This window comes from Meriones unguiculatus, chromosome 1, assembly GCF_030254825.1.
Source record: "Meriones unguiculatus strain TT.TT164.6M chromosome 1, Bangor_MerUng_6.1, whole genome shotgun sequence".
In the NCBI taxonomy this organism is placed as follows: Eukaryota; Metazoa; Chordata; class Mammalia; order Rodentia; family Muridae; genus Meriones; species Meriones unguiculatus.
Genome location: NC_083349.1, coordinates 94598943 through 94805055, shown reverse-complemented (window position 1 = coordinate 94805055; position 206113 = coordinate 94598943). Strand labels below are relative to the sequence as shown.

General features: G+C 44.0%; 4 protein-coding genes and 1 long non-coding RNA gene across 9 annotated transcripts; 3 read left to right on the top strand and 2 right to left on the bottom strand.

Annotated features, from left to right (window-relative positions):
• Nucleotides 1-23182: 23182 nt before the first annotated feature.
• On the top strand, nucleotides 23183-118754 carry Plekhh2 (pleckstrin homology, MyTH4 and FERM domain containing H2). 2 transcript variants are annotated; one of them, XR_009584408.1, is made up of 31 exons: nucleotides 23183-23732; nucleotides 31387-31516; nucleotides 48418-48480; nucleotides 57156-57305; nucleotides 59377-59460; nucleotides 59994-60075; nucleotides 63776-63961; nucleotides 64914-65860; nucleotides 68506-68581; nucleotides 70084-70178; nucleotides 70733-70877; nucleotides 73099-73235; nucleotides 73335-73445; nucleotides 73875-73961; nucleotides 75897-76055; nucleotides 82392-82472; nucleotides 86365-86544; nucleotides 88281-88389; nucleotides 89707-89819; nucleotides 90464-90643; nucleotides 91986-92083; nucleotides 93542-93719; nucleotides 94523-94678; nucleotides 96063-96160; nucleotides 101794-101935; nucleotides 109350-109495; nucleotides 110280-110409; nucleotides 113463-113549; nucleotides 114653-114787; nucleotides 116153-116737; nucleotides 117882-118754. XR_009584408.1 is itself a non-coding variant. In XM_021652835.2 (30 exons), the coding sequence occupies exons 2-30, from the start codon at nucleotides 31394-31396 to the stop codon at nucleotides 116336-116338; spliced, it is 4464 nt and encodes a 1487-aa protein (XP_021508510.1). In that variant the 5' UTR covers nucleotides 23183-23732; nucleotides 31387-31393; the 3' UTR covers nucleotides 116339-118754. The 2 variants fall into 2 exon arrangements, 1 of the variants encoding a protein (XP_021508510.1); XM_021652835.2 differs by having other exon boundaries at nucleotides 116153-118754.
• LOC132646286 (uncharacterized) lies at nucleotides 56139-65709 on the bottom strand. Its single transcript, XR_009584409.1, has 5 exons — nucleotides 65575-65709; nucleotides 58756-58910; nucleotides 57610-57712; nucleotides 56344-56541; nucleotides 56139-56255 (listed from the first exon to the last, which is right to left on the bottom strand). It is a non-coding gene; the product is annotated as an uncharacterized LOC132646286 (long non-coding RNA).
• A 4459-nt stretch (nucleotides 118755-123213) lies between the features above and the next one.
• Nucleotides 123214-162945, top strand: Dync2li1 (dynein cytoplasmic 2 light intermediate chain 1). Of its 2 annotated transcripts, XM_021652823.2 has the most exons (14): nucleotides 123214-123345; nucleotides 126191-126308; nucleotides 129079-129113; nucleotides 130911-130980; nucleotides 135976-136064; nucleotides 141610-141796; nucleotides 142866-142934; nucleotides 143474-143551; nucleotides 145962-146038; nucleotides 146349-146419; nucleotides 148219-148316; nucleotides 148713-148805; nucleotides 159254-159361; nucleotides 161731-162945. In XM_021652823.2, the coding sequence occupies exons 1-13, from the start codon at nucleotides 123338-123340 to the stop codon at nucleotides 159314-159316; spliced, it is 1056 nt and encodes a 351-aa protein (XP_021508498.1). In that variant the 5' UTR covers nucleotides 123214-123337; the 3' UTR covers nucleotides 159317-159361; nucleotides 161731-162945. The 2 variants fall into 2 exon arrangements, with proteins under 2 accessions (XP_021508498.1, XP_021508490.1); XM_021652815.2 differs by lacking the exon at nucleotides 161731-162945 and having other exon boundaries at nucleotides 159254-159558.
• On the bottom strand, nucleotides 161592-183211 carry Abcg5 (ATP binding cassette subfamily G member 5). The gene is made up of 13 exons (XM_021652804.2): nucleotides 182922-183211; nucleotides 182162-182283; nucleotides 176400-176536; nucleotides 176216-176314; nucleotides 173682-173814; nucleotides 172169-172308; nucleotides 170764-170893; nucleotides 169882-170095; nucleotides 169582-169787; nucleotides 168616-168754; nucleotides 167806-167991; nucleotides 163520-163632; nucleotides 161592-162114 (listed from the first exon to the last, which is right to left on the bottom strand). The coding sequence occupies exons 1-13, from the start codon at nucleotides 183065-183067 to the stop codon at nucleotides 161921-161923; spliced, it is 1959 nt and encodes a 652-aa protein (XP_021508479.1). The 5' UTR covers nucleotides 183068-183211; the 3' UTR covers nucleotides 161592-161920.
• A 97-nt stretch (nucleotides 183212-183308) lies between these two features.
• Abcg8 (ATP binding cassette subfamily G member 8) lies at nucleotides 183309-200847 on the top strand. Of its 3 annotated transcripts, XM_021652792.2 has the most exons (13): nucleotides 183309-183511; nucleotides 187143-187244; nucleotides 188721-188877; nucleotides 191981-192219; nucleotides 192598-192730; nucleotides 192819-193088; nucleotides 195090-195252; nucleotides 195342-195422; nucleotides 196495-196694; nucleotides 197209-197285; nucleotides 197857-198124; nucleotides 198862-198989; nucleotides 199077-200847. In XM_021652792.2, the coding sequence occupies exons 1-13, from the start codon at nucleotides 183449-183451 to the stop codon at nucleotides 199212-199214; spliced, it is 2019 nt and encodes a 672-aa protein (XP_021508467.1). In that variant the 5' UTR covers nucleotides 183309-183448; the 3' UTR covers nucleotides 199215-200847. The 3 variants fall into 3 exon arrangements, with proteins under 3 accessions (XP_021508467.1, XP_060219568.1, XP_060219572.1); XM_060363585.1 differs by lacking the exon at nucleotides 199077-200847 and having other exon boundaries at nucleotides 198755-198891; XM_060363589.1 differs by lacking the exons at nucleotides 183309-183511; nucleotides 188721-188877.
• The last annotated feature ends 5266 nt before the right edge of the window (nucleotides 200848-206113 follow it).

Genomic DNA, 206113 nt, shown 5'->3' with positions numbered 1-206113 from the left:
ACTTGCAGCAGAGGTCTGGGCCAATCCAGCTATGAGCTGTGCAGTTGGCTGCGCAAGCAGACTGAGCCTTGACGTTTCTGTATCCAGGAGTCATTAGCTCAGCCATGAGCTGCAGACAACATGGCTGCACAAAGGGGAACAGGTACCTTGACTCTAAGCAGGAGAGCTGCTCCGCTGCTCCACTGTGGACCTCCACGCTCGCCAGAGGCCTAACCCTGACCAGAGCAGAGTGGGACCACATAACGTCTCTGCCTTCAAAGGCATCCAGAAGCACAAAAAAAAAAAAAAAAAAGAAAGAAATACCCAGTGTTTTAAAAATCAAAACCCAAAAAGCAACAACAGCCAGAAAATGTATTCCGTAAGACTTAGTGGCCAAGAAAAAAAAATTGCTTTTATTACAACAGAGAATGTTGAACATATGCGGGGTGAAACATGAGTTCCTCTCTGCTGGTATAAACAGTGAAGAAAAATCCTCCCAGGAGTAGTTCTAGAGATATTTAACCGGAGCCGTGGGAGCTGGCGTCTATGTTCATCTGTAATAGAGCCTGGCTCCCTTCATTCCCCTTTGCCCTGCCCAGGCAGAGCTAATGGGGCATTGTCTGTATCCTAGAGCCCCACGTGTTGTGTGCTGTTAGAGAAGAGGGCTGCCTAGAGGCAGGTGTCATTCCCGGGGGCAGGCTGGCGCTGAGGAATTACCCGTTTCCCCACATGTAGCACTTTGGTGCCACCAGGATAGCAGGCTCCTTGGATCTGCTTCAGTGGGTCCCGGAGGTTTGCGGTTGTTCTGTTCCTACCCATTTGGCACTCCCTCGCCTGACTTGTGGCCTCAGACATTCCTTCATCTGCACCCCTCTGTTCTTCCTCGTCTCCCACTGATGTAAACTTTATTTCCTCTCAAGCAAAAAGCAGTTTGATTCTCCCCTATCGTTCTTAATATAACAGTGAGCTCTGTAATTTCAGATATCAGCTTTTAAATATTTGAAATGTACAAGAATATTTCTGCAAGACAATTTTCAGGAAAACCTCTTGGAACTTAAAAAAGAAACAAACAAACAAACAAGAACAAAATGCATTTCTTAGAGTTGGTTGTGGCCCATGCCTTTAATCCTGGCGCTCAGGAAGCAGAGGCAAGTAGATCTCTATGAGTTCCAGGCCAGCCTGGTCTAAACAGCAAGCTATAGGTCACCAAGGTATGTAGTAAGACCCTCTCAAAAAATGTAAAAACTTAAAAAAAAAAAAGGCACTTCTTCTCCCCTACTTTATTTGTAGGCTTCGTTCTGTAAGGTAGGAGAGACGGACTGCCCTGAGGTCTTAGCCTAGTGGAGGAACCTGATGCTATCCTAAACATCCTGTCTTCAGAACATCCTGTCTGGATCTCCTGCCTGAGGACCTCTCTCTTTTTGCCTCTCCCTAGCCAGTGTCTCCTCCTGAAGTCTCTGTACTAACCTGGGCCATAAACAAGAGAATTTCTGGAAGGCCTTCCCTTTCTACGCCCTTCTGGCAATGAATCATCAAGTTTACACAGCTCGGCATTTGCCATTGCTGCCTAATTTGTGACACTGAAAATCCCCTCCCCCCCCACCCCTGGTCCTCACAGCCTCAGTACTTTAGACATTTTTTTCTTTTCTTTTATTGAAAATATGTTTTTTCATACAATTTATTCTAATTACGTTTCCCCTTCCCCTACTCCTCCCAGCTCCTCCCCACCCTCCTCCCATCTGTATCCATGCCATGTCATTCTCTCCTCACAAAACAAACAGGCATCTAAGGAATAATAATAATAAAAGAAATTTAAAACAAACAGATCAGAATATGACAAAACAACCAAACAAGAAAAAAAGAGCAAGAGAAAAAGCACGAAGAGATGCATATCGATGCAGAAACACACAGGTTCATACACTCAGGAATCCCCAATTCCTGCTGGTAAGGAACTGTCCTGTGCATTACAGGATTTTCTGCAGTATTTCCGGCCTCTACCTACCAGATGCCAATCAACAGTACTCACCAATCATTCATTCAATCGAGAAAGAGAGAGAGAGAGAGAGAATGTCTCAAACACCCACACGAATAAAGTACATAAATAAATATTTTTTAATGACTCCACTGGGGCTGGGATGGCTCAGTTGATGAAGAACTTGCCACACACACTTGAGGGACTGACTCTGGATGCCCAGAAACCAGGTGTTTTGTTTGGTAGTTTGTTTTTTCATTGTCCTGGAAGAGGCAGCAGCAAGAATACCGCACAGCCCAATTACTAGCGCCAAATCCGAATTGGTGCTACTTTTAGCTCCACAGTCAGGGAGAAAGTATGCCTGAAAAATTAAGGTGGGCGGTGGCCAGGGAATACACCTGACTTCAGTTTCTGGCTTCTGTTGACACAGGCACACTCACGCATGCACGCGTGCACACACACGCAAGCATATACATGCATATATTAAAACACCCATGCACACACCTCCAGATCGTACTGTGCCAAGTCACATTGGAGCCGAAGGCAAAAGAAAAAATGTGTGCGCAGTATGCGATTACCAAAATGTCTTCTCATGTTTTGGGGGGAAAAAAAGTTTCTGGAATGTTCCATAGTAACAAAAAAAAAAAAAAAAGACTGACTTCGCTCTTATCACCGGGCCTTTGGGGGACGGGTCCTCCTGAACGTGGGGGCGCCTGTGGATTGTATGAGCTACCTCATCTGTTCAATTACCTTTGTCGACCTCGTAAGTCTGCCTGCTGGGGAGTACCAGAGCCTCATAGGCCTTGGCAACCTCAAGGCTGGCAACAACAGCCCTCAATACACAAGAGCCTGGGCTCCTGAAGAACCAAAATGTTGATATTTTGTTCATCTCAGGAAAGCTCCATACATTTCTTATTTTAAAAAATGCTTCATTAAACCATGGCTTATTTTGATTATTGAGGGTTTTGTTACCCTTTACAACTTTTCGCCTGAGGGGAGCCCTTCACTCGCCTTACCCTAACCTGAGTCACATTGTCAGCTTCCGCACTGGTTCCAAGCTGTAGGCCTTGAACTTTAGCCTGTATCAGAAACTTCTGGAGGACTCGTTAAAACTGACTGCTCATTCAACCAAGGACCATGTATGGATATAACCTAGAACCTCTGCTCGGATGTAGCCTATGGTAGCTCAGTAACCAATTGGTTTCCCATAGTGAGGGGAACAAGGACTATTTCTAACAGGAACTCAATGGCTGGCTCTTTGACCTCCCCACCCCTCAAGGGAGGAGCAGTCCTGTTAGGCCACAGAGGAGGACTTTGCAGCCAATTCTGAAGATATCTGATAAAACAGGATCAGATGAATAGGGAGGAGGGCCCCCCCTATCAGTGGACTTGGAAAGGGGCATGGTGGAGATGAGGGAGGGAGGGTGGGATTGGGAGGGAATGAAGGAGCGGGATACAGCTGGGATACAGAGTTAATAAAATGTAACTGATAAGAAAAAAAATAAAATAAAATAAAACTGACTGCTGAGCCTACTCAGGAGCTGTGGGAAGGCGGGGCCTGGAAGCTTTGTTTGTTTGTTTGTTTGTTTGTTTGTTTGTTTGTTTGTTTTGCTGTGGCACAGGAGAAGAAGCCCACAGTCTTGTGCACACAGGAAATTGCCAGACCACTGAGCTCCACCCCAGCCGGTGAATGTTTCTGACAAGTGTGTCCAGTAATGCCAGCTCAGCCGGCTCGGGCTCCCTGACAACTGCTGCTGTAGCATCATCCCCACGAAGTGACAGTACAAGCAATGTTGGATAATGCATGAAGCTTCTTTGCTTAAAACTCTTTAATGGAACCAGGCTTCATAGCTCATGCCTTAATTCCCAGTACTGAGGAGGCAGGCTGAGTCAAAGGTCGGCCCTGTCTACAGAGTGAATTCCAGGACTGCCAGAGTTACATAGAGAAATCCTGTCTTGAAAAAACAAAAACCAAAACCAAACAAGCCCCAGAGCATCTTTATTGGGGCCCATGGCGATGGTGTGTGGGTTCTCCTTTCTGCTTCGGCAGCCTTCCCAGCCTCCCCTTTGATGAACATGTAACACAGAAACTTGGAGCTGCCTGATTCTTCTAGAGTTTTGAGACCCAGATCATCTGGCACTGCCTTGAGGAGTCTTTCTTTTAAAACTTTTTATTTATATATATATATTAATTTTCTACAAGAATGGGGTTCAATATGACATTTCACACCTGTATGAAATGCATTTATTTTTATTTTATGTGCATGATTTTCCCCCCCCCCCCCATGTGTTCTGTTCTTCCAGAAGACTCAGGTTCGATTCCTAGTACCCACCTTGTAGCTCACAACCTTCTATCTGTAACTCCAGTTACAGGGGATCAATACCTTCTTCTAGCCTCTGCCGGCAATACACATACCATGAAGTGCACAAACATACACGTAGGCAAAAGACCCACACATTTAAAATAAAAATACATAAATCTTTTTTAAACATTGAAAAGATGCATGTAGAATTTAAAAATAATTGAGGCAGAGTCTCATTGTGTTGCCCAGGCTCACGTCGAACTTCTGGGCAATAATCTTGCCGTAGTCCCCACAGTAGCTCCATGGGCCATCACTGAGCCCCACCCCCAGTCCTACTATCATTCTTCCACAATTTCTGTTATATTTAAATGTTTCAATAAATCAGTTAAGTTTGTTACTTTAAAAAAATCAACTGAAGAAACACTTTCTACTATGAAAGGAGAACACCGCGCTTCAAAGCATGGAGCTACAATATGAAGTCGTTTAAAATTGGTTTGGATGGTTGGCTCCTGACATCATGGAAAAGGAACGGAAAACTGAAAGTCAGAGGGCAGAGAGATCTGCAGTCTGTCGTGGAAAATATTAGACACCCTACAGGATAAATACGCCCCAAATTCTGGAACAAAAATATTGCCCGTCAAATGTAAAGGAAGCCAGGTGGCAGCTGCTTTGGAGCCCGATCTCCCTGAAAGAAATGTATTCTTAGCATATTTCCATATACTAATTTCTGCCCATATCTACATTTGTTTTTACTTTGCAGATGAAGAGTGCTGTTGCTCTTTTCAATTTTAAGATAGGATCTCACCATGTAGCCCTGGCTGGCCTGAAACTTGATGTGTAGACCAGGTAGGCCTTGAACTCAGAGAGATCCACCTGCCTCTGCCTCCCAAGTGCAGTATTAAAGGCATATGTCACTCTCTTACCCTGTTTATTTCTTTCTTGGTATAGGAAAAATGCTGGCATCTTCTAATCTTCTCCAGGTAATAGAATCACTCAAATGCAGTGTGGATATAACAGTCTTGATTGACAGCTTAAGGAGATTTAGATTGACCTAGTGAGCAAACCTCTCAGTGTATCTGTGAGTGATCTTGAATGGAGGCGATACTACCTCAGAGGCTGGGGTTCTAGACTGAAAATAGAGAACGGGAGTGGGACACCAGTATTTGTCCTTCTTCCTGAATGTGGCTGTGACGTGGCCAGAGCCCCTTGAATCCTGCTACCGCAGCTAGAGACACCCCTCTTCCATTCGTTCTCTTCCACCAAGGACTGTACCTCCAACCATAAGCCAAAATAAACCCTTTCTTCCTTGAGTTACATTTGTCAGGTATTTTGTCCCATCAATGTCAATGTTAACTGAACTATGTAGTGTTCATCATTCATCCATTCATCCAACATGGAGTGAGCGTCTTTTTGGAGTCTTGTCATCTAAGGAAACAAAGCAGGTAAGAGATGTTTCTGTTTCCTAACGAATTTCATCCACCATTGAAGGACAGCAGTACAATTGAGACAATAATTAGAAAGCACACGACTATCTTTTTTGTTGTTCTCATTTATTTATTTGTTTGTTTGTTTTTGATTTGTGAGGACAGTATCTCAAGTAGCTCAAAATGGCCTCAGACTTGCTATGTACGGAGGCGGTCCTTGAACTTGGGTTTTGCTGCTTCTATCTCCCAAGTGCTAAGATCCCAGGTGTGCATTACTGTGTCCTGGTTTTGAACATGTGTATTTCAAATGTATGAGAAAGCATCAAAGCTGTATGGGTGACATCACTAATTATGTCTGTTTTGCCGTTACAGAGGGAAAGAGGTTACAGTGGAGAAACAGCAAAGAAAGTGATTCTCCTGGCTTTTGATAGTTCAGAGTAGCCATCCTTCACAGGGTTTTCAGAATACAGAGGTGAGTAAGTGATTGGCAGGCTTAGCCCCTGCCATTCCCAGCAGAGGGAACAACAACTTGTACAGAGACCAAACCAGATGCAAATCAGCAGATCTGGGGAGACTTGAGCCTTTGGGTCTGACGACAACATCTTAATGCTGAGACTTTCCATAGGTCATTCTCTGAGTGAAATACTCTCAACTCTTTCTCTTTCTTTCTTTCTTTCTTTCCTTCCTTCCTTCCTTCCTTCCTTCCTTCCTTCCTTCCTTCCTTCCTTCCTCCTTCCTCCTTCCTTCCTTCCTTCCTTCCTTTCTTTCTTTCTTTCTTTCTTTCTTTCTTTCTTTCTTTCTTTCGAAGACCAGATTAACTCCTGGTCTTCATGTCTCTGTTTAGATATTTCAGGAAATTTTCATTCCCAAAAGTCTGAGCTTGATGAGCCTGATGGGTTAAGGGATATTCCATAATCTAGTACTTTCTCTGACTATCATACCATGTTTTAATTGCTAATTTACTTGTCCATGTTTTTGCCTGACTCAGTCATAACCTCCTTAAAGGCAGGGCTTAGTCACTCCTGGTCACCAGCTGTCAACACAGTTCGTAAAGAAAACAGGGACCTAGGGCTTTAATTCAAAGGTAGATATTTGCCTAGCATGCGTGAGGTCCTGGACTCCATCCCGAGCACTGGCAGAGAGAAACTATTACTGAACAGAAGAGGTATGGTTTGTGGAAGAAATAGATGAGTATTTCTAAATGCAGTTTGGAGAACAGACTTTTGGAATTGTGCTTACCCAGTAGTATTGCCTGCTCTCCATTTCTAGGGACCAAGAATAACCAGAGGAATGGAACATAAAATCTGATGAAGGTTAGGTTTGCAGCTTGCTCGGCAGAATATTTGCCCAGTATGTAAGAAGCTCTGGGTTTTGGCCCAAAGACCACATAAACTAGCTATGATGGCACACACCTTTAATTTTAACACACTTCAGAGATAGAGGTGGGAGGCTCAGAAGCTCAGGGCCATCCTCTATTACACACGGTAAGTTTGACGCCAGCCTAGGCTACATGACTCTCTCTCTCTTACACACAGACACACACAATTTACATTCTGTAAGAGAAAGAGTGATGATAGACAAATTCCTAAAATAAAAGAGGAAGAAGGAGGATACATTTCTTAATCATACAGGGAAATCAGGAAAACTCAGAATGTTATATTCAAAAGAAATGACAGACGCAGTTGTAATTACTAGACAAATAAGATATTGTCTAGACAATAACATTATGAACAATGCTTTTAAAAAATTGTCCCACCATGGATTGGAGATATGGCTCAGCAGTTAAGAGCACTATCTGATCTTCCAAATGATCAGAATTCAGTCCCCAGTACCCACATGGCAGCTCACAACTTTTGTTGTTGTTTTTGATTTTTGTTTTTTGAGACAGTGTTGGTATAATGTTCTCCTGGAATGTAGACAATTTACCCTTTTTCATTCAAATACTGATTTCTCTCCCCCCCCCCTCACTATCTGGTTTCAATGCAGACATTGCATTGTGATGTTTATTCTAAGCATCACCTGTCTCAAGTTTGTGTAAACATGCCATCGTTTGTTCTCTATAATTTCAATAAAAGAACCAGCCAGTGCTGAGCAGTGGAGAGAATAGGGTGGGACATCCTGGTCTGGAGGGGAGGAGAAGGAAGCGAGTGGGAGGAGTCTGAGAGGGAGAGCAGGGTTCGGCAGGAGAGGATTTGGAACCGGACCTAAGATATGACTAAAAGTAAGTATAATTTGGGAAATCTGAATGGGAGAAAACTATGCGGGCTTGGAGGTTTAAGATGGAGTAATCATTGCCCAGCATTGTGCTCTAAGTTAACTAAATACATCCCAGTCTCTGTGTGGTGATTTGGGTGTACAGCTGGTTTAGGAATAACCACTGTTTAACTAAAAGATAAATCAATAATAAATATTATTATTCAATAACAAGACAGGGTTTCACTTTGTTATCTTGGCTGTCCTGGACTTGCTTTGTAGACCAGGTTGGCCTCGACTTCACAGAGATCCTCCTGCTTCTGCCTCCCCGAGTGTTGGGATTGCAGGCGTGCACCAACATACCTGCTGCTCACAACTTCTTGTAACTCTAGCTTCAGGGGTTTCTGTCAGTTGCCCTCTCTGGCTTCCTCAGGCAATGCATGCACATGGTGCACACACACACACACACACACACACACACACACAAATAATTAAATAAATAAACATTCTTTAAAAAAAATAGCTCCCCAATGTGGGTCAACATTGGGTCAGTCACTTCCATATCCTTGTGGTTAAATGCCTGTGGTTAAAACAACTGAGGGAAAGGAAGTTTTATTTGTGCTCACAGTTTCATGGATTTTAGTCCATCGTGCCTGCCTTCATTGTCTCTGGGCTCGTGACAAGGCACACCCGTTAAGGCAGCAGGAGTGTGTGGAGGAGCTTCTTTACCATAGAAGAGTGGGGAGAGCTCATCTCTTCCACATAAATTCCCTCTCCCGAGCCACGAAGGAACTGGTACAATATGTCTGATCCTCTAGAAGTGGGAGCTAAGTTAGCTTGCTTTTTAACAACATTCTCCAGCCTGTGCATTTTGTTTCAGTAAAGAAAAATGAACAAATACACACACAACGTACTGCCACTAGTGTTTTTTTGAGACATCCTATGAACAAAAAGGGATGTGAGTCTGGAACCCTAGGAAAGGGGCTGGGTGTGGCTCAGTGGGGAGCACTCACCTGGAATGCATGAGGCCCTGTGTGTGAGCTTCAGCACTGAAACAACAGGTTAAGAAAAGGTATTTTAGTAGACAGTTAATATGCCAGACTTTTATACTTATAAATGTGTATTAATATTTTAAGCTTGAAAAGTAAACAATCATTGGGGCTGGAGATAGCTCAACAGCTAAGAGCACTGGCTACTCTTCTAGAGGGCCCAGGCTTGATTCCCAGCATCCCATAGCAGCCCACAACTAGCTGTAACTACAGCTCTAAGGGATGTGATGCCTTCTACTGGCCTCCTTGGGCACCAGGCATGTGAAATTTCGTGGGCATACCTGTGGGTAAGATACTCATAAAATGAGAAAATATTTTAAAAGTGTACAACCATGGAATCATATTTTTAGTAACACATTTTACTTAAGTACGAATTCCCAAAGAAGAAAAACTCTCATCTTCATTGTCCATCCCATTTTTATATTCTAAGTTTGGCAAACAAAAGAACCCTTTTACATGTTTTGAATGTGTTAACCTCTGGAGAATTTCAGACAAATCTAATTACTTTCCTTTTCTTCCTCTATTGTGTTCCTCTCTGCTCCATTTTCCTTTTATCTCTTGGTTATCTGGGCTATTGTGTGAGTGCTGGGCCTTGTGCTGGCTGAGCAGACATCCCACCTTTGAGCTCACCCCTGGCCCTTAGTTGTCATATTTAACAAAGGGAATCAACTTTCTTTTGCTCCAGACACAAAAGAAAATTTAGGGAATTGAAGATCAAAATCTGTTCAGCTACTTTTCTCCATAATGCTTATTATATATAATTCCAACAAATTGGAGGAGTCAGAAATATCCAATATTACAGCTATGAATAGCTAGGCAAAGATTCTAAATGCATTTACATATTTAATGAGTCTTGTAGATTTAAGTAACAGAAGTAACTTAAATGTACAGTTAATATCAGTGTTTATATTTCCTTTTTGTGAACTGTCTTTGCATCTAAGCATTTTATAATTGCTTAATCGTTCCTCTAAACATTACAATTTTGCAAGACATAAATTCTTATGATTTGTGACATTGTACAGAGTAAGTGAAGTTGGACCATTTATAAGCAGATGTCCTGTATCATTTTGTTTAGCTGAAGATAGTTTTAGATACATCATAATGGACTTAAAGAACATTTTTAGAAAGAATGTGGATTTATTGAACTCATAAAACCAATGTAAAAAGTTTGAATCATAAGATATTTGACCCTAACCTTGAACAAACTAAAGGCCTATGTTCACATTACTTTTATATAACAGAGTAATTTTTAAAGATGTTCAATCAAGACAAAAAAAAATCTTCTTTTATGTTAGAATAAAGGCTCCGCTTCCCTCTTATCTCTAGCTCTTAGACGGGCTATTATGCAAATATACTTTTTAGTGTCAACAAGAAGAAACACAGCTTAATAACTGTTTTCTTTCTTTCAGATACTTTTGACTGCTTATCTGGCCTATATTCCTAGAGGGAGCCTGTAACTAAATACTTCTTAAAAAGCAATTAATCTTCAAAGTTTCCCGAGAGAAGGAAAACAAGAAGTAAAAGAAAAGAAAAAAATGTAAACTATTCAGGTTCAAAAAACACAAAATTGTTTTTGAAAAAGGCTAATTATGTTCCCTTTGCAAGAAAGGGGAAGAGTTTTAGAAATACAAAAATAAATACTCCACATATACACACAAAAGAACTCGACATGCGGTTGGTTTCGACATCATTAGCGTCCTTGGCAATTTTATCAAGCCATACAATTATAATGTCAGTTCTTGTTAATCTCCAAGTACAAAAATGGAGCAGGGCTTGTTTCTGAGGTTAAACAAAAGTTTTCACTCTTTTAGACAAGCTAAGACAACAATGCTCTCACGAGAGCTTCTTTATTCTTTTGTTCCTATCCACTTCCTGAATGAACAACCTTGTTCATGCCAAAATTTCCCTAAATTGTTAACAGTGTTTTAAATTCTCCCTGGTAAAATTGTGCCATTTGAAAAACTAAGGTTATATGTTATCAGACATAGCAAAGATAACAAGGAAGGAGGCATGTGTTAGCCTGGAATGGGCACAGCTGTATGAGGCAAATGAGACCCAAATGGCCTGTGAAGTACTTTTCTTCATGTCTTGGGAGTCTGGCCCGAGACCAGCTGTTGCTGATCCAAAGATGGATAAAATCTTCTAGTTCAGTGCAGCTGGAGTGAAGCAGGGCTGTTCTCAGGAAAACAAAGGCAAAGCCTGAGGACAAACCCTTATAAGGGCTTTCAGAGTGACCCACGGAGACATTGATTCAAACTCCAAAGACAGATTTTGCTAAACTAGTGTCATTCTCTCCCTACAGAATCTTGCTCTTATAAACAAATACTTAACATGCTGGTTGGTCAGGAACAGGTGTGAGAACTAGAAAACAGTTTCATCGAATTTGTTAGCTTTTTGTTGCCATGGACTTTGAAAACAGCTATGAAATAACATGTTCTCTCAAAAAGAGAGAGAGAAAAAAAGAATCCGAGGAACCACATTCCCGTGAGGACAAAATAAGCTGAACCCTGACGGGAGTCAGTGAAACTGACCAGAGTTCAACTCAGCATCTGCATATGGAGACACCAAAGGCTCAGGTGTGTGAACTGTTAGCAAGTCCGGGGTCCTCATCCAAAGCTGCAGAGATTCAAATGGACTTAGTGAAACTTCTATTATTTTTACAATTGCGTTTATTCTCTCCCCTGTAGCTGTGTCTGTCTGTCTGTCTGTCTCTCTCCCTCTCTCTCTTGTGTAAGTGTGTGTGTTTGAAAAGCTCCAAATCTTCAAATGTGAATATGTAACCTGGAAGGCCTAAGGAAACCAGGAAAAGAAAGCAGGAGGTGGGGAAAGAGTGTCGGGGACAAATTAAATAATGACGATGAAGAGGAGGTGCACAACAGATTTTATATGAAAGAGGTTTACTAGATGGAGATGAAGACAGAGAGAGAAGGGAGAGCAGGACATGATGGGGGGAGAGAGGGCACCCCAACAGCGAAAGGGAAGAGGGCAAGAGAGCCAAGAGGGCAAGAGAGGCTGAGAGAGAGCAAGAGAGCAAGAGAGGGACAATGTGGCTAATTGGTCCCACCAAGCCTTCAGGTGTGGCTACCTGGTCAGTGACACATGATGACATCATAGGTTGCTAGGCAGCCCAGAAGCAGGTGCCTAAATACTTACAAAGAGGAACAGTGGAGAGGGGCACAGCAGGGTACAAGTAATTTGAATGTTGAAACAGGGAAAATGTGGGGTGGGGGAGGACTGAGGGAGACTTAATTAGGGAAGGAAATTAATGTAAAGAGTGTAAAATAACAGTAAGAATGACTGAAAAGGGAATCAAATTATCATCTACTTGCCTCAAATTGCATGTAATGCATTTAAGTCAGTGTATGCATATATAGTTTAAATGAAATTGTCCCATCTGTGTTGAAAAATGCTCCCCCAAGATCTATACACTATCTAAGAAAACCCCAAAACAAGCCATCAGAAACCACCTTTTGCGTTGTTGGTTAGAGTTGCCCGAGAGAGTCCCCAAATACAGACTATTGCTGTTGCTTTTGGTTGCCTCCCAGAGGCAGAAGGTAAATTCCGATTGCTGAAGACACCATGCACTTTGGACACAGGACCCAAAGGGTATGAACTACATTTGTCCTGAAAGTCTTCTCCCTGAGGACTAGCTTTCATGGTTCCAAAAGGCAATAAGCAAGCTTCCATGAGTGGGAAGCAACCATTAGGCCCTACCCGGCAAGGACACCAATGAATTAAAAAATGGCAAGCATGGTGCAATGTTCCTAAGGGTCAACGGTGGCATGCATACCCTGGCAGTAACCAGCAGTGCTCTAATTGGACTTAAGGCCTCTTCAGTAAGAGAGAAATCATGCCTGGATACAGCCAACTACCAAGATCTAGTGGTGTCATGGATCTTAAAGGAGAGCCTAGTACTGTCATTTTATTAAAGCAGAACAATCCTAACTACACTCTAAATAATTACCTTTACACCCACAAATAAGTACCCCATCAAAGAAGCATCTCCCTGCAACATGGGTCATTACAGAAAACCGGAGTGACCATGTAGTGCCCAGGCCCAACCAATACATTTACAACATCACTTCTGCACCTAACGCTCCGGGATCATAGCAGATGACAGGGTAGAAAGAGTGCAAGAGCCAGAGAACAGGGTGTGTGCTGTGAGATTTGACTACTACAAGTGTCAGAGAAGCTGGGCACATGGAGTCTAGTTAACATGGCTTCTTAAATAAGACCTGAACAAGGGTAACACCAATAGACATGCTAACAGGAGAAGGAGAAATTTCACTGGACCTCAACACAGACAAAAAAACTACAGACAACCAAGAAATTTTGGGAGCAGAAGAAATTGTTTTCCCCAGGGAAGAGCCCCCAGATTTGTTATTCATTCCCCAAGGGGTCAACAGCCCGTTATCTCATGCATTCAGGTAACTTTGTAATGACGGAGCAGGTTGTATTTGTGTGCTTAAGAACTGTGTGTGTGTGTGTGTGTGTGTGTGTGTGTGTGTGTGTGTGTGTGTAAAACAAGGAAATAGAACCCATGGATTTGAGAAAGAGCAAAAGAGCAAGGAGGGTGCAAGGGAATGGGTGGAGAGAAAAAAAGAAAAGAGTAAAAACAATGTAATTATATTTTAATTTTTGAAATGTATTTTTGTTTGTTTGGTTGGTTGGTTGTTGGAGATAGTGTCTCTCTGTATAGTCAGTCCTGGAACTCACCTGGCTAAAGGTATGTATTTTAAGAAAGTAAAGCTGGGCAGTGGTGGCACATCCCTTTAATCCCAGCACTTGGTGGGCAGAGGCAGGCGGCTCTCCATGAGTTCTAGGCCAGCCTGGAACAGAGTGAGTTCCAGGAAAAATGAGTTTCAGGAAAAGTGAATTTCAGGAAAAATCCAAAATAAACAAACAAATCAAATAATCTCTTCCCACAAAAAGAGAAGTAAGGGTAGTCAGGCACGATAACACGGACCTGGAATGCCAGCCGGCAGGGAGGTCGAGGCAGGAGTTTAATATCAGTCTGGACAACATATTATGAAAAATGCAAGACAAAAAAAAGCAAAGACAATTCTGTGATTAGATATGGTAGGAATCCCTACCAGAAAGGACAGATGACTAGAGGAATCAAAGTCAGAACGAAGAGACAGCCGTCAATCCTGTAGCCACGAAGGGGACAGTCTGGGGCATTTCTTGTGGTTTGTATTGTGATCTTCATTTTGTTTGTGTTCGTCAAAATTGCAAAATAATGTTTTCATTTGTTTTGCTGTGCTGGTTTTGTTTTTATTTTATCCAAGTAACATAGTGATCTTGCCTGGTGTTGCTGTTCTGCAAGACTGTTGCTGTCCAATAGTCCACTCTACCTGTGATACCTCATACTCCTCCTTACTACCCTGACTGAACTGTAGGACTAGACTAACTCAGAGATCTGCTTAAAATGCTTTTTTCTTTTTAATTTTGTACACATAAACCGTGTATTTTTATCATACACACAGGGTGGATGCTACGTGACACAGGGCTCACGTATCAGGTATCCAGGATAGCAGATATTTACATTACGCTTCGTAACAGTAGCCAAATTACAGTTACAAAGTAACAAGGAAATAATTGTATGGTTGGGGTCACCACAACACGAGGAGCTGTATTAAGGGGTTGCAGCGCTAGGAAGGCTGAGAAATAACTGCTGTACACTGTCGCTTCTCCTTTTAGTCCTTCCCGGACTGCTTCAGCATATTCCCCTTCAACATCGTGCCTCCTCCTCCTCCTTCAATAACCCACCGAGTCCAATCAGTGCTTTCAATATGTAGATACATGTTTCGACAGTCACTGGAGTGTGATCAAGTTGCCAGGAACTACCCCCTCCCCCCCCCAAGGAAATGATTCTCAGGAGCTCTGAAACCAGCATCTCCTCATCTAAGGAGCAGAGCCTCCCGGGTCCCTCTCCCGTTCATGGTATTCTGGCTGGCTTGATCCTGTGTGTGTCTTGAGCAAGTAACCATGGCTTCTGTGAGTTTGTGAGTGTAACGGCCATGTTATGTACAGAAGGGGCATTTCACAGCACCTCTTCCCCCAACCTCTGTCTCTTACATTTTTTTCTACCTCCTGTATTAACCTCTGCCCAACTGCTTCTCTAACCAAGCTTGAGAGCAGCACTGTCTATGTGATTAAACAAAAACATTTAGAAGGCAGTGTGGCGGCATGGCCATTTAGCAAAACAACAGTTAAGTTCCTTTTTGGTCACCTGCTGTGACCTCCCCTATCACTCTCAGATTTTGAGAGCTGTCTTTCTCTTTCTTAATTGAGGATTAAGAAAGATGCCAGAAGATGCTGTTCCTGCAACTAAGGAAGAACTGAGGGCAGCCCTGCATTCTAACCAGGTAGCTGGGGGTTAAATAGATAAAGTCATGCTCAAAGTCATCCCGGGAGTTGGTACTAGCTTTGGCTATAGGAGGCTTTGTCTCAAACAGAAAAGAGCTGGGTGGGTGTGGGGGAGGAGGTTGTTTTGTTTTTGCCTGCATTGGTAGCACACACTTACACTCCTAACACTTGTCCTGTGGAGAAGGAGGAGGAGGAGGAGAGGATTTAGAGTTTAAAATAGAATTTTTCCCTCTAACAGGTGTGTCTAGCCTTTTGACACTGCAATATAATGTTTTTGTCTACACGGTTCATGCCCGAGTGCTGCACAATTGAATCACGAAAAGCTGTGAAAAAAAAAAAAATCCTACAATAGTTTAAGTAAGTTTATGATGTTGTGCTGTGTCTTGTTCGTGGTTACCATGCTGTGAAATGTGGCCTGTTGGCTGCAGGTTGGACAAGGCTGTCAGAGTTCCAAATGCAGTTAGATGTAGAGCCAAAATGAGTGATCTTCTATTTAAAGGTTTTCTCTTCAATAGCATTGATGTAAAAGGCAAATAAAAGCTTCTTAACATAATAACCTCACTGTAGAGTAACAACAGAAATGTTAATAGATTAGTGTAGAGCCCTATGCTAGACAATTAATAAGCCATTAAAAATGTTTCCAAATAATCTTTCAAGACAAAGAAAAATGCCTGCAGTAATGTGTGGAAGAAAAGACAAAAATGTGAATTTAGCCCAATCTATTAAGAAAAAAGATGATCTATATGTAGAGAAAAAGACTTGAAGATCAGAGAGATGGTTCGGTCGGTAAAGGGCTTGCCATGCCCTCAGGAGGACCTGGGTTCTGATCCCGGGGGTGGGGGGATGTGTGGCTGTAGATGCCGTAATCTAGAAGGCGGAGGCGGCAGCACGCCTAGTGCTTGTTAGCCAGCCCGTCTAGTCAAACTGGTACCCTCCAGGGATACTGCCTCAAAAAATAAGGTAGAGAGAGACTGGAGAAGACACTGGGGGTTGGTCTCCACACATGGGGTGTACACACACATGAACATGTCAAACACACACACACACACATATACACACACACACATATACACACACACACATATACACACACACACTATTTACAAATGAGGGATTTAAGGTAATTTTAGTTTTCTTCTTTGTTTTCTATAATTTTTACATGTCCTAATGAAAACACATTTACGTTGTTTTTATAAACAGGAAATAAAATATTAACAAAATGTCAATGGTCACTTTAAAAAGTTTTTGGGCCAATTTAGTATATAAGAGTCTTAGCACTGAGGTTCCAAATGTGAGGTGACCCTATGAATATGGATAAGTAAAGGAGAAGACATTAAAAACAAAGATGCAAATTATTACTTTTTCACTTCAATTGCTATTTCACAACGTGCTTGCCAAGTCATCCCAGGTTACTTCACAGAGAAGGCAGCCTCTGTGTTTAAGCAGTGACTCTCCTGCATTCCTCCAGGCATGCATTTTCCTCTCTTCATCTGCCTCTGCCTCCGGGATTTTTCTATTGTGAATTTGCTACTTTTCAAATAGTGTTTCCTGCAAGAGTTTATCAAGCCTCCAACTTCTACAGGCACACTGGTGTCATACTTCAGTCTGATTGGTGGGACCACATTCTTTTTTTATTGAACCTGCCAAGTTACGAAGCGCCTCCATGGTATATTCTACAGGCACTAGTGCAGAAGGAATATTAGCAGACATTCCCAGCTGTGTTGTGGTGGATGGTGCTCAACACCCCAGTGTTAGCTGTTAGTTTTGAGATTCTCCGAGCTACATCTCAGAACCCAGGGCTACTAGGATGGGTCAGTCTCTTTTACAGACACTGTCACAACGATCACAGGCTCATTCACACTCGTTGTAAAGGAATTTTAATTTAGAACGTGGCTGTTCTGGCAAGAGATCACATCCAAAGACCTTCTAGTTCTGTGTGATTCAACTAGAATAGAAACATGCCTTTTATCCAGGAGACAGAGGCAAGCAGATCTGATTTGAAGGCCAGCTTGGTATAGAGCAAATTTCTGGTAAAGCTTAGGTTCCTGAGTGGTGGTACACGCCTTTAATCCCAAATAATGAAGGTAACATTAATTTATAGAAGGATGCACCCATGTTTGAAAGTGATGTTTAATTAAGTGGCAGAAAAGGTGATGAATCAGAGAAAGATTTGACAGAATAGGACACACCCAACTCTCACGAGAAAAGAGAGGAAAGGGAAGCTACTTAAGGGGCAATTCAGAGAAAGAGGAGTTTTACTGGGACATTAATAGAGACACAGGTTGCAGAGAGAGAACTCAGGTGAGGAATGAATGAGCAGAGAATGAGAAGGAACCAGGAGATTAGAAAACATTGTTGGAGTTAGAGGCCAAGCAGAGCAACTCAGAGGCTGAGAGAAAAGCCAGATTGAATAAGTTAGCTGGGCGAGGAGTTTAAGCCAGAGCAGCTGAGTTGAACCAGCGGGCTATGAGCTCAGAAAGAACAAGAAAGGGTGAGCTTATTCAGCAGTAATTCTCAGAGGCAGGAAATGTTCTAGACCTAGGTTAGATTGTACAAAAGCTAGAAGCTTCCAGGACTAGGCCTAGGTTAGCAGATAGAGGCCATAAGCCTTGAAGATAACAATTGAATCAGGCAAATAAAAGTTCCTTTTACACACATGCCCACAGGCGAATGCCTGCTGAGGCTGCCCCAATACTGTAATAATGGGGTCCTTTTGATTGACTAAACCGTGTTCCAGTTCAGCTCCCATCTCCTCACCTGTTAACATTTCCCCGTGCTTCTTAAAGATCATGTTTATTCCACAGTTACCGCACAGCACATGGTAATATTACTTCTTAATAATTTATTTAACTTTTATTTTTATGTGCATTAGTGTGAAGATTCAGGTCCTTTGGGATTGGCATTGCAGATAATTGGGAGCTGCCATGTAGGTGCTGGGAATTGAACCTGGATCCTTTGAAAGAGCAGAGAGTACTCTTTTTTTTTTAATTTATTTATTTTTATGTACATTTGGTATTTGGCCTATATATATGTCTGTGTGAGGGAGTCTGATCCACTGGAATTTGAGTGACAGACCAGACAGTTGTGAACTGCCATGTGGGTGCTGGGAATTGAACCAGGGTCCTCTGGAAGAGCAGCCAATGCTCTTCACCACTGAGCCATCTCTCCAGCCCCCAGAGAGTACTCTTAACAACTGAGCCATCTCTCCAGCCCAGATAATATTCTTATAACATGTCCCTCTCTAACTGTTAGTCTCTGGGGATACAGTGGTCAGTTTTGCTGTGTTTTTTGTTCTTTTTCTTCTGGCTTAAGCTATCATGTTATGCAACACAAAAACTAAAGGGACGACCTTCAGTTGTCAGCTAGGATAAAAGTTCCTGCACTAGAATGGCTGCCTCTGCCAACTAGGTACTGACCCTAAATGTTCATCATCGTTCGCATTAAATACTTAAAAATATTATAGTGTGTGTGTGTGTGTGCATAACATCTCTGTAACAGACTTCTATAGAGGTTGAAGGAGGACAACTTTGTGGAATTGATTCTCTCCATTTGCCTTTATGTATTTTCCAGGGAGCAAGCTCAGACCACCAGGATTGTGCTACGAAAACCGGTACAGTGCCTTTATCTGCTGGGCCACCTTGCCAGTCCCACTTTTGACACTTCTGTACCACTGGAGCACTATTTTATTCTGTGGCTTTTATGTGCAGTATCTTAAAACAAACAAGCACAAAACAACAAAACACCTTTCTGAGCTTTGAGCAAACCACTGCGCAGCATGTCTCCATGTGATAAATGGTTCTTCTCTATGCACTTTCCCAGAAATTGTTGATGCTCGGTTTGCCCTTACTCTTCTCTCTATCCTCTGTACCTGCTTGTGCTCTCTTCGAGGTCTTACGAATGCCCACTAAACCCTCATGAGCTCTGAAAGTTCTGAGCGTAGGCTGTCATCACCCTGGTTGCTGCCCACAGAGACAGTGATAACAGGGATACAGCTCACCTCACGGGGCGAGGTCAGAGAGAGTCTTGTCACTATGAAACCCAAAGGACTGAGGAAGTCATCATGCCCCAGGCCCTGAGGTACACTGCTATACTTTGGGTATGGTTTGTCCTTTAGAGTTGGTGAGGTAGAGGCTTGGTACCCCGTGAGCTGGTGTTGGTATGGTGAGATCTCTAAGGGATGGGGCCTGATGGATGGAAAGGTAAGTAGGTCATGGCGGCCCTCCCATCATGAACGCACGGTCTCAGAAGAGGGCCGGTTTGTCACCTGTTCACTAGTTCCCTTGATGGTGAGTGTTTGTTTTTTTTTTTCAAGAGTCTGACATTTCCTTGGTCTATCTAACTTCTTCCTCACTTCCACACTCTCATCACATCTTGATACAGCTGGAAGTAATCAAATCTCTCTTCTTTAGTAGCATCAGAAACATTTACATTATGCACAGTCAGATTTTTTTGTCACCGAAGTCCAAAATGGAGTAAGACGGTCACCAAGAAAACTGTCTTCCTTGACCACCCCACTGGGAGAACCTTGTTGGTTTCCTCTCCCCTTGCTTGCAGAGTCTTCTTTTATTTTAAGACAGTTCATAGCACACAATATTCTGGGCTCTGAGACAAAGGGTTTGAGGCAGCTGCCGTTCCTGCTATGTGGCAGGGAGAAGCACATGTGTGTCCAGAGCCAAACTTCACTGAGGCTGGCAAGTGCCGCCCAGGTGAGCGCTCCCAGAAGCACCTCAGGTTTCTTTGCTTTTGATCTTGATTGCAATTTTGGTTACTACACTTTTAGAAACCTTTCACTGTTGCCAATTTTTCTCAACCTCCACATTTGCTTACATGGACCCCATGTGGGGTTGTAGCCCACAGTTGCAGAGGCAGTGGTATAGCTGTAATGTAGTTAGGACATTTCTATACAATGTGCATCCCAAGGGCTTGTTGGTTCCCACCCCAGACCATTGAACCTGAATCTACATTTTAACCTAGATGCTGTTACAGTGTGAGAAGCCCTTTCTTCACCACCTCTTATGAGACTGGCTCCCTCTCCTTCCAGCCTCCTCTTGTTATCCTCCTTCTCTTACTGTGTTCTTGATTCCATTCAGCTCCCCTGATACAGTAGTCTCTTCCTCACCACAAAACCTGGTACCTGTTGCTCTCCCTACCCACAATCATGTTCCTATCATCCCCTTGATTGTTCCTGGTTAATTTTCTCAGATCTCATCTCAAAAATCACTTAGAAAAGGGCTCTTGACTTCTGAGCATGGAACATGTACTCATTACTCAGCCGCACAGTACCATGGGCATTTCCTTCACTGCACCTGACGGTGTAGGGGTTTGGTGAATGCTCATCTTTCTTCCTAGCATGAAACTCCATGAAGACAGAGGATCCGGACTGACTGTCTTGCTAACCTTTGTATTCCTCATAACAACACAGAGCCTGGAATAGCTCGAGTAGCCAATAAAACCCATCCCTTGCCATCTTTGTCCATCATTCAATAAATATTTGTGGTGCATCTGCTGTGTGCCAGGCACTGTGACTCGCGCTGGGCACACACTAAGATGAGACCCAGTGTTTCTGCTCTTATGTCCTTTATAGTGTAACAGTGGGTACAGTGGCCACAGAAAACAGCATATAAAGACTGGGGCAAAGAAATGAATAAGATAGGGCTGACTGAGGATTTTCTGTCTTCTGCTTCCTATAGAATACCAAACGTAAAAGTCAAGTTTTTCTTACAGTAGTGTTTGGTGGTGGTGGTGGTGTGTGTGGTGTGGTGTGTTATGCACCTATGGGTGCATGTGAAAATGCATACATGTGTGCTTGGGGGCCAGATGGCAACATCAGGTATCTTCCTTGCTTTCTGCTTTATCTTTTGAGACAGGTTCAGTGAACCTGGAGCTCACTGACTCGGCTGGGTGGCCACTGAGCGGTAAGAATGTGCCTCAGTGTCCCCAGAGCTTGGGTTATAGATAAGCACCACCCTGCCCAGCTTGGGTGTGCCTGCTAGGGACCCAAATCTGTGGCAGGCACTTTACTAGTAAGCCATCTGTCCCCCTAGACATACCTTTGAGTTGTAACTCAGAGGACTCACAACTCACCCATTTAAATGATATATGCTCATGGTTTTTAGTGCAGTCTGAGATGTGGAGTTATCACACTTTCCAAAATACTTCCATTACCTCCCCCGTCCAAAAACCTCCATTCTGCTAGAGCAGTGGCTCTCAACCTTCCTCAGGCTGAGACTTTTAATATAGCTCCTCGTGTTGGGATGACCCCCCCCACCATTAAATCATTTTGCTGCTACTTCATAAACTGTAATTTAGCTACTGTTATGAATCGCAGTGTAAATATCTGTACTTTCCAGTGGTCTTAGGTGATTCCTGTGAAGATCATCCAACCCCCAGTGGGGTCGCCATCACAGGTTGAGATCCTTCTCAGCCCAGGGTCACCACCAATCCACTTCCCATCTCTGTGGACTCGCCCATTCTGAGCACCCCATACTGATGGCATTGCGCAATATTGCATAGTTTGTGATTGGCTCTTGTCATTTAGTGTATTTTCAAAGGCTTATTCAACAAGTAGCTTGCTTTCTTTCCCCCATCACTCTGTCTCTTCAGTCTCCTGTAGCCCAGGCTGGTCTCAGATTCACTATGTAAGCTGATAATGATCTTGATCCCTCTTGCTCAAGCTCCCAAGTGCTGAGATTACTTTTTTTTTTTTTTAGTGTTGAATAATATTCCATTATATCAGGTGGGGTTTGGGGTTTGTTTGTTTCTGTTTTGTTTTACACAGCCAGAAACAGGATGCTATTGTACTTTTTTTTTCTCTGTCATAGCCAAACAAATTCAGCTTGTCATGTTTCTAGAAAAAGGTGACTGAGCCTTAACAAGGATAGCAGTCATGTTTAGAGAGCTGCTTCTTATGAGTGAATTTATTCACTCAGCCCACTCAGCCTATTTAGTATTTCTGACTCACAAACGGAAGTGATTCTATTTTGGCATCCTCTGTCTTTCTCTTGCTGGTCTCTACTGACTTGCTATGTTAAATTATGCAAGTTGCTTTAACTGTTTATTTAACTCCCGCGTGCTCTGTAAAATAAGCTCAGTCCAGCCTGCTTGTTGGCCAAGGCTGTTTGGAGACAATTTTTCATATGATATGCATCATCAGCTCCCACAGAAGGCAGAAGGAATTTGTTGTGTGGGGGTTGTCTGGGATCCAGTCCAGAGTTAGTGCTCATCTGGAAGAAATATGGACGCCTGACGGTCTTACTTGTTTTCACTTATTGCTTTCTCTCTGAGGAACTTTGCAAATCTTTATCATTTTAGTGATTGTTTTTTTCCAAATAAGGCTGGCTTTCCTTTTGTAAAAAGATGGAAGTGGGAAAAGCCTTCTGACCCTTTCTATTAGTTAACTGCATATCAAAGAGAGTAATTTGTCTGACCTAGTTTTGTGACCTGGGGAAGGATCACCTCTGACATCCAGAATCCGTCCCTCCCCTCCAGGCCTCTCCTCTCCTTCCCTCCCCTCCTCTCCCTCTTGCTTCTCTCCCAACACTGGCCTCTCCAGGCCCCAGCTTGGGATGTCCAATCCAACCAGATTTATCACTCATGTGTTCATGCAACATGCTTTGTGTGATATTCTGAGGAGCAGGCAAAAAAGAACAGCATAGATCTATCTTCGCTTTCAAATGCTCTCTGGCTGATGTTTGCAACAGTGGAAGGTCAGGAAAATGTGTGCATGCCAAGAGCGGCAAAAAGCTGGACATTCTGAGGGCAAAAACAGGAGCAGAGGCTTCCGCTAAGCGGGTCGGCAGGAGCCTTCAGAAGGAGGCTGGGCTGGGCTGAGGGAATAGAACATTAAACGGCCGGGCAGGAAACAGCATGTCAACCTTCCCAGCTGGGTTCCTCAGGCTGGGGACGTGGACCACAGTCACCGGAGGTGTGAAGAGCAGCTGTGAAAACTAAACTTGCACAAGCAGGAGGGAGGCTTTGCAGGCTGTACGAGGAATCTCTTCTTGGCTAGTTAAGCATCAGGAAGACAAGACAGGCCTTTGGCAAACTACACGCTTTACTCTAGTCCCAGGTAGAAAGATGAAGGGTTGGCAAGCAGAGAGAGTTCAGGCCTAGAGACTATGCAAGAGGTACACAGGTCCTGTCAAGGCAAAGGGAATGGAAAAGAGGTGACTAAACTCTACAACAGGCCGTGAAGTCTAGGTGTGGGAAGGCAGTTGGGAACACCTCTTGGCACCGGGAGGAGCCAAAGTTATAAACACCTCCTCCCGTGACGCCCGGTGGTCGGCAGCGGCCTCCGATTAGCTACTTCGGCCGCCAATCCCGGAGAAGGCGGCACTGTCCCGGCCGCTGCGGGCTCTGTGAGCCGCCGACGCGGGCTGAGAGCCGGGGAAGCCGGCGGAGCCGGGTGGCAGGCGAGGCCGGCACAGCGGGCGCCGCCGCGGAGGTAGGCAGGTGGGCAGATGGTGGGGTCCGGCGGCCACGGGGACCCTGCGGTCGGGAACCGAGCCCCCGGGGACCCTCACCCCGGAGTCCACGCCGTCCCGGGTCGCCGGCGAGGAAGGGGGCGGCGGGGCGGGGGGGAACGGGACGGGGGCGCAGCGCGGGATGCCGCGCGCCCGGCTCGGCCTGGGTCCTGAGTCGTCCGCAGGAGCTGGCCGGGGGCGTCACTATGTACCCTGGGCTCCTGTGACGTTTTGTTAGAAAAGCGGGGTCCGGGCTTGCGGCATCGCTGGGGGTCATCGGGCGGGCGCTCTGCGGGGCAGCCCCGCGTCCCCGCACGCCGTGGGTTCCGTCCGCGATGCTGCAGTTCGGCCTGCGCTTCTGGAGAGCCGTACAGTGAAGGGACCCCGGGACCGAAGTTCTCCAGCTTTTCATTTTTAACTCTCCGCTTGCCCGACTGCCCAACGCCAGAGCGCCCTAAGGTGACACACCCCGAGATGAAGCTGCCCCCCTCTCCCCCCCGAGAAGTTGAGGCTTTTTTGCTCCCTGAGAAGTTGAGACGTTTGGCGTTGCAAAAACTCTCCTCTTGCCGGGCTACCTGCAGGTCACTGGCTTCTTTGTAAAAGTTCCAGTCTTTGCAAGCCTGGACCTCAGGGCTGTGTGTGTGTCCCGGAGCAGTGTGGAGGGAAGCAAGGAGCAGGCTGTTCTGGGAAGTGCCGAAGGGCAGGCGTGGCCCGAGTGGGTCTAGGAGGTGGTAAGGTTCTTTAAACAAGGCATGTTTCAGTCCAGTTAAGAAAGGCATCTTTTCTGCACTAGGGGGGAAAAAATAGGACAACTCACAACCCAAAATGTTCCTAGAAAAAATGAAGAGTTTAGGGGTTTATCCAGATTTCATCACCGTGAGCATAGGTAATATCCGTCCTTCCTCCCTCCCTCCCTTTCCCCCTCTCTCCCTCCTTTCTTCTTTTTAAACCTCCCCCACCCCCTTTTTAGGATTTGGAAAAGAAACAGGAAGTCAGAGATTCAGAGAAAAGAGTGTTCACTGCACAACTGTAAACAGTTTATTTTGTGTCAGTAAATATTGCCAAAGTCACTGGAGGTCTCTGGGAAACCTCAGTTTTTTTCCTGTCCACCCCCTGCAGAGACGGCAGATCCCCTTAGAGTGCAAAACTTAAAAGAACAATTTTAGAAATGGATTGCAGCCCCCAAAGCCATACAGTTCTGCCGCCACGGACGAAGGAGCTGTTCCGAATTTGCATTCTAACCACTGAAGCTGGTGCTTTCCTGTGTTACAGTTGTCTTCTGCCTACTTACAGAACTGCCGAGTGGCACAGAGAAATCACATGTCTAGGCCTTGGACCATCACCAAACCAAGCTGAAGTTTTGAATTTCTTTTATTATGGCTTAATTATTGGGGGCCGAAGATGTCAAAGGCATGTTTGATAATCTTAGAGCTTTTCTACTTCATCATAAAAATGTCTAATTACCACAGCTAAAGAAAGAAAGATGTGTTTAACTTTGAATTTTCTTAGCAAAGCTCTAGGTAGGAGATACGTACTACACTCCTCATAGTTGAAGTTAGCAGTTACTTCTCTAGTATTTGAATCAGTGGTGAGATTCCTGTCAGGGTTAACGCGCATCGTGAACGATTAAGTCTGAAAATGTGGCCCTAGTATGTGCCCACCCTTTCCTCTATTTGTGCATGTACTTTTTAACTGAGATGCAATTCGCAAACCAGAACGTTGACACTTTCAAAGTGTCTAGCTTAGCTTAGGGGCTTTGGATATATTTGCAAACTTGTGCAGTCATCAATGTCTAGTGCCAGAGACTTTTCTTCATCCCTCTAAGAAACTCTAGGCCAGTGCTTCTCAACCTGTGGGCTGCGACCCCTTAAGGACCCTTTAACGGGGGTCACCTAAGACCATCGGAAAACACAGGTGTTTAGATTATGATTCGTCACGGTATCAAAACTGTGGTTATGAAGTAGCAATGAAAATAATTTTATGGTTGGGGTTACCACAGCATGAAGAACTGTATAAAAAGGGTCACAGCTTTAGGAAGGCTGAGAAACACTGCCGTAGGCCTATTCATATTCCGTTTCAATCGCCATCTCCTCATTGCCTTGGTAACTATTGACCTGTTTTCTGTCTTTTTGGACTTGTCTGTTCTGGACATTTAATTCAATGTGTGACCTGGAGTTATGGACCATAGGATAACTTTAAACATCCGAGGAACTGTTTGACTATTTTCAGAGCAGTTATGACAGTTTCGCAGCATCAGTGATATGCAAGAGTTCTAATTTCTGCACAGTCTCATCAATCCTTGTTAGTCCATGTTCTTTTCCGTTTCATTATATTGAGCCAGTTTGGGGTGAAGTGGAATGTCATCATGATTTTGATTTTTCACTTACTCTTTGACTCTCCTCTTGTGGTTAATGATGCTGGAACTTTTTGTGTGTTTTTTTAGCCCATTTATAGATTTCCTTTGAGAAGTGTCTGTTCTAATTGTGTGTGTGTGTGTATTTGTACTAGTTAGCTTTCTATTGCTGTGATAAATACTATGACCAAACACAACTTGGGGAAGAAAGGGTTTATTAGAGCTTTCAGTTTATAGTCCATTATGAAAATAAGTCAGGACAGGAACTCAAGCAGGGCAGGAACCTGGGAGCAGGAACTAAAGCGGAGACCATGCAGGAAGCTGCTTGCTGGCTTCCTCCTCACGCTGCTCTCTTAAACAATTCATGGACTGCCCGGGGGTGGTACAGCTCCCTGTGGGCTGGTCAGGCACAGGTTTTGTTTTTTGTCAACCTGACAAGAAAACACATCATCATTAAGCCATAACCTTTCCTCTCTTGCCTACATCAACCACAAAAAAAAAAAAAAAAAAAAGAAAAAAGAAAAAAAGCCCTACAGACTTGCCTACAGGCAGTCTGAATGGAGATGTGTGTCTCAGTTGAAGTTCCTCTTTGTAGATAACTAGTTGTGTCAACTTGACAAAACCCAAAAGCTGAAACCAGCCAAAACAATTGAGGCCTTGTCAATTTGACACAAAACATATCACTATTAAACCATAACCTTTTCTTCCCTTTTGTCCCAAGATGTCATGTTAATATTAAAATGACAATAAAAATCATTCCAAATTTTGAAAGTCCCGTAGTCTTTTTTTTAAATTAACACTTAAAATTCCAAAGTCACTTTAAAATAGTTGAAGTCTCTCAAAAAAATTCAAAGTTTTTTAAGTGTGGGTACTTGTAAAATAAAATTAAAGAAAAAAAACATGTTATGTACTTTCTTAGTCTAAGACGGAAGAATTAGAACACAGTCACATTCAATTCACACAGAATAAAGTCAGAGTCGGGGGTGTGGCACTCACCACAGGGCTTCAGGAGCTCTGTGCTAGTCACAGCACACGGAGCATGTCTCGTGGGTGGAGGCCACTTCCCTTTCGCTCCATAGATGCTGCTGCTCCCAGGTGGCTGCCTCTTAGTACTGGCATCATCAGTATTCTGACGCAGCTGGACTGCGACTTCACCAACAGCCTGGGCTCTGCAGGGACTCCGACCCTGCCACGTGGTGCCAAGCCTCGACTTGTCTCTGTGAACACTTCCATCTCGGGACTTCTACTGCAACTGAGCCTCTACCTTCAGCAGTGCCAGCCAGGGCACAGCTGCTCTCCATGACCCCTTCATCAATGCCTTCAAAACCAGTACCATGTGGGTGACTCTTTATGTGTTACCAAGTTTGTCTGCCAGCATGAGATGCAGCCTTGGCCTTCTCTGGATCACAGCTTCTGTGTGCTCACCCTGAGGAAATAGTCCCAGAAATTTTTACCTCAGTGATGCTGGTCTCTTAATCACTGGTAATTTTTCAGCTCCAGTTAACCAGCATTGATTGTCCAAGTAAAGCAAAGGTTGTTCACTTCGATGGTTCTGGTCTCTTCTTAATCACAGCTGATTCTTCAGCTCCAGCTGTCCAGATTCTTAATCCAAAGTATTAAAGGACCCCAATAAAGTTGTTAAGGTACTCTCAAGCTTCCTTCTGGAACTTACGAGCCAGGCCTTTATTGTCTTTACCACTTTTAACATTCTTATCTTCCATGCTCCCAGGAACAGCTCACTGAGCTCTGAGCACTCAGTGGCTTTTCCAGCCCAAAGTTACAAACTCCTTGCACAGTCCTCCTTAAAAACAACATAGCCTGGGAGCAGATGCAGAGACCCACAGCCAAACATTAGGCCGCGCTCCAGGAGCCCCCCAGAAGAGGGGTCAGGAGGTTTGTAGGAGCCAGAGAGGTCAAGAACACAGCCCACAGTATCAACTAAGCAGGTTTCATAGGGGCTCACAGAGACTGAAGCGACAATCAGGGAGCCTGTATGGGTCTGTGCTAGGTCCTCTGCATCGACGTTATGTAGCGTGGTGTTCTTGTGGGACTCCTAACGGTGGGAGTGTGTGTGACAGGTCTGTGACTCTTTCGGCTGCTTTTGGGACCCTTTTCCTCCTAATGGGTGGCCTTGTACAGCCTTGATATGACGGTATTTGTCTAGTCTTATTGTAAATTGTTATGCCACGTTTGGCTGAGATCCCTGGGAGGCCTGCTCTTCTCTGAAGGGAAACGGAGGAGGAGGTGCAGATCTGGGGAGGCAAGGGAAGGGATTGGGAGAAGTAGGGGAGGGAGGGGAAACCAGTTGGGATGTAATATATGGGAGAAGAATACAAATCAAACAAAAACATGGCAAAGTTGGTCATAGCAACATGCCCTGGTTGCAGTTTCTGTCTTAGTTAGGGTTTCTGTGATAAAACACTATGACCAAAAGCCACTTGAGCAAAGGGTTTGTTTCAGCTCACGACTCTCAGGTCACACATTCCGTCATGGAGGGAAGTCAGGGCAGAAAAGTAAGGCAGCACTGGAGCAGAGGCCACTGAAGAATTCTTTTTTTTTTTTTTTTTTTTTTGAAGAATTTTTTTTACTGGCGTGCTCTCCATGGCTTGCTACACCTGGTTTCTTATACAGCTCAGGACCACGGGCCCAGGGGAAACCCTGCCCCACTCCTGTGGCCTGGGTCCACCCACATCAATCATTAGCCCAGAAAATGCTCTACAGACTTGCCTACAGACAGTTTGATGGAGGCTTTTTTTTTTTTTTTTCACTTCAGGGTCAAATCTGGTTCTCATGTTGCATGGCAAGCACTTTGCCAAGTAAGCCGTCTCCCCAGCCCCAGTTTTGCCTACTCTTCAAATTAGATTGTTCTTTGTTTTGTTTTCAAGATAGCGTCTCACTATGTAGTTCTGGCTGGCTGTCTTGGAATTCACTATGTAGAACAGGTTGGCCTTGAACTTAAAGAGATCCACTTGCCTCTGCTTCCTTAGTGTTGAGATCGAAGGCGTGTGCCACCAAGCCTGGAAGGTTGTCCTTTTTTATTGATTGAGTCGTTTGAATCAGTTCCATATCCTGGATACATCTCTTACCAGATACCTGACTTTCAAATAGTTTTTACCCTTTACCCTTTTGTAGGTTATTTTTACAAGCTCTTCATAGTGTCCTTAGAGATGCACGATTATTACATTTTGATAAGGTTTCATTTATCTATTTTCTGATTTTTTTAGAGCTCTGGTTACACTTCAGCCTTTGATACATCTTATGCTAATTTGTGCACCTGGAATGTGGGAAGGGACTACATTCACTCTTCTGCAGTTGTACTGCATCATTTGTTGAAAATACTATCAGCTTCCATGTTGAACGGTCTTGGTACTCTTGTCAAAAACAAATTGATTGTAAACATGAGGTTGTATTTCTGGAGCAAACTTTATTCTGCTGATGTCTCTCTTCACTTAATCTGTCATGGCACTGTAGCTTTGTAGCAAATTCTGAAGTTTGAATATGTGACTCCTTAAGCTCTTCACGATTGTTTTGGCTATCCTTGGTCCCTAAAATTTCTAGGTGAATTTTAGGATCAACATGACAATTTCTGCCAAAAAAAAAAAAAAAAAAAAATCAGTTGGAAGATTCAGCTATTGCCCTGCCCAGCCATTTACAAGTCTTGTCATCTGCATGGGTTGCAGTTCATGACCATGCCATTTCTTCTTTTCTTTAGACATGATGTCTTTCCTTGATGATGTGTGGAATATTTTATTAATTTGGGTTTTTTTCTTTGCTAGTGTATAGAACTTGATCTTTGCATGATTGATGTCATTCCCTGAAACCTTACTCAGTAATTCTAATAGGTTTTTGTGCCTGTGTGTGTGTGTGTTTTCTTAGAATTTTCTGTGTACGCGATCATATCCTCTGCGCATAGTTTTACTTCCCCTTAAAATCTAGAAACTTTTTATTTCATTCTTGCCTTAGCTTCATCTCTAGTGTAAGGTAGAGTGGAAGTAGTGAGAACAGGCATCTTTGTCTTTTGTTGATTTCACAGGGAAGTTTGCATTCACTGATGAGTGTCTATGTTGTCAGCTGCGGGCTTTTCGAAAAGGCCCTTCCCAGGATGAAGAATTTCCTTTTTATTGCTAGGATGTTGAATGATTTTCTTACAAAGAGATGTTGGATTTTGTCTAACTTTTTTCTGTGTTGTTGAAACTATCATGTAATTTTTTTTGTCCTTTAGTCTATTCGTATGACACACCGCCTTGATTTAGTTTCATTTGTTGAAAAATATTTATGTACTGTTTATGCTATTTTTAAAACTGTAGGTTTGGTATGTAAGTTATTGTCAATGCACCTGTCTACCTTGCACAGAGTTCAAATCTCAGCAAATCAAGGCAAATGCCTTTTACACTGGCACATAAACAAGTTATTCTAACCTTAGAGGAAAACTTATCCACCATGAAATAGATTATATTGCTTGAGATAGAACAATACTTTTCTGCATAGCTGTTTGAATGGGTTAGCAATTAATGTCTATTTTCTTACAGCTTTTTATTTTTAAATATTTTATCTGTGTTTTCTTTCCACATATCCCCTCTAAAGCTAATAGAAAGGTTAAGGCACAATGGAATGAAGAAGTTTGTGATACCCAGATGAAACATTAATAGTAAATGTTAATAAAATGTCATTCACAAAGCTAAAATTTAAAACAAAAACAAAAACAGAAATCAGTAGGGGCGGGATTCCATAAAAGTGAGAGAATTTTCTCCAACTCTTCAGTGATATTTCTGCAGTTTGTGGCCAGGATGTAGGAGTGTCTAAAATGTTTGCAATGGTTAGGACAGATTGTAACAAGAATTGCTGCCTTTGTAGAACAATTCTTTTGTATTCCTTTGTTTCTAAATTATGGAATGATGATTTCAGTATTGTAGTGAAAGCTATCTTAAGCACAGATCATTTATTTTTATGTGTCTGCTTGGGCTGTCATGTAGTGGAAGTTCTATTGGAAGCGGCATTGTTTCGTTTGTTCCTCACAGCTTGCCTGTGAAGCTTGTGATTGTCGGCATCCCTTTTTCTTTCAGCATGGGTAAACTGAGACAGAAAATTAAGCACTGCACTGTGGCTTCCAGCCTTGGCTTCTGGTCTGTCATATAGTTCTACAAACTGTAGCAAGTGCTGGCATTATCTTAGAATTTAAAGCTTGTATGTGATGACACTCAACTGTACATTGAGACATTTCTTACAGTATCTTCAGTGTTTCGGTGTGTGTTGTTTGACTGTTTTCTTTCTTTCTTTTTTAGAAGAAATATGGCAGATCCCTCTGAGCCAGAAGGACCTATAGATTGGAAGGAGCGCTGCATAGCTCTGGAGGCTCAGCTCATGAAATTCCGAGTTCAAGCAAGCAAGATCCGAGAGCTTCTAGCAGACAAAGTAAGCGTTTCCCAGAGCTTTTGTTCCTCTCTGTGATTGGATCCCTGTTTCATATGCATTAAGTAATCTCATTACTCCTAGGGGATGGAGCAACCATTTTAGAAATAATGAATGTAGTTTAACTTTTTATGAAGTACTTGAAGCTATAGTTGACATATTCTTTCACCAAATATGGGACAAAAAACCCACATTGATTTGTGAGCACTAATGGAATATGAGAATATTGCATGTTTGGCGAATTCAGAGTTCATTCATTCTGGAGAGAAAGCTATAACTTGTTTGTCTTACTAAAGGAATTTAATAGCATTTTGATCTACTTTCTGTTAAAGAATATAATTTTAAGCCTGGTGTGGTGCCACAAGTCTGTAATCCCAGCACTGAGGCAGGGGGACCACAAGCTTAAGGCCACCCTGAGCTACACAGCAAAACCCCAACTCAGTAAAACCAAACAAACAAAAAATAATTTAAAAGTAAGTATAGAAGAAAACTCTCTACTGATAGTAAAATGTGGTTTTAATATACTTGAAAGAATGCACCTGCTTGGGAATTTCTAATTACATGTTACAAAATTATCCTTTGGGCTAGAATTGAGTTCAGTATATTCACATTCTATTAATAGTTCTATTTTTTTGTTACTGGAATTGTATAAACACACACACACATATATATATATACACATATATATGTGTATAAATATGTCTCTGATTCCTAGGAACTTGGATTTAGACATTGTTGTCTGGTATAATATTGTGTTAATTTCCTTTCTAATGCTATGATGAATTCCATGACTAAAGCAATGGGTGTGGGGAAGGGTTTATTTGGCTCATGAGTCTGGATCACAGTCCATCACTGAGGGAAGTCCGGGCAGGAATTCAAGCAGGAGCAGGGGCAGGAACCGTGGAAGAGTGCTGCTTACTGGCGAGCCTTCAGGCTCATGTTCAGCTACTTTTCTTCCATGTCCACTGCTACCTGTGGGTGGCAGTGCCCACAGTTTGTTTAGGCCCTACACCGATCAACAAGCAAGAAAATGCCCCCACAGACATGCGCATAGGCCAGTCTGATGGAAGCAATTCCTCACTTGAGATTCCCTCTTCTCAGGCACAGTTTGTGTCAGGTTGACAAAGCAGATCAGCCCACATGCCTATGTGCCACATGCCGTTAAGGGACGTTTCAACAAGGCTTGTTCACGTTTAAACTGTGTGTGGGTGTTTTATCTGCACACACATCTGTCTGTACACCAGGAGAGGTCATATGTTCCGAGGAGATTACAGTTGTAGATGGTTGTGAGCCACCGTGTGGGTGCTAGAAGTTGAACTCAGGACCCCTGAAAGACCAGCTAGTGCTCTTAACAGCTGAGCCATCTCTCCAGCCCTACAGGTGCTGTTTTAAACTTGAGTTCACCTTCTTTTGGGACAGATACTGGTACATGTGTCTCTTTTCATAGAAGTCTTAAATCTTTGTTTCCTGCCAGGCAGGAAAGTGTCCTAATAAAATCCACGGAAACATCATTTTGTTTAAGTTTTCCTATATCTCATCTTTTAGGGGGAAAGACTAAAGTCACCGTACTCAGCCTGGTTCACAGATGACCCAGATGCCGGGGTCTGTGGAATGAGTCTTCAGTATTAATGTTGTCTGCTTGTTAATTTTAGGGTAAAAATATGGCTTGAAAAGATTTCAGTTTGAATATCTATAGCTAAGGGAAACAACTCAGAGATGATTATCATTCATAGAGTGTTGTTTTTCCCCTTTCAATATAAAACTAATTTCTCATGTTGCACTGTGCTTCATCATCTAGTGTTCTCTCCAGCCCCAACCACCTGGACGATGACTGTGGTTAGCTTTATCAGCCATTTCCTTGTGGTAGCTCTTCCCAGTCATTGTCTTTGCTTCTCAACAGCTGACACTGTTAACCAATGGACTAAATAGAAGTTCTGTTTATTTGGGGTCCAATTAGTTAACCTTATTTTTTAATTTGTATAGAAACCTTTGCCTCACCCCACTCACTGTGTGTGTGTGTGTGTGTGTGTGTGTGTGTGTGTGTGCAGAGAAGCCAGAGAACAACGTCAGGCAGTAGTTCTCAACATGTGGGGTGCAACCCCTTTGGGGTTGCTAATCAGATACTTACAGTACAGTTTGTAACAGTAGCAAAATTACCGTTATGAAGTAGCAATGAGATGATTTTATGGTTGGGGGTCAGCACAACAGGAGGAACTTTTTTAAAGGGAGGAAGCGTTAGGAAGGTGAGGGCCACCCATCTGTCCACCTTGTCTTTGAGACAGGGTCTCTTCACTTGGACCTGGGCCTCACTGACTAGTCAGGTGGGATGGCTGTCTAACCCCAGGGGTCTTCCGGGCTTCTCCCCCCCAGTCCTGGGATTACAGAGCACACCAACATACCTAGCTTTTCGCATGGGTTTGTGGACCAAACTTAGGTCTTCTCGCTTGCATGCTAAGCACTTCACTGACTGAGGCACCTCCCCAGCCTCTATTTGGAACTTTTAAAAGCCACCACGGCAAGTTCCTTATGAAGACATTTTTTAAATATATAAAGGTATTGTTGTCTATGTAAGGCAATTTTAAGTTGTTCTTGGATCATTGATCTGTATGCTATTACGTTTACTCTTTTTTTTTTTCGGTGAATGAGTATTAAAAGGAGTGATGGTTCAAATTTTCTGTGGTTTCTTCTTTTTTTAAAAAAATGCCTAATTTATAACTCTGGCTTAAGGCCTTTAGAAGATCTAAGAGATGGGATCGTCAGCTGTGTTTTACACATTGGAAAACCACTGCATGTGCCAATTACTCATGGTTTCCTAGTAAACACACTTAACACTAAAGTGAGAGTAGAGATTTGCACTGTTTTTTTTTTTTTTTTTTTTTGGTTATATTATTCCATTATGAAATATTTTTCTCAGGTTTAAAATTATTTTTGGTATCCACCTACATTTTAATGAAAATGCCTATTGACTTTTCGTATGTTAAATATTTTAGAAGTAAAATGTGCTAAATTAACAACAACAACTTAAATTACAAATTTTTTCTCTTTTATGAATTAGGAAACTGATGCTTAATATGGCTAGTATGTGTTCTAAGTAATTTATGTATTTAATCTTCCCAGTCATTTTATGAGGTAGGTACTAACCTTATCCACATTTGCACAAGGGGATAATTACGTACAGAAAAATTATTTAGCTTGCCTGAGGTCACATGGAAAAGACAGTGATAAAGCCAACGTGTAAGCCCAGATTTTCTGTCTTATGAGGCCTAAAGTGATCTGTCTGTCAGCTCTCTGATCTACCTGCCCCCTCTTTTGTGCCACCCCAGGACAGAGATGTCCATCTCTGTGTGTGTTACTTGTATGTATGTGTGCAGTAAGAGCCGTTTATGTAACAGTGCATGGCTGTTGCTAAGTGCCAGATGGAGTCAAATGCCGCATCCCTCAGACTAGCGAGGTCCCACCTACACCTTTGACCTTGGGTTGGGACCAGTATGCTCGGAGCCTCTCCATGTGGAGCCTCTCCCCACATGGACGCAGACCCGGGGCTGAAGATTCCTGAGAGAATACCAATTTGTTTCTTTAGATCTTTGCCAGAAATTGTGGCCAACTTTCTCCAGGGAGCCTTTCTGGCTCTCAGCTTTGTTTTACTGGCTGTGGCAGACAAGCCAGCAATAAGTGCTGACTGTGGTTCCCAAGCTTTTACTATGGGTTTAAACTAGCTTTAACCCGGCAGGAACTCTATGGGGGTAATGGTCATTGTCTCTAACCTGTTACATTGTGACATTAGGGCTTGGAATAAACAACTGATGTGTTGTTCGCTACCTCGGAGCTAGCAAGGGGCAGAGCTGACATGGAATCATTCGCCTTTCAGATTTGTTGTGATACACCTAGTAACGTGTTTGGTGCCTGGAGATGACCCACTATTGCTTTCTCCCACCTTCCCCTTTCCTTCCCCTTCCTTTTCATGTTGAGGATTGAACCCAGCGCCTTGCAGTGCTAGTGGAGAGCTCTGCCACCGAGCTAAACCCCTAGCCCCCCTTAATTTCCGTGAATAGGTTATGCTTGTTAAATGAAGGAAGTCTTGACAGATCAATACCAAACATATTTCAGTTTGTTGTTTTTAAAGGAAATGGTATGAGATAATGGCAGAGTACTTTTCTAATTAAGTATGGATTTCAGATAGATAACTGAATAAAATAGAATATTTGAGTTCTTTTGTGTGTGTATGGGGGGGGGTTCAAGAGAGGGTTTCTCTGTGTAGCCCTGGCTGTCCTGAAACTCTCACACTGTAGATCAGGCTGTCCTGGAACTCAAGGATCTACCTGCCTCTGCCTTCCAAGTGCTGGGATTAAAGGCCTGTGCCACCATGCCTGGTGTGAGGTTTTGTTTTGTTTCGAGAAAGATTTTTTTTGCACCTATTTTTAAAATCACAGTTTTCAAACAACTTAAAATATTGAAGCTTGAGAAGAAAAAAGGCCTTATTGAAGTCTTGGGCAAGTGCTTCTGTAAATGGGAGAGGTCTTTAGAGGAATTTAAGGAATGGTGTTGGAAATATCTTTAGTATGCCAAATATAAACTCTTCAAGAAAGCTGAGATGAAATCGTTTCTCTCCTTTACAAGTTAGTTTTCTGAGGCAGGGAAGGAAAAGAACCAGTTTCTCTTTGAGTTAAAGTAAAATGTTGCTTTCTATGAATTAGTTCCTCAGTTAAAAGGGAAGAGAAAATCTGAAGCTTTTTTTCTCTCTTTCGACATCACCATGGTAACTGACTCCTGCTCTTACATGACATGACGCAGCATCAGCACCCAGGATCTCCTGACACTGGCCTTCTTTTCATGAATGTGATTCTCCTGAGGCATTTCAGGACCTTGTCCTAGGATTGAAGAGTCACTGGACCTCAGGGCATAAGTTTTTTTCACACCACAATCCAGGACAGTACTGCTAGAAACCCTTGTAAATATGACATCCATTCCCTTACTCTTTTAGCTCAGCTAATGACGTACAGTGCTGACTGGAAATTCCACATGTGACAGTGAATCCTTGTAGGCTACTTTAAATGCTACTTTTGGGGGTTGTTGGCCAAAGATACTGTAAGAAAAAATAAAGATGTTTAATGATAGAGTCTTTCATGGACTTTATAGGGAAAACCCTGAAAAGCCCCTGCTGAGGAATTGTGTCCGCATCATTGAGTGCCGAGGTCCTGAAGTATTCTGCCTGAATTAATCTGTGGGAAAATTTAATTTGTTCTCAGGGCCTATAGCAGAGAGGATCACTGAGCATTTGTGTGGTAGTGTTACCATCCAAGTTCAATGGTAAATTCTTGTCTGCTACTTGTTGCTAAGTTCACTGCGGCTACAGAGAATATCTTTTGAGTAATAAATCAAGCACAAGGCTTAGAATTTGATGCCAGTTTATAAAATGCTTAACCGTATTTTCAGTAAAACCTTCTGTGGGGCAGTTATCATTCCATACTGGCTTAGTATATGTTGGGTGGACTTGGAGTACTTACTACATTATAGTTTACACTGTGAAAATAAAATGGTATGTGAATGTGTCCTGTGGGTTTTAAGTATTCTGCAAAGTTATTTCCCAGATCAAATGATTATAAAAAAGAAATACTGAAAATGAAAATATTGCCTGCTGGCTTACAAGTGTGTTTGAACTGGCTTTAAAGTGCTGTAAGTTTTATTGGATATATATATATATATATATATATATATATATATATATATATTCATTGCATTAATGCAATGTGAGATGTTAGGTACTTCTGGCCCGTAATTTAAATTGTGCATAGTAGCAATTTTCTTTTGTGAAAGTTTAGTGTCAATTTTAAATCTCTTTGGAAATTCAGTCGTTTCCTTTGTTCATTACATTTGTTCGGCAGATGCCTTTTAAAAATATATTTATTCACTTTATATCCTGATTGCAGCCCCCTTCTCTTCTCCCCGTTCTTCTCTGCACCCCCACCCCCCAGTCTCTCCCCTCCTTCACCTCAGAGAGGGGGGAGGTCCCCCATGGGTACCAACCTGCCCTGGCACATTTTAAGTCACTGCAGAACTAGATACATCCTCTCCCACTGAGGCCAGACAAGACCGCCCAGTTAGGGGAAGGGGATCCAAAGGCAGGGATCAGAGTCAGGCTCCAGGTGTTGGCGGATCCACATGAAGACCAAGCTGTGCATGTGCTACATCTGTGCAGGGAGCTTAGGGACCAGTCCATGCATGCTCTTTGGTTGGTGGTTCAGTCTCCATGAGCTCCCATGCACCCAGGTTAGTCGACTCTGTAGGTCTTCTTGTGGAGTCTTGACCCCCCTGGCTCCTTCAGCCGTTTCCCCAACTCTTCCATAGGACTCCCCGAGCTCTGTCTAATGTTTGGCTGTGGGTCTTGGAGACCATGTCCCAAAAGATGAGATGGAGACCAATTGAGGAAAACATCTGTTGACTTCTGTCTCTCTCGCTCTCTCTTTCTCTCTCTCTCTCTCTCTCTCTCACACACACACACACACACACAATTATACCAACAAGCCTGTACACCACACACGCTTATTCCCCCTATTTCCACTATTCCTGATGACTGAAGGTCCCTTTATTAGTTACTTCTCATTGCTATGATAAATCACCACAACCAAAGGCAGCTCAAGGAGGAGTTTATTTGGCTTGTGCTCCCAGTCGTCTAAGAACGTGAGCACAAGCATGGCGGCGGGGACAGGAAGCTGAGAGCTCACATCTGGGACTGCAAACACAGAGAGAGGGAGCTGCAAGGAGGGGCGAGCTTTAAGCTTTCAGAGTCTGCCAGCAGTGGTGAACCTTCTTCAGCACGGCCACACCTCCTAAACCTCCCAAACAACAGCACTAACCGAGACCAAGTGTTCACAGGTCTGAGACTATGAGGGATATTTCTTAAACCAACACAGTTCACCAATAAAGGGTTCCTTAGGCTCAGAAAATAATGCAAGACAGAAATAAATGCTAACGCTTTCCGCTTTCCAGTTACACTCTTTATGGTTTTATGTCAGGGCTGGTTTTCCTATGTATGGTTCTGGATTACTCTACATAGTGTGGGTCATTTATGTGTGGCTGTGGTTCAGTGAAGAGAGCACCATGGAGTTGGAATATAAAGCCCGAATGCCAATACCATTGCTGGCTAGAAGCAATTCTGCACAGAGCAAACTCATTTTGAACACAATTTCCTGTATTTTAGTGGGAATATTTTCTGCTTCACACAGTAACTTCGAAATCGTGTATTTGAAAGTTCTTGGTTCTTGAACATTATTAATATTTGTGAAAAGTTCCCTTAATTATCTTCCTTTCCTCTGAGATTATTCTCCTCCCTCTGTGGTGGTTTCTTTTCTCACTGTTGGCTGCTCTTTGGTGGTCTGTTTACATTTAAGACATCTGTGAACTTGCTGGGCAGCTGTGTATACATGGCTGTTGCTGCTCCACTATCAACTTTGTTTTCTGGTAAGGGCACTGCTGTGAGCTCGTAAATGTGACAGATGTTGGATGAATATACCAAACAATTTATTCAACTCTGTAAGGGAAGAAAGTTTTAGTTTTTCACAGGAAATAAATGCTTAGTTGATGGGAGTTTGGCACATGGGAGTAAGTGAGATATCTAAACAGCTAGACATCTTCCATCAATACCTCCTATTTCTCAGCCCAATGCATATTTCCCTCCAGTCTTTGCAGGGTTCTAAGGAGCTGCTGAAGGAGGCTCAGGACCCTCAAAGCCTTAATCTAGGCTTTCCACCATTCTGCTGCAACTTCCAGAGAGAAACAAACAAGGTACCTACAGAGGACCAGGAAGTGGAAGCCTTTCAAGCTTCTCAAAGACAGCGTTAGAAGATAATGGAACAGAATTCTCTTCTGAAGACCACCATGACTTTTTTAAACACACACACACACAAAAATATGGTGTGTGTGTGTGTGTGTGTGTGTGTGTGTGTGTTTGCGCACACGCACGGCACATGAACGTATCATGGAGCATGTGTAGTGGTCAGAAGATAGCTTGCAGCAATCAGTCAGTTCTCTCCTTCAACCATGTAGGACTTGGGGACAGTCTTAACTGAAAGTAACTTTATCTACTGAGCTATCTTCCCCCCAATTGCGAATTTTGTTTGAGACTTAATAAGGATATTCTTAATGCATGCAAGATCCCATATAACCTCTCTGAGGGATCCCAGAATGTGTTCCGTTAAAAAGAGAAAGTAAACTGAGGCTCCTGAAGACAAGGTATGGGAATCACGTGATCCAGGACAGAAGAAACCTGAAGGGCGGTCCAGAAAAACAGATAGACCCAGGCGGAGGGTAATGGTTCACCTTGGCTGTGGTGTGGCCTCATGAGAAATGGGTAGGAAGCCAGGATGTGAATGAGCGTTGTGAGAGAGAGCTGAGACAGACAGTGGTGGCAATATGAAGTAATAGTGTGTTTATTGGAAAGCTCACTTTAGAAACTACATAAAGACATGAGACGTTTATTTCTGGGAGAAAAAGTCACATAGAAAAAGTAAGTCACCGTGGCTGATATGTGGCTGGACTTTGTATCAGTCACATGTGCATTGTGGCTCTCACACACAGTAGTGGTAGAAAGGATCCCAAAGTGTGTGTTAAATAAGGGACATTAGGAAGAGACAGAGGAATAAGAGATGTGCAGTGTAGCTAGATTGGTGGCAAAGAGACAAAAGGTTAAATCCTCATTTTCCATTTTCCAGTAGGAAGTAATTTTTAAAAAGGAAGGCCAATAGAAATAGAAGCATGCTATTTAGAACATGAAGGCAAGTATGAAAAGAATTGGCTAAAAGTGTCCACTGTACTCATTAATAAATCTTTTGGAATTAGCTGACAGATTTGTATTATTTATAGCTTTAATAAATATGAAAGTAAACAGAAAAACCAAGTTGTGAAGTAAATGGATTTGTTTAGTCTTTTGACAGGAAATCGGATATTTCCAAGGATATTTAAATACAATGACTTGTTCTGACTTCTCAGAATATTTGAACAAAAATAAAACTTTGTGTGACATGTGTGACATGTCTTACATATCACACATAGTGTATCCACACACACACACACACACACACACACACACACACAGTTTTCTCCCTTGCACTTAGTAAACATTTGCTGTATCACTATTTTACACCCTAGCCCTCCCATATATATTTTAATATTGGTACACTTGGAATTATAATTGTCATGTTTTCTTGATGAATTATTCCATTTATAACTGACCCTGTTTATTACTCATAAAACTTTGACACCAAAATCTCTATTGTTTGATATTGCTTTTAATATTTTATTTTATTTTTCTTGCTTTTACTATTTTTGGTATGTTTTCCGTCCTTTTCCTTTTCAACATCTTTGTAACATTTTATTTGTTTGTTTGAGACAGTAGTTCTTTATATCCTGGCTGTCCTGGATCTCATTATACAGACCAGCCTGGCCTCTTAACTCACAGAGATCTGCCTGCCTCTGCCTTCCAAGTGTTGGAACTTAAGGTATGTGCCACCATGCCTGGCACTTAAAGAGAGACTTAAAGTCTCTCTTTAAATATATCTGAAATTAATATAAACATACCTTTTTTCTTTACCTCCCTCTACTTTTAACAACTGCCAGCATAAGAAATAGACTGAGGGTTTGGAGTATGACAAAGAGACCTGGGGGAGCTGGCCTATGAGCTTGGTAGAGCAGGACATTGGGAGGTGAGTGAGGGAAGGAGTGGGGGCCCAGAATGCTAGGAAGGATCCAAAGAGCTGCTGAGACCTTTAGGATGGTAAACAGCCACTTGCCTGCCAGAAAGCGCTCTTCAGGAGCCGAATGCATATCCAGAACAAAACTAGCTCTTAGAACTTAGGTAACGCTGTGGCTTTGTTGGAAACCAGAAGACACTAAACATTTAAACCCATTCAAGAGCATAGAAGGGCAAGATGCCAGGCAATGTGAAATACTTCAGCTGTCTTGTCTTCTGCTTGAGAAAACTAGTAGTTTTTCCAGTGTTACTGCAAAACCGCGGGCTTTGAGAGGCTGCAGTGGTTTGGGAGTGGGTTGGTTAGGCGTGGGTAGGATGAGTAATGCAACTAAAGATCTTTCCTTTGGAGAATAATTCACTCACAACAGCTCTTTGGGTTAGCATGGTTTTGCAACGGCAAGACTGTGATGAGCGCATGTGTGGATGCCAGAGGTTGACATCAGGCCTTTTCTCTACCATCCTCCACTTTATTTAAAAATTTTTTTGAACTAGTTTCTTCATTCAACCTGGAACTCACCAGTTCTGTTACTATCTGGCCAGAGAAGTCTGGGAATCATCCGGTGTCCACCCCCTATCCCAGGCACTGGAGCTGCACCCAGCTCTTACATGGGTGCTAGGGAATCCCAGCTCAGGTGCTCATACTTTCATGGCAAGCACTTCAGCATTTGCACAAAAAGAAAAAGTACAGATTGTCTTTCCAAAAAAAAAAAAAAAAAAAAAAAGCTCTTTAGGGCTAGAGAAGTGGTTGAAAGGGACCCTTACTCATCTTGCAGTGGATTCTGGTTTGATTTCTAGTATCTCTCCTGTTAACTCCAGTTCCATGGGATCCAACACCCTCTGGCCCCTGTGAACAGCTATGTGCATTTAGTACATTTATATGCCACACATACATACACTAAATAAATAAATAATAAAATTATTTTAAAAAGAGAACTCTTTTGACATTAACCCGGCATTGTTTTGTCAATAGTTTTTCACATGTTTAGCTTGGAATGTATCCTAATGATTTAAACTAACATTGTTAAACTTAAAAAAAGCATCTGTCAGAGACTCACAGCCAAGCTTTGGACAGAGCGCAGGGAGTCTTATGGAAGAAGCAGGATATAGAAGGAACTGGGGGAGAGGGGGACAGGAGCCACACAAGGAGAGCAACAAAGTGTGTGTGTGGCGGGGGAGGGGGCTGGGCCCAGGTACTGCAGAGACTGATGCACCAACCAAAGACCACGTATAGAGAGGACCGTATCCCCCCTGTTCAGATGTAGTCAATAGGCAGGTCAGTCTCCATGTGGGTTCCCTAGTAAGGGGAGAAGAGACAGTTTCTGACATGAACTTGGTTGCCTGCTTCTTGATCTCTTCTCCCTGGTGGGGTGACCTAGGCAGCCCATAGACCTAGGCAGTCCTGATGGGACCCGATAGGTTAGGGTCAGACAGTAGGGGAGGAGGATTTCCTCTATCAGTGGACTAGGGCAGAAGGATAGGGGAGGGGGAGGAAGAGGGAAGGAGGGCGGGACCTGGAGATGAGGGAGGGGGCTGCAACTGGGATAAAAAGTGAATAAACTTTAAATAATAATAATGATAATAATAAATCATGTGTATGAGAGGAGGAAAGTAGACACAGAGTCCCACTCCTAACCAAAAAGGTATTTGCAATTGATACCCACTGGCAAAGGGAAAATTAGTTTTCTCCAATGGAGTGTTACTAGGTCTATCAATGTCACTTCAGGATAGGCCTCGTGTCCAGTAGTGGCTGGCCAACACAAGGAACTCCCCATTTTTGTGTTTGTGTGTGGTTTTTTGAGAAAGGGTTTCTCTGTGTAGCCTTGGCTGTCCTGGACTCATTTTGTAGAGCAGGTTGGCCTCGAACTCACAGTGAACCCGCCCACTTCTGCCTCCCTGAGTGCTGGGATTAAAGGCGTGCACCACTGTGCCCTGCTAGGAACTTCACTTCTTTTCAAGGAATTTTTGTTTCATTTTGGCATTTTTTTTGTCTTGTTGGTCTTTTGCTTGTTTGTTTTTTTGAGAGAGAACACAGTTGGAGGAGTAGGGAGGTGGGTAGGATCTGGGGGGAGTAGGGAGAGGGGAAAGATTATGATGGAAATAAATTATATGAGATGATTTTTAAATAAAAAATTTTAAAAAGGGGTGTTGTAGAAAATAAATAAAAGTGTCGGCCTATATTATATTATTTATTATCCTATGATTATCACAATGCTATTATTAACCTGCTATCACAAATAATAAGACACAGACACCTGTTAGATTTATAATTGTCTTATTTAGCTTGGGCCAGGCCTCCTCACTTCCTGTCCCTCCCTCTGGTTCCTGTGATTCTCTCTGCCCTGTCCAACCCGGGAACCAGCTACACCTACTGCATTCTGCCCTGCCTAGGTATAGGCCATTTAATTAGCCAATCAGGTAGGTTTACACAACATGGATAGGTGTACCCAGATCTTGAGAACTAGTAACACGCAGACCAACCTCCAACAAAGAAGGAGAAGAGCAGCACATGCATTTTTAAAAACAAAAACAAAAACAAAAACATTTATTTGGGGCTTATGTGTATGCGGTTTATGGAATGGAGAGCTGGGGAAAGCTCTGCGATTATCATGATTATTCTTGAAGCTGAGATGCTAGTTTCTTTTTGCCATATATAAGGACTGAGAGCTAAGAGAAAAACAGCCTTCCAAGAAGCTGAATGTCAGGATCAGAGTAGCTTTCACTGGAATGATGATCAGAGATCATAAAAAGCACCATAGGAATCATATATTACCTATACAGATCTCTGATCCGTACTACTCAGTGGGATAACCATGGATTTTAGTTGCCTACTGCTGCATAAAATGAAAAAAAAAAAAGCTATTTCAAAACTTATCAATCTGGACATTCTGTGTGTGTGTGTGTGTGTGTGTGTGTGTGTGTGTGTGTGTGTGTGTGTGTAGTTATATGAGTGCAGGTCCCTTTGAGGCCAGAGGAGTCATATCCCCCTTCAGCTAGACTTACAGAAAGTTGTGAACCATCTGACAAGGGTGTTAGGAATTAAACTCAGGTCCTCTGGAAGAGCAGTATTCACTTAACCACTAAACCTCTTTCCAGTCCTGTAAATACAACTTTTATCAATTACGGAAGATCTCAGTGGCTTTAAGAGAACATTTGTTCGTGATTCTGTTGGTGGTTCTTAGGCTGTGTGTGCGATTTAATGAGGTGAGCCATGCGGCAGCACTCAGTTGGCAGGCAAACTAGAATCTGGGTTCTGAGGATGTCTGACATGACGTCAGGAGACACGTACCTGACACCTTGGCTGAGAGTCACAGAGTAGCTAGACACTGTCACACCCCTGTATCCCTTGCTCTCTGCCACAAGGGAGCTGCATCTCTTCCCATTGTGATCCAGGGTTCTAAAAACAGCCCAAAGCTGCAGATCTCTTCAGGTCCGGCCTCAGCAGATATATAGTGTTCTAATGGAGTCAGTGGTCCAGCAGCCAGTTTTAAGGGAAAGGGAATTATGCTCTGCCTCATCTGGGAGAAGGTACACAGGAGGCAAGAGCGACTGGACCACTTTCTGAAAACAAACTGTTTCTGTGTGTTGAGAAACTGCATTTCTTTTCATCTTTGTTTCCCCCTCCATTCTACTTTGAAGGTCACTGAACTTTAAGAAGACGAACCCATCTTGTGGGCAGTTGGCCTCTAAATGTATTCTTTGTCCATAGCATGGAAAGATAGTAGGCAGAGCACTTGGATGGACCAAGTTACGGTGATATTATCTATGTGTTTAAAAAAAAAAAAATGTAAGGTTAGTCACTAAATAGCCTTTCTTTTCCAACACCTACAATTGTTTCTATTTTTAAGTTTAACACACATACATAATATGAATTCTCTTACCTAGCTTAAAGTAATGCAGTTTATTCCTCGTGAACAGTGAACTTCACATTCGGATCCTCATTGGCTATCTCTTCAGCTTTCCTTAGACTACTATCTTGAATTTTTTCTCTTCTTCAGAAAATAAAGCATGCAGCTTTGAAATCATTACATATGGCGTGGGATATGAGAGCATCGTGTCAGCATGTTACTCTGTTAGTGACTGGCTTCCTTTCCTCATCGCTCAACTTCTCTTAGCCCACGTTGCTCTGAAGCCCCCATCTGCGTGTATAACTGGCCATTTCTATTTTTACTCCCTTGTGCATTAAATTTGTGCATTAAACATAAAATTACTTTTATGTTGCATGCGTTCTCTTCTCCTAGTCTCAGAATAGTTTATTTTGTCTGCTTTTACTTATCTACTTCGCGTTAACAAATCACTCCAAACATAAAAACACTCCAGACGTTTAGCGTCTCGCAGAGTTTCTAAGAGTTGGGGCTGTGGGAGGAAAGCAGCTCATCCTCTGATGGAGCGGACTCAACATCTTGGCCTCGGCTTGCGGTGAGCAGGCCGTTTGAACAGAGCTGCAGGGTCCACCTCCAAAGTAGTTCACTCAAATAGTTGTTGGAGAGTTGGCTGTTGGCACAAAGCCTCGGCTGCTGAGCTTGGAGACACCGCAGCCAGCAGGGCCACTGGAGAGCAGAGAAGGTAGTCTTTAAGGGAGTTCAAGGTGGAAGACATGGTGTCTTTTATGACATAGCCTCAGAAGTCACACTTGATCATTCCACAGTAACCTGTCATCACCAGGGTCAGCCCCATGCAGTGGGGAAAGGGAGTTAGACTACCCCAAGGTGAGGACATTGAGGGTCATGGCTGGCTTCTGACTGTCTGCTGGGTCTTTGCTTATTTTCCTGTCCATTTAGTCTTATTTAATCTCTCCCTACTCCTTTTCCAAATTATTGTCCTTCTAATAATAGGTTCTATTCCCACCTAATTGCCAACTACCCTAAACATAGTCTGAGGTTTCTCAGACATTTCCATGTTTATGTTAGTCTAAATTGGCCTTCTGAACACTGACTTACGTTAGCTGTCTTTCTTCATGTTTTCTTTGTATGTTTTAGAACCCAAATTCCAAATTTAAATTTGGAATTTAAATTTGGGGGGTGTCATATTTACGTACGTATGGTAAACATATGCAACCAATCTCAATAAGGAGAAATCTCCTGCACTTCCCATGTTCAAAGTTCTAGAAGCCAGTTCTATGCTTTCTGTCCCTTTGCTCATGACACGACAGTCCAGAATACCGACTCCATTGCCTGTATTTGGATTTGATCTGTTGGTATTTTATTAAGGATTCTGACATTGTACTCATGGGAATATTAGTCTGATCTTTGGTTGTAACAATAACTGGCCTTATAAAGTGTATTGGGAAGCATCATCATCTTTGAAGAGGGTTTTTTTTTTTGAGTTTGTGTTCATTCATATATACATGTTTATTTGAATTCACTAGCCAAGCTATGTAGTATTGGACTTTTCCTTTTGTAAGGTTTTAAATAGTATAGTGCCTTTCTTAGATACAAGGTCATTAAGCTAACATTTCTCCTTGAATAATCTTTGCTATTTTGTGTTCTTAAAAGATACTGCATGTTTTGTCCAAATTGTCCAATTATTCTTGCTCATAATATTATTTTCTTTCCCCCCAAGTTTCTGTGAGTCTACATTTGAGCCCTCTGAATTCCTGACATTGATCGTTTGTGATATATATATGTGTATATATATATATATATATATATATATATATATATATATAATTTGTGTTTTTTGATATGGTTGCTTTAACAGTCTACTAGGATTTTGTCAGTTGTATTGTTAGTTTTTGAACACTTCTTGATTTTATTATTTTTGCCTTTTCTCTCTTGTAATCTTTATCAGTTTACCTTCTTTTGTTGGTTTACAGTTTACTTTGCTCTTCTTACTATTGGTATAGCTGGGTCTTCAGGTAGAGCTAGTCTCAATTTTCTGAGAAAGCACCAGGTTGATTTCCAAAGTGGTTGTATAAGTTTTCACTCCCACCAGCAATGGAGGCGTGTTCCCCTTTCTGCACATCTTTGCCAGCATGTGTTGTCACTTGAGTTTTTGATCTTAGCAGTTCTGATGGGTGTAATATAGAATCTCAGAAATATTTTGATTTGCATTTCCCTGGTGACTAAGGATGTTGAGCATTTCTTTAAAGTGCTTCTCGGCCATTCGGGATTGCCCTGTTGAGAATTTTGTTTAGCTCTGTACCCCACCTTTTAATTGCATTATTTGGTTTGTTGGTGTTTAGTTTCTTGAGTTCTTTATATATTCTGGATATTCACCCTCTGTTGGATGTAGGATTGAGGAATATCTTTGCCTAGTGTGCAGGCTCCCATTTTGTTCTATTGACAGTGTCCTTTGCCTTACAGAAGGTTTTCAGTTTCACGAGGTTCAATTTATTAATTGAAGATCTTAGAGTCTGAGCTGTTGGTTTTTGGTTCAGGAAGTTGTCTCCTGAGCCAGTGAGTTCAAGTCACAGTTCAAGGCACACAGTGAGTTCAACATTGAGGTCTTTGATCCACTTGGATTTGGGTTTTGTGCAGGGTGCATTTTTCTACATGTTAGTATCCAGTTAGACCAGCACCATTTGTGGAAGATGCTTTCTTTTTCCATTGTATGGTTTTGGCTTCTTTATAAAAAATTAAGTGTCTGTAAAATCAAGGTATGTGGGTTTATTTCTTCATCTGTCCCCATTCGATCCTCTGAAAGGCTTTTATATTGTACTTTCTGTATTTATTTTGGTATTTGTGTTTAGTCAGTCTCTTATATGTAAGACTACAGGCTGCCTCAGCATTGATTTAAATATACCATTCAGTGAGTTTGTGAGAGTAGAGTCTTCCCCGACCTCATTGTAGCTTTTTTTACTAAAACACCAAATACAGCATTCTAAGTTGTATTTTCTTATTGTTCTTAATAAGTATTTTCTAACATATTGATGAGCACCCCTGTGGTATATGAAATATCATACTGAAGAAGGAAAGCATGAACCGTACCGATGTTGTGACCTCCCAAACAACCTTACAAAGTCACCAGTTAATGCACTACAATGTATCCAAAGAATCAATACTTTGACATGTCCTCAATTTTTTATTGTGTTAATTGTAATTCATACCCAGTGGACTATTCATTTATTTTTAACAATTGGTGCCATTGTGAGATTTAAAGTCTCTTCCCAAAAGGCAAGGAATTAATGTTTGTGTATTTTACAACCTTCCCTCACCTACAGATGCAACAGTTGGAGAGACAAGTTATGGATGCGGAACGCCAAGCAGAAAAGGCTTTTCAACAGGTAAAGTAACCTTTTCCTGCCTCGATGCATATAAAGGTTGTTTAGCTCAAGGAAGTAGGACGGCTGTCCACCTTCCTGAAATACTTTATCATTTTGACTATTCAGTCTACAGAGTGCGAAAATTGAACTCTGTTTTGTTCCTTTATAGATTTTTCAAGAGGGCAAAGGACTTTGATTAGAATATATTATGCGACTTTTAATAGTAATCCCAACTACAATTACGTTTTATATATAAATATGTTCATATCAGCTTTATATATAGTAATAAAGAGCTGAACATGATAAGAATTCCATATTGTGGAAGAATGAGTAAGTAAACTCATGGACTGTTAAACAATTATTTCAAATTGTTTTATTAAAATTAATAGAAAAGCTTGCTTAGAGTTATATTAGAAAATATGTACAAAATTGTATGGTTCTTATATGAATGTTTGTGAGTAAGGAAGATCAGATCTGTGAGTTTAAAAGTAGTCTGAGAGGAAAATAGAAATTTGCTTGAATTGTGATATTACATTTTTTTTTTCTGTATTTTCATTCTTTTTTTATACGACTTTGATTCTTTAGATGATGATTTGGTATGTCACTTAGCCCTTTCTGGGCCTTAAGAACAGTAAAGTAGATGGCTTGGATGGGCACACTTATCCTGCAATTCTTCAATGATCTTAAATCCATAGCTTCTCATTTTACGAAAAGATCTTTATTGCAGTCTATGAAAACCCGTTCCAGAAGGTCTAACTCAAAATCCTTCCTCAGAAATGCATAGTCGGCAGTTGTGCTGTCCTTGTCTGTCATCGTTATTCTTTGGTTTTGCGCCCTTTAGAGGTGTGCTTCCTCCTTTAAACTCAAGACTGCGTTAGAATTTACACAGCAGATTGTTAGAGTGGCTTAACAGATTTCTAAGCAATACTAATCCAACCTAATCCTTGCTTTCCTACTTATATTTGAAAAGAAACCTTAAGATTTTATTACATAAACCTTCAACCATCTGCAAGAGTAGAGAAGACAGTACCATGGGGTCTTTCAGGGACTAGTCTTTGTCTTACCGCTAGTCACGTGTTCCCTGCACTCATCCCTACACTGGACAGCTTTGAAGAAGCCAGGGCCAGCTGTCATACAATCGCACCCGGAGTCAAACTGAAAGAAATCAAAGCCACTAAACTAAAGGACTCTTAAAAATCCCAACCACAATGCCACTGCCATGTCAAAAGTACTAGCCAAAATTCCTCTCACTATGTCAAAGAGCTAGCTACCGCTCGAAATTCCTCCAAGTATCTCCTAATTGCTTCTGGGTTTGTTTTTCTTTAATATGTGTGTGTGTGTGCGCGCGCGCGTGTGCGCGTGTGTGCATGCGTGTGTGGTGCACATAAATGCTGCTGCCCTTGGAGACCAGAGGTACTGGTTCCTGTTAGAGCTGGAGTTATAGGAAGTTGTGTGCTGGAAACTGAACTTGAGTCCTCTGGAAAAACGGTACGATCCATTAAACTGCTGAACCATCTCTCTAGCCCCTTGTTTGTTTATTTGTTTGTTTGTTTGTTTGTTTAAATTGGGGTGAAGTTCATATAATATAAAATTAACTATTTTAAAACAGACGATTCACAATTTTATAATGCATAATTATATTACTCACAATTATTATACAAATCAGTTTAACTCCAAATTGTTTTCATCATTTCACAAAGAAACATGTTGCCATTATGTTTTTAGCATCACTCCCCTCTCCCAAGCTCTGGCAGTCACAGCCTGCTTTCTGTCTTTTTGAATTTACCCTTTCTGCATAGAAAGGCAGGGCCTTGCTCTGGAGGCCAGGCTGGCCTTGAACTTGCAGTTCTCCTGCCTTGTCCTCCCCAGTACAGGTATTACAGCTGTGTGCCACCACACCGAGACCAGATATTTCTTATAGAATTATTCATGGAATATGTGATTTTTGTGTCTGGCTTCTTTCATTTAATAGGATAATTTTGATCTATGTTCCATATATATATATATATATATACATATATACATACTAATATGTATAGTATATTATATATATTATATATATTGATATCTATCTATCTATCTATCTATCTCAATCACGTTTTGTTTATTCATCTACTGATGGGCATTTCAGTTGCCTCTGCATTTTGGTTAGTGTGACCAGTGAGCATGTACATGTATTTGCTTGAGCACCTGTTTTTATTTCTTATATTATCTTATAATATAATACATACTATTTATTATTAAAATAGCCATATATGCAAATACTGTTCTCCTCATTTTTGAATGACTGGCTTATTCAAATCAATATCAGAACTAGATTAACCCATTTCTCTTGATTTCATTGATTTTATTCTATGTGGTCATTTTAATTTCTTTTGTTTCAGTATTTGTTGAAGGTACTGGTTTGGTTTTTCTTCTCAAGCTTTCTGCCTTCTGGATTTTGCTTATACCTTCCCACGGTGCTATTTAACATGCTGTTCTGTGTCATCATTTTCTGTTAAATGTAGCTAAATCTTAGCATTTTACTTCCCCACTTTTGTCTTACGTTTTTCCAATACTGCCTTTTGGGTGATATTGCACACCTGTATCAAGAGACTCACAATGTCCAGCTCTCTTTTTCTGTATTAATAGCAGCCATTGATGATTTGCATACTCACACTTCTGCGGATATGTGTTCTCTTTCTTGGTTAGACTCTGAAATTCCTATGTCATCAGTTGGCAAGTGGTTCCTTTAGTAAAGATTGACAGAGTTGTCTAAAGTGAATGGAATGTGTCAGGCAGCATTGCTACTGTCAGTGGATAAGAATTCTCAATGCCAACAAGGCCAACATTTTGCATTGCCGTTCATTTTAATTTTGCCTATTCTTGCCCTGCTAATTTGCGAAGAATGCTAATCTAAATTCTCATTATTGGCTTGGCAAGTAGATATACATAAAACATTCCAGTTCCATAAGTCAAATCAATCTTGTTCAGAACTTAATCTCTTGAGATCTTATAATGATCCTTGCCTAGAAGAACAAATAAGCTTATCTTATGAAAATGGCCCATTGAGTTTACCAACATAGAAAATGAATGTGGGATATGACATGAGAAAGGTCAGTGTCACACCAGCGTAGTCACTCCTGTAGAATGGTGGTCCAGGCGGATACTGGGGCTAGTTCTAGCTCAGTGTTTTTTCGGGGTTCTTGGAGAACAGTTTCCCAATTTACAAACAACGGTGTTTTGAGCACTTAGAATGAAAACTCAGTGTTTGAGTTGTGGTTTCCCTCTCCTCCTGTCCCTCCCCTCTCCCAGAGACAGCGGGAAAATGAGACCAAAGGTTGCTAAGGAGAAGTCTGTGCAGTGAAAAAGAAGTGATGATGGAATTCATGTCTCTCCACCTTAGGAACAGACTTAAGTTTTAATTGGGTTAAAATCCAACATCTACCAGTTTTTGGAAAACTTGAGGTTTGTCACTTATAACATGCAACTACTATTGACAGCAGACAAACTCTGTAGGAAGTGGGGATTTGGGGCAGTGACTGAAGGGCTCCGACTCTGGAGTCCAACGGCCAAGTTTGGTCAGCCTGCATCTCCTACCGCTTTGCTTTGGCTCTCTATCTGTGAAGCGTGGTGCAGTCTAGCGCCCGGCTCAGAGGGTGTGTAGACGCCGAGTAGGTAAAGTACTGCACTCATGGTTACGGTTATACACAGGGAAAGGAAACGGATTTAAAATCCGTAAGATAGCAGGGCCCAGGAGCACCCAGTCTGCCTTTCCAGTCACTCTCTTCCAGTGAGGTTGTACGGGGATGCGCTCAGTCCTCCCATCAGTGTTGCATGGGCAAGATTTACAAAGCATCGCCTGTGCCAAACCCCATGAGGCTTGGTGGGCAGGGATTGGTCTTGTAGGCCTGAAGTGTTCATGGGACTGGTCTGAGTTACTGCAGCTCTAGCTTTGCCCATCCCTCCATCCTTTGCCAGAGTCACACTGAATACAGTGTGGTCCGAGAGACTGAGGGAGCAGCAACAGATATTCCTGTGGCAGTGATTTGAGTAAGAATGCTCGCCCACAGACTTGTGTATTTGAACACGTGGTTCCCAACTGGTGGTGCTGTTGGTGGAGGCTTTGGAGGCGTGGCTTTGCCGGAGGAAGTATGGCACTGGCAGTGGGTGGTGGGACATGAATGCCTCATCTTGCCCAGTTTGCTCTCTCTTCTTCACGCTTGCAGTTCGAGACATGCTCTCAGCTTCCTGCTCCAGACACCATGCCTGGCTGCTGCCATGCCTCCCTGTCACCATGGTGATGGACTTTTATCCCTTTGGAACCATAAGCCCAAATAAACCCTTCTTCCTATGAGTTGCCTTGGATATGGAGTTTTATCACGGTGAAAGAAAGGTACCCAATACAACTGTCAAGCACATGGTCAGAATTGTTCTGATGTCCCCCAAGATGTCAGATAGTCAAGGGAGTCCTGTCTATATGGGTGTCCCAAGGTTTCAGAGGTCACCCATACCAGTCATAGGCCAGTCCTATCTTTTGGTATCTGAGCAGCTCAAGGCTGCCTGAGCTCGTTCTTTGATGAAGAGTAGCTTAGGGATTTCAGGATCTAAGAGGCTTGGGGGAATGGTTGAAGGGTATGCTGAGTGGAAACAACTAGGAGCTTAACCAGAAGAAAAAGAGAGAAGCTCCCTGAACGTATACAGTATTCTATACCCGAGGGCGTATGTCTAGATATTTGAGAGAGTTTATCTAAACCAAGTTTTTTTTGAAAGATTTATTTATTTTTGTTTTCTGTGCATTGGTGTTTGCCCAGATCTCTGTGTGAGGGTGTTGGAACCCCCGCAACTGTGGTTAGGAACAGTTGTGAGCTGCCATGTGGGTGCTGGGAATTGAACCCGTGTCCTCTGGAAGAGCAGCCAGTGCTCTTAACTGCAGAACCACCTCTCCAGCTGCCTAGCTTGTTTGGCACTGGTCAGTCTGAGTAGCTAAAATTCTTGTACGGCTAAGGTTAAATGAATGGAAAAAGACTGGGCTGTTTTCCGTGTGCTGGTGGTGGGGTAGTTTAAAAGGCTGTCTGTTTCCTCTGTAAGCTCTTAGTGTAGACATCTTATTCATAGTGACTACCACAGAAGGCTGGGAGTCCTGGTCATGACAAGGCCAACTGGCAAGCAGGACGCTGGTGACTATTTTGTGATTCTTTTTGAGACTGCACATCTGCCAATATTTGTCTTGCCTCAGAAACTCATTTCTCCACAAAGAAATAGTCACTTTGAAAAGTCTCAGATGACGGTGTTTCATCCAAGGGTCTCTGTGGTGTTTATGCATAACACAAGAATATGTTCTTTGGAATAAAGACGCAGTTCCAGGTCCTAGCACCCAGAGCTATGGTAATATGGCAAATAACCTTCCTAAGTAACGAAAGGGCAGTTTCATACGGAAACTAAATGTGGTTGCTCTGACTTAATAAAAGCAGACTATAGGTGAATGTCTGTCTCTAATCTCACATGGTTCTGGGTAATCGGACCTTGCATTTCTGTGGCAAAAAACCTGAGAGAAACTGTTTTCAGGAGAAAGATTGGTTTCTGGCTCATGGTTTCAGTGTGTGGTCAGCTGGCTCCCACGATGAGGCAAGCGTCATGGCAGAGACAAGCAGAGATGCTTATTGGATAGCCAGGAAGGTGGGAAAGGAGAGGAGAAGAGGTGAGGGAGGAGAGGAGAGATGGAGAGAAGCAGGCACACGCCGAACATATAAGAATGCCACCAGGGAACAAACGCTTCAAAGTTATGCTTTCGGGTGGGCCTGCCTTCGACCCCAGCCCACCTTTCAACAGTAACGCCATCATTGGATTGAGTTATTAGTGAAGTCAGAGCTCTCAGGATCCAACTACGTCTCGGCGGCTACATCTGCACCCACAGGCCTAGAGCGAGCCTTCAATGGGCGAGCACTTTGGGAGCTACGTCATATCTACACTGGAAGGTCTGTAGTCTGTTCACATTTTCCCTCTCTCTCTGGCGTGTGTGTGTGTGTGTGTGTGTGTGTGTGTGTGTGTGTGTGTGTGAAGGTCAATGTCAGGTGTCTTCTTCAATTACTCTCTTCCTTTAAATTCTTTAAAAATTTATTCTTTGGTAATTTTACAGATGAATACATGTAGTTAGATCATATCCACCCATGCCAACTTCCAACTCCAGTTTCTCCTGGACCTCCCCTCAGCAAGCCCTCCCTCCCCTTACTCGGTTGTGTCATCTTTCTCCCCCAGCTACTTTTTCTCCTTCAACCCTGAGTCCATTTAGTCCAGTTATGCACGCGGGTTTAGGGCATCACCCGCTGGACCACTGGCATCCAACCATGGGCCCCATCCTGAAGAAAACTGACTTTCCGTCTCCCAGTGGCCATCAACTGCCAATAGCAGCTCAGCCAAGTGTAACTCGTGCAGCTCTTCCTTCGACCCATGAGAGAGTGGATTGGCTTGCCCTTGTGGCAGCAACCACAGCTGCTGAGGTCGGAGTCCCTGAGTGCGAGGGCCTTGTTCTGTCCAGTAGACATACTTTCACACAGCCATCCCAACACCCTCTTCTGAGCCGGGGTGGGAGGAAGAGGGGTGTATAGGTATCCCAGTGGGGGCTGCACCTCAGTTTACTCACTCTGACTACTTGTGATTCTCTTAACCTCAGTCCGCCGCCTACAGAGGCTTCTTTGATGAGCTCTGCCTTACTTTTTGAAAGAGTCTCTCGTTGAACTCATGGATTTGGCTAAACCAGTGAGCAGTGAGCTCCAGGGATCTACCTTTCTCCAAGAACTGGGAGCTGCCACGCCCAGCTCTTACTTGGGTGCTGGGGATCTGAACTTGAGGCCTCGTGCTTGCTTGCAGACTCCTAACTGACTGAGCCTCTCTGGCTGCTCTTGTCTTTCTAGAGGTCGCCTTCTGCTACTTCATTCTCAGAGAGGAACTGACATATTTGGCTCCACTCTCTTCCTATTTCTGTAGCTACAGAATATCCTGTTTATAACTGGAACAAATGTTTGGAGATTGAAGATTGAGTATTTGCTGTTTGTTTTTCTCCTTCTGGGCTATTTTTCATGGTAGATTTCTTAGGTAAACCTTTGTATTTGGTATGAATTTTTATGGCTCATTCAAAACCAAAAAAAAAAAAAAATCACTGTTTTATTAAGGCCACTTAAATTATTATTTTAAAAACAGGATACGTTTTTCTCCTCTGCTTTTGTTCTTCAAAGTTTCCAGCTGTACGTGTGTGTTTGTGTGTGTCTGTGTGTGTGTTTGTGTGTGTGTCTGTCTAAGTGTGTGAATGTGGGTGCATGCATGTGTGTTTTAGAGAGAGAGAGAGAGAAAGTGTGTGTGGTATTTAATTAGAACAGTTTTGGCATGTGAATCCAAGTTACATTTATACCATGAACCAGGGATGAAACCTGGTATTCATGCTTAAAAAAGCCAAAAACCTAACTGACCTTCACAGATTTCTTCTAAAAATATCCTCTAGTCAAACATATCTAAATTTCAGCTGACTTTACGGATTCATTACAGTTTTTGTGATGTTATTAAGATGATGGAAAGATTTGTTTCTCTTTGAACTGTCATCTTGCATTCATGTTTTCCCTCCCTTTTGCCCATAACCGCTGAGCTTCTGATAAAATCACCTTCGTATTCATTTAGAATTTTATATTTATTTATAGAATATTGTATAGTGCTCTCCATCTGTCTTCTATGACAAGACCTTCCGTATTTAGACCTTCCCATGAAGTCTCAAAGAGGCTTCCAACATAGCAGGCTCTGGGCCATGCAGGGCCTGGGTCTGCGATCTGTAGGAAGAGAGAGGGCGGGCACAGTTAGAAGGCGGTAACGGTAACACCACTTCACCGCAGTGTGTGGGGGTGGGCAGACACTCACTTTGCACGCATGTCCTTCGAAGATGCCTTGTGCCTCGGCTGCTTTGCAGAAGGTCCGAGCAGAGTCTGTCTGTCTTAGACATTGACAGTGACCATCGCTCCCCTGCCTCACGTGTTAGAGTTACGACCATAGGCTGAACCGCAGAGCTGTATGGTCTGTGACTAAACTCATTGTCTCTGGTCTCCGCTACACTGTAACCTGTAGGCAGGAAGAGATGTGAGGGTCTGTTTTTTTCTCTGATGCCTTCCTGGCCTGGAACTGGAGAGCATCATTAAGCCAGTAAACTAAAGAGCCTCCACCGAACACCTCCTGCTGCCTGGATCTGGACTGGACTTTCGGTTTTTGTTTTGTTTTTTAATGATTTTGCTATTTGGGCTTTAAAATTCATTGGTTTTCTTTCTTTTTCTCTTTTCTTTTTTCTACTGTGAAGTTCAATTTTTCTCCCCAAAATGTGTTACCATCCAGGCCATCTAATTTGAATCTTATCTCACCACTCTCTTTCTTCATATTCTTGTCTAAATCTGGGGGCATGGGGCAGAAACTTTTGCTTCCATATGAATGCTGTGCATACTATCATTGCTCTAGCAGACAGGCACCATTCCCTGTGTCCTCACACTCTAGTGATCTTCCGTATCTACCTGCAGGTCAGATAGTCTTCAGATTTTACAACCACCGTAATATATTATACCTTGGCGTTTGATTTTTTTCAGCTTGTGATATGTTTAAGAACCTAATGTTAAAGTAAATTCTAAGCATAAAACTACAACAAATTAAGCATGGCATAATGTTACTATTTTACCCTCTGAATTTAGGTACAAGTTATGGAAGAGAAACTAAAAGCAGCTAATGTTCAGACCAATGAGTCAGAGATTCGGCTCTATAAAAAGTGTCAAGATCTGGAGTGTGTAATGCAGGAGAAGGATGACATCATTCAGAGCTTGGAGCTGCGGCTTGAAGAGCAGGTTAGGAAAACTGAGTCATCAGTTGTACTCATGTGTGCTCATTAACATGTAACCAAAACATAGCTTAGCTCTGTTAGTATGGAGAACTCTTACTGATAGGATTACGTCACGTGTGTTGGGAAGAGGTACAGGTAAAATTGCCCGTTCCCTTCATGCCTTGAGTGACTCAAGGCCTCAAGGGAAGATCTAGTACTTTTTAGTACGTGTGTGTGAGTGTATGTGTCCATGCATGTGCAAGCGTACGTGTGCACATGCGTGTATGTGTGTGTGCACTGCTATGTGTAGAGGTCAAAGGGTAACTTACAGAAATTGGCTCTCTCCTTCCTTCCACCATGTGGGTCCTGGTGATGGACCTGACCTCAGCGGGTGTGGTGGCTTTTCTTGTGGGATGTCTCTCTGGTCCCGATCTAGCAGAGTTATAGACATATCAGATATATATCGTTATATTCAGACTTCAGGGCTTGAATGCAGTGTCTTTTCATTGGGGAATATTTATTTTTAACAGGCATAAAGCATTTGCGGCCAAACTGGGCACAGTAGTGCATGCCTGTAATCCCAGAATTCTGGAGGCCAAACGTAGAAGGATCATTGGTGTGAGGCTGGTCTGGATAACTAAATGACTACGTAAAGAAAAAAAAAAAAATATATATATATATATATATAATTGTACATATTTATGTTTGAACTAATCTTCCTGCTTAAAAGTATACAGTTTTCAGCTGCCTCAAGCGAACATGTTTTATGACAAAAATTCCCTAGGAGTTAGGTGTAATATCTCATCCCTGTCATCCCAGTGCTTGGGAGGCTGATGCAGGAGGACTGCCATGAGTTTGAAGCCAGTCTGGGCTACATACTGAATTAAAGGCTAGCCTGGGTTATAGAGGGAGACCTTATCTCAAAAACCAACAAAAATTTCATTAGGATTAAATGTCTACTTAGGTAGTCATTTAATATCATTTAAATGTGACTGATATGTTTGTTAAACACATTACATTTTTCATTCATTTTTCACTTCTCTATGGGGTCAGTGTTTTGGGCCAGCGATTTTCAGCTTCCTAGCTGCCAAATAATTTATGTGGTATTCACAGTCTCTATAGTCCCATCCATTGTGATTTATAGTGTATCCCCAGTCTCTGTAGTTTTGTGACCAGAGCCAGGTTTTAAGTTTCTCTCTCTATTTTTTAAAACTATTGTTTGAAGGAGAAAATATCCCTGCTCTTAAGCAGATTTGTGTTCTCCTCCCATCTTAGTAGACCTAATTCTACTGGTCCAGAATTGGTTTATTTCGTTGATATAGTCAGAGAGGGGATTCACTTCATCTTAGTATCTGAGAGAAACTGAGGAACACCACTGGATTAATGGTGCTTGCAGGACTAGACAGACACTTCCTGTTGCTTCAACAAAACACCTGGCTAAAGCAACCTGAGGAAGGGAGGGTTGTTTTACTTACAGTTTGAGGCTATAGTGTATCAGCACAGGGAGGACCTGGCGGCAGGAGCATGAGGCAGATGGTCGGTCACCTTGAGTCTGTAGTCAGGAAGCAGAGAGAGATGACTGGCGCTCAGCTCACTGTCTGCTTGTATTCAGTCCATGGAATGACGCCATCTGTGTTTAAAGAAGTCGATCTGCACAAGCTAACCCAGTCTAGAAAATCCCTCAGACAAGCCCCGGAGCTCCTAAATCCCGTGGACAGTCAGATTTTTCATCACATCTGCGTGTGCCTTTTGGTTTCTTACTGTATCTGCTGAACAGTTTTTCCTTCCTTCCTTCCTTCCTTCCTTCCTTCCTTCCCACTCCCTTTTCTTTCTCTCTGTTTTTAACAAGATCTACTGTTCAGGCTGGCCTAGACCCCATGATCCTCCTGCCTCAGCCTCCAAGGGCTAGGATGACAATCATGTACCACCATGCCTGGCGATTTGTGGCTTTTAAAAATCAATTCGGTAACTTGGAGGGAACTATGTTAACCTGGAAACAGGTTTTAAGTGGATTTTCCTTTCATATTTTTATGACGTAACGTCTCCAAGCCAAGGCGCTTACAGTTGAACTAAACAAGCTGTTGATGTTATTTCAGAAACAAGTGAGAATGCAAGAAGCTAAAATAATCGAAGAAAAAGCAGCTAAGATCAAAGAATGGGTGACAGTTAAGTTAAATGAGGTACCTATTGCTGTTTTCCTTCATTCTTTTTTCTTTTTTTTTTTTAATTAGTGTTCAGGATATACAATCATGAGTGAGACATAAAATTATGATCAGTTGGTTATAGTCCCATATTTTGGTAAACTTGTGATAAGCTGCTTTCATTTTAATATCCATTATATTTTAAATTTAAAGTATTGATAGACTTATGTTGGTGACTGTGAACAACCATATTATAATAGGTTAGTTTAAAATAATTATGAATATTACATATATATGCCATAAAATTAATAGGTTTGATATCTGAGAAACACAGACTAAATGCTGAAACAGTTGTTTTAAAATTATTTTACAGTGGAAAATGCATAGGGTTAAACTTTTAGCTCTGAACAAATAAATATTGATGACATAACTGTTAGGGTGATAGCCAATGCTAATGAGTTCAACAATTCACAAGTAGTATAATTATATATTGTTACTTTCTAAATTTTATAATTTATTAATGCAGTTTAAAATGTTATTTTGGATTAAAGAATATCATTCTGCTCTCTTAGCTGGAACTGGAGAATCAGAATCTTCGTTTCATCAACCAAAACCAAACTGAAGAGATAAGAGCAATACAGTCAAAATTGCAAGGTACAAATATTTTCCCTAAATTAGCTTTTTGGACTTACTGGCTATGTAGGGGTTTGCTGCTAGCGTTTTAAGGGAGGGGGGCTTGTGGCTACTGCAGCACCAACCAAGAAGCATGTATGGACTGTACTTAAGCCCCGTACACCTGTGTACCCAATGGGTATCTTAGTATTCACATGGGTCCCCCAGTAATGGGAGCTGGGGCTACCTCTGACAAGGTTGCATGCTTTTCAATCATTTCCCCTGCTGGGGCTGCCTTGCCAGGGCACTGTGGAAGAGGATGTGCTCAGTCCTGATGCAACTTGATGTGCTGAGATGGGTAGGTGGGGTGGGGGGTCCTTTTTATCTGAGGAGTAGGGAAGGGAGGAAAGGGAGGAGAGAGAGGAAGGGTGGGACTGGAAGGAGAGAAGGGGGGGCTATGGTTGCTAAGTAAAGTGAATTAATTGATTAATTAATTAAAAAATGCAGTATGTGTACCTGTATCGAGGGCTTTCAAGAACGTTTTTGGCGTCTTGCATTCTGAACATGCCCCTGAATTTGGGCTTCCTTGAAGGCAGCTTGGGGTGGGTTCTTAGGTACCTCTTATGGTTGTTGCCAATGCCACAGAACTCAGTTCACCCACGCATTATCAGTGCTTTAATCTCCCCAGGGTTAAGTCTTCCAGGGGAGGCTATTCTTGCCCAATGGAAGTACCCATTGATAATCCATTAATAACTCCAGTAGGCCTGGTCTGTTTACAAAAGCATTCAAAGGCGGGAGTTTCTGCTCAGTGCCAGAGTGCTGGCATAGCACGTGTGAGGTCTCTGATCTCAGGCCAGCACCACACACATACACACACACGTTTCACCAAGAGTTCATTATAAAACTTGACTTCTCCCTGCATTGAAGTGTCCTGCACCTGGTGGTGATGGCCACCCGCCATTTATGACTGTTGAGCACTTCAAGTGAACTGAATTTAAACTGTCTGTTCATCGGAATTTACTTTTAAGTAGCTTTGCCATGCTAGAGGCTGCCACATCAGCTAGACACAGCAAAATGTTGCTGAATAATTGGAAAACGGTAACGCTGATCTGAGTATTTAATTTCAGACAGTTTTGCTTTAGAAAAGAAATTTCAATATTTGCTTCAAATCACTTTTTCTCTATTTATCCATTTTGTGTATGTGTGAGTGAAGGTCAGAGGTCAACTTCACATATCTTCTTTCATCACCTCTACCCTGTTTTTGACACAGGGTCTCTCACTGAACCCAGAGCTCATTGATGGCGGTTAGCCTGGCTGGCTAAGAGCCCTGGAGATGGGCCAGTCTCTTCCCTCACACCCAGGGCGGGGTTGAAGGCTTATGCCTCCACATTTGGCTTTTATGTGGATATTGAGGATCCAGACTCAGACCCTCAGGCCCAGCAGGCCCTTTGCCCCACTGAGCCCCACCAGCTTCCATCTCATGCTTTTTTGACCATCATAGAAATTGTTACAGCCTGAATGTTTTGAGTAGAATGATGCAATATAAAAAGTCCTTTGTATTTTCCGTTGTGTAGTTTGCGTTCCTTTTAACTTCAAAGGCTTGTGTAGCTGTCGTGTGACGAGAGGGCTCTTTAGCACACCGCCCTTGTGGTAACCTCTCAGTTGCACACTTGGATGAAGAAGAGGTGACTGCACAGCTGTGTGTGACTTGTGCTCACTCAACTGAACTGACAAGACAGGTCAGAGCAGGGCTGCCTGACATGTCCTCAGCTCAGACTCGGCCTCCCCTTTCCTTCTTTGTATGCACTAAGAACGTTCTGGTGTGGTTGAAAGAACATGAATTTTTTTTTTTTTTCAAGAGAGGGAGTTTCTCTGTGTAGCCCTGGCTGTCCTGGAACTCTCTTTGTAGACCAGGCTGTCCTGGAATTCACAGACATCCTCTGCCTGCCTCTGCCTCCCAAGTGCTGGGATTAAAGCCATGTACCACGACACCTAGGTGAAAGAACATGAATTTGTTTTAAAGATTTATTTATTATTTATATAGCATTCTGCCTGCACATGTGCCTGCCAACCAGAAGAGGGCGCCAGATCTCATTATAGATGGTTGGATGGTTGTGATCTACCATGTGGTTGCTGGGAACTGAACTCAGGATCTTTGGAAGAACAACCAAGTTTCTTAACCTCTGAGCCACCTCTCCAGCCCACAAGAACGTGAATTTTAAAGACAATTTTAATGTCCTACTACTTAAGAAAAACTGTCATATCTCTAGAATATTTAATGTTGTATATTAATAATGCTGTGATTAATATTTTTCTATTAGTAATGTTGCGGGAATACCTAAGGGAGTACATAAAGTTGTCGATTAAACGATATGCTTTTGGAGGGGGAGGGGCCAGGCCTCTCACTGGGTATCCCTGGCTACATTTACCTCCTCGGCCTCGTGAGTGCTGGGATTACAGCTGTCAGCCACTAGCCCTAGCAAGTTTAGACAATCTGTTTAGAGCATGTTAAATGCTTGCTTTCATTTCTTCCATCTGAATTATTTTAAAAAAACGCTGTTATAACTGATTGAAAGTTTCCTGTTTTCATGACACTCGCCCTCACTGAAATAGGTTAGATATGCCAAGTCTATTTCCAGAACATTGTCAATTTCCCTGATGTCCCTGGCTTGCAATTCTCGTCTTTATTGACAGTCTTTGGGTGTTAAATACCAAGAGATTCTGATCTTTGGAAATTAGGCTTAGACTGGATACCTTAGCAGAGATATCCTATGCTGGATTTAATGTACTTAATATATATATTGCAAAATATGTATTTAGTGTACATATTGTAGACATATACAAATACATGTATATATTACACACATACACATTCACATACATACATACTCATACATAGGCATGCAGTTGTTTGTTAGTATCTACAAAGGACTGACTCTGGGATCCACACGGATCTGAAATCTGAGGCTGCTGCAGGTCCCTAGTTAGAATGGCTCAGTGTTTGCATATAAGGTGTTACACAGTGAAACTCTAAATCATCTTCAGGTTACTGCAGTGCCTAGTTAACGGTAAATGTCATATAAACATTTGTTGGGTTGGATTTTTTAGAGACTCATAGTAAAGCATCTGCACACAGTCAGTAGAGACCATTGGTTAAATCCACAGATGCAGGTTCTTTTTACTGGAGGACCAGTTGTCCATACTCACTACTATATTACTGTGAATCAATCCTGTGATGGATGATCGACAAAAAAATTTAAAATACTGCTGAAGAAATATGCTAGAAATATTTTTTCTTCATTATCAGTTGCTATTTAGCATAACCCACTTCACCTTCTGTTGCTTGCGGGCCTCTGAAATGAACTCCCTCAGGAGCTTTGCTCCCTGGGTCCTCCATGCTTTTGATCTTACAAGCAACAGTGCTAGGCATCCCAAAGATGGACTGAACCCATGATTAGCAAATTGAGTACTGAATTCAGGTCATCAGGCTTGGCAGCAAGCACCTTTTCCCACTGATCCTCCTGACACACACACACACACACACACACACACACACACACATCAGATTTAGGGTTCTATTGTGTTGGGACTTCCATTTATTATACCTAAGTATAAAATGAAATTCAGTCTTTTTTTTTTTTCTGGTGTTAAGAGTGGTTTATTCAAGTCCTTATATGCTTTTGTTCAATGTCTAACAAACGGCTATAAAAATTCAACTCCATTTTGCTTAATGACCTTGCAGAACTCCAAGGAAAAAAGGTGTCTTGTGTCTCCACACCAAAACTCTCAGAAGGGCAGCGCCTGAGTGATTTGACGTTTGGATGCTTCTTGTCCCGAGCAAAGAGTCCTCCCCACGTAGTAAGATTCGAGGAAGTAAGCAAGACGGCATCGAAAGACCTCGAGTTCACCGAAGAAAAATGCGTAGAAGGTGCTTAAAAACTAGAGCAGTCTACCTCAGGCTTTTCCAAAAAAGAAAGCATCATTCACTAAGATTGTGAATGAAGGGGACCTTTTCATCCCCTTTCCACTGTCCAGCAGTCAGCGGTGCGTGGCTGAGGTTGCCTGTGCCGAAGCTCCGACTCACTCGAACATGTGACCAATACCTGCCACAAAACATGAGGACATGTTTGTTCAACCTCCCATTCCTTGGTCATGGGGTTCATATTTATGTTCTCAAAGTTCCTTTTCCACTCAATCTGAAGTTTTAAGTCATTATGTATGATGCTGTTGGTACATTTTATTTCTCACAGTGCTAACAAATGGAATCCATATCTAAAGGCATTTAAAGAGGTTATTCTGATTATTAAAACACATTTTAGTTAAACAGAGAGTGGTGGGGGAATGCTTTTTCTGTGAGTTTGTGCATTTCGTGTATTGAAATGTGAACACAAAGTCTGTTTCTTAAGTTATGGCTTCCTACTTACGGTTAGGCATACATGATGCTGACTTTGAAGGTTAGTGGGAAGGGTTGTCTTGGCTTCATAGGCGCAGTAGCATTAATAATCGCTTCTAAAGTGGAATTAATGCCATTGGACTTTTTTGGCAGCTTCTTTCTTTGATGGTCAAATGCACCCCACTTCACACTCTGCTCTTTTTCTCTTTAGATTTACAACTTTCGTTCCCCAACATACTTGTTTGTAAAAAGCAGTTTATTTTTGCTACAATTAAGTTGAAGTATATGGGTGGTTTTTTCTTTTCTTATGTAAGTCCCACTTTTTTTTTATTATCAAATGTGCTTATAAAGGTTTAAAACTAACAAAGAATAGTATATGTTGACTTATCCATGTGAAATTGCCAGTCAGGGAATGCACATATGCAGCATAGCCATGTAACCGCTTCATTATTAAGGCAACCTGCCAATGTCATGTGTCTCCCTCTAGAGATGGAAATTGCAGAGAAGCCTGCTGATAACCAAGTCCAGGAGAGCAACAGAAGCCAGGGAAAGTTGCATGAGACCTCTCGCAGCTCAGAACAGACCCGGAAAACCAGAGCAAGCTTTGCGACGGATGGCGGCACGTCCCAGAATTCCGGGCTCCCAGGGAGCGACTGGAGCTCTGACGAGGAAGACGGAAGCAAGGGCAGATCCAAGCCCAGGCGCGCGTCCACTCTTTCCAGCCACACGTCTGAGGAGGGCCTCCAGTGTGGCGAAGCGTATCTCACTGCATCGGATGACAGCAGTTCTATTTTCGAAGAAGAGACTTTCGGCGTTAACGGGCCAGAGCACGGGAAGCTATATTCTTGGCAGCAGAAGGCACTATGGAAAGCTCAGAATAGCCTTGCAAAGGGGAATTCCCAGTCACGGATAAAGGAGCAAGATAGTTCCTCGGATGAACTGAACAAGAAGTTTCAGTCCCAGACACTGGACTATTCATCCTCCTCAAGTGAGGCCAACACCCCAAGCCCTATTTTAACCCCAGCGTTAACCCCCAAACACCCTAACTCACTGCTCCCTAGGAAAGGAACACAGTTAGTGCCTTCCCTGTACCTGCCACCCCCAAAGCTAAGAATACCCAATGTTTTCAGTATAAGTGTGGCACTCACCAAAAGGCACCTGAGCCAGCCGCAGTTGTGTTCGGACCGGATGTTTGGCATGAACAGGAATGCCATAAGCATGATCCGACCACTGAGACCTCAGGAAACAGATCTTGATGTGGTTGATGGCGACAGCGCGGAGGCTGTGGAGAGCATGGACACGGGCTGCGACGATGGGTTGTTTTCCTGTGACTCCGCGGATGCTCCCTTTGCAGATGACCAGGAAAACAGTGAGCCCGCAAAGAAGGCCTCGGGCAAACCGCCCACGCCTCCTTTGCACCGCTTTCCCTCTTGGGTAATTACATTCCTGTGTGCAGCTCCCACACAGGGAGCTTCTGTCAGCACTCCTCTCAGGCTTCCCACTCCTGTCCCTGTTGCTTTTCAAATCCAGCGTTGTTCTGACAGTTTCTCTTCCCCAGCCGTGTTCTGAATGATTGAGAAACAAGACAGGTGGGAATTCAAAATATGACTTTACTTACAGATAGGAGTGTTGGAGGGCAGATGAGCTTTTCGGTATTGGAATTCAGAATTAGATTCGTGCACCCAGGCCCAAGCTGGAGCTAGATCACAGTGGCTTCCTCCTGGAGGAAGGGAGGCCAGGCCCCCTCTAACTCATCCAATGTGAACGCTCTTGTTTCCTCAGGGAAAGGAGAGAGGATAGATGCTGGGCTGTGCATGCAAGAGAAAGTGAGTGGGTGTAGAGAGCTCAGCGACACAGAGGGAGGCATGATGGGGTTGGGGAGGAGGGGTTCCTCTAGCGGAAACTTCAGAGCGCTTCTGCAGGAGCACCTCACCCTATCGCTCGCGGTTCTGAGCATCGTTAGTCACTCAAGTTAGAGAGATTTCGCTTTACCCGCCACGAACGAACGTGTAAATCCAGTAAATACGTCAGCTACAGCATCTTCCGGCTAGTCTAGAAGGGACTTGAGCTTTCTAGGAAAACATTGACTTTGACTACAAAACCGACCTGTCTGTTACGTGATATTCTTTGGGACTATCTACATTGCTTGATTTCTTTAAAAGCAAAGTCTGTCTTTAAACTTGCAGGTGCATGTGTTAATGGAAGGCGGGCGTGCCATAGTTCACGTGTAGAGGTCAGAGGACAACCACAGGAGCTGGTGCTCTCTTCCACAGAGCAGGTTCAGAGGATCAAACTCAGATTGTCGCACTTAACAAGCACCCCTGGCCTCTGAGCCTTCTCACCAACCTCAATATTCTATATTTGAAATTAAGTGAATTGTTATGCTTCGTAGACTTATGTTTAACCTCTGGCTTCAAAAGAAACATCTGGGTTGCCAGAGATCTTGGTACCCGAATCATGTTCTTTTATTATGGTTGTTTTATTGAGTAGCTGCTATAACTGTAAACAAATTATGATAACCATGGCTTTCCTAATATAAATTCAGAGTTAGAGATGTGTCTGCTTTCTCTTTATTTTCAAGAGGACATTTTTCCTTTCGGGATCCACATGAAGTGGCCTCCTATTTATTGCTAAATTCTTCATGGCACAAAAAAAGTAGAAGCCAATGGCACGTGGGTCTCCGGAATTCTAGTTATGCCACCCTTAGGCAACAAGGAGCAAGATTTGGCTTCTTTTTTTATGTTGATGATTTCCAGAGATTGATGTTAAGCTTTCAAGTTCATTTTATTTGGCAAATTTTACCTTTTCTTTCTCTTCCCCTTTTCAAGCTATTTTTGGTCCTGGAAAAGTAGTATTTTGCTCCTCAGATTTTCTAATGAACTTAGCACGGGCGAAAGTTTTTTGGCATTTTCAGGTTTCCAGGAGATGTTCAGTAAGATGCTAACGTAAGGCAGCTTCCCTGGCTAAGTTGGAGTATCATGCAGAACGTAATAGTCACTCGGGTGGGACAGCTGTGATCCAGAAATACCTCTGGCGGCCTGCTCTCATGGCGACCTGGTTTGGCTCAGCTTGTCCTCACGTCTAAGGCGACGCTTTCCGCTTCCTTCCTGCTTCCAGCTCTCTCATGCTCACACGGACTCCAGCTGCCTCGAAGCTCCCGCTTAGATGGCCCTAGCATGGATCTCTTGCAGTTAGGCTCTGTGTGATCCCACGTGTTCAGGGAAAGCACAGCTTCTCCATTCTGTTAGGCACACGCCCCATCATGAGAGATCTTGCGCCAGTTATTTGTAGCCACTGGCGAGCCTAGAGCGTGGCATCAGCTGTCTACTGTTCAGACCTTTTATTAAAGGCATGGCATGGCGATTTATGCACTGGGAACCACTGGGGACCTTTTTCTTGTTAGCTGGTGATGCTAACCTCACAGTGTCCATTTCAGGGCTCTTTCTTGGAGAAGAGGAGCAAACGGAATAGGCTACTTTTGGAACAAGATAAAAATCCTACTGCAACCCTCAGCTCCGTTTATTACTTGACTCAAAATCTATTTTGTTTTATGGAAATGTACACTGAAATAAGGAGATAGTAGCATTTAATGCTCTGCTATGATTCTCAACTCAAGGTTTTTTCCTTTTTCTCTTTTTCTAACCGTGGGAATGCATATTAAAGAAGATTTGGGTGTAATCAGTGATTGTGAGCAGTTTTTGGCTTCATGTTACAGCTATTCAGTGTTCCCCCCTTTAAAAAAAACTTTTAACCACATGTAGGCTGTTAGGACGTTAAAGACAGTATTTATCTATCTCAGTAATTGTGAACAATCTGTCTCAGGCTTGTTCTTACATTGTCTACAGAAGTCAAGATACCAAGTGAAAGTTTGGGAACAAAAATAGATAATGAAATAACTAATGAATGGGGAAAATCTCTACAAGTTTTCCACAATGGTGTATTTTATTGGCACTGATGAGTTTTGTGATAACTAGAATTTTGCTCTCTAGTGGGTGTTATCTGAAGGACAAATGAAAAATGTGCTCAGTATCATCATTTCTTGGCTGTAAGCACCTGGTTCAATCTCTCTTTTGTATTAGGAAAGCAGAATATATGCTGTAGCCAAATCAGGCATTCGAATGTCTGAGGCCTTCAATATGGAGAATGCTAATAAAAGTAAGTGGTTTGCTTGTTGTGATGTGGGTGAGCCTTGAGGGCTTGTGTGTGCAATAGATCAGAGCAAATGTGGGGTGCAGCCACAAAGAGGCAGGGGCATAGGATTCTGTGTTGATAAGGTTATCAAAGCAACCAGTTACAGAAACAGAATAAAGGAGGATGGTTACCAGGAGCTGGAAAACTAAGGAAAGGGAGATGCTGTTTAATGGGTTTAAAATTCCAGATGAAAAAGTTTCAGAAGTCTGTTTTACAAGGTGAATAAACCACCCTAGCGAATTATACACCTAAAATGGTTAAGACGATAAATCTTACTGCTTGTGACCTTATTAAAAAAAAAAAGTGTAATAAAGGGGTTTTTAAACTATTTTGTATTGCTGTTTCACTAGGCAAGACCTTCCTAAATGTTTAATGTTACTGGAATAATGGAATTATGGAAGCATTCAGGTTGCTGGTTTGTTCTAAAACTGATGTTCATTTTATTTAGGATAAAGTCATAAATATATTCAGTCCTGATTTAGAATGTACTTCACTATGTTTTTACCCAAAAAAAAAAAAAAAAGCAAAGTAGAGAGACATGGGCATTTTATCTGTTTAAAGCTACAAAAATTATAAAAATATTGGATTCTATGTCATTTTCCCTGCTTCTTTCAAAAAATTATTATAGAAACAGTCATTTCCACTATGAAAAATTAAATAAGGCCAAAGTAGGTGGAAGCAGGAGCTAAAGGCTAGCGTCAACTACATAGTGGGTTCAAGGCTAGCCTGGGTTACATGAGACCCTATCTCAAAACATAAGACAAAAAAATTCACACAGAAGTGTCTAGAATAAGGAAAGAACCTCCCCCCTTGGCTCTTTTTACCTCCCACCTATCTGCCTTCCAACTGGTTCATCTAGAGAGGTAACATCAATGGTTTTAGTTATCTTCTGTTCTTAATATTTAGGAAAGTATATTCTAACCTGCCAACACTGGAGTCTCCTGATGACAGAGCTTAAGGATGATAATGGTTTAATGCCATGTCAGAGATAGGGCTCCAAATCCTCAGAGAACATCTCCAAAGAACCCACTTCCTGAATCAGCGGGTGGTCTTTCCTGCTGAGCTCTGCACAGCTAAGCACAGCGGAGAAGCTAGAGAAAGGCACGCCTCTTGCTGTCAAAGGGCTAACAGTCTCGCTGGGGAGCCGGCACATGTGGGGAAATGATGACCCACGGGAAACAACGTTTGTAGCTGGGTATGGTGCCTCTAATCCCAGCGATCGGGAGGTGCAGGCAGAGGATCACTACCAGGTAGAGGCTAATCTAGAATCCACCTACAGTAAGGCTCTAGCAGAAATAAACAGGAATTTAAAAAGCCGAGATGTAAATCTGGAAGTGTCATAGCTCATAAAGCAGACCAGTATTAATAGGCACCTGTTAATCGAATTTATTTTTAATATATATTCATAGGCAATAGAGCAGTGTACTAGCTGGGAGATTTTCTTTAATGTTGTTTTTTTGTTTCAGATTCTGCAAACATACCTTCATGCTCTTCATCAGGCCTTTATACATCTCTGATCTACAAGAATATGACGACCCCAGTGTACACAACGTTGAAGGGGGTAATGAGTGTGTTTCTCACTGTTAGACATATGGTTCTCTTCAGGATGTTCGGGGAAATTTCCTTCAAGCCCCAGATTTCACTCGCAACATTTTATACAGACTCCCCCTTTGCACAGCGTTAAAAAGTTCACGTTAATATATCATAAAGAAGAAAGGGAAAGGCCTAGAGAAGATGATTATGATGTGATTCTCCTCGCCCTCACCCCAGGCAGTTAGCATATTATTAATGATGCAATGGAAACTCCTAATTTAGAAAAGCCTTTGTGCTCCTGCCAGGGTCCCCTTCTTTGCCAGAAGAACCTAATTAAAACAAGGACTGTCAGATACGGACAGTCTTATGTTTTCAGGAATCTTTTATAATTGACAAATTCCTAGCTAATTAGAATCTAAGGTTTTGAAGACGGATTTTCATGATGTCAAAATACGCTGTTATCTTTCTTAAAAAAAATAAAATAAAATGTGCCCGTGATCGCTTTCTGTAAAGCATCGTGTGTCTAGACAGGACAGCGACTTCAGAGGTGGAAACAAGGGGGAATGTTCTGCTTTTCTTTAGAAGGCAACGCAAATAAGCTGCAGCCCTTTCCTGGATGATTCCTCTGGCTCCGAGGAGGAGGACAGCTCCAGGTCCAGCTCCCGGACGTCGGAGTCGGACACGCGCAGCCGCAGTGGGCCCAGCAGTCCCAGGGCCATGAAGCGAGGTGAGGGGAAAGCACTCTCGCAGGGCGCAAGGCCAGCACGTTCTGAATACTGATTCGGGACTCGCCTCCGTAGGATTTCTCAGAATACACTCTAAACCACAGTGAAATGGGACGGAGACATTTATATCCTAGTGGTAATTTTCTACTTCATTCTCTGTGGTTTCACATGCAACAGTCTTTCATCATCGCCTTATTAATGTTACTAGTATATTGCACTATTATAAAAAGAAACAATTGGCCAAGAGGCAGTTACTTTTTTTATAGTTACCTGTGGCATGCTGACTGATTAGCGGGAAAGACTTACTATTGTTAAATGTCAGAAAACACACCTGCGGGTTTCTGTTGGTTAAGCTGACAGTAACGTGGAAAACAAGTACGACTTTAATTTGTGCATACATATAACTTTTACCAAGTTTTGAAAAACTGTATGTGTGCATGTGTGTCTACTCCACACATGTAAAACCCAGAGGACAACCTCAGTGTCGCCTCCCTCTTCGAGACAAGGTATCCTGTGGTTCAGGCTTTAGTACAGCAGGCTAGCTGGCTCACAGCCTCTAGGAGCCATCTTGTGCTGGAGTTACTACCGGGTCAGGTTTTATGTATTTAGGGGATCTGAACTTAGGCCCTCATGCTCTTTCCATTGAGCTGTCTCCCCACCCCAGCTTTGAGTAACTTGTATGCACAGGCAGAGGTTACAGGGAGATCTGATCTCAGCTAGTGGAACCTGTATTAAGGAAAGTCTCTGTGGCCTTGTATATGTGTTAGTTTGCAAACTGGCTCGCTGGAGCCTTCAAAGCCATAGGCTGCAGCTGGAGCGGCTAAGCTGTCTCAGGGTTAGCGTTTGGGCTTCCTCCAGTTTCCTTGGCTCTCTGTGGTCAGTCAGGTTATGTCACATTGTTGTCAAGAAAACAGCTGCTCTGTTCTTCATAGTAGCTGACAGGCTACTCTTTTATCTTTGATCCCATCCCCTCCTTTCTCTTCTCTTGCTCACAGGCCCTCTTGTTTACAATTAAAAAAAAAATCTATTTCGTTTTGAACTGGATCAGTAGCTCAAATTTGCTTTCCACCGCCTTTCCTCTTGTGCTCACCTCCGGAGTGCCAGGCTTATTCATATGTGTGTCCGAGCCTCCGCATCACTTTGCTCCAGCCTGGCTTCCCTGGTGGGATCCACCCTGCCCGTGGCTGTTCAGATTGTAGTCCTTGCCCTTCCGGGTTGCCTGTTCTTCCGGGTGCTTTAGTCCTCTCCTCTCCGCATTTCGTTTTTATAGTGCTCACTACCTCCTGGGCGTCCCTTCCGCTTCACTAGACTCTGTTCCAAGAGGACTCAAACGTTCCCTTTGTTGTAGGCCATAGCCGTAGCACCGAGGACAGGGCTTGGCACATTGGCCTTGGGCTTGGAATCGGAGCTTTGGCCTCCAAAATCAGCCCTGCCTAGTTATTTGACTTTGCATAACTTCTGCCCCCTCTGGGGCTTTGACGTCTTAAACAGTGAGGACACTGGCCCGGATGATCTCTGAGGTTCCTCATGCCCGGCGTTCGACTCATACAACTGTTATTTGAACAAGTAGCCAAAGGCCAGCATTCTACTCTTGCATGTCCTTTAGCAAACATTTTTTAATGCAGAATTAGTTTTTTATTTCAGAGTAATTAGACATCTCCGGTTGTATCTGTCATCTGTATATGGCTTGTAACTCACGAGACACTTTCTAGAAATCAACTCAGTTGGTGTGAAAAATGTTCCCTCCGCTTTTGCTTCATGGTTGTTGATAGAAATGGTATGCTGTGTCTTTAAGACTTACTGCTTATCTTTAGCGAGGGTTTTTAAAGCCAGTAAGCTGGTTAATAGTTTATTGGACTTTCATGAAAAATACTATTGGGGTATTTGTCTATGTGTCAATATAAAATACATATATTTTTAAAAATCTTTACTAAAAGATGCACTAGTAAACTTTGATAATATTTTATATATGTGAGAAAACTCACAATTCCAATCATACCGAAATATTATTTATGTTCTTTTTCTTGGAAATTTGCATGGCGGTCCTGATCCCTGCATTCTGTTTCCTGCATTAGAAGTCTCCATGGCCGGAGGAATGGGAATAAATCTTGGGAAGGGCGGTTTATGACGAACGAGTTAGTGTTGTCTGCAGGAGAACTCGCCGCTGCTGATGGTCCACGCCAGTCTGAGATACTGACTCGATTTATGTCTTTGCTTTTCTAGGCGTGTCTGACTTGTCAGTGGCTTCTGAAAGCGATTACGCCATTCCTCCCGACGCCTATTGCATTGACGCTGAGTGCTCGCAGCCGGAGCAGAAACTCCCTAAAACGTGCTCATCCTCCAGTGAAAACGGGAAAAATGTAAACGTTGGATCAGACTTTGAAAAAGAAATTAATGACTCTTTTAGCTTTTCCCAGAAGGACACAAAACCTCATTTTCAAATGTTTTCTTTTCATTAGGAGCAGTTAGAAAAATCTGGCTATCTGCTGAAAATGAGCGGCAAAGTCAAGGCTTGGAAGCGGAGGTGGTTTGTTCTTAAAGGTGGCGAATTGCTTTTCTACAAGTCTCCAGTGAGTGGGCGGCACGCGCCGCTGAGACCCGGATCCCTTCCCCTGTAAAGCAGACCCCAGCTGGTTTCTGAGACCCGGATCCCTCACCCTGTGAAGCAGACTCCCAGCTGGTTACTCTTTCTGTAATAAACAGTTCGTTATGGGGCCTGGAGAGACGCACCGGCCCCGCTCGCAGCAGATCCTGGGTCCGCTCCCAGCACACACAGGGCTGGCTCAGGACTTCGTATCTCCAGTCCCAGGGGATCCGGCCGCCTCTCCAGCTGTTACAGGCACTACGTGCACACACACAGACATACATGCAAGCAAAACATCCATTCACAGAAAAGAAAAATAAAGGTTAAAAAATTATGAGTTAACGATACAGAACATCTCCAGTAGTTGCTGTTATAGCTGCTGATCTTTCTGTTTGCTTCTCCTCCTTCTCTGCAGAGTGATGTAATTCGGAAACCGCAGGGCCACATTGAGCTCACAGCATCCTGCAGTATTTTAAGGGGAGATAACAAGCAAACAGTTCAGGTACACGTCTTTTGGATTTATTATTCTTTTGGTACCATAAGAAAACAGTTCTCAGTTGAGAGTAGATTGATTGATGCTTTTTTTTATTCACTTTAGAATCATTTTGATGCTCAAAGGCATGTAATAATCCAAGGGTGTTTAGTTAAAACTGTACGAGATTCCTGCTACTAACCTGTACCTTTACTCCTAGTGTTTTAGATTTAATCTGCTGGGCGCTTTCAGCTCTCAACATATCAAGCTATTTTAGGGGGGAGGATTATCCAGTAAGCGAATTTCGGAGAAGTAGTACTATTGAATTCAAGAAGGCTGTACTTTAATATGGAATTGGATAATGACAATTAGTTCTCCCATAGATTTCAAGAGGGAAGGGGAAAACTATTGACGACCAGAGGCCCCGTGCTGCCCAGTGTCTTACCCACACACAAATATCTTAAATTTCAAACAGGCTCTTGGATAGTCTGATGTGTCTGAATTCAAACACTGCTTCAGAAATGTTTCAATAACTTTTTTTTTTAATGAGGGGGTGGGAGAGAGAGGCCTTCAAGATAGGATTTTTCTGAGTAGCCCTGGCTCTCCTGGAAGTCATTTTGTAGACCAGGCTGGCCTTGAACTCAGATCTGCATGCCTCTGTCTCCTGAGTGCTGGGATTAAAGGCCAAGCCACTATTATGAAGGTGATGAGGATGATGGTGGTGGTGTTTCATGCCTGTGAAGGGTAAAATTTTTCTAGAAAGGTTCATGGGTGATGCTTTCAGTGGACCGGGGATACTCGGGATTAAAATGGATGAATGAGAGAAAGCTCTGACACAGAGCGCTGTCAGGAATTGATTTTAAAGTCCTGAAATATTTTGGGAAGTTGGCAGCACAGTTAATTTGAGACTGGGCTATTGTGAGTTCTTACTAAATGGTCACGTGTAGCACCAAGAATTGGTGTTGAATTGTTCTCATTTGTTTTTAGTTTGCTATCCCGCTTCTCCCCGTGAAAATACTGTCTTCCAGTCTTCCTGCTCATTCCAGCAACAGAGCTTGTCACACTGAAGGGAGAAAAGGAAAGTGACAATTACAGACATAAAACTGCAACCTGGAGTTAATCCTGTGAACAGTGTCAGACACGAGGAAAGAATGTGTTTTAAACAGATCTTGCTTTGGGTTTATCTGTAAAAACAGCATAGGACTGGTCATCTGTAAAGAGTGTGTAGGTGGGTGTGTCACACCAGTCCATCTGTCTTCACATGGCAGAAACCTTTCCTATGGGGCCTGGGCACCTTTGGGAGCCTGTGTTGGGGCTGAAGCCGGGGCCTTAGCTGGAGCTGTGGCCTCTGCCTTGGTTTGAACCTTGGGCTTTGGTTGGCAGAGTCTACGACCCTTAGCGGTGTAGCTTTGAATCCGTTTCCCAAGCGTGGGTGAGTGATGAAAGCTGAATGGCTGAGTTTGCGGCTGGGACCCTTTGGCATCTTGGGCTTAATGGCCGAAAGTGTCACAGGGGCTTTGATGGCCTCTACTCACTCATTGCCTTTCCGTTGTTTGACTGCATCTTCTTCAGGCCTTTCTTGTTGTGCTTCTTGGCAAAGCACATGCTCCTCAGGAACTCGGGGTCCACCCCTTAAGAGATTCCTATCTTTGTGACCGGGGTTTCTGGATGCCATTTCTGTGCCATTTGCGGGACTGGTTGTGTGTGGTGTGGCTCTTGGGCTTGGCCATGTCTGCATGGTAACTGCGGCGCCTGGGACCGGAAGAGGAAGAAAGGCCCGCAGCACCTATGAAAAGGATTTTAACTGAATGGTCAACACTCTCACACAGTGGCAAAAGAATTCTACATTTCCTTGGAACCAGAGATTCTAGGTGTACCACGATTGCTTTTCCGTCCATAAGAATGCCTGACCGGACTTGGACTAAGTCATCAGTAGCGCCTCTCTTGTTCCTTATCCCATTCTAGCTTACCACAGAGAAACACACACACTTTCTGACTGCTGATTCTCCCAATATATTGGAAGAGTGGATCAAAGTGTTGCAGAATGTTCTTCGAGTGCAAGCTGCTAATCCTCTTTGCCTGCAGCCTGAGGGCAAGCCAGCAGCAAAGGGATTGCTCAACAAGGTAGGACTCTGCCACACATAGCTGCATCCTAGGCAGCTCCATCTGTCATGCTCCGATAATATCTGCATTTAAGATTTTGTTTTGGGGTAAGAAGTGTGTCTTTAAGTATAATGCCCAAAGGGAAACAACCCACAGAGATGGGGAAAAAAAAAAGATAAATTTGGCCACATGCAAAAATATAAATGAAAGAATTTGAAAAGGTCATTAAAAGGTATGAAACCCAGCTAATATTCTTAATATGTAATAAGCGTGGGCTGGCAAGATAGATCAACAGATAAGAGTGCTTGCTGCTAAGCCCAGAGGCCTGAATTTGATCCCTAAACTCCACTTAATGGAAGGAGGGAACTAGCTCCCACTAGTTTCTCTGACTTCCATACACCTGCTGAAGCATACAAACTCTCACACACGCACACACACATTAAATAAATAATGGAGTAAAAAATATTTAACAAGCCTTTTCTAATTAGTAACTGAGGAGTGGGTGAAAAAGCCGAAGGGCACAATGGAAGAGAAGTAGATACAGTAGAACTAGGAAGAAGTAGAAAAGATCAGCGAGCACACTGTGCTATCTCTAAGAATTTTTAACACACAAATTAATAAAATGTTTATAATTTTTAAAATCTGCTCAAAGGAAAGCTTTTTTTTTTTTAATTGAAACCCAGTATTGAAATAAACTAAGTTTGCTAGGGTGTTACTCTGGAAGACAGTCTACCAGTATGTGAATGTGTACATATGTATGTGTGTGTATATGTGTGCCTATGTGTGTATATATGTGTATGTGTGTGTGTGTGTATATATATTATGTGTGCCTGTATGTATGTGTGTCTGTAAGCTAGAAGTTCATGCCAAGTGTCTTTCTCAATCACTCTTCACTTTGTTTGTTTGTTTTCTCACTGAGCCCGGAGCTCAGTGATCTTGCTAGACTGGCTGGCCAGCAAGCTTCGGGGACCTTCCTGTCTCTGAATTCCTAGCACTGGGATTATAGGCAAACATTCCTACCCTGGCCTTTCACATGTGCTGTAAGGCTTCATGATTGTTGTAACTCAGGCTTCATGCTGTGGCAAACACGTTTCTGAATGAGTTATCTCAGTCCTGTTTTGTGTTTTTATTTTTTTTAATTTTTGTAAAATACTCACCATGCAAATGTTTACTTAGTTGTCAAAACTTCCTGGCATTGTGGAAAATCTACTTTTTAAAATGAATACAATGCTGTTCAGTCAAGTCCAGTGATATGTGTGTAAAAACACCCAATGAATTCCATTATTTTATATGCTGACTACATTTTTAATTTAAAAACAACCTAGAAAAGAATAGCATACTGTCAGTGGGTGATGGCCCATGCCTTTCATCCCTGCACTTGGGAGGCAGAGGCAGGTGAATCTCCAGGTTCAAGGCCAGCCTGGTCTTACAGAGCAAGTTCCAGGACATCCCAGGCTACACAGAGAAATCTTGTCTTGAAAATAATAATGATAATAGCATACTGTCCCATTCTTCTGCTAGCTTCCTAAGCTGTTGAGAAAGAGGGGTTTGTAAGCTTATTAATAATGACATTTGAAAAGCACAATTACTGATGCATAAGAAGGTCATAAAGGACCAATGGGGTGTTGCAGCAATGACTCCTCAGAGCCTTGACTGCATTGCAAATCAGAGAGGATTTATATAGTTATATCAACTGGCAATGGGCAGAGAAGCCAGCCCCTGGGAGGAGACACATGAATGATAGAGCAGAGCTCCCTGGGTTAGCAACATAGGAGAAGACCAGAGAGCTTTATGTTGTTTGTCTTATGGCAGGTTAAGCACTTGGGGCTTTGCGAAGGATGTCTAGAGCGCTTCGGGTTGGTCATGAGGACATGCACACTGTTAACAGCTTGCTCTGCTAAAAATGAGTTTGTAGGAGGCGTGGTGGAGAAGAGGCTCGGAGCAGCTGAAGCCGTGGCTCTCATGGACATGAGGCTCTGAACCGTTACGGGAAATGAGAAGGGAGGTTGCATTTGAATGGTGGCTGGCAGTAAAGCCAGTTTGTTTGTAGTTGGATGAGGAAGTAGTCAAGGTTTTTTCTAGGTGTCCAGATGAAGCATGGACTAGAGATGAACACTCGTGAGAAGAAAGGAGAAGTTTTTGGGAGATGGACAGGCTGTCTGGGAACAAACTGATGTTTCGAGTTCCTTAAAAACACCTTCCCTAAGAAACAGCATGATGGCTCAGTGGGTGGAGAAGCGTGCCACATGAGGCTGGCAACCTGAGTTCAACCCCTGGAACCTGGAAAAGGTGGAAATTACCTCTCAGAGCTGTCCTCAGACCGTCACATGCATATGATGGTTTGCACACTTACACACACACACACACACACACACACACTCTCACTCACACCCAGATCCACACTCACACAGTAATAATAACTAGTTTTAGAAAGCCTAGTAGACAACAGAATGCAGTCTACGCTGGACAAGAGAGAGCTGGCTGAGAAACAAGGGCTTGGGGACTTGGCATCATTTAAGTGACTGTTAGAACAAGGAAAATGAGAGAAATCACCTGGAGGGAAAAATAATGTTGCTATTCAGAGTAGGGGATGGAGAATGGAACACTCCAAAATGTAGGGGATGTAGGGGCATGGATGAAAAATCCTGAGGGCCTGGGGGCACAACCCTTGAGCAGGACAGTGGGGTCATTGGGGCACTCCTGCTGTGCTCAGGGAAGAGAGCACACTGCAGTGGAAGGTAAGCGGGAGGAATGCGTAGTGAATTTACAGCCTGCCCACACTCTCCAGAGCATCAGAAAGACTCTGGCTGGGGGAACATGGAGTCAGAAGAGGAGGAGAAAGACATGTGCCCTGTATTTATAAGATGAGGGGAGAAGCCAGGAGACCTGGAACATTAAGATCCAGGAGTGGGTGGATGGGGATCAGGGAGAGGCAGGATGGAGGGGCTGGCCAGGAAGAAAGTGAGAAGTGGGGACGAGCATTTGCATTTGATGGACAAGGAATGAGGTCACTTATCATGTCCTCAGTTTTCTCGGTCTGCCTAAGGTATTTACTAGGAGTGGGGAAAAGGGTTGGGTGTAATCACAGAAAATGTGATGTAGCCAGGGACATTTGGGATTTATATGTATCACTAAAGGTTGACTGAACTGTAATGATTGGAGTTCATATCTTTAGTCAATGCCCATATTAGGAGCAGAGACTTTACAGTGTAGGGACAGGAGCAGAGTGATTTAATAATAATATTATTATTATTTAAATTTTCAAATATGAAATAGATTTGGAAGAATTTTTACAGTAAACATCCGTGTTTCCATCACTTGGGTTCTAAAAGTGTGTATTTTATTATAAATATTTTTTATTATAAATTTTCAAATATATGAGAGTAAAGCATATAACATTCCTTGACAGATTTACCATCAGTTCCAACAGCTGCTAGCTATGGCTGACACTGTCTCAGGACACCCTCCTGTCACAGTTTTCTCCTCATATCCTCCACTGGGCTATTTAAAGGCAAGCGGAAGTGAAGTTTTGTTGGATGGGTCTGTTGGAGCATAGGAATGCAATTTGGTCATGGGCCCTGGAGCAAGAGTTGATTTATGATCACACACGGGATCCCAGGTTGGCAGAGAAGGAAGAGACCAGGCAGGAATAGAGAAACTAGAAGATGGTTGGATCAAGAGACCCGAGGCAGGAAGACGGTCAGAGAATAGCAATGGTCTGAGTGAGAGGGGGCGGGGAGTAGGAGGCGATGATTGGTGACTACAGAATGTAAGCTGTAGAAACGAACCTTCTCCCAGTAGAGAAGGGAGCCGGGCTGTGAGGACAAGGGGAGGGAGACATGAAAACTAGCACAGTTGATGGGAAATGGAAAGAGCACAGCTGAAAATAAGCTTTAGCTGAGGCAGCACGGGGAAGAGCTGCTGAGCCACGCTGCCTCGGCATGACCTGTGTGAAGAGAATAAGTTATTTCAGGCCCCGTGCCTCAGTGTCCCCATCTGTGAAATGGGAGATAATCATAGCGACAACCCCTTAGGATGTGAAAACCATGAAACATATTTCATTTGAACATGAAAAGTGTATTCAGACAGTACCTGACATTGAGAGCACTCAGAAATGCTGGGTATTGCCAGTGGAGTTTCTTGTAGATACTGAAGTCAGCAAGGCTGGTGATGGGATTTGCACTGGAGACACTACAGGAATGAGATGAGGGGAGGGGAGGGGACCAGGGAGCCCGTGTTTTGTGTGTTAACAAAGGCTTAGGGTAAACTCTATTGTTTGTTCTCAAACTTTCAACACCAATGATATGGAAGGCTTTTGTTATTAAAGCAAGGTCAAAAATCAGTTTTTAAGTTATTTGGTTCACCAAGCCTTTGAGGTCACCTTTACATCTCCATCAGGATTTGTCTAGTATTTGTTTTGTAAAATTGCTTTCAGATCTAGAGTTAGAAAAAATTCTAATGTAAGGTGTATGCAGAGAGATGGCCTGTGTTTTTATTTTTAAAGCACAGCTTTATAGTACCTGGTTCTTGCTTACTTTTGGTTTAGATGCAGCAATTGTTCTGTTTTAAAAATAAATCATTTCCAAAGTACACAAATTATACTCCGGTTTTGAGGAAACTTCTTTCAGGGCTTTTTAAAGAAAGAGGAAACAGTCCTGCAGAGCACTGTTTAAAAGCCAAGGATATTCCTCTGTAAATATATGTTTCCAAATTTAATTAAACTGAGGCATGTCTTGCCAAATGAAACATTTTTGTTGTTGTTGTTTCTCAAGGAGCATTCTAAATCCATCAAAATATTAGCGCAGGGTTATTTGTTTAAACCATGGCTTTGGATGCTGAGAGACGAGCTGGTTTTGTGGGTTTGAGAGAGGCCATGTATTTGACTCTTTATATAGTGAGGAAGGAAGCATTTATTGCAGTTACTGTTATATTTTGATTTATGTGTTGTCTCATTTGGTCAAACAATAGCCTTAGGGAGGTGTGTAAGTCACTTGCCTGAGGACACCAGAGAGTGAGTGTGTGTGTGTGTGTGTGTGTGTGTGTGTGTGTGTGTGAGAGAGAGAGAGAGAGAGAGAGAGAGAGAGACTGTGTGTGTTTGTGTATCTCTATCTCTGTGCGTGAGTGTGTGTGTGACTGAGCATGTCTGTGTGGCTCTGTGTGTATGTGTCTGTGTGTGCATGTGTGATTGTGTCTGTGTATCTGTGTCTGTGTGTGCATGTGTGTGATTATGTCTGTGTATCTGTGTCTGTGTGTGTGTGCATGCGTGTGTGTGCGTGTGTGGTTTTGTGCGTCTGTATGTGTGTGAACAAAATATTCTAGATAATCTTTATCTGCCCACTGTTGAGAATGATTTCTTCACGTTCTTATGGAATGGAGGATATAGCAGGGCCTGTCTGGTGTAGACTTTAATGCCTATGCCCGAGCAGGACTAGTGCAGGTTGGAACACACAGTCCAGAGCTACGACCCCTCCCAGTACTCATCTGGGGACATGGCAAGATGTCCCCAGCACAGACCGTGAGCTCCTGGGGAGGGAGACTGTGTCTCGTGCTCGTCAACCTCCGGCTCTACACAGTTAAGGGCTACATTCGGATGCTGTCCACACGGGCCTGAGTGGAGCAGGTCTGAGCCTCAACGCAGTGACAGCCCTTAATGGCACTGTGCCATTCTGTGCGGTTCCTTCCAGACAAAGCAACACATTTTTTAATGAATTTTTTTTTTCTCACCTGGGGAAATCACCAGGATTCTTCAGGTTTTAATCTTCCTCATTTGAACATTAATATGTTAATCCAGAGAGCAGCTGGGTAATTGGAAATCTTTGAAGTAAGGAAACTATGAAAGAAACTTAATTGTGAACTTGGCTTCTTATCCTAGGCCAGTTTTTCTTACCCTTCCTAATGCTGCGACCCTTTAATACAGTTCCTCATGTTGTGGTGACCCCCAACCATAAAATTATTTTCATTGCTACTTCATAATGATAGTTTTTCTGTTACAAATCATAATATAAATATCTGACATGCAGGATATCTGATATGTGATCCCTGTGAAAGGCTCCTTTGACCACCTCCCCAGAAAGGGCCATGGCCACAGGTTGAGAACCTCTGTTCTAGTTGAAACCATTGCCTGTGACACCCTGCAAACTCTCAGGAAGTGGTACGTGACGCACTGTAAAACAAGCAGTCTGTGCGATGCATTAGCTGCTGTCACAGGCAAATCTCGGGCGGCGTTTGAGCAGCCCGCTCGGAGTCTCACGTCTAGCTTGAGCAAGCACCTATTGGGCCTCACAGAGAATGTATAAACCCCACTGCAATTTCCCAGACTTCTAACCTACCTTTTAATCCACTGACATATAATTCCAGGTGAAACACGGCTACTCCAAGAGGGTCTGGTGTATGCTTGTTGGAAAGATCTTGTATTATTTTCGTAGTCAAGAGGATAAGGTATGTATGCATCTTAGTATCCCAATGAGAGAATTTTCCTTTGTGGTGGCTTAAAAACTTTTCTTTTCTTTTCTTTTCTTTTCTTTTCTTTTCTTTTCTTTTCTTTTCTTTCTTTTTTTTTTTTTCTTTTCTGTTACTAGGTAAACCTATAGAATTTTTGGTAACTGGGAGTTATCACTAAGGTAATAAACTGCTTGTCCTATATGTTAAATTTTACCTCAATAGCTTGTACCCAGTGCACTTTCTAAGCCCCGGAGGAGCAAAGCCTCATTTTAGTCCACTTTGCCATGATTCCCAGTGTTCTGGGTAAAGCCAGGAGACATGAACAGCTAGGAAGGATAGCTGGGGGAAGACCACTCCGGACCGGTGGGCCCACAGATGCGTGGCTACCACTCACCCGTCAGCCATTTGCACGTGTATGTCCTGTCTGCTCATTTTAAAACTGATATCCTCCTCACTCCCAGGAACTTGAGTAATCTTCACTTTGAAAGTAGAAAGATGGGCGTCTACCAAAGGTGAAAGGATCACAAGTCATTGTGGGCACCCAGTCACCTTGGTATTACTGTAATGACATGAATTTAGCCAATATGGATGCCTGAAGCACTTGTATACAATGACGATGTCGACTCACAGAACAGAAGCCTGTGGCTGGTTGGTTAATGCCCCTAGCCTCAGTCCAGTGAGCATGTGGGTCAGCTATTTCCCTGGTCCTTTTCCACAGGTGGCACTCTCAGGTCTGCAGCCGTGTTCAACACCCAGGCCATTGTTCTTGGCATTGCCAGTGGCATGGCTGTTAACAGTTGCGGCCATCAGGAAGGGCATGTCTGGAAGGGAGAGGGAAGGGCTTGTATAGCAATGCTGCCTGAAGCTTTAGGTCTGAGCCCAGCACAATGCATTCAGCATTCCGCGCTAAACTCACGGCTGGAAAAAAATGGGCGTTGACGTTTTGATGTGGCACTGGGGACACGCGTGACTTTCAGGAAGGCTGAGTGAGTGAATTTATCTTTAGAAGAGTTGATGGAATAGAGGGCAGGGACGTGGCCTGATGACCCCCTTCCCCTGGATGTCCCACTTGCTGAAGTTGTAGAAGCTCTAGAAATGGCACACCAGCTGGGGACCACATCCCAACACATGGGTCCTTGGGGACAATACTTCATATCCAAACCAGAGCATACAGTGACCCCTGTAATGTAAAAAATGACTGTATTAAATATTGAGGTGATGAGTTCTAGAAATTCATAACTTGGCTGAGCCTTTTTATCACCTTTCTTTTTTCCAAAAATGTAGATACCTTTGCATTTTTCTCTTAGAAGTAATTTTTTTGTACTCAGTGCTCAGATTATATTTATTATTGATTTAATGAGTCAAGAATCATATTTTGGGGCTAGAGAGAGAGAGAGAGAGAGAGAGAGAGAGAGAGAGAGAAAGCAAAGCACTGGATGCTCTTTTAGAGGACCAGGCTTGGTTCCCAGCACCCACACTGAGATGCTCACAATTGCTTATAACTCAAGTTCCAGGGAATCTGACACCCTCTTCTGGCCTCTGCTGGCACCCCAGACACATGACATACTCATAGAGAGACAAACACATTCGTATGAAATAAAAATAACTTTTAAAAAGACCGTCAAAAAACACATTTCATGTGAAAGACGATGTTTAATTAAGTAAGTTTTAGTATTAAGCAGCCACTAGATAGATGTTATTCTGTTCTCTATGCCCTATCTCAGTAAGATCTCACTTTTCTTTGGATGCTAAAAGAAGTAAAAAGTTCAACCATGTGAACAGCTACGACAATATTCCAGGCAGAGGGAGTAACAAATGCAAAGGCCCTGAGGCAGGAGCATGCCTGCTGTGTTAGAAAGAGTGAGGTCAGTGTTACTGGACTGGAACACACTAGGAAAAGAATAGTGGGAGATGAGGTGAGGAGACAGGGGCTGAACTGTACAGGTCCCAGTAGGTCAAAGTTAAAGATGCTGGCTTTTAAGGGAGGTAAAAATTTTCCCTATGTTGGCTGGGTTTTTGGTAGGCCTGAAACTGACCTGAGACAGGTTATAGGAGAAAAGTGTACAAATTTACTGAACGTAAGTTGTAGAGGACACATGCAGGCCTTGTCAGGAAATGAAGACCCATGCATCTATGAAACTGGACGAAGGGCAGGGAAGACAGAAAGGCTTAGGGCCAGGCTGTGGTAGCTAACTGGGTGGAGAAGCACCTGGCAGGCCAGGCCAGGCAAGACTTCTGTGTGGGCTCTCCAGGTCCTCAGCTTCTCATCTTGCTGTTAGGAATGTTGTTTTCAGCCTATCACCAGAAGAGTATCTTCCATATGGAAGTTTTCTCTCCTACTTGAAAGAAAGAAAGAAAAAAGAAAAGAAGTCAGAGTGCTTCTTAAACTTGTGGGTTTTTATTTTGTTTTGAAAACAGCTATAATACCAAATAATCTTTTATGCCAAAGAGATGTCTTTGGTACACCATGTTCTGGCCCCTCCAGCTTTTACTGAGAGACAGACAAGATTCACTGGAGGATTTTGAGCAGAGCCAGCAGCACACAGCCCTACCCTGTCTACCAGGGACACGGGGCTTTTATTTAGGAACAGACTGAAGGGAACAAGGAAGATTCTAATTAGGAGACTGTTAGAATGATCCAGGCCAGAGACAGCTGTGGCTGGTAGAGGTGCTGACTCTTCAGAAGAACCATATATTCTGAAGGTCTTGTGGACGGGATTTCTGTTGGGGAAAGAACAGGGTCAGTGATTGCTGTCAAGTTTTTGGCGAAACTTTTGGAAAGATGAAGTCACCGAGTGCTGTGGGGAAGGCTGGGAGGAGCAGGTGCTTGAGGTAGACTGGTCAACGGGAGTTGGAGACGCCCAAGGCCAGACCGTGAGTCTGGAGTTTGGCATCTGGGAGTAGCTAACAGATGCTGGGATTAGAGCCAGGATGGTGGATGAGGTCACCCGCCGTGTGTGTAGGTGGTCAGTTCAAGGAGCCCAAGCACGGAGCCCTGGAATGCATTGTGGAAACAGACGATAGCACAAGTCCTTGTGGTTAGAGGGGGCTTTTTCGAAGCCTTGCAGCCAGGCGTGGTGGTGCACGCCTGTAATCCCAGTACTCAAGAAGCTGACATGGGTGATGATTGCAGCGAGGCAGTGTCTCAACACCCTTCCCCACCAGAAAAAAAAAAAAAGTCGTTCCCGCAATTGCAAACCTGGCCAAATATTTTAGAAGCTATAAATCTGAAGAATGTTCGGCGATGTCCTTAACTAGTGTAATAGTTTCAAAACAGATCTGCTGAGTGACTAAGGTGGAAGAGATATTTATGTTAGTCAGTACAAGAACAGATAAACTGTAACAAAACGAGCTGCAGGAAGGTTTTCTTTCCTTTAAACGTCAACGGAAAGAACCACGGCTTTTCCTGGGGATGTGTTAGCACGCTTTGATAAATGGACTGAGAAGAGTAGACGCTTAGGGGTCTGAGGCAGCCTCTGTGCCAGGTGCATAGATATTTTCTCTATGAGCAATGCGGAGCCTGTGTCTACACTTCCCCTTTTGCTCCACCAGCTTAACCAAACCACTCATCCATTCTGTGAGGACAGCTGGATCCAGTGAGTATTTTGGCTGAAATATAAACTATACCTTGAGCAAGGAATCAGTCACTTGAGTCCATTCTTGTTATTTTTTTCTTCAAGTGTTAAATGTCATTTGGTTGTTTCAAATCGCAGTTAGGGTTTCTGCCTGTTGCCCTTACAGTTGTAACCAGCTTGACAGTTGGATTCCAGCGAGGAATTCCTTTTTCAAAGCATGCCTTTTTGAAGGAAAAATGAAAAGGACCATTATAACCTAAAGCAGGGAAAGGCTGAGACAGCACCTTCCTTACCATCACTGACCTTTGCTTCAGTTTCCTCTAGGTCAGATCAAACTGTGGGAGGCAAAGGTGGAGGAGGTGGACAGGTCCTGTGACTCCGATGAAGATTATGAAGCCAGCGGACGCTGTCTGTTATCCACTCACTACACCATCGCTATCCACCCTAAAGACCAAGGCCCAACTTACCTGCTGATCGGATCCAAGCATGAAAAGGTATTTAACGTCTTCTCGGTTGATCTAAAGTGCTTCAGATGCTATACTTCAGGTACTGCTGATTTCAAGCCAATTTTATGGAAATTACAGATTTTGGGGGGGCGGGGAGCTTCAATTTCTGTTTTCTGAGATGCTCTACCTCTCTGGAAATAAGCCTTATCTAAACATGCCAGTCTTCAACCTACTGACAAAAGTTGTGTTGAAATCAAAATTTATTGTGACAGTGGGGGGACAAAAGGACCTTATGTTTAAAAGATGTGACCCTCACAGGCTGGACCTTTTTCGTGACTCTTGAGGCCACTAACATTTTTTATTCTTTTTTTTTTTTTCAGTAAAAACTTTGGTTTAGAGACAATAAAAAGTAAATAATTATATTTGCTATATGTATGTAATTATGTGTGATAAAGGGAGAATCACAAATTGATGGGAAAGAAATGAATTGTATATTTATTATATATAGTAGTATATGCTTGCTGTATTTTTATGAAATTGGCTTTTAAGGAAAACATTAATTTTTTTATTTCATACAGTTGTCAAAAATTAAGTTCTGGATGAATTTGAAGAGCTAGCAAAATGTAATGAATTTTTCCCTTGCGGAGCTCAGTGCTTTCTAAGGAAATACACAATGTGAGAAATTACAGTGGCAATGGTTTGTAAGCTAGACTTTAAAAATGTAAAATCCAAGAGCTTGCTGCTCTTGCACGGTGCCCAGTTTGGTTCTCAGCACACACACACACACACGGTGGCTCTCGACACCCACAGTCATCCACGGCTCCAGTCTCAGGGGCTCTGACATCCTCTTCTAGGCTGCAAGGGCATGAGGCAAGTATGTGATACATGCAAACAAAGTGCTTACACATATAAAAACAAACATTTTTTAAAAAATTAAAATCTATTATATCAAGTAAGATCATAAATGCCACTAAAATATGTTATAAAAACCCCAAATAGTCCCTGTGAGGCTCCTATGTGTTTTAACATGTCAATAGTAATTTCTTATTGTGGGTGGTTGTGTTTGAACACATGATTCAGGCAGAATGCTCCATAGGCCTCTTTATCTTTACAGCTATCACTTGCAGGAGATGGTTTTATTTCCATTTACAGAGAGAAAAACAGAAGCACTTTCCTGCTGAGGTGAAGGCCCACTTCTCTGACTCCTGAATCCAGGCTCCCAAACCTTTGCATTTACTGCTTCCCGTTTGATTATATATTTACACATATATATAGATTACATTTCCAATAGGAAAATGAGAGATGGCCCACTGAACAACTTACTAAAGCAGTTAATCATCAGTAAATGTAACTTTGTTGGAAAATATGAAAAATGACAAAATTTTTACCTCTCCTTCAGAAGCATGTATAGAATATAGTGAAAAGTGAGGGGCAGTGTAAGCATGGCTCAAGAGAACCAGCCCTCATCCGGAGCTTGCCAGCAAGCCTAAAGCCCTGAGTTCGAATCCCTGGAACCCAGGTGGTAGAAAGAGAGAACCAACTTCCTCAAGTTGTCCTCTGAGCTTGTGCTCTCGCGCGCGCACACACACACACACACACACACACACACATTAAAATGTGCAAATTAAAAATTAAAGAAAGTGCTTTCTTCTCTGTCTCAAGGTTTATTTGTTTTTTGTTGTTGTTTTGTTTGTTTTGTTTTACCGTTTTTGCAAGTCGCTCCTTGGCTTAAGATCAACGGGCCATCCCGGCTAACACTGCTTTTGACTTGTTCTCTTTTGAAGGACACTTGGCTTTATCATCTCACCGTTGCAGCCGGAAGTAACAATGTAAATGTCGGATCCGAGTTTGAACAGCTGGTTTGCAAACTGCTCAACGCAGAGGGAGAGCCGTGTAAGTTCCTGAGCACACAAGCGGTGGAGTTCCTGAAAGCCGGGCCCAAACCCTTACCCGAGTGGAGCTTTCACCTTTGGGTCACTCTCCCTGTGGCACGCCCACCCTGGCCCTGGCTTTCTCGTAAGGGGCCAGAAGTGTTAAGGCTCCAGAAACGTCAACCTCCTTCATGTTCTGTCCTGTCAACCCTCTGCCTCTGCATACGTTGCTCCTTTTGTCTGGGGCGCCCCGCCCTTGGCACCTCTCTCTAACGTGATGAAATACTGGTTAGGCTTAGAAGGTCCTTCAGCCAGCCCGCTGCAGGGCAGAGTCAGAGTTTCAAGAAGCACTTGATCAGGGTTGAAATTAAGTCCCAATTCACCTTCCCATTTAACCCATTTAAGGCATTGGTAGCTTTATGTTGACATTAACGTATTATTAACTTTATGTTGCTATCACATATTATTGCATTTCTTATTGCTGTGATCAAATACTTGAGAAGCAGCTAAGTATTTAAGTTAAGTAGGAAGTTAAGGTAGGAGGAGTTAATCTGGGCTTGCAGTTTGAGGGGATACAGTCCACTGTGGGGGGGGGGGAAGGAACTTTGGCAGTAGATGAGGTGGCTGATCACATCATCTCCTTTCTCCTTTTTATTCACCCCAGCCTGTGGAATAGTGAGGCCCAGGATTCAGGGTGGTTTTCCCTTCTCTGCTAAGCCATCTGGAAATGCCTCTCAGACATGCCTAGAGGCATAGTTCTAAATTCTGTCCTGTTGAGGTTCAAGATTAGCTGTCATGTAAGGTTTTCCTTTGAGACTCTAGGGTCTGTTCTGTGTTTAACTGACAGAGAACACATTGCATGTGTACTGACCTGTACTGAAGCAATGATAGGATGGACTCTAGAGCTTGGCACATGCTCAGCATGCTCTGCCACTGAGCTCCATGCCCGGCCATAGCGCAGCTTTCAGGGGTGACTTCATGTTCCTCTTTATTTTCATACCTCCTCCTAGTCGGCTTCTCTCTAGACCTTTTCCAAGATCCTTGTTGTTGAAGTTACCTCCCTAGCCAGCTCACTACCCATTGGCATGTGTGAGCAATGTGATGGCATGTACAGCTTCGACAGCCGCGTCAGTTAGGATCAACTCTTCTGCATTCACATCTCCAGAACAGAAAATACAGGAACTGCAGGGGACTGGCGCTGAGATAAAACAGCATTGCTGGGAGGCTTTTTTTTTCTTAACCCTGTGACCCTTGGGAGAATGTGAGCCAGGCCTGAATGAGCTAATGGAGCCAAGCATATGAATCCTCTCGCTCTGCTCGTGTGCTCTTCTGTGTCCAGCTTCCCAGATATGGAGACATCCTATGCTGTGTCACAGCAAAGAAGGGATCCTGTCCCCTCTGACCACACTGCCTTCGGAAGCTCTGCAGACAGAGGCCATTAAGTTATTTAAGGTAAAATTGTCATTTGTTGGCAAGTCATGTAATTAACTGACTGTAATCATTTATGTTAATAAAGTTTGAGTCTAAGAAAATTCAAGCCGTGAGGATGATGATGGTGGTGGTGGTGGTGGTGGTGATGATGATGAGGGAAATGAAGACTCTGCCACTGAGCTAACTCCCCCAGCTGCACGGTCTTTTGAGGAACATGCAGGATGATGCTTCCTCAGGAGGCTACTGTACTTTGTGTAGTAAAGGAAAACGTGGGCATTTTAAGAAGGGCAAAGGAAAGTATTTAACAGATACAAACTGAACTTTGAGATGAAATGGCTAAAATGAATGACTGACTGGGTAAGGCAAACATTAGTTTTAAAGCTCTGTTATTAGACAACAGTGTAATCACTGTCTTCCAGATGACGTGACCCCTTTATGATTATAAAATGACCCTCTTTATCTTTAGCAAAAATCCTTTTGCTCTGAGTCTGCTCGGTGTGCTATTACAGTAACCACTCTAGATTTCTTTTGATTGGAGTTGTCAGAATACATCTTTTTTCTTGTTTTAAATAAAAACCATTGCTAAAAAAAAAACCAGAATGGCTATGATTTGTGCAAAATAAACCCAATTGTTCCTCACTTTGACCATATTCTCTTTCTTTCAGACATGCCAGCTTTTTATAAACGCTGCGGTCGACTCCCCCGCCATCGACTACCACATATCTCTAGCCCAGAGCGCTTTGCAGGTCTGCCTGACACATCCTGAGCTGCAGAATGAAATTTGCTGTCAGCTTATTAAGCAGACAAGACGCAGACAACCACAGAACCAGTCGGGACCATTGCAGGTGTATATTGATGCAATTTATCATGTGTCTTCTGATCGTGAGAATGATACCCGCTCAGTGGAGACATCTGCAAATACAAGATATGTTGATGTATATCGTTTTGGTTACTTCTCTATCAGATGCTTATATAAGTGTGCAAGTGTATAGAGGTTATATACTCTGACAGTGTTTCACACCAGAGTTACAGTGTGCATATTACCTTCTAAAACCGTAGACTGTGACCACTTTTCCCATGTCATTAAACACGCTTCAGGAAAAAGTGGAAAGTTACGCTTTTAATGGTCATTTTAGGGACTAGCGAGATTGTTAAGAGTATAAACTACTCTTCCAGAGGAATAGCATTCAGTTCCCAACGCCCACACCACACAGCTCACAGCCACCCGTAATGGCTTTGGAAGCTGAAGCGCAGAATCTGGCCCTAAGAGCTTTTCTTTACTGCTCCCTCAGCTGGGAACAACTGAACTTCCCCTGCTCAGTAGCGAGTGAGCAGCGCCTACACCCCTGTTTTGCAAACGCACAGCGCCTTGCGATACTCCCTCTGTCTTTCACCCAGCACTGTCCCTCTTGGATCCCTTTCTGCCTCCCCAGGGTTATACTTCACAATCCACCCCAAACTATATCTTCCCAGTAAATCTTTCCTTGGTGTGCCCAGCCACTACCTCCATGTTATAAAAAGTTCATTCATGGTATGTGTTCCGTTATAATTTGCTGAGGGTTTATATAAACTTTTCCTACCAGATTCTGCTTCTCAAGGACAAGACCCATCCTTCCCGCATTTTTCTGTAAGATTTTTAAAAATATTGATGTTATATTTGTTTAATGAGGAAAAATACATACAAAAGAGAACACTGGGGGGAGGGATCACATATGAACCTATAACCTAAATAAATCTGGTAACATTTTATACTCTGCTCTCATATGTGCATGTATAGTGAATGGGGGGGTCGGAGTATACAATTTTTATTTTTATTTTTACTTTTTTACTATTTCATAATCTACTCTTCTTTAAGTTCTGTTTCAATGGAAAAGTAAAAACACACAGGCCCAAAAGAGAGTGGTGCCCCTAATCTTTGCATGAGATGTCAGGAAGAGACACTGAATCTACCGGTAAGCTTTGGTCCTGCAGCTGTCAAGAGTCGGCGCCACTAGGTGGGCCGTGGTTCTGACCCAAGGTTGAGTTGTTACACTTTTAATGTAATGTAAATGCTCTGGAGAGATTACGTGGAAGAGGCAAGCCGTGAGGGTTAAGAGAGTCACTTCTCCCACCCTTTGCTAGGCACACTGCTCTGAAGCATTGTGCGGCTGGCACGGTCTCTAATTAACAGTGCTTCTCCTTTCCCAGGGCTGGCAGCTCTTGGCCCTCTGTGTGGGTCTCTTCCTTCCCCACCACCCTTTCCTGTGGCTCCTCCAGCTCCATCTGAAAAGGAATGCCGATTCCAGGTGTGCAGGAAACTAGCCAGCTGAACTATTTATGTGGCCTCGAAAGTCTACGATAAATCCTAAGTATTTAATAACCTCCCGGGTATATTCTCGAAAGAATGAGTGAAGCCAATATTGAGACAAGAAGCCTTTCATTGTCATTTGTGCAGAGCCCAAAAAACATTCCCTTTGTCACGTTAAATATCTTATGCAGGATTGCTAGGAAAGCTTGAAGATCTTACAAACAACGTTTTTACGTGTACATTGCAAGTATGAATGACTTGGCATTCGTGGGCAAAAGCAACTACTTTTCTCTCTTAGTTTCCCCTTTCACTGTTCTTACCTGAAATAGATTCCTTTTGTGGACGTGTTCCCTCATGGTCTTCTTTTGTTTTAAAATTGTATTTGAATTGCTTCCAATTTTTTTTCTTGAAAAGGATATTTAAAATCTAATTATTAGAATGATCTTTTTAGACTAGGGTCTAAGGCAGTATGCCTTAGTATGCCAAGGCCTTTCCAGGTTTATCTTGTCAGCTGAGAGAGTTTTCTGTGAGGTGTTTTTGTTGGCTTGATTGGTGGTGCTGGGGCTCAAACCCAGGGCCTCCTGAATGCCCAGTGAGCCTCTTCCAACAGGAGCACACCCCAGCCCAAGAGGCCCCCGTTAGAGTGCTAAACAGACCTTGGGAATAGCACATACAAACATACAAGGAAACAAAAAGCAGCAGCTTAGAACAATAAGAAAGTATCCCTTGGTCCATAATAAACAGTCTAAAGAAGCTATGATCAAGATCATGTGACTATAGTCATGTGAGTTCAGAGCCTGAGGAGGTGCTGACGAAGGATGACACCACTGAGCCTGTCTTGAAAGCACTTGAGTATAAATGTATTTAGAAATGTTATTTTCTTTAAACAAAATAAAATTTGTGTTTAATTGTATGCTGTATATGAAGAAGGGTAGATAAATTCTTGACCCCACTTGCATATTAATGTAATTGAATGGTTTTGCTTAGTGTATTATTTATACGATATGCTTTTTGTATGAAGGCGTTTTCTTACTTTGTTTAACAGTGAAATAATCTGCATGCTCTTGAAAAGAGAATGCTGGGAAGCTAGGGGGTGTCAGTTAAAAGTAGAATGATTGCCTACCATGCCTGAGACCTGGGGGTGTCAATGTGGAGAACTCTGCCCTGAAGCTTCATCATAACACATTACTCTTTATACATTATCTTCTTTCAATTTGTTAACACAATGATTATATATTGAGTGTATAATTACTGGTAATTTAGAATTCAGCTTGTGATTATAACAATACAGAAAGATAAAAAAAAAGTTCATGTGGATGTTTGAGTCAGTTGCAAAATTAGAAAAATTGAAATCCAATAACATTCCCAAAGTTTGATAGTACTGTGAAAGTTGTGTGCGTTAGAGTATCTTAATTAAATTTATTCTGAGATATTTACCCTAAGTTTTGCACTACAGGACAGAATTTGGGAAATATGCCATTTACTGCCAGCGATGTGTGGAAAGAACTCAACAAAATGGAGACCGAGAGGCCAGACCCTCAAGAATGGAAATCCTTTCCACCCTTCTTCGAAACCCTTATCATCACTCGCTGCCCTTCAGCATACCGGTGCACTTCATGAATGGGATCTACCAGGTGAGTTCCCCTGCAAAGAGACCAGATCTCTGAAACAGCCAAATCTTAAAGCAGAGTGACACCCAAAACAAACCCACACGGGACAAATCCGAGAACCATGGGGGTCAAGTTTTCCTCACCGGTGGGCCTGCGGTGCACTGAGACGACTGACAGCCCAGGCACACTTCTCATCTGTCTTAGAATCTTCAAATCTCAGGAATCACCTGGTAGCATCCCTAGCCTGCCCCAGTTCTCCGGTCCAGAAGATCATTTGTTATCGAGTTAGCAGTTACAAAGTTACAAACGTTACAAAGTTCGCAGTTACTCTTCCTACCCACAAGCCTTTCATCTTGAGTTTCATCCCCAGACCCCACGCACACAAATTGTCCTCTGACTGCTACACAACTTGGTGTGACACATGCCACACAGACATGCACACACCAAACAAAACAAATAAACATTAGCTACATAAAGGTGTTCCTTTACTTAAATGAATGTGTTTTCTTTCATATGCCTATTGACTGTGTATTGTACTGTATTTTTTTCCCCTTACTTCCACTGGGGAACCTAACTAATGCCTCTGTGTCATATCCAGAGCTGTTCAGTTTTGCATTCCTCCCTGTCTGTTGGCTGCAGCTGAAATCTCTGCTAGCGGGCTGGCCGCCACAGTCACCTTCTTTGGTTTCTCCAGCAGAACACTGGACAAAAAAGTTGAAGTGCCTGGAGGGACCATTCCCGTTAGTCACGCATCGCGTGCGCCCTGCCTCCCCGGGTCCAGCTCGGCATGTGTGGTTTTCATTAAGAGGGGTGCTGTCTTTGTCTAGGTAGTCGGGTTTGATGCGTCCACCACAGTGGAAGAATTTTTGAACACTTTGAACCAGGACACGGGAATGAGGAAGCCAGCACAGTCTGGATTCGCGCTGTTCACGGATGACCCTTCTGGCAGAGACCTCGAACACTGTCTTCAGGGGAACATCAAGGTGAAACTTAGTTCGTCAAATGAGCCGGACTGAGCAGATAGCAAAAGACCCATGAGTCTGTGCAAGTTGAGTTCAGGAATTTTCCAAAAATGTAAGAAACCTGATCAGCACAATTTTTAAAAACTGGCAAAGCCATAGAATTCTTCCCCCCTCCCTTTTTTTTGGAGGGGGGAGGCAGTAGAATTCCTAATATGCAACCTGTGTACACAAGCCCTGCATTAGTAGAAGAAAAAGAGGAATAATGGTAATGACACTCTCAATATTTGGGTACTACGAATGGCAGGGCCGGCAAGATGGATCAGTGGGTGAAGGTGCTTACTGCCTGACAAACCCTGAGGAGAATCCCTGGAACCCATGTAGTGGAAGGAGAGAACTGACACCCACAAGATGCCCTTTGATCTCCATACATGCATACACACACGAAACAAATGCAAAACAAACAAAAAACAACAACAACAAAAATGAGGTTGTGGGAGCTACCCCTCTTCCTCAGTATTTTACAGCTGTTTTCAGTCTCCTGCAGGCTTAAGAGGAATCCTAAGTGGAAAAAACAGATAAGGTTTCTGTTCACGGGGATCTTTAGTTTGCTTAGAAAGAACGGATTTATATTCTGATAGTCTTCCACTACAATTGAAGGTGACAAGTGTTGTAAGAGGGCTGTGACCCTTTGCAAAGAGAGAAATTTCAACACTGGGCCTTAGGGGAGATCTAAACTGCAGTGGGGTAGGAAAATAACCCATGAAAATAAAGAAAAAGATACTTTTGAGTGTCTTTTCTAGCTCATGGTGTAAAAACAAAACAAAACAAAACAAAAAAACAAACCGAAGTTTTCATAGAATGATGGCGACAGAAATATAAAACTATTGAACTAAGGGGACCTCAGAGACACAGTCTCTCACACAAGTGAGGAAACAGAGGTCTTGGCCTCACCAAGCAACCAGCATGGAGTGGAGAACACTCCTCTGTCTCAGACTTCTCTGGGGTCCCATGTTGTTCCAATCTTGATAAATTCACAAGGTGGAAAAATTCCTTCTTCAGTGACCTAATCATGAAAAAAAAAAAAAAATCCCTGGGCTCTTTGTTTCTAGCCCATGCACCCTGCCTTAAGATCTCCTCCTGAATAGAAATGCATGACCAGAGTTCAAAGTTAATGTGTGTCCAATTCAACAAACAGGCCAAAGAAACAATGTATAATTAGACTCAGAGTTCATAGTTCTGCAGAAGCTTAAACCGAGGGTGGTTTGCATGCACTCAAAATTTTCAGCCTCACAGATGCTCTAGTCTTTTTAAAATGTTGATTAAAACAAAACAAAACAAACAAACAAAATAAAACCAGAAAACAAACAAACCTCCTATGGATCTCAGCTTTCTGTTTCCTTTCTAGATCTGTGACATTATTTCTAAATGGGAGCAGGCATCCAAAGAACAGCATCCCGGGAAATGTGAGGGCACAAGAACTGTTCGGCTGACTTACAAAAACAGGTGTGGAATTCCAGCTCTGAATTTGGGAGTGGAGCACACAGCTGTCCAAACCGTGCCTGACGTCTGGTCTCCTATTCACAGGCCTTGGAAGTCATAATGTTTACACATGCGCTTATCTTTTTTATGTATAAGTAATAGCTCTGTTCTGGGAGAAACTACCACATGCCATTTTGTTTCTAATTCTTACTCTTTCTGAGGTCAGTCTCTCTCTCTCTCTCTCTCTCTCTCTCTCTCTCTCTCTCTCTCTCTGTGTTCCATTTCTTTCTCCCACTCTCTTCCATCAACTCCTAAGCTGGTCACTTAGGTAGATGCTCAGGGTAAAATGGTGTTAGGAACAGACAAAGAGCCAGTCTCTGACCTTTTGGGATTCCTAAGTTAATAAGGATGACAGTGGCTAAGCATACAGCCTCTCTAAGGTCACTCCATGAAAGCATATCACACGAGCCAGACCTAGGCTGGAAACCATCTGGATGGGTTTTTTTGTTTTGTTTTGTTTTTGAGATGGTGTTGATACTAAGTTCAGAAAGGGGCTGAGAGTGGAAACTTTAAAAACTGTCTGAAAGAATGGTTAGCCAGTGGAGACTCTGTGTGTTGAGAAAGCAGAAGCCTTCTCAACAGATTAAATTATAACACACTTTGGCGTGTGGTCAGAAACCTGATTTTCTTTCTTTTTCAAGTATTTTTTTTCTTAACCTTTTTTTTTTTTTAGCAGACGATGGCATTGAACTATCTTACATTAAATGTACCTTCAAAAAAGATGTTTTTCTAGGTTTTTAAAATTTTTTTGGAATCTCATAGCTCATAAATTAATCTATAAAATATCAGGCCAAGAACCCAGTGAAATTACTGGCATAATGTAGAATTCTTTCAGAATTGCTTTTGGAAGATCTTCAGAGACTTAACATTGGAATGTAAGAAGTGAAGGCAATGTATAATATAAAAAGGGCATAACAGCCTTTCATCTAGTTCAGTATGTGTTTTTCTAGTAATTTACCCTACAGAAATAGCCACATAAGTGGGCAGAATATTCCAGTGTGGCCCAGTATCTTCTTTCCATAATTTTGGAATAGTGAAAAATAATAGTAGGGCTTGCATACTCATCAGTAAGAAAATGGTTGAACTAAGGTGATAGATTCATATTTTAGGCTGCACCTTGCACACTGAGCTACCAAGGGGGCTACTTTCTGCTTGAACAGGCTCCTTTTACATGAGCCAATGCTAGCTGTCATCCGTCAGAGCCTGTTTATTCAGGAGCTTGTGAGCTGTGACAATTGCCCATCTTATGAAGAGAAGGGGACCATGAAGTATTGTCCTTCTGGTTTGCTTTGTGTTGCTCTGATAAATACCACATCTGAAAGCAACTGGAGGAAAACGGAGTTTGTTCTTATCCAATGGTCATAGTCCATCATCAAGGGAAGACAGGGCAGGAGCTCAATGCACGAGCTTGAGCAGTGTACCAGCTCCCCTCCCAGGCTCTTGTTCGGCCATCTTTCTTATAGGGCCCAGGCTCTAGGGCCCAGGGTTGACACCTCTTACATCAGTTAGCAATCTAGAAAAATGCCCCACAGCCGTGCTCAAACCAGCTTGATGGAGGCAATCCCTCCATGGAGGTTGGCAACCAAGATTAGCCATCACAGCTGGCATCCATAGTCTTAGGTCATCCATTCCCAAAGATCTGCAGTATCCTTAAATAATGGGGCATGAATAGGTTTTTGTGGGATCAAGCTATGCTTTACTCAGAGTTACTCTGTATTGTGTAAGGTGATGGTTTTCCAGGATGTTCCTCATCCTAAGAGACTCCATTTTGCAAGTGGCTATCGACTCTACTTTGAGGGTAAGATGATTGCACCCTTAAGTGGATGCTCTGACATCATCTACCCACCATCCACGCAGAACATGCTGAAATATGACTTATTCCTGGGAATTTACTGAGGTGAATTGAGACTTTCAGGTATATTAAAATCATCACAATAGTTCTACTGAGGTTTCTATTGGTGTCAGCCTTCATTTGTGACTGTTCAGTGACTGTCAAGAGCAGCGGGCTAGATGAGTGCTAAGGCCTCTGGAAATCGGCATTTTTAGCAGCACTCTGGATAATCCATATGTCCTCTAAAGCCTGAGAAGTACCCATCTGAAGGTTCTCATTTTGCTGTCCCCATCTGTTGATCTCTTTGTGGTTATGTTAAAATTCAGTTTGATTTTGTTGGAACAAAATGGGAAGACCATCATGTCTAAGACAATTCTTAATCAGTAATATCTTACAATCAGTTAGCACATATTAATTCAGTTTCGATGGCTATAGTTGTAACCAAAATCAGATTTGGGTGAAATGGACAAAGGCAGTTTGAAGTACCTATAGATAAGAATAATGCCTTTAAGGCCTTGTTACTAAAAAGGACCAAGAGATAGGTGGTAGCATCATGAAATTACCTCATTTAAACAGCAACAAAACAGCTCAAACAAGAGGATTAGTGTTTACACGGTCTGCAAAGCCTGAAGAGCCATCGCCGATGCTGAACATGGTGGTGCTTTGCATATCCTTATAAATAGCTTAGACAATGAGCCCTAATTTCCAGTGACACAATCAGGAGGGGAACTAGCTGTGACCTGTCATGCCGCCAGGGATCTGATTCTTCCTCTGCCAACTTGCTTTGTAATGCCTAAAATACCGATTTTCCTTCATCATGGAATCTTACATTTATATTTAGCAAGTTATGGAATTTTAATTATTTTGACTCAGGGATCAAAGGTCTAATTAATAGGCTTTGAACATGCTCTCAGGCACAGTCGCTTGGAAACTAGTATTTGAATTCTAACTTGTATGAAAAGGTTCTCATTTGGTTTGATTTCTTGCTGCGTGCTTGAGATTGCAGAAGTCAAGGTGTGGTTTCAACAAAGCAGACTGGCAAGGGCCCTTCCTGCAGAGAACACTCTTCTTCCCCCTCCTTGAAATCAAAGGTTATTTTTGGTAACACTTTGTAGTTGTCATTTTCTGGAACATAGTTTAACATTCCCAGTTCCACACTTAGCTAACTCTAAGAACACATGCATCCAACTGGCTTCTAAGTTGAAAAGGGTCTTGAGAGGAGCATGCCTGTAATCCCCAGCTCTCTCCAGGACAGAGGCAGGTGGATCTCTGTGAGTTTGAGGCCAGCCTGGTCTACAAAGTGAGTCTGGGACAGCCAAGGCCACACAGAGAAACCCTGTCTCAAAAAACAAAACAAAAGAGGTGGGAAGGGTCTTGACATGTCATCTAGCTTATCCTATTTCTTCTAGCGATCCTCACATTTAAAAGATTCCAGAATCAAGACTTTTTGTCTTAAAGCCAGGATCTCAGTGTGTAACCCAGGCTGGTCTTGAACTCACTTGTTCACATTCTGCCTAGTGCAGGGATTACAGGAGTTCACCAGCTTGCCTCGGTGGCCTTCCTGCTCTGATTTGCAGACTCTTTTATTGGTTGCGTTTGCAATGCCTTCCATGTTCTCTGAAGCTTTGTCTAAGGGTCAGAGCCCAATCTGTTTCTCCTAGGAGTCTGGATGCCTGGACTGTGCTTGTCTGGGGCTGTATTTCCTGCTTTCAGGCACTTCACTTTTATTTCCCAGGCTGAACCTAGTAGGCTTGCTGGAAACTATCGAAAACACATTGGTCCCTTTCTCCCTGTAGATTTAGCACCATTCCCATTGTATTAAGCACTGTCACTGAAAACACTTTCCCATCTCCTTGTGGGTCACGGGAATGAACAGTGTAGTTCCTTCCTGAGGACATGAGGCCTACGTGAAACTTTTATTTTCAACCTCTTTCTCTTCATGCCATACCACTTTCCCGATTATGTTTTCCATCTATTGCCTATTTCCGTTGTCCAGTTCCTTCCTCCTTTCTGCTTGACAAGCCTGTATTTCTGTCTTCGTATAGCCATGGATGGAAATTGTGCTGTGGTTGACTTCTTGAAACAGCTTTGATGGTCGTCTGGGCTTGGCAGGAAGATGGTCAGAACTGTGGTTAGGAGGAGCTTCACAGAGAACACCGAGCACGCTTCTCCAGATTGCACCCTGCTGCCTCTCCTTCCCTGGTGCTCAGACAGATGCCATAACTAAGGGACATGTCCTCTCCTGAACGTGTGCAAGTGCATGCAACACACACACACACACACACACACACACACACACACACACACACCTAACAACTACTCCATCAAGTTTCTCTTGCTCACCACTGTGTTACCATGGCAGCATGCAGGCTTGTCAGGGTGTTGCTTACCTGCCTCATTGTAGTAGCACTTTGTTACACTGTGGCTTATCTGAAAGCAGGACCCAGCAGTACAGCAAGTGTCACGTCCAGGCAAACAAAAGCCAAGTCATGAGCTAGGCATGGTAGAATATACTTGTCCTCGCTACTCAGGTTGGGCTATCCAAGACCAGATTCAGCAACAGAGAGCCCCATCTCAAAACAAACAAAAGTCCATGTCCTTTTTCCACAAGGAATAATAGATTGTGTTGTTTTCTGATGATTCTAAAGATGCTCATCTGCATGTGACCAAAAAAATCGAAACAAACCTGACTGTACAAATAGTATCTTTTAGACATCAGGTGAAAAGCCTCCCCTGACATTTGATATTAATTGGAGTTGATTTTTTTAATTGAAATCCTCTTTTCCTATTTAGCATGTCCAAGACGTTGTAAAAAGATTGTGTGATGAAAACTGGGTTTATTCAGTTCATTGGAATGAAGAATTTGTTGTATTCTGCATTCCTTACAGGGAATAAATTTAATGTCACTCAAGAGTCTTAAGCCCTTCCTCCAGTTCATTTAAGGACTGTCTTAGTCACTGTTCTATTGTTGTGAAGAGACACTATGACCAAGACAACTCTTATAAAGGAGAGTATTTAATTAGGGGCTTGCTTAGAGTTTCAAGGCTTAGTCCATTGTCATCATAGCAGGAGCATGACTACAGATGATGTGCTGGAGAAGTAGCCAAGAGCTATGACTTTTTCTGAAAGTAGTGGGGAGCAGAGATAGGGGGAGAAAGAGAGAGAGAGAGAGAGAGAGAGAGAGAGAGAGAGAGAGAGAGAGAGAGAGAATGCACAGGCTTTTGAAATACCAAAGTACCATACTTCCTTCAACAAAGCAGTTAGGAAATCCTTCTAATCCTTTCAAACGGTGCTCCTTCCTGGTGACTAAGCATTCAGATACATGAGCCTATGGGGGAGTTATCCTTATTCAGAACACCACAGTGACTTAGTGCTTTGGGATATTTTAAAAATTAACTTAAATAGAAGGGTTCTTCCACTTCCGAGCAGTTTGCCCCGTGTTTTCAGATGGCAGTGGTCTTTTTGTGTCACCAGCAGGCTGGCGAAAGCAGTCCTGTGATTTACCTGTCTTCCTCTGTGAGAACATTGGTGAAGAGCGGTGTAGCTCAGTGGCTGAGCACTTGCCTAGCTTGTGCCTGGTTCTGTGTATCATTGAAAGAAAGGGGGACAGTGAGATGGCTCTGATGACCTGAGTTTGCTCCCCAGAACCAATATAATAGGAGAGAACATTGCACACACACACACACACACACACACACACACACACACACACTAGAGAATTTTTAACTAAAAAATATTGTGAGGAATTTCCTCTTTTTCCTTCCAGACTGTATTTCTCAATGCAAGTTCATGGAGAGACTGATAGAGAGAAGCTGCTGCTGCTGTATCAGACAAATGATCAAATTATAAACGGCCTTTTCCCTCTGAACAAAGATCTGGCACTAGAAATGGCAGCACTTTTAGCCCAGGTAAGTTCCATGTTGCCTAAAATAGCACAAACACATGGTAAGATGCTGGTTTCCTACCATTCTTACCATGGTTAAATGCAGTAAAATAGGATACCTTTAAGTTCACTTTGCTATGATTAAGAAGATATTAAAAACTGTAGGCACTGTTATTACATTGTTATCTGACCCCTGACGATGCGGTAGCACGGAATGGGACACTACATTCTGAAGGGCAACACATTTCTTGGTTCTTTGGAAAGTATTGCTTGAAGCTTTGCAGTTGCTGAGGGAACCTGAGTTTGGGTGGTGGCACTGAAAAGGTATGTACAGCCAGCAATCTAACTGCAGTCTTGGGCGAAGCGAGAGCCCTTTCTTTTATTTACCTAGCGTATCAATTAGGAGTAAGTTTGGATTGCTTTAACACATAACCACAAACTAATAACGAATTAACAAAACAGAAGCGTGTTTTATCCTGAGCCTAGTGACTGAGTACCTCAGCACTTGGGAGATTAAAGCGGGAAGATCATGTGTGAAGGTCAGCCTGGGCTACATTAGCAAGAGCCTATCCAGAAGCAGGGTGGCGGGGGTGGGAGGCTGCGTCCCACAAGGTAAATATAGCATATGGATACCTCTTCAGAGCCATGAGGACTTGGTTCTTCTGCCCATTCTGCCACCCACTGGTGTCACCCTCACGATCCTGCAGGTCTGTTAGAGCCCGGCATGGCCCAGTGTCGGGGGACTGAGAAGGACATGCCTGCCCAGTGTTGCGAAAACATAGTTCACACTGACCTCCCTGTTTAAGCCCCTGGTTGTCACTGAAGCACACAGTCTTGCCTACCCACGCAGGAGGCCGGGAAGCCGGCCCTGCAGGCAGCAGTGTGCCTAGAGCGTGTAAGGTCTTCATCCTCAAGAGGAGGAAGGTGGTTGTAAAATGCACACCTGCGTCTGTGTAGATAAGCGAGGCAGGGCTTAGGAAGGCTCCTCTGGAACCTGCCACTCGGACAGATGCTTGGGCCCCGCGTCTGTAGTCTGTGCATTCTCTCCCTACACATCATCCCAGGATGTCTCGTTCATTCTTTACCTCATCCACCACCCAAGCTGATGATTGCTGAAACCTTTCCCTCCAGTTCATGCCTGTGTAACAGGCTCCTTAAATTCAGCCCACTGAAAACTGCACCGGCTATCCTCTCCCTTCTCGGCATTGTGCGTCTTCATCATGACACTGCCCCTCCTCATCCTCCAGGGGAGCATCCATTCCAGCAACCCCCACCGCCTTTTCCCAGTCTCTCTCCCTTACCTTCTCACTTTAAACGCAGACATCTTCCTCTGCTAACCACTTTCTGTCTGTGCTGCCATTGCTGTGATTCAGACCCACCTCGCATCCTTTGCTCTCCAACCACTTTCTGACCATATGCCTCCCTTAGTGTGGTGCCCCACAAAGTCATTCTTCACACAGATGCTACGGGAACACTTTTTCCAGTCATCCATTGCTGCCTAATAAATGGTTTTGAGTTGACTGTGGTGATGAATACCTGTAGTTGAGAATACTAGCACTTGAGAGGCAAAGGCAGAAAGATCACAAGTTCAAGGCAAGCCTGGGCCATGTAGTGAGTTCCAGGACAGCCAGGGATACCTACTGAGACCCTGCTGCAAAGACAAACAAGACAGAAGAGCACACAGCAACAACAATTAAAAACTCCAAAAACAATTTGAACAGACATGCAAAAGGCATTTAGTCTTTGTTTCCTGTGGCTTCAGTTAGCTTAGCCTGAGGAACAGCTGTGACACCATGAGTGAGGGCTGGAATCATTGGCAGGCTCGTTTATTTGCATATACTCGTGGTGCTGGCTTTCAGCTGAGACTTCCGCTAAGTCTTCGCTGTACAATATCATATACTACATACATTACATGTGTTCCCTTTGAGGAAATATTTGGGTTTCTAACCAGGATGGTGGTTGAGTGGCAAAAGCCATACCCTAAAAGAGACATGAAGGAGAACCTGCCGTTTTTCTCAGGCTTGAGACCGGAAGCTGGCACAGTGGCACTTGTCCATTGTAAGTTGCTCACACAGCATTAGTACCTGAGAGGGAGACAGAGCGAAAACAGGTGCCATCTCATTCGCATCAAAGGTCATTCACAATCTGCCCTAGCAACTGCCTCTGCAGCCTCAACATTCTGAACCCTACCTGAAGCGTGGGTCTGTGCAAACCAGCCTTTTGTTTCTGGTTAAACCTAAGCACCCAAGTCCTTTTCAGACTGTACTAATCTTACTGATTTTGTCCCAGGTATGTGGACTGGCTCTGCCTCTTTTCTGTCATTTGCTAGTTTCTGCTGTAGGCTATTTGATCCCATTGTGAACCCCAACATTGTTAACTGTAAAACCCTGTTCCTTGTTTGGTGAGGTTGATCCACATCACGCACCTTTAGTCCAAGAACGTTTTGTTTATTGTAAGCACGTGATTATGCTGTGGTTCGACCAGCCCTAGAACACCCCTTTAATCTAAGAGCTCTCTGTACACAGGATTTAATAAAGTTAACCCTAAGTCAAGATGTAGAGCAAGAAACCAGCTGACAGGGATTAAAGAGTAGGAGGGACTCTGAGTTGAAGGGTATTTAAGACAGTGTGGAGAAGTAGAAGGGGCTTTAGCTCTTTGGCTTTGGCTCTCTACGCCTCTGGCTTTTGGGCTTTGGGGGCTTTGAGCTAGCAAGCCTTTACCCTTGGGTTTTTTGGCCTTTTCCTCCTGGGCTATCAGCTGAGCTAGTGAGCCTTTTGGGTTTTTCCATCTGGACTTGAGCTGAAAAGGAGAGTCAGCTGGATGCTTTCTCTGCCTCTCTGAGCTAGCAGGTTTTCACTCCAACATCTGGCTCTTGAGTTTTTATTGGCAAAATATAATGGTTGGGACTTTCTTTCTTTCTTCATTTCTTCCTTTCTTCCTTTCTCTCTTTCTCTCTCTTTTTTTTTTCTTTCCTTTCTTTTTCTTTTTTTAAACAACAATTTCATCTTGCTCATTAGCTTCTCTTGTGGTATATTTATTCCAGGGTACCTTTCTGAGTCCTGCTGGCTCAGATGGCCCTCTGGGGAATTTCTGCAATGTTTTGCACATGTGTATTGCAGCCCTGACCTTGGTGGCTCATAATTACTTGTGGTTCTGCTTTGCATTAGTGACTGGGGCCTCCCCAAGGGCCACCACTGTTCCTGTCACTCCTGCTTTCCCACGAGCAGTCTTCCCGTTGGTGGAAGAATGGACACTGAGTAACTAGATTTATTTTGAGAATGTTTTAAGGTCATCTGAACTTGAAGCCATGCTTGCTGTGTGCTCTGTGTTCTTTTGTTACAAATGGTTAAAGACTGAGGAAAGGCACCAGACCCTTACTTTCTAGACAGAGAGAGTCTATGGGGCTTGTCATTCTAGGGGTCACATTTTCAGAGATATAAACTCTCCATGAAAATCACTTTTGTCTTTGATAACATTTAAGTCTATCTTCTTTCTTTAGCTTTAAATTTTGTCAAAAAAGGACTTCTCTAAGAAAAAAAAATAATCTAATTTTTTAGAGATTTTGTTTATTTTCATTTTATGTGTATGAGGTTTTACCTGAACATTATGTCTGTCTGTCACGTGCATGCTATGTCCTAGGAGGCCAGAAGGGGCATCAGATCTTCCGGAACTGGAGTTACGGATGGCTGTGAGCCATCATGTAGGTGCTCAGAATCGAACCCAGATCCTCTGGATAAGCAGCCAGTGCTCTTAAATACTGAGCTGTCTCTCCAGCCCTAAATCCACTTATGAAGGATACATAATTTTTAACGTTTTTGAAATGGGTCAGAAAGACGAGATCATACACCAAGAACCTTTGGAACATATGAATAATACTAAAAAGTAAATGTGTCTATGTATATAAGAAAAATTAAATTAAATGCTTTCGTCTTTTTTCAGAGCATTGTTTTTGGAAGTAGACAGGCTTACTGAGTCTACTTATAAGGACAGTGGCTGGGTAGGGAAAAGAATACGACCTGAAGTCACCTCAGCATTTGGGGGTGAGGGGGAAAATAAAACATAATGAAGAAGTTATGCAATGTAGATGAGTTATTTATTCTGCTGCAGATTTGAGTGTGCGAAGGTCTTGTTGATGTTACACGGCTTTAAAAATAAAATAAAACATTGGATGTCTGTCAGGAGACAATTTGTGGGAGTTTGTTCTCTCCTTCCATCATGTGGGGCCAGGAGATAGTAAAGACAAGTGCCTTGACACCCCCCCCAGCCATCTTATCAGCCAAATGCTGTTGCTGAGTGAGGGAGTTCTTGGAGTTGATCTCTGTTCTGGCTGGTTTTAGGTCAATTTGACACAAGCTAGAGTCACCAGAAAGGAGGAAACCTCAATTGAAAGAATGCCTTCATAAGATCTACTGTAAGGCATTTTCTTTCTTTTTTATTTTATTTTATTTATACATTCGTTTATTTATTTATTTCAATTTATTTACTTTGGATCCCTGCTGCAGCCCCCTCCCTCATCTCCTCCCAGTCCTACCCACCCTCCCTCTTCTCCATCTATGCCCTTTCCCTAATCCCCTGGTAGGGGAGGACCTCCTCCCCTTCTATCTGACTCTAGCTTATCAGCTCTCATCAAGGCTGGCTGCATCATCTTCCTCTGTGGCCTGGCAAGGCTACACTTTCCAGGGGAGGTGATCAAAGAGCTGGCCACTGAATTCATGTTAGAGACAGTCCCTGTATCCTTTACTAGGGAAGCCACTTGGAAACTGAGCAGCCTATGGGCTTCCTCTGAACAGGGGGTCTAGATCCTCTCCATGCATGGTCCTTGTTTGGAGTATTGATCTTTATAGGACCCCCTGGTGTTTTGGCTCTGTTGTTTTCCTTGTGGGGTTCTTGTCCCCTCTGGGTCTTTCTATCTCCCTCTTCTTCCATAAGGTTTCCAGCACTCTGCCCAAAGTTTGGCTATAGCAATTAAAAACAAGGAAATCATGAAATTTGCAGGCAAATGATGGGAACTAGAAAAGATCATCCTGAGTGAGTAACCCAGAAGCAGAAAGACACATATGGTATACACTCACTTATAAGTGGATATTATCCATATAATATAGGATAATCATACTAAAACCTATAGTCCTAAAGAAGCTAAACAATAAGGAGGACCCTAGGGAAGATGCTTAATCCTCATTCAGAAGGGCAAACAGGATGGACATAGGAAGTAGAAAGAAGACAAGGTACAGGACAGTAGCCTTCCACAGAGGACCTCTGAAAGACTCTACACAGTAGGTATCGAAGAGGATACTGAGACTTTGGACAAAGTGTAAGGCATTTTCTTAATTAGTGATTGATGGAGGCCGTGGCAGATGGTGCCATTCCTCGGCTGGTGCTTCTGGGTTCGATGTCAGGCTGAGCAAGCAAGAGGAGCAAGCCAGTGAGCAGCACCTTCCGGCCTCTGTGTCAGCTCCTGCCTCCAGGTTCTTATGCTGGCTTTCTTTGGTGGTGAGCAGGATGTGGAAGTGTAAGCCAAATAAACCCTTTCTTCCCCAACTTGCTTTTTGGCGTGCTGTTTCATTGCAGCAACAGAAACCCTAACTAAGGCAATCTCCCAGTTGTTACAGTGTTTAGTAAAGCACATTTTCATGCAGGCATGTTGGGGGTCATCTGAGCCGACTGTTGACTGTGTCCAAACATTGGTTGTGTTTATTCTGTGCTAGCTGGTAGGTTGGGCACCAGATAGGGAGATCCTGAACTTGAACAAGCCACAAAAGGCTCCCTAAGAGATAGGCTGCCTTGGTCTACTACTGCTGGTGGCTGTTGTCTACACTTCAGAGGCTATGGACGGGCTGGTCTGGGCGTTGCAGGTAAACTTGTGTGAGTGCTCCCTGCTGATAGGAAGAGGTGATGCACAACCTGCCCTACAGGACAGGTGTTGGTGTGGTTGGACGGGCAGCTTTTATATGCTGTGAGCACGTCATAATTGTGAAGATGGGAACTGTTAGAAACCAGGAACAGTGAGAGATGAGAGCTGAAGAGCAAAGCGGTACTCACTAAACAAGCAGAGGCAGAATTAAAGCACCTGGAAAGTGACGAGTGTAGGCTGGAAGGGCAAAGCTCAGCTAAGGTTCAGACGGCAACCCGTGAGCTTATGACTCAGAAAAGAGGAGGCATAGCATGAGCTCAGAACCTCTCTGGCTGGTTGTGTCACAGCCTAAATTGAAGTAGTGGAACCTTTAGAATAGAGAGTGAGCCCTTTGTGTGAGACCACTGGGACTTGTGGACCTCCAGCTGCTCGCTGGGAAGTTCTTTGAATAGGATGTTTAGTTGGGCATCGTCCACATATTCCCCATTCCATCATCCTGCTTGAACACCTTTTGGTACCCTATACAAGGCATTGGTTGTAGTTTATCAGGGTATTTGTTTATGCCTCAGTCTCCCCAACCAGATGGTAAACTCACTGAAGGTGGGGATGATACTCAACTTCTCCTCTCTCACAGCATTTACTGTAGCACCCAACTTACAGTGGAGTCTGAATATAGGTTTAGGTGCAGGGATTGGTAGGTGAGTTGGGAGAGAATGGGTTCTGTGTGGTCTATAAGGGCTAAACATTCTTTCACCAAGGGAAAGCAGTGGGTGAACCTTTGTGTTTCCAAGTGTAATCGGGTAATAGGAAGAGTTGGTGAGTTCAGAAGCATTTGTAAAGGAAATTTAGGGGGAGACGTAATGATATTGTGTAGTCCTCTCTGCGGTTGTCTGCAAAAGAGACCCTTAAAAAGTCCAAGTAATATTGTTGCAAACTTTCTTAGTCTTTTTCTCACCTTTTATTTTTAACTGAAATTTCACCTTATTTTCTAGTGATTAAAATAGTACTTTACAATACAAGACTATTCTGTTATGCTCAGTAACAGGGTAGCGCTAGCGAATACGTCCAAGGAGGTGCGTTAGTTTCTTTCCTGATGCTTCGGTAGACTACCCTGACAGAAGAAACTTTAGGGGAGCTTTCACAGTTCAAGTTACTGGTCACATCCCGGGAGAAGGATGCAAGGACGCATCCATCACTCTCTGTCTCTGATTACAGATGTCACATGACCACTGTGGCTCCCCTATTATGATGGACTATAAAGGGGAACTAGCTGTGAGCCAAAACAAACCCTTTCTCTCTTAAATAGAATGTTCTTTCAGGGCAACACGAAGAGAAACTTAAGACAGGAGTTCCAACTAGAAATGGAAACGAAATGTCTGACACGAAATTTCTCGTAAGTTAGATTTCAAGTGAAATTTATATTTAAAACAACAGCTCATACATATGATTATAAATCTTACAGCCACACAACCATGACAAACAGACTTGTGTTTTCCATTCCCAAAGAATGTTTCAAAAGAGCAAAAGTGATTTTCTTTCTGAAAGCAGTTCTTGCTATTCCATCTCTCTTTTGGGGATTTTCCACCAGGTGGAGATTGGGGATTTTGAAAGACCTTTCTCGACTCCATCCAGGCAGCTGACTGACCAGTGCAAAACAAATCAAACCCTCAAACAAGTCATAGAGAAATTTTACCCTAAAAGGTACAGAGAAGGCTGCTCTGAAGAACAGTTAAGGTAAGATGGTATTTTCAGCTTGTTAGAAGGTAGAGTTGCACTAGAAATTTAGTAAAATTTTCTGTTTGGCTCTTTTCTTAGAACGTTTAATTCCAATATGTCACAAGAGGTTTTACATATTTTAAGATGTCTTCTGAGACCATATTGTCACCTACAATATGATGCTTGAAGTATATATTCATTGTGTAATGACATAACCTTAATAACCAAAATAACGTGTTTTGGAGGTTCATATAGCTCAAGCTAGCCTCAAAATTGGTATGAGCTGAAGATGACCTTAAGTTCCTGATCTTCATGCTTTTCTCTCCAAAATGCTGAAATTACAGTAACTGTCTAATTTTTGGAAGAACTTTTTTAATAGAAATTACTGTAATTTAGACCACCATTTCATTAATCCTGGATTAATCTTGGCCTATGAAATGAAGTGGCTGCCCCTTGGTACTGTCTGAGAAGAAACACAATCAACTTTCCTCCAAATTGTACCTTTTGGGCACTTTGAAAACTGACAATACTCTCCAGAGTAATTACTCAGCACACTGACTTTATGCCAAGGTTTGATGTTAGCCATGTAGATGGTAAAGATTTACTGGCTAGGTTGTGGTGAGCACTTCAGTGTTGTGGGAGAATCTGGTGAAAATTTTTCAGGGAAGGTGAGCTGTGGATGAAGACACACTGGGAGAAGCTGAACAGGGCTTTTTCTGGAAGGATGACACTCTGCTTATGGTTTTGCTTTTGTGTCTTGTTTTTTGTCCCTTTTGGGTTTTCTGTTTGTTTTTCTTTGTAGGCAGCTTTACCAGAGACTCTCCACCAGATGGATGGCCCTCCGGGGACACAGTGCGGCTGATTGCATTCGAATTTATTTGACAGTGGCCAGGAAGTGGCCATTCTTTGGTGCCAAGTTGTTCTTCGCAAAAGTAAGAGAGAATGGAAAGAAGACACATAATAAAAACCTCTGTGTGTCTGTCTGGCCAGATTTACCCGATACCACATATTTGGTTTTATTTAAAAATAAAAAGAGAAAGTTCCCAGCAACTTAAAGAAACCAATGAGGAATGCTAGGCAGAAGGGACCCTTCATCTTTTCCCCCTCTACTCACCCCATGCCACCCACACACACTAAGCCATTTTAAGAGTCATCAGGCCAATCAGGAGGTGTAAGAGCTAGCTGAACTCTGCTTACTTCTCTTTCTCTTTGTTCATCCCCCATTTACTCATTAACTCTATCACTTACTGGCTTAATTATTTAATGAGTATTTACTGAGTCCTATTTGGCAAGCACTGAGCTGAGCTCCAGGCACCCATGAAGCAGTTTCCAGTGATGTACCAGCCTTCAGGGCAGTTCTCAGCATAGCCCAGTGTTGCGACAGGCACCGTGTGGTCAAGCACCATTTGAAGAGACCAGAACAGGGCGCTGTGGGAACATGGGCTGGGAGACAGCCCTGCCTTGGAAGTGACTGGCCCTGGCCCCAAGGGAAAGCCTATGCCTTTTCTTTTGGAGCATTTTGTTTTTCAGTTTGGGTACTGGCATTGAATCCAGGATACTGAGAACAGGTTCTTCCCTGGAGCCATCCCACCAGTCCCAAACTGTGCCTTTGAGTTTTTGTTCTTTCCCTTGAATGTGGCCACTTGGGACTCTCTTTGGCTCCAAAGCTATGCCCAGTCTGTCTTGTGTTCCATCTCTCTCATTAGTGCTTGCACACTCCTGGACAGTGATCCTACAGTCCGCCTATGATGCCCACCTTCAGGAAAATAATTATCATTTAATAATTATGGAAATAATTATCACTTAGTAAATACTTGCTGAAGAGCCATGCTACTCTGGACAGATTGGCCAAACTATCTGACCTCAATTTGTTCATCTTTTAATAAAAGTGTGGACTAGAAAAGTCACATTCCAGGAATCTTCTGCCGCTGGCCATTAGGTTAGACATTACTTTGCTACTGGAACTAGAAGCCACATGCTAAAATAATAGAAAAATTATGCCTGTTAGTATCATAACATCTATGCAATGTTTGCTAAGAATTCAAGGTCTGTGTTACTTTGGCTTTTCAATGAAAAGAATGAGCCTGGCACGGTGGAACCCTCCTATAGTCCCAGCTGCTCAGGAGCCTGATGCAGCATTGCTAGAGACTGCTAACTAGAGGCAGCCTAGGTAATACAGCGAGAGTCTGTCTGAAAACAGATGTCCTGAAATGTGAGCCGTTTTACAATGACTGTTAATTCCAGCTTCAGCATGGGAAGTGCTGCTAACACACACACACACACACACACACACACACACGCACACACGCACGCCTGCACGCACACACGCACACATACACACACACACATGCACACACGCACGCGCACACACACGCATGCACGCACACACTCACACACACACACACACACGCGCGCGAGCGCACGCGTGCTCTTTTCTGTGCTATCCTTAGCTAAGGGTGCTGTGTTTGATGTTCCGGGAGACTGGCATGTGTCTGTCTTTAGAACAGGGAGGACCTTCCCTTGTCAGCTTCATGGTTGCACACCCTCCCCCCTTTTTCATATTTGTTGGAAAAATACACATGACAAAAACTCTGTAGGAAAAGCACTTTTTAAAGGATGGTGCTCTGTCATTAAGTACATTTGTACAACTGTCCATCCTCCAATTTGTTTTTTTTCCCCTCTGTGGAGTCCTGGCTGTCCTTGAACTTGCTTTGAACACCAGGGTAGCCTCAAACTCAGATCCGCCTGCCTCTGCCTCCTGAGTGCTGGAATTAAAGCTGTGTGCCCACCTGACTGACTCCAGAACTTTTTGTCTTGCAGCCTGACAATCGTTAAACATTTAACTTTCCATGCACTCCCCTTGCTACCTTTGGGCCGCCCTTCTGTTTCTATGAATTTTTCTACTCAGGGAACCACAGACCACTTATTAGTTGTCGTACTTAGGTGATGTCTCCAGGATACATCTGTGATGTAAGATGTATCGAATTTTCCTTTCTTTTTAAGGACTGAGTAATATTCCCTCACATGTCCACACCTGTGTACCGCACTTTATAAGTGAATCCTTAATCAAGACGAACTCGCAGTCCTCCAATAAAATATACCATCAACCTTTTGTCTTGTGGTGTTGGGGTTGAGCCAAAGCCCTGTGCAGTCCAGGCGAGCACACCACACCAGACGACATCCCCAGCCCAGATACTTTCTGATGCCCGCTGCCATCTGAAACCGCCCTCGGAAGAGACAGCGGGAACCCTACAGTCGAGATTTACGGAATCTTCAAATTGAGCTAGCTTTGTTATACACAACCTAAGATTCATCCCTTCTCCTTATCTTTAGTTTTGATACTCTTCTATAAGATTTAAGAGAGGCGTGTTTTTGTTGGAATTTCAGTTGTTAATCAAATAAAACAATCACTGTAAAAATGCTCAAAACCTTCTTGGATTTTTTATTACGTTTTTCCGGTAGAAGATTTTCATTAGTAAGATTTTATTGTTCTGGCCATAAAAAAAATTATAGAAATTCCAGTACTTTTTGTTCCTATTAATCAAGCATTTTTTTTTCCTTTTTCTTCTGCTTCTGTTAGACATTGAATATCAGGAAAAGTATGCCTGCATCACCACAGTCCTTCACTCCTTCTAACATGAGCACCTTAGGAATATTGATGCTGTGTTTCTTTAGGAGTGTGATCATCGCAGAAACCCTAAAACATTTGACAACTATGAAAATTTTTGAAACAAAAAGAAGCTGTAAAAATTAGTGTTCCTGTATGAAAGATCAGAAATCTGAGTCCCCCATGGTACAAGAAGCTTGTTAAAATGCAGACATTACTAAGTAAAGATTCAAACCTGCAAGTCAGGAACCTAAACAACGCAGATTTTCAATATGTTTTTTGTTGGGTTTGTGTAATAGCAAAACTTACATGTATTTATACTTAAAATCCAGCTGTGACATTGCATCTATAATACAGTGTATTTTCACTTCTCCATAGCCCATAACAGCATCATCATTTGGCAATACTTTTGTGTGGCTGGCTGTCCATGAAAATGGATTGAGCATCCTAGAATACATCTCCATGGTAAGAGTAAACCTATTTCCATTGCTCGGGGTACGGTAAGCAGAAGGTTATTCTCAATTGCTGTCTTCTGAGTTTCCACTGAGCTTTGGAAACATTCTTCCTAAAACTCTAATAAAGTCAGTTTACAAATAAAATTATGCTACAATTCAGTGTTTCGAAGCATATGAGACAGGCTCTTTGTTACAGGCTCTTTGTTGTATTGGAAAAATATTAAGATGCTCCGATTAAGTTGCAATCATGGTCCTGGTGTGTGTGTGTGTGTGTGTGTTCTCAACTTCATATGGAATAACAAGAAACCCGGAATTGCTAAAACAATCCTCTACAATAAAAGATCTTCTGGAGGTATCTCCATCCCTGATCTTAAGCTGTACTATAGAGCAACAGTAATAAAAACTGCTTGGTACTGGCATAGAAACAGAATGGTGGATGAATGGAACCGAACAGAAGACCCAAAAATAAACCCACACACTTATGGACACCTGATCTTTGACAAAGATGCCAAAACCATACAATGGAAAAAAGATAGCATCTTCAACAAATGGTGCTGATCTAACTGGATGTCTACATGTAGAAAAATGCAAATAGATCCATACTTATCACCCTGCACAAAACTAAAGTCCAAGTGGATCAAAGACCTCAACATAAAACCAGACACATTAAATCAGTTAGAAGAAAAAGTGGGGAAGACCCTAGAACTCATTGGTACAGGAGAGAACTTCCTGAACAGAACACCAACAGCACAGGCTCTAAGAGCAACAATCAATAAATGGGACCTCATGAAAAAAAAAAAAAAAGATCAGTTTTATATGGATCAACCTTACAGAGAGACCTAAGTGAACACATAAAAATATATTAACAATGATTTTCTATTGGATGCTATGAATATAGATGTTTATAGTTTCTAATTTGAGTTTTTTGGGGTCAAATGTATACTTGATTGTATAGGTTGATGATCCCTAAATAAACTTAACATGACTATTATTTACATTAATCATAATAGATTAGAAAAATTATTTTTGCATTTGCCATAATCAACATCAGCATCTTGGCATCTCTTTTGAGTGTGAGCAGCACGTAACAGTTTCTTTTCCTTTTCTTTGAAGAGGTTGGTGGTCAGCTACGTGTACAAGAGCCTGATGACCTTTGGAGGCTATCAAGACGATTTTATGGTAGTCATTAATACTCATTCAAAAGACCGACCAACGGAGAAGTTACTTTTTGCCATGGCAAAGCCCAAGGTGAGTGAAACCCTTTCTGCCAGCTTTCAGCTGGCTGCTTTTTTCATGGGAAGACACCTCTTGCACAAAGAGTTCCATATGGAAACGAGTGTTACTTTACCAGCCCTGAGTTCAAATCCTGGCTTACTTGATCTAAGTTCTGCTTTCTTTTTCTAACATGGCATGATACTACCTATTCATTTTAGCCAAGGAATTAAGTGAAAGCCAGGCCTGGTGGCGTACACCTTTAATGCCAGCACTTGGGAGGCAGAGGCAGGCCATCTCTGTGGGTTCGAAGCCAGCCTGCTCTACTCTACATAGTGAATTCTAGGACAGAAACCAGAAAACCCTACTTCAGAGAGAGACAGACACAGACAGAGACAGAGAACTAAATGAAATTTCCCAAATGGGCCAGTGCCTGGTGAAGAAAAGTTTCAAAAGCAGTGGTGGTCCCAGCATTCAGGAGTGCGGTGGGGCAGGGTGGAGTTGAGGGTAGCCTGGGTTACTTAAGGTCAGAAGAGCAGGTGTGGAGAGTGGGGCTGCTGTGGGGTACGCCACGTGCTCTTCTCTACTTGGGGCCGTTTGTTCTATGGCCCCATTACAGAGCAGAGCTGTGCAGCGGAGTGTACTTGTCCCTCTGTTATACTTAACCGCCTGTGCAGTTTCAACATCTCTACGTAAAGCCACCTTCTAAAAGACTGCTTTCTAAAACGGAATTCAGGTCTGAAGCCGTAGCTCAGTGGGGAGCCCTGGGGCTCAAGCCCTAGTTCTGAAAAAAAAAAAAAAATTCTAATTTTGGTAAAAAGGATAAGAAATTGCTTTTTCTGAAACTTTCAACTTAAAAATGTGTCTTATTACATTTATTGATGGTGTGTGTGTGTGTGTGTGTGTGTGTGCGCGCGCGCGCGCGCGTGTAAGCCACAGCGCATGTTGAGAAGTCAGAGGACAACTTCTGGGAGTTGGTTCTCTCCTTCCACCACCGTGTGGGTCCTGGGGATCCGAACCTAGTCATTGGGCTCAGCAGCACACACCTCTACCCCCGAGCCATTTCTCAAGTCCTCTTTGTTTTAACCAGGTCTGTGCTGTAAGTGAGAGCAGTTAACCACAGAGTCCAAAGACCACAGCACCGTCAGTGTTTTGGGTTTAATAGAATTGACAGGACGCTGTAACTTTTTTAATGCTGACCGCCATGTTTCCTAGCATCCTCACTAAGCTATTGGGCTTTGACATTCCCTCTTGCTGATAACTGAGTAGGAAAACATGATGGTGCCTTGACGGTGCCCGGCAGGATAAAACTTTATTGTAGGCTGGGCAAATGCAAATGAGACCACCTATGGACGCTGGAGAGAACTCTGCAGCCTGACGGTGCGGTTTTTCTCCTTTTAGATTCTTGAAATCACCCTTCTGATTGCCAGTTACATCAACAACTTCTACCAGCAAAAGACGGCGCTCCACCACCTCTCTGCCCCAGCGCTGCTCTCAGCCAGGACCGAGGCACCCCAAGCCAGGGTCCTGGGGAGACAGCCTCTTCTCGCAAACAGCAGACCCACCAAAGGCCCCACTTTACTCTGAAAGCTCCTGAGCCTGAACCTTCACTCCTCGTTCTCCACTCCACGAGGCCGCATCTGCTGCCAACAATGTTTACACCCTGCCAACATGGCGCTCACACCAGCACTCCAGACTCAGCAGTAACGGCTCACTCTCTAAGAATCTGAGAGAGGGTTGGAATATTTAGATAACAATAAAACATAAACAGAAATTGTGCCAGCAGCTCACTGTGTCTTAGACAAGTAGGTTAGAATTTGTTTCTCCCCCACCAACACCCGCAATCTCCCTTCTTGGCCCGCAGACATTGGGCAACAAGGCTTCTCATTTTGCTTTTAAATGTCCTGGCAATCTTTTGAAAGGGTGATTCCAAACTCTCATTCGGTAAACCAGTTGACTATCCGGAAAGGCTCACTGCCAAAGAAGGTAATTAAATGTGCGTTTAGCTAATGAAGTGGTATTTGGAAAGGAGGGAGGTTTGGTGTAAGAACCAGCTATAGGAGCACAGGCAGGGGGTAAATTCCTAGAGCAAGCGCAATCCATCTTCTGAGCCTATGAGTCACTGCGTGAGAAGACAGGGGGTCACTAACCAGAGCCTCCCCTGTGGTATTGGAAAAGCGTGTGCCCTGTCACCTCTGCAGATCACTGGAGTGTGGAATGTAAAATGAGGTAGTGAGCCTTGGAATTCCTGCCTGTCAGCACAGCGTAAGATCACTACACGGGTGCCTCCACATTTTGCTGTTTAATGCTAGTTCAACTTGACCTTGCTTTGTTATAAATAGTGTCTTTGGAAACAAAGATGATCCTTAAAGTTTCGTCCTCCATACAGTCTTTTCTAATTCAAGTTTAAAAATATCTTCCAAAGCAAATTTTAATAGAAAATACTTAGGCGAAAGGAAGAACATTTTTAGTTGACATTGTCTTGAGCTGCCTTGTATTTGTTAGCTATCCCATTGCTATGGAAAAATACTTGACAAAAACAACCTAAGCGAGACAGGACTGTTTTTGCTCTTTCAGAGAGTTCTGTCCCCGCTGGCTTGGCCCCATGCAGTTGGGCAGAACCTCATGGTAGCAGGAATATGTGACATATAAGAAGTGTCTTCAGCTCGTGGTGGATAGGAAGCAGAGAGCAAGGAAGGGACGAGGGATAGGTACAGCTGGAAGAGCCTGTCCCCAGGACTCACTTTCTCCAACTAAGCTCCAACTCTCAAAATTTCTATCACCTTTCAAACTAGCACCACCACGTGGGGCCAAGCATGCAACACACTAGCCTCTAGGAAGACTTCATAGTTAAATCATAACAGCTGTGTAAATGGCCAGTTCATTCCAAGCTATGCCAAAGCAATGTAATTAGTGTTCATGATACAATGAGACTGTGATAAAGTATGAAAATTCTATTATAAAAAATGTTTAACTGTAGTAGTAACAACCACAAATCTACCTAATTTTATTTATGTGTAGATAATTGTATTTATTTTTAGACATATTTATCACTTTCTGTGCCATATTTTTTAAACCAATTTGAGAACATGCTAGCTGCCTCATTGATTTTTTTTTTTTTTTTTGGCAGAGCCCTGTGTATTCTCCTTTGCTGTGGCAGTGTCCTGTTTTCAGACTAAACCTTTTAAATATGTTCTGCCCTTAAGAGCAAAGTCAAGAAGAACATTGCTCAAGTTATACTGTACTATCTTGGTAATGACAAAGATATTTTTAAACCCCATAGAAATGGGTTTCTAATGGCTCTTCCATCTTTTGAACCACAACTACTCACTGAATGAACAGATTCAGTTTTTTTAGAATAAATGATTAACAATTTGGGGTGATTTCTCAGTGTTTTGTGTTTGTTTGTTTGTTTGTTTGTTTGTTTTTCAAGACAGGGTTTCTCTGTATAGCCCTGACTGTCCAGAGCTTTGCAGACCAGGCTGGCCTCAAACTCACAGAGGTCCTCTGTAAGTCTGAGTGCTGGTATTAAAGGCATGTGCCACCACGCCTGGCTCGGAAAGTTTTTTTCTGGGATAAAGTAGTGGTTTTGAGTGCCCATAAAACCACTTAATCATTAGTGGGTGAGCCAGAGATTGGGGCAGGCCTCTTATTTACATGTGAGAACTTTATTCTCAGCCAACAGTTCATTCACCAACTCGTAAGCAGTCTCATATGCCATATTTTGAGATTTAAAAGTAGTGAACACGCAGCTTAAACTACCATTACCTTAGATTTTGCACTTATTTTTAATAGAGCAGAAATAAAAATATTTTGATGGAAAGAAGTCAATTTTCTGTAACCAATGATGTGAAAATTTTATTTCTTAGGAAATTACTTATATAGCCATTTTTTAAATGCAAGTATATTATTACCATTGGTTACAAAAGAATGTTTTGTGTTTGACTGTAATATTTCTCACCTACCCTCTACTTCCCTTTCAATCATAATAAATGATTTACAAGACCCATTTTGAACATTATCTTTTGAATAGTCTTCAAGAAAGACCTAACGTTTTCATTGTCAAAGCTGAGGTGTGCTGTGGGAGTGATAGCTATCATCTCCTGACATGTTCATTCTGTGTCTTCACTGTGGCTTTGCTTCATTCACATGGAAGGAAGCTGTTCAAATAAATTATAATTTTAATATGTGTGTATATGGATACATATAGGCTATGAAAACAGGCAAACAGAAATTTGTGTTTTCCCATGATGTTTATAAGAGACATTAACTACAACTTACAAAGTTGTCCCAAAATGTTTCTCTTAGTGAATTGTTTGCTGGTGTTTTCCATAGAGAAAAATATGGTGACCAGATTCCTAGTTCACTCTTAACTGTTAATTGAACTGCGGTATAATCCTGAGGAACTAGCCGATATGGTTTCCTGTCCTTCTCCAGTGAGGGCTTTTGGTGTCCACAGTTTGCCCACGTGCTGCCTCTAGGCTGCCACAGAATCCGCCCTCTCCCCAGCCCTGGTCTGACTGCTGTGAGGCTGCGTGAGGTGAGGCCCAGGAAGGATCTTGGCTCCTGGTCGGTGCCGAAGCTCAGATTGCCCTCAGTTCCCTCTTCCCTAAAAGAAGGGATTTACAGGCAGAAGAGAAACTTTTTATCTCTTTTGAACTCCAAATTGGGCTAAGTTCACACATAGATATTTAAGGTGACATGAAATTTGTCCATATTTTCAAGTGGCCTCAACATGTTCTGTCTAGGTCATAGTTAGAAGGGCTCCACAAGGGGCTGGAGAGATTGCTTAGAGGTTAAGAACATTGGCTGTTCTTCCAAAGGTCCGGAGTTCAATTCCCAGCACCCACATGGTGGTTCACAACCATCTAAAGTGAGTTCTGGTGTGCAGGCACACATGCCGACAGAATGCTGTATGAAAAAATAAATAAATCTAAAAAAAAAAAAAAAAAAAAAAAAAGAAGGGCTCCACGTCAGAGGTCTCCACATCACAGGTCACAGGCCAGGACCGGATGCTGCCATGAGGTGAGACAACACTTGCTCCAAACTGTGCCATATTTGCAAATATAGCTTCCCCTCCACTGACCTCCCAGGGAGTGGGTGGCTGTCGTCAGCACTGGTGCCATCTCCCCCGTTCTGCAGAACGTGATTATTGACCTTGTCCGAAGGTCCCAGATGGTCCCCCGGGTGCCCTCTCAAATTCCCAATGCCCTCTGAGCCTGGTTTTCTTCCTTTTTGACGTCAACACCTGGCTAACAGGACTTTCCATTCATCTGCTACCAAAGCGAGAAGTATGGACTTTTCTGCTTTCCTAAGACCCAACTCTCTGCTCTGATAACTTATATTAGTTTGGGGTAGATTTCTAAAGTTCAACTTGAACTAATTCAGAAAACAACGAGAAACTCACTTCTCATTTTCATTACAAAGATACTAGGATGCCTCAAATAACTAGATGAAGTCATAAGAAAAGGACACAGAGGGATCTTGGGAAACCCTGGGCACTTGTTCCAGGACTTTCTGTTCATACCAATGTGCTTGTTAGGGGTTCTTTCTACTACAGCACAAATGGTAATTTTCTCCAAAGGGGAATGACCTCCTTTTTCCCATCATAATTTGAAAAATCCCAGGGAAGGACTCTGATTGACCTAGTTCATAGTTCATGTTTATGCCAACTCAGCATTGGGTGATGCCAAAAGAAATCACTAAACCAAATCTGCACGACAGAATAGTGTGCGGCCAGTACGTTTTGTTATGATGACTTTATACCTAATAAATGGAAATTCTTGCTTAAAATTTGGATTTTAGCTACAGTACAGTCTTAACTCCAAGAAAAAGAATTAGTTGTAAGACATCAAAATGTTGAATGTTTACTTCTTTTGGGGTAAACTTATTTCACCATTGTCTTTTCTCTTACTTTTCCTTTTCATCTTCTTTTATTTTTCTCTTTATAAGTGCTAGGGACTCAATACAAGGCTTTTCACATTCTAGGCAAGAATTCTCTAGCATTAAACCAAGTACCAAGTTCTTGTCCTCTCTCTCTCTTGCTCTGTCTCTCCCTGTATACCATTTTTTCCCTGCAAGAAATTTATATGACATTGAAAACAAAGGGGGAAATATAAAAACTGTCACTCCTGACTATTGCTAATAGTGTCCATATGGTCTTCTAGATTCCAAAAAATCCTCCACACAGCTGCAAAACATTATCTCACAGAAACACAGGACCAGTCCATGTGTGCCCATTTTAAAATCATACCTGGCTTCTCAGCACAGGCAAGCCCAGACCACAAGACCCTTCCCAGCAGCCCAGCCTCGTGCCCGATGTGTGCGTCTTGTCTCAGCTCCACAGGTGCCTTCTGTCCTCCCAGATAAACCATAACTCTCCAAACAGTTCCGCCCTGTGCCTGTAGCCTTCTGAGCTGCTGCCGTGCCATGCAGCAGCCATATAAAGCTCGCTCCTACATCACCACCAACTTTGAAGTCCTGAGCCTTCTTGAAGTGATACAGAAGGGGGCTTAGATCTTTTGTCCCACTTTGCTTTCTGTTACTGTGATAAAGACCATGACCAAAAGCAACCTGGAAAGGAGAGAGTTTATTTAGATTATATGTTTCAATCACTGTCCGCCATTGAAGAAGTCAGGGTAGGAACTGAAGCAGGGAAGGAACCTGGAGGCAGGAACTGAAGCAGACACCAAGGAGGTGTGTTGCTTACTGGCACTGCCCATAGTGGGCTGGGCCCTTTCACATCAGTCATTAACCAAGAAAATGCCCCCACGGGCTTGCCTATGGGTTAATCTGGTGAAGACAATCCTTCAAGTAAGGTCTCCCTTACAGATCATTTTTGTCAAGTTGGTAAAAAATTATTGTGGTGCTTTAAATGAGATGCCCTCCACAGTCTCAGGTATTTGAACACTTGGTGCCCAGCAGGCATGTAGCACTGTTTGGAGACACAGCCTTGGTGAAAGAAGAATACCACTGAGAGAAGGCTCGGAGAGTCCAAGGCTCCGACCACTTTTAGTTAGCTTGCTCTCCTTTGTGCTTTCAGTGTAAGGTATGAGCCCTTTGTTTTCTTTCCTTCCTCCATTCCTGCTGCTTGTTCCCATGCCTTTCCCACCATTATGGACTGTTAACCCTCTGGAACTGTAAGCCAAAATAAACTTGCTCTTCTGTGAGTTGCCTCTGTCGTGGTGTCTTATCCTAACAGAAAAGCAACTGACACAGCCATGCACTTAAGCATGTTTTTCATCTGTACAGGAAGGTCACTTTCCTTGCTCAGATCTGAAACCTCGAGACAAAGGAGGAAAACAGAATTCAGCTACTCAGTCAGATGAGCTGAATTCACCTTGAGTTAATGCCGTTAATCTGGGTCCAGACAGATCAGCAGTTCTCAACCTTCCTAATGCTGTGACCCTTTAATAATAATAATCTCATGTTGTGGTGACCCCAACCATAAAATTATTTGTGTTGCTACTTCCTAACTGTGACTTTGCTACTGTTATGAACCATAATGTAAATATCTGGTGTGAAAGGGCTAGTTGACCTCCCGAAGAGATTGCAACCCACAACTTGAGAATCGCTGCTCTATATCTTCCTTTTCACCAGACTCCCTCCTCCAACCATCTATCCTGGTTATCCAAAACAATTACAGTCTTGATGTGCTAGTGGTGCTGTGCCTGGCAAGCAGTACAACTCAATAAGGTACTTACTAAACGATACCAGATGGCACAGTGGTTATCGCACTATGGTTATCAATATCTATGTGACCTCCTAAATAGCACGCAGGCATTCCAACCCGGGAGCCCAAGTCATTACAGAACAGTATTCACAAGCACAGGCTGGCTAGCTCCAGAGTACAAAGACCAGTTCTGTGAGGGATATGGCAGCCTCCTTTGAAACCAGCCTTCCTCTGATGAACACCACTTTCATTTTTAGCCCTCCTAAAGGTGCAACTGTAGTCTTTTCCAGCTCCACAATACACCACGCTGTCGGGGAGATTCTGTTCCCAACATGAATGCTCTTTTCTTTTACCAACATTCCGCTTCATTTCCAGGAATATGCTCCTTATGTCTCTTCATTCCAAGCCACCATCAGGGCTGAGGGTGTGATTCATAGAAAACTGGAGGGGGGGGTTTGCACGCCTGTTTTGATTTAATAGTTGAATTTCTTTTTCTTCCAATACATTATTAGGTTACAGCACAACAATATTTCAGCTTCTATTCCCAAATCATGGCAATAGACGGGGGGGAGTTAAAAACAAGAAAGCAGAGACCCCTGGCATGCAGTCGGCACTCAGTAAAAATAAAAACTAAAAAAACCTTCAAGCCCCAAATTTTCGATTCCAGATGCAGGCAGATGCTCACCATGTCCTCTGACATCCTAGTGGTTGACGCTGAAAAGTGAGACGGGAACAGAAGGTCAAGAACTACACTTCCCATAAGGCCTCTCTTTGGCACGCAGCCCCGGCCCTGACGTCGTTGCCATGGCAACCGAGGAGCCCGCTTTCCCTGGCCCAACCTGGAGCTTGCGGCCTGACTGGGTCAGTGCTGGTCCTCTCGCAGAGCCCAGGACATCTGGGGCGGCGTAGCCACCATGCCCAGGTATTGCTAAACCTGCCGACGGGTTGCTCACGACCTCCTCTCTTTCGCATCTGCACATGGAAGGGGCACGGAAAGGTGGGGCGGACGCACCCAGCCCTGGCGCTGTGGGTGAGACAGCCCCCGTCTATACCTCGCATCCACATCCCACCCCCTAACCCCCCAGGCCTGTAGCGAGAAGATTCTGTCACAAACAAGTAGAAAAGTTAGCGATTAGGAAAGATCATCAACTACACCCGTTCTCTGACTGCAGTGAAGTTTCTCGAGTGTCACATGCTGTTGCAGGCCGGGCCACAGGCGGTGGTGAGCCAGACCTCAGAGCCTCCTCCCAGGGCTCCCTGCCTCGTGGCCCCGGGCTTCTTTACTTCAGAGGAGGAAAGCGCAACTTCTCCTTGAAGGCGGAGGTTGGGGGTACTGATGGTTTGTGGAATACATTTGAACTCTTCATCTCTACAAGGTCCCTTTAAAGTACCTACAGAGATGTCGGGGAGGGGGCCAGAGGTCCACCAGAGAGCAGTATAGATCTTTTGCCCCCTTCTGGATCAGAGGCATTAGCTTCAGTAGAGTTTATGAAGTTCAGGATTAGAAATGAGTCGGTTTTGCATAGCGTTCTCGTTGGTTACTGTAGTGAGGCTATAGGTACAGGGTTGGGTTTTGTGTGTGTGTGTGTGTGTGTGTGTGTGTGTGTGTGGTTTTGTTTTGTTTTTGGTGTTTGTTTGGTGGGGGCCATAACATTGAAAATCCCTTTCCTTTTACTGGGTACTTAAAAAAAACAGATAATGGCACTTTGGAGGAATGGTGTGGAAACAGAGCAGGCATTTGGACACAGCATTCCTGCAGGCTGGCCTATGAAATAAAATCATTAAACGCAGCATTTTGGGATTTCTGTTTTGACTTTGTCTTCCTGTTCTGACATTTTAAAATATTCTCGTTTTGTTTGGGGGTTCTGGGAATTGAACTCAGAGCCTCATGCATGCTAGGCAGGCACAGTACCGCTTTAACTTTATCATCAGCCTTGCTTCTGGTCCTTGTCTGTCTGGTAATAACTATAGGCCATCAATAGCCTTTGTAGTTTAAAAGGCCAGGGCCTAAGACTAAATGAATAGTAACGTTGTAACAGTAACAATGGGCCCCCAAAGCAGACAGTATTTTTTTAAAAAAGTTGGCATTTCAGAGATGAAGAAATAGATTTGAGTGTGAGGATTAGCAGAGATTGAATGATAATTAGTTGCTCAACAAATACTTGCTTAGGACTGGGAAAATGGCTCAGTGGATAAAGCGCTTATGTCCAAGCATGAGGACCTGAGTCAGCGAATGCAAGGTGTGGGGCTTGTGTCTGTGAGCTTGGGACGCAGCGGGAGGGACCGAAGACAGATGGATCCCTAGAGCGTGCAGGACGTCTACCCACGAAGGCAAAGAGGCATGCATTCGTGCTCTCTGCTCTTGGCTGCGGAAGTGACTAGCTGAGGCAAGCTCCGGACTTAACTACCTGCTATCCGTGACCCCTGGAATCGTGAGGCAAACGAATCCATGCTTTGTCAGGGTGCTTGTTGTGGTTGTTTTTAAAGATGTATTTATTTATTATGTGTACAGTGTTCTGCCTGCAGGCCAGAAGAGGGCACCAGATCCCGTTATGTTTGCTGGGGCTTGAACTCAGACTTCTGGAAGAGCAGACCGTGCTCTTAACCACTGAGCCGTCTCTCCAATCCGGGCAGGACGTTTAACCACAGCAGTAGAATGGAAGCTAGGGCACTCCCCTATCAATTTCCTCACGAGCCATTTCCAGGCAAAGGGTGCTAGAAAACGCTTCAGTGTTTACCTGGTTATCAACTCTCAGGAAGTAGTATTTTTATAAATCTTATAGGAATAAAATTTCTCTGCTGGAAATGACTATTTCTAAAGATTCCTTTCGCTTCTCTGGCTTTTGTTTTTCTGTTTATTTTTTTTAATTTAAAAAATTCCTGTTGACTATTCTTTTTTAATTATTTATTCATTTATTTATTTATTTTTAATTTTTTATATTAATCACAGGTTATTTACTTTGTATCCCAGCCGTAGCCCCCTCCCTCATTCCCTCCCAATCCCACCCTCCCTCTCTCATCTCCTCCCAAGACCATGCCCCTTTCCAAGACCACTGTTAAGGGAGAACCTCCTCCCCTTCCATCTGACCCTAGCTTATCAGGTCTCTTCAGGACTGGCTGCAATGTCCTCTTCTGTGGCCTAGCAGGGCTGCTCCTCTCTCAGGAGGAGGGGGGGTTTGAAAAGCTCACCATTGAGTTCATGTCAGAAATAGTCCCTGTTCCCCTTACTAGAGAACCCACTTGGATACTGAGCTACCATGGTCTATATCCGGGAAGGGGTTCTAGGTTATATCCATACATGGTCCTTGGTTGGAGAAACAGTCTCATGAAAGACCCCTGTGCCCTGATATATTTGGTCCTTGTGGAGCTCCTGTCCTCTCCAGGTCTTACTAACTCCCCTTCTCTCATATGATTCCCTGTATTCTGACAAAGGTTTGGTTATGAGTCTTAACATCTGCTTTGATACACTGCTAGGTAGAGTCTTTCAGAGGCCCTCTGTGGTAGGCTCCTGTCCTGTTACTTGTTTTCTCCTACATCCAATGTCCATCCCATGTCTTTCTAAGTGAGGATTGATCCTCTTACTCTGGGTCCTCTCTCTTGTTTATCTTGTTTAGGTGTATAGTTTTCAGTATGTTTATCCTATCTTACAGGTCTATATAAGTGAGTATATACCATGTGTGTCTTTCTGCTTTTGGGATACCTCACTCAGGATGATCGTTTCTAGGTCCCACCATTTGCCTGCAATTGTTTTTCTATTTCTTATGCAGTGAAACTCTCTGGGAAATTGCAAAAGCTGAAGTGGAAAAAAGGAGAAGTCATGGAAGTGAAGGGGATGCAGCTGAAGTTGGAGAAAAATCTGTTTTTTTCATTGGCAGTAAAAATGGGGTAATACTTTAATATTTGTTTTTCACAATGTAACAATCAGAGACAAATTTTACTATAATACTTTGATATAATTTACGTATTTTCAACTCTTTAATCAAGTATTCACCCTAATTTAGCATAAGTTAGAAAGGGCTTATCACTGATCTGGAAAAATTTATAACAGTGAAGTAAATTTTAGGAAGACTTTTAAATATTTTTATTTCACGTTTGAAGCATTCAGATCTGCTTTGATTGCATGTAAAGGCCAGGAGCCTCTTAAATTTCTGAGCCAACATCTAAGTAAGTCAATATCTTAACAGCATCCAGACCATGGACTCAGGGACTTCACTTTTAGGAATCTCTATGAAGGAACAGTTGAATTGTGTTAGTGATGGTTATAAAAAACTTAGTTGTGTAGGAAAATGTGAGGGGGGTGAGGTGGTGCTCCCTATTCTCTGTGAGGCCATTCAACCAAGTTCATGGAAAATTTGGGATGTGGCCACACAGCCAGAGCAGCTGTGTCATATCCACAACAGAATTCCTTCGTGCAAGGCAGGGCTGCAAGAGACAGTGTCCACAAATGATCAGTGCCGCAAGCTTTCAGATGCCAGCACCCATGTAGCATCATGCTTGTTTCCATTTGGAGCTCATTTTACTGTTCATTCTCCATGCTCCATGCTTCCACATAAGGGCGCTGAAAACAGAAAGCTTCCAGGAACCACTGAGTCCGCACGCTCAGTGAGCACCTGTGTACCCCTCGTGTCTCAGCATCCCCTCAGAATTACCTCCAGGATCCTAGGTTCCTCCATGTGGCATTTTATCTTTGTTATTATTAAAAATTAGATTTATTGACATAAATAATCATGTAACAAGAAAAAAGTTGGGGCTGGAGAGATGGCTCAATAGTTAAGAGCTTTTCTTCCAGAAGACCTAGTTTGAGTTCCATCACCCGCATGACAGCTTATAACTGGCTGCTACTCCAGTCCTGAGGGAGCAGAAGCCCTCTTCTGGTCTTTTCAGGCACCAGGCATGTGTACAGACATACATGTAGGCAAAACTCCCATACACTTGGCAACCAAGCACCCAGTATGAGAGCCTAGGGAAAATGTTTCATTCAGACCATGTCAGCATCTACGAGAGAGCGAAGGCTAATGCTTGAAAGGCAAAAAATTAAAAAAAGGCATCAGTTTGGGCTCAAGTGAGTATCCTCAGGATCTAGAACAGTGGAAGTAGGAGAGAGAAGGAATTAGATTGCTCTTTTCATGATGGAGATTAAGACAGAACTAATCTGATGAACATGGTATTTGTAATTTTCCCCATCACTCACTTGCATGGATACAGGGACCAAGGGGGAGGGTGGCCATTCTCTAGAATGGGTGTTTCCTGATGAGGAAGCCTAAGAGCCAGTGATTTGCGAGGGATGATTGTAGTGATAAACTGCTGACTTGAGGATGGATAGAGAGTGTGGTGAAGGTAGCAAGAGCCTGGCAGAGGACGAAGAGGACAAACATTGGGGTCGACAGGTTTTTGAGACCTTCGCCAAGGTGGGGCGGCCTGTTGTGATTCCTGAAGAAGTGGCTGCAGAAACATTCTGCATGATTTGGAAGTTGTGCCATTCCTAGTGGTGAAAGGATTCAAGATAAAACTGTGGGCGTGATGTGTAGCGGGTACAGGGAGAAAAAACTGCAAACCTGTCCATTAGAAATGCCGTAACCTAGTTGTGTCCATCTATGTGCGTGTGTACAAGTGGAGACAGATTCTTGTGAGTGAAAAGGAAGCAGGAAAATGCATTTCAGTGTTGACATCTTATCATGTAAATGTATTCCTACATTGCCATACCTAATGGCTGTATATTCCTTGTGTGGCTTGCCTTAAAGAATTTTTTTGGCACATGGAAGCATTTAGTGTTTCAGTTTTGTGTAGCAATAGCCGTACTTAGGGGTGAACATTGTTTTATAGCTAGCCCATTACAAATAGTTTATTTGATCTGATCAGATTGCACAGATATTCTGGAGCGATGTATTACTATCTTTTGGTTAAAAAATGTAGCCTTTTATGTTAGAAGAAAGAGAGGGAGTGAAAGATTCTATCTTTTTGGCAACCTAGGGTTTCCCAAGCTTTTCCTGGTAGCCCAGAGGTCCTGCAGGGGTCCTGTCCCTGCCACTCCTTTCACATCCCTTCCTTGTAAGGACTCATCAATTTTTATTATTATTATTATTATTATTATTATTATTATTAAACCAGTCTCTGGAGAGGATATGGCTTAAGTCTCATGGGACAGGGCCTGTACTTCTTGACTCCTGAAAAGGAAGTTGGAATGAACGCCTCCTCTAGAATCAAAAGCCACTGCTCAAGCACAGTGTTTGAGCACACCTACAGCATGTCCTTTATTTGTGCATTACCTTTAGCCTGTGTTTCTACTTCATCGATTGGGATGGAAACATTTTAGAATACACTAATCAGGCTAACCAGTAATTAGCATTGCTGAGGAAAGAGAAAGTTTCAGAGAGCTGTCAGGTGACCACTAAAGTGTGGTGTGGTTTGCCAATATTCGTCGTATGTGGGACTCTACAGCCAGCAGCGTAGTTACGTTGTGATAGAAAGTTATATTGTGGGAAAGTTCACTTTTCCCACTTATCAAACTTCCAAGTAATTCTGAAGGTTTTTAGTTTCCAGGTAATTTATCATCCACATCATTTCAAAAGCTGTTTTTTGGGCCACAGTTCCGATCACTAATAAAATTTTACATGTGGGTGATGTTAACGCACTATTCTTTCTTTTTAATTTCTAGGGAAAGACTACTATTATTCTAAGGTGTCTTGACAGGTAAGTGTTATCAACCTCTGTTAGACAACATTCACGCTGGTTCAGCTACAGGAGAGCAAGTTAGACCTCAAAAGGCAGATAGAAGAAGAAGAATTTTGAGACTCAAAATATTTAATTCTCAACCTTGCTTACAACCTTTAAAGATATTCTCAATATTAAATACAACCTTTAAGAGCACCTTTAAAGATAAGAAAACTGAAAGATTCTGGGTTGATACTAGATTTTCCTGTTTAAAGGAGAAAAGTAACCACCGTTGCCCTACCTCCAATGGTGCTTTTGTTCTTTTGAGCTGCTTTGCTGATTGTAATAGGTGTTTTCTATAATGACTTGTCCAGGGTGACATAAGTGTAAGATGAAGTGCTATGAACTGTAACAGTGAATGATTCATTTTGGCTTTCTTGAAGTGTACCCAGAAATAGGATGATTTTTTTTAAGTTGTGGGTTATCCATGCTAGACATTTTGTTTTAGGAGAAGTGTCTTGCTTCCTAAAAAAGTTATAGTTTCAGGAACATATAACTAAATAATCCTTGGTGTGCATATATGGTGTATATCTGCCAAGTTCAAAATATTCAACAAATAGAAATATGCAAATCAGAAATTTTAAACTTGTGGTTTTTGTTCTCCAGGTTTAAACTAAAGTTAATATTATTCAGCCCCCAAAAAGGAAAGAAATCCATCATTGGAAAGCACTTGCTGCCTTTTGAGGAGGACCCAGGGTTGATTCCCAGCACCTACATTGTAGCTCACAACTATCTGTGACTCCAAGGGATCCAACTCCTCCTGGCCTCCACAGGCACCTGGCATGTACATTGTACACACACATGCATGCAGGCCCATACTCACCTACATAAAATAAATCTTTAATTAAAAAAAAAGAAATTCCATTATATTCTGCAATGCAGGTGAACTTTAAGGACACCATGCTAAGTGAAATGAGCCAGTCACAAAATAAACAAAACTGTCTGGTTCCTTTTGTATGAGGCACTCAGAGTCTCACAGAAGCAGAAGTGAGAGGGGTGGTAGCCAGGGACTGGTCAAAGGGGACGTGGAAGTCTTTTAATGCATTTGGAGTTGCGATTCTGCATTTGAGAAGTCATGAGGATTGCTTGCACAGCAGTGTGAATGAATATACTTCATATTACAAACTACACACATAAAATGGTATACCTGTCAATTTTATTTCATATATTTTTACAACATTAAAAATGAATATATACCATAAAATTGGCTGCCAAACAGTTTAAACTTGCATAAGTAATTTATTAAATATTTAATTATTTTCCAAATCACTTGTTGGTTTTATGCCCTTGTTCAGATATTTTTTTTTCAACTCTCATATTTGGCTGAAATTTGAAATAAAGAACTACATAAAAGTCTCCCACTGATGTCCTTACAGTTTACAGGCATTAGGTTCTCAGCTCCCACACTGAAGCTGAACAAACAAGTGAGTATTTCTCACATGGTGAGAATTCCAAGAGCTGGTGGCCCAGCATGGCCCCTGAGGCTCCCAGCTCACTGCTTCTGCCCAGGCCCCTGCAAGGCTGTCATACTATTCAGGTGCCGTTATTCGCTCCTGCACCTGCCACTGAAACCTCTAAGATAGTTTTGAAGGGCTTATTTGTATCTTGTGGAATAATGCCACTCAACTTTACCTCAGTGCTAGTATTCAAGGTAGCCTCTTTGTTAATAAAGTGTTGAAGAGGAAGTGAAAATGGGTAGGATTATAGCAAACAAACAAACAAAAAACAACCAGTACCACCACCATCATAAAACTAACGTCTGCCCTTGTTGCACAGGGATGAGCCAGCAAAGCCCACTTTAGCTTTGGAGTATACGTACGGAAGAAGAACAAAGGGACACAACACAGTGAGTCGCTTCTCATGCCTTAGATGGGAGGCCATGACGCTGACATGGCTCTATGTTATCTGCAAACAGTAAACATGCCAGTGGTGCATGTCACAGGGATGTGCTTTAAACTTCACCTGCAGTTAAGCTGAAGGGAAGCCCATCTAATCTGGGAAAATATTTTAGTTTTCTCTATTGTATTTTAAAGTGTTGAAAAAGACTTATTTGCAATTGTTGCAAGTTCTTTTGCCTACTTAAGCCAGTTTAATGTTGTGAGTTCCTCATTCTGTGTGTGATACATTTACTTTGGGCTTTTGTTTTGTTTTTAATTATGTATCTCAGACTGTCCTGAAACTCAGTATGTTGCCCAGATGGCCCCAAATTTGCAATCCTCCTATCTCAGCTTTCTGAGTATTATTGGAGTTACAGACATATGACAGCAGACCCAGCATGAAATAGGATTTCTTTGAAATTTGATTGTATAGGGTTCTTTGCCTACTTACAGTATTATGTAGATGGGACTTTTTATTTTTCAAATGAAAATAGCATTATTACTGCCCCCATGTCTGTAATTTTAAAATTATTTTTAGATTTGTCATACAACATATTTTAAGCAAACTTTCTCCCTTCTCCAAGTCTTCTAGTTCTTTCCACCTCCCTACTCACCCAGCTTCATATTCTTTCCCTCAAAAGAGGGAAAAACTGAAGCAAACAAAATGAAACAAAGAAGACAAAAACCCGACAAACCATTACCAAAAACCCAAACAAACAAAAACCCAGCACACAGAAAAGCATGGGATCATTTTGTTTTTGTCAGTTAGTTCCTCCTGAACAGGAGGCCTGCCTTCAAGTGTGGTCGATGTACCCAGTGGCATCCACTGGAGAAAACTGATTTTCTTCTCCCAGCAGGTATCAATTGCAAACAGTTTCTTGGTGAGAAACTCGGTGTCCCCCTTCCCCTCTTTCATGCTGGGACTTTATTAACTTGAACTTATGCAGCCCTTCTACATTCTGTCATAGTCTGTGAGTTCATATGTTTATCCACCCTGTGGTGTCTGTGAGATGTTGTTTCCTTGGGGTCTTCCACCACTTCTGGCTCTTAACAATCCTTCCACCTCCTCTTCCAGTAGATTTTCTGAGCCTTGACAGGAGAGGTTTGATAAGGACATCCACTTAGGGCGAGGTGCCCTGAGGTCTCTCACTGTCTGCACATGGTCTAGCAGGTGCCTATCATAGCGTAGTAAGTCTCTGTGTTAATCGCCATCTATTACAAAAAGAAGCTTCTCTGATGAGTTTGAGCACTGCACTGTGTAAACGTTTTTACTCCCTCAGATGAGGACTGAGACGGGGGCCGCGCCCAAGCTGTGCCAATACCCGGCTAGGTCTGAGCCCAGAGCATTTCTTTCTCTTCTAACTATCAGTAGGCCTTGGTCTGGAAGCTTCTAGCCTCCATATAATCTAATCGTCTAAGCTGACTGATTCAGTCCAGCTTCTCTCAGCTTCTGATTGAATTGCTCTACTTGGCCTCATATTAACTTTGGCAGTAGGTTCTAATCTTCTGACTCCCCATTCTCTGGCTTGTTTTATCTTTACCTGTGTCCAGTTTGTTCTCTCTGCTCCTTATCTCTGTAAAACCACCTGGGTAAAACTGCTATACATACACACATACACTACGCCACCATCACACCTTTCTCTCTCACTGCTCTTAAGTCATCTTTCTTTCCTATATTGTTCTCCTATGGGTTGGGTGTATCCTACCTCTGACTCATTCTGTCAGATCTTTTTCTGATTCATCACTTTGTCTGCCCCTCAATTAGACATCACTTTCAAACGTGGCTGCTTTGTTTTACAAACTAAACTTACCTTCATTGTTAGAGATTGAAGGTGTGTACTAAGGGCATGTCTGTATTCCAGCCAGATCATACAGTAATCCAGGGTATGTCTGCATTCTGGCCAGATTATATAGACTAGAAGGTCTTTGGATGTGATCCCTAGCCAGAGAAGCCATGTTGCTGAATAAAAATTCCTGTTCAGCACTAATATGTGGGTAAAGCAATGGTCATTAGGAGTCATTTTATTGCTATGTTCATTTAGAAAAATAATAGCAGTAGGTTTTCTCTTAGACCCATGACCTGTCTACTGTCATGTTCATGTCCTCATGTTCACGGTCAGTAGGTTCTCTCTTGCGGTGTAAGCCTTAAATCCAATCAATATGCAATTGAAATGTGATTGGTTGCTCCCATTACCTTTGTGCCAGTTCTGCACCAATATATCTTAAAGGCAGGTCACTGTTGTAAGGTCTGTAGTTGGGTGATATTGATGATTAACATTCTCTGAAAGTGCGCAAAGTACCTCCAACACTATGAATGCTAATCAGTAGACACAAAGCTTCTAGTTGAGCATGAGCTCAACTTCTCCACGTTCAGCGACATCAGTAAGTGGTGTTGTCAGCAATGGGGCTGTACCACCCAGTTGTGGTGGGTACACAACAGCATGGGCAGTAGCCTGTGGTGTTTGAGCGGCGTGGGCTTAGTCTATGAGACCCCTTTGGTCAGCAACTCAACCCAGGCTGTAGCCCATTCCTGCTACTGGAGATTTTACTTGGTAACATATAATCTTTAATGGCATTTGTGCCCCCTCCCAACACACACACTATATGATAACTCAAAGGAGTTTTTGTTTTTAATTATATGTTTACATGTGTATCTTTGTGTGGGTATTTGCACATGAGGCAGGTGCCCACAGAGACCAGAGGAGAGCATTGGATTGCCTAGAGCTGGAGTTATAGGTAGCCGAGAGTTGCCTGACATGAGAACAGAACCGGGGTCCTCTGCAAGAGCAACAAGTACTCTTAACCACTGAGCCCTCTCTCCAGCCCTTGGTGTTTCTGTTTTATTCCAGGGACAGGCTCTTCTTACATACCCAGGTTGGTCTAGAGCTCTCTATGCACTCCAGAATGGCCTTGAGCTCACAGTCCTGCCTCAGAGCTCCTGAGGGCTGATTACAGGTGTAAATGACCATATCCATTTATGAGTTACTTTTAATTTCTCTAAAAATCTTCTAAAAATATGGGGCTTGAACTAGGAAATATTTGTGAAAATATACTGTTCAAAATCTAAACTATTAGTGTGTTGGTTTTTTTTTTTTGTTTTTTTTTTTTTAATAGAGAATTAGGGTTGTAACTCAGTGATAAAAGATTGGTCTGGCATTCTTAGTCCCTGAGTTCAATCTCTAGCATTTTGGAAGGGAAAAAAAAAAACATCTAAAAGTTGATAGCATCTAAAAGTTGGAGACCACAGGCCTAATTCCACCTGCTTTAGTGTCTGTTGAAAGGATGTTAGAAACTGTTCAGCATAGAGGAAGACCTTAGAGTAGTATATGGTGTGGGGACAGAAATTCCTAAGTGGAATAGCTTTTGACTGTCTCATAGCAAACGGTATCACTTCTTAAACTTAGGTGTGTAACAGAAGGCCCTACGACTTTGATGCAAAAGTACATTTGTGTAGGCTGATCTAGCTCAAGTTTTTGGTCATTAGACACTGTATTAAAGAATTATATGGCCAAGCATGTAGAAGATACCCTGTGATCCCAGCACTCGGGAGGTGGAAGCAGGTGGATCTTTGTAAGTTCAAAGTCAGCCTAGTCTGTGTTACAAGTTCCAGGCCAGCTAGGACTGCCCAGTGAGACCTTGTCTCACGAAATACACACACACACACACAGAGTTATAGATGGATGTAAGTGTGTTAAGAATTGAAGCTGCCTGCTCTTGCTTTCTGGATCTACCAGTGAAAGCTGGTTATTAAAACTGAGAAATTAAAAAGAAAAGAAAAGATGATAGACTGAGATGTAGGATAATCTCGTTTTTGTGATTCACATGATTTATGATGTGAGCTCTCCTTTTTATGGGAAACTTGAAACAGCTCTCACAAACTTTACTTCTGAGAAGGGCTGTAAAATCTTTCTTTGTCACACTGTGAAGCCAGAGAGATTTTTCCAGTGAAAAATGACTCATTCCACAAACATTAGTGATTCAAGTATCAACAACAGTAAAACGATTTAGCAATTATGAGAATTTGTCCCAAGAAAAGGAAAATAACGTATATTCATCTAAAACATGCTTAACTGCCATCCACCCGTCCCAGTTCATGGTAGCAGGTACCTGAAAACCCATGTGACTGCCTGTTACATGTTGTTTCTCTAAACTTTGGACTGTAGCAGGGCGTTATCTGCATTCATTTCAAAGCTTCACAACTCTGTCAGATTAAGGGTTTCGTTATGAGTTCTAGCCGGAAACACTGTCAGCTCCTTGTACAGGGCAAAGGTGCTTGAGCATCAAAATGCCAGTTGACAACTGGGAGGTGCCCCAGTGAGCAGTTTGGGGCCACACTATAGCCAAACTGTATGACTACCTGCCTTGTCAATCCCCTCCTAGTGAAGAGTCCTCCAAACTGAGAAGCATGGCTAGCCTTGTCCCACCCCCTGCCCACACCTGTCATTACAGTGGCAGCCTGCCGATATCCCCTGGGGAATACTTTTGCTCAGGCCTACACTATCACCTACTGCGGCCCCATTCCTCAGGTCTTAGCTGTGAAAGTCACTTGCTTGAGAGCGTCTGTACTTCTAAATCAGAATGTTCTATTTCACTGTTTCATATCCAGATGGAATCCCAGATATGTTAAACTGAATAATTATACTTAAATTTTATTTAAGCATATATTTCATGTGCTATTAATATGTATAAAATTGGGAGCACTGTGTTTGCCTTATTAAGGTATAAACAGAGTTGGTATTTATCTTTACAGGAAGATATATATTGCTGATGGTTCCTTTGTTCTTTGGAGTGCATTTGGTGCCTTCCAAAGCATGGAATAGGAAGGAAAAGTTTCAAGTAAGAAGAAAGGGTTAGCTGAGGGTGAATATTTGTATCTATAATTGTTACTGATAGATGTTAATGAAGTATAACAAAACACTTAAAAGTTTAAAATGAATATTTTTAAGCCCTCTATTTTCTTTCAGCCAAAGGACATTGCTCACTTTTGGGAACTGGGCGGAGGAACCTCTCTATTGGACTTAATCAGCATACCCATCACCAGTGATACCTTAAGGTGAGTGGGAGTTCACCGGGTGTCTGTGCAATGCCCACCTATCACCAGTGCTGCCCTCAGGTGAGTGAGAGCAGACAGGTATGTCTGTGCAATGCCCGTGCACAGGCCTTCAAGAGTCGACAGTTTTATACTGCCTGCAGGTTTGCAGCTCTTCCTTGCCATGAGCCTGGGCTGCAGTGCTTCCAGAGAAATCTTGAAAGACTGAGGTTCTGGCCAGAGCTGAGTGAGGTGCAGTCCTGCCAGCAACGCATTTTACAAGCCTGCTACGTGGGGAAAAATGTCAAATAATATTTGGGTGATGAATTTGTTTTCAAAAGTATGAAAAGATTAATTCTTTCCACCCTATCTTGGTGTGAGTTAATTCTGCCCTGCGGTTTTTCTTCGTCTGGCTGGTGTCAGTCTCCTGTGGAATCTAACACACTAATATTGTTGGGTGTCACCCAGAGGATGACTGTTGGAGAGGAAAGGGCTCTGCACTGACTTTTGAGAGCCAAAACCAAGGGACAGACTCCAAACCCACAGACACTCCGACGCATTGGCCATATCAGACGTGGAAACTCGGGATACGTCCGTGTTGCTAGGAACTGGGCTTAGCCAAGAAAAAAAGACATATTAAAGTTGAAGTATATTTCTTGTCAGAAATTAACACGAACCATTGCTGTTGCCTGAACCCAGCAATTATCTGTTACATTTCAGGGAAGAGCCTTAGGAATGGAATTTTGTCTTCTTTACAAGACAGTTGCTTTCCCAGAGATAGTTGGATACAGGCCAGACTGGCTTTATGTATGCAGCAATTTCTTTCTTTTAGTAAAATACAGTTTATTTTCTTTTGTTTTGAGACAGGGTCTGGCAGTGTAGCCCAAGGTAACTTCAAACTCACAGAGATCCACCTGATTCTGCCTTCTGAGTACTGGAATTAAAAGCATGTGTAGTATTTGTGTGTGTGTGCATGCATACACATGTAGACTGTCTGTGCCTGTGGATACCAGAAGAGGGCATCAGATCCCCCAGAGCTGGAGTTATAGTCTGTTGTAAGGTATCCAGGATGGGCTGGGGCTCCATAAACTAAATTCTTTTTTTTTTTTTTTTTGTTTTTTTTTTTTTTTTTTGTCAGCAGGCTTCCTATCAGACTTTGTAGTGGGGAGCATTAAAATGGATGTCTCAGCTGGTCTTTAGTGTATGCTAGAATTCCACAGAAGGTAGGCTGTAATGCCAGTGAAGGAATGGGCTTGCTAGAGAGAATAAGTAAGCAGGCAGAGAGCCAGCTTCCTTCTTTCATGCCTTTATATTAGGCTGCCAGCAGATAGTGTGGTCCAGATTAAAGGAAGATCTTCCCACCTCAAAGATCTGGATTAAAAGTATGTCTTCCCACTTCAATTGGTTTAATTAAGGTAAAAAAAAAAATATCTCACATGCATTTCCAGCCACTTGGGTTTTAGTTAATTCCACTTGTAGTCAAGTGGACAACCAAGAACAGCCATCACAGAATCCATTGGAGAAAACTAACTTTTCATTTGCAAGGTTATCAATTGGAGATAGCTTCTGGGTTAGGAATGGGGATGTGATTTTCCCTTCTCCTTTCAGCTCTAGGACCCAATCTAGTGCAGACCTGTGTAGGCTGTGTGCTTGCTGCCTCAGTCTGTGAGTTCATAGTGCACAGAACCTTTTGATTTAGAGGGCCTTGTTTTCTTGGTGTCCTCTATCCCCTCTGGCTCTTACATTCTTCTTGCCTCTTCTTCTACAGGGTTGCCTGAACCCTAACAGGAGGTATTTGCTAAAGACAGTGGGTTTAGTGCTGAGTGTTCCAGGGCCTCTCACTCTCTGCACATTGTCTGGCTGTGGGTCTTTGTGTCTGTTCCCATCTTCTGTAGGAGGAAGCTTCCTAGCAACTAGTGTGTTTGTAGTTGACCAGAAGAGGTGGTGAGAGTGGGGATGATGAGAGTGGGGAGTTGCTTAGGAACCCTGCCACCTTGTATGGCCAGACACAGGGAGGCTGTAAACAGAGACCCACTTTGCCTGTGCTGGGTCTTGGCTCCTGTTCTAGCCCTCACTTGTACGTGACTCACTCCTCTTCACTTAATCTGAGACCCGGCCAGACAGGCTCCTGGAAACTTAGGGTTTACAGGAAGTGAAAACTTTCCATATTTCTTTAATACCTCACTGTGTGGGGTCTGAGACTTCCCATCCCTGGGCTCTAGGGCAGCTAGAAGCCAGCCTTGGGAGAGGGAAAAGATCTGGCTGTAAGGAATTAGGCCCAGGGCTGCTGGGTAGTCCGGAGGGTTGGTGAGGATTTCACTTAAAGTAGCTGCTAGTCACAGAGAATTATTAAACTGGAATTAGTCTGGCACATGATTTCCTTGTATTGGTCAACACCCAGCAAACTGAGAAACTGCTATACGACCTCATGTGATTAGATACTGTTTACCTTTCACATAAAGGCTCACAGAACAGAGTGTTTCCACAGACTGAGTAATCCACGTAGAACATTGCCTATGGTGAGTCCCCACTGTAAGAACTTTTAATCTGTTTTCTGAGTTAACCTTTGCCATAAAGAAGGTACAGAGCAACACAAGTACTAGAAACAAAAAGTTGGGTAATGCATTTCTTTTGCCTATTTTTAGTGTTAAAAATTACTTTTATGTTATATTATTTACCACAGTAAAAAGATTGCACTGGTCTTTTAAAAAACAAAAATATAACTATAAACAAAGTATAATTCACTAAAGCTCTAAGAGTAAACCTAGTTTCTTTACTCCTGTGTAGTCAGTATGTGATTCTACAGTGACGTGGACTATTTATAAACACAAGGTGATATGGAAATGACTGGCTGGACAGGATTACAAATGCACTTGATAATTAGTATCTGAATGATTTTAAATGAGACCACAGGCACAGAATTTAGATACTGTTTTGTATGACTTATCCAAAATAGCTTGTTTGACTGACCCTCACAAGATAACTACATAACTAAATAGCATCATTTTGTCTCCTGGAAAAATATTTGCCTGTTGAATGAGCATGTTGGCTCTGAGCTGGGCCTGATAGCTCACAACTGCAATCCTAGCACTCAGAAAGCAGAGGCAGGCAGATCTCTGTCAGTTCCAGGACAGCCTGATCCACAGAGCTAGTTCCAGAACTGCCAGGTCTACACAGACAAACCCTGTCTCAAAAAAGAAAAATTATTGGTCATGATTAGATATCTGTGTACTTACTGTGACCATTTTGTTAAAGCATTCATCTCTATCTATCTATCTATCTATCTATCTATCTATCTCTCTCTCTCTCTATCTATCTTTGTTTTTCAGTTGGTAAAATATGCATAACATAAAATTTACCACTGACATCATTTATTAATGAGTCATTCTGTGACATTAAGAACATTTCTACTGTTGTATAGCCAAAACCACCACGTTCATTCCTAGGACCTTTTCGTCTTCCTATAGTGATGTTCCTGAGACTCTTGGCAGTTTGAGTCCTTGGTATCTTATATAATGAAGTCCTATAGCATTTGCCTTGTATAGTTTATTTAACTTAGCATAATGTCTTCAAGGTCATACTGTAGCGTGTGTTGAACTCCCTTTGTGAAAGTGGGTAGTACTCTGTTATATGATTATACTATAGTTTGCTCACCCATTAACCCATCTATGGACATGTGCATTGTTTTCCCTTGTGACTGTTGTGACTGGTGCTGCCGTGAACATTGATAGCCACATAGTTTTTCAGTCTTAGCTTCCTTCTGGGCATAGTGGCTCGTGCCTGTGATCCCAGCAGTCTGGGCCCTAGCCAAGATTATATTGGGTGGGTTCAAGGCCATCCTAGGCTACATAATAAATTCCAGATTAGCCAAGGCTACAAGGTAAGTACCTGTCTCAAAAAACAAATAATAAATAAATAATTTAAAATTAGCTTCTTCAGAATTTGAGGCATAGACCTGAAATTGCTGAATCTTGTGGTATCATGCCCAAAAAATCTGGGCACAGGAGTCTTTTCTGAGACTGATAGTCCAACCAAGGGCCATTCATGGAGATAACCTAGAACCCCTGCACAGATGTAGCCCCTCGTAGCTCAGTCTCCAAGTAGGTTACCTAGTAATGGGAACAGGGACTGTCTCTGACATGAACTCAGTGGCTGGCTCTTTGATCACCTCCGCCTGAGGGGGGAGCAACCTTACCAAGCCACAGAGGAAGACAATGCAGCCACTCCTGATGAAACCTGTTAGGCTAGGGTCAGATGGAAGGGGAGGAGGACCTCCCCTATCAGTGGACTGGGGGAGGGGCATGGGAGGAGATGGGGGAGGGAGGGTAGGAGTGGGAGGGAATGAGGGAGGGGACTACAGCTGGGATACAAAACAAATAAACTGTAATTAATATTTAAAAATTTTTAAAAGAAAATAAAAAACAAATAACAATTTAATTAATTAATTAAAATTAGCTTCCTCAGAATTTGAGGCATAGACCTTGAATTGCTGAATCATGTGGTGATTCTATTGTATCATTTTAGGAACAGCCATGCTGTTTTCCATAGCTGCTACACCATTTCATATTCTCACCAGCGATGCACAGAACTCTGTTTCTGTATTCTCAGCAGCACTTACTTTCTTTTTTTTTTTTCTTCAGTAACAGATACCCTAATGGCTGTGAGACCATGCTCTCATTTTGGGTTTGCTTTACACTTTTTTCATAGAAATTGTTGAGCACTTCATAATTTTTAAAAATGTTATGTATATAGGTGTTCTGTGTGCATGAATGTGTATCTGTGCACCACATGCATGCAGTACATACAGAGCCCAGCAGGGGTATCAGAACCCCAGAACTGGAATTGACTCGTCATCTGCCAGAAGAGTAGCCAGTGCTTCTAACTGCTGAGCTGTTTCTCCAAGCTTTAAGCATCTTTTCATGTGCTTCTTGGCCAATGGAATATCTCATTGGAGTTATTTGAACCCATTCATAAGTGGGTAATTTTGTAGAGTTTAGATTTATGTTAAATGTGTAGGAATGGCATCCACTGTGTATGGTGATGGCAGTGTCCTCTGCTAATCAGAGCTGTGCTTTCAGGAGACAGCATATGGCTGGCAGACAGACACCTGTGGTTTAAAGGCAGTTGTCCATTTACTAGTGCATATAAATATGCACTTCTAACTTCAGACTCACAAAACGGGCACCAGCTCACCTGGGGAGACTCCCACAAAGGTCAAGTAAACTGCCCAACAAGCCTTGTCAGTCCTTCTGTCTACATTGTATTGCTGCTGACATTGGCATCGAGAATTTTTCTCCTCTTCTTTGGAGCACCAGGTAAAATTAGGTGTAAACGAAGCATCATTCAGCATCTCTGTCTAAACTGAATTTTCTTAGTTGTAATGCTGAGTGCCTGCAGGGAAAAACACCCGGGTAGAGAAGGCTGTAACCACATTCTCACTCTCACTCTCGTCCTAGAATAATGGTATGCCGGGCTTTTCTTAAACTCTATTAGATAAACCTCAGAACATCCACATCTCAGAGCAATCACTATTGGAATCTCTTGTTTAAACCTGTTTTTATTTCTTTAGGACATTTTCTATTGTTCTCGTTTTGGATCTTTCCAAACCTAATGACCTTTGGCCCACCATGGAAAATCTGCTGCAAGCCACAAAAAGCCACGTAGACAAAGTGATAATGAAGCTGGGGAAGATGAACTCCAAAGCCGCCTCCGAGATGAGGCAGAGGATGTGGAGCGCTATGCAAAAGGACCATCCGGTGAGCTGGTCGGGCGTTCTGGCGTCGGCGCCATACAGAGCAGGGCCGCCCCTGCAACACAGCTTCTTTAGTTTTCTGCAAGACTCAAAACTCATGTGATGTAGATGAAACTGTTCACTGGAGAATTATAGCCATTTCATAAAACTCCAGTAAGTGCAAAATAAGGGAAAGATGGTGATGTGTTCCTGTTAGGCATCTGCTGTGGTTATCGTGGTGAATCTCACCACTCAAGACAAGTGGGATTTAGAGCAGAATTCTGATAATGATTTTATAATCTCTGTAAAATGAAAATGGAAACCAGATTGAACTGGCAAAGACTGTAGCTAAAGACTGAAGCAGAATCAGAGTTCCAACAGTCTTCCCCACACGGTGTTCTCCATTCATTAGTGTCTGTCACATGTCATCAGGCTCTTCCCATTGTCTAGAAACTATTTAAATTATAAAGTTGCTATGATGGCAGCACAAATTATTTAAACACAGTCTGGAATGTCATGATGTAGAAAACTGGATGGATGTCCATGGTTTGTGTGCATGTGTCTTACATAGACTCAGAGCAAAACAAAGCCAAGCTGTAAGTAATTAACATAAATTAGAAACCCCACAAATACAGTGTGCTGTGCAGGAGAACAGAATAGTAGCTGAGCTGTGGTGGCACAGGCCTTTGATCCCAGTACTTCGAAAACAGAGGCAGGTGGATCTCTGAGTCCCAGGACAACCTGGTCTACAGAATGAGTTCCAGGACAGCCAGGCCATAAGAGAAATCTCATCCCCAAAACCAAAAAACAAAAATGATGACCAAAAATAAAAGAGTAAAGAAAGAGTGAAAGAAAAAGAAAACAGAACAATAGAACAAGGAAACAAATGAACGATATGGTATTTTGAGAATTGCTGTTTCTGGCTTTACACTAAAATACAGCATGAGGTGAAAGTTATTATTTTAACAAACTATGACAGTAAATATGGTCAACATCTATGAAGAGATGAAAAATGATGTTTTTTAAAAATAAATAAAAATTCCTGAGGGCATAGCAATACACAGCTAAAATCAAATATATTTATGCATTAACAGGATCGTGAATTAATTGACCCATTTCCGATACCTCTGGTCATAATTGGAAGTAAATATGATATTTTTCAGGTATGTGCTTCCATTTCATTGGGTATGCTTTGTGAGGAGGAATAAAAATGATGAACTAAGAACAATCACTCTGGACGGGACAGGCTCAGAAGCACCCTTCTTAAGGATTTTAGAAAGGGGGATACATTAAGGACATCCCAAGGAGGTAAAGAAGAGTCCAGTGGTTAGAACGGGGACCAGGCAGGAGACTTAGAAAACAAATCTTCAGCGCCAAGGGATAAGATTTACTTCCCAACTTTAAATTGAAGAAAGTAGGAAATTAGTTTCTTCTTATCTTGGCTTGTCAGAGAATCCTTAGGGTATTCCGCAAGATGAAATGTGTGCTTATATCTGGATTCTCTTAAGCCAAGCATTTAAACTGATCTGATAGCCGTGGCAGTAGAAGGCTGCAGCCCTTGCTCAGTCTCCGTAGGCAGGAATGTGGAGACCCAGCCCGACTCCTCAGGGTTGGGGCTTAAAAACAAATAATACGCCTCTCCCTGAGTGAGCTGTTGAGATCCCTCGGCTTATTTTTTTCTTTCAATAATTTTCTTGTACAGGATTTTGATCCTGAGAAGAGAAAGGTGATATGCAAGACGCTTCGGTTTGTTGCGCATTATTATGGCGCCTCCCTGATGGTCAGTGCTTTTCCTGTCTTTTGGGCTTGCATGGAGAGGAGGGAGTGTGGAGAGTGGAGCTGGCTGCACAGCTGTGAATAAGAGATGCGCTAATATCGCATTGTCCTGTTTTCTCGAACTTCCAACACCCTGTTCCTGCAGGCTGTTAGGCAGGGTGTCTGCAGACCACACTCGTTCAAGGCTCTCCTCCTACATTGCTTGTATCTGTAGGCCCAGGCAAGCTTACAGAGACACGCTGGCGTATTCACTCACTTTTATTTTTCTCTTTAAGGATTAGAATCTATATTCCCTCAAAAGAAAATAGGGGGAAAACTTTAACAAATGTTGTTGTAGAGGTTAAAGTCATTAATTTTGAGCTGGGCATGGCAATGCACGCCTGTAATCCCAGCACTCAGGAAGTCAGAGGCAGGCAGATCACTGTGAGTTCAAGGCCACCCTGGTCTACAAAGAGAGTCCAAGACAGCCAAAGGCCACACAGAGAAACCCTGTCGCAAAAAAAAAAAAAAACAAAAAAAAAAAAACATGAATTTTGAGATCATGTTCCCTGGGTCAATGTCAATGTGACCACTTATTAGACCCATGATTTTAGGCAAATCACCTAAGGCTCACCTCTTCTCAGGTAAAATGGACGGAAATGGTACCTTCTTCATAAGAGTGTCATGAGGAGCAGCAGATGGGTTTGTGAAGGGCTCAGTGTAGGGCTTCAAACATGGAGCTCATCAGTAAATGGTGGTGATAGCCTGGTACACTCAGGAGACTGAGGCAGGAGGCGCCCAAGTGCAAGCCAGCCTGAGCTGCACAGGCCTGTCTCACAACAACCCAGAAAGTAGGTGGTTTTAACTGTCTTCTGTGGCTGGCAGATTGTACTGGCTATCCTTTAAGCAAATGATGAAATATAAAATAATTTTGCTAAAAAAAAAAAATAATAATTTTGCTGAAAAATGATACCTTAATTTCTGAGCTGCTTTTGCTAGGTAAACTTGTAAGGTACATTACAAGATTAATTTTAAGATTTAACATAACCTACCTTCTCCAGGCCTGTATAGTGAGACCCTGCCTCAAAAAACAAAACCAAAGCTACTTTAGTATTTGAATAAATACTTAATGATCTCCTTTCCTCTAGTGCACTCACAGCATATCCAAGGCTCCTGCCTTCATGGCTGAAAGTGCTGTATATTCTGTATGTTTTCAGTTTTATGGATTTAGAGCATTTCACATTCCATTTCCATGTCCCATTTGCCTTTTTAGCCCAAACTCTTATCTGCCTATGTCAGGCTGACAGAATGCTTTGAGAAATACTTCCACCATTTTGAAAAGAATCAATATGGCGGAGCTTTCTAATGCCAACATATTACTACTAATGAGTGCAGAGGGACGTGTAACCCATCGCTACCTGAAAATGGGATGAGTTGCTCTGGGTGTGAGTCCCTCCGCACTGAGCTGACCCACGAGGAGGTCAAGAGCTGTGTGTGGAAGCGTTTGCGAGGCAGCAGTTAGAGGAGTTAGTGAGAAATTTTCTAATGTTCTCCCATCCCACATCCCGTGGCACATATTTGTGACTAGGTTTCCTCCTCTCCCATATAATAAAAACAAAATATTATAAGATGACATAGTTTAAATCAATAACAATGTATTAATTACATTGTGACCAATATGTAATTATGTAGTAAAATTAAGTCTAACAGTTGGTTTTTTCCTATTTTTAAATACCACAGGATAAACATTAGCATTACTCTAGTTCTTTGTTTTAAATTAATGTATCTGATCTTTGTCTTTGAATGGCGAGGGATTTGGGAGGCAAGCCGTGACTGAAGCAGCCTGTAGAATGGCCGTGCGCCCTGTCTGCCCCAGGCCTGAGCCTAACTGTTGGTAGAAGCCACCTCCTCTCACTGTCCTCAAAGCTCCGGATTTGAGCTTCTTGGCTTCCACCCCAGCCTGCAGCTGTTACACAACTGCCTTGATGGCCACAGGACACTGTAGGTGCCACAGCCACTCGTGATATCTCCCTCCCATTGTCTAGGCAACCCAGTTTACACCGGGGACTCTTTCTTTTAAAACATATTAAGAGTGTTCATGTCAGCACACACCACAGACATTCCAGGCAAGCACAAATGTACAAATTAAAAGAAAATTCTCATCATTTGAGGAGGTGAAATGGCGGCGTATTCACAGGGACCCATTCCATGTCATGTTCTCATCAATGCTGGAGAATGAGGCAAGTTTAGCAAGGTTTACTAAACTCTTTACTCAGCTTCTGTTTGGTCTACTCAAATGTAAGTGTCTTGAGGCAAACAAAACAAAACAAAAAAACTGTAATTCTCTTGCCGCCTGTGCTTGTTTCAAACCATATTTTTACCTGTCACGGAGATTATAGGGCAGAGTGTAATTTAATCTCCTGTTTGTTTTTAAGTTTACAAGCAAATCAGAAGCTCTGTTACTAAAAATCCGTGGTGTTATCAACCAACTGGCATTTGGTATTGATAAGAGGTACTGTTAAATTTGTCCAATCAGTTATCCTTGCTCCCTGATTTCTGTTATCTCCCTTTCATCTTAGCAGCTTTTCTTTGTTATTATTTCCCTGTATTAATTTTAAATGGAATGGAAAGTGTTGGCTTCCTTGGCTTTGTTCTTTCTTCTGGTTTGGCTTTGTCAGCCTGTCACAATCAACGTTCACTGGTCCGTTTGGGTCAATGCTCTCATCAGTGACTTAAATAAAGCATGGCCCTTGTGTTTACAGTAGAGTGTGGCAGCGTATTCAATCGGTGAACTAAATTAGAATCTTTTCTTTGCCATACAGCAAATCGATGTGTGTGGATCAGAATAAACCACTGTTTATCACAGCAGGATTGGATTCTTTATGTCAAATAGGTTGGTGAACTTATTAATACTGCTTAATCTTTTTAAATTGCTTATTGATTTTATTTTCCTGTTTCCTTGGTCCCCAGCATGTCACCACTTCTGGCTTTATTTCCATGACAGTTATTTCATATGCATTTATTGTATACCCAGAACTGGTGGCACTTGCATCACATTGACATATTTGCGGTAGGAGGTAGGGCTACATGCAGACAGACTTCTGAGCTCTATTTTACTAAAAAAAAAAAAAAAAAAAAAAAAAAATCAGAAGTGTAGCCTCCTCAGGGGACTCCAGAGCACATGATGATTGAATACGTAAGACTGGAGTGATCGGACAAACCGGGAACCATCAGGTACCCCTTAATTCTCCATCAGAAAAGTCTTCAGTTGTGTGTGCTGGAATAGCCGCTAACCCTAGCACTGGGGAGACTGAGGCGGGAAGGTCGCAGACAGACTAGCTGTACAGCAAGACCCTCTTTCAACACTTGAGAAAGCGAGAGTGAATAGCTTGCCTCTGCTACAGCAACGTATTTTCTCAGCCCACAGATTTCATAATCTGTTTATCAAGGGATAGAAGGGTGTTGCCTAGCAGATTGGCATCTTTTTCATTAGTGCCAGCTTAATGTCAGGGGCACTGAGAGTCACTGTGTGTCACTAGGCAGTGCTGATAGAATTCTTCTATCTGTGAGAGTGGTGTGCTGATAACACTGATGGGAATTCTTCATCCGTGAGAATAGTTGGCCAGAGAAGGCTTGCTAATTACTGAGTTTAAAAATAACAAAGCTGGAGCTGAGAGATGGCTCAGTGATTAAGAGCTGCTGCTCTTCCAGAAGACCCACGTTTAGTTCCAAATACCAGTGTTAGACACACACACATGCTCACACACACATACACACACACACTCACACACACACACGCACACACACACACACACACACGCACACACACGCACACACGCTTGTGCTCAAGCAGTGAATCAACTTTCTCACCAAGATGGTAAGGAAGCCCTTGAAGGCCAACAGTTGAACAGTTTGGAGGGACAACAGAAAGAAAGACAAATCTCAGGATATAGATTGAAAATTGCCAGAAAGTGACAAATTTTTAAATTTTTTCAAATTAATTTAAATATTTAGATTATAAACACATTATACTCATTAAAATAGTGGGGACTGGGACTGTAGCTCAGGATAGAGTGCCTCAAATGAATGAGGTCCTTGGTACAATCCAGCACTGCAAGGGAGGAAGAGGAAGCTGAACAGTGTGTGTGAAGAGGATCTCTCCCATGTCTCTCCAGCACTCTGCACTTACACACGTGTGTATGTAGTATAGAAAACTTTACCAGTCTGTGTTGCCTTGAACCTAGTGTACTTTAATGGGTTTTCAATGTATGTGCTACCTTCAGCTCTAATTAATATTTGAGCTGTTTCCTAGTGTTATAAAACTTAGCTCTGCATGATGACAGTTCATTACCTACAAGTAACGAACTTCTGGGCAGTGGTCAGTTTTATGAAAAACAAAATCCCTGACACACACGTTTGTCTCCAGTGTAAACACCCGTTATCTGGAATTACTAATGGGGCACAGACAGCAGTGCAGGGCGTGGGAACTCAGGGTTATAGCTCACCGGTTGCTCCTCACTGCCTCTGCCTCAAGTACAGCAGCCGAGGTAGGCGTGGTTGTTACGGTGCCTGTAACGTGGAGATGGAAAATGGGAGGCCTAAGATTGGTACTTTAATAAATGGCATTTGCTTCATTAATAGTTTATGATAATTTAATCTTTGTAGTCATTTGGGGTAAACTTTCCATTTCAGGGTCCCCTCCTGTTCCTGATAGTGACATTGGAAAGCTTCAGGCCCACTCGCCAATGGAGCTGTGGAAAAAGGTGTATGAGAAGCTCTTCCCGCCAAAGGTGTGTGCTCCCCAGCCTAGACAGTTCAGTCAGCTGTGACAGGGAACACCCCAAGGTCCTGCTGTAATAACGCCATCTCTATCTCATGTTCCAAAACGATGGAAAGTTTAAGATGTCGTCAACAAAACACCATGAAGGTTAACAGCTGAGTAAGTCACGGCCCTGCCCCCTTCCAAACCAAGCTCTCTGGCTTTAGAAAAGAGAGGTGTCTGGCTGGGGCTTGGGGCCGGAGGGGCTTTGTAACTGAGGTAGATTTCCAAGAGTCTGATGAAAGCCAGAGACAGCAAAGAGCTCTCGGGGCCAGGCTGATGGAGTTTGGTCTCTTAGACAGATGCTAGTCCATTTTTGGAAATGTGGGTTACGGGCATGAAATGACTTGGAGAATTGTAATTTCAGAATACCAGCACACTGAAGGCGATCCAGGACCCTGCCCGAGATCCACAGTATGCGGAAAGTGAAGTTGATGAGATGAGAATTCAGAAGGATCAGGTATTTTTAAACTCAGCTTCACCAAAATATGTATATATTGGACAATTTATACTTTTTAAAATTTTTTTCACTTTTTTTATTTATTACAATTTATTCACTTTGTATCCCAGCTGTAGCCCCCTCCCTCATCCTACTCCAACCCCACCCTCCCTCCCTCTTCTTCTCCCATGCCCATTCCCCAGTCCACTGGTAGGGGAGGTCCTCCTGCCTCCCATTTGACCCTAGCCTATCAGGTCTCATCAGGATTGTCTGCATTGTCTTCCTCTGTGGCCTGGTAAGGCTGCTTCCCCATCAGGGGGAGGCAGTCAAAAGCCAGCCACTGAGTTCATGTCAGAGACAGCCCCTATTCCCATTACTAGGGAACCTACTTGGACACTGAGCTGCCATTGGTTACATCTGAGCAGGGGTTATCTCCATGAATGGTCCTTGGTTGAAGTATCAGTCTCAGAAAAGATCCCTGGGCCCAGATTTTTTGTTTCTGTTACTCTCCTTGTGGAACTCCAGTCTCCTCCAGATCTTTCTATCTCCCCCTTCTTTCATAAGATTCCCTGCACTCTGCCCAAGGTTTGGCTATGAGTCTCAGTATCTTCTTTAATACCCTGCTAGGTAGAATCTTTCAGAGTCCCTTTGTGGTAGGTTCCTGTCCTGTTCCCTATTTTCTCCCTCTTCCGATGTCTGTCCTGTTTGCCTTTCTGAATGAGGATTAAACATCTTACCCAGGGACCTCCATCTTCCTTCGCTTCTTTAGGTGTCCAGATTTTAGTATCATTATCCTATATTATATATCTAATATCTACATATAAGTGAGTATATACTATGTGTGCCTTTCTGCTTCTGGGATATTTCACTCAGGATGATCTTTTTCTAGATCCCACCATTTGCCTGCAAATTTCATGATTTCCTTGTTTTTAATTGTTGAGTAGTATTGGACATGAAGTACCTTGGTATAATTCTAACCAAGCAAGTCAAAGACTTGTATGAAGAAAACTTCAAATCTTTGAAGAAAGAAATAGAAAAAGATATCAGAAGATGGAAAGATCTCCCATGCTTATAGCTTGGCAGGATTAACATAGTAAAAATGGATATTTTACCAAAAGCAATCTACAGATTCAATGCAGTTCCTATCACATTACCAATACAATTCTTTACAGACCTTGAAAGAAAAATTCTCAATTTCATATGGAATAACAAGAAACCCAGAATTGCTGAAACAGTCCTCTTCAACACAAGATCTTATGGAGGTATCTCCATCCCTGATCTCAAGCTGTACTATAGAGCAACAGTAATAAAAACTGCTTGGTACTGACATAGAAACAGAATGGTGGATGAATGGAACCGAATAGAAGACCCAGAAATAAACCTGATGGTCACCTGATTTTGACAAAGTTACCAAAATCATACAATGGAAAAAAGACAGCATTTTCAACAAATGGTGCTGCTCTAACTGGATGTCTACATGTAGAAAAAAAATGCAAATAGATCTATACTTATCACCCTGCACAGAATTAAAGTCCAAGTGGATCAAAGACCTCAACATAAAACTAAACCTGTTAGAAGAAAAAGTGGGGAAAAGCTTTGAACTCATTGGCACAGGAGACAACTTTCTGAACAGAATGCCAACAGCACACGCTCTAAGATCAGCAATTAATAAATGGGACCTCATGAAACTGAAAAGCTTCTGTAAAGCAAAGGACACTGTCATCAGAACAAAATGATTGCCTACAGACTGGGAAAGGATCTTCACCAACCCTATATCTGACAGAGGGCTAATTTCCAGAATATATAAAGAACTCAAGAAGTTAAACAGCAACAAGTAATCCAATTAAAAAATGGAGTACAGAGCTAAACAGAAAATTCTCAGTAGAGGAATATCAAATGGCAGAGAAATACTTAAAGAGATGCTCAACATCCTTAATCAGGGAAATGCAAATTAAAACGGCCCCGAGATTTCACCTTACACCATCAGAATGGCCAAGATCAAAAACTCAAGTGACAACACATACTGGAGAGGTTGTGGAGAAAGAGGAACCCTCCTCCATTGCTGGTGGGAATGTAAACTTGTACAACCACTTTGGAAATCAATCTGGCGCTTTCTCAGACAATTAGGAATAGTGTTTCCTCAAGATCCAGCTATGTCACTCCTAGGAATATATCCAAAAGATTCTCAAGTACAAAATAAGGACATTTGCTCAACCATGTTTGTAGCAGCTTTATTTGTAATAGCCAGAATCTGGAAACAACCTAGATGTCCTTCAGTTGAGGAATGTGTACAGAAATTGTGGTACTTTATACAAAGGAACACTACTCAACAATTGAAAACAAGGAAATCATGAAAATTTTAAACTTTTTTTTAATTTTAAAGTTTTTTACTTGAAAAATTATTTAAGTATTACATCTTCATAGAAAAAATTCTGATATGCATATAAAAGAAATTTGAAAATCACCTGCCATTTCCACCACCCAAAGATAATGTAAATGGTTTCAAGCCCTTTTCCAATTTTCCAGTTGGCTTGATGTTAAAGACCAGCAATGGCTCACCCCTGCTGCTGGGGGGACGCTGGTGGTATGCTTGCTGTGAGAGCTTCCTCACCCAGTCACCTGGCATAGTTAGGTTTTCCTTGTCCCAGACAGTTACTTTGTCCAGTTAAGGGATCTACTCTTCCATACCAAGCTATGTGGGCATATCTGACAGAACCCAGCATCTCTGAAGACAGAGTGCTTAAGTGTAGACATGAAAAAATAGCCCCATTTCAGCATGCAAGTCTTATGCAGGAATGTGCGTGTTGGTGAATTCACCACGCTGTAAGTCCTGGACAGGGACTTTTGTCATCTTCTTTTTCTGTGACAAAATGAGGTGTCACACTTGCTGTACTCCTGTGAGACACACTTTTGTAGGGCACGCTCTGCAGACTGAAAGCCTGAGCACACCTGGGCGGGCTGGAGAACTTAGTCACCCGGGCAGCCGCGCTGCAACAGGGGTTACTTGGAGACGCCTGTCTCCTGGGACTGGTGATCAGGGCACTTGCAGCACTCACCCTTCACCTTAAGAGGTTCTGGACTTAAAGAAGCAGAATGTTTTAGCTGCTTTTAAACATTTTCCAGACAACTTGGAAATATGCTATGAATATTTAAATGGTTTTGTAGCTATAGAAAACATGAAGCATGGTGTTGGGATGATAACATGACCTGACATAGCCCTCATTGTACATGAACCTTGGCTGTAGAGTGTATTAGCGGTCACCTCCCAATTAGTATTCAGGAGTCAATTATTAACCGTCATTATCTGTTTCTATTGCATTGTGACTACTTTAATAAAGTCAAATGCACACGTGTTAGTAATGTGCTGACGTATATGAACTCTGAATTTACCCTTTGGAATTTCATCTTCTCTGACTTCGTGTTAAGGAAAAATGAAAGACAACTCCTATGCCTGGAGCATTGTCCTCAACACTTTTGGGTTCAGCCAACCCATCATAGCAGCTAGAATCTCTTGGCTGACATACTTTTTTAACTTAGCCAAAAATGTCTGTATATATATATCTTTATTTTACTTAAAAGCCAGGTTTATTGGTGGTGTTCTAGCACATAGTTGTGTTGATTTCAGATTGCCCATATAGACTCTTCATGTAATTTGCACTTTTTGCTGTAAAGGTACCACGGTGACTACCATTTGATGCTTGATTATTTGATTGATATTTGATTCTAAAGCTTGATATTCTGATGTCAATTTTTCAGAAGTTAAAATGAGGTATAGTAGCACACACCTTTAATCTCAGCACTCAGGAGGCAAAGGCAGGTGGATCCCTATGAGTCCAAAGCCAGCCTGGTCTACATAGGAAATTCCAGGACAGCCAGGGCTACATAGTGAGACTCTGTCTCAGAAAAAAAAAAAAAAAACTTTAATTAATTCGAATATTTTTTCTGCTTTCCAAAAAGGAATTTCAGAAGCTTATTTTTTTTTCAATTGTGTGCTGATTATACAAGGTGGGAATCCTCTCAAAATTAATTTTGGATGATTTTTAACACACTCTCTCTAAATATTTACATATATACCTGCATTTTTTTATATGGCTAAGATAGTCGCTGCCCATTACTGGAACAACCTAAAACAAAGTTCGTCCCATACTTTAGAGGCTCCAGCAGGAGGTTTGCAAGTTTGAGACCAGCCTGAGCCATATAGTGAGACCCTCTTTCAAAGATAGATGACAGATAGACAGATAGATGATAGATAGATAGATACATACATAGGTAGATACATAGATAAAATGGAGAGAGGAATGTTTAAAATGTACGAGCTTTAAGTGAAAGCGTAACCAGCTGTCTATATCTCCGTGGTCATGTCTCTTTTATCTTTTGATGATTATTGGTTGCTGGGTAGCATTTCCCACCTGAAGGTAGAATGCAATCCTTTTGTGTGTGTGAGGGTTGTGTGTGAGGGCTAGCTCTGAGCCTATGAGAGACTAGACTTGATCTTCTTCTTGTCTCCTTCCCTGACCCCAACACCCATTATTAGTGTCCTAAATTATCACTCTGTCTGGAAGAGAAAGTGGTATTCACTGAGGCATTTGCAGTGAAATTGGAGCATGACAGTTTTTTTTTTTTTCAATGCAGTTTATTCAGAAACCTTGAACAATCCTCGGACCCTGGGGAAAGCCAGCCCACAGCTTAAATAGCCTCTGGGTAGCTAACCCAGGCGTGCCACGTGGGCAATGCAGATAGGTCCACATACATGGAAGCAAGCCAGATCCTCAGCCTTAGCCAAATGTGGAATTGTTCGTGACAGAGAGCACTCACCATCGGGAAGGTGGAAGGCGGAAACCAGCTCCAACTTTAAGGCATAGCATTCCGCAGCTCTCTACAGTTCCCCCTTTTTGTTTTAGATGCATCAGGCAAGAGTAGAGGTCTGATCTCTGATATTAGAAATAAATTGGGACTTTGTACCGATGTTCGACAGTTTTTAAGATGGAAAAACAAGCTCATGAATTCCATCAGGTCCACCCAGAAAGCCCAGCTCCCATTAAGGAGCTGCTACCTTTCTATAAATAACCCCTCAGTTTAGGGAGGCACCCCACTACCGTATCCCACAATGTCTCATTGAAAGTCTGTGATAAAGTACTTTAATGATAGCCGCTCAAAAAAAAAAAAAATCTTTTTTGTCACTCTCACTCAGACTGGCCTTGAACAGACAACCCTGCAGCCTCACATCCCCAGAGGAATTATAAGAACGTGCCACGTGACCAGTTTTATGTCAACCTCACATAAGCTAGAGTCATCTAAGACTTTTTTTTTTCAATTGAGAGAGCTGGGCCAGGAGTTAAGAGCACTGTCTGCTCCTCCAGAGGTCCTGAGTTCAACTCCCAGCAACCACATGGTGGCTCGCAGCCATCTGTAATGTGATCTGGTGCCTTCTTCTGGCATGAATGAAGACAGAGCACTCAACTGATGTACATAAAATACACAAATAAATAAATCTTTAAAAAAATTGGGCTGTGGACAAGCCTGCAGGGCATTTTCTTGATTAGTGATAGATGAGGGAGGGCCCAGCCCATCCTGGGTGGTGCCATCCCTGTGCTGGTGTCTTGAGTGCAATGACAAAGCCCACTGAGAAAGCAATGGAGAGCAAGCCAGCGAGCAGCACCCCTCCACACCTCTGCACAGCTCCTGCCCTGTTTGAGTTCCTGCCCTGACTTCCCTCAGTGATGGACTGTGATATGGATATACATATGGATATATATAGAGAGAAGGGAGATGCAAGCTGAAATAAACTCTTTTCTCCTCCAAGTTTCTGTTGGTCATGGTGTCATATCACGAAATAACTAGAAGCCTCCAAGCTTGACTAGGAATCTGCCTTGATCCTATTCCTCACTGGGGAGGGAGAGTGTGTAACACGTGAGGCCAGCCCGCACTGAGCAGAGGATGGGTCCTGCAGACGGGGCGTTTACTGATTAGAACTCACTTCTCTTGTTGCTCAAAAGTCTCTCCTGTCAGCTTGTGTATGGCACTGGTCTATCTGTATTCTCCAGTGCCTTTTAAGTTGTTGAGCCATAAGCCATTCCTGACTTTAGGGAATGTGAGTGTGGAAAAGTACTTGCTTAGTCTTTCTACCTTTTTTCAATATTTTTGTTAAAAGGAGACTGTCTTAGTTAGGGTTTCTGAGCTGTGACAAAACACCATGACCAAAAAGCAAGCTAGGGAGGAAAGGGTTTATTCAGCTTACATTTCCTCATTGCTGTTCATCACCAAAGGAAGTCAGGACAGGAACTCCAACAGGACAGTAATTCACCTGGAGGCAGGAGCTGTGCAGAGGCCATGGAGGGGTGCTGCTCACTGGCTTTTTCTACATGGCTTGCTCAGCCCACTTTCTTTTAGAACCCAGGACCAGAGATGGCACCACCCATGGTCTGGCCCTCCTCCACTGATCACAAACTGAGAAGATGCCTTACAGCTGAATCTCATGGAGGCATTGTCTCAGCTGAGGCTCCTTCCTGTCTGTTGACTCTAGCTTGTGTCAGTTGACGGAAAACCAGCCAGTGCAGGGATAGCATGGGGGAATGGACATGGTGATGCGTGGCTGATGCTAGCACTGAGGGGGCTGCAGAGGGAGCAGCCAGCGAGCGCTCTGCATAGGGAGCTGCACGCTGGCCAGGGCTGCCATCGAGACCCTGTCTTTAAAAAGGGGGGTTAGGCAAATAATTGCTTTGACTTTTAAGGTCTTCCTGCTTAGCCATAGTTATCTTGTTTGAATCCCAAGTTTAAAACAATCTGCTTGCTCCTAGGGCTGTAATTTAATTAAACACACTTACATACTGGTTCACATGGTTAGAGAAAACTGACGCTATCACCCTTTGCGGAAGATGGTCTAGCAGCCATTATAATGTTATTATGTCGATTATATAAAGGCAGACTATCGAGAAACCATAGATACCGTGTCTTCAGAGCCTTCAGAGGTTCTTAAGAGAATCAGGGTGGGTAGGGTGGCAGGGTGGGTGCTTCTTAGGTTTGCTTTTTCATGGCTAAGTGCCTTGCGATCGGCGTAAAGGAAATTTTGCTGAGTTTTGAAACATCAATTGTTCTAACTTCATTTGAGAGCAATATTGAAAATCTTGTGGGTTTTTTGGGGGTCCTGAATCAACTAATTACTCCTTTTCTCTCTTTTGGCATATCCAGGTGACCAGTCTTTTCTCTGTATGTTAAATACAAAATATATACCACAGCCAGCAACGAACTGCAAAGCAAGGTCCTTGCCTTGATCTTAGTTAAAGACAATCAACCATTTTCACTTAAAGACAAAGCTATCAGTATCACTTTACTTTTGTGACACTTTGTTGTTTTGAGAAAAGGTCTAGCTGTATAGTCGTGGCTGGCCTGGATCTTACTATGTAGACCAGGCTATCCTCACTCTCCTAGAGATCCCCTCTTCCTCCTGAAGGCTGGGATTAAAGGTGAGTGCCACAATACCCGTTTTTTTTATGAGTTAACAATCTTTAACAGTGTAAATGGAAAATAACTGGCAACCTGGATTGGTGTCATTCACACATAAACCAAGCAGAAGACTGCTTTGGAGTTATTATCATAAAAGCTTTCTGAAGTATACATGCAGCTTCAAAATGCTACAACAGTCCAGTTTTAATAATTTAAAGTCTAACTGTAAAAGATAATCTACACTTCCTGTGAACACAGCAGTGAATTTTGTTTATGGCGACTCTGAACGTTAGTAACCTCAGCCATTGGGCAGTGCTCACTTTATCTTGCAGGACAATCACTTGTGTTTATCTAGAATAATGATACACTTTGTACAGTTGTTTAGACAGTGACCGTCATCGAGGCTTCCTGGAGCTGATCCCTTAGTTGTCCCCTTTTGAACGCTACTGTCCATCCATGGTTTCTACCTCTGCTACAAAATTGGCTTATGTTAAAGATTTAGAAGTCTAGAAAGCAAAGAGTCTCCTGTCTTTTTCCCACTTTGCTCTTCTTAGGGGCAACATATGTCTACCTTTGGTTGAGCTAGGCTGCCCTGAGGCTGAGTGTAAATGAACTCTGATTTATGAATCAGCTTTCTGCAGACAGCTAAGTTTCCAGCTGTGTAGACATTGCAAGAGCATCTGTTCACACCCTGCATGTTCTTCACTGTTGTTCTCTATGCTTCTTTTTTATTTTTTGACAATGTGCTGGGGATTTGAACTCAGGTCTTAAGTTCTCAGTACACATTCTCTTACCCACTGAGCCATTTCCAAAGCTTATGCCTGTTAGTTTCTTTGGTTTTACCCAATGGAATACTACTCAGCAATTAAAAACAAGGAAATCATGAAATTTGCAGGCAAATGGTAGGAACTAGAAAAGATCATTCTGAGTGAGGTATCCCAGAAACCGAAAGATACACACAGTATATACTCACTTATAAGTGGATATTAGACATATAATATAGGATAAACATACTAAAATCTGTACATCTAAGGAAGCTAAGCAAGAAGGAGGACCCTGGATAAGATTCTCAGTCCTCACTCAGAAAGACAAGCAGATGGACATCGGAGGGAACAGGGAACAGGACATGAGCCTACCACAGAGGGCTTCTGAAAGACTCTACCCAATAGAGTATCAAAGCAGATGCTGAGACTCATAGCCAGGGAGAGTGCAGGGAATCTCATGAAAGAAGGGAGAGATAGAAAGACCTGGAGGGGACAGGAGCTCCACAAGAAGAGCAACAAGACCAAGAAGTCTGGGCCCAGGGGTCTTTTCTGAGACTGGTACTCCAACCAAGGACCATGCATGGAGATAACCTAGAACCCCTACACAGATGTAGCCCATGACAGCTCAGTGTCCAAGAGGGTTCTCTAGTAATGAGAACAGGGACTGTCTCTGACATGAACTCGAGGGCTGGCTCTTTGACCACCTCCCCCTAAGGGGGGAGCAGCCTTACCAGGCCACAGAGAAAGACAATGTAGCCAGTCCTGATGAGACCTGATAGGCTAGGGTCAGATTTTGGGGGGAGGACCTCCCCTATCAGTGGACTTATAGAGGGGCATGGGAGAAGACAAGAGAGGGAGGGTGGGATTGGAATGGGATGAGGGAGGGGGCTACAGCTGGGATACAAAGTAAATGAAGTGTAATTAATAAAATAATTTTTAAAGTTACAAAGCACTATGTATAATTATCTGCATGTGATAATATGTACACCTCTCCAAGACACATTTCTAAGTGACAAAGAAAATTTACAGATTTAATAAATCATTTCTAAAGAAAAAAAAAAAAAGAAGAAGGCCAGTGGTGGCGCACACCTTTAATCCCAGCCCTAGGGAGGCAGAGGCAGGCAGATCTCTAAGTTCAAGGCCAGCCTGGTCTACAGAGCAAGTACAGGACAGCCAAGGCTACACAGTGAGACCCTGTCATGGAAAAACAAACAAAAAAAACCATTTTTATTTTATAAAAATAAAAACAACCACACACATAAAACTTTTATTTCATAAGGAGTTTATTTTATAAAGAGTTTTTTGTTTGGGGCTTATTTTGTTTGTTTGTTTCTTTGTTTTAAGTCAGGGTCTCACTGTGTGTGTAGCCCTGGGATTCACTATATAGGCAAGGCTGACCTCTGCTGCCTTTGCTTCCCAGGTGCTGGCATTAAGGGCATTTATCACCGTTCCTCACACTGTGATTTCACCTTTTTAGTGACGGGGATGAAGCCCATTGCTAGGCAAGTGCTCTGCACTGAGTCCTGGGGTCTTACTGTGAAACCGAAGCTGACCTCAAACTTAAGGTCCTCCAGTTTCTGCCTCCCCATTGCTGGCCTTGCAGACATGCACCACCACTAGCTTAGTATGACAAATTTCTTTTTTAATTTTTTATTATTACTTTATGTGTGGCTGTATGTATGCATGCATGTCTGTGCACATATATAGTACACAGACCAGAAGAGGGCACTGAGCCCCCTGGAACTGCAGTTATAAACGGTTGTGAGACACATGTGATGTCTGGAAACCCAGATCCTCAAGAAGAGCAGCCTGTGCTCTTAACCACTGAGCTGTCACTCCAGCCTGAGTATAACAACATTTCTAAAAGCAGAAATACTGTTCTGAAGGACAGCTACATCTCAAATATTGATGATTTGCTAACTTCAAATTAACTTTTGGAAAGAGATTAACATCACTTTCAAATCTAGTTACTTTTAAATCCTTGAAGTATAACTGCCTTGTTCTACTAATTGAAAGTGACTAGCATAGTCTGTACGGTAAATCATTTTGTCTGAAACTTTACTGAATTCATCTCTGAGTGCTGCTCAGTCTGCCCAGGAACTCGGGGGCTGTCTTCTAGAGAACAACTCTTTAGTGCAAGCACAGAGTGATTATCAGGAAGCCTTGAGAATGGCAGCCGAAAAGCTGCACTGTATAGCTAACAAGTACTACTTGAAATTATGATTTTTTTTTTTCTGAAAGTAATGCAGATCTTTGTTTCAGGAACTAGAGCAGTACAAGAGAAGTTCTTCCAAGACTTGGAAACAAATTGAGCTGGACTCTTGACCCTGATTCACTATTGTGGATTTACGTCTTCCTTACCAAGTTCAAGTAAGATTATTCTCTTACCTTCTGTGGCAACATGTGAAGAAAGCTGAGGTGTATAATCTGTCAGGGGAAATCTGTTTCTCGGTCTGGTACAAGTTTCTGAATGTTCTGTAGTCTTTTAGAAAGAAAATATTTGCTATATGTAATTCTTTTGAAAATAAAATAATTTTCTATCACCTACTTGTAACATCTAAATAGTATATATTTGCTTGGTATGTGTGTCTGCTCTTATTCTTTAGAAATATGAATCAAGGGTATTTGTACCAATTTTCTGCATTTATATACTTATTTATCTGTTTTGTGTGTGTGTGTGTGTGTGTGTGTGTGTGTGTGTATGTAGGTCAAAGGGAAACTTTCTAGGCTCCTCTTTTCACCATTTGGATTCTGGTATCAACCTCGGGCAGCAGGCTTGTTGGCAGATGCCTTTAACCACTGAGCCTTATTGTGGGCCCTGGTAGCACTTTCCATATAAAGCTAGGGGCCCATGTTGGACATAGTCCTTCTTGGAGGTGTCCTCAGATGCAGCTGGTAGGGTTTCAGGAAGAAGCTGACTGTCGTCATGATCTTACCTTCAACAGAGAGGCACCTGCAGCTACTCATGTAAAATGCATCTTCCTGGTCCTCGCAACTAGAAATTCCCAACTGTCTAGAATGGACCACTTTAAAATAGCAACATCCACCCTCACCTCTCCCTTCATCTCCCAGGCAGACCGTCGTATTTATTTTAAATGTCACCTTTTAAAGAACAGGCTCATCTTAGGGAATAGCCTACCGCTAAGCTGGCCAAAACTTCATGAGATGAGGGTAATATCCAGGGCAACTTCCAGGCGGGCATCGCATGTAAGAAGCCATTTCTGAGTAAGGATAGCCATCATCACTAGTCAGGAAAGGTGTGTGTTCTTGTAACCTGCACGACCTTTCACATGCTGCGGGCACAGCTCCCAACAAGCACATTAACTAAGAGCATGAAGACTAATGAGGGGCACATGGGCGGGGCAGCTGCCATCAGCTCATTTTGATGAAACAGGAGTCTGTCAGCTGTTTGTCCTGCATATGGCTCTGAGCCCTCCTGTGGCCAGCACCCCGGTGGCACAGACAACCCAGGCCTCAACAGTAATAGCAACGTTCATTCTATATGTGACTCTCTTACATCACTGTCCATTTTGTGGCTTGAGGCACAAGCTGTCAGGTGTCAAAAACCATGTGTTTCTACGGTGCTATCGCTAACATTTAATAGCTTGAAGTCACGCACATGTCAATTTTCCAAATGTTTCTGAGCTAGAATGAAATTCATCTGCATATGAATAACTGAAGCCGCTTCCACCTACCTGTGTCTTCAGTAAGTTGAAATCAGTGACTTCAAAAAAGGCTCCTGTGGGACTCTCTTTGAACTACTTGAGTAGATTATCATCTTTAGGGCTGCCTAGAACTGATGTGACATACATAATCTGTAAGGCATTGTGTAACTATTATACCGTAATCATCAGTGTCACAGACCTTTTATAAAAATTGACAGTACTATACTGGTAATGTGCCAGTGCCTCAGATCCTTGAACACAGTTCTAAGCGACAGGCTTTCACTGTGGCTTCCTTCATACTGTAATGGGAGACATGTCGATGCTATAATTTATCATCCTCTACAAGCTAGGTCACAGTAACGGAACAAGTTCATGAGCTTGTTCTCCGAGAGCCTCACTGTTACTATGGTAACACTGAGAGAATTAAATTTCAGACTTGTTCATGAATTGCTTGCAGATCAATGAGAAAGATAGTCAGTCATTTAGCAGAGAATTCATTTTAATAGCCCACACCCATCATTTTATCCCTGGAAATATGATGCACTGTGGGCGCCCGTTTGAGTTTATCACCTTCCTTCCTCTGCAGCTCAAGAACATGAGTTTCTGGTGTGCATTCTTCTTTGGGAAGCTCTTCTCCAGACTTTTGTAGCTCATTTCTCAGTCACATACTGTCTGGTAACAATTCATTTTAAAATGTAAACTATGCTAAATGTAAAAACAGCAGTCTTCCCTCAGAAGTTTGTCTCGATATGTGGCATTCAACGTTTAGCGTATTCTTGAAGTTTCATTGCTTGTGTCCAGCAGCTGCCGGATGGACAAGCATATGTGTGTATGGGTTTTAAATGGCAGCAGAAACTCCTTAACCCTTCTGTTGAAGGCTTTCTCAGTCAGACCCAGAACCTTTTCTGTATTACTCAGTCAATAATCACACACACTTTTGTTTTATAAAATTCTTTATCAAAGGTAAACATAAATTTTAAAAGGGCTTATTTTTCTGTCTAGAAAAAAACACGTAGTCAAACTAATGTCCCACGGGTTTATGAATTATTATTATTATTTACATCCTTGGACCAGGTCAGTCACAATTTCCAAGGACCACATCTCCCCACAAGCTGGACTAGCAAAGGACTGCGAACAGCTGTCATTGCACTTGGAGCCTGGGGAGAGGCGAGGGCCTCAGATGGAATGGTGTTCGAAGACAGCACTTCTCAATTGTCCATGGCGGGCAGGCCTGCCCTTCAACCCTTTCCCCACTGACATCTGACTATCTGCTAATAAAGTAGTCCCGGACCTTAAAGACCACTATTCCTAGGATGACAAGAAATGGGATGAATGCATATAAGATCAGAAAGTTTGCTGTGAATCTGGATGTGGCACCTGGGCAGGTTTTCTCGATGAACTGGATTCCTTGGGTGATGGTACACATTGGGTTAATTACCACAGAGGAATTAGAGCCACCTGCCAAAGAAAAGATTGACAGTGTCAGCTCTGATGAACTTGGGTTATTTCCTCACAAATATTTCTCTGAAGTTCAGAAAGTGTTCAGCACTCTAAGTAGCCTTCCTCATGAAAGACACACAATGTTTTAGAGGATCCAGAATTAACCGTAAAATGAAGCAAGAGTCAGTCTGGGAGATCCTGGCTTGATTTGAAGATGGAAAAAGTATTTACTTATGTCTTGAGACTAGATCCATTACCCTATTTCTGATCTTCAACTGCCATCATATATCCTAAAATTACTGATGTTGCCATCTGAACATACTTAACCACTGAACTCTCCAGTGGCCACAGGCACCTGTTGTTCCCACTGCCCCGTCATGGCACTGGAAGTTGACCTTTGTCATAAAAAATGGGTTTTCTCAACTGTATTCTGTACACATTTGGGGGAACAAGAGGCCACATTAGCTTGCTTTGGTGTGTTCGGTAGATAGGAACTGGGCCTATCTAGAATACGCTGGCCATTGCATAGACCTGCCACTTTCTAAGAATATCACAGTGCCCTTAAGCTGTTGACCACAGGACACTTACTTGACCACTGAACATTTTCCTTTGAAAATCAGAGATAATGGGCTGGGGCTGGAGAGATGGCTCAGAGTAAGAGCACTTCTACTTGTGGAGGACATGGGTTTGGTCCCAGGACCCACTTGCTGCTTATAGCTGTTTTTAACTCCATTTCTATGGGATCTGACATGTCTTCTGGCCTCCACCAGCAACTGGGTTTCACACAGCATGCATGCATACGTACACGTAAGCAAAACACTCACAAAATAAATAAATCTTTCAATTTTGTTTGTTGTTTGTTTATTTTGGAGACAGGGTTTCTCTGTGTAGCCCTGGCTGTCCAGAACTTGCTTTGTAGACCAGGCTAGCCTCGAAATGACAGAGATCCACCTGTCTCATGGGCCACTGCCCCTGGCTTAAATTTTGTTTTAAATCATAGAAGATTGTGGGTTTATTTCAGATCAAGGCTTAAAATAAGTTATTATGAAAATTCAATATTTTCAGGAGTTTTGAGAGTTATCTTAGTAAAGATAACGTCTAGAGAAGCAAGATGACGTGAATTTGACTTTCCCACATAAAGTGCGAGCATGGGGACACACAAGAAGGCATGCATCTTGAGGCTTGCTGGCCAGCCCAGCCTGGTCAGACAGCCCAGGTCCCAGCGAGAGGCTCTTTCAAACAACAAAGAGGGCAGCTCTGAAGGAACCAAACCCAAAAAATCCAAGGTTGTCTGTCTTGTGGCACACACACACACACACACACACACACACACACACACACACACACACACTTATTGCATTTCTTCCAAAAATACATTTCCCCAGGAAAGTGTAAAAAGAGTACTGTGATATGGAATACTTACCACAAGTAAAATTCAGCCCATAGAACTCATTGACCACAAGAATCTCACAACAGTATTTTTGGAATGTAAAATAACTCAAGATTTGAAAAGGAATGGGCATTTCTTTTATGTTTCTTAAGAAAAAGAAAAAAAGAGAAAGAAAATCAATAGATTCTAATACTCTTACTAAATAAAAAAAGAACAGTCTTTGTTTCTAAGCTAAATAAAATCTTCTGTCTCTATTATAAAAATGATGCTTACTATGAAACCTTCAAACAGCATTGAAAACTGTAAATAAATACTATTACCCAGAAATAAATGTTGACATTTTGTTATATATATATCATATATTTATATATTTATTATATATTTATATATTTACACTATATATGTTATATTTATACTATAAAAATATACAGAAGTGAACTGTTGGTGCCAGGAGTACAAAAATAACCAATACCACATGCTCATTACACCCCTGGAGTTCATATTTGTGGTCTCACCTCTTCCCAGGTGGATATATAGATATGTTATATGTATCTCTATACATGTTTCATATATGTGTATAGGAAACGTGTATGCTTATGAAGCTCACACCATGTGACTCTTCACACGCTTGATGGTCTTTCATCCACCACATGGATCTCAGCCATCCCTCCATGTCAGTTTGGTGCTCCATCATTTTTAATTTCCACCTGGCAGCCCACTTCAGTAGAGACTTTAGACCCTCTCATGACCACTGGTGCTCTCTTCCTCGGGGTTAAATAAACATGCGAGGAATCGCACAGCCAGCACACACTGCATCAGGGGAGGATTCTGACATCTGACTGAGCAGAGACGGGAAGGTCCTCAGGGTCACAAGGAGGAGCTGGGCGCAGTGGCCCACACCTTTGATCCCAGCACTCAGGAGGCAGAGGCTGGCGGGTCTCTGTGAGATCAAGGCCAGCCTTGTCTACAGAGTGAGTTCCAGGACAGCTAAGGCTACACAGAGAAACCCTGTCTTGAAAATAAATAAACAAATAAACAAATAAAACAATACAAGGTTCAGAAAAGCAGGAGGCTGCAAGCAGAAGTTCTTCATCGGGTTTTTGCTTTATGTGGTTTTTCCTTTTTTTTTTTCCTTTTGCTCCTTTCTTTATTCTTGTGAAAAACATGCTCTTTTCATTCTATCTCAGGAGAAATTTCCTGCCAATATTGATTCCCTCTTGGAGCACTATATGGTTTCTATCTGTAAAAATCTATTATGGAACTGGTGAGATAACTCAATCATTTAGAGTACACACAGGCACACTGTTCATACACATAAATATATCTTAAATATTTTCTCTTTATAAGACTCTAATCCTAGGTATTAATCCTAAGTATATAAAGTCTTTGGGATTTTTTAAAAGTTATCCTATCTCTAAAGAACTCATAATGCAGTTGGAGGCATAGAATATATATCCTCAATACTACAAAAAATATACAGAAGTGAACTGAGAATACTACTCAGCAATTAAAAACAAGGAAATCATGAAATTTGCAGGCAAGTGGTGGGATCTAGAAAAGATCATCTTGAGTGAGGTATCTCAGAAGCAAGAAGACACACATGGTATATACTCACTTATATGTGGATATTAGACATATAATACGATATAATAATATATATAATATAATATATAATATATTAGACATATAATATACGATAATCATACTAAAATCTGTACACCTAAGGAAGCTAAACAAACAGGAGGACCCTGGATAAGATGCTCAATCTTCATTCAGAAAGGCAGAGGGGACAGACATCAGAAGAGGGAGAAAACAGGAAACAGGACAGGAGCCTATCACAGAGGGCCTCTGAAAGACTCTACCCAGTAGGGTATTAAAGCAGATGCTGAGACTCATAGCCTAACTTTGGGCAGAGTACAAGGAATCTTATGAAAGAAGGGGGAGATAGAAAGACCTTGAGGGGACAGGAGCTCCACAAGGAGAGCAACAGAACCAAAAAATCTGGGCATAGGGGTCTTTTCTGAGACTGATACTCCAAACAAGAACCATGCATGGAGATAAAATATGTACAGATGTAGGCCATGGCTGTTCAGTGTCTAAGAGGGTTCCCCAGTAATAGGAACAGAGGCTGTCTCTGACATGAACACATGGGCTGGCTCTTTGATCACCTCCTCCTGAGTGGGGAGCAGCCTTACCAGGTCACAGAGGAAGACAATGCAGCCAATCCTGATGAGACCTGGTAGGCTAGCATCAGATGGAAGGGGAGGAGGACCTCCCCTATCATTGGACTGGAGGAGAGGCATAGGAAAAGAAGAGGAAGGGGAGTGGGAATAGGAGGGGATAAGGGAAGGGGCTACATCTAGGATACAAAGTGAATAAACTCTAATAACAATTAAAAAAAAAGAAACCAATATGGCCAGTACCTGACCCCTGTGCAGCACCCCAAGGAAAGCCATTCGTTTATCTGTTCAATCCAACTGATGATTTTTGCAAACTTAACTGTCTCTAGGTCATGGGCTGGTCACTGAGAAAGACTGTAGTAATAAATGGGACATACTGCTGCTCTCAAGACTGGCAGTCTTAAATATTAAAGAAAGGATGCAATGTAAGATGGCCCTTAGTGGGCCGTGTGTGTGTGTGTGTGTGTGTGTGTGTGTGTGTGTGCACGCATGTGCGTGGGGGGGTGCTTCAGAGAGAGCTTCTTCAGCCTTGGGACCAGAAGGCTGGTTTTGTACTGGTGACATGGGGACAAAGTGGAAGGCTCAAGACAAGAATAAGATTCTGTCACAGAAATCTATCAAGATGGAGGAACCGTGTGTTGTTTATTGACATATGGCTGTCTGTACTATGTTGCTCAATGGGAAGAGAGTATACGAACACCCCATCGGATCTTATTTTTACTTTTAAAATTTTATTGAAGTCTAGAAAGATTTGCCAGGGGACTCTGGCCTGTGACTGTTTGGATAACGTTTACTTTATTCCTTCACATGTGAGCGTTTGTGCATGTGTTTATCATGTTTATGTGTGCAAGCCTCTGTGCACACACAGGAGGCCAGAGGAGGATGCCATGTCTCCTCCTGTGTCTCTGTCCATCCTGTTCCTGTGAGACAGTCTCCTACTGAACCTGAAGCCTGTGATTTGGGGCCTAGGCTGCTTCCAGCAATTCTCCTGCCTCTGCACATCCTACCCTAAGTGCAGGACCTATAGGCCATGTCTGACTTTTATGTGGGTGTGGAGACCCCAAACTCGGGTCCTCATGCTTGCAGGTCGAGCATTTCCCACTGAGACATCTCACCAGCCCTTTAAACTACATCAACAAAGCCATCACATGCCCTTAGGGTTGTGGTGTACTTACTGTAGCATTGTCTGGACAGGTTTTACTCTTTAAAGTTTTTACCCTTTTTGCCACCGATTCTAAAAAGTATGCATGCTGTATGTGTGTGCATGCTTGGTTATAAAATGATATAGGCAGAAAAGTTATAAAATGGCATGAGAAATTACATATCACTCAGAGTCTCTGAGTGCTAACTAACTCTCTTAGGCATGTGTCCACTGATCTTTATCCTTTCTTGAATAGTACTTCATCTTATTGGCTCTTTCCTTACTTGACTGATTTTAATTCCAGAGTACTCATACTTTCCTTCTGTGAATAAATCCTTGCTGGCTAGTGGGAAAAGGGTGGAATTAGCAGGACAGGCCACATTCCCTTTGTTAGGGTACAGGGTTCTAAAGAGACGGCTCACCAGGGGCTGAGGGCACTGGCTGCCCTCACAGAGGGCCTGGGTTCAGTTCCCAGCACCCACACGGTGGCTCATAACCATCTGTAAGAGGATCCTCTTGCCCTCCTCTGGCCTCTGTTGGCACCAACACACACGTGGTGCACATTCAGGCACTCGCACATACACATAAGATAAAAGTAAATATTTACAAAGCAGAAATTGGGAGCTGAAATAGAGCCCACTTGCACCCATTAGATGTGAGTAGCACGCACACTGTTGCGTTGCAAATCAGGCTGCAGGTTTCCCAGACACTCTGGATCCTTTCCTGTCTTTTGTTTTACGAGCTTGTTACATGCAAGTCACATCAGCAACATGCTTACCTTGTTGTGTCCTGATTTCCAGTAAAACAACATCCTACTGACATACAGCGAGTGGACGAAGGTCTAAGGCAGTCATGGTTGGCAAACGGCAGAAACCCCCCAGACTGCAAATTCTTAGCGTGAGCCAGCGCCACTTAGCGCCTGCATTTCTTCATGGCGGTCATTGGGTGATCCTTGCCCAATCCTGCCAGACCAAATCTCTCCAATCAGATCTTCTTACCTGATCAGTCCAGAGCCAATAAGCAGCCCAGAAACACTCAGCAGGGCCACTATACTGTTGACAATGTTGGGATTCTGGACCATACCCAGCAACACGAGTGTTAGAAGTTCTCCAATTAAGTGGGGGGCCAAGAGGGCAGCAGAGAAGTATCCAAATCTGGCAACTTCAGGATACAAGCCCAGAGTCCTAGGAAAACACAAGGGCCTTAGTTCCCTCTCCAGGAACTATCATTGAAGGCAAAGACGGTGTTTGCCCCCTGTGAATACATCCTCCCTGGCTAGTGGGAGGGTGGAACTAGCAGGGCTGACTCGTGTCCATGCGGCTTCCTACAGAAAAGCCATATGGCAAAGAGACATGGCAAAGACAGATGTTAGATGACAGTTCTAACAAATGCAGTTCTAAGAAATAAGAAGCCATCAGTCAAAACCTGCCGAAGTGATGGGGTTCTCGGTGTCTTCTCCCTGTGGCCACTCTCTTTCCTGAAGCCCTCTTGAGCCACCAAACTGTAATGGCCAGGTCCTTCAGCAAAGCTTCAGGCTGAGGGGCCACTGCAGCCTGGGAAGGCCAGCTGGGTCCTGTACTGGTGTCCCAGCTTTCTGTGAACACTGTGCTGTAGCCCAGACCCTCAGAGCATGGGACACACTGTCCCCTGGCCTAGTCACAATGGCCTGCTCTGGGGACCCTCCATGGGATTATTTGTAACAAAATATGTGTCCTGAAAGGCAGGACACTAGCCAGCTGCCTTTCTTTTTGCCCCCTAGGCCCTCCACAGCCCCACGTGGCCCAGCTGAACTGAATGCCCCGTCTTACCAGTAGCAAACACTGCAGAAAACCACGGTAGCAATGATGCTGAAGGGGAGTGCGTGCAGTACGTAGGCCAGCAGCATCTGCCACTTCTGATACAGGCCATCCTGACTCTCCTGGTCACTGACAGCTCTCAGCATGGGAACTGGCATAGAAGGCATGTTCCGAAACAGTCAGTCATCACACCGCTGAGGGAGGAGAGGCTATCTATCCGAGCTGAACTTGAGGTCTGTCAGGGCTGGATCAAGAAGGCAGCTGGGCAGGCTCCCTAATTGTGGAAGGACAGCAAATCCTCCCACCTCAGGAATCTACACACTACCCGGGAGCAGTGTGGTAGCAAAGACTCCACACTTGACTTTCTCCTCTCTGAGGTAGTAAACACACAGACAGCGGCCATGAGTGAGTGACCTGAGGCCCCATTGTCCTCTCCCACGGGATAGTGTCCCTACAGCAGCCTGCACTCAACAGTGGTTCCCAGAGCTCAGAAAAATCCAGCAAAGGCAGAGACTTATCATTGCCCTCACCTCCATTGAGGGCCAACTTTACAAGGCACTGGTCTTCCCTGCGGTTGGTATTACATTTTTGGAAATTCCTCCAGTGCCTCCATTTCTGAGGCAAACCACAGCGCCAGGCAGCACAGTGCTACCTCTCGGGCTCGACTGGGTTTGAAAATTAGGCGCCGGCTCTTCCAAAGTAGGATTCAGCATGATAACCGAGTCCGCATGAACTGAAAATCCTAGTCTAGCAAGAGTGAACTTTAGAATAAACGCCCTTTCCAAATTCTGCACCACCAATGCTGCATCACCTGGCGTTTTCCGGCTCCTTCCACCCTCAGAGATGTCCTCTTGCTGCACTCCCCGCATCAAAGTGACCCTACAGTAATTACCTCTCCCCGGAGAGTTGGGGGAGGGGCAGGTTTAGCTTACAGAAATGCCCTTGTGATGGTGTGCTTTCAGAAGGCAAGGCACTTACACAGATTCACCGCATTGAGCATGCCGGTGTATGGGGTGGCGGCCACGAGCTGGTACAGCAGACCCACGCGGTCCTGAACAGCACCCTTTAGCATGTTGTTCTGGACCCGGAGAAGGTAGAAAATGAGGAACAGACCCATGATGAGATTCTGAAGAAGACGCATAATGACCGCCTGCTTATTTCTCATTAAGTTTCTCGTTACTCTCCTGAAAACCAAACGGACCCGTTTTGATCTCTTTTATTTCATTATTGGTAAATGACTGTAAAGACCTAAAATGTCTGTATTTCCAAGGCTCTTACCTCAAGAGGACACCAAGCTTACAGAACGTCCCGGGAGGATCTTTTGTCTTGAAAGGAACTGTGGGTAAGGTTTTCAGGTGTTTTGTTCTTTCAATGTTCTCCAGAATTTTGTGACAGATTTCAGATTCTTTGAAGGCAGATTCAAGCATCTGGACTCGCTTGTAGGTCTCCATTTCTCGCTCTCTGCTTTGGGTATCCACTGACGTCAAGTCCACTAGAAGTTTTCCCCAAAAGTTTTACAACTCATGTATTTCTAAGTACACATGCCCTCATGCGATGGATGATGATACACGGTTCATCGGTCACTCTGTACCCCACCCCACAGAGAAGCTCCTCTTGTCATGACCATCTGTGCATTAAAACGCCCAAAGCTACCCCAAAAGGCTATGAGAAGTCCCCAACGACTGCCTGGGAGAACTCAGCTAGCTCTCTTCTGACAGTCTGAAAGAAGATTCTCCACCTTCTTCTCTGGTGAGTCAGTAGTGGCGAGTTAACTGAACCGCCAAATTAACTTGTTGAAAAAATAAAGGAACATCAAAACAAACAAAAGCAAAAGTAAAAGTTACCAAAGCAAAACCCTAGAACAGCCAGTACCATCCAGGCACAAATCAAAGAAGGAAGATGGGGGCTGGCAAGATGACCTAACAGATAAAGGCACTTACAGCCAAGCCTGATGACCTAACTTTGATCCCTAGGACCTACATGGCAGAAGGAAAGAACCAACTTCTCTGGTGGGTTGTCCTCTGACCTGCACACATAGACCATGGCACAAAGGCACATAAGGGGGCACACACACATAAACAATAAATAATTAAAATTTTAAAATATTTTAAACAGCCATGACGGTGAACATAAAACAAACAAACATACATACATACTTACTGTAGAAATCAAAGGGGTTGGAATGTTCAGGACAAGGGTAGCCACAGTGACTGAAGAAGTCAAGCATTTCCTCTGGTGTACCACAAAACACCAACTCTCCGTAAGTCAGAATGGCGATTTTGTCAAAGTGCTGCTCAGGCAACAAACGGTATTAGTGTATGCTCAGATGATGTGGTGGTCTGAGTGAGCGTGACCCCCACAGACAGAGAGCCAAACTGTTAGGAGGTGTGGCCTTGTTGGAGGAAGTGTGTCACTGGGGTGTGAGCTCTGAGTTCTCAGAAGCTCAAGCCAGGCCTGGTGACTCACTGATTCTTCCTGCTGCCTGTGAATCCAGATGGAGAGCTCTCAGCTACCTCTCCAGCACCGTGTCTGCCTGCATGCTGCCATGCTTCCCGCCATGGTGATAATGGACTGACGCTCTGAAACTGTCAGCCAGCCCCAGCTGAATGCTTTCCCTTAGAAGAGTTGTTGTGGTCATGGTGCCTCTTCACAGCAATAGAACCCCAGCTAAGACAGGTAACCATGTCCTTATGGGAAATACATTTCCAAGCAGCCAGATAGTCCTTCGTTACCTCAGCCATGCATCAGTATTTGTGTGGTGGAGGAGGTGGCCATTGGAGAGAAGGGAGGACATCCCCTGCTTCCTAGCCTGGGTTACCTCTGTGTGTGGGTATTGCTTATGGCTCTGAGCCCCAGCATCGCATTTGGACCACTTAGAGAGTGACCATGAGCAAGTTGAGGTGTTCTGTATATTGCTTGTGTTTGAAATAGTAAATCCTCATACTGGGGGTAGCAAATGAAGTTTCTTTGGGGGATAAAAAAAATCTGTAAAATGGAACTTTGATAGCTAACTGGGCCATGATGCCATTGCCAGGTGCCTGCCCCCTCCCCTATGTGTGTGTGTATGTGTGTGAGCACATGTACACACATACAAATGCACAGCAACATCAGGCGTCTTCCTCAATTGTTCTCTCTGTACTTTTGAGACAATGTCTCTTACTGAACCTGACCCTCATGGGTTCATCTAGACTGAACGGCCAGCAAGCCCCAGAGGTCTTCCTGTCTTGCCTCCCTAGCACCAGGAATATTGACATGTGCCTCTGAGCCCAACTTTTATAGGCACTGGCCATCCAAACTCATACAGCGGGCACATTTCAGCTGAGCCATCTCTCCCAGCTGCTGTTGGCAGCATTTTACCAACTGTGTGATAGCGGCTCCATTTTGAGTCCTTTCTAACTGGTACTCTTCTTAGCCCCAGGATTGCCTTGTGGACTAAATGACTGTGAGCTGAATGACCTAGCGTATAGGGGATGTTTTGCATGTGTTGGGTACTGAGTAAATCAGGCCCCTTTCCCTGCCATTCCTGGTTCAAGACACACACAAGACAAGAGAGGCATTCCCTTACACAGAAGAGCTCAGAGCGAGGCTGGTGGATGGTGACGATCACAATGCGGTCCCTGCGAGCCAGCTTTGCTAGGAGGATAACAATCTGATTCGCCGTCATGCAGTCCAGTCCTGTGGTTGGCTCATCAAACAGCATGACCTCTGCCGGCAAAGAAGGGTCAGACGCCTGAGCCACTGCCCGGCATGCTCCGTGCTTACAACTCAGTACTCTGACTAGTCCTTCATTGACCTGTTGCACCCATCCCAACTGCATGGCGAGAAGTAGCTGTGTGGAAACTGGCTTTCAGCCTGAGCCCAGGACAAAGAACCTGAGCTGGCAGGGCCCAACTCTCAGCCCTGGAGCACACCTGGGGACAGGAGAGTGACCAAATCAGGCCTGTCTGTACTCCGGGTTACTTGGGCTGCATGCAGGGGACGCTGGCGGAGAACAGGGCTAGCGGGCAGGCTTCGGGTAGTCTAGGGAGAGCAGCTATCGATTAACTAGCTCAACCCTGTTCCACATCAGGCCACTCTCTCCAGTACTAATATGGTCTTTGCTCAGCAGAAGACTGGAACAAGGTCTGAGGGTGGGCAAGCATTGGCTGGGTTCTTTGGAGGCTTAAACTGTAGCTCATGTCTACCCCAAAAGTGACGAGGGCTTTCTTAATCATCTCCTGACCAAGCACCATCAGAAGAGGCAGGCCTATTCTAGCACAGGGTAAAGACAGAATCCAGCGTAAAATGTCCTCTCCCAGGTGCATGTAAGTGGTGAGGTTTGTCAGGTCGGGAGAGTGACCAAACCAGGCAGAGGGAGGCAGGAGACTGGCCACCTCACCTCGACAGCCCCTTCCCCATGGCAACTCATAGACACTTCTAGTTATACCAGAACTCATTGGTCTTCCCTACGGGGCACAGTGGTACCGTTCTCATACGTCAGGATGGGCAGGGAGGGCCTCATATTCATGGAAGGGTGATGGATCACAGGTACACAAATGGGATACTCTTATGAGATGTTCAGTGCAAATGGTCCTAGTGACAGTAACCCAGTAACCCCACGGGTGAGTAAAAACCCGGTGTAAAGTGAGGGTGCAGTTAGTACTAGCCCTAACCTGTGCCTAACCCACTGAGCACCATAGCTTGATATCACAGCACACTATAGCGCCAGCCACTCCCCCTCATGGCTAACCAGGAGTGTGGCTAACCAGTGGTCCACTGCTGCTGCCCTGCATCATGAGAGAATGTGCTGCCATTTATCATTAGTCTGAGAAAAGATCAAAATTGAATGTGTATCACTTTCACGTCACCATAAGGTTGAACCGTGATAAGTTGAGGACTGTTTCCCAAATGACAGACTCGACAGGAAATGAACTGTATAGCATTTCCCAAAATTGGGGTCTCTAATTGGGGAACCTCAGGGACTTCAATCCTGCACAACCCATTTCTCACTGGGGACTACGGAAAGGACCTCAAGCACCTGAAGAGAGGTGGAGGACAGAGACCCTGGTAATCCAGCAATGGGCCTGTGTCCCACTTACTGGGGTCCTGAAGGAGCTGGGCTGCGATGGAGACTCGGCGCCGCTCGCCACTGGAAATTCCCCCAAAATTATAGTTGCCAATCATTCGGTCTGCCACGTGGCTCAGACTCAGCTCCGCCATGACCGCCTCTACCTGAAAGAGACACAGCACTCCAGGGCTCTCGCCTGTTAACACGGCTGACACTTCTGCTTATGGTGATGACCCAGGAGAGAGAACACTTCTCCAGAGGGCCAGGGCCACTTCCAGACTCACCAGACCCTGGGGAGAAAAGTCCACTGCAGTTAAAATCCACCTTGGTTTAATATATAATAAATAGGTTAGATTTAAATAAGAGTTTTTAAGTCCCTGGAGAGACTAAAATGCCTATTCTGTCATCAGAAAAAAAAACAATGTCCCAAAGGCATAATTATGACATAGATTATGTTAAGTGTTTGGGTTTTGAAATTTTATTATCATAAATATTTTCTCTGCTTAAAAAAAAAATCCAATTTGGTTTGAAGTGACCTCCATATATCCGCTTTGTAACCCAAGTAAGTCCTGGAGACACAAGTGGCCAATCACATTGTGGTTTTACATCAAAGGACTATAATCCAGCTTCCAAAAGTAATTAAAAGCCATTCCAATCTTTACTCAGATCTCTTCAAGAAACTTCAAAGAGTGCTCAACATATAAGCCACAGCTCCACTCCCGTGCTTCTAATTCCCTCCCCAATCCTCTTCATTCTGCTTACACCCCGCGGCTCCCTGTAACCCCTCATCTGATCCTCAGCTCTCCACACCAATACCATTTAAAAACAATCCTTACCGACTTTCTGAGAAGGCTGGCCTCTCCCCCTCTCCCCTTCCTCAGCTTATTGCAGCCCCCAAAGACTTTTGGAAAATCTCTACTTCCAACCTCTCCCATTCCTCCTCACTCCCCTAGTCTGCAGGAGGCCCGGGGGTGAAGCAGAGGGAAGACTGAAATAACAGAGCAGAGCATTTGTCCCCAGCTGCCTTTAATGAGATTGTGCCCCTTTCAAAATGGGGAAAAAGAAATAGCCACAATGAGACTGCAGGAAAAGAGGGGGTAACTTGCAGAAGAGTTCCAGAGGAAGGGGACAGCGTCACCAGCAGAAAGGAAGCCCTGGCCTACAGGAGATGCAAAGGGAAATGAGGCAAAGATGGATCAGTAAGCTAGTAAGAATTTGTCTGGGAAAAATCAAAAACAATAACAAAAACAAAAAACCAAGGCTTCTCTTGGAATCAGGCTGAAGGATCCTAGAATTGATCTTTGCTTGGCCTGTGGGTGCTGTGAATCAACCCCTGGTCCTCTGGAAAAACAGTCAATGCTCTAAGCATTTACCTGCAGAGCCAGCTCTCCAGCTGCCTTCTCAAAAAAAAAAGTTAAGAGGCATTTTGCCTATCCTTTTTAGATTGAAAAAAAAAAAATCCCCAAAGCAAGCTGAGAGACAGAGAGCCACAGAGGGCCTGCATGGCATGTTTCTTCGTCTGCCACTCGTTTAGGATCACCAGGTCACGTGAACCTGTGTCCGCTCACCCATCTCCCACGAGCATGCAGATGTCTTTCTCAGACTGAAGGGTGTCCCAGAAAGTGAGAAGGAATTGGGCGGCTTCGTTTTCTTCCAGGATAAAGATTAAGCTCCCTTCCCCAGGCTAGTAGCAGACAGAAGTGAGATGCTCTATTAGTATAAGCCTGCTGAACGGCAGCCAGAGGCCACGCCACAGGATAACCTAGTGAAACAGGACCTGTGTCATACCCCTGAGTTCCCTGAGTAACCTTAGGGGAAAAGACGGCTGAGGTATCACTCCGGAAGGGGTGGCTCCCTAGAGCTAACTGCTTCCCAGAGTTGTCCAGGATTCTCAAGCAGTCTGCTCACACATGGTAAGGAGCCCGCTTTCCAGGGAGCTGTCTGCACCTGTTGCCGATCACAGCCTTCCCTGTGGCTATTTATTGGGGAGGGAGGGAATCCCCAGGCCTCTACTGAACTGAGCAATATTTCCAGACAATGTCAAGGTGGGTTTATTTATAGCTACCCATTTTGGAAACTTAGTCTCCTTTGCATGAGGCCCCTTCAAGCTAAGATGGCTCAGTAGTCAGGCTCCGTGACACACACCCGTGATCCCAACACTCTGGGAGGCAGAAGCAGGTGGATCTCTGTGAGTTCGAAGCCAGCCGGGGCTACAAAACGAGTCTAAGATAGCCAGGGCTCCACAGGGAAACCCTGTCTTGAAAAAATAAAAATGTCTCAGGGGATAAGGACATTGACCACCTGAATTCCATTCCCTGAAGCCACGTGATGGAAGGACAGGACCAGAGGCACCATAACAAATCAGGCTTGCGTTGGGCTGGTCACATTTCAGGTGTTTACACATCTCTTGTAGCTGCCACTTAGGACTGCGGAGGCGGAGCAGAATACAAGGGTGAAAGCAAAGATGAAAACGAGAGGGCCAGGTGGTGGCTGGAGCCGGGGCTGCTGGGGGCCCAGGTCCTGTCCCCTAGGGAGTGGCTCTCGCTCAGCTTTGGCTTTAAGTACCTTCCTGTTGTAGAAGTCCGAGGAGCTGCGGCGGAGGGCCAGCATCGCAGTGTAGCGCAGCGTCTCGCGTACGGTGAGGCTGCTCAGAAAGACGTCGCTCTGCAGGAAAGGGGACATCAGGGTCGTCGGAGCCCCGGGGAGGGGGGCCAGAGCCCGCGCAGGCCGGGGCCAGGGACGTACCCACCTGCAGGACGTAGGAGAAGCAGTCTTGGAACTGGTCCCTGCGCAGCGCGCAGCCGTTCACAAACACCTCCCCTTCCAAGGTCCCTGTGCGCCGCAGCCTCCCGGAGATGGCATCCAGAAGCGTGGTTTTTCCTGAGCCTTGGGGCGACAAGAGAAGACCCTGGAGGAGCCTCTTCAGACGAAGACGGGGCACTTTTCCAGACCCTCTATGCCTCAGTGTGAACCTAACTGCACCTCTCACTGCGCCCTGGGTCATCGCAGGATCTAAATAAATCTCTCCGGTTCAGTTTGTCGTCTGAGTAAATGGGGACAAGCCTAGTAACAGAGGCCAAACACCATGTGGAAGTGTCTTCTCCATTTGGTGACAAGAAAGTAGCTCTCTTGCCCTTGATGCAGTGGTAGGTAGGACTTGAATCCAAGTCTGAAGATGATTTGCATTCATACCAGACGGCTCAGACAGTAGAGGCACTTTGCAGCCAAGCCTAAGGACCTGAGTTCAGTCCCAGAGGTACATGGCGGAAGGTGAGAACAAATTACCACACGTTGTCCTCTGATTTTCCACACACATGCCATGGCATGCCTTCACCCACACGTATACACACATTCGTAGGGAAAATTCAGATTAAGAAAAAAATACAGGTTGCTGGGCAGTGGCGGCACACACCTTTACTCCCAGCACTCAGGAGGCAGAGGCAGGTGGATCTCCGTGAGTTCAAGAACAGCCTGGTCTACAGAGCAAGTTCAGGACAGCCAAGATTACACAGTGAAACCCTGTCTCAAAAAAACCGTTGGAGACCAGCCGGAGTCCATAGGGAAGCTCTGGCTCATAGAAGCAGAAAAGGGGAAAGGTTATGTGCTGCTTGCTGAGTTGCATAGACAGAATAACAGTTGAATAACAGAGTTTACTTAATGTAGGTTCCACTTAGTTTAAAAAGAATTTACAGCCAGGCTCGGTGGTGCATGCCTGTAACCCCAGCACTAGGGGCGGCAGAGGCAGGAGGATCTCTATGAGTTTGTGGCCAGCCTGGTCTACAAAGCGAGTCCAGGACAGCCAAGGCTACCCAGAGAAAGCCTGCCTCAAAAACAAAACAAAACAAAACAAAAACAAAGAAACAAACAAAAGAACTAACGTAGTTTTAAAAGTTTTTCAATCTTTCACCTTGCAAATGAACCCTTTTAATTCAAATGACTCTTTCTACTCAAAAATTCATGGTGGGTTAACTTTATATATAAAGATGTATTTTTATTTAAAAAAAAAGAAAGAAAAGGAAAGAAGGAAGAAAGGAAGAAAGAAAAATACAAGTTCATAATAGAAAAGCCAGGGAGGGCTGTTGGAAGCATTTGTCCCCTAAGATCTAAATTTCTTTTGTGATCCCCTAGGACTGTCCAGCTCTACCTAATCTAGATGGCATTGCTAGAGCCTTTCTGACCTGCGCTCTGAGACCCGAGAGTGTAGACTCTCAGACCTACTGACGGTGACTCTGCCTTTAACAAGTTACCATGAGGGTTAGAGTTTGAGGGGCCTGGGCTTCGAGGCCTTTGGGGAAAGCAAACTCACCTCAGCATGCACCAAGAGCCTTGGCTAAAGCCAGCCAGTTGGTACCAAGAACATTCCTGCAGAGTTCTAGAGTAGAAACCGCCCACTACCTGAGGTGACAGAGGAACATGCTTCCCCTGCTCTGTCCCATCATACATGTTAGCCTGGGTCCCAGAACCCCTGGAGAATGGACAGGCTTTTCCTGGCTTTCCTACGGAAGGCTGCTAAACATTCTCACAAACAAGAATGCAGCCAGGGGGCTCTGAATCAAGGGAATTCTGCTAGGCTGGAGCAGCTCACACAGGACCATAAAGACGATCTTCTACTCAGGAGTTTTGTAGAAACTGACTTCACCACAAGGGGCCTAAAAATAAATTCCTACAGCAGTCTGCATCTTTCCTAAATCCTGTCTGACCAAATTCCGGCTTAGCACGCATGTTCAGGTAGAGAGGAACAGGAGAATCGTTGCACCCTTTAAAAGGAGTGTGCGTTCAGCTGTCATTGTTTTGTGATGTAAATCCTGTAAAGTTGACAGTGTGTTGTTTAGTACACTTCAGTGGTCTCGTGACCCACTCAGTGGCTTTCTGCCCATGCATATTGTGTAGTCTGTTTGCAATTGTGTTTTGTGACATTAGAAGAATAGCTCACTTGGAGAAACTTTAACATCTCCCCACCCCCCGCCCCCCACCCCCACCCCTTTCTGGGTGTTAGCTCAACTGCTTTACTAGTTGAAAAGCCTTATTATCACAGTCAGAGTATTTGTAAACTGAAACTAAAGTGGAGGAATAAAGAGAAAAAAATGGATCATGGGCTGGGGGAACGGCTCAGTTGTAGAGCACTTGGTTCAACTTCCTGTACCACACACAGGGGAGGAGGAGGAAGAAAAGGAAGAAGAGGAGGAGGAAAGGAAAGAAAGGAGGAGGAGAAAGAGGAGGAGTGACCCTCATTGGGATTATGTCCTGACTTCCCAGCCCTGAGCCCTGCCCTTCCCGTGTGGTTTCTCTAACCAAGAGTGTGTTTGTAACCGAGAGTGCATTTCTAACAGCCGCCTGCCCTTTCTCTGTGTCTGCCTCTGCAGCTGATTACACCCACTAGCAAGACTGCAGCTTCTCAGCCTCACCCAGAGATCCTCAGGTGTCTTCCCTCCTCCCCCGCTCTTCTCTCCAGTTAACTTACTACGCAGCATGGAAGCCACAGCAGAGGTAGAGCCTCAGTCACACACAAGCCTTCAGGAGACTGAAGGAGTATCAGAAGTCTACTTACAAAAGAGGCTGAGGGTCAGGGAGATGGTTCGGTTGGAAAACTGCTCATTGTGCAAGCGTGAAGATGCATGCTTGTAATCCTGGCACTGAAGAGGCAGAAGCAGGAGGATCCTTGGAGCTTGCTGCCTCGACACCCATCCTCACTGAACCAGTAAGTTCCAGCCAAAAGCAGGAGACCTTGACTCAGACAACAAAATGGGAAGCCAGTCGTGGTGGCATATAACTTTAAGCCTGGTACTCCCAAGGCAGAACCAGGCAGATCTATGGGTTTGAGAGCAGGTTGATCTACATAGTTCCAGGCCAGCCAGGGCTACATAGTGAGACCCAGTCTCAACAAAACAAAACACAAAAACAAACAAAAGTCTACCCACAGGCAAAATACAAACACAAGATAGAAGACACCCAAGGTTGATGTCTGGCCTTCACAAACACACACACCCACACTGCACACACAAACTGATTTAATTAACTAACTGAAACATAGGAGACTTGGGAGAGATCCCACACAACCCTTCCATCATGGAAGATTAAAGCTAGAAAGTAACTGCTTATGAGGAAGCCAGCTGTTATGGCTTGACCATAAAAAGCCCCTAGCCTCTTATGTCCCCCGGTGGCAGTGCTATGTGGGAAGGTTCTAGAAACGTTAGGAGATGGCAACTAGCTGGAAGAGGAGTAGGTCATGGGGGGAGGGGCTCCTTGGGTGTCTCTGGTTCCAACCCCTTTCTGTCTCCTCTCTCTGCTGACTGTCCTTCAGGGTGTGAGCTGTTCTGCCATGCCTCTCACCATGACGGACTGAACTCTCAGAAACCATGAGCCAAAATAAATCTCTCCTTTCTTAAATCACTTGTGCCAAGTGTTTTGCCCACAGTGGCAAACAGCTAATATCCCGGCTGTCAGCACACCTCAAATATGTTGGGCCCTCTTCTGGGGTGTCAGTCTCTTGCACTGTGAGGAATACACATTCACAAGTCACCCAGTATATGAGTATTTTCTCACAGGAACCCAGTTAGACTAAGACAGTCAGTGAATTCGTTGTCAGTTAATATTTCATTTAATCTTAGTGTATTATCATATAGCTGTGCTTGGATGGATGCTCATGGATTCAACTGGAGGCTGGAAATCTTAATCCATTTTGATTTGCTATAGAAAAACAGCTGAGACTGAACTCCTGAGGCTGGATAATTTATAGAGGTTCATGCGTGTGTGGGTTCAAGGGTGGGTGCGTGCGTGTGTGCATGCATGTGTGCGTTGACCCACAGTCTTGGAGACTTAGAATTCAAACCCAGATAGCCTTATCTGTTCAGCCCTCTGGGTACATCACATAGTAAATGGTGCCAATGTGAGCCTGCGTATAGTGAGCAACTGCACGAGGAGACAGGAACCAGAGGCCTTCAGGTATCAGGCCTCCTTAATCAGCTTTCCCTGGTGAGAACTGATTTGGCCACTGCAAGAAGTGCATCAGTCCCTTCAGAGGGTTACACCCCACAGCCACCCATCTTCCGCTAGACCACCAGGCCTCCCATCATTTCCGCAGTGAGGGAAGCTTCTGTCACAGAGCTCTGGGAGCCACACTCAGCTCTATCCAAACAGTGCCATGCTTGCCTCTCACACAGACTTCCTGTGTCTGTCTCTAGGAAAGAGCAAGAAATGTGGGTTAAATGCCCACAGTCTGCAAGCAACTGCTCAGTCAGAGTATTTGTGAACCAAATATGTCAGAATCCTTAAAGTGACACATGCAGGATAACTCAGGGTTGGGAACACTGAGATACGCTGCCTAGAACCTCTGTCCTGGGCAGGGGACCCCTGCCTAGCTGCTGGAAATATAAGGACTTATAGCTATAGGGTTTGTTTGCAAGGACAGGAGAGGAGACCCTTCTGAGGGTCATGACTGGTTGATGTAAGAACACAAAAGCAAACATGGAAGTCATGTCCAAACGTTCAAATCTGGAAGACAGGATTGGAGAAGAAGGAAACAGACTGGCATCATGGGTTAGCGCGGAAAAGGAGCACATGGCCGGATCAGCGTGACTGGAGAAGATGGAGAACATTAATAAATACTTTGGGACCATGGATGGGAGGTAGCTTCAGACTGGGGCTGGGAGGTAAAGTTAGTCTAGAGGGTTAATATCGGCAATGCCCCAGATAAAGGCTATTTTATTAAAAAAAAAAAAAGTAAATTCAAATCTCCCCTGGAATGAAGAGAAAGTCGTGGGATATACACAGTTGGTTTCTGTGCGGTGTAAACTCCCGGAGAGAGGCTCAAAGAAAACACAACGTGCTGCTAAGACTTGTTATTAACATGAATTCTTTTTTCATAGTCTCTGTTGTCCATTGTGTATCTGATGACCATCAAAATGAAAAAGACCAGTGAGATCAGGAATAGGAGTGAAAGGGCTGGAGAGATGGCTTGGTAGTTAAGAGCACTGGCTGTTCTTCCAGAGGACCCGGGTTCAATTCCCAGCACACGGATGGCAGCTCGAAACTATAACTCTAGTTCCAGAAGATTCCACACCCTCACACATGTAGGCAAACCACCAATGTACGTAAGATACAAATAAATAAGTTAAAAAAAAACAATAGTTCAATTCTGCCTACTGAACACCTTGACAAGACCTTTGCAGATATGGAAATACCAATTAAAAAATACCCCTGGGGCTGGGGCTCTGTGGTGGGCTTACTTAGCATGCTCAGAACTCTGGGTTTGATCCCCAGCAAAGACACCAGTTATATGTCAGGCAGGACTTTCCGCTCTCCCCAGGGACTACTCTCAAGGTTTCACTTTGGTACCAGGTTCCATTCATGTTGGACATGCCACTAGCTTTCCAACATGCCATTCATGTTGGAATGCCAAATGCATGGCCTTTTCTCTACAAGTTAAACTTACTTCTTCAGCACAGAGCTTTAAACCAAGCCAGAGCCTCCCAGAGGCCTCCTTGGATGTGCAGAAGGCCCCAGGTCACTTACCTGAGCTGCCTAAGATGCACATTATCTGTCCACTCTCCACGTACAAGGAGACATCTTTGAGGATTTGCCTGTCCCACCGCTGCTGACATGATTTGAGGTTCCACCAGGGCCCGACACGGTTGCTTTAAAGGAAATCCCACAAGGCAAAGGCAGAGTAGGCTCCCGGAAGGGGCCAGACCCCCGTTCCCCAGCCCTGAACCCAGCTCCATCCCATCCCACTTGCTCCTGGACTGGTTGACAGCTCTGTTTCAGCCTCTGTGTCCTACTCTGGAGTCCTTGGAGGCACGGTGACTTACAGTTTGCTTGCCACCCAAGGAACGTGCCTCCACTAGCTGCTCTGAATACTGGGTCTCTGGCTGGCTCTGAGATGGTAACTTGCACGCTGTTTATTCTTGAGGTGAGGCCTGCGTTCCTTCAGCAGGCTTCATTCCACCCTGTGCCCCCCAGAGCCCCCACTTTCCAAGCCCTCTCCATCTACACAAGGAGTGTGGTGGACAAGTCCGGGAACAGGTGCGGCAGAGACTGGTGGAAAGCAACAAAGGGTATCAAGACAGAGCGCGTTTTAACGCCTGGGCCCTGCCCTGGGCAGGGGGAGGAGCTACTCACTGCCGCCTACTGTCGGCTGGCAGCCTCGCTAACCTCCACCCTGATTTTCTAGACAGGCAGCCCAAAGGCCCCAGGCCCCCCCCCCCACCCATTTAGTGGGAAAAGACGGCAGAGAGGGTGGGAAGCCTACCTTTCTGCTGTGGGGTTCCCTTACCTGACGCTGAAGGACACGTGGAGGACACCTAAGCTGTGGCGAGCCTCCGAGCCCGTAACAGAGCCTTCCTCCAGGGAGCTCTGAGACCCTCTGTTGATGTGAGGCCATCTGCCTCCATCTGGACTCAGAAAGGGCAGCTCGCTCATGGCCAGCAGGAAACAACTGCAAGTGAGTTTTCCAGTGCGCCTGTCCGGCTCCAGAGTAGCTTCAACTGAGGAGCCAGTGGGAGTGCCCTGTCTGACCGTACCCAGCCCAGGAAGCCCTCGTGAGACAGCAGTTCGCCAATTTGGCCACCGAAGCTATTATCTGATGTACCTTTAGCCAGAGCGTCCTTATCTCGACAAGAGGCAGAACACACCGTGTTTGTAGGAGGGCTTGCCAGAGAGGAATGCTGGGAGAAAGGCTTGCACAGAGAAGGAGGGCTCAGGTGGCCCGGCTCTAAGGAGCAAAGGCAGAGAGAGCACTGGCCCGGCCAGCAGCAGGAAAGTTCTCGGGAGCCACACCGAAGGGCACAAACAGCAAGGGTGATGGCTGAGAAGACCACAGAGGACACCCAGCTGTGGATTGGGACCGTACTTCAGGACGCTTCAGTGAGTAAGCTTAGCCACCTTAGTCCTCGGGTGAAGGCAAGGTGAAACTGACTTTCTTTGCCACCATAGAAATGAAATGGAAACGTAGAATGGAAATGGGGCGGAAGGGCCCTGTCTCCTGCGTGTTGGTGAGGTGAAGGGAGCGGGTTCAGGAACCAGGGGACCTCTGTGGTCATTTCCCACCTGGCATGCTCTTGAAGAGAGAGGATGTTCTCCTAGGTGACTGAGATTGATGCCGGGGTTTCCAAACAACATTCCATCACAGAAACGCTCACACACAGGAAAACAAGGTCTTTTTTGATGGAGTATTTGGCCCATGTGCATGTCAGCCCAAGAATCTCAGTGGTAGTCAAGAAACAGATGTGAGGTAAGGGCAGATGGCGGTTATGGAGACATCCGAATTTTTCGCTTGCAGTCTTATGACCTGGGAGAGAGCTGGAATGAATGGACAGCAGCAGGTGGCCAGAAAATGGAGGTCCAAGGTTTCCTTCCTCATCTAACTAGAGAAACGTTTGCTTGATTAATGACCTTTGATCGGAGTTGTGGATGGGCTTTGAAGCAGAAGGCAATATCAGAAGACAGAGTAAAAAAAAAAACAAAAAAAAAAAAAAAAAAAAAAACGATCCCATCTCCAGGTTCCATATCCCTCCCACTTTTCCAGAGAGAAAGACAAAAATGAGAGGTCCACATCCAACAGGAAAACTGTGGGCCTGTTCTAGGAGAGATACAGTTGCCTGGGATTGAGCAGCCCAGGCATTTCTATCTAGCCAATTCCACTACCAGGGCAACAGCCAACTCTGCTGTCTGAATTCCCCTTGAGGCAGACACCCAAGGGGAAATAACTCCTACAATGTTGCTTGGAACGTTGGCGCTCACTTCCTGAGTGGGATAGAAAGTCAGTGGTAGCTTTGGGATCTTTTGCCGTTCAGGTTAGCACCTCAGCTAAAGAGGCAGTGAACTGTCCTCTGTGCAGAAGTCCTGCCACTTACCAGTTTCTCCTCTGCAGTCCTAGGTGCCTGTGGTGGCTTGCCACTGACAACTGTGGGACTTGGGGGGGGGAAGAGAGAGACTGACACGCCCTGTGCCTGCAGACTTAAAGCTGTCAGTCAGGCTGGAAACTGTCTAATGGTCTCCACCCTCTCATCTCGGCATGTAAATTTAGAAAACCGAGTGTCTCTTGAGCAGCTGGCTTCTGGCCCACGCCATGCCCATTCCCATCTCTGCTCACTGAGCATTTCACTCTACGAAGAACCCATGCAGGGGCCACACGCTCTTCCCACCCACATTCTAGGCCAGCCTTTTACAAACAGCTGCTCTGCTAGCCTCTGTGCACCCCCGTAAGTGGCACTACTCATACTCAGGGATGCCGTCAGGGCCGTCTAGACAGGGAGTTCCGGCACTGAGCAGCAGGGTGGCGGCATCGTGGTCCACAAACTCCTCACCACCATGGAGAGGAAAGCCTGGGCCTCAGCAGAATAGGTGAGCGTCTGGAGGAGTCAACCAAGAGGCAGCCGTGTACCTTGGGCCAGAGACTTGCCCTTTGCCCCTGCCAGCCACAGTTCTCTGTATGCCTCTCCCTTTTTGTGCCCTCTGAGTTTTCCCGCTTGTCTGTGAGACTGACTCAGAAGTTAATACAAGGAGATGTTACACTGTAGCCCAGCAGGAGCCGAGCTAGTTACCTACAAATAAACCCGCTTTCGATTTTTAGGGTGTCACCTGTCACAAATTCAAATGATGTTCTGACAGTCATGCTGATTAAAGTGTCAGCAGAATAGATATTTAAGTATTTGAAAAATAGAGAGAGTTTGTCAAAACCTCAGGAAGAGTCTAACACATCCTTCCTGGGTGCCAAGGAAAATATTTTAAAATGGGACAGAAGTCATCCAGAAGCCAGACATGATTTCCTCCCCTCCACCGAAGCTGAGTTGTCTGTGTGGCTCCCAGAAAGCCATTCTCTCCATGGTGGTGGAGGGCCAGTGGGCCTGAGTGAGTCAAAGTGGCTAGCTGGGCACTGCTCAGTGGCATTCCTGCCTGCCACTCAATTCCTATCCCATGCAAACCACCTAAGATTTCTCCCGAAGATAATTGAAAACAAGAAAACCCTGGGACCTGGGGTATGGCTCAGTCAGTTCAGTGCTTGATGCCATGGATTTTGATTCCCCGACACTGAAAAACCAAAAGGCATCCCCAGTAACTCCCTACTTCAGAGAGCAGACTCATATTACCATCTCGGAAAGCAGGAGGGGTGGGGGATGGTGGGCAGTCAGATACAGGGCATCAGAATGAGACGGGAAACTTAAGTTCTGATGAACAGTGGGGGACTGGAGCTTACACCATTAGATAGATAGGTAGGTAGATAGATAGATAGATAGATAGATAGATAGATAGATAGATAGATAGATAGATAGATAGATGATAGACAGACAGGCAGACAGGCAGGCAGACATCAGAGAATGGGGCTGAAGAGGTGGCTCACATGTTAAAAGCTCTTGCTGCTCTCACAGAGTACCTGGGTTCAGTTCCCATCACATACACACGATGGTTCACAATCATCCATAATGCTAGGTCCAGAGGTCTTAGTGACCTCTTGACCTCTGAGGGTGCCAGACACATGAGTAGTGCACATACATACATGCAGGCAAACAGTCACACACAAAATAAAATAAAACAAAATAAAAGTTTTTATTTCAAAACAAAAGACCAGAAGGATTTGATGGTTTCCAGCACACACACACACACAAAGATTGTAACTAATAATAAAAAATTTAAATTAAATTAAAAATAAATAAATAAATAAACTACTGTTTGACCATGAAAAAAAAAAAAAAAAGACAGAGAGACGGTGAAGGAGATGGAGGAGTTGAGCACCCGTTTGGCCATTACACATTGAATACATGTTACCAAATGATCACATTGAAAACAGGCATATAACTCCACCTCAACAATAACAACAACATCATAGTCATTGTAGCCATGGTAGTGACAATCATGAGATAGATAGTCGTAGGGACTTCCTCTGAAATCTCCCCAAAGGATTGCCAAGGGCCTTGTGACACAAAATCCCTTATAAAGCTTTCCTTGGCGTAACATCTTCAGATACCCGTGGTCATCTTGCTCTTGTCTGTCTCTTTCTCCTGGTGTGTCTATTTGACGTGAGGTGAATAGGCTAGCACAGAAAGCGAAAGCCAAAGATCAAGGGTTTATCTGGTGCAGACCCACGCAGACCCTGTGCTTGCTGATGGGGCTCTGTGAGTTCATGTGAGCTTTGCTCTGTTGTTAAAAAATCAATAAAAGAGCGTTGATTAAAAGGGGAAAATGATCAAGAGTTTACTGGCTCCAAGTCCATTCTTCCCACTGGAGTCAGGAGCGTCATTCATCTTAAGCAGCTTGGATTCTGAGGCGAAGGGTCTCTGAGGCTGGAGCTGTCCTGAAGAAGCCCAGGGTCACCGTCATCGATGCTCCAGCTGTTCTCTGAGCGCTGGGGTACCACCTACATGATCCCACCTCCTGTCAGTGTGGGATCTCAACCACATTGCCAGCAGCTGCCCGCACCTCCCAGGTCCCTTCCTTCGGGCTTCTCTGAGCTCAGTTGCCTCTGAAGGGGACGGTCACTTCTCGTGTCTCCCAACAGGGCCTCCAGGACAGCCTGTTCTCCTCTGAAAGTGACAACAGCCTGTACTTCACCTACAGTGGCCAGTCCAACACTCTGGAGGTCAGAGATCTCACCTACCAGGTAGGGCCACATGCCCAAGTGGAGGGGAGAAGAGTGGACAAGTGACAGACAGTGTTCAGGGGAAGGAAGGGTGAGCCTCCCTGTAGGTTCTCTAAGGCCAAGGACAAAATTCTGTCTATCTGGGTGCAAGCCCCCCACCCCCTGCAGCTAGAGGTGTGGAAAGGGATGGAGGCCCTTCTGAGCATATCAAGGGTCACTGTGAAGACCTATGGGGAAGGTCTCTGGAACTCATAACTTTAAAATTTGAAATCACTCTAATATGAATATGTGTATGTTTATCATCATATTTATAAAATATGTAGATAGATAGATAGATAGATAGATAGATAGACAGACAGATAGATAGACAGATAGATGATAGATTAACATGCCTAAAGCACAAGCATGAGGGCATGATCTCATCCTCCAGAACACACAGAAGACAACCTGACCTGAGTGGCATGTCTGTGTCCCTAGAGCCGGGTGGATCTGTAGATCTCACTCAACCTGGCCGAATCAGTGTGTTCCAGGGTCAGCAAGAGTCAGGGGGAAAACAATTAAGGACAGTGCCATTTACCTCTGGCCTTCACATACACATGTGCAAGGTGCATTCTCACCCACATGTGTGTGTACATATCTGTGGAAAACACAGTGTTTTCACACAACCTTTGTCTGGCCTCTCTTGAAGTCAACATCTTGCAAACCCAAAAACCAAGAAATCTAACATGCTCTTAACTAAGTGAGAGTTTATTGAGATTTTGTCCATTTACATCTATCTACCATCTATCTTTCTATCTATCTTTCTATCTATCTATCTGTCTGTCTGTCTTTCTATGAATCATCTATCATCTATTATCTGTCTGTCTTTCTATCTTACGGTCTACCTATCTATGGTCTTTTAAAAAATAAAATACATCATTCTATTGCTCATAAGCCACCCTGAATTCAAAGGCAACCATGGTAGGGTCTCAGGAATGCCCTTGTCAGAATTCAATAAGTGCCATTCCCCCTCTTCCCCAGGGGTAGACCACATGCTGCCCAATGGGTCGGTGAACTTCAGGGTCCCAGTCTGGCCTTCTTGGGGTTGTGAGTTTAAACAAAGGAATGAGCCACGTTGTAAGCTTTCTGTGCTCTGCCATGTGTCGTCAGCTGTGTGACTTGGGTGAAGCCCTGAATTGTTTTGAACCTGGTCAGTAAGATGGACAGTGATAGTACTCATGCCATGCCTTCTCCATGAACAGCAGATGGGACAGTGTTGTAAAGTGATTCTTGTAATGACCTGCAGGGGTAAACACTTGCTGTTTCCTGGTCCCTCTTGCCTCTAGACTTGAATAGGATGGTAGGACAGGGGTATGGGATGCCCCAAGATCTAGTATGTGCCAGCAGTGAGGTGTCTCCTGTGAGAGGAGTTATACAAAACGCAGGAGAGCTGTGAAGAAGTGCTAAAGTCCTCTGGGCCGTTCAGCTTCCCAAGGACCCGCTAACATCTCCCCAAAGGTGGACATGGCCTCTCAGGTGCCTTGGTTTGAGCAGCTGGCTCAGTTCAAGATACCTTGGAGGTCTCACAGCAGCCAAGACAAGTGTGACCTGGGCATCCGGAATCTGAGCTTCAAAGTGAGGAGCGGGCAGATGCTGGCCATCATCGGGAGCTCAGGTACAAACAGAAGCAGCCTGGGGGCGGTGGCCCTTCCCCTCTGGGATGCAGCATAGCCCTCAGTCATGGGTCCTGCAGAGTCCTATGGCAGAGTGGCCGTGAGCACAGGCTCTGGGCCAAGCGGACCTGGGTTCCAATGTCACCTCCTGCCCCCACTAATTCCTGGACGTTGCTGCTGTGGTGAGCCTGAGTGTGAGTGACTCTAGTGCTCCTGAAGCTGCAGATCACACCAGACTAAGACAATACACACGCCGCTCCCGAACACGGTGTTCCTTTCAGAGGCTCCCCCAGGCACGGGTGCCGCAGGTCGCTCCTCCACAGCCAGAGTCAGGTCATGGCCAGACAGTGACTCGGCAGGCCCCGCCACCACTGCCCCCTCCACAGGCCTAGCATAACCTTCAGCCACCCGCAAAGAGCCAGATCCTTGCAGTGTCTCTGGTCACTTCTGAAATTACTAAACCTTGCAGATGACAGGGCCTCGGAGAACAATTTGTTCTCCTTATTGGGTTGTGCCTTACGCCTGGCCTGTCTGGAAGCATTTTAGGAAGAAGATTTTCAAATCATCTACTCCACCATACTTCTAGAATGTTCTTTGTGAGCACATGAATGTACACACACACGCACGCACGCACGCACGCACACGCACACACACACACACACACACACATTCACTTGACAGGTGAGACACCGACCCCAAATAGGCTAGCATTAGATCTTGCCCTTGATTATTTTTCCCTGGACTTCTTTACACAGTATTAGAGAGCGTACTTTATACCTTTTAATTAATCATTTCCAGAAGGAAAGATTGCCCAATGCTTTGAACATCTGTTCCAAACTTCTACACTCTCCTGATAGAGCTGTTTACTGTCTAACCAAAGATCAAATAAGCTACCATATGTAAACGCACTTTGTAACTGAAACAACATGCAAACTCATTCAGCCCCTCTCACCCTGGCCCTGACCCTGCGGTTCTGATCCAAACAAGGGAAGGGCATTGCGGCTTATAACGTGTGGTAGCTTTTCTTGTTGGATCTATTCTTTGGGGGCACCTGGGAGACATAGGGGCCATTAGTCAGCCACGATGGTAAATGCTGGTGAGCACTTAGCCCATATGGCCAGCCGCACCCTGGTTTTTAGTTAGGAAAGTGAGGTTCAGAGAGGCTGAGCAGGATTCATACCCAACAATGTCCAGCTTCAATCCTGCTTGGCCTCAAGATTACTTGACTGAAATTGCTGAGTCTTTCTTAAAAAGAGTTATTCATTATACTTCCTGTGACATTAATTAATTAGTATCACACAGAGACTATAAATATGCATACCAGTCATAAAAATATTTTTTTAATATTCTGAAAAATTAGCTCCTTGCATTTAGCTTGTTCTGTAGAATCAGCCATTCAGGAGGAGTTTACAGTGAATTAAGTCGCTGGTAAGGAAATGGCAGCCACATTACAGGACTCTTGGGTGCCGTGGCTCTCAGAGAGCATTCACCCAAATGCGCCAGGCACCCTCTGCTGGAGAGGCTGCCTCTGCCTTTTGGCACAGCTTTGCTTAGGAAATGTGATCTTCCTGCCCTCTGACTGGGGGTCCCTGGTACCTGGAAATGCTGCGCTCGCAGAGTTGACGTAGGAGGCTGAAGAGGGAGCAGGCTGAAGCCACTTTCTCTGGTTCCTCTGGGGGATATTTGTTCAGCCTAACTCTGCAGGAAACACCAGCAACCTAAGTGAGGCACACCAACCAAGCACAGTCAGCTCACTGCTTTCACTTCAGGCTCTGGCCAGTGAGTGAGGGGATCACATACAAAGGCCCCTGGGCTTTTGGATTTTGCAGGCAGCATGTGACATGTGGCAAGGAGGACTTGTTACATACTGTCTATAGGCATTTGCCTTGTTTACAAGAGGAAAAAAAAAACGCTATTAATTCCACAAAAGACTACACATTTGGCTAGCCAAACCTTGCCTGGGAGATCCAAATTGAATTCGTCTCCAGCTTGTTGACATTTACAGTTTAAATAGTTATAGGAGAGCCAGGTATGGTGGTGTGAGTCTCTAATCCCAGCACTCGGAAGGCAGAGGCAGGCGGATCTCAGTGCATTTGAGCCAGCCTGGTCTACAGAGTGACTGTCAGGACAGCCAGGGCTGCATAGTGAGACACAGACCAACAAAGTTAGTTACGGGGGGAAAGCCTCGCCTAATGCTTTTGGAAACTAGATCCAATATGCTGCTCCCTTCTCTTAATTCATAGACATTGAGACATTGTCCAGAAGTAAATGAAGGGATGATTTTTCTTAGTAAGGCAGAGGGGGAAAAACTGCAGTGATCTTAAAGATGGGAGAAGGGTATAGACACACTACTCATCGGGGGCGTGAGAATGACACCCACGTCTATTCCTTGTCTAACATTTCCCCTCCCACTTCTCAAAGTAGGTGATAGTGGGTGGTTGGGTTGTTGGTTGGTTGGTGGGTGGGTGTGGTTTGATTTAGGTTTTTGTTTTTTTGAGACAGGGTTTCTCTGGTTAGCACTGGCCATACTGTAACTTACTCTGTAGACCAGGCTGACCTCAAACGCAAAGGTTCTGCCTGCCTCTTCCTCCCAAGCTCTGAGATTAAAGGTGCCTGCCGCCACTGCCTGGCTAGGCTGTAGTTTTGAATTCTTCAAAGACAGGCTATGAATGCTCCAAATTCCCACAAAGCCACTTCGGAGCCAAATGATGAATGATGAGATGCTGCCAAGGTTTTTTTCAGTCAAAAAAATAACTATGCTTTGCGGTGTAATTAGACCGTCTTGCTTGGGAGAAAGCCACTGGTTAGCAAGCAGGCGGAGGGGGGAAGTGGGCTAGGTCCAGCGGCAGGCTTGCCGCAGTCGGGACTCCCACCTTCTGTCTGAAACCTCGTCGTCAGTGCGTCCTCACCGGAGTTGGCTGTAGAAGACAAGCCTGAACGTGCACCTGCTGGGATGTCCCATCCAGATCTAGTAACAGAGCCGGGCGGGGTTCCCTGCCGCTAGGTCGCTTCTGTCCGGCAGTCCTGGCTCTTGGAGGGGGCGGGGTTGGCTGGCAGGCTGGTCCTGCAGAAACTCTGCCCTCAGCGATGTCTCTGACTTTGCAGGCTGTGGCAGAGCCTCACTACTGGACGTGATCACTGGCAGAAGCCATGGTGGCAAGATGAAATCGGGACAGATCTGGATAAACGGGCAACCCAGCACACCCCAGCTGATGAGGAAGTGTGTGGCGCACGTGCGCCAGCATGACCAGCTGCTCCCCAACCTGACTGTCAGGGAGACCCTGGCTTTCGTTGCCCAGATGCGCCTACCCAGGACCTTCTCTCAGGCCCAGCGTGACAAAAGGGTAACCCAGTCGGCTTGCTTGGTGATCCCTGGTGTCTGAGAGTTCCCTGCTTTGCCAGAAGATTTAGCCCACCCACCCCATGTGCCAATATACTTAGCCCACGCGTTCCCTTCCCAGACCTTTTCAGGTGTGTGATAAGTGTCTGTTTATTTGTGTAAGGGTTTTCTGCTGCTTCATGTGGGGAGGGGGCGATTGTCTGTCTCTAGTCCCCAGTCTGGTTCCTAATCCATTACATGTGCTCTGCGGGATAGATCTACTCAGATTTGGGCTGGGTGGGGGCCCAAACTGCTGCTGGGAGATACAGCGCAGAGGGCGCCTCCCTTTGTGCCGAGAGGAGGAGTTTTGGAGCCCCCTCCCCGGAAACCCTGTCGTCCTCAGGTGGAGGACGTGATTGCAGAGCTGCGGCTGCGCCAGTGCGCCAACACCCGCGTGGGCAACACATACGTGCGTGGGGTGTCCGGGGGCGAGCGCCGGAGAGTGAGCATCGGGGTGCAGCTTCTGTGGAACCCAGGTGAGCGCCGAGAAGCTGAGGGGCGAGGCCTGAGCCTGTGTCCTCCCCCGGCGGCACGGTCATGGGACTCCCTGTGTGATGTCCCCAGGGATCCTCATCCTGGATGAGCCCACCTCTGGCCTCGACAGCTTCACCGCCCACAACCTGGTGAGAACCTTGTCCCGCCTGGCCAAAGGCAACAGGCTGGTGCTCATCTCCCTCCACCAGCCTCGCTCGGACATCTTCAGGCTCTTTGACCTGGTCCTTCTGATGACGTCTGGCACCCCTATCTACCTGGGGGCCGCGCAGCACATGGTGCAGTACTTCACGTCCATCGGCCACCCTTGCCCTCGCTACAGCAACCCTGCTGACTTCTACGGTGAGCGGGCGAGGCCAGTGGCCTGGTACCTGGTGCACAGACATTTGTGGGCAACCCCTCCCCCTGCCTAACAAAACAAGTACAAGTACTTACTGGAAAGATCCCGGGGAGCCACTGCTATGCACGCCTCGGAAGAGGAGCCAGGAGTGGTAGCCTACAGAGTGGGGAACGGTCAGTTTGTCATGAGTACTACAGTCTTCCACGACAAGCTGCCCTTCTGTGCAGGACCGGTTAGGGAGGGGTAGGAGTCTGCAGATAAGCGGAGAGGGGGCCATAACCCAGGAGGTCTTGGATCTGTTTGTACAGCTGTAAAAAACAGGACAGATAGATAGATAGATAGATAGATAGATAGATAGATAGATGGATAGATAGATGCATATACATACATGTACATATATGCATGCACACACACACACACACACACACACACACACACACACGCCCTTGTGCTCTACAAAGGCAGGTAGCATAGGGAATGGGGCTCCCAGGGCAGGGCCCATGAGTCTCTGAAAATAGACTGCCCGGTTGGTCACTTCCTTAGCTTTCTTTGGGGTCCCAGGTACTCATTATTACACAAAGGACACCGTGAGCCACTTTTTTCCTGAGGACCAGGGCCCCTTCAGGACACCTGCCTGTGCTGAGGGATAGCTGGATGCTGAACAAGTGACCATTGGACCAGAGCCTAGGAAAGCAGCAGCCATAGCCAGCCTTCTAAGTGACCAGGACCCCAGGTTCTTCTTAGGATGGCAGAGTGCCAGCCTTCGTGGCGTCTCCTGTCAGGCCAAGGTCAGCTCCATCTTTGCAGATGAGCTGAGGAATCTCACCTGTGAACTACTGTGCTCTAGTCCAGCTGTGGGAGCAGAACCAGAGTTCCCAAAGGTGCCAGCACCCCCAGCTATCCCAGGAGAAAGGGCCGTTCTCCTGGCTCCTTTCCCTGCCCTGTGAACTCATGCCCTCAGTGAACTCCCTCAGAGTTCACCCTTCCTCCCAGTGCTCAGGTTGCCATCCTGACTTCCTGTCCATGCTCCGGGCCGTGTCCTCAGATAAGGGGGCAGAGGACAGCTGCCAACCTGGCTGCCAGGAGAAGTTTGGAGTGTGCTTGGGAGGGCTGCCCAAAACCAAGTGACCAGGGCAGACTTGAAGCCTTATTCCCCTGTTATTTGGAGGAAGTGGGGGTAGGGTCCTTGTCTACTAGCCCTGAGGCAGGAGCTGCTCGCATGAGGCACAGGGTGCCCAGCAAAAGTGACATTCGAGCAACAGCCGGCACAGAGGGAACCTGTGAGTTTCATAGGGTCCCTCCCACAAAAGATGGCTTCTTGTGTTGTGCGTGAAAATAGAAGAGGTGTGATGAACAGAAGACCCCAGCCGTGCATGGCCCTGGAGTCTCCAGGGGATAGTCTCTGCCGTGGCTGTGACTCATGGGCCTGCGTCTTTCTGGCATTGCAGGGCACTGGGGGAGGGGAGGCGCAGAGCCACATGAGAAGAGGGCTGCAGAGTGGGACTGCCAAATTAGGGGTGGTGTCTTCCCAGATTCAGAAGGTAGCTCTCCCAGTAACCTGGCTTCCCCAGATGGGTGGGCTGCCCTAGACTCCCCTGCGGCAGAGCTTAGCATGGGCAGCGGGTGCTGTACTTGGCTCCTCCCCATCACCCTGGCCGCTTGGGAGGCCAAGTTATGAATCCACAGTAACAGGCAAATAGAGATCCAGCTGGAGTTAGAGCCAGGACCTACCTGTAATGAGGTATCTGTCCCTAAAGACACCTGCCCCCTCTAGGAAGGTCTCTGTGCTATGTCTGGGGGTTGGGTAGGGCAGGGGGCCTCTGCCACTGGCCATTTCCTGATCTGTGGCCTGCACACAGCATCTGTGTGTGTGGTCAGATCAGGCAGAGCCAGGGACCAGGTTTCTGCCCCTCTGCTCTGACCATTGCATTGCAGTTCCTCTTCAGAGGTGGGGAGAGCTCGGGGGACCAGGTTGCCTCTGACCCTGCATCTTCTGCTTACAGTGGACTTGACTAGTATTGACAGGCGCAGCAAAGAACAGGAAGTGGCCACCATGGAGAAGGCTCAGTCGCTTGCAGCCTTGTTTCTAGAAAAAGTGCGAGGCTTTGATGACTTCCTCTGGAAAGCAGAAGCAAAGGAGTGTGGCACAGACTCCTATGCAGTCAGGTACAGAGGGAAGCCCTCATACTGCCCAAGTGGGAAGCCCCTTGTGGTGGGTTCCCCTCCCAGGCTGACCACATACTGTTTCCCAACAGCCAGACCCTCACACAGGACCCCGATTGCCGAACTGCTGCTGAGCGGCCTGGGATCTTACAGCAGTTTACCACCCTGATCCGGTGAGTTAATCAATCAGTCTCTCTCTTCTCTCTCTCTCTCTCTCTCTCTCTCTCTCTCTCTCTCTCTCATTTTTTTCCCTGCACCACTCCCATGCCTCTGAATATCAAAGCAAACCATCCCTATCCAAGGGGAATTTAAGTGAAGAAGCAAGCAGTGAAGTTGTTTGACGGCCAGCACCCTTAGGGCCAGCCTAGCCCCCCTGTCACAAAGAGCTCCTGATACCCTTACTCTCTAAACAAAAATAAAATTGCCTTAGTTACAACAATCACAGAAATAGCCCTGTAAGAAATTCAGATCTGGTGGCCTGGCTTGGCGGTGCACACCCAAAATCCCAGCGCTTGGGGAGGTGGAGGCAGGCAGATCTCTGTGAGTTTGAGGCCAGCCTGGTCATATGCGTCTGTAAGAAATTCAGACCTGAGAAGGGCAGAGCCACTACCACACCATGCTCAGTGAGAGCTAGATGGACCCGCCGCACTCTGTCTTTCTGGGGGTCTGCGCCTACAGAGACCCGGGACCAGGCTCTGTGTACTGTTTAGTAACCAGCTATTTATTCTAAGAGTCATGCCTCTTCTCTGGTTAGAGCGCCCCCTCTCGCCGGCTTAGTCAGATTTATTTACTTCGGTCTATTTGATGGTCTCCTTATCTGGGGACTTTCACTGGTCGAGCACACACTGAGGTCAACATCTTTATGACATACTTGACTTTTTTCCTGTAAGTAAAATCGTCGATGATAAAAGCGATCATTTGCTGCGTGTGGTGGCATGCCTGAAGTGCCCGTTCTCAGGAGGAGATGGGACTAGAGAATCTCAAGTTCAGTGCCACCCTGGGCCACAGAGCTACAGACCCTGACTCAAAACAAAAACAAGAAGGACACCTCCCTAATAATAAGTCATATATTCAGTCCCCACTTTTGTCAGTTTTCTGACTTAGTTGACATTGACAGTCTATGGTGGGCTCATGACCCCCATTTTCCACGAGGAAATAAGGCTTCTGGTGATGATGCGACATTCCTGAGGTCATAGAGTTTTGTATGTTGTTCCTTTGACACTTCCTCTCCTTTTCTTTTTCAAGTCGTCAGATCTCCAATGACTTCCGGGACCTCCCCACCCTGCTCATCCATGGGGCAGAAGCCTGCCTGATGTCCTTCATCATTGGGTTCATTTACTATGGCCATGGGCCCAAGCAGGTCTCCTTCATGGACACGTCAGCTCTTCTGTTCATGATAGGAGCACTCGTCCCTTTCAACGTCATTCTGGATGTGGTCTCCAAATGTGAGTGTCACCTGCTCTCCTCCGCAGACGGAGGGGCCGAGGGACAGAGGAGGACCCCAGCCTCCCCCTGTGCCTGTCTGAGGCTGGCCTCTGTGCTTTCTTTCTTTCTTTTTTTTTTTTTAACACAGCAATTGTTTCTAAAAGTTTGCACACTAATATTAGCATTCGACAAAAGCAAAGCTGTTCCCATCCAAGCAGGATTTATGCTGGGCAATAACTTGCTGCAATGCCTGGAGACCCCCCCCCACACACACACACCGAACAGCTGGATTAGAATGTGTCACCATGCCTGTAATTTAAAAAGCAGATGAAGAAATTCAGAAAGCGTAACTACTGCCCTCCATCCCCCAGTGCCGGGGATTGAACCCATAGCTGTGTGCATCTGGGCAAGTGTTCTGTCAACTGAGTAACACCCAGCTTCATACAGCTGCTTTCAATGACATCCCAAGAGATGCAGCATCTGTAATGCCATAGACGACTCTCACTCATCCTCCTTCTCCTCCCCCGTCTTTAGGTCACTCGGAGAGGTCGATGCTGTACCATGAGCTGGAAGATGGGCTGTACACTGCTGGTCCATATTTCTTTGCCAAGGTCAGGGCGGAGAGCCAGTGATTCAGGGCATTGTGCAGGCATTGCGGGAGAGGGTTGTGTGGAAACACTCAGCCATGCATTCTGTGGCTGCAGATACCGCATTCTCTAGAAGAGACTTGCTAGTCATTAAACGTCCCCAGAAAGGCCGGGGCTGTGCAGCAAAAATGGCAGCCAGAACCAAGAGGGAAAGAAGCTGGCAACACCCAGCAGTCCTTGCTTCCCTGGGGCAAGCCAGGCAGGTGATTCCGGGAAGTTCTGGGAGCTTCCAGGAAGTTTTCAGAAGGGTCTAAGACCCTCACAGAGCCACACAGACAGGTACTAGGTCTGGGCAGGAAGGGTGGGGCATCAAGCCCGGTCTTCGAAGAGCATAGACCAAGCTGCCGCCGTGGAGCACAGCTCTGAGACGCTCCTGCAGTGGACGTCTGGGGAGAGGTCAGGTCGTGGGTCTTACCTGGCATGCCCTCGCTGAGAAGGAGCTGGTGTCCTAGGCATCGCCACTACCACAAACATCTTCTGGTGACAGCAAACACGGGCGTCAGCCCCATAACCCAGCGAGGGCTGTGCTTTGCAGATCCTGGGCGAGCTGCCGGAGCACTGTGCCTACGTCATCATCTACGGGATGCCCATCTATTGGCTGACCAACCTGCGGCCAGTGGCCGAACTCTTCCTTCTGCACTTCATGCTCGTGTGGTTGGTGGTCTTCTGCTCCAGGACCATGGCCCTGGCCGCCTCCGCCATGCTGCCCACCTTCCACATGTCTTCCTTCTGCTGCAATGCCCTCTACAACTCCTTCTACCTTACCTCTGGCTTCATGATAAACCTGAACAACCTGTGGATAGGTGAGGCCTGCTCCCCGTTTCATCAGCCCGGCATCTGCTCTGTGGCCGGTTAAGCCTTCATCTAGTGGTTCATCAGTTAGTTTCCCTCCATGCCCCTGCCAGCTGTACCGAGGGCTATGGGACAGGTGACAATTCCTCGTAGCACACCCGGAAGTCACCCCGACTTTCTCCCTCACCACATTCACCAGTGAACTGGGCCAGAAATGTCCCCTTGGTTTTATCCCATCTCTGGTCCTCATCATTGAGCCCTGGGTCACCATAATAGTCTGGTCTCTCGGTGTTCACCCCTGCAGAATGAGCTTTCTGAGGTCCTCCTCTGGGGAGCTGGAGGACTCTGGAGCCCTTTTCTACATTCACCTGGCTTTAGTGCTATCTCCTCAGCCAGCCTTTGCTGACGTCTGAGCAGGGCTTGCAGCTCCCTCCTCTCCCAGGAGCTGCTCCCAGGGTCAGGGTCTCAGGTGGTGCTAAGTGCCCTGTGGAGCTGAGCACACGCAGTGCATAATGAAATGACGGTCCAGAATTGGTAGCAACCTGACACGTGGGCCACCCCTCCTTGGCTTCCTCTGCAGTGTCCCCAGGCACAGCTGTTACTCCTGGGCCCCCTCATCTCTTTTTCTCCTTGGTCCTCAGAGGATTCTTCTGGCCACAGCCAGCACGAGCCCTCTCTCTGGGAGCAGTTTGAGGCTTGGGGAGGGCAGCAGAGACCACATGAATGACGTAGCTCTTGCTGTCTTCAGTACCTGCATGGATTTCCAAGGTGTCCTTCCTCCGATGGTGCTTCGCCGGCCTGATGCAGATCCAGTTTAATGGACACCCTTACACCTTCCAGCTCGGCAACCTCACCTTCTCCGTCGACGGAGACCGGGTAAGTAGTGAGGCCTGGGAAGTCTAAATTCAAGTGATACTGAGGGGACAGAGCCCTTGGGAGCTCACCAAGTGTCCGTGTCTGCAGATGGTCACTGCCATGGACCTGAACTCGCACCCGCTCTATGCTGTCTACCTCATCGTCATTGGCATCAGTTGTGGCTTCCTACTCCTGTACTATCTGTCCTTGAAGTTCATCAAACAGAAGTCAGTTCAAGACTGGTGATGTTCACCCAGGCTTGCTCCTGCTGGTGGGAGGGTTCTCCCTGGGCTGGCTGCCCCCTGAAGAGCCCTACGGATGCCCCTGAAGACCAGGATCACATGGATCTCAGCAGCACCCACCTCTTGGTGCCGCAGTGGCACAGGTCAGCCACAGGATGGCAGTAGAATAAAGACAGTTGGAAGAGATTTCTAGTCACAGGCCAGAGCTTGTGATGGGAGAGAAAAGGGTACTTGGTGGCGCCTGCTCATTCATTTCTTTTGGTTATGTCTTTGTATTAACAACCCAATGTGGAATGGAGAGCAATTATATATAAACTGAGTATCCAGGCTATGCAGAAACTTCTGGAACGCAGAGAGAATAGTGGTTTAATAGCAAAATGTTTAGTTTTATCTTCCACAGTTCTCATATCCTGTGTTAAGCCACTCCCAATACAGAAGGTGACATAAAACAGGCTAGTGAAATGTCATCTCTTATCTTTGTGTGGATCCATAGACCCCAGACCCCAAAGCTGAACAAATGAGTTTACTGAACACCTAAACACCTACTCCGGGGTAGGTATGGTATGAAGGGTGGCATGAGTCTATGCTCATTCGTTCCCTGAGGAACAACAGCATCCTGTTTTATAGGTGAGGACCCTGAGGCAAAGACAAATTCAGTTGTCTCGGCTTACACAGTTGCTTTGTGGCGGAATCAAAAAGACCTTGAGGCCTTTGGTAGTTAGGAAAAGACCAGGCCTGAGATACTTCCTGGCTTTGGATTTCAAGAAGCCTCTGGAGACAGTTTGTAGAGTTTGTGTGAGCTCAGCCAGGCCTCAGAGTTGCATACCCCTGTCTGGGGCTCAGGCTAAGCTTTGAACCCTTTGCCTGAGGATGGATCGCCGCACACCCAGGTCATGAGCCTCATGACCTCATGCCTGTGCTGAGGCAGTGATGGGAGGGGTTGTTCCCAGAGGAAAAATAAGACTGGAACTAAAAGGAACAGTGGGGGGGGGGGGGAGCGGGAGAGACGTTCTCCACTGTTCCTCAGATCCTGGCTGTCCGCTGTGGTCCCTGGCCAGCATCATGACATCACTGGATGCTGATGAGGTAGGCAGAATTCCAGGCCTGCCCAGACCCATGGACCCAGACTTCACCTGTTCAGATTACCCTAATGACCTGAGAGCAGACCCCAGTGTGAACAGCAGCTCCACAGCACACTGTCCTCTGCCAGCACCCACTAGCCTCTGGGGGGCTCACGCTGCCCTGTTGTCACCGTTCAGTGCACAGATGTCACTCAAGATCCAGTGTCCCTCATCCACAGCAGAGTCAAGGGCACCATCTCATTGTCACGCCTCTTGGCTTTCTTCCGGTGTGGAATAGCTCAATGCCCCTGACTTTCTAGGGTAGCTTTCAATTTGGGTTTATCTGCTGTATTTCACAATTAAATCCAAGCTGGGTCTCTTTGGTCAGAATATCCAGAAATGACCTGTTTTTCCCCTCAGTGTTCCCATGTTCCCGTCATGGGGCACATGGTTTCCGCTTGTTGAGTGCTGACGTTTACTTTGCTTGGTGGACAGCATGTCTGCTGGACTCCTCCAAATTCACTGTGTTCCCTCTTTTCATAATTAATAAACCTTTTAAATGGCAATGCCTGGAAACCATGAGTTGCTGATTCTTTATCCAGATTTCCATTTGCTTACTGAGTTATTGCTATAAATTGTGTACTTGGGGAATCCCATTTTAATTTAGCAAGTTATAATCCATTGCTATCACTAATTTTGGTGCTCAAACTGTCCCTGATTTGGCCAGTGGGATGCTCAAGCTGGCTTCTGTATCCTCTTAATCACATCCCTGTCATCCATTGAGGACTCTGACAAAACAAACTGTTTTGGGATCACCCTGAATCTCCCCAGCCCAGCCCTGGAACTGGATGCTTCTCTGTAGAAGTTTGACTCCTTTTAGTGGGAAATGATAGTTAGAAGCCCAGATGTGAATGAAGCCCAGATGCGTTCTGCTGCTGTGCATTGCTGCTTCTAGGCTCTCAGTGGGCAGAAGTGAACACATGTGCCTGTGGTGTGTGTGTGCATATGTGTACTCACAGTCAGAAGTGCATATGAATTCATGAACATACTCTGTAGTTCCCATCCGGGGCTCCCTCTTACAGTTCTGTCTTCCCAGTCTCTGTTTGGGCCACACCTGGCTTCTGTGTCTGTATCCCTCATCTGATGGATCCCACTTGTACTCTCCCTTCTGTCACTGTCCTTCCAAGTGGACATTCTGCTCATTGCTCATGGAGCCTCCTGCCTGTTCTGCACTCCCTTCCCAGGTCCCAGCTCTGTTTTGGTAGCCCGCTGCCCTTAGGCCTGGATGGAGAAGCGCAGAAGAAGACAAGGGTGGCATCCATTGAGAGACGTCACCTTTGTCACTCAGAATGCTGTGGGACCCAGAACTCAGGGCACAAGAAATACTGAAACTCGGGCAGTTGCTGCTCTTTGGAGCTTGTCCCCAGAGCAGGAGTCCTCCACCCTGTCTGCCCACACAGGCCAGTGTTGATCCACCGAGACTCTGGCTCCATGGGTTGGTTTGTGTTCTCCAGGGCACAGAGGGCCTGGGAAGACAAAGGCATGGGCCCTAGAAACACAGTCACAGTGTCACAGCCACCCTTATCCTGCATCGCAGAAGGGACAGGATCTTCTTGTGGGTTGCAAATGTTTGCTGTTAAGGAGAAACAGTTTATGTCTTGATAGCCATGTAGCCTGTCACAAGCTCTCACTAAGCTGTGCCGGTGTGAAAACAGCCACAGCAGTGTGGAGGGTATGGATGTGTTCCAATAACACAGCTTACAGAAACACACAGCTGCCGGATTTGGCCTGAGGCTCCGGCTCGCAGACTCTTGATCCGAAGATGAAGGTTGTGGAATTTACATTTTAAGCTCTCCAAATTCAAGTTACTCTATTGATGGGGGACTAACAATTAAACCGAAAATAATCACCTAGGTTGACTCCAATATTTCTTGCTGTATTTTTTAAACTGCTCTTGTTCTTATGAAGATCACTTAAGACATAATCTTTGCCTGGGTTGGGCCAGTCCACAGAGGCAGGTCTCCCGCTTGCTTTTGCTTTTCCACTCACTCTTAAAAAAATCTTTTGATCTTGGATTAAACCACTCCCCATGCAGGAGATGTTAAAAAATTAAGTCAAACCCAAGTGGTAGCAGACTTGTGCCCAAGGGTCCTCCAAACACTCAAATTACTTAGCAGAGAGGCTTAGCCGGGCACAGGGGAGCAGCTTCTTTAGGGCAAACCCACCATGGGGCATCCAATGAGCGCCCGATGCAAAGGAAGCAAGCCCTTGGCTATTTTGTTGCTGACGTAGGTGTATTTGGACAAGTCAGCGCACATCTGCAAGTGTCCTTATTCACAAGTAGTCTGCTCCAATCTCATCTCATAGGTCACCTGCGTTTGATAAACTGGTTTTCTTTATCTAGGATGGCCCAGGTGAGTAGCTGGGGTGAAGAGCTTGGAGGCAGAGAAGTTAACAAATTAGAAGCCTTAGGCTCAAGCCCCAACACCCAAACCTAAAACAAATGAAAATTCATGGTTGTGGTCAGGGCGACATTCTATGACCGTGTTAGGGAAGGCGGCGGTCAGCTACAGAGAGCAGCAGCATGTGTGGGGCTAGTAGCTCATGATTAGAAAGCAGGCTGAGCTTTTGCAGTGCACACCAGCTGCCCACTGGCTAGGTGACGTGCTCGTTCATTGCAGATGGCAGTCTTGTCTGTAGACTGTACGTACTCTGTAGAGCTGAAGTGTTGTTTCTTCAAACTGAAAAACAGCTCTGCTACTCCTTGCTACTCCTTGCTTTTATTTTTTTTTCCTGTTAACTTCAGGACTACAGCATAGAATCCCTACAGTGCTAGCTCTGATTTCAGAACATAGTTGAAAGGTCATCTCCCCCTCCAACAGTAACAAATATCTGAGGTCATCATCGTATAGGAGAGTTCAAGACATGATCAGTGGGCCTTACTGACGATGCTTTTTCTTTTGGAGGATTCCTTGGGCCTCATACCAACTCTGCACACTGATCCACATATGGGGGGCCAAAAAAAAAAAAAAAAAAAAAGCATATGAGAGGGAACAGGCCTCTGTGCACAAACCAGGCATTTCATAAACAGAACCTGCAACAGGGAAACATGCCCTTGAATCCGTAAGACTCATTCCAGGAGACCGACTGTCAGCCCACCAGTTAAGTCTGCAGAGCACCAGAACAGAGGGCCTTGCAAAGAACAAACAGGTGAAGAATGGTTTCCAGTGGCTGCCCAGGGTGGGGTGAGTGAAGACGCGGAGCAGGGATCAGCAGCTTGCCCAGCCTAGTCTGTCTTACCTGGCTCTGGTGTTTCTATTCTTTATGCAAAAGCGTCTGCTTTGAATTTGCTAATGCAACCATTTTCTTTATTTGTACTAAGGCTGCATAATGTAGGCTTTGTAAAGTCTGCTGGCCTGAAAGCAGGATACATTTCTAATGGAAACACTCCCACGCACGATTGTACAAAAGCAAAGAGATAAATTACCGTGATTTTGGACCTCCTGTGGCTATCAGTTCCACCACACTTGAGGAAATGTTGCTTTTGCTTAGAAATCCTACAAATATTTTTTTCTCAGAAAGGCAAATATTAAATGAAAATTGTGCTGAAAGCCACGAGGAAAAGCATGCAGAATGTACACACTGCAGACTGGAGAATGAATCATACAAGAAAGTAATTTGCAACATAAAGCTTGCTTATAATTTGCTGGGACTCGTGAGCTTGATTATACCAGGCACTGGGTATCAGATTAAAAGGACGAAAATGTTTTGACAATGTGAGGTACCCAGAAGCTGGGGACACTGTATTAGTGTGAAGGGTGTTTTGTTGTTTGAGAGTCCACTCTTTTAGCTGGCCTGCCTTATTTTTGTATTTTCACAGGTTTTGTTTTGTTTTGAGACAGTGTCTGTGTAGGGATGACTGGCCTTGAACTCAGCAGCTACCTGGCCTGTGCCTCCCAAGTGCTGGGGTAAACACATGCATAACCATGTCCAGTGGGAGACTAAAAAACAAAACATTTTAATTTTACATTTGTTTTGCCTGCATTTAAATGTGTGGTGTGCATGCAGTGTCCAAGGAAGCCAGAAGGGAGCGCTGGGTACTTTGGAGGTGGAGACAGCTGCGAGCAAGCAACCACATGAGTGCCGGGAACCGAACCCAGGTCCTCTGCAGGAACAGCAAGCTCTCTTAACCACAGAGCCCTCTCTCCGGCACCAAGCACGACTTGAGAAAGTCCCGGCTGTCTGAATTACTGCGTTGAACCTATGCAAATCGACTTGTGTTTTCTTACTCTGATAAATCAGGCAAGAGGGTAGTCAGTGCTTAGAGCGAACATAGCAGCTATGGAATCACTGCAGGTGACAGGTCTGAGAACCAGAGTTCAGTCTGTCCAGGTCAGTGAGATGTACGCAGCCATGGGAGCCTTGGACAGCTAATACTGATGGCAGAGCAGGCACTCCGGGATAGAGCACAGGTACTGAAGATGCTGTGGATTGCAAGTTCTACAACCATATCTCGTTATTAGATTAGCCTCTCCCCTTCTTTTTGAGTGCTAACATGTATCGGAATTCAATTCTTTTTGTCTGACAGTTTCTCTATGTAACCCCTGGGAGTACTAGAATTAAGTATGTAAACCAGGCTGGCCCTGAGTTCACCGAGATCTTCCTGCCTCTGCCTCCAGTGCTAGGATTAAATGTGTGCACCGCTACACCTAGCTCTTATTTATCAATTCTTGGCAATTCTGTTCCTCAGAGATCTCAGCTATAGCTTATCCCGAGCACAGGCAAGTGGTCAGGTCAACATTTCTCCATGACAAACCGGAAGACATGTGACATGGAGATCTTCCTGTGGTAGAGGTCACACAAAATTCTATTAAAAATTCGAGACCACGGTCCTTTGAGATGGCTTTAAGCCATCACACAAAGATTTGATAGGATTTAAAAAAAAAAAAAAGGCAGCTCACAAATACTATATTCAAAGAAATTCCCACTTAAATGATACTGGCTTTTGGTACATGAACATACATCATACATTTATGAAGATTACAATGATGGGTACTTTTTAGAATTAGGGGCTGGGTTTGCTTACTCTATAGTTCCACTTATTTCAAGGTAGATAGTACATATTGAGCCAGCATTTATAAGCCCACCCAGAAAATTATACACCCTATAAATATTGATACCCAAAACAGGAACAAGAATAATGGTAAAGATAATGGACAAACTAGTCTTTTGAAACATATATTCAGAATGAAGATATTTTACCTAGATGGAGATATTTTGGCTACATGGGAGTCTTCCAACACCCACATACTACTCCATGAAAACGTGACTGCACCACTGGCTTCCAGAGACGGTGAAGCCCAGACTGTGCACCAAGGCTGTATTTCACCCAGAGGCGCATGGATGAACATCAGGGAAATTTAAGCTCAATTACTTTGGGCTGGCAGGACAGCAGAACTAGGGCCAGCTCTGGAGTTACAGGAGGCAGGTGTGTAAGAGAGGCTTCTGGAAGCTAGACAACAGCAAAATTACACATGTAGCCAGCCCTGTCAGTGGTGTCTCCAGGCTGGCTAGACCCGACTCTTGCTTCTCACTCCACAAAGCCAAGAAGGGAAACACAGCTAGTGCTAGGGACGGACACACACAGCTTCTCTCCATCAAACTTTTTTGTGCCTCCACAGGCAAGACACCGGATGCAGGAAGGCAGGTCCCACAGGCAGGTTGACAGCACAAACAGCAAGAGGCAGACAAGACCTGCCCCAAGGCAAGGCAGCCTCTTAAACGGTAGAGACAGCAGACACCAAGGTCAAATAGATGAAGAAGGGGGTAATTCTATAACAAA

Coding starts and splice junctions, on each gene's coding strand:
- Abcg8 (XM_021652792.2), top strand. CDS start 183,449: ATGGCTGAGAAGACCACAGAGGACACCCAGCTGTGGATTGGGACCGTA. Junction 198,125..198,861: donor CCTGAACAACCTGTGGATAG/GTGAGGCCTGCT, acceptor TGCTGTCTTCAG/TACCTGCATGGATTTCCAAG. Junction 198,990..199,076: donor TCTCCGTCGACGGAGACCGG/GTAAGTAGTGAG, acceptor CCGTGTCTGCAG/ATGGTCACTGCCATGGACCT.
- Plekhh2 (XM_021652835.2), top strand. CDS start 31,394: ATGGCAGATCCCTCTGAGCCAGAAGGACCTATAGATTGGAAGGAGCGC. Junction 57,306..59,376: donor AGCTGCGGCTTGAAGAGCAG/GTTAGGAAAACT, acceptor ATGTTATTTCAG/AAACAAGTGAGAATGCAAGA. Junction 60,076..63,775: donor AATACAGTCAAAATTGCAAG/GTACAAATATTT, acceptor ATGACCTTGCAG/AACTCCAAGGAAAAAAGGTG.
- Dync2li1 (XM_021652823.2), top strand. Junction 141,797..142,865: donor CTATGCAAAAGGACCATCCG/GTGAGCTGGTCG, acceptor ATGCATTAACAG/GATCGTGAATTAATTGACCC. Junction 148,317..148,712: donor AGAAGCTCTTCCCGCCAAAG/GTGTGTGCTCCC, acceptor TTGTAATTTCAG/AATACCAGCACACTGAAGGC.
- Abcg5 (XM_021652804.2), bottom strand. CDS start 183,067: ATGAGCGAGCTGCCCTTTCTGAGTCCAGATGGAGGCAGATGGCCTCAC. Junction 168,755..169,581: donor GCTCAATGCGGTGAATCTGT/GTAAGTGCCTTG, acceptor CTTCTATGCCAG/TTCCCATGCTGAGAGCTGTC. Junction 163,633..167,805: donor ATTGGCTCTGGACTGATCAG/GTAAGAAGATCT, acceptor CTTTTTCTTAAG/AAACATAAAAGAAATGCCCA.